This window comes from Cinclus cinclus, chromosome 6, assembly GCF_963662255.1.
Source record: "Cinclus cinclus chromosome 6, bCinCin1.1, whole genome shotgun sequence".
Lineage (NCBI taxonomy): Eukaryota > Metazoa > Chordata > Aves > Passeriformes > Cinclidae > Cinclus > Cinclus cinclus.
This window is the reverse complement of record NC_085051.1, coordinates 57,555,757-57,841,740: the sequence shown is the minus strand read 5'-3', so window position 1 is coordinate 57,841,740 and position 285,984 is coordinate 57,555,757. Positions and strand designations below refer to the sequence as shown.

General features: G+C 46.7%; 5 protein-coding genes across 11 annotated transcripts; 2 read left to right on the top strand and 3 right to left on the bottom strand.

Annotated features, from left to right (window-relative positions):
- The first annotated feature begins 49,662 nt into the window (after positions 1-49,662).
- On the top strand, positions 49,663-99,881 carry DAAM1 (dishevelled associated activator of morphogenesis 1). 4 transcript variants are annotated; one of them, XM_062494908.1, is made up of 25 exons: positions 49,663-49,845; positions 63,032-63,121; positions 71,815-71,886; positions 73,115-73,209; positions 74,950-75,283; positions 75,702-75,812; positions 75,923-76,026; positions 76,480-76,546; positions 76,881-76,998; positions 77,104-77,242; positions 77,594-77,652; positions 77,989-78,176; positions 78,509-78,814; positions 78,920-79,027; positions 83,123-83,152; positions 84,462-84,565; positions 89,652-89,736; positions 90,525-90,631; positions 92,379-92,467; positions 92,800-92,968; positions 93,708-93,815; positions 96,275-96,335; positions 96,958-97,089; positions 98,614-98,784; positions 99,382-99,881. In XM_062494908.1, exons 1-25 carry the CDS (start codon positions 49,663-49,665, stop codon positions 99,589-99,591), a joined length of 3,240 nt encoding a protein of 1,079 aa, XP_062350892.1. In that variant the 3' UTR covers positions 99,592-99,881. The 4 variants fall into 4 exon arrangements, with proteins under 4 accessions (XP_062350892.1, XP_062350895.1, XP_062350894.1 ...); XM_062494911.1 differs by lacking the exon at positions 83,123-83,152 and having other exon boundaries at positions 77,989-78,174; positions 78,525-78,814; positions 96,961-97,089; XM_062494910.1 differs by lacking the exon at positions 83,123-83,152 and having other exon boundaries at positions 77,989-78,174; positions 78,525-78,814.
- Positions 99,882-113,132: 13,251 nt separating this feature from the next.
- On the bottom strand, positions 113,133-114,404 carry GPR135 (G protein-coupled receptor 135). The gene has a single exon (XM_062494384.1). It carries the CDS (start codon positions 114,402-114,404, stop codon positions 113,133-113,135), a length of 1,272 nt encoding a protein of 423 aa, XP_062350368.1.
- Positions 114,405-116,269: 1,865 nt separating this feature from the next.
- Positions 116,270-119,092, bottom strand: L3HYPDH (trans-L-3-hydroxyproline dehydratase). The gene is made up of 5 exons (XM_062495301.1): positions 118,561-119,092; positions 118,160-118,329; positions 117,759-117,881; positions 116,725-116,862; positions 116,270-116,395 (listed from the first exon to the last, which is right to left on the bottom strand). Exons 1-5 carry the CDS (start codon positions 119,090-119,092, stop codon positions 116,270-116,272), a joined length of 1,089 nt encoding a protein of 362 aa, XP_062351285.1.
- Positions 119,093-119,324: 232 nt separating this feature from the next.
- On the top strand, positions 119,325-124,135 carry JKAMP (JNK1/MAPK8 associated membrane protein). 3 transcript variants are annotated; one of them, XM_062494904.1, is made up of 7 exons: positions 119,325-119,379; positions 119,528-119,619; positions 120,263-120,417; positions 121,444-121,650; positions 122,328-122,509; positions 123,191-123,267; positions 123,581-124,135. In XM_062494904.1, the coding sequence occupies exons 1-7, from the start codon at positions 119,367-119,369 to the stop codon at positions 123,797-123,799; spliced, it is 945 nt and encodes a 314-aa protein (XP_062350888.1). In that variant the 5' UTR covers positions 119,325-119,366; the 3' UTR covers positions 123,800-124,135. The 3 variants fall into 3 exon arrangements, with proteins under 3 accessions (XP_062350888.1, XP_062350886.1, XP_062350889.1); XM_062494902.1 differs by having other exon boundaries at positions 123,530-124,135; XM_062494905.1 differs by lacking the exons at positions 119,325-119,379; positions 119,528-119,619 and adding an exon at positions 120,075-120,107.
- A 30,638-nt stretch (positions 124,136-154,773) lies between these two features.
- On the bottom strand, positions 154,774-270,969 carry RTN1 (reticulon 1). 2 transcript variants are annotated; one of them, XM_062494900.1, is made up of 9 exons: positions 270,780-270,969; positions 204,027-204,770; positions 200,148-200,930; positions 159,046-159,253; positions 157,983-158,121; positions 157,061-157,130; positions 156,628-156,674; positions 156,479-156,537; positions 154,774-155,705 (listed from the first exon to the last, which is right to left on the bottom strand). In XM_062494900.1, exons 1-9 carry the CDS (start codon positions 270,967-270,969, stop codon positions 155,663-155,665), a joined length of 2,283 nt encoding a protein of 760 aa, XP_062350884.1. In that variant the 3' UTR covers positions 154,774-155,662. The 2 variants fall into 2 exon arrangements, with proteins under 2 accessions (XP_062350884.1, XP_062350885.1); XM_062494901.1 differs by lacking the exons at positions 200,148-200,930; positions 204,027-204,770; positions 270,780-270,969 and adding an exon at positions 171,526-171,586.
- Positions 270,970-285,984: the final 15,015 nt, after the last annotated feature.

Here is a 285,984-nt window from a genome sequence, read left to right as displayed (position 1 = left end):
AATGTGGATCTGTATTTCTCATGGCCTTCAGATTCTTTGTTTCTCTTCCAGGCTGATTTGCTGTGTTACTGTGGATTTTTTCAAACTAAGACAGTCAGCATTTCAAGAAGAACAGACAGATAAGCCAAAAATGCCCAATCCAGTGCTGTCCATTTTCAGTATTAATTTGGAGCAGCTTGCAGGTTGGGCAGGGGTGAGTAGATCCTGGTTGAAGTTAAAAGCAGCTAATTCACCGTGTGAGCTTGGGGTACCTTTCACCACGCTCCCCTCTGCATCACAGAAAGATGTAATATTCAGGAAAATATGACCTCTGCCTTTCTCATGGCTGAGTTCATATCTAAGATCAAGTTGTAAAGATACTTTTTGACCATGCAGAGTGTGTCCCTTTGCAGGAAAGGAGAGAGGAGGCTGAGAAAGAGCCCAGACACATGAACAAAGGGAACAATAGGAACTATTCTGCAGGCAGAGGCTGCTGCATTCTTGAACACATTCACATGGATAAAGGAGATCAAACAAGAGCTTCCAAAGCTGCACGATGATAAGAGAAAAATATTACAGTGCTGCTCTGCAGGCTGGACTGTGCAGTGATTATACAGCAGTTTGTCCAACACAGCTCCCCAGGGCCAAAATGCAATCAGTAACCCTTCCCTTAGAATCCTGGCTTCTCTGCAGAGCCACAAGAGCATCTGATAACTCCCTGGCAGCCCCAGCCGTGGCCGCCTTGTGCAAAGGCATGGTAAGTTGAATGTCCGGTTTGTGCGCTTTTCACACCCGGCAGGGCTGGGCTGGAGGCACAGGGAGGGATGTCCTGTCCCTCCTCTGACACTGATCCACTCTTTGGATTTGGACAAGACATCTAGTTGCACTTCAAGTCCCAGGAGCTGCAGCTGCAGGAGGCATAAGAGGGCACCAGGACATCTGCACCCAGGGAAGGTATGTCCCAAAGGAAAGGGATGGATATGGGAGAGAGGTGGAGCAGATGGAGCTGGGCTGGTGGTGGCTGTTCAGTAGAAGAGCCCAAGGTAGGATGTAGGTGGGTGTACCACAGGTGGGGAGAGGGATGGAGACTCCCCTTCTGTAGTACAAAAGAAGGGACAAATTCATTCCTTCTTGGCTGGCTTGAGCTTCAGTTAGAGGCAGTGCCAGGGCAGTACATTGCTAGCAGCTCCAGAAAGCTGGAGTTGGCATTTTGAAGAGGAACAAGCAAATATTATCCAGAGCTTCTTTCAGACAGCTCTGGTTGAGGTGGAGTACATACGGCAAGCAAACGAGCAGTTTGTGTTGTAGCTCCATTAGGGCTTCGTGCCTGTGCTCTGGGACTGGCAGGCTGCCCCTGGGCTGGGCTGGGAATGGAGAGGTGCGTCTCCCAGATCCCCGGTTTCTCTGCCAGGGCGTTTCCAAGCAGCTGCAAATTGCACCATTTCTGACGCAGGACATCTTGTAACTGCACCACCAGCCCCGCTCTATCTCACAGATTCTCCAGTGTTTATACCTAACCCCAGGGATGTGGCAGTGCTGTGAGAGGCTTGAAAGATGGATGATGTTAAACATCTCTAAAAGGAGTCCTGGACATGGAGATGATTTCTGAGCACTTCCAAAAGAGCCCCTTCACCTCTGCTTCCCACCAGCAGAATCACTCAGGGCATCTGTGTTATAAACAGATGGATGGCAGCCCAATAAAAACAGCAGCAGCTTTTATATGCAGCCTCCAGGAGAGACTGTTTCAAATAGCAAAGAAATACACATCAAAGCTGGCCCCCAGCATCTGCCAGGTTTGTTGGAGAGTCACAGCATCTGTGTGGTGGGTACATCATAAGTAGTGCTCCCCAAGTGGGAATCCTTCCAGAAGTGAACTGGGGAGAGAAGGGCCATTGGGGGCTATCAAGAATGAGCATGTTCAGCTCTGCTTTAGCACCTGCTGAACTCAGGTGGGTGATTTCCTGGAGCGTTCCTGGAGCATCCTCCCTAGGGAGTGTGTCCGGTGTCATGTGGGGTTTGCTCAGCTCTGGAAGCAACGGGTACCAAGAGCTCATAGGGATAATGTGGACCAAAAAGCCCCCAGCATCATGTGGGTCCCCTTAATCCAGAATGGAAGTGTGGTAATAGGATGGTCAGCAGTTCTGACTGCAAAGTGAGTCACTTGGAAAGAAATGGAGAAAGTTGAGTACCCTGTGCTAGAAAAAGTCCTTTGCATCTCAGGGAGGAGCTGGTTGTTTTGCGGGCCAGGTTGTCAGCTCCTGTTTTCCATGAGAAGGTCATTAAGGATAGGGCAATTATCCAATGAATGGATACTCAGCTGCTGTCTCCCCCCCAGTCATCGGCAGTGACACCAAGTCAGAGGAAAATCTGGACTTGGTTACATTGCCAGCACAAAGTGCAGGACCTCCCAGGCAGCCCTTCCTGGCGCCAGCTCCTTGCACCCAGGACTGGTTCTCTGGGCCACCACAGCTTTGCAGTGACCCATGTGCTGTCTCACACTGATGAGCAAGGCCAAAGCCAAGAGCCCGTGCATTTATCATTAAATCAGTCTAATTAATTTTTCAGGAGAGATGGAGGGAGAATGCAATCTTGTTCCAGCCAAAATAGGATTGTCCTATCCTGGGACAGGATGGATGGCTGGAGGCAGACAGGTCATGGGAGCTCAAGAAAAAGTCCGTGGTGAGCTGTGCCATGAGTGTCAGTTATCCCTGGGCAAGGAGCAGCCCTGGCAGAGCCAGCACAGCAGGTAACAACAGTCCATCGCCTGTGCTGAAATTCTAGAAAATGACCTTTCCACACTATTAGAATCTGGTGGGGCACCCATAATACCCACAGCTTCCTTGAGCAGAAAAGACCTCACTGACAAGGGTACTTCTGTCCTGGGGTAGCTCCTTCTACGCAGATCTTTGCTCTTGTTAAAAGCACAGTGTAAAATGTCTGATGAACTGATGTTACTGTTTCAGTGAAAGCTTTGAGTGTTCTTGACTCAGTGTAAATAAATAATGTAGAAAGAATAATACAGTGCTAATAAAGCTATTATCTTGGAATATTGCAGCCTAATCTCCAGCTCAATGAAGATAATGAGTGTTGAATCATGCCTGGAGCATCCTAAATAAGCGGCAGTGGTTTTGATAAAGCATAGGAGCAGCTCTTTTTGGTCTCAGCCTGTTGCTTGCCTATAGATTTCTGGAGTGGTCTGTGTGGGTCCCTAAGCTGGCTATGGGTCCACATTCCTCCTGGTGGCAGAGCTGGCTCAGCCTCCCATCGCCTTCACCCTGGGCTGGCCCAGGGAGCTGGCTGGCTGAGCCACAGCAGTAGGACCAAGCAAGTGGCACACGGCCCTGGAGCAGGATGGGGATGCCATCCCCAAAGACAGTGCCATGTCACAGCAGCCTCTGCTAGACCCACGTGCTGGCTGCGTGCCACCAAAGGGGATCAGCCTTCCCCATATAACTGATTCCCGTGAGGAAGGGACTCCGTCTGTATCCCACGGCTGTGTGGGCTGCATTTCGGGAAGGAAACTGGCCTTGGCTGTTCAGCCACAGTGAAACACCTTTCCCTGGGGCTCCTGCGATGGTGAGCCCATGGCCTGAGCAAATTCCTGATTGCAAAATCCTTTATCCTCGCAGAAAGGCAGGCCCAGTGCAAAAGGTTTGCAGGGGCTGGACTCAGTGGTGCTTTGGAGCTTACATTGTCACTGGCAAGGAGCAGAATAGGGCAGGAATGGGCTGCTAAATGCACAGCTTTGCAGCGAGCAGCCATCCCAAAGTAAAACAAAACACCCCCGGACAAGTTGAGGATACACAAAGGAACTTACTTGCAGCCTCTGAATCTGGCTTCACATCAAGGAGTCCTAACTTGAAAGCTTTATTTAGACTACTAAGAAAAACAGCTGCAGAAGAGTACTGGTGATGTGCTTTAAAGGGGGATTCCTGCAAGGAGAGAAGTGCTGGACTCCTGCTGTAAGTGGAGCACCTAGCCCCTTCAAAAACTCCCGCATTAGGCTGGAGAGCATCGCAGAAGGGCAGGATTTGTATTACCTTAAGAAAATAAAAATATTTCTGGGAAAAAAAAACAACAACAACAACAAAAAAAAAAAAAACTCCACCAAAAATAGCAACAACAAAAAAAGAAACCCGCACAACATTTTAAATAGAATAAAAACCTACCTGGGGGAGAGTTTAGGGGAGCCGTGAGCAAGGGCTAGGAGTCAGGGAGTGGATGCAGTGCTTGGCAAGCTTTTGGTTTGCATCTCCCCCACGCCAAGTCGAGCTTCCCGGCGCTGGGTGCTGTCGGTGCTGGCGAGAGCAGCCCGTGCACACGGACCTGGGCAATGTTGGAGAAAAATATTTGCATCTGTCAAACAGAGCGAGCCTGTTACGGTACCCAGCAGGGCTCTATCGCCGAATCCCTTTCTGCACAGCCATAAAAAGCGGAGAGGGGGAGATAACTCCAAGGCGAGATTCTTGTGAGCTCATAAATCTCCGGAGCTGGGTCCCAGGACTGATGAAATCACCGGGAAGCCCGGTGGCCTGGTTTCCGCAGCGCCGCCCGCCCTGCCTCCACTAGCGACGGCATCATCGGGAGAAAAATGGAGCCAAGCTTTTGGGAAAGGGGTGGCTTTTCCCGAGCAACAGGGAAGCTGTTACAGCCCAAGGCTTTCTTAGCATGGAATGATTTAAGCACCTCTCCGGCATCCTGCTGATCTGTTGGAGGCGGGGAGCCTGATAGCTGAGACTCCTCGGGATGATAATTGTGGTGTATTTGTAGAATCAAAGGTTTCCCCTTGGAGCGGGGCCAGCAAGCTTTGGGAAGAAGAATGGACCCAATACAAAGGGGTTTTTTAAAAGCCCATTAAGTCGCCTAGGGGCTGAGCACAGATTCCCACCGCCTCTGACAGTCAGGGCTGAGGGAGCAAGGTTTCGTTCCCATCGGCTTTGCCCAAGTGGGAAAGTCCTTCTTCCCCATTCCTCCTTTTCCCAGGTCTCCACAGAGAGGGAGACCACCCTGGGGTGTGGGTGCAGACCCTGACCCTGGAGGGAGCTGGGGGCTTCCATCCCCCTCTCCTGCACCCCAACAGCCCAGCCGGTTTGGGGAGCCTGAGGCAGGGTCTTGAGGCTCCCGGGATATCCATGGCTGGGAGCTGCAGGAGACCTGTGAGACTTGGCGTGTGTCTGAGCCCTATGCTCATCACTTGCACTGTCCTTTATATATAAACCAGCATCTGGGAGATGTTGAGACACTCCCAAGATCTGATCTCACTCCCAGCCCACCTGGGCAAAACAGGGAGAGCCATGGACAGAGCAGGTTTGCTGCAGGGGCTGGGGGCTCTTCTCCAAGGCAAGTCCATGCTCCAGATACAATCTCTGGAGGGACTGAGGTGTTGCAGATACTGTGGAAAAGGCTGAACTGTGCATGCTCATCCCATCCCATCCCATCCCATCCCATCCCATCCCAGACACTGCCTTTGGGGATGCTTGGGGCAGTCCTCAACATCCTGGCCTCCCGGGCTGGCTCTGTCCTGTACCTGACTCACCATCCCACTCCTTGCACAACCCTTCAACATCCCACATGAGAGGATGAAAAGCCAAGCCTGATAGCCCCATCAGCATTTCTCTCCTTAAGGGTTTCTGGAGGCAACAGACATTCCTAAGAGTCAGCTCTTACTCATGCCGCCCCCATGGAAAATGTAAGAACGGGGTTGGTAATCCAGCTGTGACTAAAGAAGTTGCAAATGGGGAGGTCCCTGTTGCTGTTGTTGTGACCATGATTTCCCTCTCTGCCAGTTTAGCAACACACTTTTGTCACCAGTAATCCGAGGCAGTGAGGGCATTTTCAGGGTTCCATCCACCACAGGGAGGCTCTGCTGGTACTGCCACACCTCCTAATGACCCCAGCTGCTCATCCCTACACTCCCAGGGGCTTCTCCTGTGCCAGGGGGGTGCTTCTCTGCCAAGGCTGCAACCTGAGTCTGAGACATCCGAGCATCACCAGCCATAGGCAGCTTTTAGATACCGAGGACACCCTGCCAGCCTATCAGCAGAGTCTTGTGCCTGCACCTAAAATTACTGCAAGACAGATGGAGGAGGAGAGGCCTGTGTGCCTGGGGAGAGAAAAGGCTGAGCAGAAGAAAGAGAAGAACTTTACTGCAGAGTCCAACCCCATGCCAAGTTTCCAGTAGGGATATTGCTGTGGGTACAGCCTGGATCAGCCAGAGGTGGCTGCAATACCTCCCCATCACAAACATTCTGAGCACAGTGGCTCTGACAGCTGATGGAGGCACAGCTGCATGGAGACCCTGGGTGGAGCAACATCTGGGCACCATGGAAATGAGAACATGAGCCTGCAGAAGTCCTTGCAGCAGAGAAACTGCAACCAGAGAGTAACCAGAAGCCCTCCAGGGAAAACCTGTAAGAAAATATAGCCAGTCAAGAGAGATGATCTCATGGTGCTGATGTCACCCCAGGAGTGCCCAGGGATGGAGCAGGGAGGCTGGAGCTGTATTGAGCTTGCTCCATTCATGCAGGATGTGATCTCTAAGCAGGGATGCAACAGGACCGCTGCTCTGCTGACTGCAACATCATTGTTCAAGTCCTGTAACAGATCTGTCCTGAATTCTGCTGATTAGAAAGAAATGCAGCACCAGGACCTGTAAAAGCCACACTGATGTTCTGAAAGATACTAGGAGCACGTATGTCCAGTTACACAGCTGTCAGGGATCAGAGAAATTTTCCTGCCTGTGCTGGTAGCTGAGTCTTCACATTCCAGCCCTTGTGCTGGAGGAACAAAACCTCTTAGCTCTGCAGTTACTGGAGACAGGAGGCACAAACTTTAAGTCATCTGGAGTCAGGCGCTGTAAAAATTTAATGATGCAGGACAAATCAGGGGGACCAAAATAGTGAGCAAGATAGAAAGGGTTTTGTGATTTATTGTGCTCAGACAGCACTTGGGGTATCTGTGAGCCATTCCCAGGTTGACCACAGACTGAGAGTGACCTTGGCTGAATCACTTTGGACAAGTTCTGCCAATAATTGGCTTAGGTATCTTGCAAAAGTAAGATAGGTATAGAATATTGAATCAAGTAAAAAAAATCATGAGGATTAAGATATTCCAAATGCAGGTGGGCCTTTGATGACAATTCCTAATTCCTTTGGATAAGCCTCTTTCCTTCATGGATGGCAGAACTGGGTTGGGACCCACCTGGTGACCTGGGGTTAGCTGCTTTATGCTCCAGTAAGAGGCTGGAGGCTCATCATGAGTGCAAGGTGACTTGGCACTTCCTCACTCTGTCCCTGCTACAGGTCTGGAGCAAAGGATGCTCCACTGATAAAACAACAGCCTCACTTGTCCCCCTGGCTGCTGTAGCCATATGGATTTGTAGCCCACTCCCGCAAGCAATGGAGCCAGATCTGGCCAGGCCATTTCCACCTCCCTGTTTTCCCTTCCTGCAAAGCCTTAATCTGAGGTTTTAAATGGGATTTAAGTGATGCTCTGGCTTTTTGCTCACCCCTCTGCAAAAGCAATAAATTCAAGCCCTGCTAGATGTGAACAAATAAAAGCAGCTCTCCCTGTAGGCTATGTGTGCACACATCCCTGTTAAACCCTTCTCTGACAGCCCCAGCAACAGCTGGTGGAAATCTGCAGCAGTGTCTGGCCTTGAGAGAGAGGCACTGATTTACACCCCTCTCCCACCCCTTCACTCCTCTTCCTCCTGCCTCACCTCTTCCCTGGATGCTACCCCTCGTCACACCTTCCCTGCTCTTAGGAGATAAATAACCATGGATATGAGGAAGAAAACAGGGCACTGAACTTTCATCCATTGAGAATTTGCTCTGGATTTTTTTGTTGTTTGTTTGGTACCTTTTGCAGCAATTCAGTGCAAGTCATCTCATAGGAATAGGGAGGAGAAAAAAGACCAGGGCAAAGTTACAGATCTCTAATCAGGAATGGCTTGTTTTCTAGCCATGTTGGGGAGTCTAGGGGGCAAGAGATAGAGCCATCCACCCACCCTGAGCAATACATGTTCCCCCAGGCTCAGCATCTGAGGCTGGCACAAGGCTGAGGGTGAAGCCTGGCACTGGCAGGACAATCCAGGGAGGAAGATTGACCCTTGGCTTTGTGAGCAATCAGGAGCTGAGTGTCAGGAGTCTGCCAAAGACACGCCAGGTGCCAGCAAGATGATCCAAGCCAGGGCATGGCCACAGGCACAGCATCTCACAGGAGACAGCAGGGAGGATGGATGGCAAAGGAAGCACGGGGCGCTTCTGGCAGCTGCAGGGACCAGTGGAGAGGGGAGGAAGGCAATGACAGGAGCACAGAGGGGGGTGGGGTAGAGGGTCCTGACCAAGGCACTGAGATAATTTAGGGCTTCCTACACCGCCAGCAAACTTAAAAGTGCTTTATATCTCTCTGCCACTCATCTGAGTCATCTGTTTCCCACAGGGCATGGTGTTCTTTCAGGTGAAACAGCCAGGAGAGGCTGTGCTCTCCCAGCAGAGTGGTTTTAGACAGGGCATGGCTGGAGCAAGACCTTGTTATAGCTGTTTTGCAGTAACTTTCACAATCTGTTCTCTAATTATTTCTTACATTTTTTGTTTCTTAGAAAGACTGGCTGGGTGGGGCCCTGAGCAACCCGGTCAAGTGGAAGGTGTCCTTGCCCATGACGGGGGGGCTGGAACTAGATTATCTTTAAGATCCCTTCCAACCCAAACCATTCTATGATTCTGTAATATGATTCCATGATTTTACCCTTCTCTGAACACACTGGAAAAGAATTTGGTTGCTTGTGCTCCTGATATCCCCACCTCCACCAAGGTACAACTCCCTGGTACACCATAAAGCACTCATGTACATGTGATTAAATGCCACTGAAGTGGATGGGAATTTGCTTACAAGCAAATTACAAATTCCTTACAAGCTTAAGGACTTTGCAGAATCAGGGCCTAAATCCACTGAGTCTTTGCTAACGCTCCCAGCTGCCTGAGTCCTGCCTTGGGAATGCGTTTATTTTCCCTTCTGAGGCTATGAAATGTTACACTGAAGCTTTGCCTCCCCCTGCCATCTGCAGGGAGCTGATGTGAATCCTGGGGTGAGATGGGGCTCCCTGCTGTTGGAGATAACATTGGTTTAGGGTGTGGTTTGTTTTCACACAGAACATCCCAGCCCAGATACAGAACCACTAAAGGTCCTCTATGTACTCTAAAAACCTCTTATCAAAGAACAAAAAGCATAATGCTGTCTCCTACCTTTGAGCCAAAACCAGCCCTGATTGCTGTGATGGAAATCTTCCCATAAACTCCAATGGACTGGCATGGTGATAGGGGCTCAGATGGTGGTTTTGTCCTTTTGGTGCAAGTCTTTGGTTTAGACTGGAACAACAATTAAATAAAAGCTGTGGCCTGTTTTTCTGCTGAGCATATAATCTCTGCAGCGTGAAAGACTATAACCTCGAGAGGGCTTTTCCCCCCCCAAAATCAATTTTATTTAATTTTTGTAAGGAGATGGGTTCCATATTCCATTACTGTCAGCTGAATCAAGAGTGTCCTTTTAAGTTTTACTGGAACAGACACACAAAAACTCTTCCCCAGGGATGAGATAGTATTGATCTGACATGGATTGGTCTCAGAGGACATTTATTAGGGTCTGGTGAGCATCTAACGATGAACACTACCAAGTATATTCTTACAGATTTAGAACAATAAACCCATTTTCTTTCCCTCAGCTCTGAGAAAGTCCTGGTTTAGTTTTTCATCCAATGAGCAACCCCTTCCTATTACAAGGCATTACAGGGATTATTTTCCAAGCAGGCTTGGTACCCATGCTCTCCCCTTCTCAGGGCTGGATGCTCACCAGTCTTACACGATGACTATTGCATGTGTCCTACTTACCCAGAGAGGCTCTGGGCAGCTGGTTATTGGGTTTTCCTGTCTGAATACAGGAGCTTAATTTAATAGGTGGCTGTTGGAAAAACAAGCAGGAAAGCAACACAATGGGGCTTGATAAGCAGAGTCCAAACAAGCTCCAAGGAGGCAATTACAAGAAAATGGCTGAGCAGCTTCGATGAGGAAGATGTAATTCCAGATGCCAACCATTAAGCAGATACTTACCCAGGCTGGGAGCTTCCAGATCAAATCATCACTCCATGGTTAACCAAAGTCCTTGAGGAGGAGAAGAGTGGGAAGGGGGGTCCTGGGAAGGCATTTTATGGAGAAAAAAAAAAAAAAACATGAATGGAAGAGTGAAAGAAAAGCTGTGCTGGGTCTGAGGCAGGGACCATCCTGCCCAGCATCCTCTCATAGCCAATGATACATGATAAGCCAGGGGTATGAGAAGTGTTCAGGGATGTTTTCCCATAAACTGTCCAAGTCTACAGCAGACTGCATGCAGCTCCAGAACTTCCTGAGCCTGAGGCTTGTATAGAAATACTGGGTTGAATAGTCCTGGCCTAACTCTTTACCTCAGTGAAAAATGCTCCCTATCTTTGATCACTAGTTCTTTGGTGAGAAGAGAGGCCAGAGCTGCTCACAGTATTCAAGAGGAGAGCAAACCAGGAATTTGTACAGCAGTTTTTCCTCTTACCTCATTAACTCCTATCCATCTATTTGCTTTTTTGACTGCTGCTCAACAATGAGTTGATGCTTTCATCAAATTCCTGTTTATAACCTGGGATCCTTTTCCTGAGGAGCTGCAGTCAGTTCAGAGCCCATTGCCATGTGCACGATGTTAGGAGCACTCCCTGTGAGGCTCATCACTTCTGTGATCACTTTTTCATATTTGTCTCCAGAGAATTTCATCTGTAATTTTGTCACTGAGCATCCCAAGATCCTGCTGCAGTTTGGTGCCATTGGCCTTTCCAAGCAGCTCAGTGTCAGCAAAACCCTCACCATGTCCCCACCCACCCCCACTCCTACATCCCTGATGAAGATGCTGAGCACAGACCCCTGCTCTGATCTCCGTGAAACTCCCCATCTCATAGCTCCAGTGCAGGCTGACCACCTCAGTCTGGCCTTTGTGGCTTCTGTCTATAAACCACTGAGGTTTTTTTTTCATGGCTCCTTACTCCCCTCAATATGTTTTGATGAAGGATTTTGTCAGAGCCTTTAGGAAATCAATATCTCTTATATCCATTAGATCTCCGTTTTTCTACCACATATTTGGCTCCATCAAGGACTGTGGTAGATTTTGTGAGTTATAATTTCTCTTGTCAAAACCTGTGACCTGGCACAGATGTTTATCCTCTTGTCTCTCCACTTTCACAACACCATCATTGGGTTTGCTGCCCCAGATAACTTGACACCTTTTATCCCAAAACTGCCTCTGTGATTGCTGCCTTCCATTTACTGCAACATCTGAAGGGCAAGAAATCAAGCAAGGCAGGCTGGAGACCAGCACGGCTGAGCAAAGACCTGCTCCTCAAACCGAGGAGTGAGAAGGAAATGCACAGCCAATGGAAGCAGGGACAGGTGATCGAAGAAGAGTACAGAGATATGATTTTCATATTTAGGGATGGGGTCAGGAAAGCTAAGGCACAGATGAAAAAGTCCAGTGAGAACCTGGTCTAGTGGGAGGTGTCCCTACCCATGGCAGGGGGGTTGGAATAAGATGATCTTGAAGGTCCCTTCCAACCCAAACCCTTTTGTGATTCTGTAATTTTACTCCATGTTTTGGTATCAACTCCTCCAAGGATGCTCTTTCTTTACTTTCCCAACACTGGCTTTTTCTTTGTCTCTGTATCAATGTTTGTGCTGCTTCATATGAAACACTATCACAGTAAATCCCTTCCTGCCTTTCAGACCTCCCTATATAGTTGTTGCCAAGAAAGAAAAAAGAATTATACAAGACGTAAATAGCTTGACCTCTTCTCCAGAAAAAAAACAAAAACCCTACTTAAGGTAAACTGTTCCACACTATTAATTTGATCTGAGTTTTGATATGCACCAAGAACGCTAACTGCTCCTTCTGCTATCTCATGCAGCGAGGTTATTCCCATGCATATGGGAATCCAACCGTGTATCCAATTGCTGCTCTGATTCACGTGAAATGGGAACCCCTGGAAAATTGATTTCTTAAATCCAACTGGAGACTGCCACATCTTGGGAGGCCTCTGCCAGGCAGCTGTGACACAGATCCCACGTGTCCGTAACCCCCATGTCTCCAGACGGGTGAAACTTTATCTTCATCCTCCTGCCTGCCCTCCGCCTCCTCTGCAGCACGGGCAGCGCCGGGGCCCGGAGCGTCCCGGTGCGGTGTCCGGGGTGAGGTGCCCTTGATACAGTACCCCCGGTACCGTACAGCGTTTGCAGCATCCCTAGTGCAGTGTCCCCGGTGAGGTACCCCCAGCAGGACACCCCCGGTGCGGTACCCCCGGTGCGGTACCCCCAGCAGGACACCCCCGGTGGCGGAGCCCCCGCCCCTCGCGTCACTACAAGTCCCGGCAGCGGGCGGGCGGTGACGCCAGCGCGCCGGGCGGGGCGGGCGCAGCCCATTGTGGGCAGGGGCCGGGCGGGCTCCGCGCAGCGCAGCGCCGCGCCGGCAGGTACGGCGGGCGGGCAGCGAGCCCTCCGCCCCGGCAGGTACGGCGGGCGGGCAGCGAGCCCTCCGCCCCGGCAGGAACGGCGGGCGGGCAGCGAGCCCTCCGCCCCGGCAGGAACGGCGGGCGGGCAGCGAGCCCTCCGCCCCGGCAGGAACGGCGGGCGGGCAGCGAGCCCTCCGCCCCGGCAGGAACGGCGGCCGCGCTGCGGTGAGTCCTCCGAGCCCCTGGGCGCTCCTCCCCTCTCGGTTTGGGGGGATTTTGGCGGAGCGTGTTGCCCTTCTCCCGTACCTCTGCGGCCGTGCTGGGGAGGAGTTCGGGAGCGCCGGCAGCGGGGCGGGGGTCGGGGTTTTTCTGCCTTTTCCCCGCCGTGCGGAGGGAGGCGAGCCCGCGTCCCACCCCGGCCCGGGCGCTGCGGGGAGCTGTTGTCCCGGGCGGAGCGCCCGCCCCGGAGCACGGCGTGTCCCCCCAGAACGCGGCGTGTCCCGGGCGGTTCCCAGCCCCGTGGGCTCCGGGCAGGGGGCGCCCACGCGGGGGCGTGGGATGCGGGATGCTGCTGCTGCGCTGCCTTCTCCATGGTAACGCCTCCGGAGGCTGCTGCAGCCCCGGCGCCGGCTGGCACGGCCGTTCCCACCCCTGCGGCGACTCCCACACCACCGCTGTGACCCCCCCCCCCCCCCCCCCGATGGGGCTCCCGCGGGCTTTGGGGGGTCTCAGCCTCCTGAGTGCCTTCCCCTAGGCACAGCAGTTTGAGGCTGCCCCATCCTCTGTATGTGCCGAGCCGCTGGTGCTGGTGTCACCCATTTTGCTGCAGGCGTGCTCTGGTCCAGCCGATGCTTTGATGTGGGAGTGGGATTTTGGCGTGTGCCGGTTTTAGGCTATGGCTTGGCTACAAGCAGGTGTGTGGCTCAGGCACCAGGTGGGGAGGTCGGGTCTGTCACCGGCTTCACCCACCCAAAAATTCTGGGACGGAGGATTCCGGTCAAGGGTCTACCTGGAGGAGGGGCAATGCCCTTGCTGCATGGAGCCTTGAGGGTGGGCACTTACTGCCTTTGGTGTGTGATGGCTGTGGTTGGATCCTGATCTTTTGCTTGGCACAAAGTCTTCAGTGTGAACGCTGGGTTTCGTCCCTGGGGTGTGCAACGCTCATGGCTTTCACACCACGCTGCCTCTTGCGTTGGTACTGGTGTGAAATAGTCTTTGTGGACCTTTAAGGGATCAAGGTTAATTTGGGGCAAAGATGGATGATAATGTTCCTCCTGACAAAAGCCACGTGAACTGACAAGGCTGTGCTGCCAAACGGGGGGCGAGGGGCTCCCCGTGGAAATCGGAGGCAGGTGGAAGATCAGGGGATGCAGCCAAGTCCCCTTTTCCAGGTGATGCAGAGAGGGCAGCCCATGGCACAGACTGCCCTGGTGGTTTTGACCAGGCCTGAGCACTGCAGATGCCTGGCATTGTACAGCAAGCCAGCTTCTCCCGGCAGCATGGAGAGGGAGAAGCCAGCAGTTTCCTTTTTTCCCCTCTCTAGAGGTTGATTCTGATACTGCGTACAAAATCAGGGGCTGATGTGTAGTAATGCCTCAGTTGTGAACATGGTGCAACCTTGTTATCCTCCCTTGCTAAAACCAGTCTATTCCAAAGCTATAGGCATTCCCTGCCTGCCCCTCTTTGAGTGCTATTAGGAGCAGATGGGTCCTGCAGCATCTGGACCTTTTTCCATGAGCATTAGAGTTTGTTTTGGTATTCATTTCCCCCCAAACCATGCGGGTCAGACATCCACCTTGCTGTTCCTCAATTAATGAGTGACTCTCCCTGCTCTCCCCATGGCCATATGCCGGGACCTGCCCCTGCTCTCTCAAGAGCAGGAAGCAAAAGCCAAAGTCCACGATCTCCAACCGCCCGACGTTGTGTGACACCGGGACAGGAGGAAGCAGTGACGCTTCCTGGCTCTGGCCGGCACTCAGCTGGTGTGTGGCTCTGCCGGCGGTGCCCTGACACGGCCCTGGGATTTTTGGGTCCAGCCAGCCAAGCGTGCACCCTGCTCTGTGTCCTGGCCTCTGCCCCAGGGAGGCAAACAGGATGGGTGAGGTGTAAAATCAGCGCTGAATCCGCTCCCCTGGGCTTGAAGCGGAGTCAAACTGGTCTTGACCTGAGCTGGCTCCTTATCTGACCCTTTGTTTCTGGCAGGGGTGCAGGAGGGAGCAGGAAAGGGGCAGCCACGGCGGGCTGGCTCCTCCAGTGAGGACAGGCAAGACCTGGGGACAGCCGGTCTGACTGGATCGTCTTTATCTCCCTTTGCTTCTGTGCTTTGTTTTGGTTCCTTCCTCCTCTTTTTTCCCGCGCTGTCATGTCACAGCTGAGGAACCCAGGGCAGTGGGGACATGGAGCTGTTGGGGCAGCTGGGCTTCCCACAAATTCTGTTGGTCAGCCAGCCAGGAGCGTGGTTCCTCTGGCTCCATCTTCCTGCTTTGAAGTCTCCGTGCACTGACCGTCCGTGCTGGGTCCATCCCTAAAGGTTTTTGGCTGATGCTTTTGGAGCAGCCCAGCACGTGCCCAGGCTGCAAACACACCTGGTGCATTTATAACCTGAGCCAGGTTGTGCGGGGATCCTGACAGACTCACTGCCCAGAATGCGTGGTCTGCCCATCCTCCTCCTGCACAGACACCCACTGAGCTGCTCCTGCACGGCCACTTTTATCTCTGAAGTATGAATAAATGAAGCCTGCCTATTTCTGTGAGCCTTTTTAAGAGGCTGGCAGGGCTGCCTTGAAAGCTTGCTCGGCACTGCAACTATTCAGAGCTTTTCTGTGCCTGTGCTCTAGCAGTCGATAAGCCAGGGCATCCAGCTGTCAGCTTTGGAGATTGCCAAAGCCTGCTCAACGACATTTCTGCAGGCTTCGCTCACAAATGAGGATTTTGTTGGACGCTTTGGTTTCTGACTTGATGCTGGTAATTAAATATCTTAACTTGGCTTCAGAAAGCTGCCACTGCTGTGGAGTGACTGGTGAGGCCATGTGAAGCAGGATGTGCTTGTTCTGCTGGAATTGAGTGTGACCTAACTATGATTCTTCAACCTGCAATTTATTTTCTTATAAAAATATACTTTTTTATAAAAAAACCCTTTTAAAGGGGAAGAAAACCCTTGTGTTTTACTGCTATGGTGTTAAGCTTGCATGGGCCTTCTGGGACAGCTGTTTATTTGCAAGTTGTGGCAGCCGAATGCCATAAAATTCAAATCATGTCCACATTAATTTTTTCCCCCTCTCTCTTTTAAGATAATCATATGTGTGCTTTTCACTCATGCAACACAACAGATGTCAGTGTCATGCTGAAAAAAAAAAGGAGCTGATACGAGCAAAGGTCCGTAAATTGGGGCAGGAATACTGAATGCCTGATCCTGACTTGTGTGTTGGTTAATTTAGATGCTAAGTCACATAGATTACTCACTCTACATGTTTACCATACTAGGGGATGAGATAAACAGCTAGTTAAGGGTTGGAAAATCATTAAATATTCCAGCAGAAGCTCTTCTGAGTATTGCATTCCCTCACCCTTCATGAAATATTCTTTGCACAACATAAACCAGAGGAAGGGGGTTGGAACTAGATGGTCTTTAAAGTGCATTCCAACCCAAACCATTCTGTGATTCTGTGATTTCTAACTTTCTATTTAATGCAAAAATTAGAGGCCGCACAGCCCCTCGCCAGATACATGTTGTAATTTGCTGTTTGCCTTTGATTCTTCTTTCCTTTCTTCCTTAATTGGGAGAAAAACTGTGCTCGTGCCTACTTACCCTCCTGCCCTCAGGAGACCATTTGCACTTGGTACCTTCTGTCCTTGTGGCATGTCATAACATTCTGGAATACAAAAAGGAACCAGGAGTTTTGGGGTAGCACAGAAAAATCTCAGCTCAGTGAGTCATAAATCAGATCTTTGATTTCAGATCTTTGTGGCCACTGAGAAGAAAACCAAAGGAGATGGAAATGAGAGAAGCGGCCTGGCACACCATGAGGACGTGGTTAGTTGACTGAGGAGTTTCAGGATCTGAGCTGACAGTGCTTTGTTTCGTGATTGGTGTGGCCTGAACACCAGCCACCTGAATTATAGCAAATTAACCAAATTAACGCCTGAAGTTGTCTGAACATCTGGCCTGTGTTTTCCTCATGGTGAGGTTGGGTGGGGTCATTCCCGAGGACATCTGTCCCATGCTGTGCCCAGGTCTGGAGCAACCTCTGTGCCCTCACATGGGGTCTCTGATCGCCCTGTACAGTTCGTGCTCCCTCCTGCGTTCACCCCCAGCCTTTTGGGGGGAGTTTATTGTAAATGCATTAAATGGAGGAGGTTTGTGCTGCCTGGAGCACCTGGGCGAGGAGGTTGCTCATGGTCCCTTCCTGAGTCAGCCAGACTGGATGGGGTGGCCCAGCCTAGAGACACTGGTGAGTCAGTGTGACCGTGACTCAGAAAGTTTCTCGATGTTCATGACTGAGTTGCCTTGAGAAACTGTGTTCAAAACATTGCCATGACTGGAAGGGCGGTGTTGGACAGGCCTGTTCTTACCCATCAGCTGGCTGCTCATCGTGCCACTGCTGATGGGTGCTAATGTTGGTTGCTCTTCTGACCTCTTCTCTTCCTGCAGTACGTGCCATTTGCCTCGCTGCTGCTTGGATTTTTATTTTTTTTGCTGTGTTTGGAGCTCCCTTACAGGCAGCAGCGCAGCGTGGTGTGGCTGGTAAGAGGTGGTGCATTGCTGGCTGGAGACATTGTCTCTTTCCCAATCCAGAGAGACATCCTCTCTTTCCCAACCCAGGCAGGGCCTGGTGGATGATTGAAGGGTTATTTGCCGTGCCAGACAAGTGGCTTCATGTTTCCCTTCTGCATTCCTGGGGCTGAGCGCTGCATAGCGATGGAAGTGCTTTCAGCCAAGTGCTGCTCACCTGAATCATGTCTCCCTTGTCTATACACAGCTTGAGTGGAAGTCAGGGCTCTCCCTGTCCAGGCTGCTCTGTCCCTGTGCCACCGAGTGCTTTTATGGGAGGGTAATGAAATAATGAAATAAGGTGTGGAGGGTGTGGTGGAGGAGCCGCAGGAGTGTCCGGCTCCGTCTGCGGTGGTGAAGGCGACCGTGCCTGCTTTTACCACACCTCCTGAAGGAATGGTTTTTGGAAGCTGAAGCCAGTGACCCAATTACCGACCTCTGGGTTTGGACTGTGGCCAGGAATTCTGCGCTGAGGCTCCTCATTCCCTTTTGTGCAGGCCCCGGGTGGAAAGCAGCTGTGCCAAAGCTCAAAACAACTTGGCAACAGCCAGAGGTCGGTGAGATAAAGAGAGGGGAAGGACCCAGTTAATCCACCTGACCTGTGTCCATCCCTAGGGGAGCAGAGGAGGACACAGTGGGATCTCCTGGTGTTCCTTGCACCCTGCTGTTCCCTCCCTGTCTTTCACATGGAGCTTTCATCCTGTTTCCAGTGGCATGGGCTAGGTTGCTGGCAGATCCTGCCTTGGGGCAGTATGGCAGGAGGAAGCAATTCAAAATTGTGCCATTCTGGGGGGTGGTGTGTGAAACACCAGCAGCTGGGCTCTGTACCAAGAAGTGGAACTGAGCTACGGAGCTTGGCAGCTTTTGGGGAAGGCTCTGCAGGGTGTTGGTTCCTCGGATGCTTTGCAGGAGTGAGGATCAGCTTGCCTCCCCTTCTAGTGAGCAGGGCATCCTCAGAGGTTGTAGGGTCGAGCATTTGAGGGCAGACTGTCACCAAGCAGGAAAATCTGCGCTGTGTTTGGGCAAGAACACCACTGTCAGTATGCTGAGACTGCAGGGCAGGGGAGCTGGGGCTGTGCACTGCACCTGGGAGCCAGCTTTGCACCACTTGGGCTGGGAGGAGAGGACAGCGCTTGTCATTAACATAATAAAAAAAGCCTGGAGTGTGAAAGCTGGGGGATGCAGAGGGGCATTGATCAAGGGTGGGATCTGCAGCCACTCAGGTCTGAGGTGTGAGAAGGAGAGTGCAGTGTGTTACAGGGGGGTGTGGAAAGATGTTTTATGTGGCTCAGGTGGTTTTCTAGCAGCTTGGTGCATGTCACAGGCAAACTCTCTTGCCTGGCTTTCCTCCCAGGGCCAGCAGGGAGGAGGATGGAGGAGCAGTCCAGAGATCATTTCCCCCACCCTAAACAAGTAAGATTAATTGTTTGCTGTGGCATGGCCATGGAGACAGTGCAGGGGGATGTTTTCTGTCTCTGATGTGTTACGCGACATGGAGTTCAGTCCATGGTAGGTCTGCCCTGCTACTGCTCCCGAGTGATCTTTTGTCCAGACCTTTCTGAGGTGGCTCTCTGGGGCTGCACATTCATCTGACTTTTACCTAGCTGTGAGGTGTGGGGTTTTTTTTCTGAGTGCTTATTCTTTGCTGGGCCTCAACATCAGCTTAATGAATGGTGCTTAGAGGAGCTGTGACCTCATGTCCCATCCTGCAGAGTCTTTGTCAGCTGTGGTCCCGTGCAGCTGTTTCTTTCAAGGATGCTGATGTGGATGGAAGCGAGTGTAAATCTGTTTGTGTAAAGCTTTCCCTGTTGTGACTCCAGTTATCCTTCATGTTCCTGTTGTTTCATGCTGCTGCTGCTGCTCCTGGGAACCACAGCACCTTCTTGCCAGAGCTGAGGGTGGGGGAGATGTGTCATGGGAGGTGGATACCCTTGTCGTGCCTGGCTTCCAGAGGAATCGCATGCGAAGGATGCTTCATTGGCTGAGGTTTCCTTCCCTCTGCCCCCGAGGCACCAGGAGTGTCTTGGCTTGTGTTCCCAGCACAGGGAAGAGAGGCTGCTCTGTGCCTTAAGCCTTGAGGGTGCCTGGTGCTGTTCAGCTGCCCTGTCTGGCTTGGCACTGTTCTCCTTGCACATCTCATGCATTGCTTTCAGCTGCCGTGCCTCTGCAGGGGGACACTCGCCCAGCCTGGTGCTGGATCTCATCCAGCAACACGGGGAAAAAACCAGCCCCGTGCTGCTGCTGCTGCCTTCTTGGGTTTTCTTCTTCCATCAAGTCCTGTGACAAGTGCAGGGCTACTTCCCTGTGTCTCAAACTTTAAGGCTGTTGGAGCTCTGGTCTTGTTCTGTGGTGCTGGGCGAGTGTCAGGCAGGAGAAAAGCTGAACTTGCAAATCTGTTCCTGGGTGCTCTGGTAAGTCATGCCAAGGAATGTTTAAACAGTGCTAATCCCAGGTGCCTCTGGAGTAACCGTGTTTATAATGCCAGCGCTTCAAATGGGTGTTCTGAAAGAAACTTCACACGAGCCATTTTCTTACCAAAGCTCTCTGGGTCTGGGAGATTGGTTTTCAGACCTCAGTTTACCATCTCCTTGTCCCAGTGTTTTGGAGACACCCTGCAAAGAGACTGGAAGCTTTTTGGGGATCACTCAGATCCATTTTTGAGCTCCATATGTTTTTCCATGGAGAGTTCTGCTGGCAAATTGCATGTGAAATAGCTGGTAGCTCTGGAGCCACGAGAAATTCCTGGCCATCATATGGAGCAAAAAGATGTTGAAGAAAATTTTTGGAGCGTGCTAAATATTGTAATCCCTACAGTCAGTCTGCTTTTGGAGCTGGGGATGGAATTGAGCCTTTACGCTCATTGCTTTTTCCTCCATTTACTTACTCTGCTCTTCCACTTATCAGGTTCAGCAACATTTGTCAGTTCTTAATTGATGCAGAGGTGGTCATAGTTGTATTCAAATGCAGTGGTGTGTGACAGGCTGTGATTTGGGTTTCATAGTCATTAAATTGTGCTGTTCCCTTTGCTGGCACACTAGGATTTACCTTACATCCAGGCTTTTCGAGCCATTCTATTGCATGACAGCTTTTATCCTGGAAAAAAGAGAGTGAAGAGGGACTTTAGCCACAAAATTCTGAATTGATTTCCAAAGGAATACTTGTAGATGCATCACAGGAAGCTTTGTTGGTTTTGCTCTGGGGATGAGGCTGAACTAGGTGAGAGACGTGTGAGACAGTGGTGATGATGTGTCTTGAAGCTGTAGCTCAGTTGCCTCATGTTCATGTTTTTATTTTACCTTTGCCTTGTGGATTGGACTCTGTTTTTCATTTTGGTGAAAATGAAACTGAGACTGTGTCTTTGGGGTCTGGCATCCTCAGTATGCCATGGGGTGTGGGATAATCAAGGAGGGACCCATCCCTGGGGATGGGAAGACCTGAGCTCCAGCTGTGGTAATGGGCTGTTACAGTGTGTTCTGAAATGAATGCCCTTATTCTGGGAAACTGACTCCAGGCAACATGGAGTGGGGGCAAAAAGACCTGTGCAAAATGGGTGCTCATATTTCCAGGGGGAAAAAAACGCCAAGGAAAACATATCCAGCAGTTGCCTTGTCAGATATGTCGTGGAAACGTCCTTATCCAGCCCCTGGGTTGGACTCAGTGCTGCTAATTACAGCTTGGCTTGTTGCTGAAAGGAAAAGTTTGAATCTGTTCACCCTGAGTTTCCCACAGCAGCATCTGGGGACAGCACCAACCCCGTATCTCCATGCCAGGAGGCTCTTGTCCAACACCAGAGACTGGACTGCTGTTTACAGCAAGCCTTGGATTTGTGAGCGCCCATCGTGGCTGAAGGCCTTGTAAAAACACCTCTCAGTCTCTCTGCACTATTCTGAACTCGCCTGCTGCAAAAGTCCCTGCAGAGGTGCTCTGGAGCTCAGGGGATGTTGCTGTGAAGGTCCCAAGCACTGGACTGCTGTTCTTTCTGGCACTGGTTTTTGGCTCTGTCCTGCTGGAGCATCTGCAGCTCAGCTGTCCCTTGGGTGCAGTGCTTCCCATCTAGCAGAACTGGAAATGTTTTCAGGAAAATAATCAGGCCTTCTCTGCTGGAGCTGGGAGTCCTGGGCTGCTGCAGGAGGGGAGAAGATTGCAACCAAATGACCCTTTCATCACCTACCTCTACCTGTGCTGCTGCTGCAGCTGCTCTGCAGTGCTGGAGCTGGGCTGGGGCTGATTCACAACACACTGCATTCAGGGGACAGCTTTGTGTTCTTGTTTCTAAATTCTGGTGTATTTCCAGGAGGGGAAACCACCCCTAATATTTTCATTTTGTGTTTGGCTGTGTTTCTGTTGGGATCCAGTATTCAGAAGCCTGTGGGATGCTGCTGGGGGCTGTGGTATTGTGAGCCCATGGCACACAGGCAGAGCAGCTCTTACCTGAGCTTGTGGAATACTCAGTGCTTTTCCAGAACCAGCTCCAGGTCATGCAGTGCCCGATACAGATGGATGTTCACAGCTTGCCAGTGCTGGTCTAACCCCAAGCTTATTAAAAGCTCACAGGACTGTGTCTTCCCCTTCCTCCTCCTGCTTCCTTCCCCCTCCCTTGGCTTTTCAACACCAGGCTTTGAATAAATCATGTAGGATGTGATCACACAGGAAATTTGCGAATTTAATTTTTATTTTTTTTTCTGCATCCAAGTTCGGAAGTGAATTCAGCTCTCCAGGGTTTCAGTCCTGTGCTTTTTAATCACGAGGTTCCCCGTCCTTTCTACTCTGTCACTTGTGACGTGACGTCTCCTTGGCTGTGTAAGCTTTTCCTCTGCTTCTGCCTGCCCACAGAAACAATAGCTGCTGGAAATGCTCTTCAAGAACCCGGAATGGCTGGGGATTGCCTGTGGAAAATGCAGATTTAGTTTATGTTAGGTCTTTTTGTTGTTATTTTGTTTACCGCCTGGTTATCCTTTTCCTTCAAAGAAAAGCCAAGCCCTTGTTCTTGCAGAATTCACCACTCGTGATGTGTTCCTCGCTGGAAGTAACACGCTCAAAATCCTGCATTCCTTTGTTCATCTTTTGCTTTATTTTCTTTTTCTTTGTGGGTGGGAGCTTAGGGAGTATAATGGACAGATTAGCCACTGTATTTGTGGAGTAACCCATCTTTGTGCAGGTCTGGCTAGAAACCAATTAAGCTTGTCTTGATCTCTAAATGAGATTTTTGTCCAACGCCTCACCCAGCCGCCTTCTGCATCCATGAATAGCAGGGTGGGATGGAAATAGCTGAAGGAGCGAAGATCTGGTGTTGGATAAACAGGGAGGCGTTGGCTGCGGGGAGCTTCCCGGGATGCGTGCGAGCTGCTGCCTCTTTGTGTGGTTGTTTTGTAGCTCTGCTTCTTGAAACCTGGGATTAGGAGTGTTTGACTGCAAGTGTGCAGTCCCCTGCGGTAGCAGGAGTGGGGTTGGAGGGAAAAGCTGCTGGGTAAAGAGGGGACATCCCATGGATTGTGTTACTGTGCTGGACCCCATTGCTGTGACATCCCTAGGGCCAGAGCAAGGGTGAGTTTGGGAGCTCCTTGTGACTCAGCTGCAGCTCCCCCAAATTGCCTTGGCCTGGGCATATCTGTCTGGTCTTAGGTTGCTTTTTAGCATGGAAAAACCCTGTGGCTTTCCAGGGGGACCCACGACCTTGCCAGGCTGGGGGTGTTTGCTGCTGCTGTGATGAAAACCAGTCCGGGAATGGGAACGGCGCTTCAGCGCAGCATTTTTGAAGAGACCTGATTAAGGAAAGATGCCTTTAATAAGCTGTGCCTTCAGGGAACCCTTCTATCTCTGTCCCAGACTGTTTCTGCATCAAGATAAGATTGCAGAACAGCTGGATCTGTGCTCTGCTATGGGAGGTGTAGGAGGGGAGAAGGGCACCAGGATTTCTTCTAGGGTGCGAACATTTGTTATGATCACTTTTGTTTGTAAAGTAGCTACAGATAAGCCACGCACAGGTGGTGCCTTCTTCCCTGCATGCCTGGCCTCAGTGTTACAGACAAACCATGGCGAGAATGATCTCAGGGAAAGGGGGAAATGAAAACACTGGGTGAACTTGCAGGGTGTAGCTGCTGCAGATGTGCTGTGGCATGAAGCAGACCACCCTTTTGCCCCTCTTGTTTGGTCCTCTTCTAGGGGTGCACAAACCAGCTCTTACCTGCATGCCTACAGTTTTGCTCTCCATCTCCCCATTCCCTAAATTCCAAAAGCTCTTGGGTTATTCATGGAAGTGCTGCTTTTTTTTCTTCTCCCAGTGTAAAAGTGCCCTGTAAGAGATGTAGGTCCAAAGACATGCAATGCTGTGCTGAAGCCCATCTGCCACACCAAGGAGGTCGTGTTGTGGTCCTTGACATCATGGCATGGCCAAACCCAGTCACTTTCTGTGCTGGGGAAATTTGGGTCAACTTGGGAATCCTGAATCCACAAAGATCTGCATTCAGATGAAGCAAGTGCCTTCCAGAGTTCCATGATGACTGCAAAAGCCTCAGAAAAATCTAAAACTGGGATGACTGGAAGATGGTTTCAATGCTTGGGTGGGACTTATGGAAAGAGGAGCTGGAACAACCTCCAGGACTGGTGCTGTTTTGCTTTTCTGGGATGCTCTTGACTGAAAAGCTGCTGAGTTTTGATGCCAGTGAGACAGAAAAATACCTGGTGGCAGGGTGTCCCCACGACTTCATCCTGCTGTCGTGGGGCTGAGGTGGTTTGGTGCAGTGATCTGATGAGGTGTGGCAGCCATGCCCTGTGGAGACACCATCTCCTAGGAGGAAAATGTAAAAATAACCACGGCTTTGGCTGCGTCTCTGAGTTGCGTGAGACTGCAGCAAAGGAGCTGGGGGATGAAATTATATCCATGGAAATTAGGAAGGAAAAATGAGCCTTTTCCTGGGAGGCAGATATGAAGGAAAGGTCCTGAAGACCATGAGGGAAATGTCATCACCCTCCTGTACTGTGTGCAGGGGACACACTGGAGCTGGGCTCTGGGGTAGTTTCAGAGGGTTCCCCATTGATTCCTGTCATCCTTTTCCTCACTGTGGGCTGGAGGAGGTGCAGCCCCATATGAGTTCCTGCACCTCATCCCATGCCATGGCTCCAGAGTCTAGACAGGTGACACAAACCCTTGTGAGAGACTGTGTCCTGCCCAAGCTTTGGAAACGTGTTGGACCCAGTCTTCCACCTCTTTGCTTTTCAGAGCTTTTATGGAGCAGGTCTGTTCTTCCATGGGGGACCACTAAAGTGTGGAGCTGGGAATAAATCTGTAGGAGCTGTGATGGATGGCAGACGGGCGCTCCTGGCGTAAGCAGGCTCAGCTAATTTAATCTGCGGTGGACATGATCTCCTTTGTCTTCCAGTTGAGCTAAATATACCCTTTGGGTTGTGGTTATGGAGGCTAACTCCCTTTTTGGTTATGGAAAACACACTAACACAGGATGCAGCTGGCTGCCTCCGGTTGGAGCTGGGAGAAGAGTGGGATTGGAGCATCCCATGGCTGAGACTCTCTCCTGCTTACCTGTATCTGGACCAGGGCCAAAGTGTGGGATGCTCAATGGGCATCTGTGTGGAGGGCTCCAGCTCCAGAATTTTGTGTGATGCAGGTTTTGGAAGCATGAGGAATTCCAGAGTAGCCATAAGCTTTACGTTGTCTGACAGGTTTTAAAGTTTAGTGGCTGAGCTGCACCAGTCTGGGCATGGCTGGTAGCTTCAGGACAGAGAAAAGCTCCTCTCCATCTCTGCAGAATTCCCAGAAGCAGCAGTTCTGTCTTTCTGCAAAGGAAAGGGACAAAGGAACAAAGGATGCAAAGTAAAATAAAAAGCTGTTGGTCAGCTTGAGCAGCAACTGGAAGAAGTTTTAGTCTTGGAAGACAAAAGGGAAATTAAAGGCCAGTGGTGAAATTTAATGTGTTATTCTGAGCTGGGAATGTATGTACCTGGGATTAGGCACCCAGCACACAAGCTGTGTGTAGGGGGATGCCTGTTTGCACCCTGTTCTGTCTATGTGGGTGCTCTGCCAGAGCTGCTGGGTGGTCTTTGGTTGTGTTCTCTCCTGAGGTTTGTCCTGTGTGGCAGCATCTCCGACTCTTCTGTGTTTGGCCTTACAGGGGTCCTTGAAAGACCAGTAAGTCACAACAACAGGTGAAATGTGCTGCTGTGCTGAAATCTTCCCTGCCATGCTGATCTCAAAGCCAGTAGTCACTTAATTTTTCACTGTTGCTGGCTACAGAGGAGCCAGGAAAGCAGTTCATCAGGAGAGTTTTAGTGAAATGTGGTGTCAGGGTCTATTGGCAACTTCAGAGTTAAATACCTGGTGTTAGCCATGCAAATGCCTTGTGCAGGTATTTGCTGGAGTCTGGCAAACCTCTGTTTCCCCATTGCTGCCCTGGTGTGTAACCAGTTTATCTCTGAGCAGCTGGATTTAACCCTCTTATCCAACTCCATGCCAGCCCTTCACACTCTCCTGCTCCTCTGTCCCAGGATGCTGGGAAAAGCCTGGATGACTTCCATGGGAAATTGGTGTTTGCCCTGCCTAGGATGATTATTTCTGTTATTTAAAAAGAAACAAAACAAAAAATGCATCAGCAAACTCCTGGATTGTGATAATTAAGTAAGATTGAAGTGTTTAAGTAAATGAGTTTCCCTTTAATTAAAAAATATATATATGTCTCATCATGGTTCCTAAAATAATGAGGCGCTGACGTGCTTTATCCCTGATTTGGCTTACAGATTGAGAGGGGAGGTAAATTCATGGAAGCATGGAATGTCCTGAGCTGGAAGGGACCCTTAAGGATCACTGAGTCTGACTCTGGCCCTGCACAGGACATCCCAAGAATCACACCATGTGCCTGAGTGTTGTCCAAATGTTCTTTGAGCTCTGTCAGGTTTGGTGCTGTGACCACTGCCCTGGGGCGCCTGTTCCAGTGCTCAATCACTCTCTGGGGGAAGAATCTTTCCCTAATATTCAGCCTAAACCTTCTTGACACAGCTTCATCGCATTCCCTCAGATTCTATCACAGGCCACCACAGAGAACAGATTGGTGCCTGCCCCAAATTTTAGATAAACGTAGGAGAAATCAGCTTCACCCTTGAAAGATCAGCTCCTTGTCTTCCGTGGCAATGTCTGAGTTTGTTAGTTCAGGGAAGCAGAGAATTGCTCTCCAGGGGCAGGGCACTTTGTCCTTCCTTTCCTGGTGTCTCTGGAGCAGAGCAGCACTGCACCATGGGGCCACTTTTCATCTCAGGAAGGTGAGATGTCACCTCCCAACCCTTGCACGGTCCATGAGCCAGGAGGACGCTGGGGAGCCAGGAGCTGTGCCCTGGGGATGGGAGGAGGCAAGGCACCACATCACACTGGAGATTGGGAAAGCCATTAGCTTTTGATTCTGCAAAACCAGTGCACGTGGGAATGGCAAGCCCTCAGTGGTGGGTTAAGTGAGTAGATGTGACGAGGCACGTTTATTTATCAAAATGCACATCAGTGCCTAGTGAAATGGGGTGTGTCTGGGGGAAAGGGGTGAGGCAGTGTGGATCAGCAGGGACCACAAACACAGCTGTGTGCGCCCTGGTAACTTGAACTCATTGCTGCTGAGAGGCCCTGCCTCACACTGCTGCCAGGGATGCTGTACTCGTTATTAATCTGCTGAGATAATTGCAGTTTTAATGTTTCCCATGGGGGAGTTCACAGGAGGCAGAGGCATTCCTAGAAGCCCTTGGTGGGTACCATCCTGGAGGCATCCAGATGTTACTCAATGTCTTGGCTGGTGGTGATGTAAAGTGGGCTTTGGGTTGGTGCTGATTTTCAAAGCCAGGAGGTAATATGAAAACAGGGAGCACAGACAGTGATTTGAAGCTGGAATAGTATTTTGAGCTGTGATTAGCCAAAGAGGCAGTTTGGGAGCAGGGCTGCTGAACCCATAGTGGAAGGGCAGTGCCTGACCCTGTTTTGACTGATAAGTGTGCACAAAAGCTGGGGAAATGTTTTGTGCTGGGGAATGGGAATGCTCCTCTTGCCTTTTGATCAAGAAGCTATAAAATGGCATCCAGCAGCTCTTCAGCCCATGCCTGAAAGCGAAAGCCAGGTGCATGTAATCCTGAACAAGGCACGGGGACATCTGGGTATTTATTTATATTTGAGCTGCATTTAGCTACTGGAACAAACGCTTGCAGAAAGTGGCCTTAGCCTTGGCTCAGCATCCTGCATGCAGACCTCAGGTAGCCCTGGAGGAAGTTTGAGCTTGATGAAAGCACATTAAACCATCGGTAGCAAGAGAAGCACGTAAGATCCGCAAGCTGCCGTGTTTGGGAGCCCCATACTCCAGGAGAAATCACTTTCAGAGCAAACACTTCTAATGTAGCTTCAGAGGGTTGGAGGAGGACAGCGCAGAAGAGATCCTAATGGATCTTTGCCACATCTCAGTGGGGGGACAGTCCTGTCTCCCTGTCCCACCGTGACGAGACCCTGGAGGGATGGCTGGGGCAGTGTTTGGGAAGCCGTTGGGGGCAGCAGCCTCTGTGTCCCATCCCACCTGGTGGCTGCAGCCCTGTGTAAGCCAGCAGGCAGGTGTGGATGGAGTTTCTGCAGCTGTGAAACTGATGTCAGGCAGTGGTTTTTCTCATTTGCTTGCAAAAGTCATCCATTGGCTCTGCCTGCTGCGGGGCAGAGAGGTGGGGACCAGGTGGGATGTGACACAGATCTGCACTGACCTCTGTGTTGCCCTCTGCCAGCCCCCAGAAGCCCTGTAAGAAATGTCTGCTCTGAAAAAGTAATTTCTTCTGGAACGTGGGACTGAAATGACTGCAGTGCAACCTCTCACTGCCGAGGAGAGTCCTCATTTTGTCTTGTCCCGTTGATCTGAATGAAGTAATTTATAAGGACGTTTTCCATGAATCAATAAATCCATGCGTGCTGCTGTGCCTGGGAGGTTTAATTTGCTCTAGATACTGCACGGAGTATCTGTGTCCTGAATTGCACTGCAAAGTTCTGCCCTTTGGGAGAGGATGAGGATACAGCTGGTTCCTCTGGGAACATGCTGCCAGCATCTGGTGGTGCCTGATCCCTGTTAATTGTGCACCTCCTGGTGTGGGCTAAGAGTTCAGGCAGGGTGTAAGAGCAATAGTTTCCCTGTGTGTGGAATTTGAGGGATTAGTCTGTTGTGCCAAGCATTTCCTGATGCCTTCAATTTCTCCAAGATCTGTAGCAAAAAAAAAAAAAAAAAAGGGGGGGGGGGTGGGATCATTGGCCTTTGAAGGAGACTACATTGCAGAAGTCTGGGTTACAGGTAGGTTTTCCTTCCTCCTCTCTGGGTGATGCTTCCTCTCAAGAGGAATTAAAAAATTCCTGTTGCTCTGCACCACCTCCCCTCCAAAAGCTGTTTTTATGAGTCCCTTGGAAGCAATGCACACGTGTTTACAAAGCCTGCCACTGGATCTGCCTGGAAAAAGAGGGTTCAGAAACACAGCTCTGCTACACATAGAGAAGTCAAAGGTAACCCCAGCTCCCCCTAGTCCTGAGCTTGTTTCCCTTGCTTTGTTCGATTGCTGTGCTTGGGTGAGGCTGGAACTGTGGTCATGGATGGATGAGGGGACCTTGCTTTCTGCTGTGCACTGGGGGTTTGGGGTTGTTCCTGGTCTCTTCCTGTGCACAGTGGGTGTTTTGAAGGCCCCTGAACTGGTGGAGCACAGACTGGGTCAGCTGTCCCCATGAGCACCTCTCTGTCCTGTGCCACCTGCCTGGCTGAGCCCCCAGGGACCCTTCCACCTCTCCTCCAGAGCAGCTCCAAGATCGTTTTATATCTCTTGGAGGTCAGAGCTCAAGCTGGAGAATGCAGAAATGTTCCCAGAGCCAAAACACGCTGTGGCAAGCGGGTGTGTGCCTGGTCTCTGCTTCTCATTTCCTTCATCGCTGTGAGAGCAGTGGAGTTGCACATGGGGTTTCAGCAGGGTGTCCCCTCTTTTGTTCCTATATATTAGAAAAGTCTGCACGTGTGTTTATATTTAAAAACAATATGTATATATGTCAGCATGGCCATTTGTGAGCTGTGACCCTCAGGACTGGTCCGGATGGACAAAGGGAGGATGCATTTCACAGCTGCCTGCCTGTTGCACTGGCAGCTGTGTGATGGTCCTGCTGGTCCAGCCGTTCTTGCTCTTGGAAATAACTGCTGTTGGCAAGGAGTGATCCCAAACCTGCTCAGACCCAGCTAGGAAGGCTCCTTTTGAAGTGAACAGGCTTTGGAGTAAGTCTGGCAGGACTAGTGGAGAGGCTCTATTGCTGTTATTTGTATCCCAGCCTGGGCAGACCTTTCCATGTGTGTCCATCTTGCATTTTCAATGCCCTCTTTTCCACATGCTTGCTGGTGTGTTGGAATGAAACAGATGCAGCTTCTGGTGGCAGGGCTGGATGTTGGGCTTGCTGCCCATCCTCTGGGACAGCAAATGCAAGGTCTAAGAATGGCTGTGCCAACGGCAAAGTGGAGCAGCCATAGAAAGTTGTCATTTTAAATAATTGCCGTAATGGTTTCTCCTCCCTTTCTTCCACCCCTTCCCCATGTTCTTCCCCATCACTGTGTGTTTCCCCACCCACAACCTGGGGGCTGTCTGGATCTCTCCAGGATTTATGTTAAAAGGGAAATGTTATGTACGTAATTAAACCATCTCGTTGCTGGATGGAAATGGGATTTGGTGCTTACTGCTGTGACTCTTTCTCATGCATGAGGGTGAACTGATTGATTACTGAGGTTTGAGATTAAATATTCCCCTGAGCTCCACTGGCATTTAGTGTGGTGGGGGGAGGGCAGAGGGAAGGGGTGTGGAGGGGAATTATGGTTTTCCTCCGAGGCAAGGAGAGTACAGGAATGTGTACTGAGCACATCCTCTTGTCTTGGTCTGTAAAAGGCTCCTGGCACCAGTGTCTTGGGCACCAATAAAGCAGGTGCCTCCCTGCATACCCACCGTGGTGGATGGGCTGCTGGTGAGCTTTGCCAGTCCCTCTCACTGGTGCACTGAGCATTCTCTTTGACTCGGCTCCCTCCCCACCTGCCCACATCTCATTCCTGGCTCAGATCCCTCCCAGCCTGGCAGCGGGGTAGACCTGCTGTCCCCGCCTTTCTCCTTAGGAGTGCACCTTATTTGTTTATTTTCCCTAATTTCTTTTAATCTGAAAAACCCTCTCTGTTTGGTTTCGATGGGAAGGGGGGAAAATCCCCCACACACTGCTCCTCGAGTGCGGGGTGGGTTGGAGACACCCTTGAAGTCTAATTTTAGCTGAAGGCAGCAGGATCCCTTCAGGGTATGGCAAGATTTCCCATCAGCTGCCTAGACCTTAAGGAACAACACACACAAGCAAAAACAACACAGAAGTACTTAAGGTTTATTTGGGTGAATTCTTTCCAAAAAAGGGTGTGACTTATTTTTATTTATTTTTTTTTTTTAATGAGCAGCCCCTGCCACACGCTGTCTTTGTTTTGCTGCAGTCAGGTATTTCAGGTCTTCCAAGATTAAATCAGAATAATTAGTTACTGTCTGTTTGTACCTTCTGTTTCTGTTGCAGGGTTACCAAAGGGCGTATTTATCTTCCAGAGGGCTGCCTAAGTGTCGCTTAATCATTAAAGCATCTGATTTCCTCCATGTTATCTGTCATGAGGCTTATGTAAGTAAACAAATAAATAAAAATATGAAAGCAGAGAGGGTGGGGATGGTGTTGGTGGATTCAGCTTGGGGGGGTTGTACGGATTTTTCCTGATTGTCACGGGTTTAATTGTGAGTTGCCTGTGGTTCCCAGCCTGTCATGTGGTGATCAGAGGACTGAGTGTTTGGATTGGCACTGGACGACCCAGCCAGTTTAATGGTTTAATGAGGCTGCTCTCAGCCAAGCCTTCACCCCCATGAACTGGCAAGAGCTCTGTTGCTCCCTGTCATTTCAGGAGCAGGGGAAAAAAAAAAAAAAAAAAAAAAAAAAGCTTTACAGGAACGAAAGGTTTTTTGCTTTCACCCGTACAGTTACAGCTTTGACTCCTTAATCCAGTGGTATCCCTTATGAAAATCACAGTTCTGTCTGGAAATAAGTTACCACTGTAAGTTAGGCAGGATTGGGAATTAGCTGTTTTTCAGCCTGTTTGGTTTGGGAAGGGGGATTGTTGATGCACACGTTTCCCATCTCTAACACAGGAGATGAGAAATTCACGGGAGGTCACTGCAGAGGAGGGTGGGAGGCTCAGAAATCTCTCAGGGAGAGCAGTGAGGTGCTGAACCCACCCCTGGCTCGTGCCTGGTGCCTGAGTGAATTCTGTGATGTTTTCCCTTTGGGGTTTGTCACCGAGAGCAGATGAGTGGCCCTGTTCTGATGCCAGCGTGGGGTTGGACAGTTTGTGTTTTTCCATTTGGTTTCTCTCTCTTCCTGAGCTGGTGTGGCAGGGGTTGGGTTCTGAGGTGCTGGCTTATCAGCTGCCTTTGCTGCCTCATGTCATGTCCAGTGTGCAAACCCTGGGAGCGAGGGTTCAGAGTGCATGCTGCTTCCCTGATGGGTTTAGATACTTTTAAATCCAGAAGCAGCCTTTGCCATCAGTTTCTCTGCTTTCCTGTCAGAGAGGGAGCAAGAATTTTTGAGGTTGGTAGCTTTGTGTTAGCCCTTCTTGGGGATACAGATGTGCAGCTGGGCTTTGTTCTCGTTCTCTGGGAGAAGCTCATGAAAGGGAAGGGTCCTGGAGGGGACAAGGTGGAACCAAAGGGATCTGCAGGGCTTTGGTGGCTTCAGGGAAAATGGCTTGTGTGAAGGTTGAAGTCCATCTTCTCTCTGTGTTTGTTGGGAAGAGTAAAGATGAACCACAATGATGAGGCATGTGTTGGACTCTGCTGTGGCAGAGCTGAAGCTGGGCATGATCCCCACATCCTGTCCCAGCTCCAGAGGAACAATTTGGAGACTTGCTGGCAAATCCTGTGTCCCCTCTGGGACCCGTGTGGTGGCTGTCACAAGCAGCCCTGCATTGCCAGTGTCCTTTGCTCTTTCTGCTCCGGTGTGCGTGGAGGTGGGAAAAGTTCTGTTGGATGGGAATACTCTTAAGAAAGCCTGTCAACCTGATTTTTTTTTTCCTTGATGTTTGCCCAGCTGGAAAGCTGGTGGTGGTTCAGACAACACCTCCTGAAGCACTGGGAATGTGTAATGTGCAGCACAGCCATTGCTCCTGCCTGGCATGGCACCTCCAGCCACAGTGAGGGATGCTGGAGGGGTGGCAGATCTCTAACCCCCATCCTAGTGGTGTGTGCCTGCCTGCTTCACTCAGCCTTTTACAGATCTGCTTGGTTTGAGCAGAGGGAGAGGTGGGGAGGAGGAGCAGAGCTTATGGGAGTGGAGGAGAGTGAGAGCTCAGAGGGGAAGGGAGATGGCAGAGTGGTGGAGATGGATGCTGGGAGGAAAAGGAGATGATGTGGCTGATTTGCCTGGTGCTGTAGAAGTTGCTTAGTTAAATTAAGTGCTCGCTAGGGAGCCTCATTTGGCTTTTAAATAGCTTTGGAGCACGTGAATGTTCTGTGTTGCTCTCTTCTTTCTGCAGTGTGAGCCACATCCTGTCCCCATCTCTCTTTGAAGAATATCCCTGTTAAAAGACTGCCTTAGGATGTGGGAGGGGAAGCTTGATGGTCACCTGCTTTCAAAAAGCCTTTCAAAGTTCTCTTCAACCTCCTCATCATTCCAGACCACCCATCCTTTGTCCTTTTCCAGTCTGGACACTGTGAGCTTTGGTGATTGGAACTGACCACAGGTTCCCTCTCCTGCAGAGGCCATGGCATGCTAGGAGCTCTGGTGTTCATCACACAGCACCAGCTGCTCTGGGATGAGCTGGCTGGTCTTTACCACCTCTCCTTGAGCATCCCACTTAAGGCAGAGGATGATGCCCCTTTAGCTTTCCTGGTCTTTTGCAGGGCTGTGTATTTCTTCTTTCCTTTCAGCCAGCTGAAAAACTGCTCCAAGAGACTGGAGAATGATTTTTGAGTACCTTATTTCCCTGGTTGTCCCTTGGTGCAGAGCTGGATGTTATTTGTGCACGTGATCATCCTGCTACCTGGTAAAGGAAGTTCATAGTGCTTAGTTTTATTTAATTTCTGTGGAAAATGAAAGGATCTCAAGCTATTTCATTTTCTTTGTCTCCAGAGTAACACATTCTGTGACAGAGGGTGCCAAAGGCAGGCACAAATCCTGAAGATGGGGCTGCAAACAATGTGTGGTCTCCAAAAACCTCTGTCTCAGTCAAGGATGGGGAATATTCTCCACACCACAGCCACCTTGGAGGGTTCAGCTGTGTCCCCCAGTGCAAGCAAATGTGGTGCCACTGAGATGTCCCCAGACATGGGGCTCCCTCCCTGCTCTGGTCCTCCACCATGTGCCCACCAGCCACTTCCAGATGTGGTGGGGGAAGGTTTGGGAGGAGCACACCCCATTTTCCTCATAAAACTCCAAACAAGAGGCTTGGCCTGGTTTAGATTTTAAAAATAACTTGCACATTTGGAAGCTAAAGTTTCAGAAGGGCTCTGAGCGGGATAGTGGCTTTGATCGTGACAGTCCAAGATCAAGGGAGGGCTTTTTAGGTTTGCTGCATCAGCTGGAAAATATATTGTAGTGTCTAGACTTGATCATCCTCAAGAAAAGCTCTTTTCAATTTTTTTCCTACTCTACAAAAGGTCTAATCCAAAGCCCATGTAGAGTGGATAGGAGGGACTTTGATTGTGTCCAGGAGCATGCTGAAAGAGGTGGAGATGGGCTTTGGACTTTGCAGGACTCAGACCCTGCTTTACAGGCACCGCTGTTGGTGGAAGTTGTGTCAGCAGTGGGATGGGGAGGCTGAGGATGGGACCTGCTGTGAGCCAGTCCCCCCTCCCCAGAGCAGTCAGTTCTGCAGATGGGCACTGCTGAGACCTCAGTGCTCATCCTTTGGCTGCTGTGCTTGTGGTCAGCTCCTCAGACCAGAATCTCCCACAGCTGTCTCAGTTTTCTCTGTGTAATGACCATAAACATCCACATTTGATGGTGCGTGGACAGAACTTCAGCATTTTTAGCTTGAGTGTAGAAAATGTACGGTTTTCTCTCCTTACCATTCCATAAGTGGGCTTTAAACTTTTTTTTATTATTTTACTGAATTATTTTATTTTTTTTCTGTCATTCCAAAAGAGATGCAGGGAAGGATCTTCCTAAGTTGCTTGAAATAAACTCAAAAGCCTGCTGAGGACATCTGGCCACATGTATTTATAGAACACCATTACAGCTGGAAAAGTCCTCCAAGATCATTGAGTCCAGTCTTTGATCAAGCACCACCTTGTCAACCAAACCATAGCACTGAGTGCCACACAGTTGTTTCTTGAACACCTTCAGGGATGGTGACTCCACCACTGCCCTGGGCACTCTGTCCCAATGCTTGACAGTCCTTTCAGTGAAGAAATTCTTCCTGATGTCCAACCTGAACCTCTCCTGACATAGCTTGAGGCTACATCCTTTTGTTCCTGTCCCTGTCCCCTGGGAGCAGAGCCTGAGCCCCACCTGGCTGTCCCCTCCTGTCAGGGAGTTGTAGAGAGTGAGAAGGTCCCCGCTGAGCCTCCTTTTCCCCAGGCTGAGCCCCACCATCTGCTCCTCATCAGACTTCTTCTCCAGACCTCTCTCCAGCCCCCTTCCCTTCTCTGCACCCCTTCATGTCCTTCTTGTCCTGAGGGACCCAGAGCTGGACACAGCACTTGATGTGTGTCCTCACCAGTGCCCAGTACAGAGGGACTGACTCTTCCTGAAAGCCCAGGCAGCAATCAGGCTCCTCTGTCACACTGGAACATGCCCTGTGGAGGAAGCAGAGACAGTTTTTCTCTGAAACACTGTTTTTTGTGCAGGGCTCTCGGTGTGTTTTGACAAAGTCACCACCAGCCATCTCCTTGGTGTCTCTGCTGCAGCACACCATGATGCCACGCTCAGTGCCCGAGGCTTTGGAGGGGTTGCAGCCTAGTTATGAAAGCTTCATCTGGAAGCTTTGAGAAACATTTGGAAGTGTTTTGGAAAACATTTGGATCAAGGATGCCGTGGCTCTGCGCTTGGTTGTTTTACTTTGCTTTGTCCTTGAGCGAGAAAACTGCTGTTGGGTTTCTGTGTGGTTTTTTTTTTTTTTTTTTCTCCTTTCTTTCCATTAGTTATTCTTTCAGACAGACTTATTTCCAGGAGTAAATCAGAGCAAATGCCAGTGTGAAAATAGTTTGTGGTGTAAAATGGTACTAAAATTGTGCTGGAAGGGATCTTGAGAGGTTACCTTGTCCCCAGGGGTAGTTGAATACGCTCATCGATCTGGAAAGTGATCGTCTTTGCTGGGAGTTGTTCTGTCATAAATTATCTCAGGAGCAGAGGCAAAAATCTACCCAATAACACTGTCAGTATGTGTGCACGAGCCTTCCTCAGTTTATTCAAATCATTTGCTGAATAAGTGTTCAAAATTAATGCTGGGTTTGTTCCCAGAGCTATTCAAAGTAATATTCCAGAGTAACCTTTTCCACCTTGGCATTTGCCAGTTCTATGGATGAATTGCAATTACTCACAGTCTCTATTTGACATGGAGCCATCCCTGTTTTTCCCCATTACTGAGACAGCCAGTCCCCAGAAGTCCCTGGGGATGAAGAGCAGGTTTTTCTTTGTTTCTTATGGACTAGTTGTGACTTTTCAGTTTTCCAGGTGGTCACCAGCCCTGTGGAAATCCACAGCAACCTCTCCCCTTGACATCTGCAAGCTTAGATAAAGTTGTGAGATCCTGGGCAAGGATCACTAGAAATCCTCATCTGCTTTGAGACTGAGCCAGGTGATGACTTCCAGTTAATTTCTCCTGCATCTTCCTCTGTTCCAGCTTTGTATCTTGAACGATGAATTAAAAAATACATACCCAAGAGCCCTACTTTAATGCCTCCATGTTTTAAAGGTGCTGCAGAGCTCCGTGGGATTTTTTTTACCTTGCTTACAGCTCCCCACTGTAGTGATGGAAGGTTCTGAAAGAGGTTCATCTGTAGCCAGCTGGATGCAGGCTTGTTCTCCAGCCAGCATTGCAATCCACACAGCCCAGATGGTGACTGGTTTTCCTTCATCTGGTCCTTTCCCCAACCAGTTTACAGTAGGTGATAGGGAAATTCATCCATCTTTGGCTCTGGAGGAGGCTTGGCAAGCCCCCCATGGCCCATCTGCACATTTAAAGTGAAGATGACTGGCATCAGAGTTATTGTTTGGCCAAATGAACGTGGGGATATCACAGCTTAGATTTGTTACAGATGGGTTTCTGGATACAGTCTAAGGCATTCTGCCAGCCAGTTTTATATCTGTGTAAAAGTGATTGGCATGCCTATAAATAAAGCTGCTGTGGGATTATAAATCTAAATATACTTATTCATTAAATTATTTTTACATTTCCACTGGGTTGTCATCCTGGCTCATCATAAGCAAACCATGCTCTCTGCCTGTGTGTTATTCACAGCTCCAGCAATGCAGCTTCTGAGGCTTGGAAATACTTTTCCACTTGTGTGTGAGCTATCCATGAGTGTCTGTGCCATGGATCACTTCCCTAGGACTTCCTCAGAGTCATCACTGGGAATGACCTTATCCTGGAGACTGCTGTAGAAGTGGCAGTGGCTGTAAATACAGGAATGTGAGTTTTTCTTTTTTGGTTCACAAGTGAGCATGACTTTGTTGAAGCATTTAGGACCTGTGAGCTGGTAAATACTATTTGCATGGCTGCTTTGGTGCTGGGAAGGGCTCCTCCATAAGCTTCTCCATCCGTGCCCTCGGGCAGGGAGTCTCCAGAAGTTTCTTCCTTCTGTGCCACAGGCTGGGCTGCATGGAAACAGGGGTCTTTCCACCTGGTTTAACCATCCCTGATGGTTGTTTTGGCTACAGGAGCAAGGAAAAAAAGTCCCCCAGACCAGTTCCAGGTGCAGCAGTGAGCTGGGGAGGTGGTGGGAGAGCCTGGCCAGACACCAGCACAGTGATGTAGGCACTGGTAAATCTGGCTTGGTCTTTGAACAGACTGATGAGAACACTGAGACTGCAGCCTCTGGTTTCTCTGGGTTGTTTTTTTTTTTTTTTTTTATTTTCCTTTCAAAGCATTTGATTATTAATTCAGTAAATGGTGAAGCATAGAGAAACATGTGCCTGAGTGGAAGGCTGTCAGCTGCCTCACTCTTCTCAGTAATAACATGCATTGTTGAAAGTTAACCCATGATTTTAGTTTAATTTGCTAATGAAGGGAAGCTTTAAAGTTGGTCTGTCCATCTGCTCCTCCTCCCATCGCTGACAATTCATTAAGTCCATTGCCTGGTTTTGTCCTTTCTTTCAGATTGGTTTTTCATCTCAAATCTGTGGAGTTGCTGCAATTCTTGTCAAAGCAGCCATCAAGTTGGAAGGGTGTTGTGGAGGTTTTTTATTAAGGGATGCAATGAAACCTCAGCCTGTACTAGACATCAGGGAATACCCATAAATATTATGAACATCCAAGCCATAAAGAGTGCTTTAGTTGGATTTGCCATGTTATGAGACACCAGAGAGCCCACACTGCAGGTCTCTATGCAGACATGTAGGTGTTGCTGGGGGAATGTTCACCTCAGTGAATTCTCTGATGTCTAATAAATGTAAGTTCACCCTGCAGCTTTTCTCTAAAAGTGGCTTATGTTTCTCAGGTTCACAGAAGGAAATACTTCCATTCATGTTGGTATTCCTAGTGCTTCTCACCCCACCAAATGTAGTTTTGGTAGCGTAACAGGGTCAGCACTGTCTCGTAGGGTCTTCAGAAGCTGGCAGCAACCAGCTTGGATGTCTTGACTTTTTGCTGGAGCTGGTTGCCAGTCCATGTGCAGTTTGGCACTGTGGAGGCAGGGGAGGTCATGCTGCTGGGATTCAGCATCCTGAAGGTAGGAGCTGGACAATGCTGTTAGAAACCTCTCCATGCTGTCCAGCAGGAAAGCACAGGAGCTATATCAGGTGAGCAGCAGATGGAGAGGAGAAGCCTGAGTGGGGGGTCTTGTGTCCCTGCCTCTGGGATATTTCTGGTGCTCAGTGGCTGAGCTGCAGCTGCATGGTGGAGGTAAGAGGTTGTGGGTTGTGTCCTGGAGGTACCAGGGTTGGTTTGAGCACAACAAATTTCACAAACTCAGAAGTTAAATGAAGCGTTTTGCCTGTTGCTGATCAGGACAGAGGTTACGTTGGCCAGAGCTGTGTGGCAGGTGCCAAACAGGGAGGTGGTTGCCTCTGGGAATGACATTCCCGTGGTCCCTGTGTCGTGCTGCAGACCCTAATGCAGTGATGTACCCCCTTCCTCCATAAAGCAGCAGCAGCTCCTGGCTGGCACATGCTGCCCAGGCTCTGGAGGTGCTGGTGTGGGTGCTCAGAGCAGCTGTAAGGTAATCTGGAGGTTGTGGTGTGACCAGCTGGGCTTGGTGCTGCTGGTGGATGTGTGAAATCATTTCATCACCTTGTCTCAGGGGGAAGGGAGAGACCCTGAAAGACCAGCCACCAGCTTCCCTGCTGGGATATGATGGGGTGCAAACAGGACTTGACATTCAACGTGTTCTTGGTGAGCTGCCAAATGCTTGCATGTTAGCCTGGCTTTCACTGGTAGGTGTTGATGCTTCTTTCCAGGCCTGGTTTCCACCAAAACCTGAATTCTTTGCCGTATTGCTTGTTTTTTTATTTCTCCCCTGCTCTTTGTTCCCTTTTTTCTTTCTCCATTCAGTGCCTTAATAAGGACTCAGCTGAAGTCCTGGGAGCCCAAACTAAACCTGTCTATTACACATGACCCGATTAGACACTGTGGTAATAAGCATTTGAATCTGAAGCTAGATTAGGCAGGGAGCAGTCTGAGGCTGGATTTGCATAGCACGCATTCCTTTTCCATAGAACGTGTTGGTAAATCTACTGAAAGTGAATTTACAAAGCGCTGGCATGTGTCAAGTGTTCCTGCTGATGCATGGGTTGCTCTTCTCACTAGGCACTCAGCTGGGAAAAAAATGCCTGCGATTGCTTGGAAGATGCTTTTTCTCCTCTCTGCCTGCTCTCATGGCTCATGTTGCAGTCCGTGGGGATGGGTAGCTCTTGCCAGCTCTAAAAATCTGCATTAAGGGCATTTTGAAAGTTTTTGCCTGGAGAGGCAATTATTTCAGGGTGATTTCTCTTCCTGTGACAACTCTGGCAGTAGTGGAGTGAATCTGGAATTTTCAGGTGCCTAAATCAAATTTGCAGCTTCTTCAGGCTTTGACTTCAATGTTACAGGTCTTGTGGTGGAAAATTCTGCCAAGATTTGTTATCCAAAAGCCATTTCATTGCCTTCCCCTGTGGACAGTCAAAGATTGTGGATGATCTGAGGGTCAGTCTGCATTGTGTCATTACCATGTGTCTAGGCCATCTAGACTGCAGTGTTAATTTGGGACAATAGGATGCAGAGGTCAGACAAGGGGGGGAAATGTTTTTCAGGGTCTAGGGAGGTGTCTGGGCAGTGAACCTGCAGGCTGTCTGTTCTAGGAAAGGATTTGACATGGAGTCATGGGTTTCAATCTTAGAATTAGGTTAGACTTGCTGGGCCCTTCTTATCCATGCTGTTGTTTGGGCTGTGTTGGAAGACCTGACATTCTGGTGAATGCAGATCTGCACCCTGGAGTGGCCTCTATCAGCCACTTTTGCTGATAGAGGTGTTTCAAAAGCAGCTGAAGGAATGGGAGAGTGCTTCTGGGTTTTTGGGGATGTATTTTCTCCCTGCAGATCTGTGCAGACATGGTGCCAGTCAAATGCATTGCCCTGAAGCCATGAAAGGAGGGGAGCTTTGAAGGAATACCACAAGTCACTGATCACCAGAGCACCTGAGAAAAACTCTGCAGGACCCAGCCACCCCCAAGGACTCGCCTCTCAAAGTGTGGAGTTCTCCATTGGTTTGGATTGTGGGTAAACCAGAATGATGTTGATGGGGGAGAAATAAAGATGCCACCACTCCAGAGGTGTCCCCCATCTCTATATGCTGAGCATGACTCCACCAGTCTGGAATATCCCTTTGGTCAGCTGGGGTCAGCTGTCCTGGCTGTGTCCCCTCCCAGCTCCTTGTGCACCCCCAGCCTCCTCCCCGGTGCCCTGGGTGAGGAGCAGAAAATACCTTGACCCTGTAACTAAAACATCTCTGAATTAGCAGCAGGGTTTCCAGCACAAACCCAAAGAAAATTAATCATTCCAGCCACTACCAGCTTGGAAAGGGGCAGGACTGGTTTGAGGAAGTCTGCCCTCCTGCTGCAGATGTGATGAAATTTAAAAAGTCAAACATAGTTATGTTCTCTCAGGGTGTCTGAGCCTCTCAGGATCCCCTTGGGTCACTTTCTCAAAGCAGTTATTTGCAATTGCTAGGCTTTTTTTTTTTAATGAAAAGGGAGATGATTGTATAAATACCTACAGGGGTGAGAAGCTTGTGTTGTAATTTGTGCTGTGCAGTGTGAAAACCTGCAAAAGAGAGAAATCCACTCCCACGTGTAGCCATGGCAGGGATGTGACCACTGTTGGTGTGATATTGGGGGGTTTCCTCACTGAAATGTTTGCTCAAGTGGGGTGCAGTCTCATTTTTGAGCAATATAGGTACAGATGAAAGCAGGCAGGATGCCTGAAGCACTAGAGATGCTGCAGATGCCTTGTTTGGACTCCAAACTCTCTGGGGAAAACCAGATTTGGTTAAATGAATTCACAGAGGAAAAACTAACAATCCTGTGCGTGTACTCAGTGTGTTTTAAATTCAGTTTGTATTGCCACTGCTGATGCTGATACTTTCCTGGATTAAGCATTAAAATAGGCTCTATTGATTTTTAAATGCATCCCCTTGGGACCTCCACTGTACTGACATTACCCTCTGGATGCTCCAGCAGGGGAAGAGGAGCCTTCCTTTGGTCCATCCCCTCGGTCAGAGGGGGGATAATTAGTCAATTAAAAGCATGTGCCCCCATTAAGACAGGTCTCTGAATTGCAGGTGGTGGATTTGAGCAGCTGTCCTGGAAAAATGAGTCCTGCTGCCCTGTGGCTTGGGATGGTGCAGAGCCATCCTGGTCAAAACAGAGCTTTTGCCATAAACTACATTTTGTTATAGCCACATAAAATAAGTAGGACCAAGCCTTCCAGTTAAATTTGTTTGTTTGTTTGTTGTTTAAAGGCAAACAGCATTTCAGTGAAATGTGATTTAAGTTGCTGTTTTTTCCCAGGCTGGGTGGGAGCTGTTGGAATCATGTTGTGCCTGATGTGAGCTCACATATATTGTTTTTTTGGCGTTCATCTGCTGGAGCACAGGGAGGTATTAGTGTCATACTGGAAGGAAAAGTGGCCAGCAGGCCTTTTCTGCCATTAGACATATTTATCAAGGAATTCTCAACCCCAGGTTTGTACTTTAGGGGGGAAAATCACTTCGGATTAACATCAGAATTTAAAAACCTTTAAAAGGAAATCAGCATTGCAGATGGGTAGGCCAGCTGAGAGATCTGACAAGTGTGTTTTGTTTGCTCTGGGTACCTTCTGTATTAGAGTTTAATGATATTTATCCATCAGGGTCCCTGCTGGGAAGGACTCTTGTTTACAGCACACTTCATCAAGTTCCCATTTTGAGAGAGAAAGAAACCAGCCTGCTCCACACCACAAAATGCCTGAACACCTGTGGTTCCAGTAGCCTCACCTTAAGCATGGAGAGTGCTAAAAAACTCCAAACACCCCCCAGAAAAAGCCCTCTGGGACTCAGCCAGTAGCTCTTTGTTGCCTTGTCGTGGTGGTGGCCCCATGGCAGATGTTGCTGTGCTGATGGACTGGAAGCATCTGCTGCTGAGCAACTTGAAAACTCCACTTTGTGTAGCCAAATTAAGAGGCTTTAAAAGAGGATAAAAACCTGCCTGCCTTCAGCCTGTTTTACCCCAGGGATTAGTGCTGAAATGGGGAGCAGTGAAATGGAAAGCTCAGCAGTGAGGGTTTGCATATGATAAATCTCAGTCACAGCCCAAATATTCATTGGAGGAGCAGGGATGAAAAAAAGGAAGGAATTAAAATAAAGGAAGGTTGTTGATTGACCTGTTGTTCTCCAGGAAAAGGCTAATTGGCAAACAAATATCCTCCTCCAGTGGGAAATACAACTCCTCTCTTGCTTGCCAGGCTGCTGAGTTTGTATTAACAGCATTTGCATCAAATCAAAGTCAAAATCAAAGGGAGTAGTCAGAACTTGTGATATCTGGGCTGGACTTTACAGCTGGTATTAGCACCTTCTGGAGGTGTGTTGTGCTTTGAATGAGCAGTTTTCTCCCAGCTTGGGCCAAAACCAGCTGTGGAAGTGGAGTGGGTCTGGACTGGTGCTTGTGCTGGGTGATAGGGATGGAGTCAGGATGGAAGAGGATGCTCAGCCAGCCCCCTGAGCTGCTCAAGGGGGTCTTGCATCCCTCTCTCTGAACTGGCTTTGTCCTTGAGGGCTGCCTGGACAAGGCTTGGCATCACCCAGCCTGGACACTCCTAAAGGGAGACCAGGTTCAAATGGCACAGGACAAATTCTGGGAGGCTCTTCCCTGCAGGAGAGCCTCGAGTGCTTGCTAATCCATCCCTGCACAGTAACCTGGGCTCAGAAAGGGCTGTGTCTGCCCCTTTGAGCCCCACCACAATGCAGCACTGGCAGCTGCTGCCCCAAAGCAAGAGTGGGGTGAGGAGAGCACTGGGACCCAAGGCCCCTTTCCTTTCTGCTGGTTTTATTTCTGTGTTGCCTTTTAAAATGGGGCTGGGACAGGGAGGTCAGGGGAATGCCCCAGCATCCTTCCTGGAGAGCCCCCCCTGCCCCTTCTGCCTCCCTCTGCCTTCCTGGAAAGTCTCTTGGGCTTGGATAAGTGTGCCTGGGTTTCAGGATGCAAATCATGGAGTACATTTCAGGGAGTGATATGTGACTTGAAAACTGTTTCTTCCTCCCACCAGTGCCAACCCACCCCACTTCTTTGGTTTGATTCTGCAAAAAGAGGACCATGAATCTGCCTGGTTTCTGGGAAAACGGGATGTGTGTGCCTGTAAAACTGGGTCATTCAGCACCCTAGTGAATATCAAGAAATATACATATATATATATGTATTTATATTTATATAGGTTTGCAAACTGGGTCTTGTCTGTGGCTCCATGTTGTTGTCCTTGTTCCTGAAATAAATGGTGTTCGCCCATTGATCTGCTGGATCTCCTCTTAAGAAGTGATCTGTAGTGATTTGGGGGATCTGGCACCGGTGCTCAGCTTGTCACTAATGAAATTTACCCTTTTAGTGGAGAACACATGACCTCCAGTGTTACTGTGCTGCTCACCATCTAGACAGCTGGGCAACTTCCAGCAAGGTTTGGTCTTTAATCCTCAAAAGCGAAACCAAGTTTTGCTGCAGCGGCGTCTTTCCTGGTTGGATTCATATGTTCACTGAGCCGTGCACCACAGGGGATCCAGGGCTGTGTGGGGTTCCCTGGGCCAGCTCCTGCCAGATGCTGCAAGCCCTCAGCCCTCTCCTCGGATCCAAGCTCGTCTCCATGCCCTGAACATCCTGCAGCACACCATCAGCCATCCCCGGCTCCAGATTTTTGCTGGCTTGCCAAAGCGAGCAGCGCTGCTCCGAGGATTGATTTCAGCTGGAGAGCCTTAAGACAGATCCTGTCTCACCCTGCTGTGCACCACTCTCTTCCCCCTGAAAAGTGGATTACAGAGTCAGCAGCGTGTGTGCTTCCCTTGGCAGGGACCTCACTCGTGTGCTGGAGAGGTGACAGGCAAGCCAGGCCATGGTACTCTCACAGCACCCTGGAGATTGTTGCTCTTTTCCCTGAATAGCATCAACACCTCCAGGTGGGAGCCCCATGCAGACACAAAAAAAGTCTCCCACAGCACTTTTGATAGGTGTAAGTTTAAAGTGGAAAAAGGAGGGGGTTTCTGGCCTGTTATGAATTTGTGAAACTGTGTCTTTCCCTCACTGGCTCTGTAATAAACTAGGTCTGATTGTTCTTGCTGCACCCTGGATGTGGCCATCAAGTCCACAAAGCTCATTTGCCCTTGAGCTGAGCAAAATGTTTTCTTGCCAGAGAGCAGGCCCAGATGTATGCTTCAGGATATGACAAATGCCAAAATGAAAGGAAAGAATAGAAAGAGGAGGTGACACATTTTAGGCAAGCACTGGGTTTTTGATGATGCTGGCAGATGGGGCTTTGCTGGAGTGAGCAGAGAGCCTGTGGCTGCAGCTCCTGGCATCAGTGGCACTGTGCTGATGGCCTTCAGATACCAGGTAGCCCAAGCAAGATATGGAGACACAAAATACTCTTTTTGTTGGATCCATAGAGTATAATAGGATTTTTGGGACAAGGAAGGAGGATCAGGGGTAGTTCATGATCTGGTGGGTGTATTTATAAATCCATGAAACCCAAGTCTTTGAGATTTGCTTATGCTGAGAATCAGGGCTCTTGTGATGCACTAGTGATGAGTCAGGCTCCTCCTGTCAGCTGCATCATGGAAAGGGTACTGTTCCCATTCCCTTGGGGCTGCTCTTCAGAGAGTAGATGGGTGGACAAAATGCAGTCAATTGTTTAAAGCCTTTTAGCTGAACGTTTGGGGCTTTTTGCCCTCTCCTACCAAACACAAACATTGCTCCCCTGCACAGCCTATGCCTGAAAACAGCTTTACCCTGCAGAAAGGGGGCTTTGGAAATCAACATCAGAGTTTGTGGCCAAAAATATCATTCTGGTTGCTTTAAACAGGAGCAGCTGTGCTGGGGATACCAGCACCATGCTCAGAGTGGTGGAGGTGCTGGTAATGGGCTCAGATCCTTTAAGGTTCTCTGTTGGAGGAAAGGTGATTCCTGCTCAGGGGCAGGCAATCCTATTTCTGGGCATTTCATCCATGCCCAGGAGCTCAGTGTCAAACCTTTTATTTTTAAAATTGAGTAAGACTTAGACACCCCCACCCCCCTTCCCCCAGTTAGAAGTGTTTCCATGTACTAACTTTGGTGGAAATGTGAAATGGAGGAGCACATCTCTCTCTTGAGAGTAATGTGCTGCTGCTTCTTGGGTGGGCAGAGCACCACGAACACACTTTGGAGGGCTCACAGTCAGAACCAAACCCAAGAAGAGGTTGGGTTACTGAGTGGAGCCACGGGAGCTGCTGACTGTCTTGGGTCTGTAAGGTGAAAAATGAAAATGTCCCTGGGAACAGCTTTGGTGCTTCTCAGGCAATGCTGCAAATGTACAGCTGATCTGCAAAGTGCTGTGGGAACATCCAGTTTTTATTGCTGTGAAGATCTGGATGTAGCTTGCAGATGAGGAAAAATCATCTAGAATTGTTTATTTTAAAAACTGATGGAAGTTCCCTTTGTGCTGTGCTCCGTTCTTGGTGTAGAATTCATGGGGAGGAGCTCTGAGGGAGGATGAGTATTGCCCAGTGGTGGGGTGGGACAACTATAAAGGGTACACTGTGTGGAATGCCAAACTCTTGCTTTCTAAGTGCTGAGAAAAGGGGTCCAGGGCACCTGGCTCTAACACTTTGGTGACAGTGATGGCATCTTCCTAAAGTCCTTGCTGGAGCCACGTGCCTCCCAACCATTGCCAGCCACAGAAGTCACTTGGCAGTGATGGATGAGAGTTGGAATATTTCCATTGTTTGGGAGCCTCCCAGGCTGTGCTGAAGCTCCTGCAGAGTAAAGGCAGGCAGAGCTTGACATGGGCCAAGATGCTGAAATGGGTGAGGACATGGCAGAGGGGGTCAGCGAGCGCTGTTACGCTCACACCAAAACCACTCCCTCCTTGTGCAAGGCGCTGCAATAAAGCTCCATGCTCAGAGAAAGAGCTCACTCAGGATCCTGCATCTTCATTTTGGGAGGCGAGCCAGGAAAACAACAAGCTAATATTCATGTCTGAGGATTTAGCTCCTGGCTGCTGGGTGGGTTTGGAGGAGGCGGGTGCGAAGGGGAGCGTGCACTCTCCTTTGCATGTGTTTGTGCCCTTGTTGGGTATTTTTAGGCTGCAGACCGCAATGCTGCAATACCGGTGCTGGCTCCCAACCAGCTGGTTGGGGCATCGGTCACAGACACACAGACAGGCTTTGGCAGCTCCTTGCTCCACGCAGTTTAATTTAGCTTGCTGAGGAGGCTGTTGAATATGCAAGTGGTAATTGCTGCTCTCCTTTCCTTAAAGCAAAGGAAGCGACACCAGAGTCCAATTTTCTCCTAATGGCTGATTTCATTTAAACACTGCTCAGGGCGATGTAGGCTTGATGCTTTTCTTGTTAGGGCTGGGGAGAACTGAACTCCTATATCTGTGTATCACTGAGCTGGGTGGCCTCTGTCCATCCTGGTCACGCACATGAGAGCAAAGCTCCTTCTCCTCCTTCTCTTCAGTCTGGGTTTCCAGTCTGAGCCCATCACACACACATTTTCACCCTTGTTTCTGTGAGAACTGAGTTGTTTGGGAATGATTCAGCCCCATCAGTCCTGCCTTGATATTTGGGCTTAGCTACAAGTTCCCTCAGTGACCCTTCCCAACCTGTCTTCCCTGGCTCTGTTCATACAGGGGCAATTAAACTTAATTTATTCCGGCCCGCTCAATAGTAGAGGCCAGAAGGCACCATCAGATCACAATCTGAATTAAATTTATTGATCTAATTAGCAGTCAAAGGTACGAGCAGGACACTTAACATATGATGCAGCATAGAACTTGTCCCTTCTGTTCTCCTTAACACAAGCCTCCAGATTGCCAGGGGCTGCTGCTTTTACTTCTTGAATAACCAATTTTTGCAGGATTTGCAGGGGAGGAGGAGGCTGTGTAGCTGGACTTTGTTCTGACGATGCAAGCTGCACTGTCTGCAGCTCCCAGTGACCTGCCAGGGAGCTGTGTTTTGATTTTGATCCATCAGGTCAATGAATATTCATCAGCCTTCTGAAGGTTTAATGCTATTTGCCTGGTAGCTAACATATTCTCTCCCTAACCTTTTTTTAGCCTTGGTTGCTAATAACCTACAGCCCACTCAGTCTGCATTATAGGGTGGTTTGGTTTTTTAAATTGTTTATAGATGAAAATGAGGAACCTCAATAGCTCCAGAGCTGGAAGCAGCTCAAAAGTACCTTGTCTTGGTTGCTACATGGCTGTCTGCTTCAAACCCCAAAATAAAACCTTGCCTTTTGGTCTGTCATTCAGGCTCTTCATAAAACATTGTCAGGAATGCATATCTCTGAAGAGCAGGTGTTGTTCTGATAAAAGCTTTCCACACGTTTTTGTAAGCCCAAGTCAGAGCTCGTGTGTAGCAGCAGGTTTCAAGGACGACGTTGACACGGTGTTGAAAAGGGGATGGAAAATGCCCTTTGGAAGAGCTGGGTCTGTTTGCTCCAGACCAGCTCCTGGAGCAGGATCAGGATCAGATGCTGCTTTGGGGATGCTGCGGCTGTACCCATGGACTTGGAATGACCAAGTGACCAAACTTTGCACATCTGAGGACCCAGCTTAGATTGGGACGGAGCTCCTGTGCTGGGCACAAAGCACAGGGCAGCCACCAGCATCTCCCTTTGCACCCTGCTCCTTGTGGCTCTTTAAAACCCAAACCTGCACTGTTTTTTTCCATGTTGGAGTGGACAGAAATCCGTGTACCTTTGGCTTTTTGTTTGCCTCCCTTCTTTAGGAGAGGAACTCGGCAGCAGGTCTCCAAACCCTGCTGACACCGAGGGGATGCCAGCAGGCAGCTAATGGATTTGCTGCGGTGCTGGCTGCCGGGGAGCCGTGATGAGAGAGCTTTCATGGCAGCTGAAATTCCTCCATCGGCCGCATATTTCTACATCCAAGATGTAAAAATGTGAAATGAGATTTGGGGCCCTTCAGGAAGGGGGGGACTCTCCAGGCTGGGCACACAGAGCAGTTGCACAGCCTGGGATTATCCTGCGTGAAGATCCAATAGCTGTTTCCCATCGCCCGTGGTTCAGCAGATGATTACACCATGTGCTAAAAACGTGCCATCGAGATCATTTCAGGGCTCAAATACTCTGTTCTAGAGCTGTGGGTAGATCCTGAGTTTTCTGCGAGGTCCCTGCTTTCATAGGGCAGTGTTTGCCATGCTGTGGTGGTGCAGGTCTGACCTCGGGTCTGACCTCAGCCCTGGCTCTCCACAGGGCACAGCAGCTGTTTATTCTGCTGTATAAATCTGTAGTTGGAGGGAATGGCAGGCTCCAGGGAGATCAGACACTCCTTTCCAAATGCTGACCTTTTTTCCCCCGAGTCTCTTCATAGCTTTGTTAATAAATCTGAGTCATCCATATTTCAACCTTGGCTGTTTGTCCAGTCTCTTAACATCTCTGTGTCTTGTTTCGCAGAGATAAAATATGTGGGTGTGTAACTTTATAAGACAAATGTTTAGGCTTTCAAAAATTCCCTACTTTGCTGGTTGATTTTTCTCATTAGAGTGTTTCTCCACACTCCTCATTCCTCATAGGTGACCCTCCTCTTGTGTCGCTGACTTACGAGTCCCAATTTTGGGGCAGGTTTTTCCTGGTCCTTGCTGTCATTAGGCAGGCAGGTTCCTGCCCTGAGCTTTGCTCCCAACCAGAGTTTCAGAAATCAGAAAACCCCAAGCAGCTGCCCAGGCGAGTGATGCCCGACGTCAGCACTGCTTAGGAAAATCTGAGCTACCAGCGCCGTGTGATTTTTATCAGCTGAAATCGCGTCTTGTAAATATTTACTGGAGCTGCAAGTAAGGTTTATCTAATTAAAGCCAAGCAAAACTTTCCATGAAAAAGAGCTGCCGTACTGGTGGATGTTTAGGGCCACGTTTAAGAGTTGAGGGAAGCATGCAGGGTATTTTTATTTTTTTCAGCTCTGCTGCTGTCTGTAGCTCGGGGCATGCTGAGCCACATGAGGTCTTCAAGAATTGAATCACCCATGGTGGGGATCTGGTGGCCCCAAGCACATCCGGGTGTTTTGACAGCAGTGTCCTCAGTTTTCCATACTCCTGGCATGAGGTGTGGGTGTGAGGGGGGCTGGCCTGGCTGCCATGGCATGGTGCAGATTTGCTGGGATTGGCAACAGTGGTGGAGCCCAGGGTTCCTCATCCCAAGGGGACAGCGGCGTGACCCCCGCCGCTGCCAGCTCTGGCACGAGGCAAAGCAAACGCATCTTTTTAACTTGCGTGGTCGTCAAGGTTGCCAGGACTGTAAACGTCAAATCTGAGCAGAAATATTTGGCATGAAAACTCGTGTCTGCTCTTCCCCTCCGTGCAGAGCGCGTGGGTGGCTCGGTTCCTCCTCCCACCGCGGGACGGGAGCGCAGCGCTGCGGGGCGGCCGCTCCAGCCTCCGCTCTTCTCTTCCCCGCAGGATCTAGTGCCCAGCAGGGAGGCACGCAGAGGATTGTGGCCATGGCCCCGAGGAAGAGGAGCGGCCGGGGGATCTCCTTCATCTTCTGCTGCTTCCGCAGCAGCGACCACCCCGAGATCACGTACCGGCTGCGCAATGACAGCAGCTTCGCCCTGCAGACCATGGAGCCCTCGCTGCCCATGCCCCCGGTGGAGGAGCTGGATGCCATGTTCACCGAGCTGGTGGTGAGTAGGATACTCCTTAATTTCAGTTCTACTTTTGGGGTTTCTCCCTCCTTCCCCTCAACCCCCTCTTTGCATTCTCCCCAGCCTTGGTTTTCAGTTTTCAGGCAAATGTTGGTGTGAAGGGAGGCTGCTGTTGTTGAACCCTGAGCTCTTCCCTGAAGTCCTGCCAGTTTGGAGTGGTCTCTCTCATTGGAAATTCTTAATTTCTTATAGCAGGGTGTTGGGTCCAAGCTGGCAAAGTGGGATGTTCCCTATAGGTGCAAAGTGACTTTACTTGCTGGGCGCTCAGCTTCACGGAAATTGTCAGGTGTGGGCTACACTGAGATTTGGAAAGTCAGGCTATTATTTCTTTATCCCTTGGTTACAAAACTTGGAAAAACATGGATTAAGAAAAAAATTGGCGGCCAAAAAAAGCTTTAATTTCTTCTAGGCAGAAACACTTTGGTGTGGTATTTTGGACGGTGTTCTACTTTGAGTTCATTCAGCAGTGAAATGAGGTTTTTCTGCAGTGCTTGGATGCATAGAGGGAACTGGGAATTGTGACACTGGTCAGACACACCTCAAGGTATAGCACATGCCATTAGATGATAGGCATGGACCTGTTCAGCCAGGCCTCTTGGTAGAGGAAAGCTCCAGGTTGTGTTCTAAAAGCTGGTTTTGCCAAGACATCCTTCTCCAAGGGTAGGATGTGGCAGACCAGGACACCAACACAGCACAGTGGGGATGAAGTGTCCCTGCAGCAGGACTCTTCTGGTCAGGTTGGGTTTGTTCAGGAGAAGTGGCTGTCTCTGTCCTAATTTATTCTCCACTGATAACTTGGCCAGATCAGGTTTTCCTGGGAAAATTTTTTCCTGTGGATGGATCACTTTCCCCATGCCCCAGCCAAAGGCTTGTTGGGATGAAGGGGGCATCTCTGGAGGCTCGTTTGCTGGAGCCCCACCGAGCCTGTGCACCTCATCTCAGCCTGGGATTTTCAAAACCTGTCCACTTCCAAACTCATCCAGATGCTTTGCGCAGTGGCAGTCCACAGGGAACCTCTGTGTGCAGCAAGGCAGGAGCCAGTCCAGCCTGGGGCACACCCTGGTGTGGCCCTTCTGCTCCCCAGCCCTTCTCCGTGCTGTTGAGATTTTTAGTTATTTTTCCCCAGCCAAGGGTGAGAAGAAGGCCTGGAGGCAGCTGCTGCTCCAGGGTGTGCTGGCAGCAGGAGCCACACTGGCTCCCTGGGGACTGAAGTCATGCAGGGAAGGGGACAATGTGTGCCCACTGTGCTCCTGTACAGGCAGCTGCAACCCTCTGGCTCCCCAAAAAACCCATCAGGAAGATCTCAACCCAAGCTGGCACTAGGTAGGAGGGAGGGGGAAGCCCAGCTCTGCCCTGTGGGCACAAGCAGGCAGATTCCCATTCAGGGGAGTGAAGTTGCAAATCCCCCACACCCCGTCCTTACAACGGCTCCTTCTTGCTCTCTGTAACCTGTTGGTGTCGGGTATTAAATTTCAGCATTAGTTAAATGGTTTGGAAAGCATCCCACTGTTCCTGTACAAACCCACTGTGTAACATTTGGAAGGGAGACAGAAAAAGCACTCAGAGGTGCTGGGCTGATCTTTACGCCTGCAGGAGCCCAAAGCCATCGTGCTTGGCCCTCCTGGGTGGGATGGCTTGTGCCTGCTCTGTGGGACTAAGGCTCCCTCCAAAGTCCTTGGCTGTCTCAGCCCATTGGGTTGAGGGAAGTTAAAGGAGTTGGAGGGGATCTGGAGGCTTTGCCAGCTGGAGTTGGTCTTTAGCCAACTCTTCTCTTGCAGCTTAATCATGACTTTTCTGCCCCACTTGTTTGCATCAGGGATCAGAATGGGAGGGATGGAGGATTTCAGGTCTGGGATGGGGGGTATCTCTGGGAACATTGCAGCAGTAGGTTTGGTCCCTTGGCATGGGCAGTCCTCCCACAGACACAAACAACAGAGTGGAATCTCTGCTCCACAGATCCCAGCCTGCTGCTTACACTGAAGGGCAAAGTCCCTTTCTTTTTGGAACCATCCTGCAAAATATTCCCTAGGCTTTGTGTGATTTTAAGTGTGCCTTGTTGATCTGAGGCAAGAAACATCCATAGTGTGAGAAATTGGTGATTGTCCCGTGCCAGCAGCAGAGGAGATGAGGGCCTGAGCTGCAGAGGGATGTGGAGCAGCTGTGACTTCAAGGTCAGCTAAAGGCTTGGGCTGCTCTCCCAGTGTCTGTTTTTTGGCCTGTTTTGTGTTAGATGGACACTTTGAATTTTAATTAGGATAGGTAAATAGAATAGATAAATAGTTAGGGGTTTATTCTGTGTCTGTGCAAGTGTTTTTCACTTAGTTGCATTAGGAACAGCAGGGAAATGGGATTTTTTATTCTTTTTTTTTCTTTTTCACTTGGGCACAAATTTCAATTTCAGCAATAAGAAATGCCTGATTTCCATCCCAGACTGCAGGGACAATGCTCCCTGTCCCAGCCAGCCATATACAGCAGTCAGGGGCTTTTCCCTGGCTAAGGGCAGATGCAGATGTTGTTGTTGTGGTCAATGACTGATCACTGCTTCCTGCCAGAGGAACCTTTTTCCTTTCTGTGCCTCTCCCCAGCCTGGTCTGAATGTGTTTTGTTGGAGCATTGTTGGGATGTCGCTCAAGCAGGCACCGGCTCTGTCTGAAAGGCTTTTCTTTGTCCCCTGTCCTGCCAGGGCTCTGGACAGGCTCAGCCACCCAGGGAGGAGCAGGTGCTGGCAGAGAGACACAAACAAAAGCAAAGTATTTCTGCAAGATTTACTGATTTGCAGCTCCTTTGCCTGGGAGCTTTATGATTTTGTGCAGCTTTCTGTGCATCAGCACCGCTGTGTCCTGCTGGCTTTGGGTGGGTGGTGTTCGCTTCCTGAGGCTCCTGCAGAGGTGTGGTACCTGCCAGGCAGCATCCATTGGATTTAAGGAGTTTCAGGAGCCATCAATCCTCCCGTAGGACACATCAGGAGGATCACTGATCGCTGTGCCCCAGAGAGGAGGAAATCTGGGGTTGCGCAAACTGCCTGCGAACCAAGAGAACAAAGCTGTGCCATCTGCCACAGCTTCTTTCAAGAGGCTCTACGTATCCAGCCTAACAATACAGCATTTCTTCAAAGGCTGAAATCTTGCTTGCACACTCAGAGAAAGCACTTGCAAAGCTCCACATAATGGTGCCATATGGTAGATCTTGCCATAACAATCCTCTCTGTTTTCCGCCAGCAGCTAGACTTTCCACCAGATGGGTGAATGACTGATGTCCTTTATATCTGCTTAACACTCCTTGTCACTCTGAGGCTTGTAATGAAACGCTCTGTGTGTGGTGTGTGCACTGGGCAGGGGGCTGGGATGGCTCGGTTTGGAGCAGATAGAAGGAGCCCCTGCACGACCCAGGACCCCTCACTGGCTCTCTTCACAGTGGGGTGGGTCACACTGGCACGTCTCCGTCTCTGCAGAGTGAGAGTGATGCTCCAGTGACTCCTCAGAGGAGCTGCTGAGTCTGGTGTGGCTTTGCTTGCCCCTGAACCACAAGACTGTGCCTCTCCCTGATCCCACCCCCTGCTCCCAGTCTGCATCCCTGCTGGTGGAGGGATGGGTTCAGAGGAGCTGCTGTCCCAGACGTTCCTCAATGCTTGTCTTCCCCAGGCTTCGAGGAAATTCCATTTCCTGCTCCTGATGGGGCTTCACAGCCTTTTCACTTCTGAGTTAGTGATGCAGAAGAAATTAGAGCAACCTCCATCCAGCCTCGCATCCTGCCTGTGATGTGCAGCAGCTCGTTTTTAGCCTCTGAAACCAGAGGGTCCCTCTGGCCAGACTCCAGCAGCTGACAAATTATTTGGGATTTGGGGAGGTGACACCAGGAGGAGAGTGGCTGTGCAGTGTCCCCAGCCCCCCAGACTCAGGATGGGTGCAGGCCTTTGCCCACTGGTGGTGCCTGGGCTTTATGGAAGGCGGCTGTATCCCCTCCCTGCTGATTTAGGAAGTAGTGGAAACTTGTGAGCCTGAGGAACAATAAAAAGGTCTCTGGCAGCTTATGAGATTTATCACAGCATTTGTTTTTGCTGTACTTAGGGCAACTAATGAATTTCATGCGAGCTGCTCTCTGGATGCTATCAGGAGACAGGAGATGGTATCCCCTGTCACAGACATTAAATCTGTTGCCTTTGAAATGCTTCGTGGTGGTCGATGGGTCTGTGGCTCCTAATGTGCAGTGCTGGGGCAGGATTCTCCATGCATAACTGTCCCTTGGAGCTGTGCCTTCCCTTCCTCTTGGCATGCTGGGATGATGGCTGTTTTATATGCTGCCTGAACAGGGAGCATATAAATGTGAGGAGAATGGTGGTGTGATCAGTGTGAGCACTGCTGTGTGTCAGTAACAGCTCTGGGTTAGGAACTCATTGCTTGTGATATCCAGTTGTACTTAGGCACTTCAGTAATGTGATTTCACCCCCCAGTTTCTAATCCAATAAGGAGAAAGTATGAGGTTTTGGGCTTTGCAAAACAACACGGCTTTTAAGTAGCAGCTGGGGGATCAGCTGCAAAGCCAAACTTTGCATTTCATGCTTGCAGGTCAGCTGTCCTATTTTGCAGCCTGGTCGTTCCAGCATTAAGGACTTCAGGATTTTGAGAATCACTGAATGGTGACCAAAGCCATTTTCTCTATATCTGCAAGGAAAAGCATGTGGTTGGTGTATGGAAGAAATTACATTTGCTGTAGCCCTTGTGTTCTGGGCAAGCCACCCCTTTCTACAGAGTCAATCCAGAGCCAGATGCTGAGCATGGAGCTCCTGACCCCATCCCACTGCTCTCTCCCAAAACCAAGCTCCCTTGGCTTATGAATCACTCTTAAGAAGGCAAATCAAATGATTGGTAATATCTGCTTTTAAATTCACTCTGCAGAGATCCATGTGCCATACAGGCACTTTTACCAGACTGCCCAGTTCCTGTTTTTCAGATGTGAACAGTCTGGACCTGCCAGGCTCCCATCCCAGCCAGCACTCACAGCACTTCTTTTCATCACGTTGTGTTGTTAACACCCTCCCAGATAATTTCTAAATTTATCTTTTGATAGGCAAGCATCTGATAGAGAAGTCACACACCTCCTTGGTCAGAAAATAAGGGTTTTCTGCCTACGTGAGTTCCGTGGAGCTGAATGAACCAGTCCACTGAGGAACGTTGTATTTCAGCAGAAACAGCCCTGTAATTGCAGTATCTGTTAATGCTACAAACCAGTGTGGGGGCTTGCCCAAAAAACATGCTGTTCCCAACCCCTGATTTTACAAAGGAGCCATGTTACAGCACAATGTGAATATCAACCGAAGGCAGAGAGCACATAAGGAGCCCCTTTGTTTCCAGGAGAAATACAAGTGAAATGGAAAAATAATATAGTCTACCTGCTAAATGCTTTTCACTTTGCTCTTCCTAAAAGAGGAGGTCACATCCCTGGGAGATGCCTGGGCAGCTCATTTGACCTTAATTGAGGCATTTAGGTTTTTGGCTTGCACTTGCTCTGCGTGTTTCTGGCACAGGTCACCATGGAGGGTACCAGCCTCTTTGCACGGAGAATCTGCTCCAGCAGCAGTCTTCTTCCTGACTGCTCAGTGGTTGGGTGGTGTTGCTGGACTTATGAGCAGGATTGGACAGCAGATGAGTTGTGCTCTGTCACCGTCCTCAGCTGGAAGCAATCCTGCTGGGAATAGCCTGTGCCTGCCTTGTGTCCATTTGCAGATACCAGTGGAAGCTGTCCGTGCTGCTGTGGTATCTGTTATTGGCAGAGTCTGGGTGTTCCTCAGCGTGGGAACATCACCAAGGTCAGCTTTTGGCAGCTGAGGCTTTTGCAGCCCTGCAGGGAGGATCCTGCCTGAGTGCCCAGAGATCCTAATTCCCATGAACTCTAGTGTTCAAATCAATACCATTATTTACAGGGACCAGCTTCCCTTTCCTATCCACACCCAACATCTGTAATCCAGTCTGATGCCTGCTTGCACATGACACCTTGCTGGGTGTCAGATCCTGAAATACAGAAATCACAGAATGGTTTGGGTTGGAAGGGACCTTAAAGATCATCTCATTCCAACCCCCCTGCCGTGGACAGGGACACTTTCCACCTGACCAGCTTGCTACAAGTCTCATCCAGCCTTGGTCAGAAGTAACTGCTCTCAGGATGACCCTTCTTTGCACCTGAGTAAGTTCTTAAAATGCCATTAGGATGCCAGGTATGACTAAAGCCAGGGGGCTGAGGACTTGTCCCATCCAGGCATCCATTTCCATCCTCTGTTGCTCCACCAGCATCAGGCTACAGTTGGATTCTGCTTCCTGTGGCTGCATTCTTTAGGTCCCACAACCAGAGTAGTGCCTCTTAGGAAATGTTCAGGATCAAGTTGGTGTGGGGCTTTGTAGCCTCTAATTCCATCCAGCCCCTTTTTGAAACCCTTCCCAGAGCACAACCTGGAGAAACCTTGGCATGATTTAGCCCCCGACCAGCCATCCACGGTGTCCCTACCTGAGCATCCCTGTCAGGCAGGGGACATCTGGAGCCACTCTTGACCTGTTGGCTTGATTTCCAGCTTGAGCAGCTCCCTGGGTGCCAGCAGCAGAAGCAGTGTAAAATCTGACTGAAAAGGAAGATGCTGCTTTGGTTCTGTAGAGAAGTGAGAGGTCCACATCTGAAACCTTACTTATTTGCCATCTCTGTGCTTTATTATGGTAGGAGGTGCACCCATCCAAAGGACAGCCATCCCCAGCTCTGGTTGATTGGATTGAATCAATTTAATCTGTCACAGTAGTAGATAATAGGCTGAGAAATACTGTAGTTGTTTTTTCAAGGTTTATGTACAATTGTGTGGAAAAAAGTGTGCTGGTGATGTACCTGTAGGGTGATCTGAGAGTGCTCTGCAGGGTGAAACTGTGTAGATCAATAACTCAGGCTGGAAAACTACTTTGGGTTAATTAAAATTGGAGAAAGGTTTTCCAGGTGAAAAGGTCACAGGAGGCCAAGTTCAATAAATAACATTTTTTTTAAAAAAAGTGTATATGAGGTTATAGCTACAGATATATGATAATGAAAAAGAAAAATAAAATAAGTAGATATCTCTCTTAAAATACACTAATATTGAAATATGAGCACCTTTGAAACCTTCAGCCTATTAAAATAATTAATTAAATTAAAATATTAAAGCATTACATGCTGTCTGCCCCAGTTAGGTGTTTGAACTGATGGGAACATGAATCAACTGCAGCTGGAGTTTATTGGAGGGCTAAATCAGATCTTGATGGCCATAATCTCTCCTGCAGAAGAAGGAAGGAATATATATTTTATTTATGTCTGTCCAATGTGTTCAGGTCAATAACTGGGCAGGGTGGATTGGAGTCTTTCTGAGACTAGGACGAAAAATTGTGGGAGGAGGTTAACTAGGCATGAGCACTTTGAAGTGCTTCTGTTATTCATTGTTGCTGCTACTCATTCTCTTGGCTGTGAGCAATTTCCTTTATTCAGGAAATTCATAAAGGCAAAATGAATAATCATCCTTTATCTGTTATGCTTATTCATTAAGAAATATGAATAGTTGATTTTTTTGCCCGTGTTTTTTTTTGTAATTGCAGCTGTGAGTTGTCATGGAGAAATTAAAAATACACAGTGATAATATTAGCAGGGGTTAGCTTGTCTGAGGAGTTGTTTTTAAGCTCTCAGGGTACTGTATCTGAAAAGAAGTGTGCTGAGGAGGAGGCATTTTTATTAGTGATAATAAAACCAAAAGACTTTTTAAAAAAACCCTGAGATAAATCTGCATACACAGAGCATTGTAGCTGCCTGAATAAAGCTGCAGCTGGGGGAGTTCCTCCTGTGGCACAGGGTGGGTGTGGAGGCACGGGTTGTTTGCAACAGCCACTGATTAGTAAGGATTAATATGTCTTTTTTTTTAAATTTTTTTTTAATTTTCCCCAAGAAAACAGCTTAGAAAGAAAACAAGGACTGAATAGGGTGTGTGTTCTGAGGCAGGGGTTTGCTGAAGGCAGCAGGGCTGGCAGTGGAAGCAGCTGCTGCTCTGGCTGCACGGGCAGCGGAAAAACATGAGATGAGGAACGGGGGGAAAAATGCTGATTGCCATTTCCCCTGACACCACAGAGTTCTGGGATAAATCAAATTGATGAACTCGGAGAAGAATGCCTGGAAGAGAGTGAAAAAGCAGTATGACCCCTGAGAAAGGAAGGCAATGCAGGCTTCAACAGGCCATTATTTATTGACTTTTTTAATTCCCATGCTGGACCCCTTAATGCCAAGTGTTGCCAAAAAGTTCACACTTTGTTTTTTCCTTCTGGTTTTTTTTTTGGAACAATCTTGGATCTCTCTCATGCTTCATTTGATGATGCAAGAGATGTCATCTTAACCTGCTGTAGTGTTGCTTACAGAAGTTTCTAAACTCTGTGCAACCACCTACCAGGAGTAAATTCACTTACTGTTTATCATGTTGGTCATTTATTGATCCAGTGACATCTTTCTGTACCTGTGTGTATATATATATATATGTATGCACATACGTATGTATAAGTAAATCCAGAGAGAGAGAAGTTGTGGATGCCTCATCCCTGGAAGTTTTAAAGCCAGGTTGGATGGCACCTGGAGCAGCTTGATTTAGTGGGTGGCATCCCTGCTCACAGAGAATGGGTTTATGGTTCTGCCCAAAACAAGCTTTTCTATCATTCTATAAATGTGTATGTATGTATATACAAACCAGTAAATTTTAAATAATCACTATTTCAGTTACAGCAATGAGTGACCCCCAGTCTCCTCTGTGTACTACACTTACACAATTTATCAGCCAGAAAAGTGTGCTGGATTTAAAGGGTTTTTTGTCTTCTTTTCTTACAACCTGTAAGGATATTTTGGAGTTGCAGACTCCTCAACAGGAAGTTGTTCCTTATTTAATCTCTGCTCCACAGGTGCTTCATGCAGAATGTCTGATGGCATGAAGGACCTGTAGGATGTAGGGTGAAAACCCCTGCTGGTCACGCTGTGGTCTTGGGGACATGGGTGGGCTGCACTTGGGATCACCCAGCTCCAGGAACCCATCCCAGAGGTCATTCATCCTGCAAATCCTGTCTCCCTCCTGTTGCCCCCATTAAAGCTCTCAAGAAGATGGAAGATGGTGGAAGATGCTCATTAAAACATGGCATGAGTGAAGCGGCAGGGACAGGAGTTTGTCTCAAAGTACTGTGCTGTGAGTCTGAGGCTGGACTTGATGCTTTTCCTGCTGGGTGGGTCAAACATTTCTTCCAGTGGCTGTTTGGCTTGATCTGATTTTGCCTTCAGGAGGTGGTGGGAGATGTTGGTGGCCACCAGCCAGAGAGGTGGTGGCATCTCCCTCCTTGGAGATACTCAGGAAGCCATCTGTACATTGCAATGGCCCTGTTTGACCAGGAGGTTGGTTGACCACTCCTCATAGCATGGAGCTGGCAGCTCAGGGAGATGCAGGCCGTGGGAACATCTGTCCCTGAGTGCTGCTGTGTGTCCTCCAAGGAACAGTTGTGGACCACTTGTTTGGCCCACAGGATTGTGCTCAATGTGTGCTGTGCTGAGCTGAGCCACGCGTTTCTTAGGTGGCTTTAGGAGAATGGTGTGAGGTCTCAACCTTCAGCGGAGCTCATGCCATGCTCAGAAAGAGGGGTCAAGGTTTGCTTGGCTGGAATGGATAGCACACAGCGTGGAAGTGTTGTACCTCCTGGAAATAGCAAAATACACACTGAGAATCAAAGCTTCCCTATGAGGTTTTTTTTTTAAAAAAACATATTCAAATGAATATTTAATGTGGAAACCTGTTTCCTGATGTAAAGGTGAATAGTGTAGCTGTATGGGATAAATATTTAAGAATAGCACATCTCTTTCCAGCAAAAACACTCCGGACAGAGACTTCCTTTTGGTAGTGAAACGAGGCTGCTATTTTATGTGCCACTGACCTGATTCCAAAAAAAAAAAAGGATGAAAAATAGTGAAGTTGGCAGATGCTGACATGGGAGGCAGCCAGATGGAAGGGGCAGAGCTGTGAAAGCTGAGGCTGAAGCGAGGGGTGAGGGCTGGGAGGGTGATGGACACCGACCCACTGGTTGTCCTCTCACTCTTCAACAGCTGCCAGCATCACATGCTCTGGTGGGAGTGTGCTGATTGCAAATGGCCCATAAAATGAATTGCCAGTTAGAATCACCTAATTATCAGGCTCGTGGTTATTAATTGAAGGCCCATATGGGTGTGAGTTTCTGCAGGGCTGCGGAGCTGGTGGATTGTTAAAGGCTTTGTGGGAGCTGAGTTTCTACAGTGGGCTATGAGCCCCTGGAAAACAGGTGTTGTTCCTGTCCTTCCTTGATCTTTTGGAGTTGGAAAGGGCAGATTGTGAGCAGCCTGCTCTGAGGTGCACATCAGTGAGCCTAAGCAAAGGGCTGGAGGTGGCTGCAGGAATCCCCATACACATAAAAAGCAGCAAAGCCCTGACTCTGCACGGTTGAGTCACTGTTATGGCTCCGAATAACAGTGTTTAGTCACTCTTTGATTATGAGGATTTTCATATTCACTGCTGCCACATAGTATTTATTTAAACACCTCTCCCAAGCATCCTGCAAGATATCATTAGGTAGGTGTCGTTGAGTGATGCAGGGCTGTGATGACTGAACATGTTAGAGCTGGGGCACGATGAAATGTGCTGTGTGAGACTTAGAAGCATTTCTGCACCTTTTTTGGATGTGTTTGCACATTGTCATGTGCCAGCACCTACCTAATATGTTCTTCTGTTTTGTCCCTTCTTGCTCCTGCTTAGGCTTTAGCTTGGTTTAGATTTTTTTTTCCCCTTGGTAAATAAATCTTCAAATTTACACAAATTGTCTTTTTAGGGTATGGGCATTTTGAAAGTGTCAGTAAATATTTTTCTAAGGACCTAAGTTCAGATGTGCGTGGCTGGTGCTTTCATTCCCAATTATCAGATTCACATGGCCAGAAAGTGGGGTCACAGTGGAAGCAGTTTCCTGTGCTCTCTAAAACCCTCACAGAGGTAAGCATTCATCAAGAGACGCTTGTTCTCCCCCACACTCCCAGATTTACTTTTCCAGTGAGCTGAATTTCAGCCTGGTCCCTGTGTAGGTGTCATCCTGTCGGTCACCTTTAGACTTTCAAAGAAGTGTTCAAGGCCAGGTTGTATGGGACCCTGAGCAACTTGGTTTAGAGGGTGGAGAGTGTTGGAACTAGATGATATTTAAGGTCTCTCCCAACCCAAACCATTCTGTGATTTCTATGAACTGAAGCTGAAGCAGAGCTTGGATGTTCGGGCAGGCTCATAGCCTGAGGAGACAGCGGGGAAGTGCAATTCTGATTTTGAGGCATGGAAAGGTGATGAGACTTGCCCATGGCTGGGGGAGAGGTTGGTTGGTTGATAGGAATCTCTGACCTCCCAGACTGCAAGGACATGGGAATGTTTGAGAATGGCACTCAGAGTAGTCCCTAGCCCAGGTCCTCCTCCCTGGGTGCAGGAGGGTGAGATGTGTCTCGCACTGGGCTCAGATTTTCTCAGTCCTCTCTTTTTCCCCAGTCTCTGTTGTAGCAGCATGGTTTTTTTTTTCTGTTGTAAAGGTGTCTAAGTCTGCTTCTAGAACTCTGTCATCATCAGCTCTGTGCAGCATGGTGGTTTGAAGATTTGGGGTAAAAAGGTCAGGGAAGAGGCAAAGCTTCCTCCATGAATATGTAATAGAAAAAGCTCCACAACACTTTTGCTTTTAAGGAGTAATTTCATCAGGAAGAGAAATCAATACCTGCAGTGGATAGATCAGCCTTTCTGAGATTTTTGGGACTGCTAGCAGCCCTCTGTTGTGCTGCTGGTTGTTGTGCTGAGGGGCCCCTAGGTTTGGGTTACAAGATAACTGGAAACTCCCTTCCTTGGCTGCTGGGTGCAATATGAGCTTGAATTAGATCAGCTGAATTTCTCAGTGGCCTTTGGGCTTGCTGATGCAGGCACCCATCTTTTGCCAGAGGCATCTTGCTCAGCCTTCCCCAAATGGGGCTTTGATTGAGGTACAGAAGCTGCCAGTTCTAATTGCTAAGTGTTATTGTTCAGGCAGGGAAGCTTTAACAGTCCTCCATATGGTTTTTTTTTTTTTTTGATTGCTGGAATTAAATGTGTAATTTTTAATGGGGATCCTCTTACTTAAATCCACTGTCTGGGTGGGATGAATTGGCTTGAGGCCATGGCAGGGCTTTCCTGTGACCTTCTGCAGCCTCTCCAGTGTCTCACTGCTGCCCCCAAACCCTTCTAGCACGAGGATTGTCAGCAGTGGTGATGATTTTAAGTCACCCGTGGTTCTAAGATCGATGTTGGCTTTAGCAACGAGCCTCCCAGCCCTGCCTGAATGTTTTATTTAGTTCCCTCATAAAAGCTTTGACCTACATCTAGCACCAGGAAGTGATGAGGCTTTGATAATACTCGGGCATCCCGGCGGAGGGCACGCTGCTAACCGAGCTTCCACGTCGAAAATGGATGTGTACTTTAAAACATCAGATAAACCAATAAAGACTTCAGTCAGTAAACAGCTTTATCTCTGCCAGGCAGTACGTGATCCAGTTTTGATGGAGAGGATGTACTGCTTTATGATCTCTAGGTATTAGGAAAGTAGCTTTCTATTTTTAGCTGTAGGAAAACACAGCAAAAGCCAAAACACCTGCACGTTTTGATGATATGAGGGTGTCAGCAATGGAAATGGGCTGGACCACTCGGGGTGAGGTGCTCCAGTGAAGCAATGATGATAAAAAGGAAAGGTTCTGTTTGAATTTTTCTTTGCTGTGTGTGTCTTAGATGAGATTACTCACCTGAAGCTGTCAGTGTGGGTTGCCGTGATGGCTTCATGGTGTCCTTTCCAAAACCCTTACAGCCTTTAAAAGCAATGAAGGAGATGTCTGGGAGGGACAAGGCAGGGAAGTTTGCAGCCCAGAGTCAGGAGAGGTCAGCAAGAGCAGAATGAGAATTGGCATCATTGCCCTAGCAAATCCAGAGTCACGGGGTGAGCTGTGGGGTCATCGCTGTGCCATGGTGTGGCCCCACATTGATTTACAGTGCTCGTCTGGGGGGCCTGTGTCTGTGCCATCACATGTTTGTGTACTCATCTTGCATGTTTTGTGTTTCTTTCCCCCTTTCCAGGATGAACTTGACCTCACAGACAAGCACAGAGAGGCCATGTTTGCGCTGCCAGCAGAGAAGAAGTGGCAGATCTACTGCAGCAAGAAGAAAGTAAGAGACTTGTTGGGTGCTGAGCCTCTTCCCTCTCATGCAGGATGGGGAGGAGCTGGGGGGAAGGACGCAGCTCTCTTGGGATGCCAGGGGGTATTTGAGGTGTCACAGAAATGTACCTGTTCTTGGAGTGACCCTGGGAAAACCAGGTCCTTGGTCCCCAGCCCATTCAGGCTGGAGGGGGTGTCCCCACAACCCACATGGGTGTCCCCAGCCCCTGCTCATCCCTGCCAGCCACGTGGAACTTCTGTGGGCACTGAGGTTGGCCTTGCAGGGGTGAGGGGCTGCTCACCATCTCCTTGGAGCTCCTCCCAGTACAGACTTTATAATAGAGGTCGTTGCAGTAGGACAAGGGGTAGTGATTTTAAACTGGAAGTTATCTAGGTTAGATAAAAGGAAGAAGGTTTTTACGGTGAGGGTTCTGAAACACTGGCACAGGTTTCCCAGAGAAGCTGTGGATGCCTCATCCCTGGAAGTGTTTCAGGGCAGGTAGGGTGGCTTTTGGAGCAACCTGGTCTGGTGGCAGGTGTCCCTGCTGGCAGCAGGGGCATTGTGACCAGCTGATCTTTAAGGTTCCTACCAACCCAAACCATTCTAGGGTTCTGTGATTCCATTCCCTAATTTGCCACTGTGCTCCTCACCTGGCTGCAGGGGTGGCTGGGCAGTGCTGGCAGTCACTGGCCCCACTCAGAGGGTGCTCAGTGCTGTGAATGCCTCTTTTCTCCTGCTGTAGCAATGGCACCAGATTTTCCATCCGCATTTTAGGCCAAGAGCAGGCTTACCTTGCTCATGTAGGATTAAGTTTTAAGCCTCTCATAAATACCCCTGAAATCCCTGTATTATTGTTAGACAGAGGCCTGCCATGCCCGAGATTTAAATTGGAGGGGAGAAGGGATGTTAACAAATTACAGGCACTGGTCTGGATCAACAAGAGAATGGGCAGGGGATGCTTGCTCGTCACTCCCTGGTGGATAAGCAGAGCCTTGCCCTGGTGTGTCTGGATAATGGGAGAGTTAAATCAAGCAAAGCTGTGTAATTATTATTGTGAGTGGAGATTACGTGCTATCTAATCTCCCGAGGAAGGGTTTAGATGGAGCTGATGGTGGCTTTTTCCCTTTCCAGAACTTCCTTGCTCTCATGGTTTTTTAAAGGCTGTGCTGTGAAACTCCTTGCTAACAGGGGGAAGGAGCCAGAGAAGTGCCTGTGGCATCCTCTGAGGTTCTGGGAGCAGGCACTCATCTGAGGCTGGATCCTGGCTGCTGCTCTCTTCTGGTCCTCATTCCTCTGCCTGATCCCAGACACTCCTTCCCTACTTGTGATGCCACCACAGTGAGCTGCAGAGCATATGTGATGCTGCTTGCTCTGATGGAGATATGCTGGTGCAGACAAATGCTTTTCTCCTGCTTTTTAATTAAAAATGAGTGAGAACACATTGATGACAACTCCAGTCATGGAGGAAATCAGGAATTACATGGGCTGGAGAAGATGTCTGTGCCCAGCAGGCTCTAGGCTGTTCTGCCCTGTGTGATGATGACCAGCGAGCAGCAGAAACATTGCTGGATATCCTGGCAGCTCATGGTAAATCTCACTTGTGCTCCTGTGTATTTATGAAGCCAGATCACCTACATGGTCACCTGGCATCAAGGAGAGGAGCTGGACTTCTCCAGCTGAGAGCAGTGTCTGTTTTTTGGGCAGGGCAGCAGAACTGGGGATAGGACAGTGGTTCTACCTCCCTGGCTTGGCTGCACTCTGAGTGGCAGTGATTTGGGAAGTGCAGGATGTGCCCAAAGCCTGTGTTTAACAGCAAGTTGTTGCTTGAGATGCTTGTAACACCCAGTTTCACCTGGTGGGTTCCAGGTGAAAGATGGACATCGGTCTCAGGCAGTTGCCTGACATACCAACAATCCAAAATTGTCCCCTGAGCAGTTTTTGCTCTTTACTGCCGTTTTTGGCAGGTGCTTTGCTTTGCTGTTGGTGTCATCCACCACACTCGGCTCTCCAGAGCACATCCCAGATGTTGCTGTTTGATATGTTCCTGTGACAAGCAAGGTTTTGCAAAAGGGAACCAAAAATGAGACTTTTTTTGCTGGGTTGTCCTGGAAAGAGACCTGACAGCATCTGGCCTTGGCAGCCCCTGTTGAGAGGAAATAGGGGAAATCCAGCTATTCCCCAGGCATGTTTCTTTCCCTGGAATATTTCCCCCTGGCCTGCAGCCCTGTATCCTGCCTTCTCTGCCCTGCTGGCAGCTGGTTTTATCCTAACCCACAGGACTGGCTTGGCAGGGTGGAGGCTTTGTCCTCCCTGATTCTCCATCCATGGAGACTGTGGGCTTGATCCCATCTTCGAGGATTGCACTCCATGAACTCCTCGTGGTCCCACCCCTCCTGCATCACCCTGTGTCGCTCAGAGGACAGAGAGACACAAAGCATCTCGTGATGGGGCTGGCAAGTTCTGTCAGCAGCAACCCGAGGAGGAACTGAAGTCTGCACTAATTCCAGCAGTGCTGGGGTCAGGAGAGAGATTTAAAGATTATTGGAGAGACCTTCTTTGAAGCCATCAAAATATCTCAATGGCTGGGATAAAGCAGGGAAATGCAAAAGCGGGGATGCATCAACAGTGGGATAAATCTGGTTTTAGAAGTGGTATTTCTGGATGATGACTCGTTTCATACCTCATCCCAAAATATTTCACTCCCTGCTGGCCCAGCTCTCCAGGAGAGGGTATTGCTCGGAAGTGCAGGGAGGAAGCAGGAGGGTTTCCAGATTTGCTGTTTCTTTGGCTGTGGGTTTGCCTCAGTGGAAGAGGGTGACTCAGGATGGCCTTTTTCCAGAGGCCATGCTCCAGAGGGAGCTAATGATTAACCCTTCATCATGCTTAGTCTGCAGGACCTGTTTAACCACAGGAGATTTGGCTCCTGACAGCCCATTTAGGTCATGTCAAGCTGTTAAAGCAGCTCAAAGGGTGGCTTTTATGAGCCTCAAAATATGGGTGGGTATAGGGTGTTGGGGCAGAAACTCAGAATAAATAACCAGGTGGGAGGGATGGGTAGTGAAAAGCAGCTCATGTGAATGCAGGGTCTGGCTCTACCCCTCTCCCTTGGGGTCCAGCTGATCATTTCTAAAGCTGAAGTAGAGGAAGAACGACCTGCAGGGATACCAAGTGATGCTGAGCTCTGTAAGCTTGTGTTGAAAACCCTGCAGCATCACAACCCTGGGTGAGCAGTGTGAAGCAAAGCTTGCATCTAAAATTTCTTCAGGGGTCAGATAAAAGCCAGGATCCTTTTGCATTAGGAAGAGGCAGCAGTGGTGATTTTTCAGGGGAAATATGTGATAAATAGGGAAATGAATGATGTCTCTCCAATAATCCTCTATTTCCCAGCCAGACAGCCTCTTTCCCCTCCAACTGCTCCTTCCACCCACTCCCTCCAGAGAGCTTCACTTTCCAGCTCGTTCTTCCACTTGTCCTGCTCAGTCCTTCAGCTCCTTCGTGGGGCTTGCATTCCATTTCCTTCATTTAAATCACATCAATTCCCCATATTTTTGCTGCAGTAGCAGAACTAAGAGCAAAAGCTGACAAAGATGGCATACAGGGGAGGGTAAAATAGCTTGGCATTTTGCCATGCTCCAGGGTCACCTGGGATGGATGAGAAGGATTTCATAGCCTCTGAGCATCCAGATATACCTGCTGTTATTGCAGCAGCAGGTTGAAATAACATTTCAGGTGTCATTTGCTCAGGCTGACCGAGAGAAACTGGCTGTTTGCATGGCTGGGGGTGTTTTTTCACTGGGAAATGTTTATAGTTTTTATCTTTCAAGGTAATTCCCCTTTTAGTTCCAATCACAACACACTTTTGTTTAAGCAAGGTTTTTCTCACTCTCCAGCCAAGAAATGCATCTGTTAGCAATCTTTTTGGATTTTAAAGAGAAGCTTTTCAAACAATGAACCAGCTGACTACGAAAGGCATCTGGTCATGCTATATTTGCTTATGGGGAAGCATAATTTTTAAACCCTGGGAAAAGCCTACGAGGGCATGTGTGTGTTTGTGGAGGAGAGGGTATAGGAAGTATTAGCATATGGAAAACCAGAGCAGGCTGGGCTGGGCTGGTTCAGACCCTGAGAGCCCAGCTTGGGGAGAGTCTGATGGAATTCCAGCCCTTTGCAGCTTGGCTCCATGGGGAAGCAGCTTTATTGAACCATTTAGGTGCAGTTCCAGGGATACCTGGGGGCCTGTGGTGAGTCCAAACATCCACCAGCACATGCCTGGCCAAGCTGGGCTGGGTTTGAACATCTCTTATAAGCTGCAGACCCCTTGGCTTTAAAACTCATCCATGCCACAGCCTGCTTCCTCTCTGACCTTGCAAAGAATCCAGGTGGATCATCCAGGGCAGTCAGGGAAGGAGGGGCTGCCAAAATGCAGTGAGCTGCCAGCTTTCCCTTGCTCTGCTGTTATGGAGCAGCAAGGAGGGGTGGAGAACACTGTGCAAGGTAAGTTATGTCAGGACAATGTGTAAAAATGAAGGGGGTGTTTCTGTTTTTGCAGCTGGTGCCGATTGAAGAGGCACCTTCCTGTGACTTTCCTGGGGAGTTCTCCTGGGGCAGACCTGCCTTGCAGGTGGTGCCAGGAGGGAGGTGAACTACCAAAATCATAGAATTGTTAAGGTTGGAAAGATCTCTGAGATCACTGAATCCAGCCATTAACCCAGTGCTTCCACGTTCACCCTTAAACCATGGCCCCAAGTGCCACAACGTGATTTGATGGCTCCAGGGATGATGATTCCACCACTCCCTGGGCAGCCTGTTCAGTGCCTTACCACATTTTCAGTGAAGAAATTTTTCCTAATATCCAGTCTAAGCCTCCTGTGGCACAACCTGAGGCCATTTCCTTTTGTCCTATCACTTGCTGCCTTGGAGAAAAGCCACGGCTGTTGTCACTGAAGGGCTCTCTAGGGCTTGCATGGAGCTGGATGCTGTGAGCCAGCCCTTTCCTTCCAGCCTTATAGGATGTATCTCGGTGTGTTGGATGTCAGGTGGGTGGGGAACTCAACCACCTACCATCAGTTATCCCAAAGCAGCTCCAGATCCATTTATCCCAAAGCACCACAATGGGCTGTGAGTGTAGGGAAGCAGGCTGCTGGATCAGGTGTGGCATCACCTGCAGCCTGAGGATCTAAAAGATCTCACCAGAAGCTTGTTTAGGAAGCAAAGCAGGTGTGACAGAGCACTGAGGAGCATCACAGGTGCCTTTCTCCCCACCACCATGGGGACATGCTGTGAGGTTGCACTGCTCCCTGCAGCTGCATTCCTGCAGGTCAGAGCAATAGGAGTTTGTGGGGGTGCACTTTCCAGGTGTAAATAGGCTGAGACCAGCCTTGAAATTGCTTTGAGCCACCACTAGCTGAGCCCTCACCTCCTCTGTCCAGTGGTCATTGGGAAGAGAAGGAAGTCTCTGGGAGCTGCTGATGCTCCGAGGGAGGGGTGGAAATGAAGGCTGGGCAAGTGTCAGGCTCATAACCAAGACATGACAGGGCTGGGGAGTGTGAAATCTCCCTGGGAAGAGCAAAGGGATGGCTGGAGCTGGCAGGTTGGTGACCTTCACTTGAGAAAGCTCCTGCTAATGGGGCATCATGACTGGACACTGCTTTCCCTGCAGTTCTGGGGAGGGGATGGAGCTCATTTATTGGGTTCACATCACAGCACCCCCTGCCACTGCCACCATGGGACAGAACAGTCCCATGGCAGCATCCCTCAGCCCCATGCACGGAACCCAGGGCTAAGGGGCAGCAGAAGCTGTGACATGGTGACACCAGGGCTGCAGCTGATGGGAGTTGTGTTTCTGGAAAGAAGAAGTAGTGAGAGGGGCAGGCGGAACAAAGCAGGGATGGAGCAAGGTCTGCACAACTTCAGCATGTCTTAATTTTTGCAGCTGAGTACATGTGAGACCTGGAGGACAGTGAGGGATGTTGATGTGCAATTAAAGCCATTAGTGTGTCTCTAACAGAGCAGCTCAGTCTGGGTTCCTGCAGGGTTCAGATCAGCCCTCGCTTCTTTGCTGCTCGAGAGCACACACAGCAAAGAGTCAGCTCAGAGAATCAGTAACTGGAGATGTTCAGGGATGCAATGGAACATCCCAGAGATGCTCACGCTGGAGGTGCTCAGCTCTGTGTCTGGGCATCCCTCCCCAAAGGCAGGCTGCAAAACCCACATCCCCAAAACCCACCCTGCGTGCTGGGAAACCATTTTACACACTCAGCCTTTCAAACCCTGATGCTGGAGATGTTCCTCCCTCCTCCTGGAGCTGAGCAGGGCCTTGTGACTCACTTCCCTCCGGGCTGTCACTTTGTCAGGAGATTTCTTTACCACCAGGAGTACACCAAAGGACACTTATCATGATGTGTGCTGTAGACCATTAGCCCCAGTAATTACCAGGGAGCAACGTCCTGCAGCGAGCTGAGGGGAGGGAAGCCTGTGCCCTGATCTTTTCCTGCTTTATTGTGCAGTCCCCCTTTTCCTGGGAAGCTGCTTTCTACGAGCCTGCCCAGCTGCTCATCGGAATTAATGAGGTTTTGCTGCACTTAATTGAGAGTGCTCTCTAAATTGGGGGTTTCAGGGAGGAAATGCAAGAGCCCGAGGGAGCCGAGCAAAGGGAAATATTTATAATGCAGCACGTTAATTATAAATGAGCAGTTTAGCCAATTTTGTTATTCAGCCTCCCCTCCACCCCCTGGAGACCTTTATTTGCTCCACCGCTTCTTTTCAACCCTAAATGAGCAGCAGGTCCACATCCCTGCCTGCCTCACAGGTGTTCACAGCACGTGGGAAGGTCCTGGCATGTGGGACGACCCAGCCCTGCTGCCTTCCCTCCCCATTCCTCAGCATGGATCTCACTCCCTGCCCAGGTCTCCTGGCTGGGCACATCTGGACACCTCTTGCTGCTCTGCTGTGGTGGGGACCTCTCCACCCTTCCCAGCTGGTGTCTCTGGTGGGAAAGAGATGCTCCTCATAAGAGCATAATGGCAAAGACCTTCTCTGACACCTCCAGGAGGTGACGGGACCATGTTCAAGGCACCCTTAAGTGTCCCAGCTCCACTGTGCCCTGGAGTACGTTTGCATGTTGGGCTCTCAGTAGGGTCAGCAAAGCTGGGAAAATGGGAATGCCCAAGAGCTTTGTGCAGAGCCTTCCCCTGGCAGAGCACAGGCAGCTCCAGGAAGGGTTGGCGCGAGTGCCCAAGGCTCAGCTGAGGAGATGAAAGCCCCGATGGCTGTGTCAGACAGAACTGACACCAAGCTAACAGGTGACCTGAGCCTCAGCCCAGCTGCTTGCCACCTCTGATGGACTCTGGGGTCAGGAAAAGTGTTGAAGCAAAGGGCAGAGGTTTCCAGGCCTCTTGGTGCTCTCAAACTTGTTCTGGAGCCAGGCACAGAGAAAGGAAGGGTTGGGTCTGGAGGCACAGGCTGTTCAGCTCAGGGGCAAACTGAGTGTCATCCAAATTACCTGTCCTTGACTCTGCACGTCCTCATCTTGGCACGCTGCATCTTGGGAAGTCTGGATACACAAATGTTTTCCACATACACCTCTTGAGCCATGGTAAATATCTGGGACTCTGCTCCTCGGGCTGGCTGAAAGCAGCCGTGGTTGTCTGCGTGCACAGGCATGGGGGCAGAGAGATCGTGCAGCTCCCACCATCGTAGGTGTCTGTGGTGTAGGAGGAGGTTTACAAACATCTCCTAAATTAGGGAAGGGACAGAGCCATCCAGCAAAGTCAGGCTGTGATCAGAAGATGCTTACTGATCAAAAATGTTTGGGATTTGTGCAGTATTTGTTGACTCCAGCATAGACCTGTGTGGCATTTCTGCTGTGAAGTCCTCTTCTCCTTTTGATATGTGTTTAGGGAAAGGAAGTGGGGGAAAAAGTTGAAGTATTCCCATAAATTCTGCCTACTTAACTCTGGGCAGCCCCTGGGAATGTGCAGCATTAGTTACCTGTGCTGGGCTCAGAGCTCCTTCAGTCATGTTCTACAAGAACAAGGTAGAACCTGAGAACCCCTCATGAACCCTGACAGATGCAGGGCATTGTGGACCAGGATGGCCAAATGAGGCTGTGCATCATTCAGCGTCATAGATCATGGGCCCAGGGGTGACATCCTTTAAGAGATGACATTGCCAGATGCATGTTCCCTCCCAATGACCTATGAAGTCCCCAGAGGAACTGTTATGCCTGGAGTCTCTCTTAGGATGTTGGTAAGTCATGGTTCTGCTCCAGGAGTGCAGCCTAGATCATGTCACGTTTAAACACTCTTCATTGCTTATAAACATTTCCCCCCGAGCATGTTCAAGGCTGTGCAGCCAAAGCTTCAAGGGCACTGTAGAATTGAAACGAGAGAGATTTGGATGTAAAATTTCAGTGTGGTTTCCCTGAAGCTGATAATCACAAGACTGATGCAGTATCAGTGGGGCAGTGTTTGGTCATAGGCAGGTGATGTAATTGTATTTAAAGTATGGCAGTTCAATAAACCAGGTAATGTTCCCATAGCTGGAGTCAGGGGTAAGCTCAGAATATGAAAAGTCACACATATTGATATAAAGTAATGAAAAAGCTCAGGGGTGCTTTAGAAGTGGTTGATCATGAAAGGCAGGGGATGTTAATACTAATTCTACTAATCTGCCTTTGTTTCACTTTTTTTGTCCCCTGCCAGGACCAGGAAGAAAATAAAGGAGCCACCAGCTGGCCGGAGTTCTACATCGATCAGCTGAATTCAATGGCTGCTGTGAGTATTGCCCCAGAGCCCTGGTGCCTCTGAACCCGGTGTGGGGCAGCAGCAGGGTGGGGACAGTCTGTCAGCATTGTCCCTGAGATGGGGGCAGGTGTTACCAGAGGCAGTGTCATTGTTAGAGCAACAGGTACAGCTGCAGAATGGAGATGTTCCTACGGCACCTGGGGCATTTTGTGCAGTCACAGAACCATGGATGGGGTTTGGGTGGGAAGGGACCTTAAAGAACATCCAGTTCCCACCTCCTTCCACCAGACCAGGTTGCTCCAAGCCCCCTCCAGCCTGGCCTTGAACACTTCCAGGGATGGGGCAGAGGGATGAGCAGGGGCTGTGAGCCAGGAGGGAGCGTGCTGCTTCCCGGTTGGAAAGGCAGGAACATCCAGTGCTGGCCAGGGGCTGCCAGCCAGGCAGAGCCCTGAGCCTGAGCAGAGCTTGTGATCAAAGCCTGCCAGATGCCTGGAGGGTGGCTTTGATCTCCCTGATGTGCTGCTGAAGAGGAGCTGGGTTAAATGGAGGGGTCAGCACAGCTCCTCATATCTGCTGGGACCCCTTCTCTCTGCTTTGGATTAGCCTCATCTGGGGCTGGCAGGGCTCACCCTGACACCTCTGGGGGCCCAGCACTGTTGGGTGGTGCAGGAACCACTCGGGGAGCTGCTTTAGCTGTAGTTGTGCCTCATGCATGCCCAGGGAGCAGGCAGCCCTGGTGGAGGAGCCAAATCCCAGCCCCAGCTGGAGGGCAAAATCCAGTGTGGGAGATGCATCCTGTGGTCACAGCCAGTGTGCCCAGCTGAGATTCACACTGCTGGGTTGCACTGGGAGAACTGGCAATGACAGGGTTGGCTGTTTACCATCCCCATGGCCCGCTCTGGATGATCTCCAATAGCCTAATGTCTTTTTTGGATGTGGTTTTTTATATTGTAGTGGCTTAAACTGCCCCCAGCACTCAAGGTGAGGCTGCACCAGTGAAGAGCAGAGCAGGAACTGTGTGGGGGCTTGGGAGACAGTGCCTTCATCCCTCTGTCCCCTTCATCCCTCTGTCTCCTTGCAGACCATGGGGTGGTTATCCTCACTGCTCCTTTTCCCCAGTTCTGTGAGTGCCATAAGGATTCTGGGCTTCCAGGATGGGTTTAGGATCCCCATGGCTTGGCACAGTGGGTGGTGGGCACTGCCACTCCTTGGGCACACAGAGATTCCTCTCCTGATTTCTGCCTTCCTGCTTTCACAGAGAAAGTCTCTGATCGCCTTGGAGAAAGAAGACGAGGAGGAGAGAAATAAAACAATCGAAAGTTTGAAGACTGCACTGCGGACAAAACCAATGAGGCAATTCCCTTCCCTTTGCTGGCTTTATTGCTGTGGTTGTGGCTTTGGATTTGAGTTCTCTGGCAGAGCAGGGGGTTAAATAGGAATATAAGTGGGAGCTGTGCAGGGTGAGGGAGGCAAGGACTCTGAGGCACTAATTGCTTCCTTTTTTGTTTCACCAGCTGCTTTTTTTTGTGTCACATTTTGTCATTTTGTTCCTTTTTCTTGGTTTTTTTAGTGACCAAGAGCCATCAGGACCTTCCTGTCTGATCAGGCAACTTTTTTTTATGTTAACAAATTTTCCTTTGTACGGAACAGAAGATAAAAATTCCTTAAAGATTGATTTATTTTTTTCCAACAAAACAACAGTTTTTATTGGTCAGCTAGGCCCTTTGTTTCAACTTCAACTCCTCTTGCACTTTATAAGGGAATAAAGTCACATGAATCTTCAGGCTTTTATGAAATGGGAAAACATTTGATGGGATGGATAAGTGAAGGCTGGGACTCTTTCTGAATGTCTCTAGCTTTTCCTAATTTCGTTTTCTCTGGAGCCTGCATGCACACTTTTTCCACACTTAAGGTGCCTCAGGTTGACATCCACTGATGGGAATGTGTTCCACTAGGAGATGCCTGACTTGTTTTGGTTATGGAAGAAATAAATTTACTATTGCTTGCAAATACCTTTCCTTCTTCCACCTGTGCTGATGGTGAGAAATTCCCAGGGTCCAGGGTGAGCACCTGATTTCTGTGACTCCTGGACCTTGTGTGTGCTGGTCCCTGCAGTGAGCAGGGCTGGCGGTCAGCCATGAAACTTTGCAAAATCCCTAAAAGTGGGGTTTGAGTGTTTTTTGAGGGATGTAGCAGGCTCCATAGAAAATTTTACCTGTTGGACCTACTTGTGCACTCAGGGAAGTGAACACCAACTTTCCTATTGACTTTGGCTGGGAGAAAAAGAGCAAGCTTTGAGGCAGAGAAAGCAGTTTTCCCCAAGCCTGCAATTACCCCTTTTGTTGCTGCCCATCAGCATGGCTTGTTTCAAATTAAAATCATCCCAGTGCTGGGATGTTCTTGGCTCATTTGCTTTCCAAGCCCGTGCCTTTTGCCAAACCAGAGGACACCCAGCCTGGATGGCATTGGGCATGGGGGCCCTGAAATGCCTCAGCAGTATGCAGTGTTGTGTCTGTCTGGGGCACTGCCCTGTGTTTGCTGTCTGCTTTCTGTTCAGTGGTGTTGTAAATCACTGTAAAAATTAGAAATCCCTTAAAACTGGGGAGTTGTGCCTGAGGGAGGAGAAGGGTGTGGATGGTGAGGCAGGAGAGGTAGCAGAGGGCAGAAGGGCTGGCACTGAGCTGTCTGCAGCTGATGAGGAGGTGACTTCAGGGCATGGGATCTTCTTCCATTTCAAAACTGGTCTCAGGACTCAGGTTGGTATTTTTTGCAGCGTGACTGCAAACTTCCAGCCTCCATCCTGGCACTTGTGTTGATGGCTGGGTGAGTTGGCTCTCTTTCAAATATCCTCACTCTGAAGAACCTTGTGCTGGTGGTACCTGGCTGCCCATGCTATCAGGCACCAATTAAATTGATTTTTGCAACCCATCCCTGTGTCTGGGCCACAGGAGCCCTTCAGGCTTTCTGGTATCCATGAAAAAGTATACAGGAAGATTCTAGGTTGACATCAACAAGTTAGTTCTGTTAAGAGGGCAAGACGGACTTCTAGCATTTTGTTTTAAATTGACCAATGAAAATCCCTTTTTCTGGCAGGTTTGTGACCCGGTTCATCGACCTGGATGGCTTATCATGTATCCTCAACTTTCTCAAAAGCATGGACTATGAGACAGCAGAGTCTCGAATACATACCTCGCTCATTGGGTGTATAAAAGCACTAATGAACAACTCCCTGGGCCGGGCCCACGTCCTGGCCCACCTGGAGAGCATTAACGTAATCGCTCAGAGTCTGAGCACCGAGAATATTAAGACAAAGGTGGCAGTGCTGGAAATCATGGGCGCTGTGTGCCTGGTTCCTGGGGGCCACAAAAAGGTACTGGAGGCCATGCTGCACTACCAGAAATACGCCAGTGAAAGGACTCGTTTTCAGGTAGGTGGGTCTCTACTCGGCCCTTGAAATTCAGCATTCCTGTCCCTTTCTCCTCCTGAATATCTAATTCAGCTTGCAAATGTTTTGTTATGGCTGTTTGCAAGTTGAAAAAAATCCAGCCATGTCTGATGGGATCTGCAGTTGGGTGAAGAGGGATGAAACGGTTATTTAAGGTGACACCCACCAAAAAAAAAAAAAAAAAAAGAAAGAAAAAGGCTTGCTTGTGCAGGGTCACTGGGCTCACAGCTCTGCAAGGCTGCAGCACACCTGGATGGGCTGGTGTTGGCCCAAATGGGTGCTGGGGTGCATCACCAGCTGTGGGAGCATCACAAGGAGTTGCTCCTGCCTGTGTTCCCTGGCTGTTTGGGCAGCACTGGGGCTGTCACGGGGCATTTAACTGGCACCCTGTGTTTGGCAGACGCTGATCAACGACTTGGACAAGAGCACGGGCCGGTACCGAGATGAAGTGAGCCTCAAGACAGCCATCATGTCCTTCATCAACGCCGTCCTGAGTCAGGGGGCAGGCGTGGTGAGCTCTGGGACAGGGAGGCTTTGGGGTGTGTTTGGGGTGCTATTATTTCTGTGAACTTTGTGAGGATGTGCACCTTGCTGTGCTGAGCCCACAACTGTGCCTTGCAGGAAAGCCTGGATTTCAGACTCCATCTGAGATACGAATTCCTCATGCTCGGCATCCAGCCAGTCATTGATAAGCTAAGACAACATGAAAATTCTACCCTGGACCGGTGAGTAGTGAACCCCAGCACACCTGTGAGTTTTGTCCGGTGCCCTTGCTTCAGGTGTTGGCCTTTGGGGAAATCACGTGGCTCTAGAGTCACGCCTCTTACAGAAATTCCTTGCTGTCTCCAGAGAGGGAGAAGAAAATTCTGACACGGTTTTGCTGCGTTCTGATGTAGGGTTGAGCTGGGGAGGATGTGATGTGAAGGTGATGTGTAGGGATTCAGGGGATGCTGTCAGCCCTCATCCACCTCTTTTCATCCCAAAAGGCTCCTTTGAACATCCTGTAGTGACTAGGAAGTCAGGGCTGAACGTCCAGTTGCTGTTTCAAGCCCTCACAGTGTCTGGTCTGCTGACAGACCAGTTGCCTGTAATTTATTAATTGTCACATTTGTATCTGCTTTTAACAGGTTGTTTTGGTTTTTGTAACAGGGTTTTTTCCCTCCCCTTTCTTTCCTCAGGCACTTAGATTTCTTCGAAATGCTTAGAAATGAAGATGAGCTGGAGTTTGCCAAAAGATTTGAACTGGTGAGTACGAACGCTGCTGATACACTGGCACTCAGTGTCCCAGTTCAAAACACTTGTGTGCCCTAGGATAAAGAGTGGTCTTCTGGATAAAATGTGGAGGTTGGAAATCTTTCCTGTTGCCCTGCTCTTTTGCAACATCTGTCCCAGAGCCTGCTTTAGCCCTTCTGTCCTCTAGCTGCCCGACAGCTCTGTTTGCCCCTCGTAGGGCAGTGGGGCTGCTTTGTCTGTCAGTTTTGGGGTGGGGGTGACTCGTGGGGTCTGGAGCTGAGACTCGGGGAACAGGCAGTGCTGTTGTGGGTGCAGTGGCCTGACCTTGCCTGGCTCCTGCCTACAGGTCCACATTGACACCAAAAGTGCAACCCAGATGTTCGAGCTGACGAGGAAGAGGCTGACGCACAGCGAGGCGTACCCGCACTTTATGTCCATCCTGCACCACTGTCTCCAGATGCCTTGTGAGTCCAAGGAGAAGCCAGGAAACCCATGGCTTGCTGGAGGCTTGGCAGCCCAGCTCTCCTGCCCCTTTGCTCACATCAGTCTCTCCCCTTTCTTCCCTGCAGATAAAAGAAGTGGCAACACTGTCCAGTACTGGCTGCTGCTCGACAGGATCGTGCAGCAGATCGTCATCCAGAGTGACAAAGGGCAGGACCCCGATGCCACTCCCCTGGAAAACTTCAACATTAAAAACGTTGTACGAATGTAGGTGCTCAAGTGTCACTGTTACTTACTCATCACTGTCACACGGTGATGTTCCTGCTTCTTGGCTGGACACAGGCCAGCATCCCTGCAGCTGCTCCCCTCCCAGGACGCACTCACCCCACCTTAACAATGAGGCCCATCCTTTCTGTTAGACAGCACTTGCAAGCAATATTTGAGATTTAGGAGTTTTTGCATGTTCTCTGTTAAATTTTACATAACCCTGCTGAGGGGACACACAGCAAAGCTATTAGGTGTATCAGTTTGGAAGCCTTAAATCCCATTTCCTCAGTCATGTTCCTCGCTGGTGATGGTCTCCTATTGTCTCACGTACTGCATCTCTTTTCCTTTTAGGTTAGTCAATGAAAATGAGGTGAAACAGTGGAAAGAGCAAGCAGAGAAAATGAGAAAAGGTGAGTGATAGAGAAATACACAGTGTCAACTCTAACCTTGGCTAAACAGTTAATATACACATGTATTTATATGTTTATTTATACATTTATCTGCAGGCTTTATTGAAGGGCTCAGATAGTATCGTATTGTGCCATGGGGCTGACATGGGAAGTGGGCAAAGCAAATAATATTATTTCATGGAGAGGCTCCAAATGGGGTAATAAGGCACAGCACAGGCTCCCTTTTGTCAGCTGCAGCTTCTCTGCAGGGCAGTGTAGGGTTTAGCCCCCCCATAGGCTGCTGTTGGCAAAAAGGAGTGTTTGTCACCCAGAAGTGGTCTCCTGGGGCTGTTGCAGAGCACACAGAGCTTCAGCAGAAGCTGGAGAAGAAGGAGCGGGAGTGTGATGCCAAGGCCCAGGAGAAGGAGGAGATGATGCAGACACTGAACAAGATGAAGGAAAAGCTGGAGAAGGAGTCCAGTGAGCACAAGCAGGTCAAGCAGCAAGTGGCAGATCTCACAGCACAGCTCCACGAGATGAGCAGGGTGAGACCTCAGACCTACTCCCTGTTGTGGGTCCAGTCCCAAAGCCCCTGAAAAATGCTGTGGGGTGATTTCAGGAGGCTGAGCTGCATCAGCTCAGATGGGGGACTGGAGAAAGAAGCTTGTTGGAAGAGCCACTGAGGTGCATGTCCCTAGTGATGGGGTGATTCTGCCTCTCAGCTGCACTGAGCCTCAGTCAGGAGTGTTGAAGTCTTTCAATGCTTTCTTTGTTTCCTAAATTTTAACCAAATTAATTAAAAATCAGCATTGGGGTATTTCTTAGGTGGTGTCCCCCAACTCCATATGACCAGTTCCCATTCCTCTTTCTCTCCCAGAGGGCCATCTGTGCTGCCAGTCCTGGAGGACCTCCCATGCCACCAGGAGCACCTGGTGGCCCTTCACCTTCTCCAACTCCCGGGTCTCTTCTTCCCCCTCCACCACCCCCACCTCTCCCAGGGGTATGTCCCCCACCACCTCCCCCACCACCTCCTCCAGGTGGTCCCCCACCTCCCCCTGGACCCCCACCCCTGGGTGGGATGATGCCTCCCCCTGGACCACCTCTGGGCATGGCCTTCAAGAAGAAGAGCATCCCCCAGCCGACGAACGCCCTCAAGTCTTTCAACTGGTCCAAGCTTCCAGAGGTAAGCAGGGCAATAATTTGGGCAGTGAGACTGGAGGTGCTGGATGGTGATGAAAGGGCAATGGGCAGGAGATCCCCAACCTACAATGCTCTCACTGTCTTGTAGAACAAGCTGGCAGGCACCGTGTGGACCAACATAGATGACACAAAAGTGTTCAAAATCTTGGACCTTGAAGACCTGGAAAGGACATTCTCTGCCTACCAAAGACAGCAGGTAACAGCTGGCCTGGGATGGGCACACCTGGGCAAGGTGTCATCTATACAGGATCACATGGTTTCACTTGTGGGCCCAAAACACATCTCCCATCATTACTTCATACCAAAGCCATGTTTGCCAGATGGCCTTCATCTTCTTTGTCCTCTCATCCATGTGCCAGAGTGGTTCACTGTGCCTGATTCCACCCCTCCTCACATACCTGACCACATGAACCCTGAAGATGGATCACCAAAAAAACACACACACACACACAAAAAAAAAAAAAAAAAGAGAGGGAATGTTATGAAAATAACCCCCAGATGTGGCCACAGTTGGGTAATATTTTTGGGTTGTTCTTACCAGCAACTGCTCCATGTGTCTGTATTGGGTGGAAAATTTCTATCCCTCTCTGGCCAAGAAGGACTAAGTTTTGCCCACATCTACCATGGGTGGGTCTCTTCTTTTATTTTTGTAGTGAGCCAAGAGCAAAATGTGAACTTTGAACAAATAAACCAAACCAAAATAATGTCATTGCAGGCAAAGGTCTCCACTTTTTAATCTCCTGCTCAAGCACTATAACCCCAGTTTGGAAGGCATCAAAGCACACGAAGAAAATGAGACAGTTATTTTACCCGAGGCAGGATGAAAATGGGCAAAAGCAGTGAGTGTTTCAAGAAGGCAGGAGAAAAAGCAAAGAGAGAGGCTGAAAAGAGATGTTCACCTGCTGAAGACGTGGCTATGTTCCTGGAGGAGAGAGCAGCTTGTCTCCTTTGGGCCAGGCTCAGTCAGAGGGATGGTACCAGGAAGGAGTGTAACAAACCCATAAGCTCATTTGGCAGTGTGAGAGTTTAATCTGTTCCAGAGGCTTAATTGAGGGAAAGATCAGGGTGGATTAGAGCAGGGCAAACATCAAGAGTAACCCACCAGAAGTACATTCTGCCTGCCCCATTGTTTTGATAATAGGTGACCACAGCAATGTCTCCTTCCCCCGAATTTTTGGAGCTTGACTCATGCCTACTGGAGGGCACGTCTGAGGTCTGAGGACAAGGAATGGGAATGGAAGAGGAGCAAGAATAGAAACCTGAGTGTCAGCAGGACGGTTTGCCCTCGGGCTTGCCTTCCCACGAGTCACCTGGTGTGATTCAGATCATTGACAGGCTGGAATTTAAAAATAATTTGGCTTGGCTGAGGTCTGGCTGGGTGAAGTAGTGGTTAGGTTTGGGGCCAGGAGGAACAGGGAGATGGTGCAAGGAGAGCTGTGACATGGGATGAGGACCAAAAGGGAGCTGAATGAAGGAGCCAGGGACTGGCAGAAGATGCTGCAAGAGCATCTGAAAGGCAGAAGGGAAAGAAAAGGCAAAATCCCACCTGTGAGATACTGCTGGGGCTGGAGCTGCCCTTGGGGACATGATGCACAAGTTGCATGTGGTTCATTTTATGTGAGTGGAGCCATGGGACACATCTCCCTGGGCCTGAGGGATGTGTTTGTCTAGCTGGAAGTCCCCAGGGTGCTCCAAGCAGTAGTCCCAGGATGGGGAGGGGGTGCATGGCTCTGCAGCCAGCAGCAGTGCAGGGACCAGTGTACAGGGTTAGATGTGCTCCATGAGCTCAGGAGGAGTGGAAGTGTTCCAGGCTGGATGGGGCTCTGAGCAGCCTGGTCGAGTGGAATGTTCCCTGCCCATGGCAGGGGGGTTGGACTAGAGGATCTTTACAGTCCCTGCAGCCCCAGCCATTCTGTGGTTCTGTAACACATGCACTGTGTACATGGTGGGGGGCTGGGGGAGTGAACAGCCTGTCCCTGAGGCACAGTGAACTAATAATGGTTTAATAACTCACAGCATTTTCAAGCTCTAGCAGAACTTGGTTTCTGTCACGAAGAAGCAAGGCAGGAGCAGGGCTTTCTCCTCCCTGTTCCCTGTCTTGAGCCCCTTACTCAGTGATCATGCCTCTCACTTGTCCTGAGTCACAATATCCACAGGACATGGGACATCAGGGGCTGCCTCTCTGCCTGCCCATGCCCCCAAACAAACCAGGGCTCTGAAAATGCATGGTCAAGTGGTGCATCCATGTGGCCAGTGTCCCAGCAGGAGCTGGGGACAGCAGGCAGAGGTGTGTGCAGTGCACGGAACTCTCTGACCCCCCCAGGATGGCTGCTGTGGGGCTGCCTTTGCTGGGATTTGTCTGGTTTTGTTGCCAGAGTGCCTGGGAATCCCTAAGTGCTGCACAGACCCGAGGCTTAACAATGTACTTAATTTTAAGCATCTCTTTAAGTTTTTCCCACATCACAGGCTGGGATGTAAATGCAGGCTGTTAAGTGAGCTCTGCAGCTTTTGGGAAAGGCCCTTTCCATGTGGGGAGAATGGGAACCCTCTGGGCTTCCTGGGGCTCAGCCTGGGAGCATCCCTGCCTCGCAGTGCTTGAAGCTGCTAGGAGAGTCTGTATCCTCCCAGCCGAGGCTCTGCAGATGTCCCTGTCCCCAGAGAACATCTCAGCCCTGCAGCTGTACAGAATACCAGCATTTACAGAAAACCCCAACAGGGGTTGTTGGCTGTGGCATGAGACCTGGCAGTAGCTGTGTAAGGGTGTGCATGTAGTGGTGGAGAAAGGCAAGTCCAGGACAGTCAGGGCTTAAACTACACAGGGGTTTGTGCCTCTGTCAGGGATGTCTTGAGAGTCTTCATGGGTGTAGAGGCTGGGAGTGATGTTGATAAGTAGCAGTGACACAGGCAGGGCAGTCCTGGCAGGTCCTGCAGCGGTGAGTGATCTAAAAGAGTCAGGGCCAAGTGGAAAAAATATGTGTTGTTGAACCAGGGGCTTAGCAGTGAGCTGGGAAAGAATTCATCTCCCAAAAAAGGATGAAGGAAGTAAAGCCTCAAGCTTCTCTGTGCAAGGGAGAGTGACCTGTGCGGGGGCCAGGGGCAGCAGGGCTGGGAATTGTTTGTGGGGATGGTGACAGCACATTTAAGGCTGCTTCTCCTTACACTGTCTTGCAACACAGGCTGGATCACTGCTCCTGAGAGGGAAAGGGGCTGGGATGAAGTTGGTTTGAGGCAGAGAGGGAAGGTTTTTGTAGTGAACCTTTTCTCTACTTTAATGCATGAGCAGCTCTTCCTCTCCTAGAGCAAAGAAAGCCACCATGTCCTCCTCCCTCTCTAGCAGCCTGGGGCAAGTCTGAGCATCTGGGGCAGGTCTGAGGGTTGAAGTGGAAGGAAGAGCTCCTAGTCAGGGACCAGTTAAACGAAGATAAAGATACCCATTGCAGCCTGTGGGTGTATTTCGTGCCTGTCCCACAGAGGAGACTGCTGGGAAGACATTGATTAGTGAAACACTGATCCTTAGCCTTAACTGAACCAAAGACTTACCTACAAGACTCTTGATCAGCACAGCTCAGCCACGGGGATGAGGAAGGAAAACGGTGTGTCTATGTGCACGTGTGTGTGGTGCCAGCTTTACTGCACCTGCTTCCAGTCTGGTGGGGGAACAGACAGCAGGACAGCCAGGTCTTGGGAGAGGCATGGTGCTGGTGGGCACTGGGGTGGCACTTGGGCAGGCTGCCAAGCCCTGGAGAAGCAGGGAGGAGGATGAGAACTCGAGGGGAAGCGTATTGCTGTGGCAAGTGGTAAAGTTTTGCTGAGGCCAGATTTGCTCCAGGATGCGCCTCTTGTTATTTCCATTTAAAAGCCCTGTTTTTCCTGGCAGTCACATTGGCATTTCAGTCCCTCAGATGTGCAAGAACCAGCAATTTTCCTCCCAGCACGGCAGGCTGAGCAGTTCTGTGCCTTTGGGCCACAGCAGGGCTTGGCCAGCATCCTCCCACCTCATCCCGTGTCCCCTCCTCACCTCTGTGCACAATGTACCTTGGCCTGATCCATTCATTCATGGAGCCTCCTCTTCCATCAGCTCTCCCCTTCTGCACATCCTGTACCCCACATTTTCACCTGCATCCCCCCTGGTTCAGCTCTGGCATTCCCAAGTGCCTCCCCATGCTGCCAACCCCCCACCCCCATACTGCACATTTCCCTTCTCTGTGCTTCAGTTCCCTCTGGTTTTGCTGAGATCACTGAACTGCATGTGTTTTTACTGCCTTTTTCCATGCTTCTGCTATGGCTGTAGGACTTCTTTGTGAATGGTAGCTCCAGACAGGTAAGTGAGCACCTGCAGGAGTGTGATGTGGGGCTGGGGACAGGGACATGGGGGCACGTGGCTGCTTCTGAGGGGGATTAATATGTGACAAACGGGGTTGAATCAGAGAGGTGCAAAGATGACCAGAAGGAGCAGCCTGAAAGTTGATGCTGGGGAGGCTGGTAAGGCAAAACCCACCCTCCCTGCTGTCTGGCCTGAGGTCAAAGCTAGTGTCTGAGTCCAGGAGTTGGATTTTTAGATGCAGCTGAACACAGAGAAGTTCCTACCCCTGATCAGTTTTCATTTTCAGAAGATGGAAATAAACCTGTGGGTTGAAGCCCTCTGCTTGGTCAGAGCAGGGAAGGCACATGAGAGGGGCAGCTGGTGCTGGGTGACTTGGGGTTCATTTTCCATCACCTGCCTCTCTTCCCTCTTCTCACATCTGCATGTTTTCTTCATTACAAGAAAATTCATAAAAAAACGGTAATTTCAGTGGTCACTCGTGGCCCTTGCAGTGGCCATGTGCCAGGTCTCCTACGTTCATGGACATTTAGTGTGGATCTGTAACGTTCAGGACCTTTCAGCTCCAGATTGTGTTCCTTCCAGAAGGATTGAATAGCTAGCTTTTAATTGATTAACCTTACTAAAATATGCAGTATGGTAAATTAAAACCTGGGGCATCATGAACTCCTCGGGCAGCCCTGCAAAGCTGCTTTTATGTAGATCTGCCCATTTTCCCACAACCACAACATTGTTACCCATCTGAAGGTAACGTGTCTAAGCCACTTAGGAGATATGGGTGCTTATGCCACACCAATTCCTGCTTTCAAATCCCTTCTTTTGGGAGGATTTCACTGAAAAAGCAGCTGGTGGCTTTTGCAAGCCTGTATGGGTTAGCTGGCTCAGGAGGACTGATGCATGAAGGGTGATCACAGATGTTTGGAGCAGGGGTGAGGAGCAAGAGCGATGCTGAGTGTGCGCAGCAGCCCGTAATGAAATACTCCATGCGAGGGTTTAATGAAGTATCACAAGTATGTATGCTAAGAAACCCCCCTTTATTTATTCAGCAGCACCCGTGTGTTTGCAGATTTTTAAATCTTCCCTGTCTGAGAAAATATTTACATTTCTAACCAGTGGCTTCAAAGCCAGCTCTGGTTTATGAAATGACTTACTGTGTTTCGGTTACACAAGGTTTTACCCATAACCCAGGGTGACACCCCTGATTAATGGGGGCCCGCTGTGTATCACACTGCTGTGTGCTGAGAGTACTAAATGTCCTTGCTGCTCCATGGCTCTTCTCCAGGCTTTTCTTATTATTATTTTCTCATAGAAGGAAGATGCCATCGACGACACTTTGAGTTCCCGGCACAAAGTCAAGGAGCTTTCAGTCATAGACGGCCGGAGAGCTCAGAATTGCAACATCCTCCTCTCCAGGTATGGCTAATGCCTTGTTGCCCTCTGGGAAGTGGGGGGATGCTTAATGCTCTTCCCTGAGTGTGCTCCTCATCCCTGGAGCAGGGAGTTGATGACAGGAGCCAGTGCAGCAGGAGAGCCAGTGACACCTGAACCCAGCTATAGCCTTACGTCCTCCTAGTGGGGTGATCCTGGCCGGGGGGGGGGGGGGGGGGGGGGGGGGGGAAGCAATTAACTGGGTCATTAACTGGGTACATGGCAATTTGGTGTCCCTGGAAAGCCCCTGAGGGGTTGGGGTACCCACTGAGCTTTCACAGGAGGTGGAAGTGGGTTGATTTCACCTCTTACCTTTGTCAGCCTGGATTTTGTTTGCTCTTTGCTGGCGGCTGAAGAGGGTCTGTCTGGCCTGGGGAGGTGCTGGGTATCAGCAGGGAGCAGCAGTAATTTGGCCAGGGCCTTGCTGCCCACATCTGAGTTTTGGGAAGGGGATGTCCCCCTCTTACAGCTGCCCTGCTGCTCTGGCAGCCTCCCTCACACTCCTCACCAGGCAGGCTCAGCACTGCTACCAGCAGTTAAATCTGATCTCCAAATGGCTGCCAAAATTATAAAAACTACTTCGGCAAGATAAACTACACCACTAAGACTGAATACTGACAAAAGGGAAACCAGGTTGTGGTGGTCTGAAAGGATGAGCCATCAGTGTAGCTACTTGGAAAACAGCACCCAAAGAGCAGCAGAAAATGCCACTTGCTTCTGACTCATGCAGAAAAAAAAAGTAATCCAACATCAGTAAAATTTAAAAATATTTACTGTGCTGTCTGGAGAAGAAGCTTCTGTGCCACCCAGGACTGGCCAGGATGTAGCAGCATCACTGGTGGGTTGAATTTGCAGCCGAATGTTTTCCCAGACTGTGGGTTCTGTCTGGTTCTTCCAAGTGGAGATGGTGCCTTGTCTGGGCAGCCCAGCTGATTTCCTTCCCTAGAAAGCTTGGAGAGGCTGATGTCTGCAAAAAAAAAACCCCTCTGGATGGGTAACTCAGCCCCCGGTGATTCTCCCAGAGGGGCTTGGCAGCCTGTGGGTGATGAGTGACACGGCATTTAGGGGTAAAACTGCCCTGGTTTTGGCTGGCTTTGCTCTGGGATGCTTCTGGGGATTTTCGTGCTTCCTAGCAGTCCAAATAAAAAAGGATGATGATGAAAGCAGAGTTTAAAGCAGCAGGCAAATGAGTATGTCTGTGGCAGGCAGCTATTAGCAAGTAAAACGATGGGATTTGGGGCACTGGCTGCACTGCTCCCGGCATACGTAGGCTGAGCGCCGAGTGGGTTTAGGTGTGATTCAGCCAGAGGTTTAAGTGTATATTGGGAAGCACACAAATAGCTCCTTCGGTGGGAAGGGGAGAGACCCAAGCACTCAACTTCAAAGGCATCTTGCACGTCTTACTGAGTGAAGGTCTCAATTTCATCTCACCAGCAAACCTTTCTCTTCCAAGAAAGCGATGGCTGGAAACGAATTGCCAGTAACTAATCCCACAAAAAGGGCAGGACAGAGGCTGCTGCCTGCCTGCCTTTCCCTGTGGGCCAATTCCTAGGGGAGAAGCAGGATCAGACTTGCCCTGCAAGGTGGTCCTCAGGCCACCTATATGGCTTTTCCCAGGCCCATCTTCATGCAGGAATGAGTGGCTTTGAAGTTGCAGTGACTTGCCTCAGATACTGCTTTGGAAGTGCTTTGGAGTTTATCCCATGGTACTCCCAGGACCACAGCTGGGCTTCTCTCCCCAAAATCCCTTTGGGTGATTTGATGCCAAGTACCTCAGAGGTGGAGTAGGGATAAAGCCCAAGCATCCTTTTAGTATTCTCAGGTCCAGCTCCTGCATCTCCAGCAGACTCCATGAAACCCTTTTACCTCTGCCCACGCCAGCTGCCCATCCCAAAGCTGGGCAGAGCAGTGGGTCCCTGGTCCCACTGTTCCAAAGGGACTGGTCTGGCAGCTGGGCTGCACTGTCCCACCTGGCTGGCATGGCCACCACGGGGCTGAGCAGACTTTCACATGCGAAAGGACTTGCAGGCTTGGCCCCTGATTTAGCCCAGACATTTGTGAGCTCACCAGGCATTGTCTGGCTCGCAGCGTGGAAAGATTACGGCCAGTGAGATACTTTATCTCTCTCTGTAGATTTATTTTTTTGCCTGTTTCCCTTGCTTTGGGAGAAATTATTGTGCAGTGAGATCACTGGATTTTCCTCCAGCTTGTAATGAAGCACAAGAATATTTTTAACACTTGCTTTTTTTTCTCCTGTTTTTTTGGAGAAGGCTTTGCTGATGTCAGTGCCTTACCGCGTCTCCCCGTGAACCCACCACATCTTGCTTTTGCTCCCTGTGCATGGGTGTGTGTGTACGGGTGTGTATTTTTAATCCTGCATTCTCCCAGATGCAAATCCACCCCTCGCTCCATCGTTTTCTGGCTGTGCCAGCAGTGAATGGCTCGTTTGATTCCTCTCCCCCGGCGAGGCGACATGAGGCTTATTTTTTTTTTCTTCCCCTCTCAGATGAATGTGGCTTTTCAGGGAGGGCGAGTCCCTTTCCCGGCGGAATTTGTTTTTCCCCTTCACACTTACCACGTCGTCCTCGGGGTCCCACAAAAGCTGGCGGGGCTGGCGAGCTGTCACCTCGCATTGCCGGGCTGCTGCCTCTAAATCCCTGTGACAGCCACTCCTGTGACCCCGCTCCTCTCAGACGGCTCGCGTTCGACAGCTGCTGCCAGCAATGATAATTATTGTGGTTATAGATAAGCTTCTAGCTTTCACTGGCCCCTTTCCCATCAAATTGTCTGAGAAGCTGTTTTCTTCTGGCGCCCCGCGCTTGCTCTCTGCTGATGCAGGGGCAGGCTCTTGTTCTTGGCACTGGATTGTGATGATTCCTGTGAAAAGTTTTGGGTTTTTTTTTTTTTTTTTTCCCAACTTCTTTCTTTTTAAATGCATTTTTATTGTTGACTTTGCTTTCAATGAGTAAGGGCTTAAAAAAGTCACCCTCATCTTGCCCCCACCTTCCTGGAGATGATCATGGTACTTTTCTGTGGATGAGGAGTAGCTGCCTGCCCAGCCCCTTCTCCCAGGAGCATTTTTGCCTCCCAGGGAACCCCAAATGCCCAGATCTAGCCAATGTCTGCTTTCCATCAGGGTGGAGACTGGTGGTCTGAGCATTCTTGTTCCTGCTTGGCTGTAAAAGGAGTTCTCCTGCAGTTTCCCATCCCACCTCAGATCATGTCCCATCCTGGCCTTAGCCATTGTAAGGGACAGGTAGGGTGACCCCAGGATGTGGCTGCTTGTTACTGCAAGCACCAGAGGGGATATTTTCCAAGGATTCTGGATTTGTTCTTGGCCACTGCTCAGTGTAATCTTTGAGCTTCCTCTCCTGGCTGAGGTAAATTTTAATTCACTACTTAATTAACAGGCCTTCTGTAGGATCCTCCCTTGAGGAGGAGATGAGAGAGGATTGAGTGCAGGATGAGAAGCATGGGCTCATAAGGTGTGAATATTTACTTACCAGGTCTGTAAGATGCACTTGTCTCAATAAAGCTAATCCTTCACTTCCAGTCTTGAACAAAATACTCCAAGCCAAAGCCCTTGCTACCCTGTCCTTAGAGACCAGCACCCTTCCTGTACCAGCTTTAGCTTCCAAAACCCAACTTCACAGTCTCAGTCTGCTCCCTGAAGAGAGGTGGGGGTGAAAAACACCCTCCTTGTTTAATTACTCAGAGTGATCAAGTCAGCTCCCGATCTTCTTTTTGATCTGCTGATCAGGTTGACTTCCAAGGTCTCACATCCTGCTGTAGGGTGTGTTTCTGGTTTCAGCTCATTCCTTTGAGCCACATCCAGTGTTTCAGCATCCCTTGGCAGCACTGATCACCGATACTGGGGTTCCTCAAACAGGTCTTTTCAACTCTGTGGTTTTTCCCTGCGTGCGAGTGCAGGGAATTACATTTTTAAAACTGGATCTGCAGTGGCTTTAACCATGACTGCATGCTGGGTGAGAGAGAGGATGTAGCTAAATGGAGTTGCAGGAGTTTCTGGGCTTCCCCTTTATTTAATTTAGATTATTTTGTAGACCACAATGCAAAGAATAAGAAAAATACGTGTGGTTTTGCAATCAAAGTCTTTGCAGGGAGCGGTTCCTTGCAGTCAAATTAAACTGTAATTAATGGCTGCTCTAACCCAGGAGGAGCTGAGGGCATCTTTCCATCTCTGTGTTGCCTCAGCTTATTGTGGGCTGCTGGCAGAAAGATCCCTGCCAGGGAAGCCCAGCCTGGTGCTGCTTGCTGTGACACAGTGGTCTGTGGCTTTGGAAATCTCCAATTTGAGGCTGCATCTTCAATTCCTGTTAGGTGAAGTAGAGGAAGAAAAACGTGGAGAAGAGGCTGGTTTCCAGCTTCTTACACTTCCAAGAGGTTTGAGTTCCCGTCCCAGCCCCCTTCCCCCCCCCCCCCCAAAAAAAAAAAAAAAAAAAAAACAACAAACTGATGGGTTTCCTGGGATGCTGAACATCCACTTGTCCAAATTTTCGATTTATTTCTAGTTTTTTCCTAGAGGAAGACTCCAGCTGAAGATGGTCAGGAAAAGTGGGAGAGACCATGTTTAAATCCAAGAATAGCAGTGGAAATTTGCCAGATTTTCCTTAAGGGTTGTGGCACTGGGTTCAGGGGCAGTGCTGAGCTGCAGTCCTGAGCTTGGGCTGGGCTCTGTTGCCAGTGGGAATGTAACCTCAGTGGCCATGTGGCCTTTGGGGGTGCTGGAACTGCAGGAGCAGCATTGCTGTGGGCAAAGAGTTACATCTGAAAGTTGGATATTTAATGTATTGCTTACAATCCTTACATAAAGTACTATAAAATAGGAAAACAGGGAATGGCAGCTGTGGTGTGGGGACAGGGAATTGGCTGGGAGGGTTTGACCCCCTGTTTGCAGCAGGGCCAGGCTGCTCAGTGCTGTGCTGAGCCTTGGCAGAGCATTTCTCTATTTTCTACCACATTTCTCACACATCCTCCTTCATAACATGCTGGATAGAGATGTTTGTGATGCTGGGCTGGGAATAACTCTTCCTTTCCCTCCACCTCCCAGGCTGAAACTCTCAAATGAGGAGATCAAACGAGCAATTTTGACGATGGATGAGCAGGAGGACCTCCCAAAAGACATGCTGGAACAGGTGGGCAACGTGTCTCGTGTTCCTTGGTGGTTGCCTCGTGCTGAGACAATGCTGTGCAGGGTGCTTGGGACCAAAGTGCAGCTTTGAGTGTGCTGGGCCCCAAATTATTTACCAGCCATATGTTGAAAAACCACCCAGGTGGGCTGGAGCAGCAGGAAAGCAGCTTGGTTGTGGCATCAGTGCTGGGAGCAGCATGGCCCCCATGTGCCATTCCTGTCTCAGGGTCTGCCTTGGGACCCTGAGGTGGGGTCATTTCCCCTGTATGTGGCTGCAGCTTGAAGTTTTTGCTCAGTGGTGGTTTATTTTTGGATGGTTACACAGTGTTTGTGCAGTCCTCGAATGGGGAATCCCATTTTCACCCCCTCTGAATTCCTTTGGAAGCATATTATTGACCTGTCCTTAAAGCTGAGCTGGTAATTGCGCTTTGAGCAGGGATGTGGGAAGATTCATTGCACGCAATTTCCACCTGCCAGTAAGTAGAGTTGCAGCAAATGGGAGTCCCTGACTGACATCTCCTCTGGTAGAGCTGATGTTGAAACCTCCTTGGAGCAGACTTAATTCATTTGTTGTAAAAGCTGAGTGATGGCAGGGCAGAGGCAGGAGACACTGACGTGATGGAGTAACGTGAGGAAGGTCACAGGGACAGCAATAACACTGATTTTGCAGGTGCCTTGGGGTCACTGTCTGTACATGCTGAAGAGGTGTTAGACTCAGGGAAATAAATCATTTCAACTCCTGAAAAAGCATGCATGGACTTCACATCCACTGCTGTGCTTTCTCCTGTTCAGCTGCTGAAGTTTGTTCCTGAAAAGGGTGACATTGACCTGCTGGAAGAGCACAAGCACGAGCTGGACCGCATGGCCAAGGCTGACCGGTTCCTCTTCGAAATGAGCAGGTTGGTGGCTCAGGGGACACATTTTGGCCAGTGTCTGCACAGGCTGATTGGGAGGTGGCTGTTTCATGGAGCCTGCTTGGGAAATAAGCCTTTCTTACTGTTTTTCACATCAAGAAATGAGTGGGCCAAGCAGACAGGAGGGCAACCAAGGTGCTCCAAATTACAAGGATCATTTCTGATGCTCTGGTCCTAAAATCAGGGTTGTGCTCCCATACAAGCAGCAGGTGGACAGAGCGGGGAGAGGCACGGGGAGATGGATCTTGTGGTGGTTCTGGGTTGATGGTTGGACTAGATGATCTTGAGGGTCTCTTTGAACCTTGATAATGCTGAGATTCTGCAGTCTTATCTGGTCAAGTGGACGGTGTCCCTACAGGGCAGAGGGGTTTGCAACTAAATGATCTTTCAGTCCTTTGCAGCCCAAACCATTCTATGATTAATTGTGGCCCAGATGGGAAGTGCTGTTAAAATGGTAACACAATGCTCCTTTCCCTTTCATCCTAATGAATATTCAAGCCTGATATATGTACATTTTGCCCTGCTGTGTAGATGAGTCCCACTCCTCACCTGAGGATTGATTCATCTCCAAGGCTCCTGGGACTGTATGAGGCTGAAAAGGAAATGTCATTTCTTCCTGGTAGCAGTCATTAAAAACTGAGGAGTCTTCAGGGATGAATAACCTTATCTATTGCATGCACATCCTCTAGAGGTGCCGGGTTAAAATCTTGAAGCTTCTTACTTAAATTGAACTGAGCATTGAGCTCTTTGAATTTCTTAGCTGAACTTCAAGCCAGTCACTTGTTGGCAAGGTCAGCGAGTTTTACAATTGGAGATTGCAATTGGAGATCAAAAATAGAAATGCTCCTGTGCCCCCTGAGAAATGCACCGATGAGCACTGGGCAATGTGCTGTGTGCTGGCTGAGTGTCAAAGGCAGGCAGGAGGGAGCTGGGAAGTTCAGACCTGAGCCCTTGGGGCTCAGTGACACTCAGAATTAGCTTTTCTATCACAGGTCACCTTTCTTCTTCACAGACTCTCACCCAAGTGTTGCTCCCATGCCTTCATCCTTTGGAAAGCATAGTGTGCTGCTGCAAATGTTTTTGATTTCCAGCACAGCTTTCTAATTTTTGCCTTGTGGTCTGTAACCGAGTGCGATGTCTTTGTCGCCTCTGATCAGTACAACAGCATGTGTGAGAATGTCTCCTGTGGGTCCTTGGTCCCAGTGTCTCAAATCAGACTGCCATGTGCACACAAGTGAGATCTTGGTTAGCATAAACACAACTGGCATGAGCAGAGCCATCACTGACCTGGCCAGGAAAAGGGCTTTGCAGCCCAGTCCATCATTCTGATGATCAGAAGGTCCAGTTTCATTAGTTTCTGGTCCTAGGTGAGCCTCTCTCCAGCTGCAGCCAATCACAAAGCCATGGGGAGCCCAGACCTCATCAGCACCTTTGCTTAGGAGTGGTTATGAAAGAACTGTTTGCTCATATCAATAGGGTGTAAAACTCCACTTGTTGAACCTGATGAGTTAAGGGGATAGGCTTAAGCATGTGCTTAAGAACCCACGGGGATCCACCCCAGGACAGCTGTAGCTTCAGTTGCCGTTTTTTCCCATCCCAGCACAGTTTCAGGGAGAAAAGGAGTCATTATTTTTTAATCACCCTGGCTCAAGCGTGCTTTGTAAGCACAGCTGTGAGCAGTGCTCTGCCTGGAGCAAGGAAAGCTCAGCTTGCACCTCCTCTTTTTTTCCAGAATAAACCATTATCAGCAAAGGCTGCAGTCCCTCTACTTCAAGAAGAAGTTTGCAGAGAGAGTTGCAGAAGTCAAACCCAAGGTGGAAGGCAAGTGACCAGACCTGCTAAGGAACTCTGTGCCAGCACAGGGATCACTCCAGGAAAAGCATCCTCCGTGGCAGGATGAGCCTGGTCCACATGGAGCGGGAAGGGAAGGGAAGGGAAGGGAAGGGAAGGGAAGGGAAGGGAAGGGAAGGGAAGGGAAGGGAAGGGAAGGGAAGGGAAGGGAAGGGAAGGGAAGGGAAGGGAAGGGAAGGGAAGGGAAGGGAAGGGAAGGGAAGGGAAGGGAAGGGAAGGGAAGGGACTCTTTGGGGGTGCTGAAGGGGTTGCTGGTGGGCTGTTGTGGCAGGGGATAATGTCCCACCCCTCCCTGCTTTCAGCCATCCGTGCTGGCTCCAAGGCAGTGCTGCAGAGCAGCAGCCTCCAGCAGCTCCTGGAGGTGGTCCTGGCCTTTGGGAACTACATGAACAAGGGCCAGAGGGGCAACGCCTTCGGGTTTAAGATCTCCAGCCTCAACAAGATTGCGGACACCAAGTCCAGCATTGACAAGTGAGCAGGCCCTGCCCTTATCCTTGGTAGCATCCATGGGCCCCATGGGGTGTTGAGGGAATGCAGAGGTCATTAGCATTACCTCTGGGACATGGGTTGGTGGGAGCAGTCCCCTCCCTCTGCTGCCCAGTTTGGTACATCCAGTGATGTGAGTGTGCATTTTTTTGAGCAGGACAGCTTTCAAGGGAAACGAAGCTGCAGATCAGCACAGCAATTGATGGGGCCTTTCCTTCCTGGGCTGGCTAAACTGCAACCAAAGCTGATTAGGAGGTCATCTCCCAAATGCTTTTTAACCCCTTTGTAGATGCCAAGAGGCAGAGAAAGGGTTTCCAGGGGCTTTTTTTCCATAGGGACTCCCTCTGCCACTCTCCCATGTTGATGTAGCCATTGCCTGGTTTGCTCTGCCTTGCTGAGCTCTGTTCACAGAGCAGGAGGAGCAGGGTCAGGTCTCAAACCTGCCTCATCCTTCAGTAAAGACAGTGGGAGACAAGAGCAGTGATGCTCAAGTCACCTCCCCTGGGTTCCTCCTGTGGATAACCTTTGCTTTCAGGGACCAGGCTGCTCTGCCCTGTAGCTGTGCATGGGACAGATCCACCCCATGTCCCAGCACAGGCATCAAGCAGCATCCTTGCAGAAATCCTCAGTTCATTATTGGGGTTGGGATTTAACCAGGGGTTTTGCCTGAACAGTGAGTTCCCCAACATGCTGCCACACTGACCTCTCTGCTCCTCTCTTCTAGGAATATCACCCTGCTGCACTATCTCATCACTGTCGTGGAAAAGAAATACCCCAAAGTCCTCCGCCTGCATGAGGAGCTGAGAGACATCCCACAGGCAGCCAAAGTCAAGTAAGCAGGGGTTGAGATGGCACTTAGGCAGCACTGGGAGTGCCTCTCCCCTCATTTCTGCCTGCTTTTCCATGTCACCTCACCCCAGCTCACCCTCCTGGCCAGATCCTGGCTGCTGGGCTGTATCCCATGCTGTGGCCACACTAGCCCAGAGCAGCCCAGGACTCAGAATCAAACATCACCTGGCAGCTTTAAATCACAGCCCTTGCAGGGAAGGCTCTAAACTTCTGATCTTGGGGGAGGAGAGCTGCTTGGAGCAGCCGCTTCCTGTTGTTATCTCACCACAAAAGCATTTAATTAATTTCTAATGGTACATTAAGTAATCCGGGAGGAAGCGGTTGCGGTGTGGCTGCAGATAAAGGGCAGCTGTTGATCTTCATGTGCCAGGGAGGCTCTGCCTGCAGCACGGGCAGGACCAGGCAGATATGTGAGGGACTCACCTGCATCCAGGTCCTGCCTGCCCCTTGTTCTACCAACGTGGAGTTTCTGGGGTTTGCAACCAGCTTTTGAACCTTGCCCAGTGACCTGTTGGAAACAGGCTGCCCCAGTTCAGTAAAGCCCTTAAACACAGCCCGAACCTTTAAGTTCAGGAGGAATCTGCTGTTGCCCTGCAAAGCCCTCAAGTAAGCGCTGAAGTACCTCTGAAATCAATGAGGCTCTGTTTTGGTTTTTAACTCCAGCAGGAGCTTATGGGCTTTGACACTTCAGGGATGTGAGTAGCAAAGATCACATGTTTCTGCAGCCATTTGTGTTAGCTGTGGACATGAAAAGGGGCTGAAACTGCACCTCTTTAGACAGGGTGTAGTTAGAACAGGTTATCCAGAGGAGTTGTGGATGTCTCCTCCTTGGAAGTGTTCCAGGCCAGGCTGGATGGGGCTTGGAGCAACCTGGGATAGTGGAAAGTATTCCATGGCAGCAGGGTTGGAACTAGATGGGCTTTGAGGTCTCTTTCAGCCCAAACCATTCCATGATGCTATGAAATGTATGTAGAACTTAGAGTGGCTCGAGGGTCTTCCAAGCTTCAAAGGTCTCTTGTAGCAGTGGTGGGTTCCCAGGGAAGATGTGTACTGAGCAAAACAAAGATCCTCATGTATAAAATGTCAAATAATCATCAGCCATTGGGGTTGAGCACAGTGACAGGACAAATCTTGGCATGCAGGGAAGAGTGTTATTCTGCCAAAGGATGGCTGGGCACTGGAACAGGCTCCCCCAGGACAGCAGTAACAGCACCAACCTGACAGAGCTCCTAAAGCCTTTGGACAATGCTCTCAGGCACAGGGTGGGATTCTTGGGGCTGTCCTGTGCAGGGCCAGGAGCTAGACTTGGAGATCCTTGTCAGTCCCTTCCAACTCAGGATATTCCATGGTTCTGTGGGTGTGTGGTGCTTAGTTTGTAGGCATCAGCTGAAGGCATGGCTGAGTAGGACATGCTCCATGCTCATGGAGACTCTGGCTTTGCCATGCTCCTGATCAGCAGCTGTTGCCCAGACACACGTATGGGAAAGAAAATGCCTGCAGAGGGTTTCTTTACCCTCCTAAACTTTATCATTTCACTCTAAACTGGACACCATATGTAACATTTGGGTTTGGTCCAATCTAGAGCGAAACCAAAAAGTTTCTAAAGCTCTGGAAAACCCTGAATTCCCCCCAGTCCTGCAGCTGTGAAGCAGAAATTGCCGCCTCTGTCAATCCCACCACTAGTAATGAACTGCTGGAGCACAGGGCTCCCAAAACTGTATTTTCCCAGACTAAACCTGCCAGGAATGCTTGCCCCATGACCCAGCATCAGCATTTCCAGGGACCCCAGCCCTCTCAGAGACACCCCTGGAAAGGCATCAAGCCTGTGGTCACCAAGGCTTTGTGAGAAAGCTTCCCCTCAGACATAGTGGTAGAAACCCATAAGCACTTGAATTTGAAGCTCATCAGGGGCTTGAGCCTTGTGTAAACAAAGCCAGAGCCAGACATGGTGATTTATTTTTATTTCTCTATATTTGGGCTGTCTCCCTTTGTGAAAGCCTGGCTGCTCCTTGGAAGGGTGCTTTGCCTGGTGTTCACCCAACCGTGGTACCCTGAAAGACTGTCCTCTGTGCACTGGGACAATGATCCCATCTGCTGCTGGACCTGGAGAGAAATCTGTGCCCACCAAGGCCCTCTCCTGAGCCATTCTTTCACTTGGAGAGGGCTGGAGGCTGCTGAGCTGCTAAACCTGTGCAGTCCCCTTGATTAAAAATACAGAAAAGCGCTTTGTTTTGAAACAAGCAGCTGCAGCCACTTTGAGATAGTCCCAGCTTAGAGGCTGTCAGCCTGATTTGCTGCTTGAGACACACACTGATGTGCAAAAAGGAAGCAATGTGGGCAGAGTTGGGGTCTTTTCAGTGGGAAAACCATGGTCAAGTTGGGCAGAGAGCTGTAGATTTTGCTGGGCAAAGCTGAAAATTAACATCCTGCTATTTCCAACAGCATGACCGAGCTGGAGAAAGAAATAAACACTCTGAGAAGCGGCCTGAGAGCAGTGGAGACTGTAAGTATTATTTAAATCAAGTGCAGTCCAGCCTGGCTCTGAGCAGCACTGCATCCTTCCTTAGGGAGGCAGGCCAGGGAGCTCCCAGTGAAGCTGCTTTTATCTCACATCCTGGAGATCTGTTTGCCTTTCCTTCCTGCCCTGCACGTGTGCCTGTCCTCTCAGGGTTGTTTTGGCACTGAAGTTACCATGTGTATTCAGGCACATGCATGGTTTATGTCTAATACATCAAGGGAGGCTGAGTAAACCTAGTGGTGATGCCCAAGGAGGATCTGTGATGTGCAGAGGAGTCTTCCTTGGCTGTAAAACCACTGAGGGTTGGGGAGCACTGCAGCACAGCTGGAGTGGTGATGAAATGGTGGAGGTATCCCAAAGGACTCACTGTCTTGCTGAATTATCCTGCTTCCGTAAGTTTTCCTGCAGGATTTGGCTTAAAATCTTACTTCAGGCAGTGTAATCCAGGGTGTCATGCATGGCAGGGGGAGCAGCAGTGGTGGGGCTGGCAGAACTCCTGGCACTGATTCAGGCACACTCCCAGTGACACTACCAGAGCCCAGTGGTATTTGTGTCCCTCATCAGCCAGGGCCTGACCAGATTTACCTTTTTTTTTTTTTCCCCAAAGGAGTTAGACTTCCAGAAGTCTCAGGTTCAGCAGGCAGGTGACAAGTTTGTGTCTGTCGTCAGCCAGTTCATCACATTGGCCAGCTTCAGCTTCTCGGATGTCGAAGATCTCCTGATGGAAGCAAAAGAGCTGGTAAGGCCAGCAGTGTCCTTGAGATCTGAGCAGCTTTTCAGCCTCACGTCCTTCTCCCTGGCTGTACCCATTGTCCAGTTGGCATTGTCCTTCTGACCCATGCTTGGGCATTATGATGGACTTCCCCGAGGCCATGGTTAACCCAGGCCATGCTTTTGGCCTGTGGATGGTAACCTGGCAGAGATACTCTCTGCAGGGAGTTAGACTGGTGACAAATGCTCTGCAGACTGTATCATCTTTTGCTGCCCTGGCTGGATCTGGAAGAGAAGGTCTGGTCGTGGTCCTCAGCATCTGTGGAAGTCCACTCTGAAGCAGTTTTCCATGGTTGTTGGAATGGATGGGCTATGTGCAGTGCCCCAGCTCTTTGCTCTTTAAACGCATGTCCAGATTCAAGTTGTGTTCCTGTTTCCTCTTAGGAAAGCAGAAACATTTATAAACTTTATATCACATGATGAGAGCACTTTCAGCTTTCCATCCCCCACCAGAATCTCTTGTAGTATGGCAGTGAATTGTAATATCTTGATTAAAATCAGCAAGATTAACCTCAATTATATTGACTTATATAGTGGCACTTCTCAGATTCCCCCCTACATCTTGAAGCGTTAAGTCTCTTAAATAAACAAAGAAATAAAAATGCACTAAATGTCTTTTGAAGAGCCTGGGGCACCCCTGCAAATAAAACTAAATCATACAGGCAGGCTTTAAAAATGTTCCTCTTGGTCTACCCTGCAATATCAAAGCAACTAATAAATCTGTTGGTGCTTTGATTTTGTTTTTCTTTCCTTTTAAGTGTGCTTATCTCTAGAATGTGCCTTCACAATTTTAACAAACTTGCTCTGCACAAAGAGTCTCCTTCAGACTGGAAGTGAGAACAAAGAGTGTCAGTCCCAAGGACAACTCGGGGGCTGCTTGGGGACCAGAACATGTTGGCAGATTGTGGATGTCCTGTTCTGACCTCTGCTATGGCCTGATTCGACTCCCTCACATTAATGGTGTGCAAACAGCACAAGAGGCTGGAAAACTCCCTATTTCCTTGCCCAGGGCTGTGCCTGAGTCTGGGCAGAAATCTCTTTTTAGAAGTTTCACCAACACATTTGGTTTCAATAGCAGAGCATGTGGCAATGATAAATAATACCCCAAAAATACTTCAAAGAAAAACTTAAAAGTGCAAGTTTCCCTTCCCCTGCCGTGTTTACTATTAGTTTTATGTCTTCAGTCCCACAATATTTTGCTTCCTTTTTTTTATTGCTGCTTAGTTAATAAAGTGGAGCTGGGGCAGGGGAGGCTCAGCAGAGCCAGAGGCAAGATGGGGAGAGGGGGTGCTTGATAGTGATCCAGGTCTTGCAGGGCAACAGGTAACACACCAGGTGATTTATTTCAGGTTTAAATCAAGGTTCGATGAGGCAAAGCCCTGCTGTGTGCTATGGCTGCTGGAAGTGTTTCGCTCTGCTCCATCAGGTTGCAAGTTTCACCAGTCCAGTGGATTTATCCAAGACTGATGCACCCCTGTCTTCTCTCTTCCAGTTTTCCAAGGCTGTGAAGCACTTTGGAGAAGACACAGACAAAATGCAGCCTGACGAATTCTTTGGCATCTTTGACCAGTTCCTTCAAGCTGTGACCGAGGCCAAGCAGGAGAACGAGAACATGAGGAAGAGGAAGGAGGAGGAGGAGCGCCGGGCACGCATGGAGGCACAGGTGAGCACACACCAGCAAGTCTGGCAGCACCTCCAGAACACCTGGGAGTGTGGCAACCATGACATGATGTCCCCATGGTGGCCACGGTGGCACGGGGAGCACTGAAGACTGGGAAGGGAGCTTCTGTGGTCTTAGACCCAATGGCTTTTCGCTTTTGATTACTTCATTAATGACCTTGGGTTGGTGAGGTCTTGCAGCTGAAATGTGCAGCAGAGCTGGTGCTGTCGGCTGCTGTGACCCACAAGCAGCAGCCATGGGGCTGTGACCCCTCAGCCTATGGCTTGTATCATAGAATCTCAGAATCATAAAATAGTTTGGATTGGAAGTGACCTAGTTCTAGTTCCAACCTCCTCACTGTGGGCTCGGACACCTTCCACTAGACAAGGTTACTCCAAGTCCTGTCCAGCCTGCCCTTGGAGCACTTCCAGGGATGTGGTTTTTGAATAACCCTGCCCAGCTCTCACGTGATAAGCACTGGGATGGGAAACCACCTTTATTCCATGAGTTTGGGGATCACCACGCACGTGCTGGGCACCCCCACAACCACCTGTGTGAGACTGAGATGCCTTCTTTCCCCCCAACCACCACAACCTGCAGCTGAAGGAGCAGCGGGAGCGGGAGCGCAAGGCCAGGAAGGCGAAGGAGACCGGGGAGGAGAGCGGTGAATTTGATGACCTGGTGTCAGCCCTGCGCTCGGGAGAAGTCTTTGACAAGGACCTGACCAAGCTGAAGCGGAACCGCAAGCGCATCACCAGCCAGCTGGCGGAGAGCGGCCGCGAGAGGCCCGTCACCAAGCTCAACTTCTGAGATACAAACTGACAGCAAAACCCGGCAAAAGACACGCGGGTCAGTCTTTCTGAAGTGGCTGTGGTTTTTGGATTTTTTTTTTTTTGTCGTTTGTTTTTCCTTTGTTTCCAATGACACTGCCTTGCGATTCGAAGCGGAACAGTGGCACGCTCTTTGTCGTCGCGGGCGAGCGTGCGTGTGTGTGTATATACTGTGTATATAGTCGGGTCGGGGGGCGTGGAGGGAGGTGCGTGGGCAGCTCGTGGTGGTGAGCGCCAGCACCGCCTCCTCCCCGCTCCAAAAAGTAGTTCTCCCCATGCACAAGCACAATGCCGCGTCCGTGGAGCAAGAGAGGACCCAACCCCAAGCCGCCGGTCGTCCCCGTGGTCCCAGAGCCAGCGGGGAAGCTGCCTCCTGCTGCTCTCCTGCTCAGAACCTTCCCCGGGCCATTTGCAGGGGACGCCTTGCACACAAGCCGAGCGGTTTAAAGAAGAAAAGGAAGAAAAAAAAAAAAAAAAGACAAAAATCAAAGTTGACTGAACTTTAATCGGTTGGTTTGTTTGTTTGTTTGTTTGTTTTCTCTCATTGTTGTGATTATTCTGAGGAACTCGCAGATCCGTGCGTTCGCGCTGGTTCCCGAGCTCGGCGCCGCGGGTGCTCCCGGCGATGCTCTTCCCGTCATCCTTGGGAAACGCTCTTTTTCCTCCTGCTGCCACCTTGCTAAAGGACAAACTTTACCCCAAAGTGCTTCTTGCTGTAACGCCACACTGATGTATTTATACTTTTGCAACGATTTCTGGCCCAAGACGGTGGGAAAGGTTCGGTTCTCGGAGGAGATGAAGAGCATAAACTTTTGTGTTGTAATTTGTTCTTGCTTTCTGTTCAATGGGACAAACTGTATCCTCTGTCAAGGTGGGTCAGGACCAAAGGTCCCTGAAATACAAAGGGGTTGGAATAAAACCCACCAGCTTTCACCCACCTTCTTTTCCTTTTTCTTTCTCGGACACACAGAAGCAGCGATGCCAAGAAACACTCGTCTCTTAGCCAGGTCCTTTTTTGACTGGTTTGCTGTTCATTGTCATTGCAAATTTGTAAGCAGAACTACCTGTCAAATGTCAGTCCAAAAAAAAAATAAAATAAAAAAAAAAGACAAAAAAAACAATAATAAAAGTAATTCAGAGCTCTCAGGGAGTAATAATTTAAGGGTTTAGAAAATTAAGAATTGGAGAATAAAAAATAACCACCATTAGCATATTAACATTTCTATTCTTAAATTATGCTGAGTATATAGAGGACTGTTACTTTTTACTTTTATTTATTTGTGGTATGTTTTTTAAGAAAGCAAAACAAAACCTTTTTATACCACCAATACTTTTGTGATCTTTTTTTTTGTTTGTTTGTTTGTTCTTTTTCCTGTGGAGAGATGAGTTTGTCCCTGTTGCACTAGATATTAACACTATTTGAAATAAGGTTGGTTGTTCTTTTTTTTTTTGTCAGATAATCGGTATTACTGGTGGGGTATGGGATGTCAGCTAACTATATGTACTGTATAGCAAAAGTGCTGTTTAAACTAATTTGTATAAAAAAAATGGTTCTAAGCACCTGGAGGCCGCAGGGTCTGTGTGCTGAGTGAAAGCTGTGAAATCTCTCTCAAAGCAGAGTTGTCAAGAGCTGTGGTTTTACCATTTGTTCTTTTTTTCATTGCAACGTTTAACGCACTGTAGATTTAAAAAAAAAAAAAAAAAACAGAAAAAAAGAAAAAAAAAAGACATTCTGAGTAGCATTTAAAGCAGTAATAAATAAAGAAGGTAAGCGCAAAAATAAAGTCCAGCACCTCATATCCAAGCAGCTGCAAAACCTGCAGATTATGTTCAAAGGTGGAGTTAAGCACTTTGCTTTAAGAAGGAGGGGGAAATAAAGACAAAAGGTAATGATAATACTATTCCTTAACTAAAGTGCCTCTATTTATATTTTTTATTTATGGCTGAAAAAAATGGGGCTGATACAATTGAGGGAATGGACTATGGGGGGAATTGAAAAATGTATAAAATAAGAAGGAAAAAAAAGGTTTTTTTTAAAAAAAAACAAAACGTTTGGCTTCTGATGGTTTAAGGAATGGTTGGTCACATATGTTTAATTGGACAGGTGGTGGGGGTCAGAAAGGGTGATCTCCTCCTGGGGTCCCTGGGTGCCAGCACCCACTCCTGCCTCTGCAACCCCAGTGCCACATCAGGACCTTTCCTGGCAGATTTCCTCTTGCCCTTCCAAACCTCTTGGGTTGTTTTTTTTTTGTTTGTTTTTTTGGTTTTTTTAAATTGTTTTACAACAGCCTGGTTATCAGGCTGACTTTGCCATTTCTTTGTTTTCTTTCAAAAAAAAAAAATAGAAAAAAGAAAAAATATTATATCTCTATAAATAAATACAAAGGCTGTGTGCAGGTAATTCCATGTGCCATTGTTGAAAACTACTTTTAGATTGGTGCTGGTGTAAGTAGCCACTCTTTTCTCTTGGGTGTGTATTTTAAAGATGATTTTTTTTTAATAATGCCAAAAACAAAACAAGAACAAAAAAAAAATCCATAATAATTTGTAAACGAAAGTTTATGTCTTGGACTTTATTAGCTTCGTAGTGACTAAGGTAGTCTGTTAGGTGCAAGGATGTTAGTAGTTCTAGCTAGTGGGAAATGCTGTGTAATGTTATGAGACTGTACATTTTCTAAGATGGCAATATGCAATAAAGCAAAACGATTTCGGTGAGTGTACGTGGCAGAGGCGTGAGTTATTTTTTGGGGGGAAAAATGGGATAATTAGGAATTGAGGCAGTTGTTGAAAAAGAGGCTCTCTGAGGGTTGGTTTGGTTTTTTTTCAGGTGTTTTTGCAGGCATTTCTGGGGTCAGGTGGTAACCCCTTCACCCTTACCCTGAGTGCTGGGTTTAAGGCAGCTGGGTTTTTCCACCCTCCAGGATTGCAGCATCCCCATTGTCACCACATGTGGGTTCTGAAATGCCTCCCCAGTTGGTGAACCCATTCATTTTGTTTTGTTGTTGCTGATGCTTATTCCCACCTTGGTGGGAATTTTTCCAAAAGCCCACTGGGGCTTTTCCAGGATCCTGCATTGAGGCAGCAGCTGGTTTTGCATCATGGGATTGGATCCTGTCCTTTTTTTCCAGGAGAAGTGCTGGCTGAGGCTGGCCACTGTGCCTCTAGCAAGCCTATCTAGTGATGTTTCCTTGGCAGTAGCCCAAACCCTCTTGCTTATTCCTGCTCACCTTTTCCTTTCCCACACACCTTTCCATCCAGGCTCTGTTACTTTTCCAGTGTCCTTGGGTGATTTTTGCAGCACCCAGAGAGACCCCCAGGCCCCACTGCCTGTGCCAGTGGGAGCATCTGCATTGTGCTCTGATCCATGGGCTTCCCATTTTGGATTGGGGCTGGCAGGAAGCACAGCTTCCATCACCACCCCTGGCAGTCGAGGGCTGGTGATGCCATGGGAAAGCAGCCCAGGGCTGTGTGGTGACAGGACCCAAGGAAAATAGGAATGGCTTCAGCTCCTCTTCACATCATAAATCCTGAGCATAGGGCTGGGTTCATCCATAAATAGCTGTGAACAAGCTGGCCAAACCCCACAAAACGATGAGGACCTGAAATACTAGTTTATGGCAGATTCCAGGTTTCCTGGGACACGCCATCGTGTGGCACAGGATGGTCCCCAGGATGGGGGCAGGGTGGCTGTGGGAGATGTGAGTGAGGTCAGGACACAGTTTTTTATTCAACCAAGATACTTGATGGGAAATTATATCCTAGTAACTTTCAAGCTTCCTCAACTTCAAACCCTTCCAGGTGGCTGGATTAGCAGCATCTATTGTTTAAGAACACAAATTTCAGATACAATGTTTGTCATCCCAGAGGAAAGGGGACCGGGGTGGGCACTGTGCTGGACTGGCACACCTGTGCTGTGTGACCCCATGTCCAGTGATGTCCTGGCTGTCTGGGTTTTCACCTGAAAAAAGGCTCCTGTGTCCCAAATCCTGGCAGCTCCTTCCAGTTGCAGCCATGAACCAGCACACCCTTGTGTGCTGGATGATCCAAACCTGCCCAGACCCGCCGGTGCCAGGAAAGCTGCTGGGCACGGCGCTCCTGGAGGAATTGTCCCATTGGGCCACCCGGGTTGGTGGCACCAAACCTGCTGAGCCAGCCCTGGCTGTGCCCCGTTCCAGCCCAGCTGCTTTCCCTGTTGCCACAGTCTGGGGTGACTGGGAGCAGTGTCGGGTGTCACCTCCAGCACTCAGCCTGTTCCCCTTGGCATCCTGCCCCAGCTTGGAAAAGATGAGTCAAGGGCTTGTGGCAGTGGCCTGGTGCAGGCACGGCTGCATTGCAGCATTGCAGCATTGCATGCAAAGCTCAGCTCAGCAAGTTCGGCAGGCACGGCTTGATGGGGAGACACACCCGGCTTCCATCCCTCTGGCAGCCGCTCTGTGCCATTGGCAGGAGCTGCTGGACTTGTGGACTATTTAATCCCAAAGAAAGGGCACTGTGGGCCCAATGACCTGTCAGACTTTGATATCCTTGCTGGAGGCTCTTGGGAAAGGGTAAGCAAATCCAGTTCTGCTCCCACCTGTGCTGTGGGACTTGTCCCCACTGCCCCTGTGTCACACCTGTGGGGTAAAACTGCACTTTGTCATCATCACTATCACACAGGCTGATCAAATCTGTTGGACTGCCGCAGGAACAGGCACAAGTCTGATGAGGAGCAGATGGGAGAGCAGGGGAGGGGCTCAGCCTGGAGAAAAGGAGGCTCAGGGGGATCTTCTCTCTCTCTACAACTCCCTGACAGGAGGGTGGAGCCAGGTGGGGGTTGATCTCTTCTCCCAGGTAACAACAGGACAAGAGAAAACAGCCTCAAGTTATGACAGACTGGATATTAGAGAAAAGTTCTTTGTCCAAAGAGTTACCAAACATTGGAACAGGCTGCTCAGGACAGTGGTGGTAGTCACCATCCCTGGAGGTATCTAAAAGCCATGTAGATATTGAACTTGGGGACACGGTTAATGGTGAGACTGGCAGTGCTGGGAGAATGGTTGGATTCAATGATCTTAGAGATCTTTTACAATCCAAATGATTCCGTGATTCCAAACAATTCTATGATTCCGTGATTCCAAACAATTCTATGATTCTGTGATTCCCGGCTCCCATAAAATCTGGTCATTTCACCAGCCTGTGCTTTGGGTGAACACATTCTTCGAGCTTTGCTTCTGGGGAAGGCAGGAGAGGCCAAGAGGACACACAGGTGATGGTTGCAGGAGGGAGAGGATGAGCCCCATCTCCACTCCATCTGCTGCAGCAAACCCTGCAGACATCTCTCCTGGGAGTTCTCTCCCTGGCATTGCTCAGGATCCTCCAACAGATTCATGTAAAAAGGAGAGTTCGCTTGAATCAGGAGTGCTCTCACCCAAAACCTCTGAGCATTTTGTTTCATTTTTAGCCTTAAACCAGGCTTGATGAGACTGTACAGGTAAGCCAGGGAGAAGTCCTGTGCTGCCAGGCTACAGCAGAGCCTCAGCAAAGTCTGAGGAAAATGCCATCTGCTGGCACCTCCCAACTTCAGCATTTTGGAGCTGTCAAGTACAAAATCAATTCCGCTTCTTGTTTGCCTCTATGATCTCTACCGTGGTCTGAAAAGTTCTCATGCAAAATTTTCTTTGTAAGCTACCCCCAGCATAGATGAGAAGGGCTAATTTTAATTCTCTCCATTGTAATTTGAGCCAAATTAAGCCTGTGCCTTCTCTTTGACTTTTGGCAATGCCCAACCCTCAGGTCAGTGTATTGTGTGTGCACGTGCTGGCACCAAAAATGCACATGTGTGTAAAATAAACTTACTTAAAAGAGTTTCATGGGTCATCTGAACTTACTTCCATGTCTTTTGAAATTACCACAGAATGCCCCACAGCACTACAGTGTCCTCAGGGCTTGCCCCAGTGCCAGGGTTTGTGTTGGGAGCCTGTTTCTATCCAGCTTTCCTGACACTTTGTATGCACTCTGTTACCACACCACAAAAAACTTGAAATTAAGCTGGAGTTTCTCAGTTCTCGGAGCAATTCTGTGAAAGTAAGTAATTAAAACTGCCATTTGCCCATTACTTTTTTTACTGGCCCATATTCCAGTATTTTGCTCTCAGCTCGGAGGTGGCTCATCCTGCAGAAAGTGCAGGATGCACACATTTTGGTTTTGGGCAGCAGCAAGCAGAGCTGCTAAAAACCAGGATTATCCTGGGCACCACTACAGCAAGTCTGGAGGACACAGCTTTGTTCCTGCTCCCTAACCCATGCCTTTGGCCTGCCAGGACACTGCTGCAAACTGGGCAGGGACAGTGCCCCTGGCTTTACCTGGGCTTTGGGTGCTGAGGGATACCAGCAGCTTTTCCATCTGCTTGAATTTGTGCCTATGCACTTTGCCAGTGTTAACAGAGGTGGGAGTTTTGCACCACTTAATTAGTGGTTTGTCTCTCAGTCTCTTCTGCTTTTACTTAGAGCTAGGATTAATAAATACACGATGGAAACAGATTTTCTTGTGTTTAGGCTTGGTTGCTTATTAAATTTTATCAAAAAGCACAGAGCATTCAACAGCACTTCTAGCTACCTGCTAGCTGCTACAAGGTCTCTTAAAGCTAAACAGTTCAATAGAGAATTAACACCTATATTATTTATCCTTTTAACCAAATTACTAAATTCCTATGATCCTCAGTGTGACACTGACTGACCAACCAGAAACTACTGCCTGAAACCATGAAGAAGAACATGGAAAAAGACACCACCCAAAATCCTCCATCTTGTCCCATACCTATTACTATACTATAAAACCCTCAAATTTAAAACCCTTTACCATGTGAAATCACACACTTCTAATTAACTACACACCTGTGATTCTAACTTCCTCACTCTAGAATCTGTCCCCAAGGCCTCAGGTCAAAAGCAGTGTTTTCCAGGGGGTCAGTGCCTGACAGCTCAGAAAGCTCAAAAAAAAAAAAACCAGGTTTCTGGGATCCAGCATGCCAGAGCTTTACTTTGCCAGGCTCTGTGCAGAGCATCCCCTGGACTCAAGGAAAAGTAAGGAAGTCCCAGTTTTGTGCTTTGCCCAACTCCTGATCATTGCCTAAAACCCATTTTGCTATGAAATCAGTGAGAAGCACTCAGGCAAGAACTAATTTCTATGGCAAATCTTTCTAATTTAATAGCAGGAGGCAATCACCATTTGAGTTACGTTTTCTGTAAAGACTCCACAATTCAGATGCTGCATTCAGAACTTGACATGACCTCAGGGATGCTCTATTACCAAATGTTCTGTAAAATGCACCAGACTGAGCACAGAAGCCACAGGCACAGATCAGGCACAAAGTGCTGCAGCATGTTAGATTCCACTGGAAAAAATAAGTGACCTGGTTACTCAGAGCATTTTTTATCCCTGATGCTGAGATTAGTTCAGAGTATGTTGTTAAATCAGGTAAGCAAATTACATTTATGGGGGTCGTGAGGTAATTGCTGGGAGGGTAAGATTAATGTCAGATAAATTTATTTTGCTGGTTTTGTCCACATCTACCCTGAGGGTAGATGAGCCTGGAGGGGGGAGGAGATGTTGATTTCCAGAGGGGTTTTGAAGCACCAGCATCCTCCCAGTTTCTCTCTGATGGAGTGGGGTGGGCCGGGCTAGCCTGGTGCTTTCCATAATCTCACACAGGAGCCAGCCTGCTGTCTGTGTGCAGTCCCAACAAGGGGACCATTTTCCCCTGTTCTGTTCTGAGTGTGAATCCCTCAGTGAATCTCTCTGGCCAAGCCCCCAAGCACTACCAAAAGTGTTTAAGCCTCTGCATCAGAGCTGCTGGCAAAAGCAGGAGGAGATATCCCTGCTGCCTTTAGCCAGACTTTCTCAGGCCCCTGGGAGAAACATGAATGTCCCTCCAGATGTGGAAGGCTGATCAGTAGCATTTCCACTCCCAATCTCCATCCCAAGAACGGAGGAATATCATTTTCCTGAGTGATTTCCCCAGTCATCATGGCTGTACTTTTCTGCTTTTCTTTATGGTGGCAAGGAGAAGAGGTGTCCCCATGTCTGAAGGGAAAGCAAATGTGTGAAGCACTGCAGCTGGCAAACACCTTTAACTCTTCAGTGAACACAATAAAAGGCCCCTGAGGAAAGGCACAATCCTCTGGTCTAAACAAAGCTTTTAAGAAAACTTTCTTACGTTTATGATCAACTTTCAATGTTCCCTTAGCTTCTGAACTATATCTTATGCAAGATAGAAGATTAAAAATCAAGGTGAGAATAATGGATGTATAAAATTAACAATCCCAAGTACTCAGAAATTGCTCCCCAGTTGTTTTTGTGGGCTTCTGGCAGTGCTTGCTTTTCTGAAACCAGCTGAATCTGGAGGAGCTCAGTGCCAGCAGTTCAGGAAATAACACAAATAACAAGCAGCTCCTCTCAGGGTGAATTTACTTCCTCTGCTGAATCACAGCTAGATCCTATTCACCTCTTACGATCACCCCAGGAGCCTGTGGGCATATTGGTGTGCTCTGCCACCCAGTACAAACATCCCCAGCAAACAGCCCCCCCTTGTTAAATTTCTTTCTGTCACAGCCTCCTGGGGTCTTCTTGGCTGAGAGCATCCATAATTCTCCAGACAGATTAGTGCAAGCCTTGGTGTTGTACCCTGGGGTTTCTGCTACTTTCACTTTGATTTCCCCTGTGACTCATCCATTTCATGCCACTGACAGGGATTCACTATCTGTCTCCCTCTCCACATCATTTTTCCTTCTGATCCTTGCAGAGGTGATTTCCTAGGAACAAAATACCTAGAAACACTGAGCTGTTGCCCAAGCACTTTGGCTGTGGTGAGCGTAGATGCTCCATTACTCAGGTAGTGGCCTGCCAGCAGCATGGCATTGAAAAGACATCATTCCTCTGCAAACTGGGAACAGCAGGAGGGCTGGCCTTGTCCTCCCACATTCAGTCCCAGTGAAGCCACTGTGACTAACCCCACTAGTCACAGCTATCCCAAGGCTTGCAGCAGCAAAGCATGCAGTTGGGCATGATGCCCCCAAAACTGGATCTTATTGTGGGTTATTCCTCCTGGAGGACTTGGGACCTTTTCTTTCTTTCTTTCTTTCTTTCTTACTTCGTGGTTCTGTAATGCTTTGCAAGCAGACCTAGATGTGCACCCATTTATTATTAATAATTGGATTAATCATGTGAAAATACAAAAGCATCCAGAGAGCACAGGCAGCTGTGTTGCTGAACAAAGCACCCTGCCAGCACTAGGACTGAGCTCACCAGCCCTCCAGGCTGCAGGTTTGCAGTTCTGGCCTGCATGCACAAAATACCACTTTTCTGATGTGCTTTCCAAATTATTCATTTCAGCCCGTACAACGACCTTTCCAAAGTGCAGCATGTGTTGAATCTGTCTTTCAAACTAGGTTTTGATGAGGTGCTCTTTGGGCATCAGTCACAACCCCTACCCCGAGTGCTCATATTTGGGAAGCAGCAGCTCTGAGGGAGTGGTTGATCTCATTAACAGAAAGAGGTTTTGCTCAGGATTACTATCAGCACAGCTGTGCTGGCTGCTTAGGTCTCTGCTGGCATCTGCTGGATACAGGAGTCAACAGCAGTGCTGAAAGAGAGGCAGCAATGGGCTGTTTCGTACCCCTGAGCTCTCCCAGTTCTGGTGATTGATGGCAGCTATTACAGCCCATCCGGCTGCCACTTATAAATACTGCTAATTGGACTGCTAATTGTTCACAGTTCCTAAGGTATGCACACAGCATTTGCTTTGAACGGCTTCATCCACAGATTAGGAAGGGAGTGGAAAATAACTGCTCGAATGAATCTGATGATTAAATCAGCAGGAAAACTACCACTGCGTGCCGTTGGAGGAGTATGTTCTAAAATGCTTGTCATTCATCAAGACTTAATGTTTTCCTTCTAAGACAGAATGCATTAGTTCAGTCAGTGGCATGTTATCATTGCCAAATAATAAGGTACTCTTAAACTGAGGGTTTAAGTATGCTGGAAAGTCAACAAGAGACTAAAGACCCCAAAGACTCACTTTTAATTTGCCTTTGAGTGAAGTTGTCTCTGGAATCCAGGGCTGAACTGGCTTTCAAATCACATGAACTCTTCTTTCTCTTATGCTGAATATCCTGCACAGAATAATCCACATGATTTTTGGTGCGCTAAAATTTGTCCAAATATCCTTGTGCAAATAAGATTTGTGCAATTTGCTTTGTCCAGGCTTGTCTCAAGGGAGGAAAAAGGAAAGAGGCTGGAGGGTTGGAGCCTCAGAGCCAGTTTTGTAGTGTCTAAAACATCAGTGTCTTCCTGCCTTCTGAGCTCTTCAGCCCAAAGAAAGGGGATCTCTGAGTGGGGTGACACCAGCATGGGCACATGGGAGATGTGGGGGTGACGTCCCATAGTGGCTTGGCCAGGAGCCACCTGCTGCAATGTCTTCTCACCCAAGAACAAGCAGCTGAAACCACAGGCAGAGATTTCAGAGCTAGAGTAGGAACAGCAGCTTAATCCACTGGGTTTTTTTCCCCCCTGATGAACACATGGAGCCATTGTGAGGTGCAGACCTTCTCACCCACTCTGTAGTGCTGGGTGAGAGGCAGCAACCTTCTGCAGAGCTGGGACACAGCAGCAATTCAAGCACTGTTTTAGCAGGCAGCTTTTGGTGTGGTTTGTGCTGTTTATGATTTAGTTAAGACCATTCGGTTGTATTTTTTAAAACATGGTTTTAAAAATGTGGCTATAGAGACTTAAGTACCTGACTTGCTCAACAGTGATGTGATATGAGGAGTGGCTGAGGGAGTGTTCAGCCAGGAGAAAAGGAGGTTTGGAAGGGACCTCTCTACAACTACCTGAAGTTGTAGCCAGGTGGGGTTACCTCTTTTCCCAGGTAACAAATAACAGGACCAGATGAAAATGCCTCAAGTCGCACCAAAAAAAAGTTACAATTCGATATTAGGGAAAATTTCTTCACAGGAAATGTTGCCAAACACTGGAACAGGCTGCCCAGGGAAGTAAAAAAGTCACAATCCCTGAGGGCATTTAAAAGCCACGTAGATGTGGCACTTATGCCATGGGTTAGTGGTAGAATTTGCTGTGCTGGAATTGTATGACCCAAGAGGCCTTTTTCAACTGAAATGATTCTGATTCTGTGATTGTGAGGAGCACAGGCCAGGCACAGCTTTAAAACACAAGCTGACTCTCTACTGGAGCTGCAGCAGGTCTGTGTCAAAAAGGATCAGGTCAAGAATCTCCCCTTGCTACAGCCCAAGTTAGCATTTCACAGCAATTTGTGGTGCCTCCAAGACCACAGCTAGCTGCCCTCATTCAGCTCCTCACATGCAAGACTAACATGCACCAGCCTGAGCTTGTTAAAAATATGTTGAAGTCTGTGTTATAGCAGCTTCAGTGCCACTTTCCTAGAAAGCTGTGTTACTTCCACTCCCAGTGCAGCTCCCTCAGCCCTGACATCCCCAGTCCTCCCCTTGCCACAACTGGCTGCCACAGAGATGCTTCCCTGGCATGTGGTACACTGGTCAGAACATCAAATCAGTAGAAAAGGAAACCAGTATGAAAAAGAGGGAATCTGTGGTTGTTCAGTGCCTGAGTGACTGGGCTGGTGGGGACAGAAGGGACAGGGAAGGTGGCCAGAGCCAGGCACTTGGCAGCAGGACCACCCTTTCCAGGGGCTTTCACCCATATGCTCTGCATGATCAATTATCCACCAATCTCCTTGGTAGCACCCGCAGCTACCCAGGTTAGAGCTAAATCCAATCTCATCACTCACAACCACCCCTTTCCATTTACACTTAGCCACCCATTGCTGGGGAAGGGCAGGTGTGCCAAAAATTCCTGTCCTGCCCTTCCAGCAACCCACCCGTGTTCACTCACTGTCAAACAGCTCCTGTGAAGAGCTGGGGCTTTCTGCACAGCTTCTTTCTGGAACAGCAAGAAAACACTGCTCAACCTGCAAAATCCAGCAGCTGCAGGGCAAATTAGCAGTGCTGAGTAGTCAAGGGTCAGATTTTTTTCCTCATGGGCTTCAGGAGCTCAGAGAAGAAAGCTACAGTAATGCTTGCAGCATGGCAACCAGCTGCATTAAAATTTCACAAAAAATTAGGTCTCCCTACTATCATTCATCTGGCAATTTTTTACAGTTCCCTTCCCAAAGCTGGCCTGAGAATGATGCTGGGCTGAGACACTTATGTTTCCTGGATAAAAGGCAATTTATTTCTTGTCTCACTTACAAAATAATGATACCCTGTTCACTTGCATCACAAACAGCTGAAAAATCTGGTAAAACTGAAACACTGTATTTTTAAAGCCTGAACGAGGGAAAATACTGTCTCACACTTAACTCTGGCACAGACAAACAAAGGCCAAATCTTAATCTCCGATTCAAAATACTAATGTAAGGCTTTGGGCCCTTGAACAAAAAGATTACACTGATAAATTCATTCGAATTTACACTGTGCAATCAAGCTTCCATGGCATTATTTTCATCTTTTTTTTTTTCTTACAACAGCAAACAGCTGGTTTTGAAATATTGTATCCCAGTGGATTGCTGCCATCAATACAATATCTTTTCTGTGCATCAACCCATTTTCACATGCTGCAGAGCACACAGGGAGCACGTGGTATTGCTTTACCTCTCGTTTCAGACACTTTTCTCACACAGCTCCTCTAATTATGGTAAAACCCTCGGAGATGAGAGACACTTTGGGTGAGCTCAAAAAGAAAACACACATCTTGTGCACACCACAGTTTACACCCACACCCTTTTCAGTCTGTCTGAGGAACTCATGTTTGTCATATTCATTGTATTTTAAGTTGACTGTACCCACCAAAAAAAAAAAAAGAGAAAAGGCTGCTGAAATTCTAACACCTGAGGCATTACCTTTCTTTCCTTCTCTCCCCAGTATCATGCATCTTTGCTTCCACAATTACTTTTCCTGTAATGCTTCAAAGTTTAAATTTAAAAAATAATAATATAAATAGATCACTTTTTCAGCCTGTCCTACAGTCTGTGACTTTATGACTATTGGCACTTCCACACAGAACGGAGTAAAAGCAACATTTTCCTGCCACGATGCGGTTTTCACAGTGTGGTGTTTTCTGAGTGGCTTCCAGCTGCCAGCGTTCAGCTTTCAATCGCTTTTTTGGCACTTAACAAACAGCTCACACAGTGATTCAATCAGTTTGGGATGCTTTGGTGTGTCAGCCTCGGAGCTTCACAGGGGCACTTTCTGCAAGGTCTGGAGCCAGCACTGTCCTGCTCTTGCAGCTGAGCTCTTGCGTTGGCCGGGCTCGGTAGCTGTCACTGATGCATCAGGCTGCAGAAAAGGAAGGGGGATTTATTTCCCTTCCCTGTGGAGCTCTTGCCGTTTGCAGACTGGGTCACCAAACCAGAGCTCGCACAGCGGAGAAGAAACACAGTCTCATCACAGTTTCCCGGTAATCGGGCTGCAAAGGGCTCCAAGCACCAGGACCGTGCCGGTGCCCATCCCTTCAGAGGCTGGTGTCGATGGTGCCTGCTTTGGCCTTCAGGGTGGCCTCAGAGATGGTGTCCGGCTGCCCATCCCGACAGAAGAGCACAGCGGGAGTCTTGCAGGCCCACACGGCCAGCTCTCCCCCGCTGGCCGGGCTGGAGGAGGACAGGGCGCTGCCCGGAGTGCCGCTGTGCCGATTGATGTAGCGCTCCCGGACGCGCTCAGCCCGGCTCCGGGGCTCCGGCTGGCGGCCCGGCACCGACAGGTAGGCCACCATGTTGTTCCTAGTCCTGTAGCCGCCCTCCCGGCTGCGCCGCAGCAGCACCGAGATGTTGGGGTTACGGGCGGCGTAGATGAGCGGGTTGATGGCGCCGTTGGCCCAGGCCATCCCGCTGGCCACGGCGTCCATGGTGGGCGAGAAGGGCAGGCGGCCGGCGGCGGCGGCCAGCCCCAGGATGCAGTAGGGCCCCCAGCAGCAGATGATGGAGACGATCATGATGAGGACCGTGGTGGCCGTGCGCATCTCCCCGTAGGCGCGCAGCAGGTGCCCGTAGGTGGTGAGCGGCCGCACGCGGCTCTCGGCCAGCCGCACCGCCCGGCAGATGTTGAAGTGGCAGAAGCACATGATGGCGAAGGGCAGCAGGTAGCAGAGCACGATGAGGGCGGCGCCGTACGGCGGCCCGAGCCGCGAGGAGCCCCAGGGCAGCACGTAGACACAGCGGTAGGCGCCGGGACGGGCTTCGCGACGGCCCTCGCCCGCCAGCCCGTACCAGGGCCCGGCCAGCGCCAGGGCCGCCAGCCAGACCGCGGCCAGCAGCTGCGCGGCGCGGCGCCGGCCCATCTTGTGCCGGGGCTGGCGGACGATGGCACAGTAGCGGTCGAAGGAGAGCAGGGCCATGGTGAGCGTGGCGGCGATGCCCAGCCCGGCGTGGAGAGCGGCGCTGGCCAGGCACAGGCGCTGCCCGAAGAGCCAAGCGCCGGGCGGGCGGCTGAGCAGGCTGAGGAAGGCCAGCGGCAGGCACAGCAGGGCGCCCAGCAGCTCCGACAGCGACAGCGACAACACGAAGGCGTTGGTGACCGTGCGGAGCTGTCGGTGCCGGGCGATCACCAGCACCACCGCCCCGTTGCCCAGCGCCGAGAGGGCGAAGATGAGCAGCAGCGCGGCCGCTTGCGAGGCCAGCGCCGCCGCCGACCACCCCGCCCCCGCCGCCGCCGCTCCGCCGCTCTCGTTGCCGCCGCCGCGGGAGAGGTTTCCCGACACGGCCGCCGCCGGCTCCATGCGCAGCCTCATGCCCCGGCCCCGCCGCGGCTGCGGAGGCCCCGCCGCTCCCGGCCCCCCCCGGCCGCTGACGTCGCTCGGCCGCCGTTGCCCGGGGAACCGGCCCGGCCCGGCCCGGCTGGACCCGGAGACGGCGGAGCGGAGCCGCTACGGACGAGCGGTGGGGCTTGGGGACCACACTCTACACCGGCGTCACGCCCATCCCGGAGGCGGCTGTGGGACCCCACAGATGCGCTCCCCTGGCAGCCCCTGTCGGCTCCTCTCTCTCTCCGCACAGCCCCGCAGCCCATCACCAAGGACCAGCTACACCCGGACACTCAGGTGGAGGCCGGGACCACCACCCCGGCTCGCCTGGGGCTGGGGCTTGATGGATCATCCATGCAGGACTGAGGGATCAGGCCAGGGACCCCCACATGGGCAGCAGGACCCTTTCCTCCCACTCTCAGCTGCCTACCCCTACCTGAACATTTTCTTAAGGATGGGGGTAGAAAATAGATAATGAAGGATGCATCCCAATTAATGCCTGAAGAACCTCCAAACATCCTGTGCTGGGTGTCCTAGCTCTTTCCCAGGAGCCAGGTGGAGGGGCTGATCAGAAGGGAGATGCTCAAAAGATGAACATACGTGGAAGTCTGTGCTCCTGCAAGCACAGAGAATGTGTGTGTCACTTCTTTTGCTCCAGACCAGAGGCTGTATGGCAGTTACAAGGGGGTTACAGGAAAGCTGTAACTGGGAGCAAGAGCCCCAGACACCATCCTCAAAAACCTCTCTTGGCAGCACAGCACTTGCATAAATTAGGGGATTTTTGTTTCCTTCTGCTAAAAAGTTATTTTCACGCTGACAGAAGAAATTCCTCCCAGGCTTTTCTGTGCCAGCCTTATCTAAGTTCACCAGTCTGACTTTCTCCCTTCTGCTGCAAGAGCTTCCATGAGATGATCATTCTCATTTTCATATTCATTTTAACAAGTGCCAGCTCCTCCCATGAGCATCTTCATTTAACAAGCATCATTTTGTACAGAGACACAGTGGAAGTGACAGGCCACCAGAGGTCTGAAGCTCTGCTCCTGCCACTGCAAATACTTGGGTTTTCCCCAGAGGGACTACAGCAAAGCAAGCATTGACTGCACTCTGCTGCACAAGCTGCCCCTGGACTGGGACAAAATCAGTAAATAATTTGCAGTCAAAGGTCGTAATGGCTCAGACCTTCAAACACAGCTGCTCCTGTTGAAAGTTAACCACGGGGTATTTGCAGCCAGTGGTCCAAGATAAGCAAGAGAGGAAGACTTAGAGAAGCAGCACAGCATGGACACGCAGCAGGGACACAGGAAATTCTGATGAATTACCTACATCCAGCCTCAGGATTCAGGAGAGCCCTGGTGGGGTGAAATGACTGAGGAAGGGGTAGTCTGGACAAGCAGAGCAGGGAAGCTGGGGCATGAGACAGAGCAGCACAGCTGGCTGAGCAGGAGACAACAAGAGCTAGCAATTCAGTCATGACATACTCAGCAGAATCCTGCAAATGAGCTCTGGGAGTTAAAACAAGGAAAATGGCAGTTTTCAGCTGGCATTTAATAGAAATCTAACTTTGAAATTCATAATTTGCAGACATAGAGAAGGCACATAAATTTGAAGGCAGCTCTCAAAGATCAGCTCTGTTTTCTGTGAATTACTGGGAAGAAAAACGCTACAGCTTCTCAGAGCAGCTTGTATATACTAATCACAAGAGGGCAACAAGCCTGTTATCCTGATTTGTGACAAAATGCTGTCATACTACCCAAGGCTGTTCCTGTTGCAACATTGGAGCAGCAAAGCAGAAATTCATGGGCAGGAGAAGCACAGCACCATCAATGAGACTTTGCCACCAGCCGTGGCTCAGGTCACTTGAAGAAGAAGCCATGTTTCAGTGGGTCCTCCTCTTCGACAGTGAAGGTGGCTGAACCAGTGTAAAAGGCTTCTCCTGAGACTTCCACAATGACAGCGTTGTAGCTCCCAAACTTGGCTTCCTGCAGAGGGATTAGGATGAGGATAGAGGCAACAGAAGTCTCTCCACTCTCCCAATCCTGCAGAATTCCTGTGCTCCCTGGCATTTATGCAGACACCCCTCCCCGAGCACTCTGCCCTGCCCTGATACATCCCAAAGCATGCAGCAGCCACTGAACACAACAAGGTCCTAAAAATCCTTGAAGTGCCAGGTTTGTGGGAGGGCAAGACTCACAGGCACCTCTTTCCTTCCTTCCCTGCACCCTTCCCCAGGCACAGAAAGGCTTTTCTGCTTCCCCACTGAGCACAGCAGCCCTTGAGACAGGACCAAAGTCCAGCACAAGCCACTTGCCTTCACTGCCTTCCCAGTGAACAAGGAGCCCGTGGTGCTGCTCCGGAAGGTTCTGGTCTGTTCCAGCTGGATGAGTCCCTTATGGTACTGCAGGGCAATGCGAGCTGTCACCCCTGAACCTGTCGGACATCGGTCAACCTACAGCAGAAGAGATGAATCTAAAGCAGCTCGAGATTTTGGGGCTTAACATAAAATGAGATTGCTCCCCTCAGTTCTCTCTGCCCCCTTTACACTGCACTCAGGGAGAACCCCTCCAACCCATGGTTTTGTAGAGAATCCAGATACATCACAAATGAGAAGGAAAAAAGAAGCAGGTTTGGGGTACTTCTGGACTGTGACTGGCTTTGGCACAGTTAGGGATGGATGATCCAAGCAATACTGAGGCTATTTAGCAGCACTTGAAATCTTCCCAGCATCACCTCAAAAGGACTGAGAGGGGCTGAGACCACCTGCCCCATTCTCACACCGCAAGGCAAGATTGATTCTCCTCATGTTGAGGGGGCTCCTGGCCAACCTGGTTTTTAAAATCTCTAAAAACACAGTGTTGGCCAGCTTCTGAGGTGACCTGTCCCTCTGCTCCACACTCTTCACTGCTGGGAAGTCCAACCAAAACTTCCCCTGCCATTTATGCTATACCTTATGCACCATAGACAAGAACAGAATTTTTATTTTTAACACCCCATTTCTCTCCTGTTGTTCATCCCCAGCAGATGTTCCCTGGATTAGGATTTTAGGGACATGTACTATGCTGGGATCCTGTCTCAGCCCCTAAAATCCTGGAGAATTCCTATCAAGAGGTTTTGGGTATGAACCTTTCTAAAATGCCACCATCTAAGGTGTGCAGAAGTATTTCTGCTATTAGGAGCAAAACCAGAATGTGTGCACTGACGCTGCTATCCAGGGACACGATAGCACCACAAGCAACCACTGCCCAAATCAAGAATCAGAACAGTCTCTCTTCTTTGCAGTGGATCTAAGGGACAGAGGTACAACTGTGGTGCCTCTTGTCCCTGAGGAAGAGCCTGTTTCTGTACCTGTTCATCTGCAAACACACAGATGTTGGTGGTGGGCTCCTCACTAAAGGCATCTTTCCCGTCTGTCAATATGGTGCCATAGAGGAAAGCCAGGTCTTCACTCTCAGGGTGATGAAGCTTGAACTGGGAACAGCACAGAGAGGGTCACAAACACACACGTGCAGTTTCTGTGAGACCAGAGGAAGGGGACAAGGACACATTGCTGCATTTCCACCTCTACTTTGCAGGTAACATAGACAGAGAGAAGCAGGAAGGCTCCTTCTCCCAGCCATGTAAGAACTCTGAAATTCAGCGTGGGGCTGGGAGGATGGGACTCTCCCACCATGCTGAGCATCTCAGTCTGGTGCAGTCACCCCAGAGGGAACACGCTGGGATACCACAGTATCCCAGCTCATCCGTACCTGTTTCTTCACTGCTTCTGTCACTGCACTCGCTGCACTGACAAGATCTCTGGTCTTTGAAGAGCACACATCAAGGCCCAGCTGCTCAGCGCTGAGGAAGGCATAGAAAGTGCCACCGTAACCGATGTCAACCACCACCTCCCCATGGCCAGGGACATCAATGGCCAAGTCTGAGCAGAGAAAGGGAGGAAGGTGAAGAGGCAAAACTGTGCTGAGCCATGGGCTTGCATACAGAGTGAAGGAACCCAGCCACATGCGAGGGCAGTGGACGGGGATAACTCGAATCCTCCTATGGCACCTCATAGCATCCCCGGCAACCTCTGAAGAGCTAGGGACATAACTGCCAGATGCCCCTCAGCCAGGCCACCACCCCATCCCCCACAAAACCCAACAGTCCCCACCGGTGGCAGCAGCGAAGGCGGGCACGCTGTGGAAGCGCACGGGGTTGCCGCTGCGGTGGCCGTCCCAGGGCACGAAGGCGGTGACGGGCCCGCAGGGGCAGCGCAGGCGGACGGCGGTCTCGGGGCGGGTGGGCGCCGGCACCAGCCCGTAGTCGAGGGCGAAGCGGCCGAGTCCCATGACGGCGTGGCCGCACATGGCGCTGTAGCCGGCGCAGTGCAGGAACAGGACCGCCAGGTGCGCGCCCTCAGCGGCCGCCGCGCCGCGCACCACCACGGCCCCGTACATGCCGGCGTGGCCGCGCGGTTCGTGCATCAGCGCCCGCCGCACGTGGTCATGCCTGGCCGCCACTTCCCGCCGCAGCGACAGCAGCGACAGCCCCGCCGCCTGCTCCGCCGCTTCCAGCCGCGGGATGATACGCAGCGGCTCGCCGCCCGTGTGCATCTCCACCGTCTGCAGCACCACGCCCGAGGGCGAGTGCGGCGGCAGCGCCCGACCCGCTCCGCCACCGTCACCGCCGCCCCGCTCCGCCATCGCACCCGCGCCGCAGGCCGCGCCCCGACCGACCACGCCCACAAGCACGAGGCCCCGCCCCGCCCCCTTTTTAACGGTCCGAGACCACGCCCACACCACGCCCACAAAACACGTCCGGCCTCACAGCCACGCCCACAGAAGCGGTCACGCCCCTCCCCCACGGGCCCCGCCCCCTACGTGCTCCCGCGCCCGCATTCCCGGGCGGAGCCGACCCGCGGCGGAAGCGGAAGTGCCGCGGCGGAAGGAGCGGGGCGGCGGTTGCTGGGTTACCGCGATGTTCCGCGCCGGTAGCGCGGGCCGGGATGGGGTAGCGGGCCGGGGCTGGGCGTGCGAGGGAGGGGATGGACGGGAATGAGGGTGTTGCCAGAGGCTGGAGCGGGCCCGGGCTGGCGTTCGGTGTCTCTCCCGGTAACGCGGCCCGCGCTCTCCCCGCAGCTGTGGAGATCCAGCCCGCCTGCCTCGGGCTGTACTGCGGCAGGACCGTGCTGTCGGTGAACGGCTCCGTGGAGACGTACGGGGACTGCGGGGTGAGTGCGGGGCTGGGCCCAGTGCGGGATGGCTCCGGCGGGTTCCCGGCGGGAGCGGCAGCGCGGGCCCAGCGCAGCTCCTGCGGGAACAGGGAACAGCTGTTCCCTCCTGGGAACAGCTCCCTGAGCGAAACGGGAGCTGCCCCGCGACTCGCTCCCAGTACGAGGTGCTGGGGGTTCGGTGCTGAAGCCGAGCTGAGGAGGGGCTGGAAAAGCTGGAGCGGGACGGGACAATGTGGAGAGCTGTGCTGAAATAAATTACTGTGCACGCCGATTTTGTTGGATTGCTAAGGGAGAGCGAGATCCAGGAACGGCGGGATGCAAGGGAAGAAAGAAACGGGAACAGTGGTTGTGAGCAGCCTGGTGAGGGAGCTGGGATGAAAGGGAGTGGTGTGACAGCAGGAGAGGAAAATGGAGGATTGCATGGAGGCTTTTAATGTTGGTTCAGCCTTGTTTATATTAAAAAAGAAGAACCAGAGAGAGCAAGTGTAAGTTAAGAAATTACTGCAGTTATTGTTTCATCTTTTTAAAAATCCTCTCTGTTTCTTCACCTGTTGATGACAATCTTCAAGCTGTTTTTCTGCTAACCACAGTGATTTGCTGCTGGTAGTAGGATTCTAAATACAACCTCTGCTTTCTGTAGGTGTGTCCTAGAGGCCAAAGAACTGATGACAACAAAATCTGCCGGGAATGTATGGGATCTCCAGACCGCTACGACTGGCTGTACCTTGGCTTCATGGCCATGTTGCCCCTGGTTTTACACTGGTTCTTTATTGAGTGGTATTCTGGAAAGAAGAGGTTTGTGTATCCTTTCTCTAGATGAGTTGTTTAAAATTGGAAATCTTTTATCCACGAGTGATCAATCTGAGATACTGAACAGAACTGTCCAGCAGCTTTTAGAATCCTAGACTGGTTTGGGTTGAAGGGAGAATCTTAAAGATCATCCAGTTCCAGTTCTCTCTCATGGACAGGGACACCTTCCAGTAGACCAGGTTGCTCAGAGTGCCATCCACCCTTGTTGTTGATATGGTAGCATGTAGGTTTTGAACAGCTTTAGGAGGGTTTATTTACAAATGTAAGTGTCCTGCAGGGCACCCTTTCCAGTCACTGATCTCAGGGCAATGTGGCGGTGCACAGTCCATCTGGTAGTTTGGGCTGGGTTTGGTTTCCCAGCAGACAGAAGCAGCAGATTGTATCATCCCCTCTCTCCTGGGTCAGTGTCAGCAGAGCTGCACAAGTGCAGTGAGAGGACTGGTCTGAGCAATTATTCTCTTTAGGAATATGTATTCTGGGTTTGGGTCTTGATAGCAGAGCTGCTGTAGCCTTTGCATTAGAGAAGTTCTGTAAAAAAAGAGGTTTAAATCCATAGCTGCACGTGGCCATTGGGTGCTAGACTGGAGTTTTTTAAGAAGTGATGGCTCTGAAGTGTAGTGAACTGTCCCTGTCCCTGGCAGGGAGTTGGAACTGGGTAATCTTTAAAGTCCCTGCTAACCCGAATCACTCTGTAATTCTATGAGCACTGAAAAGACAGGGGACTGGGAATGTTTAATATATGAATATTTACCATCTTGCAGCTTTGGAAATTCTGCTTATATCACACGTAGCAATGTCACCCCTTCCAAGACGTGTGGTGCGTTACACTCACTGCGCTTTTCTTTTACACCCTAAATCACCTGAGACTGTCAAAGAGTTCCCGCACTCAGCAGGTTTTAACTCTGCTGAGTTAGAGGGAAGGCTCTGCCCTGCCCATCCCCTCTTTCCAGCGGGTGTTGGGATTTGCCAGGAGCTGGCAGCGTGGCAGTGACTCTGTGTGTTGTCCCGCAGCTCCAGCGCGCTGCTGCAGCACCTGACGGCGCTGCTGGAGTGCAGTGTGGCCGCCGTGGTGACGCTGCTGCTCAGTGACCCCGTGGGCTCCCTGCACATCCGCTCCTGCAGGGTGAAGAAGCTCTCAGACTGGTACACCATGCTCTACAACCCCAGCCCCGACTACATCACCACAGTGCACTGCACCCACGAGGCCGTGTACCCCCTGTGAGTGGGAAGGGTTCGTGCTCCTGCCTGCCCCTGCCCTTTGTACAGCTGGGTTTCTGTCCCTGCCTCTCCTTGAAGCTGCCAGAAGTGTTCAGGTGGAGCTGGGATCAGTGACAGTCAATCCCCTGAATCTTTCGTGCCTTGGGCTGTTTTACAGGGAATTAGCAACACTTAATGACTTTCTGAGTAATCAAAGAAAGTGGCGTAGCCCAGGCGATCACACAATAGGTTTAGGTGGAGAACACCTCTGGGATCATTGAGTCCAACCTATGGCCAACACCACCATGGCACTGAGTGCCAATTCCAGTCTTTCCTTAAACATCTCTAGGGATGGTGACTCCATCGCCTCCCTGGTCAGCCCATTCCAGTATCTGATGACCCCTTCTGTGAAGCAATTCGTCTTGATGTCTGGCCTGAACCTCCCCATGTGCAGCTTGAGACTGTCCTCATCCTGTCACTATATAGCTCAAAACTCCTTTTTTTCTTTTTGTTTTCCTTTCCCTGGAAACATCTTGCCTGTTTCCTTCACCTAAGGAAAAGTGAGGCCATCGTTCTGTGTTTACACCTTTTGCCTATAAAGTCCTTAGAGTTCACTAACTAACCCCAAATTCCTTTGTTTTGACCCAAATCTCCATGAGTAAAAAATTTTAAGGAAATATTATTTTTTTTTTCTCCAGGTACACCATTGTGTTTATCTATTATGCCTTCTGTCTCGTGTTGATGATGCTGCTTCGGCCTCTTCTGGTTAAGAAGATTGCCTGTGGTTTGGGAAGGTCTGACAGATTTAAAAGCATTTATGCAGCACTCTACTTCTTCCCCATCCTCACTGTGCTGCAGGCCGTGGGAGGAGGCCTCCTCTGTAAGTTCTCTCTTAAAAACACTCCTGAACACACCCATAAATACACACTAAGAAAGGACTTAAGGGAGGGAAGGAAGGGACACTTTTTGCTTTGGGAATAAGGATATTGTTTAGGATTATTTTGAGGGGTTTCACCTGAAAAGATTGCTCATTAGGAGCTCTGTCCTCACCAAGCTCCTGATCAACACTGCTTTGCCTCAGCCAGTGCTGCTAGAGACTGTCCCTTTCCCAAAAAAGGAGTGAAGGGGGTGTGAGAGGAAAGTCCTTCAGAGAGAGCTAGTTCTACTTTTTTGCTAAAGCAGAGTTTGTCTGATTTCAGAGATGGATTTCAGTTTAAATTTTGGGAGATTGGCTATTTTTGGTTTAGCTTCCAGCATTCTTGTCACATTTGGAGAGGTGACACAATATCCCCACTCAGCCTGACTACTTTTCTCATTATGTGCCTTTTTCAATTCCTGGTGTAAGTGCTGAGTAACTCCACTGAGAAGTTACTGAGAAACAGCAGAAAACCTCAGAGGGAACAGCTTGTGCTTGGCTGACCCTCACTGCTGTGCATGTGTGGTGCCATGCTAAGAGGCAGCTAGAGTAGCTCAGTTTGCTTCACACCTGTGAAAAAACTCTCAGTTGAAGCATTAGCCATGCCATTTTTTGCCTGCTAACATGTTGCATGTTTGCCTTTAGATTATGCCTTCCCATACATCATCCTAGTGCTCTCTTTGGTTACACTGGCTGTGTACATGTCTGCTTCTGAAGTGGAGGTGGGTAAACATGTTTCCTGTGTTAAAACTCAGAGTAAGAAAGTTGAGTGAGCAGAGATCGCTTTGTCTCTTGCCTTTTCTCAGTGGTATATTCTACATTTAAGCCTCTTCCTTTATCCCTTCCCCTCTTGGCTGGGAGGAATCTCATGTGAGAATTCCCTCTGATGGTGCACTGCAAAACTGGGTGCACGCTAGAAGGGCTCAAACCCAGGAGGCTTCACATGGTTTTCGTGCTCTACCTGTCACACCTCTTAAATTTGAGGTGCTAGGTAGCAGGCTGGATGCTAACAGGATACTGTGCTTATTTTTCAAGTTTTTCAAGGATCTGCTCGTGAGGAAGAAAAGGCTCGTTGTCCTCTTCAGCCACTGGTTGCTTCATGCCTATGGAATCATCTCCATTTCCAAACTGGATAAGCTTGAGCAGGACCTGCCTTTGCTTGCCTTGGTACCTGCCCCTGCCCTCTTCTACTTGATGACAGCAAAGTACACAGAGCCCTCCCGCATCCTCTCCGAAGGTGGGAATGGACATTAAAAGGAGCCTTGTGCCAACAACTCTGTCCCACTGATCTGAATGAAGCAATTTTAGTGCTTGTCACGCTTTGGAAACTTCTGTTTTCAAAAAGAAGTTGTTTATGTGCCAGACTTCTGGTGAAATACCTCTAGCTAGGTGAGACTGTATAAAATTAAAAAGCTGCACTTTGTATTCTTCCTGAGTATCTGGTATAGATCAAAAGCAATGTCTTTTTATCTATTTATCACTGTGAATCTGTATAAAAAGCTCGTGACACGTCCTAGTACAATGGTTTGTTTGTGTATTGTTCATTTCCTAAAGCAGTATTTGAATAAAACAATAGAGTCTGGTTTTCAATAGACTTTAAAAAAAATTAGAGCTTGAATATACATGAGAACTTGATTCTTTCATCACATACTCTAGCTCCTATCCCCCACCACTGGGAACAGACTGTCTTCTTCCTTCCATCAAATGATAAAACTTTTGCTTGATTCCTCATGATATTTGTCTGCTGGAGAAGAAATGCACTGCAAAATTCTCTATAAGGTAGAGTTTATGCTCTTGTGTGCTTCATTTATGGAGACTTTCCTGGAGAGCATTAAATAGATCAAAGGTTTCCTTTTCTTAGTAGTTGGGTTAGTATTGGGTTAGTATTTCCTTTTCTTAGTAGTTGGGTTAGTATTGGGTTAGTATTTCCTTTTCTTAGTAGTTGGGTTAGTATTGGGTTAGTATTTCCTTTTCTTAGTAGTTGGGTTAGTATTGGGTTAGTATTTCCTTTTCTTAGTAGTTGGGTTAGTATTGGGTTAGTATTTCCTTTTCTTAGTAGTTGGGTTAGTATTGCTCACCAGAACTTGATGCTGTAGAGGGTCTAGAGGAAGATGCGGAGCAGTGCTGAAGGGTCAAAACCAGAACCAAGAGTAAGATCTCAAACTCTTCACTGTATGGATCGTTGGCTGTAACTGCATATTTCTATATGTGTGAACAATGATTCTTTTTTTCATTCTATCACCTGCCAAAACTGCTAAGGACAGAGTCTGCCAGCAGCTCAGAGGCTTTGGAAGGTATCACCTCAGCCAGGATGCCTCGAGCTGTCACTCTCCTCCATAGAAGGTTTGTTTTTGTTACATTTGATACACCCTTCCTCACAGCTTTATGTGATTTTTAAATTTTAATGTGAAATGCCACTTGACAGGTTCACTGCACCTAAAAGTTGTGTGCAAATAAACTCCTGCATGCAGAAGCAAGGTTTTATTTAGGGATTAAGGAAGTGATTGAGCTTCTTAAATCAAATTCTGTCTGTACTGCTGTGTACTATGTCTAATTTGTAGACACAGTGATCTAGAGGAGAGTTCTAGAAGTATGGGATTAAAATTCATGTTAAAATACCACATCTAAGGACTTCACTCTTTCATGCATATTTTCGTGTGGACTATGTGTTTTGGGTTTAAATGTGCTAGCTCTTGTTTTGAAAAAGAAAAGTAACCAGTCCCAGGGAAAGAGTATATATTGTGCTAGGTCTGGAAAGCAGTGTATTGATTTTGAAAGCATAATGAGGGATTCTGTTAAAAGCAAAGTTTATAGGAAGGCAGTGCATCCCATGGACCTGGGCTGGCACCCCAACCACTGACCTTTCTGCTGGATTCCAGTGCTTTAGCCATCAGCAAAACCTGGAATGTGAAATATAAATTAATGAAGTCTTCTATTATCTTCCCTCAGTAACATTAAAAGAAACAGCAGTATAAATTGTTCACGTGAACATTCTAAAGAACATAAACATTAATTTACCACGTAGTCCTGCAGCAGTAACCACCCAGACACAAGCTGCAGGAGTTGAGGTCTTTGTGGAAAAGTTTATCCTTTGTGGAAATGCAAACACACGGTTCTGGGAAGATCAGTGATGCCCAGACTATTTTACAGCTATCACTGCTATTACCACAGCTCTTCATGATGTGGAAGTTAGGGATGGTTAAGGAAGTTAAAGAATGCCTTAAAGCATTTCTGGTTCTTTCCATAAATGGTCTCAATCTGCAGCAGGAGGACTGAACACACTGCTTGTGTTTTACAGATTCAGAGAATCACAGAATAGTTTGGATTGAAAGGGACTAAAAAACCATCCAGTTCCAAGACCCTGCTGTGGGCAGGGACACCTTCCACTACCCCAGGCTGATCCAAGCCCTGTCCAACCTGGCCTTGGACACTTCCAGGGATCCAGGGGCAGCCACAGCTTCTCTGGGCAAACTGTTCCAAGGCCTCACCACCCTCACAGGGAAGAAATCCTTCCTAACCTTAATCCAATCTAAACCTCTTCTCTTTCAGTTTGAAGCCATACCCCCTTGTTCCATCACTACGGTGCCTGATTGTGGATTTATTGCACCCAAGATACAAATGATCCATGGGGATTCTTTCTTTTTCCAAATGAGGCAGAGATGGGACTTCTAGTTGCTTTAGAGAGTGCAGTTTATTTTTCTTATCTTCTACAGAAAATGTGAGTTCTTGTTACAGGTGTTGAGAACATGGCTAGAAATCACAAGACTTATGCTTATAAGATCTTCTAAGGATTTATTAACCAATAAAACATTGCCAACAGAGATATTTATGTTATTAAACCAATACTAAGAAAATTAATCTAATTACTGTGTGACTTAGCCAATCCTGTTCCAACACACAGACCTATTCTAAGACTTCTTGTCACCTTTGCAACTTTTATTCTTTCTATATCTTAAACTCTATAGCTAAACTTTTCTCTACTTAACTTGTCTCTGCTTTAAGCTTTAAATCTACATTCTTGCTTCTAGCACCTAAGCTTGGCAGCTTTTCCCAAGGCCTCAGATCAAATTCTGTGTTTTTTTCTAAACTTTTACTTATAGGCCCAGTGTTCTGAGAATTCCTTGCATTTTGAATTCCTTGTGCCTTGAAAGAAATTCTTCCTTTCAGGAAAGGGAATAAAATCCTGAAATCAGGGAAGAAAGGTAGAAAAGACTGAAGAGAAGATGCAAAGTAAATGAAATGCTAATAAAAATAAAGGGAAAATTCTGAAACCAAGTGAAAACACTAAAAGTGAATGGGATGACAAGAATTGCAGGAAAATTGAGCTAAGCTTGCCCAAATAATCCTCATTGAAATCGCAAGATTTTATTCCCTTTCCTGAAAGGAAATTCTTCCTTTTCAACACCTGATGATACCTGCTAAAAATTAATATACTGTGGGATTTGTGAGGAAAAAAAGAAGTGTGGAAAAATAAAGAAGTTCAGTATATCTTACAGTGATCACCCATTCAGGATTTTTTGACAACAAGAGTATCAAAAGTGCTTCCAGCTTGTACTGTAGCCTGCTATAAAAAACACTGATCTTTTCCTCTCATTGCTGAATTTTTGTTGTTAAAGCTGGCATCGTGTTCAGTATTTCCCACTCATTTTCCAGAAATTAATGCAGTGACACAGAGTACAATTAATGTTTTTTTCTTAAAATGAACAAAACCCCTCACAAAATGTTAAGAAACTTGTTTTGCTTACCTTGTTTTCCCACAGCTTGACTGACCATCAGACCTGTAGCTCTGCAGGAACTTTTTCAATCCTTGTATGAAAAAAAAAACAAAACAAAGTTTGCTTTTCTGACAGGATAACCAGTGAAAAAACTTATTTGATAGTTTATTTGAATTTCAGTTAAAAATTAAAGCCACACCCAAGTGGAAAAACATTACAGGGCTGATGAGCTGCATGAGAGAAGCAGAACATTCTGAGTTACAGATTTAAGATGAGCTTGAGTATCAGATTAACAAAAGGAATAATGTCAGGAAAAATTGTTTTTATAGCCAGGATTTAATACATTGCTGGAAAACACAGATTTAATGATTTGTCTCGTATGACTTCAAAGAGGATAGTGCCTTATTTCCAAAATGTAAATATGTTTCTATATGGTAAGTGAAATGGATTTATGCAAACCAGTACACCAGAAAGTTTAAGTTCATCTTCTGAATAAAGGTCTCCTCTGACCATCCCTTCAGGAGATTTACAACAGAGTTAAGAGTTAAAATGGTGTAGATTGCTGTGCCAAAAAATAAAATATAAGGACTGAAGGATATTCTTAAAGATGTCACGTTAAAAATCAAAAAAGTAACTTCTTCTTTGTTTTGAAGTAATTATTAACATGTTACCATGAAGCACTGTCAGGTCATTCATGCTTTTGCCTATTGCTGGCTGGAGTTCACTGCAAAAATATTTTATTATTGCTCTGTGAAAAAAAAAAATTACAACTGAATATTACCATGGCTTTCTAAATATTTTCCAAAGAATTTCGCTGTTTCTAGAGAGATCAGGAAAAATGAGTTTTAGCTTATGGAAATACAAAGGTTAATGTATTCCTCTGACATTAAAAAGATAGTTATTCCTTCAACAACGTCATCCATTTTGTACATAATTTTGTACAGTTCTCTTTTGTTTCTCTCTGGGTTTCTCCCAAAGTTAGCCTGCTTATGGTTCAGTTCTTCTTCTTTTAACAGCAGTAGAAAGAATACTGAAAGTAATCTCAAAAGGTCATCTTAGTCCATCTCTGCTGTGCAGCAGAATCAATTAGACCTAAGTACCCCTGACAGATGTTTGATTTGTCCTTAAAAACCCTGGTGACAGAAATGCTCTGTCACTGCAAAACTCAGACCACTGATTCCAGCTTGATTCCAGGGGCTTCCTCTGTGTGCTGTCAGTGCTTTCTAAGGGCCTTTTTCTTTTGTTAAATCTGTTCTGTTCCCAGTTACTTGTCTGAAAGATTGGACAAGGAGAAAAGCTCACTGTCTTGCTAGGAATTTTTATTTATTTGATAGTTCCTACCATGCCTTCTCTTGGATTTACCTGTTTTAAATGGATAAGTTTCTTCAACTTTTTTTCATCATCTTTACTGCATTCCTCTTCAGTCTCAAAATAATCTGCATCCTCCTTAAAGCCCCAAGTCTGTCCCATACCAAAGCTACAGGTGAGAACACACACCTTAAAAACTTTGCCAGGCCACCTTTTCCCACACACTGGTCTGACTGTTGCCTTTTTCATTCCTACAAGCTTTCTTTGATTTATTATCAACTTCTCAGCTTTAATTCTGTTTATCACTGCTTAAATACCTCCCTCATGATGGATTTGCAGAAACAACTGTTTCGACCTAAATATGAAAACATGGATTACTAAAAATTATTATGAACCTTATTTTCCTCTTAAATTAATTGTTGGGCTTGCTAAAGTAATACTTATTTCTATTTCTGCCCTGCAGAGGGTGCTCCCACTCTTATCAGATTTGTCATCAGCAGATATGGTAAGCATTTGCTCTATCCTATCACCTGAGTCCTTCAGGAAAAAACAGATTAATTCCAGTACGAGGCCAGACCTCCTGCAAACTAACAGGAATCCTTATTCTATTCAGTCAGTAAAGCATAGATAATTATCTATGGTGATTTTTCCAAATGTTTTTGCTCAGCCTGGAAAAGAGGCAATTGAAGGGACACAGAGTAAAGGTGTGTAAAAATCACACACACCTTTGCTGGAGGAGTTGAGGAGGTGAGTTACTGTTTCTCATAACACAGGAACTGCAGGATGCCCATAAACTTTAGAGACAGCAGGTTAAAAATAAGGGAATTATTGTCCTTATTAAATAAATTATATAAGTTATTAGGGAGGATAAATGTGTATGTGAGATAAAAGAACCAATCAGTGATAGGAGAATATTGCACTGAAGATCCAGCATAGCATAAAATTCCATCAAAAGCTATTAAAATGCAGATATCATCCTCATCCAGAGAAGTTCCTGACACTCCATTTGTCACGGAGATTATACAGAAGAGTCATTCTATATTTGACTGTTCTTGCATTACTTCTCCAAGGAGGACTATTGATCACTGCAGAAGACAGGGTCCTGGTAGGACCAGCACTGAGCCTTACCCAGCATGGCTATTTTGGGAACTGGAGCTGATTTGAACTTCACTCACCTATTCCTGATGAGCACTTAAATATAATCACGAGTAGCTCTGGCCAAAAAAAGGTCTAATTTGATGTATGTGCATCTCTCAGCATAGCAGAATCTCATCTTGGTTCAGGCCAAAGAAACACAAGTCACAAGTTAAATGACTTTTCAGTGGAAAAATACATCCCTTCTGTTTTGCTGCAGTAGGTAAAAGCACAGAAAGGGGGGGACAGGAACAATCTAGGCAGGCTGGGAGAATTGGAGAACAGAGAGACAAGATGATACCCAGGAAATAAAGCCAAACAAAGGAATGAAATTGGGCCCAGGATGTGAAGCAGCACAGGACTCTGAATTCACTTTTGTGCAGGACTTCAATGTCAAGTGCTGCACTGCCTGTTTTTGTTCCCTTTGAGACTGAAGTCAGGTAAACCTGTCGTATCCACTCCTGTGATCAAGAACAAGAAACACCAGACAAACTCAAAGTACAGATGTTTGGATATCTTCATGAGCTTTAACTTATTTTTATTTTTATAAAGGTCTGTAGCAGAAAACTCAGCATAAAAAGTTTTTAGAAAGTAAAATATGGAGAACAGAGGAAATGGCTCCCTTGACAGAAACAGGTGTGTGAGGAAGGCAGAGAAAGGTGTTCTGAGTCTCATTGCTGTGAACTACTTTAATATTTTGCATCACTGTAATGCTCCAAACAGAGAAGAATGAGCTTGATCTGACATGGTTCCTACAAAGGCATTTATTCCCCTCACACACATCACCTCCATAACACAGCATGCAGACTGAGGCATTTTGCAGATGAAAATAATGGCAGGCAAGTGCAAGAAATACTGAAAGCCCCGAAAGAAAAATGGAGGAGAAAAGGAAGCAACTTCAGTTGTTTCATCAAAATAAGGTGAAATAAAGCAAAGTAGGAAAAGTTAAAAAAGGAGAGAGTGTTACCAGTGTGTCACTAAATGAAAATAAACAGTTACAATTGCTTTTTATACCTAGCTCTGTTCAGGACACAAAAGCAAGGGCAATCCTGCTAACAGTCTCATCAGTATGAGATGATGGGGGAAGCTGTTTTAGAATGGATGGGGCTCTTTTAGAATGGACCATATTAAGGAAAAGACAGAGTAGGAAAGTATCAAGGTATATTTGGCAACTCTTTTGTATGTTCTGCTTAGCTCGGCTGCCAGAAGGAGCATGAGAACAAACCAGCACAGTGGTTTACTGCACAGTGACAGCCTCAGCCCTGATTTTTGGGGAGTCTTGAGGAGTTACAGGACCATGGCTCTCCTTTGTGATGTAGGAGCACAGCCTCTCCACCAGCAGAATGAGAACAACCCTCAAGGCTGGCTGTAAATCCACCTTTCTAAGGCCAGACGTGCAAACAGGATATTTCCTGCACTCCTGGCATCTGATTTATCCTGTCTCAGATCAGGCTGTTGACCAAGAGTCAGACAATTTCCCTGGGGACAGAGCATCTGCTGTAAACCAAAGGAGCTCTTGGAATCTTTGAAAGCTGCACGGTTCAAATTCAGCATTTCAGTGCCCTAATTTCTTTGGGAAAGAAGCTCCACATTGTTCTAAGGAACAGTGACAGTCAGTGCCCTTGGGGGATGTCTTGACCACCATCACTCACTCCAATAGATTTACTACAATAACTCAGAGAAAACTTCCACCAGTGCCCAGAATGGGGGAAGTCTTGACAATGAAGGATGGGACGGTGGGCATGCAGTGTCAGTGGAGGCAGGCAGGAGTTGTGGGTCTGGGCTAATGGAGGCAAGTGCAGGGAAATTAAAGAATAGGAATGTGGGTGATTGGGGTCATGGCTGTGAAGGCTGTAGAAGAGCAGGTGGAGTGGCCATGGGGTGGGGAGAGTGTGGCTCCCAGCTCATGACCCCTAACCCCAGCCTGGCAGAGTTTCTAATGGCCCAGCCTCTTGTTAGAGACGTTCACTTCTGGAGGAGAGGTTATGGACACGGCCAGGAGAGCCCCCATGGACAGATGTGTGTAGAGCCCCCACTAGATTTAGATTTCCCACCCCCACAAAGTGAAAGTCAATAAAAACGTACAAAAAGCACGGAGCAAATCAGCCAGGATGGCTCTGAAAGCTGCACACTCAGCTTTGCAGACCAGGATCCCAACCTCATCCTTGCTGACAAATCTCCCCACAATCCTCCCACATCCATCTGTCTGCCCCATGCTCTTACTGCACTTCTAGTCCCTCCCAAATCAACATCCTCATCACCCTCTCTTCCCTTGCATCCCAGCACACAAAACCTCTCCTTCAAACTCATCAGACATCTCAATGACTCTCAAGTCTTTCAACATTAGCCCATGGCCTCAGCAGTAAAAACTCTGAGCCAGGGTAGGTATATCTCTCTTACTTTTCCAGGTTCCTTATTGAAATCTTTTTTTCCTGGGCAATTTTTGATTGTAAAAGCAGTAACTCAGAATCAAGCTGAATCCTAATAAACCAAACCAACGCAGACATATTTAGGAGGTTGTTAACAAAGAAAAAATATTAAAAATTAAGTAAAAAATCACGCTTTCTAATTATCAGGTCTGTCATGTGAATATAAGATATGTCTACATGCTTTTGGACTAGAGCTCTATTCCATTCCATCTTTGTCCACTAATTCCTTCTGATATATCTCATGGGAATAAAACTGGCAAAGAAGGCAAGGACATACAGAACTAGTAGGATTTCTACTACAAGATCTTAAATTACAAGTCAAGACAGGCTTGTGGGGAGAGGCAATATTTTCCATAGAAAACGTATACAGGGAGAAAACATATGCTTTCAGGTAGGTAAGTCCAACCTGCTGGTCTAGAGAATAAAAGTTTGAGCACAGATTTATACTTCTCTCTTGGGTGAACACAGTACATTTATGTGTTTTACAGGATGCACTCAGAACAGGGAATAACTGCTTCCTTTTAAAATTTCTTATGAAACAGGATTTGTGCAAGAAGCAAAAGCCTACCCAAAGAAGTGTTTGGGGAAAGAAATCTGATGTAGAGGAGGAGAGGATAAGCCAAAGGCAAAAAAGAGTAATAAGAAATCCCAGCACCCTAGCAGTCTTATAGCAAACAACTACAAGAAATCCATCTTGATCAGGCTTGGGGAGCATGTGGCAAAAAACATGAAGGAAAAAATACACTGATGAGATATTTTCTTTAACTCAACCCAACTGAGCAGCTGAAAAAATGCAGCACAAAGGAAAAAAAAAAAAAAAAACAATAAAAAGAAAAAATAAACAACAACAACAAAAAAGAAACAGAGAGAGAATGCTTCTGTTCCACTCAGGCTGTGAAATTCCTGACCTGTAGCTCTCTGGTCATCATCAGATCATAACTCCCTGGACCCTCGAAACAACTTGGTCAACTTCCCCTGCAAAAATATTTCTGCTGAAGTTAATGCTCAGAAGAGTAAAGATAAGACATTTAGAACTGCCTGCAAGATCAAGGGCCATGGCTGGATGCTGGCTACAGCTCATATTTTACAGTAATTACATTGTTAATTAATGGCAACAGTCATTTCATGGGGACATTAATGAAATAGTTCTGCCACCAAGAAAAATAGTAGAGTTCTGAGCAATGGTTTTACACAAGTTTCCAGGAACTCTTATTTTCTTCTCTGTAGGGATTCTTAGCTCAAAATGTGCAGGGAAGGGGGTTCAAAAGCAGGGTTTGGTTCACCAGGAAGAGCCTCAGCTTTTCCCCCTTTGTTTTTGTCCTACAACCCTTCAAAAGGCAGATCAGGAGAGAAGATAATAATAATAATAGTAATAAAAATGATAATAGTAATAGTATTGTACTAAATTGAGGAGCTGCACATTGAGCTTGAGAAGTCCACAGAATATCTGGATTATTTTGCTTGTTTACACCTTTTGCAATGCCTTGCAACTCAGGTGAGTTCATTGAGAAGGAAAAACCCCTATGCCACAGATTCTCTTTTCTGAGAATGTCAAAATGTCTGTCTCTTTAAATTCCATTTTTCCAGTTGCTTGGGTCTTTGGGTTTTTTTTTTTTTTTCAGTTTTGCTATGAGAATTAAATATAGTCTATAAAAATAAAACAGAATATGTCAGAACAAATGAAATTTCCAAAACAGCAGATAATGAATCCCTTTACTACCACTGGTGGGGTTTTTTCTAAAGTTTTCATAATATCTGCATGAGGATCTCTGAGATTTCACAGTTAGAATTTCAACATCCTGCAAAGAAAGAACACTGAAGGAGCAGTGGTTAAGGCTGTGTTTTCTGTATTTAATTGCATTTATTCACAGAAAGAGTTAAAAAAATAACCAACACAGCTTGGTAATGAAAAGAAACTTTAAAATGTTTACCTGTGAAATCTACTATTTTCCGGGACCCTTATTGCAGGATTAACTCAGGTTTAAATTTTGGAGGAGGACTCTTTCATAATGTCTGAACAGTCTCCTTTTCTAAATTTCTTCCTGTTTCACATCATAGCTTGCACCTTTGCACTTATGAGCCCAAAGAATTTTGTGTATAATGTACCATTGAATTCAGACTTATCAAATGCTATAAGTCCAAAATTTTTATACCCAGGTTTTCAAATTCAACCTTTTTCTTGGAATATTTCCTTGGAAGATGAGCATCAAGATTTTTTTTTCTTTTAATTTCTTTCTTCCATATTAAAAATAATGCAATTAACTGAGCAATGTAGTGTGCAATATTTAACACTTTAAATTAAAACATCTGAAGCCTTCCAAAATTAAACTAGCACAAAACTCAGATTGGAAAAAATAATTTACTGCAAAAAGCCACAGCTATGTACCAGACAACAAAATTCTGTAAGATAAAGAAACTATGACTAATTAATATATCATGCAAAATAGGACCTGATCAAATTTTGTGTGATTTTATTCCAGTGTAAGAATCTGATTACACCAGATTTAGTAAAAAATCTAAATTTAATCGGGTAATCTTTTATTTCATCATTCAGAAAGTAGATAAAATATACACAACACAAAGTAGGACAGAACACCAAATCCAGTGAAACCTTTTCTCACAGCTTGCTGGGAAATGCGGGTACCTTTATTTTAAGCAGTTTGCCTGGGGGGAGTGCATTCCAAATATGCGTCTGTTTGTCTCACAGTCTTTAAGAAGAATACAGGTGTGACATTCTGACAGGTTCTGATACAGAAAACAATTCACATTCCGTGTGTGTGAGTGCATATATTTGTATATACCATACACACACGCAAGTCAAAACTGCACATGTGTACCCAAGGCCAAGGGAGTCACTTTTCTGCCTGTGCCACTGTGGGAACATGTCAGCTCCATATGAGAGGGCAAAACTCAACATCTGGAATAATTTCTAAGGTAATTTCATTTTTGGTGCTATATAATTATCTGCAGAACTGGGAGCAAGTTTCAAAGCCTTTACCTCTTTATCACACTCACAGAAGCACTGAATGGTTTGGGTTGGAAGGGACCTTTGAGGTGATCTCATTCCAGGTTTCCCTGCCCACAGCAGGGGGGTTGGTACAAAATGGTCTTGAAAGTCCCTTCCAACCCAAAACATTCTGTGATTCCACCATTCTGTGTTTGTTGAAATGAATCCCTGCTTATCCATGCATGAACAAAATTAATATACATACAATAAAGCATGGCGTGACCAGTAGCTGTGGTAAGACCATCTAAGACTCTGTGTTCCAATGAAACAGATCCCAGTTATTTGTATCTTAACTTCCAGCAAATTATGTTATTTTCTGATGCACTTGTTTCTCATCAGTTTCATTTCAAATGGAAGGGCTGCTTGCAAGCACTGGAAGAACACAGAAAGCTGGAAGAGGCTTCCCCAAAGCAGGGGAACTGTGATTTATTTTCAGAACAGCTCTAGCAGCGTGGCAGAAGGTAACAGTGACATGAAATCTGGCAGGGAGAAAACAAATTATCTCCCAAGTCTCTGTTGAAGCAACTCTTGAAGAAGAAGAAGATGGATTTCTAACACAGTAACTGATTCAGAATTATTCTACCATCCTTCTTTTTAGCTGAAAACTGTGATTTTTGATGAGGCAAAAGCCTCAAGTTGTGCCAGGGAAGGCTTAGGTTGGATATCAGGAAAGATGTTGTCACTGAAAGGGTGGCCAGGCACAGGCAGCCCAGGGAAGTGCTGCAGTCACCATCCCTGGAGGGATTTAAAAGATGTGTAGACATGGCATTTAGGGCTATCTTCTAATGATGGGCTTTAGCAGTGCTGAACTAATAGTTGGACCCGATGATCTTAGAGGGCTTTCCCATCCTTAATGATTGTTTCCTAAGATTTTTGTCTGCAGCAGTTCTTTAACATTAATTGTTAAAACTCCAGCTTCCCCTCAGCGAGCTCACTGGGGCTAGAGAAGGCAGGCAGCAGCAGGAAGGCTCTGCTGTTCCAAAAAACAAATCAGATCTTAAAAATCTCTTGCTGCTGCAGAAGAGAGTAGCTTAGGAACTCTCAGCAGTGAGCTTCAGGGGTGAGGGCCAAGCACTGCTCACCATGTTTTGAAAATATTTATATTCTCCTCAATAATCCCACCAGTGCAATTTTCCATGCATGCCATGGTGGGTGCAGCATTCTCTCTTTCCAAAAGGTTTCTTTGCCTCTCACGCAGGAATTCAATTCCATAAGCACAGCAAGCTGCAGCTGATGTGTCTGAGCAGCACTAGATTCATGTGCAGCAGTAAAAAGGGCTAAAAAATAAATGCAAAACATGCAGAAGCCTCTTAGGTATAAAAAGCTATTTAGATATATAAGATAATGCATTAAGGGATTGATTTATAATCTTCAGTTCTCTACTATTTATGCTGTCAGCTGGTAAAGGATAGCTGTGCTTCTTACTTCCCAGAAATCACATACTTGTTCCAGTAGTTTAGTCTTACCACATTTTCCTTGAGTCATCTGCATTTATCAAGGAGAAGAAGCCTGCTGTGTTCTCACAGCACAACTGCTCATTTTCATGCTGTTTATCTAAGAAACTCACTAGACATATAGTGAACTGATAAAAATTACTCCTTTCCTCCCAAAAAAATCTTCTGCACAATGAGCTCTGGCAGCCAAGAATAAGGAGTAGGACCACCTGGCTTGAAATTCAGTATTTTTCTTCCAGAAGAGCAGCTGCTGTGTGAAAGGGAAGGGTATGGAAGCACTGGGGATGAAACTCCTCTGTGCAGGGGTGTTGTGCTGCAGCATCTCTTCAGCTTTAGAGATAAGAGACAGGGTACTTCCATCCCTACAAAAAAAAAGTAGTACTTAGGGAGTACAGGATGGGAGCAAAAAGCACAAACAACCTTCTGGCTGCAAAGCAGACACATGCTGTGGGCAGAGAGAGGTGAGGCAGGGAACTGGCTATAAAAAGGAAGTAAACAACAAATATCAAACACAGCTGTGGGGGAAAATAAAAAAGAGAAAAAAAGGAAAAGGCCTGATTGCTGTTTCTTGATGAATTTAAAGCTGTTCTATATCAGTAGTAATAAAAAAAAAACCAGTCCTGTTCTCCCTGGCCACTCTGCCACATTCCCATCCCTCCTCCTTTGCCACCACTAAGAGTCATGCAGCCTCATGGATAGCTGGATAAAGAACTGCAGCTCCCTTGCTTCTCCCAAGAAATGGAAACCCTGACTTTCATCTCTATCAGCTCCCTCAACAACTTGTTTTGTGGCCACAGTGCAAACAGAAGGTTGGTAGCAGAATATGCCTTGGTCATCCTACAAATCAAGCCATACCTGAGGGAAAAAAGAAAGAGAAATAGAGCTCACACTTTGTGACATGTGGGTATATCTCAGTTGGAGCTGAGGCTTTAACCTCCTGTCAGAGCCAATGGAGAGAAAGAGGAGCTTCCAGCTCGTGATGAGCTCCAGCTCCAGCCTGGAGAAGAGGAGGCTCAGGGGGGACTTTCTCATTCTTTGCACCTCGCTGACAGAAGGGTGGAGCAGCCAGGTGGGGGTCAGGCTCTGCTCCCAGGGAATAAGGGATAGGACAAGAGGAAATGGCCTCAAGTTGACTTGGGGAGGTTAAGATTGGGTATTAGGGAAAAATGTATTTAGGGTTTGTCAAGCACTGGCACAGCTGCCCAGGACAGTGGTGGAGTCACCACCCTTGGAGGGATTTAAGAAATGCATGAATGTGACACCTGGGGACATGGGTCAGTGGTGGCCTTGGCAGTGCTGGGGGAATGGTTGGACCTGATGATCCTAGAGGTGTTTTCCAACCTAAATGATTCTGTGATTCTTCTGAGTTGCTTTAAACATCTATTCCAGGATGCAGGGTGTCTGAAAATACCTCCTTCTCTTCTCTTCTCTTCTCTTCTCTTCTCTTCTCTTCTCTTCTCTTCTCTTCTCTTCTCTTCTCTTCTCTTCTCTTCTCTTCTCTTCTCTTCTCTTCTCTTCTCTTCTCTTCTCTTCTCTTCTCTTCTCTTCTCTTCTCTTCTCTTCTCTTCTCTTCTCTTCTCCTCTCCTCTCCTCTCCTCTCCTCTCCTCTCCTCTCCTCTCCTCTCCCCTCCCCTCCCCTCCCCTCCCCTCCCCTCCCCCCTCCCCTCCCCTCCCCTCCCCTCCCCTCCCCTCCCCTCCCCTCCCCTCCCCTCCCCTCCTCTCCTCTCCTCTCCTCTCCTCTCCTCTCCTCTCCTCTCCTCTCCTCTCCTCTCCTCTCCTCTCCTCTCCTCTCCTCTCCTCTCCTCTCCTCTCCTCTCCTCTCCTCTCCTCTCCTCTCCTCTCCTCTCCTCTCCTCTCCTCTCCTCTCCTCTCCTCTCCTCTCCTCTCCTCTCCTCTCCTCTCCTCTCCTCTCCTCTGTCTGAAAGGGACAGGTGACAAGCATTTGGACAGGTGAACCCCACCCAGAAGCAGTGTCACATCTGATGAAGTATCATTATCCCTACCTCACACAGAGGGAAGCTGCAGCACAGAACTGGGATCAGAAGGAAATGCTGCATTTCTCCAGTCATTCCTCTACTGCTTGTGCAGGGTCTTCAGCAAAGATGCCTCTCATTCAGATTTTTATGTGACATTAACCCTCACAGTGTCACACATCAGCAAACATCCATCTTCTTCCATTAATAATTAATTAATTATTATTATTAATGCTTTTTAGCAGTAAGATTTATTTTGTAGAACACTTCCTGTTGTTTAAACACATATAAAATTCAGTTTTCTTGTTGGGGTTCATTGGGGGGGGGTTTTTCAGAGCTGGTTAAGTCAAGACTACCTGTCATCACTGCAATAATGTCTCCTGGAAAATTCTGCATTCTGAGCAAGGATTGCTGCCATTTATAGTCTTTTCTAGACATTCAAGCATACGCCTTCAAATTCCTTTCTGACAATTAAAAAAAATGCACAAGTGACAATGGAGTAATACATCTGATTAAAAAAAGCACTTTTCCTTTACTTTTTTTAAAATTATTTGATACTGGATATTTTCCATGTCTAGGTAAATCATTTTGTTTGCTCACCTTGCTCAACAGGCTGCCCAGAGAAGCTGTGGCTGTCCCTGGATCCCTGGAAGTGTCCAAGGCCAGGTTGGATGGGGCTTGGAGCAGCCTGGGATAGTGGAAGGTGTCCCTGCCCATGGCAGGGGGTTGGAAGAAGATGGTGTTTAAGGCAACACAATTTATGCATAAATCCAATCCAATCCAATCCAATCCAATCCAATCCAATCCAATCCAATCTTCGTCCTTCAGTTTTCTGGAAGTTACAATCCGCTGCTGAGACAGTATGGAAAGAAATTATATTGTTGAACTTTGCTGTCTGCAGAGCCAGTTCTGCATGCATGCATATAAATTACTCTCCTTTCCTTGGCAAGGTGAAATATTTGGAGGTGTAAAGTAAATGTGTGAAAGGTTTTAATTTTCCTGTGAGTTACATCCTCAATTAGCTGAAGTGGTGAAAAAGAAAACAGCTTTATGATTTCAGCACCTTGCATTAAACACTCATCTGATAGACTAATGCAGAGCTGGCCTGAAACTGATGATTTAGAGACCCACTGAAGGAGAATGGAAAGTTTTAGAAGTTTTGCACCTGCATAGATAAATAAGTAATGGAGATGCTTTTAAAACACCTTCTGTTTGAAGCCATTCTGGTTTTATTGGCTTCACAGGTCTTAGAGCAGTTACCTGTGAGCAGCCATCCCCAGGTCATAATTGCTGCCAGGTCTTTCATTATCAAGAAGTGTCTGGGCATCACTCTCAGGCCCGCGGTGGAATTTTTTGGGGATGCCCTGTGCAGGGCCAGGAGTTGGACTCGATGATCCCTGTGGCTCCCTTTCAACTCAAGGCATTCTGTGATTCTATGAATCCATGTAAAAGTTTCGAGTAAAGATAAATTATTTTTTAAAAATCACTTTGCACCCAGTCACAGGGCAAACCAGCCTCCTGCAGAACCCACTGCCAGCAGTGGGTGCATCCTCACGGCAGCCCTGAGGGAGGGGAGCAGAGTTTTCCTCCCTTGCACTGACAGTGTTAATGTCTTCATGGTGTAAAAAGCTCTACACAAGCAGACCTTTGCCTCCATGTGATTTTCATGGTGCTCCCGCTGACTCAGTGCAGGTTCAGAGCTTGCACGTGCACAGCAGCAAACAATGAAATCACACCAGATTTGAGAGGAGAACTTCAGCCCTGAGTCACAATTTACTTCACTGACCAGAAGACCTTTACTCTTCTTTCTTTGACACGAGTGTAGGTACACATCTATAAAGGGCTAACTGCATCATTTAATTAGTGGCTTGTCTTCATTGTGTTCTGTCTTCACTCAGAGCCAGGATTAAAAGCATGAAGGAGACAATTTTCTCCTGTTTGGGCTTGGTTGTTTATTGAATCTTATCTGAAGTACAGAGTTCTGCAACACTTCCAGCCACCAGCTAAAAGTGAGCAAAATGGAGGTGAATTGAGCTAGTTACAAGGTCCTTTAAAGTTAAACACTCCAATAGAGAATTAACACCTACATTATTTATACTTTAGACCCAATATCCAAACTCCTCAGTGCAGCACTAACTGTCCAACCAGAAACTACTGCCTGAAACCACGAAGGAGAAGGAAGAAGACAGAAAGAGACACCACCCAAAATCCTCCATCTTGTTCCATACCTACTGCTATATTCTAAAACCCCAAATTCCAAACCCTTTACCATGTGAAATCACACACTTCTATTTAACTACACACCCTTGACTTTAACTCCATCACTCAAATTTGGAAGCCTTCTCCAAGGCCTCAGCTCAAGTGTTCTCCTGTGGGTCAGTGCCAGAAAGCACAGAAAGCTCAAAACCCCCAGGTTTCTGGGATCCAACAACATCAAGTTTCCCCAGCCCCTATAATGTATAAATGACATCTTCTGCTCTCCCATTAAAGCCCCTCCAGGTGAGCCAAAGCATGGATCAGCTGTGCCATCTTCCCTATCACATTGGGGTTTTTTTTCTGTCACAGCCAAACTTCTTCAGGCAGCAAAGTCCTGGCAAGCACCCCCCATCACCCCAAAATACCTTTCTCTCTCTCTCTCTCTTTTAATTCACACCAGAGAACACTTTTAATATTACAACTGTGAAAGATTAATTCCACTGTTACCAACTAATTTATTCCCATATGTTTGAGACTAAATATTAAATTTTCCTTACCAATTTCTTAATAGCAGCAAGAGTACTTTCAAGACACTGCACAATTTCCCCACTGAATGCACAGCCTTCATTTTCCAAGTGTTTTTCTAAATGAAAAACACAATGAAATTAAAATGTATGGTTTCTAAGTGTCAAGTATTTCTCTATTGTTCTACGAAAATTACACTGAAAGAGAAGGTTGTTTTGTTGGTTTTTTTTTTTAATTATTTGCTAAAGCTGTTTTCCTTGTTCTAAAGTAGGTCAGCATCTTTCAGACTCCTCCTCCTGGTGCACAGAAAAAGCAGATGCACAAGCAGTGTTTGAAGTCCACAGCACCTGGTAAAATTTTCAGTGAAAAAATGTTTCTAACTTCAATTCTGCTGAGATAATATTTTAAAAGAGCCGTTCAGAGAAGTTTACAGAGGTTATTAAAGTGAGTTAAGAGCTGTGGATCAAAATAATTTCCCCTTAAGCAGGGTTCAGCTAATCTTTAGAAATTTTGCAGGCAGTCATGCCTTCATTATATCTTTTTCCAGCCAAAAATACTAATCTGGATTTGTCAAAGCCTGAAGTGAGATTTACATTAGCCCAGAAGCTACTCTTTGTGTTGTAAATTTTAATTTAGCTTGAGCTGGAATAATAATTGCAGAGATTTGAATTCATCCAAAATATTATTGTACCTGTTAGAGTGGCGTGAATTTTATTTTTATATCCTGATTTTGTCACAGAGCCCAAATCCTCCTCGGAGTGGGAGTAAGAAAATTTGTAATCCATGAATAAGTGAATTTGTAGTGAAGATGAAGCACTTTCCCAGCTGAGAGCTGTGGTTTTAATTTGATCAACTTGTTGGAAAACGAGCAGCTGCCCCATGACCATGGGGTTTTCATCCACAGCTGGTGGAAAAGCTCCTGCTTCAGCCTTACCTACCCATCTTCATCCCCTCATGGTGACCAGCTACTGGCATGGCATTTTCTGTGAAATATCAGCAGGAGAAATGTTGGAAAGCAAGTCCATGTATGTAGGAAACAGCAGAGTGGGTGTTCTGGAAGGGCACAGTTGCTGTTCTGGAAGGGCAGGATTTGCCCCAGCTCCACCAATTTGTAGCAATTCCAGGCAATTCTTCCTAACAACAGCAGTCTGAAATCACAACTTTATTTTTCACCATCAGATCGATAGAGCTGTGAGTTATTTTCCCCACAAACATCAGAAAATTTAAGGCATATTGTGCATAAATTAAGATACATAATGAAATCTAACTTTAGTGCTGCCTCCTGTCAGTGGGAAGCCACTGCCCCTGGTGCTGTCCCTCCAGCCCCTCTCTTGAGGCTTCTTCCAGGGACTGAAAGGCACTCAAATATCTCTTTCACTTGCTTTCTCAAAATATCTGTTTCCTAGATTAAACATCTCACTCAGGGAAAAAAAAAAAAAATTGAGATAAAGCATTTAGATACTTTCAACTTCCTTCTATGCCTGTTTCTAAACCAAAAATAAATGCCAGCCATAAGCTCACATTGGTGAAGTAAAGGTTTCTCAAATATAGGGGTTTTATTAAGGAAAAATATTCCTCTGGAAAGTCTTGCCATTTTTTCCTACGTGCTCCTCCAAAATACAGCCTGCCTTTTATCCTCCCAGCCTATTTACTGTTTTTCTCCTAATCAAACTTTCAAGCCTTTTAAAAGTGGCTTAAAAATTAGGGTGATATGCAAAAAAATGTCAGCTGACCCTTTTCCATCCCTCCTGGACTCTCACTCATTCCCACAGGCACAAACCTCTGGCTTCAGAACAGCACCAGCTCATCCTCCCTGCACAGCAGAGCACTGCTTGCACACCACCTTCCCAAAAACCATGGAATTATTTAGGTTGGAAAAGACCTATAGGATCATCAAGTCCAGCAGTCCCCCCAGCACTGCCAAGGCCACCGTGTCCCTGAGTGCCACACTCACGTGGCTTTTACGTCCCTGCAGGGATTTTGACTCCATCACTTCCCTGTTCACTGCCATCACTGACACGGACACAGCAGAGCTGCTGCTTTGTCCCACTTGAGATCCCTCCTCAACCCCCCTGGCTCCTTTGGGCGTGGAGTGACAGTGGCCAGGAGGGCAGAGTGCTGAGACCATGGACAGCTGCTGCTGAAGTGTTTTCAGACCATCTTACATCTCATCAATCAGCCCACGTCACCCCAAACCCTTTGGCTGGTCTGGGAATGCCTTTTTCTCAGCTCCTGGTTAAAGGCTCTTTGAGGGACATTACAGATGTGCAGCATTTGAAACCAAAGTGCCCTGAAACTCCTCCCAAAGGCAACAGGGCAGCTCAGCCCCCCATCCCACGCAGTCCTTATTCTGACAGCTGAGGCCTCCAGAAGTGAATATATTTGTGCTGTACATCTTATAAGCACAAGCTGTGCCAAATCCTCACTATTTATAAGAAACCAGTTTTGTTAGACTGGAATAACTTTCCATTGCAGTTGAACTGATTTGACAACGATGGGAAGTTTTGGACGTTCTGAAATTGGGCAATTTGGAGCGATAACCAGGGGCAGTGTGGAATCCAGCCCTGGGGATTGCTCAGTCATATCTTCCCCTACCTCTCCTCAAAGAGGAGCATTTTAGAGACAGATAAAACTTGTTTGAAATGTGTCTCCTGGTATTTAGTTTATTTGGTGCTTTTTTTTCTCTGGGAAACTTTATTACTCATAGTGCAATTTCCTTGCTTGCACTTGATCTTTCTCCTGCATGATGATTAATCTTGCCTTCTGAAACAAATTTATTCTGGTTTTAGCCATTACTTCATCTCTTTCAGGAAGGCCTTCACACCGAGGTGCTGATTGCTGAATTGTTCCAGTTTTGCATCCCTGTAATCCATCCAGGTACCCTGGCAGCAGGCTGTATTTCTTACAGCAGTCATCATGATAAATGGCATTCAATAGGTCACATTTATCTTCCAAGAAAGACCAACAACTCCATAACCGGGCTCTTGTCTGATATGGCACAGGGGAAAAAAAAAATTAACATTCAAGACAGTTCAAGAGCTTCTAACCTCTCAAGACCTGAAAAGAATGAATTTGTGCTCTGAGCATGTTTTAAATTTCCTTCTGCCTTCAGATCCCAGGCCACATGATCACTTCAGAGGCCGAGGGGACAAGGAGCATCTGTCTCTCACCACCTGCCACTGAACCACCCTGCAAGGTGCAGTCACTTCCTCAATGCACCACCAGAATTGTCAGTGAAGGAGGATTTTCCCAACGCTGCCCTACAACATCAACACCGCCGACAGCGAGGTTTGTGCGACAGGTAAAGACTGCAGCTTTTTTTTTTTTTGCTTTTTTTTTTTTTTTTTTGAGTAGGGTTTCCAGAAGTAAGATGTAGTAGAAAGGCTCAAAGAGGAAAAACCCTAGACATCTTCATGTACATGCTCGCCAAAAAGTCTTGGGAGTCCCACAGAGGAGCCAGATGGCCCCATATGTGAGAGTAAAACCAAAAAGACAAGGAGGAAATGCATTAATAACCATGGCAGCCACCTCATCTAGAAACACATGGCCTTCACATGACCCTTCCCCACCAAACACTTGCTGTGGCTCTTTCCTTAGGATTTTATCTCTTTCACATTACCCCAGAAAACAGGAAAAACGGAGACCATGGCCACTGCAGCCATTGGGATAACTGTGTTTTCTTAGGCAGATCTTTAAACAAACAAAAACAAAACAAAAAAAAAACAAACAAAAAACAAATTAAAACCAGTAAGTTAAAATAAGACTCATTTTCCCTATTAATCCTTGTCTCCAAATATCCCCACATGAGAAAATACGTACAATACAAGGAGATGAGCATTTCACAAAACACAGTGCATGCAATATTTCCAGCAGTTAAAAGAAATTATTTACGGCCTTGGAGACTATGCTGGCTTCCCAAACTTTCAAAACGTGGAAGTTTAAAAAATATTAGTAATAAACCTTATCTTACACTCTTTATTTTCTCTTCCAAGCCTGCACATTGCAGTTGAGTTGCATTTTTGGGGCTTTCCCATGGATGTGTTTCAATGCAGCCCCCTGTTTTTAGTTATCGTGAGGGGGGTCTAAATACAAATATCCTCAATCCAAAACTGAAGATATTGATTGTATGAGGGAATATCAGGCAGCACTGCTGATCATTTCTGTGAGAAACAGGCTCAGAGAAACAAAGAACCAGCAGGATAGCATCACCTCTTTTCAATTACTTAAAAAAGTTTGATAAAAAGTGCTGCAACTTTCCTCTGGAGAAGGAGATGACCCCCTTTTTGTCCATCATATTTACAGCTGCTGCCACCCCACCAGGCTGTTCCTGGAGACCTTCCCCATCCCAAATCAGCATCGATTTATGGCTCAGCAAGGGACCAGCAGCAAAGCTGGAGCCATCCTTCACCTCCAGCACTCTGAGAAATTGCCTTGGAAATTGAAAATTGAGCTGTGCCATGAACAGCCAGGGGTTAAATGATCTGTGTGTTGGGCACCTGCACTGGACCTGATCCCAAGAGAGGTGAGACTCTTGCCATCCCTCCTCCTGATGTTTGCAAGGGATGGGGGAAATCAGTGCACCCCGCCTTGTGGAGTGGAGCAATGCTCTTCTGTGGTTTGCATGTGCCAAGTGTCTCCAGTTCACCCCCAAAACTGATGGATCCATGTCTTCATTGCCCTGCAGGCAGAATCCCATTATCTGGATGGACACAGTTACCCCTGGAATAGCAGAAGACCTATTTTACCTGGATTTATGGGGGGAAAAAAGTCTTCTGTTCATTGCATGACAGCCAATTCAATAATTAACAATTAAACTTTACTGGGAAGAGGAGGAGGCCCTCTTTCTCTGAGTATCTTTTCAATCTTAAACACGACTCAGGCCTCAGTGAACTTGGTAGTTGCACTTTTGTACCTGACTGGAATTCAGGCAGCTCTGGGCCAAGTAAACAAATGGATTTAGAATCACAGAATTGCTGAGGTTGGAAAAAACCTCTAAAATCATCAAGTTCAACCATTAACCCAGCACTGCAATACCAAAATACTCCATTCTCCTGGTGAGCTTAACCCCTCAACTAGAAATTATTATTGAGGAAGAATTATAGGTTGGTTCCTTTTCAGGCAATAAAACATTTCTAGGTAGAATATTTCCCTATTCTTCACTTTTTTTTTTCTTTTTCTTTTCTTTTGGGATATGTTATGGCCCCGCAGTTGTGGTGGCACAGCTTTGTACAAATACATCAGTGGAATTACAGATTTTAATGGAAAAATAATAGTAATGTTGCTTTTTCTTTATGAACTGTGTAACCTCTTTTTTTTTGTTTGTTTTCCTGAAAAAACAGCCTCAAAATCAGAACTTCTGATATGAAATAGTAGCTTATTTTTTTTCAAGTAGATACTTCAAGCCAGGGCTTCACTTCAAACAGCTCTGCAGAATTGCACAGGAATTTCAGTTCTTTAACACTTAAGAGAAGATGTCTGGTGACTCCTACACAAAAAGTCCTCTCCAAAGGGCTCTCTCCTCTCGTGGATAAATGCCTTTTCCATTGCCATCATGCTGCCTCTGCATGTCCAATAAAAATTTATCTGCAGGTCTTGCTTTCAAAGTCCTGTCAAAGATGAGAGTGTTAAATAAGATACAAACATAAAGTGCAAAAGCAAAGGATAAGTCATGAACTGGGATGGTTTTACTGCTGCTGCAGGACATTTAAGCTAAGAAATACTCTGATTTCTAGCCCCAGACTTCTAGGGATTTATTGCTGCCCTGTATCTGAAATAAATCCAGCTACTGCAATGATCATCAAATGGGGACAGAAAAATCCCCGCCCAGCCTTGAAGGTGAGAGTGGCTGGGAAATGCAGCACCAGCCTGCAAGAGCCCAGAGTGCTGAGCCTGAGCTAGCAGAGGTCATTTTGTGTAGGAGGATCTGCTCCCTCCTTCCTTACACTACAACTCCCAGTCTGAGCAAATGTGTGTTCACTCTGAATGGAAATGTCCACCTCTCAAACATCACCTGCATCCTGACAAGTTTATTAAAAACTAAGAAGGGAATTTGAGTCGATTTTTTCCACTTCTATTTACTTATACCAAACAGAAAACCCCCGTGGGTTTGTTTGCACTCATTTCTATTAACCTATCCATCACAACCTGAATCTAATCTGGTTACCCTTTTCCCCACCTGAAAAATTATGTCACAGCAAGCCAGATGCACAGAGGAAGACACAGACCACTCTGTCTTTATAGCATCTTTCTAACTCCCAGGAAAAAAGAGGAGTCATGAAGCACCATCTGCATTTGGAAGAACTAACAAGCTTCTACAATTTTGTCACAAGCCTAATGATGGCCTCACAAGTGCTTGCCTCTTTGAGCACCTCAGCTGAGTCTGGAACATCCTTTTTGGGATCACAGACATTGCCAGTTAATAATGAATGACAAGAGCAATCTCTTTTTCCCGGGGAAAATGGGCAAAATTTTGAATTCATGTGATCTGGAGAGAGCTTCTCTAACCTTAGCAGGTCTGCTTGTTCATACCCACATCCATGTAATATTCCCTTCCTGATAAATAAAGATGGCTAAAATGCACTGGTGCAGTAACTGCTGGGGAAAAAAAAATGTGTGTGGTTCCCTTCAATCCCCTCTTGTAAACTCACTTTTTTTTTGTAAATTCACCTTTCACAAAGGAGAGACACATGGGGAATTGCCACCTGTGCATGTTAGCAACAAGACACTCTGCATTTCACATAATCTATTTCCCACCTTGAATGACTCAGAGATTCACAGTGCTTGTTCCTAACTCCTATTTGGGAGCCAGTGTTAATTTCCCTGAGCAATAATAAATTTGAAGGTACAGAACAAAACCATGGAATGCATTTTTTTTTCCCCTCCATGTCATCATTTAGCACCTTAATTAAGCACCAGCTTAGACAGATTTTAGCCTTCCTGTGTTTATGCCCAATGTACACGTACAGAGCAATTCTATTCCCCCTTCCCAGCCTCTGGTGTGCTAAAAGTAACAAAGCTGAACTCTTCTGGACTCCAGTCCTGTAATGGCCCCACATCCCTTTGTATAACCCTAACAGCATTTCTCTGCCCCACTGAGCATTTTCACACAGTGTTTAACCAGAGTTTTTCATCAGCATTTGTTTCTAACCAACAGCCTTCTAACCAACAAGGCAATTTTCTATTATCAATCCAGGACAGAACTCTGCAATGCAAAACACAATCTGATTATTACTGCTCATGGGTGTCAAGATTACCCCTCTCCTTCCCTATGGCATCTCCTCCTGATGGGGACTTCACCACTTCATATCTTGAGCAAAGCTCAGTGGCTTCTTTATTTTCATTTTATGTTACCAATTCTCATCTCCTCCTGGAGATCTCCTTAAAAATCTCACACTAATCAAGGTTTTACCTGCTTCACTCATAATTTCTCTCATGGCACCACACCCATGACACCTTGACTCCAGGTACTCTAAGGGCTTCTCTGGCTGACTTTTTCTTTGCAAAATTTAGTTATGAACCTCAGTACATCCTGCGTAGCAGAGACAGCCCCATTTCTCCCTAGAAGGATGACTTACTCAACTCTCTTGTGACTGGGGAGCTGTGGGAGTACCTCTGGCTAAATGGCAGTAGGAAAAATGTTTTCTTTTGATTTGCACTATTGGTGTAATTTGTGAGTAAGAGACGTGTGACTGCTGTGGGGAAAGTGGGTGGGAGGAAACACTTGCGATGAAGAGAGATGCTTGATTATATGATGATGTCAGAATTAAAATTTAAGCTGATTTCCTGAAAGTCTGGTGTTCAAAAGAGACAGTAGTACTATCAGAATTTTACACTCCTTCAGTTTTGTTTTTTTTAAGCTGGCACAGAAAAACTCAGAGTACAGTTTTTGAGAGTTTTTCTCTCTGCAGTTCATCATATTTCTATATTTCATCTGGAAAAGGTTGTAAATTGTATAGTTTTCGAGGGGACAGAGATATTAAGAAGGTTTCCTGGACTTCAAGATTTCCATCTAGAAGGAATACAAGAGGTATTCCCCAGGTAGGTTCTTCTAAGAAGGTTACAGCCTACCTCTTCCTAACTAAGCACCTCAACTTCGCTGAGTGCTGAGAAGCCAAGTTGATGTTCTGCTCATCTGTTCAGTAACTGTGTTTAACCTGTGCCAAAAGTGATACTTTTTCACTCAGTGTAACAATTGTGAAGATGCTGGTTTCTCCAAGTATGCATCTGTGGAATTAGGAGAAATTAAATTAGACCTCATATCTAACCTGGCAAATGAAGAATATTTTGTGTAAAGACATCTGCTATTGAAGTCACTCCACTGCCTGGATGTTAGGTAAATTTTGTTGTCGCTGTTGGCACATCTATAAAATGCTATAAGAATTTTTGATGATACTGTAGACCATAGAGCTGTTGAAGTGAGTCCAGAGGAGGTCACAAAGATGCTTTGAGGGCCAGAGCACCATGGCTGAGAGGAAAGGCTGAGAGAGCTGGGGCTGTTCAGCTTGGAGAAGGCTCCACATACACCTTAGAGCCCCTTCCAGAACCTAAAGGGGCTGCAAGAGAGATGGAAAGGAACTTTGGGCAAGGAGCTGGAGAGACAGGACAAGAGGGAATGGCTTCCCACTGCCAGAGGGCTGGGTTAGGTGGGATACTGGGAGAGAATTCTTGGCTGTGAGGGTGGTGAGACCCTGGAACAGGGTGCCCAGAGAAGCTGTGGCTGCCCCATCCCTGGAAGTGTCCAAGGCCAGCTTGGGTGGGGATTGGAGCAATATGGGATAGCAGAAGGTGTCCCTGCCTATGGAAGGGTGTGGAAACTAAATAAGCTTTAAGGTTCCTTCCAACCTAAACCATTCTGGGATTCTGTAATCCTGTCATTTTTAGACTGGTTTAGGGTACTTTATATCCCTGCATCTAAATTAGAGGGCTGTGCAAAAGAAGTGAAAACGTAACTAAATTCTCTTTACAGCTCCCTCATAAAGGGAAATGTGTTCAGGGGGACCTTAGTGTGAATGACAATTGGCTTCACTGGACTGAATTATGTTTTCAGCTAAAACAAAAAGACTCATGAGGAGGCATAAATTGCAACCTCGAGGCTGAACCTCTTTAATATTCAATGAACAAGGGAAATGAGTCTGACTTGCTGCTGGTGGAGGGGCAGACAGGAGGAAAAAGGAATGAAAGCATGTCAGAATAGATGTCCTTGGTATTTTGGTTTTCTTAGACAGACTCCTTCTACAGCTCTATCCATCCTCTCATCCCGACCCTGGTGCCTGCAGCATCTCCCAGGGCTTTGGCTGGGGCAGAAGGAGTGAAAAGGAAGAGGAGAATGGGGCAATGCAGAGATGAGCATGTCCCAGTTGTAGAGGGATTGCCAGAAGGCTGAACAGAACAGTAACTGCACAGGTGACTTCACTCTGCCTTGCACACACCTGGTGGTATCCTCAGATTATTAATCTGGCATATTCACAGATTCAGAACAACTTCCAGGGAGCTGCAGAAGTGGCGGCCACTGGGATCAGATGCTGACCAGAGGAGAGCTTGGAGCTCACAGTGATCTGACACTTCCTTTGTGAGCAGACACCAAAGACAAGGAAATGAGCAGTTCAGGTAAATGAGAGGAGCAGGTCAAGCCCATTTACCTGCTTAAAATTCACTCCCATTTCCCTGTGCACCTGTGGAGAAGGGTCCCCCACTCTCAATATCTTTTCCATGTTACATCAGAGAGCTGGACTCTGCCACTCTCTCCTGTACAGGTGCTGAGCACCAAGGAAGCCTGGCAGAAATGAGCAGAGCCCACTCCTCCTCCTGCTTCAGGCACTGCTGCTTTTGTCTCCTGTCAGTGGACATATCTCACCCTGACCCAAATACCATATGTCCTGCAGTGCTGCATGTGCCAGCCAGGCTCACCAGGCTCCCTTGTGCCAGAAGCCTCACTCCACTCATTCCTGAAATCCCAGGAAACCCACACACGTGCTCCCTGACAGAGCATCTTCTAATCCTGTGCCTGAGAAAAGAATACATTAAGAGGAGTCAGGAAGAATTGCATCACACTTGGTCTTCTCAAAGCTGCACTGGGCCAACACATGGGCTTATGTATTTCCCTGAGCCCATATGGAGAAGGAAAGGTTGGTAAGCTCACAGCTGACTGACTTGTAACCCACCAGGACAGGGATGGGAGCCAGCTGCCATCTGAAAGCAGGCAGGGAGAGAGCAAAAGCTAGGGAGGAAGCAGACAGATTCTCTTTCAATGGATTAGCTGCTTAGAGAGTATTATAACATTCTTATCTCCTCCCAGTTGCAGGGCTTTCCTGACACTCGTTCTTTATGATCCTACTCTCACTAGATAACTCTTAAAGAACAGAAGGAGCATAAAAGACATCAGTAACAGAGGCAAATACAGTAGAGGAGTGGAATGTTGCTGGAAACACCAAGAACCAAGGAATCAAAACCAGTGACCTTAGAGAATATTCACATTTCACATGAAATACCAATGCAGCAATCATTTCAAGGTACAGGAACAGACATTTAAGATATAAAGCTCTTACAAAATTTTCAAGTAAACATTGACCCTCTACTTAACAGGCAGTAGTTTAGGAGCAGGCTTAGAAAGTTTCTGCAAGGTACAAGTGAAACCAGAGAAGATATTTTAAAGTCACAGAAGATAGAAAAAGACTCATGTAGATGCTCTGACAAAGTTTTGTCACCTGCCTGCATGGCACTCCTGATTTCATATACCCAAGTCAGAGTTAAATTACTTTCAGTTCAAATTAGCACAGTCATTTGGGCTAGCTTTCAAAGCTCAGCTCAGCAGGTGGACTTGTTATCTTCCTTGAAAAGCAGCACCATGGTGAGCAGATCAAAAGATGTATTTACATTTCCCAGTCATGCAAAGGCCTAGTCTGTACCTGTCCCTGCATCTAAACCAGGCTGTGACATTCACCCTGGAGACCTCTCATTTTCCTTTCCTCCAGAAAGGGAACATCAGCATCATAAACCATTCAGAGATGAGGAGGGAGGCCCAGCCCAGGCCAGGTGTTTGGCACACACCTGCCTCCAACCACCTGAATAACCTCCCTTGGTGAGGTGGGTCCTCAAAACACTCATCACAGGCTTCTCTCATCAAAGCAGCTTTTGAAGCAGGTGGAAAAGCTGACCCCCGAATCATTGGTGATTTGATGTCCAGGTTCCTCACCCAAGGGACACTTGGAAGAGAAATTAATGGTTTAACAGCTTCCCCTGCATTTTACCCAGGCAGAGTGAGCTGCTTCCCAGGTTTCACCTGCCTAGAAACACCCACAAGTTTGCTGCTCTTACTAGTCAAGCTTTCCTACTGCTGCTTTTTACTTTGCAAATGAAGAACAGAAACAAAAGGGCTTCACAGCCTGTGCATCTCAAAGCACAGCTCATGCATGTGTTATTCTGCTAACTTCAGCCATCTACTATAATCACACTAAGGTATTTTAACAAGTAGAGCTCGGTGTTGGTTATTTTCCCCCACACTTGTTTGAAAACCAAAGAAGTGGGCATCCAACCCATCCATAAGGTGCTGCTCTATGAGTGAGACTTACCAGGGGCACTGAAGGTTCCACAGACCTTCACTCCCCATATGCACAGGGATTCTGTCATTGCAGGGTGCGTAGCAGGACCAGGAATTAACAGAGGTTGGCTTTCTCCAAGCTTCCATGCTCAAAGATCTCACAGAAAGTGCTGCTGTGATCCCAGTAAGAGGATGGTGGCCATGAGCAGCACCAACAATTCAAACCCTGCCAGAAACCTTCTGCTTCTCCTACATCCCAGCGTGGTCTTCCCAGTTGTTCCCACCCACCAGGTTAAGCTCACCCACCCCAGCTGCTCAGCAGCACTTGCAGGCTGTTACTGCCGAATCCATGGGAAGTCAGAGCAGCTCTGAGGAAGCTGGGAAGTTTGCTTGGCAAGGTGGGATGTGAGAAAAGGATGTGGGTTTGAGAGGTGTGTGTGCAGGGGTACAGTCAGGCTGATTGAGGACTGGGATTGGGGCTTGAGAGAGGGTGATGTTGGAGGAGACAAGAATGAGAATCTTGGTCCCTATTGATTTAGGCTCTTGAGAATAGTTGTACTCATCCAAAAGGTTTATTTTGCTTTATTTCCAAATATGCAGGAGATGTAGCTTTTAACCTGTGCTTAGGGCTCAGCATTGCCAAAGGCCAATCCTGGATATTACTGCACTGGGGGTGTGAGGGAACAACACATTTATGGGACTAGGGGGATGAGACATTAAATGGGCTCATTTTCAAAATTAACATGTTGAGCCCACGCACTCATCTTGTAAGTAATAAGAATTCTGGTGGTCAGTCTTTATTCTCAAGGATGCTTTGTATGTTCTGCACTCCCTTCCTCAGAGACACAGGGAACTCTAAGGCAGTTAAAGCTGGAGGTTCATGTTGAATTTTAACTCCTGGCTGCAAACTGCACATGCTAAAGCAAACATACTCCATTTGATTAAAACCAATATATGTTCTTTTAAGACATTCAGTTTCTCATTGAGGGAAAAATGTCCTTGTGTAGCTGCAGGTGACATTTAAAACCTAAGCTAGTATTTTTAACATTTAGATATAAAATTTATATGAAAATAAGGGTATTTGAGACTTGTCACAAGAATTAACTAGCCCACAGCCATACCAATGTTTCTACTAACTCCTTATGTGCATTTGGGTTTTGCATTTAGATACAAACAGAACTGCAGCCTGGCCTTGGAGAGGTGTCACTGTGGCCATGTAGAACTGAGACAAAGGTGAATTAATGAATGAGTCTGAGGAAAGACTTCAAATTTTAAAAGTTGGGATAAGTGTTTAAAAATCTAGTTATTTGTATAAAATGTAATTCTTCATAAGAACTTTGTGACTGAAAAAGAGAAAACCAGCAATTTGGCTGAATATATTTTGATTCACATTTTTATACAAAAAAAACCAATAAAAACAATTCCACAGGTGTGTTCCACAAATGAGCAAATCAAGCACTTAACCAAGTATTTGTTTTGAAGCAGTTTGGGTAATGTTCAACAGCTCTTTCTCTCCTCTGCTGGTTCTCAAACACCAAATTCCAATTTTTAAAAACCTTCACCTTTGAACCAGAGTAAATGCTTGTTTCAGCTCCCAGTCTCTGGGTTTGATATTGATTCTGTTTAAAGCAGATTTCAGAGAAGAGCTTTGGGTAAGAGAGCAATTGGTGGTAAGGACACTGGAAAGCCCTTTGTGCTGTGCTGACGCCTCCACACTGTGCTGCTCATGGTTTGCACAGTGAGCAAACAGAGGAAGAGACACTTGCTCATGTACATGACATTTGCTACACCACCAATAAACATAAACAGTGTGCAAAGATCTTCCCTTCATTCCAAACAAGATCATCAAGATGTAAAAATATTAGATTAGCTCAAGATGTAAAAATATTAGATGAGCTACTTACTCTTAGTTAGGCACTACTCGTTGGACTGCACCAAGATGTAAGGGCAAAGTGTGTGCAGATATCCAAAGAGAGAGAGAAAGAGGGAAAATGCTCCTTTTAACACAGTATGTGTCCAGTTCTCAAACATCAAGGTAATCCCAGTGGTGACAAGAAAGAGAACTTTTTACATTTAGTAACATTTATTTCTGCATTCGGTATCAAGTACATAAGTGCAAATATTCAGAGTCCATAATTAAGTCCATTAGGAACTACAGAGAATGTAATACAAATCGTAATAAATTGAACATGCTGGAACTTTCCAGTTACCATACATGTAAATCAGCCTGTCAATCCTTTACGACAAAAGTACTGGGTTTTGTGTTCTTTTTTTTTTTTTTTTGAGTTATACAAAACTGATTACCATAAGTACCGATTACTGTTTATTTTATTTGTGCTGGAAAACACTAAAACATCAGTCTACAATTCTATATAGTTAATAAAGATGAATCCAACCAGCAACCCAGTGACGTAGAAGCAATTTTAACTATTGCATCAAGTGCGCTAAGCAGGAAAGCCCCTAGCCACATGTAACATTAAAAGTTATAGAAGCAATGCCAATAGAAGAAGGAAAAACACTAAAAAAAAAAATTAAATAAAGAGGTCAATATTATTTAGGCTCTCACCATCATGCACTTTATAAGCAACACAAAAAACCACATCTAGTACACTTTTCTCTTTACTATACTTTAGTGCTTGACACAAGTGATTGCAAATATTCTAAGTGCAGAAGCAGCAGGGGAAAAGCACTGCTTCCAAGTTTTATGTTTCTAAGATTATGGTGTTGAGGGAAAAAAAAAAAGAATGATAAATTTGCAGTAAAGTGTAAGAACAGAGCTGTTTTCACTCCAGATTTCCCCATTATGCACTACTGTAGTCAATGAATTCTTGATGTCTGCTTTACTCTGCCTTTCTCTTAGCACCTGGGATTTTAGCTTGAATCCTAAAAAATAAAAGAGAAAAAAATTATTATATGGTGAGACAGCTATTCCATTCCAGTGGTTTCCCACCTGGACTCTTCTCCAGGGATAACCTCTAGTCCATGTTCAATGTGTTGTCTCAACAGGGGAATTAAAGTGCCATGAGAAACAGAAGTGATGCCCATCTAGGTGTTCTTACAGGTTTTTGTTGGTTCATGTAATCTTGGGATATATTTGGTGATATTCTCCCCCTGACATTATTTCTCCATGGTCTATTGTCTATAGAAAGCCAGGAATGGAGTCTAAAAACAGAATTTTCAGAACAAATTTTCAAAATTTCACCCAGGTGTTCTGCCTGTTCCATGGGGATTTGAAACACTAATGATCATGGTGCTTGCAGGTATTTGTGTGACAGAGGGGTGTCCTAATTCCCACTTTGGTCATTAATGCTATCAACTCCCTGAATGCAAAACAACCAGGCTCGGAGTGGTCAGTGGGAAAGAGAATTAACTCATTCCATCCTGTTTGTCCTGGCCAGGTACCAGTGTGGACACCAGTCCATGCTTGGGCTGCTCTCTACACAATTTCCCCAAACAGCAGGGGAGGGGACAGAAGGATGGAGTGCCCTAGTCTGCACTCAGCTGGAAGGGTCTGCTTTTCTCCAGGGATCTGCTCTCCCTCAACCTCTCACATCTCAGGATCTGGGGAGGACACCACTGGCAGGACGCAGTGTCCCCAGGACCACCCGGGTCCCAGCCAACCCCACGGGCACCGCAGCCTCACACACTGAACTCACTTTGCCACCACAGTGTTTATGTGGGTCCGCACCAGCCCCAAGTATTGATCAATCTGTGCCTGCAGAGAGCAAGAGGAGACCAAGTCAATGAAGCAACAACCAGGGAGAGCCACCCAGCCCCCCCAAATGCACCGTGCAGACAGACCTACCTGGTACTTGTCATATACAACAGGGAGAGTAAACATAGACACCACAGCTGAGGAGGAAAAGAGCACAGTGTTATGTTCCTGCAGATCAGATTCCTCCAGAGGAGAGACCTACTTCAGTGGCAAACACATTATCGTGCCACTTGGTCAGCTGATCCATCAGGGAGCTTTGTATTAAAAATGCTCTTTGCTCAAGCCTCCCAAATACGGAATTTCCCATTGCTCTGGGACTGGGAGCTGCAAAACCATCAACTGCAAAGTAGCTCTAGCAGGAGGGACAGCATAATAGTACAATGAATATTTACTGGGAAGGGAAATAAATGTTAGTGGTTTAACTGAGGAGAAGGCATGCCAGGGATGGGCTGTTTTGTCTACGTTGAAATCCAGAGGGAGTTCAAGTTAAAAATAGATTTTTAAAAGAAATGTTCGTTTTTACCCATTATCAGGAGAGTCAGGCCATTGAAGAGGGCTCCCACGTAAGTCAGCAGCCACATTAGTACTGCAAACTAAATTAAAGATGGATCATTATATCACCTCCAGTGCCAGCGTAAGAAAGTAGTTTGCTTAACTAGCTAATTTAACAGCACATTAGCCTTTTTTAATGTGGAAGGGAATGGTTAAGGCACATTAGGAACTAGGTAGGTATTTTTTAGGTGTATAAACCCCATTCTCCATTCTGCTTCTCGCCCCTTTAGCTCAGCTGTCATGTCTATTTAAAGGCTTAAATTGCATCCATGTAGGACTCTGCATTGAGAATGGCATGGGCAGATTTCTGCATCCAATTTTTATGGTGGCAGGGGTAATCTCAAACAGGTTAAACAGAGCCCTGAAGTGATAATCCCACGGATTGATAACACTTGAGGCTAAGAGACGGGTACATTTTCCTTAATTTCTTTACTAATTTAGGAGCCTAACCTATGTCTGTTCTCTTAATTATCTTCCCTTTGCTCTAAAGGACACCTGCTTGAGTGTAAGGCTAAAAAAATCAATAGTTATTTCATCAGGGATTGAAAGATCTTCCATAGTAGGAAATGCCACCAGAGGAAATCCAGATTAACAGAGCAGAACATTATTTTATAGCAAAGCAATAGAAAGCATAATGGTGGGACACTTCTAGAACTGAGGAGGAGTTAAGCTGGTTCTGCAAACTTATACCTCCTGTATTACCTACTAATACATTCAAATGCCAGACCTCTAAAATGCTGGAAACAGTTTTGAATTCAAAAAGCAGAGCAACTTTGACATTTGGAGCTACACAAAACTAGGTTTCATGATGACACTGTCAACATGGGAAGCAGCTCTTTAAAATGTAGATTGATCCTCTAGAGAGGGGTTAAAAACATTTAAAGCAATCCTACTTTTAAAGAATCCACGAGGTCCTGAACGAGGAAGAGTCTCCTCAGCTCTTTGACTGTGCTGTTGACGTAGAGCTGGAGACAATCTGTGTATTTCTGGATCTGGTCCTGTGAAAGATTCATCTCCATCTCCAGGTAGGCTCTGCCAGAAACACAGGTCCCGTTACAAACCCGGGAAGTTTCCCCCGCTGTTCACACTCATACACACCCACCCCATCATTCCCTCCTCCCCAGACCTCCTTTCCTTGGGCTGGAGCAATGTGGTCCCCTCCCTGCAGGCACAGGGCCACCAGCACACCCTCTTCACCCTGCATGACCCATCTCTCTGGGAGATGCTGAGCTGGGGCTGTTTGCCTGCAGCCTCGCCCTCATCCCACACAGAGCCTGGTCTTGATGGGATTTCTCTCTTTTCCTCTCCCCCAAAGGGGGATACAGTTCTGACCTGGGAGTTTTGCCCACAAGTTCCTGTGCTGTTCTCTGAGCTATGCCCTCCCCTCCATCCTGAGTCGTTGCTCAGAACTGACCCAAGAGATGCAGAAGGAGCAACAAGATCCTTTTGTTGTGTGTGTTCACAAACTGTACCAGTTCCACGGCTTGGTTTACCAAGTGGTTGGCACAGCAGAGGAGAAAGGATCCCTGCTCTTGTGGAGCAAAACCCCCAGACCCTGTAGAGAGTGAGGAGTGCATTGGCACTGGCACCATCATTTAGATACCAGGTTGCTTGAGAAAAGACATAGATAGTTTCCTTCTATGCCCAATAGATTGTGCTCAGAAACAATGCTCTTTTCTCTTGCAGGTATGCTGTATTATGACCAGCTCTAAAGAAACTCCTTTTCTCTGCTCGCTTAAAACTTCATGTATCTTTTTTGAGAAAAAAATCCCAAGTCTTAGAAGATGATGATTTCTGTGGTGTGTAGTCTTTCTTTCTCTCTGCGGGATCTAAGCCTACAGTACCTTACAATTTTTGAGACACTGTGAAAACACTATTATTTCCTGCTTTATGAACAAGAAGAGAATTTCATCCGTCACCAAAGCAGCGCTTGGGCATCACCACGAAGCCACTCACTTGAAGGGGTGGCCCTCGTCCGTCTTCTGCACAGCTTGTAGGACTGATTTGTAGATTCTGAAGCTGATGGTGGCCGAGAGGCCGGCCAGGGCCAGGTAAGCCACGACACTGACAACGCTGAACTGGGTCAGGGAGAAGAGCAGCAACAGGAGGCTGCCGAACACGATCCCTGTCTGCTTGATGTCGCGCCAGTACAACAGGTCGATAGCTGGGGGGAGAAAACCAAAGTGTTAAAGGCAGGAACTGGGAAGGCATCGTCTGTGGGCACTGAGTGACCCTGAGAGGAGGACGAGGGGAGCAGTGATGTCTCTGCTCACAGCAGCACCAACACGAGCTCCCCAGCAGGAGCAGCGAAGGCACTTGGGTGGCGCGCTGAGGAAATTACAACCCATGACCTACTTGAAATCCTTGTTTTCCTTGTGCCTGTGCCTGGGTTAGATAAGATGGATGAATATCTCCAACTGCAGCACGGTGGGTGGGTCTCCTGCAGCAGCAAGGCAAGTGCAAGCTGGGGTTTGTGTTGTTGCTAGGGCTGTATGGAAGATTTCAACCTACCTTGCATTTATTCAATCTGAAAATTACAAGTTTTTATTTGTTTGGGTTTTTTTTCCCCACAAGTTCAAATGCCAAATGCTTGATCAAAGCGTTTTCCAGTTCTGGTTGTTGATAAATGAATGAGAAAGTTTGGGGGTAGCCACAGTAAACCATTTTCCCATTCAAAGTTTTAACAATTTAATTTTGTTATTTCATAAGTTTTAAGAAAGGAAAAGACTCCTGGTTTTATGACTGCTTAATAGTTCCATGAGTAGGAAACAGCTTTTCAGATAAGGCCTTCAAATGCAGAATAAATCTCTCTTGCTACTCAATCCAACCATCTCAGTAATACTAAAAAAAAACAAAAAACAAAAAGGCAAAAAAACCCCCAAACCTTTCTGCTTGTTATATAACTTCCCCTATCCATGGGAGGTGCTGGTTAGAACAAAACAAGTGCATAAGACCTTTTTCAACTAGTGCATTTTTACATTTGTAAAGTAGTTAAATTTTCCACTGTTTTCCACTCCTTCGCATATTTCATTTCAACTTCCCCAGCAAAAGAATTTTAGCGTTGGAGACAGCCACTAAAATAGTAAAATTTTACGGAAGGATTGTGGAATAGCCAGTCCACAAAGGTGAATTTAATCTGTTTACACCCACAACCTGTTTCTCAGAGGACATGGGATTAAGATCCAGCCAGATGCTCATGACAACCTAAACAAAACAGCTTTAATTTCACACACTGCACAAGTCCTCAAGAGCAGCTTGAACACACCACCAGCCAAACAGATTTGAGAGATGCCACTTGTCAGCTCATTCTGAGCAAAGAGTAAATTCAGGAAAACTTCAATCTGACAAGAAAAGAAATAAAAAGAAATCACCGGTACTGAAAGAGACAAAATTAATCCAGCCTCTTAGTCCTTCTCATCTAATCTCCAAAAATTGTGAGTCATCACGGCGTGTTTGCCTTGACTCAATGAGTTATATTACTCATTACTATTACACATATTAGCCTTGCTTTACAGTGATGGGCTTGAATGCAAAAATTGCTGTTGTATTACTGATCTCCCCCCTTTTCATGCATCATTCACATCCAATTCTATTCTCCATCAATGTACACTACGTTTTTTACACCTTGTACTATTTTTTAAGCACTCGGCACTGGACCTGTGATCATGGGCACACATGACTGGATCCTGGGGGCTGCATGGAAGCCATGGGACAAGGGACCTTGGTGCCTCTTTTGGGATCCTGGCTGCTGACTCCACAAAACAGGGACCAGTCTTTTACAGAAATATGCCCATGCCTGCTTCCTGCAGAAACCCTAGGGCACGCTTCAAAATGCAGTTCCAGCAGTCAGAGCACCTGGGTGAGGAGGTTTAGCAGCAGACACAGCTGGATTGCAGGACACAGCTGGAGCTCCACAGATTGCCCACAGTAACGAGGTGCTGGAACAAGCAACTCCATCCTTACAAACCATCCTTACAAAATGGCATCCAGAACACAAGCATGCAGGTTTGGCCATTTTTCATATTCTTTTTCAGCGAAGGCATTTCAAAATCCTGCAGCACAACAACTGGGTGCTGTCAGAGTGAGCATTTGGACAGGAGGTATTATATTTTCTGTGAGGGTGGTGAGGGTCTGGCACAGGGTGCCCACAGAAGCTGTGGCTGCCCCATCCCTGCAAGTATTCAAGACTAGACTGGATGGGGCTTGGGCCAAGTGGAAGGTGTCTCTGCCCATGGCAGGAGGGGTGGGACGAGATGATTTTTAAGGTTCCTTCCAACCCAACCCATTCTAAGATTCTGTGATTATTCACAACCTGATACTTTTTTTGGGTTCAAAAATTACTCTATCAGAGGACAGTACTGGAAATTTATGTAAATGTGACTTTGAGGTACTTAAGTTTTCCATCACACTAAACCTCAACGTTAAATTAAATAAGCACAGGTGAGCTGGTGTATGTGGTACATCATCTGCTGATGAAAGATGAGAGAAAAAGGACACGTGCCAGGGGAAAACACTCCCTGGGACACAGGCAGTAAAGAGGCAAACAAATGAGAACTGAGCCAAAAAATACAAACTGAGCTCCAATAGAGTTCCCTGAGTTAATCTAAATCAATTATAAGATCCAAAGTGATCAACTAAGCCTTTTTCTTCCAATGATCTTCCAGCTCATACTCCTGCAGACTGGCAGTGGGCTGAATTCTCATGCAGAGAGAGGCCAAACTGCATTTTCTCATTCCCTTCAAAAGCAAAGATGCTGAGTTACTCAAGACAGACTTGACCAGGTATGTGAATATCCTGAAAGTCATCTGTTCCTGCCATGGAATGACTGGGGTATTTACTCAGCTGCATCAGGTAAGGAAAGGATCAGAGATGGACAGAGGCCAAGTGACAGAGTTCTGGGAACAAGTGCATGTGTGAGGGAGGAGATGAAAAAGCATCTGGCCTCTTTCTCCAGCCAAAGAAGGCCTGAGAGAGAGAGGGATCCTGTGTCTTTCAGACCTGAGGTAAGTATTCCCATGTGCATGCAAAAAAAAAGCGCCAACCACCAGTAGGAAAATCTCAGCACAGAAAATGGAGATATGAGTTCAGTGATTTTTACATGGCTCTCCCAGGTCCAGCCTGGGAGCACATTCCCCTCACCCATGGCCTGTCAGGTCTGTCAGGATTCTCAAGGGCAGGGAGCACATCTGCTTTCTCCTCATCTCCCTCGAAGGGACAGGGAGCTGCCGCACTGCTGCCCTGTCCAGCTGTTCAGGTGGGATTTGATGCTCCTGTAGCCATTCCTCCTCCTCTCCCTTAAGGAGAAGGGGCTGAGCCAAACCTCTTTGAAAAAGGTGATACAGGAGGGAGGTGAACCTCACAGCTCCTTGGGCAGGGAAGGGAAAGGAGAATCCAGAACTAGAAATCTAGGAAGAGACTTGGGAAGAGTTTGGCTGACAGGCCTCAGGGATTTGAGCTGTATCAGTTCCCCTGGAATTCAGATGCTGCTAAGAACACCTGAGCTACACCTGTCAGAGCCATGTTTTCTCTTTCAGTTGCAGCTTCAGTCACTTCAAAGGCTTTTTACATTATTGGCATGGTATGGCATAGAACTGACTATTACAGCTGGGAGACACCTAGAACCATCACCTACTCTAACAGCTCAGGGCTCACCAAAAGCTAAAACATCTTTTTGAGGGCATTTTCCAAATGCCTCTGAAACACTGACAGGTTTGGGGCACTGACCCTCACTCTAGAAGCCAGTTCCAGAGTTTGACCACCCTCTTGGTACAGAAATGCTTCCTTGCTGAGACAGTAGTCAAACACATCTTTCTCCTACATTCCCTTACCTAAGCAAATCTCCCTTAAAAGGAGAGAGAGGCACTCTGGGTGCAGAATGCCCCAGCTGGGATCCTTTGCCTGGCTTCCTCAGAGTGCCACTTTCTCCTGTAACCATTTCCACCAGAGCTGAAGTATCTGTCACATCATTATGTGCTGCTGTAAATAGAGACCAAGGGGCAAATGAATGAGACATTTTCTTATTGACCATCAGGTGAACCCAGACTTGCATCAACCCTCCTCATACCCTTTCTTTTTTATTCTAAACAGGAATTAAATTTAAAGATGAGGTTGTTCACCACATTTATACATCAGCTTTGAGCCTTCTCTCACCCTGTATTCATGTAAAACGAATTAAGATACCAAACAACTCCTCTCAAACACTCCTCCCACAACTCTCCCAACCACCCAACACACCATGGGTTTAATGCCTTTCTTCTGGTCACTAAGTATAGCCAGTGCTTGAGCCTCTGCTGAAGAGCAGTTGCCTGTGCCATGTTGGAACCCTGAAGCCTGGGAGTTTTGAACTTTCTGTGCTTTCTGGCAGTGACCCCCAAGAGAAGGCTGCTTTTGACTTCCCACGGCATCAATTGTGAATCTGTTAAGACTGTCACGGCAATTTATCTGCAGTCATAAGGTACCAAATTGTAATTACGGAAGGTGCCTTTCATTGAAAGTCAAAAGCAGCCTTCTCTTGGGGGTCACTGCCAGAAAGCACAGAAAGTTCAAAACTCCCAGGCTTCAGGGTTCCAACAGTACCCCTTCCTTGGCATACTGAAGAGACAACCAGCTGGGCTCAGAGCAGCCTCCCCAGTGGATGGGGATGCAGTGGGAATGAGGATGACATGGCCAGGAGCAGAGCTGGAGCTGCAGCTTTCACACACACACTCCTGTGCAGAGCCACTCACCAGCACACACTCAGCCAGGCTGGGACAGCTTCCAGCCCAGCTCTAGGGTGGGTGCAGCATTCCTCAGATGGACCAAAGGACAGAGGATACCCCACAGCAGGAGTTAACCACATCATGAGTGCTTTGGGCAATGAGAAGGGAAAGGATAGAAGTCCTAGTGTGGCGCAGGGCCTGGGAAGGGGTGCGTGTGCACGGTGCTGCCCAGACCCCACCACAATGGCACAATTCTGAGCAATGCACACTGAATATTCATGAGGCAGGAGGCTGGTGCCACGTGAGGCTGTCGATGTGTGATGTGCATGCAATTGGACAGGAGCTCAGCCTGTTTGGCCGAGCCAGATCCACTTCCCAGAGCCAAAACGCCAACTTCAAACCACGCAGTTTGCAGCGAGGATTTGCACAAGGGGTTTGGGCATTGAAATCAACCTTGGCTTCACTTGAGGGTTGGGCTCCTTTGTTTTGAAGATCACTACTGTAAAATCCTGCCCATGGCCATTAACATGCAGCAGCTGTTCTGCTGTAGCTTTCCATGATCTCCTGGAAGGAGGGAAGCAGCATCACTCACTTTGCACTCTTAACAGTACAACTCACCAGAGGTCTGAGTCACTTGTGGAGGTATGAAAGGACTCTGGGTTTTGCCAGAACTGCCTCAGACTCAAAACTATCTGCATTTATTAAGGAACACTTACCAGACATCCTTAAGACAGCAGTGCTGCAGGTCACTGCTGCTGCCTTTGAAGAATTTTTCTCGAGAAGCATGCCTGATGAGCTGCTTCTCTGCAAGTATTGCCTACTTGTGCTTTTTAACTCACAGCAGAACTTGCAAAATGCTACTCAAGTAGTCTTGTAGTTTTCCGAGGGTGCCAAAATAGTGCTTTAAATCCATACTTTATGGCAGAACCTCGCCTGACTAAACTAACAGGATCCTGCACTCAGGGCCAAGTCACAGACTAGCAGAGGTGAACTCTATGGTACAAGAAACCACCTGTTAATATGAACAGCAGGTAAATGCCCATGTTTGTGGGGAAAGCTAAAATTAACCTCACAAATATAAGAAACAGCAGCAGCAGGCAGTGCTTTTGGCATCAAGAAATGGCTCACTAGTGCCTAAAAGCTCTCACAGCTCTCACCATGCCTTGCAGCAGAAAATGTTTCTGGTCCTCAATACTCGGTATCAAAAAAAGCCAGAAGACAATTGTGGGGGCTGGAAAGGGCAGTGCCAAGGTAGACTGATTAAAAATGCTCCTGAATCCATTCTTGTTAGGATCTGGAAATATGAGGGCTGTGCTTTGGGGGGTTTTGTGGTGCTCAGAAGCCTCACGGTGTGGGACAGCTGCAAGCCCAGCCTCCTGAGCAGAGATCCCAGAGGGAGAATAGAGGATCCAAACCAACTTGTAGCTAAAATGTCCTCCTGCATGGTTATGTTTTCCAAAAATTCTTCTGTAGGAAAAATAGGGATCTATCCATTCTATGTCTCAAAGAAAGCATTTCATAATGAAAATTAATGATCAGCCAAGCAGAGAATGGACAATTCAATTCTTCCACAGCTTCTCCTCTGAAAATCTGCTCTGTCCTTCTGCCTTTGCAAGTTTTTCCTCTACTGCAACAACTGTGAAAAATGATCATGCAAAAAGCAGCATTTCCATGGAATCTAGTACAAAAAGCGTGAGCAAACCCCTGGTACCCAGCCTTCAAATGAAGCCAATGGGCCTTGAAGATTATATAAAAGGTTGTGTGCTCTGTACTACACTACTAACACCTTTGGAAGAGATCAAGCTGCCCTTCCCACCATGGAGGTACCACTAGGCTTGCTTAGGAGGTAAAATCAACAGGTTGTACTGCTTCACTCCCTATCTAACAGCAGTTTTTAGAGAAGTGAGAAAAGCCCCTCTGTACACAGCATTTACTTCTGTACCCAGTGCAACATTACAATTCATAAATATAAATAACATCACAAGGCATTTATCAGACCTTCTGGGAGTGAAAAAACCAAGAAACACAATTTAAGAACAATCTTGTTTGTAGTGCTGTCACAGAAGTATTTGACAACAAATGAGACAATGCTGTGGGTTTTGAGTAGAAATAAATACTGCTCACAGTCAAAGCAAGCCCAGTTTGCAGGTTTAACCACAGGCTGCAGCCTTTCCCTCTCCTCTCCAATGAAGGATCCAATGTGGACATTGCTCCCTTCCCACAGCAGATTTGATTCTAATGTAGTACAGATGGATACACACTTTAATGAGCAGTCTGCTGCCTTCAGGAGACTGCTGTGATGAACAGCAGAGCCAGGAGAGAATGTCTCTGCTGTTTCATCAGGAGTATCTCCTGGACCTTCATCTCCAGCCTGGAGGAATCTCTCCATACCTCCACCTCTTGTACACACTCTGACCATTAACTTCCTGTCCTCAGTTCAGCTTTATAACTTTATCATCCACCTGTTCCAAGGCTTAATTTGAAAGTTCAGACCTTCTTAGTCCCCCAGAGTCTGATGAGAGGAGACCCGGAACAAGAATAGGATCAAGGAAAAGGAAAACCTTGATACAGGATGCCCTCCATGTTATCTCCTACAGCATCTGCAAGATCAAGATGTGAGTAAAAATGTATTGATGGATTGCCTTGTGTGAGGCACCAGAGTAGGTTTGGTAGACAGGAGAGGACCGGCAGTAAAAGAGGATTGTCAGTAAAAAAAATCAACCCTACAACCACACCACACATGAGCCTATTTATAATCATTAGCATTTATGTAGCATTTATGATCATTAATGTGATTGGTGCTGCTATTAACAATTACACTGTTGTTATTTTCATGTTCATGTGAGAGATGCTTTTAGACCAGGACTGAGCACAGCAGCAGGAGAAGCACACAGCTCCTGCTCATCAAAGTGCTGCCTTGGCCAGTTTCTGGGGAGGATGTTATGGCTCTCACCTTAACTATGCAGAAACCAAGGAGACCAAGCAGAGTCCCTGAATGCAGGCTCTGAGTGCACATCATGCTATGGAAATGTTACAGCTTTTCCAAGATGCTCCTGGACCAAAGAAATAGACCTGGACTGTCTCTTAGACTCTATCCAAACATTTGAAAATCTGCAGATTTTCAAAATGAGTGGTTCAGACCTACGTTATTTAGAATTAAATATGATGTGGAGAAAGTACTCCCTTCTGATATCATAAAAGCCTCACCAGAACTCACTTCCCAGGGATCTAATGAAAACAAAAGCAGCCCTCCAACACTGCCTTCTGCTATTGCCCCCCATCACGCTCTTGATGGAGTTTAAATTAATCCTCAATATACTCTTACTTTGGGGGAATTTTCACCTTATTCTGGCAATGAAAGAATATAATCCGTGAGTTTTTTAAAGACATTGCTCTGAACAATGTGGTCTGGTGGAAGATGTCCCTGGCCATGGAAAGGAGGTTGGAACTGGATGTTCTTTGAGGTCCCTTCCATCCCAAACCATTCTGTGATTCTGTGCTAGCACAGCAGGTGTGCAGAGCACATTTTCTCACTGATCTTTTTTGCCATCAACAGGAACATGCTGGAAGAAGAATTGATATAATTTCTGCATCAGTGACCAAAAAAATAAAGAAAAAAAAGAGAAAGCAAATCTGAAAGTGGTAAACAATATTGATAAATTTCCTTCAAACTTCACAAGGAATCATCTGTAAAATTAGGAAATAAGCTCCCCATTAAGTTGGTATAGTTTTTTGAAACTGTGAGAAAAATTGGTTACAGCAGACGTTGAGTTGGTACCAAGGCTTTAGCCATACCAAGATCCAACATAAGAACCAAATACCGGGGCAGATCTTTATCAAGTGGATTCCCAGCTGAGAGATCAGCCCACAGTATTTTCAATAAAGCACTGGAAGTACACACTGGCTGAAGTTTTACTCTCGTTATAAATCTGTAATTAGGCAGACTTCACAACTGTCAATAGGATTACAGATTAGCAGTGTGCAGCCGTGTTATTGCCATTGAAATTCTTTATCAGTCTTAAAGTGAGGAACATCGCCATGAACAGTTGCTGCAGCTTCCCATCACCCTTTGGAAACCAATGGATATATCAATCACATAAGGGAGCTGGCTCTCTGAAAACAGCTGGCAAGAAAATGATAATCAATAACTGCAGTCCCAGCACACTTATGTCAACTAGATGGATTTGATGAAGTCTGCAGTCCTTTTCCACATTAAGTTATAATGATGTGGGCAATATTTAGGATCATTTCTATGAACACTTCATGGGGCCTGTGTCTCTGGATCTTTTAATTTTTCTTTTTTAATAAGTCTTGCAGAGGGCTGAAGCTGCAGGAGCAAGCCTGACACTTATGACCAGCCAAGAGCAGGCACATAGAATGAAGAGTGGCAAAGGGAATATTCATGAGGATCAGTGTACTGACACCAAACAACTCCTCCAAGCTGGGGTGCAAACCTGGGCACTGATCTCTGGATCTCCTCCCTGCCCAGTGACAGGACCTGGTGGAACAGCTGGAGCTGCGTCAGGGGAGGTTTAGGTTGGGTATCAGGAAAAGGTTCTTCACCCAGAGGATATCTGGGGGCTGGAACAGGCTCCCCAGGGCAGCGGTCACAGCACCAAACCTGACAGAGCTCAAGGGGTGTTTGGACAATGCTCTCAGGCACAGGGTGGAATTGCTGGGGCGTCCTGTCCAGAAACTGGACTTTGACAAACCTTGTGAGTCCTTCCCAACTCAGGATACGCTATGGTTTTACATCCTTCCTAATCCAGAGCACCTCTCTAGCAGGGTGCGAGCCCGTGTCCTGCTGAGCTGAGCTCAGCCCCTGGGGAAGGCAGGGGCTTACTCAGGTGTGCAGGTGGAGTCAGGGCATTTAGATCCGGTGTTCAGAAGAAATTCACCTCTGTGGGAGCTGCTCCTTCACTGCAGCCGGAGGCTGCCCTCGCCCAGCATCTCCCGGTGGGAAGCTGCACAGCCTGTGACCCTCCCGTGTCACACGCACGGCTGGCACAGGCTGGAGCCTGCTCCTCCGAGGCCCACAGCCACCAGCATGCCCAGCAGGGACATTTCTCCTCACGCCCATGCATTATGCATGGCTCCATCCCAGCCTGCTTCAAATGCATCACCTTCCAGTGCGGAGATGACTTGGGCGTGGAAGTCGCTGTGATTCCCCGAAGCCACCCTTGTTAATCTTTTGAATGAAGCAGACACCCAGCAGGGGTGAATTACTGCCCTGCTCACCCAAGGGCTGGAGCATGACCTACCTTTGCTCTAATCCTGCTGGACCTGCAGGATGGGCAGGTAAAACCCTGTATTTCTAAATGTGTGCAGCAGCAGTTGATTCACTGCACCTCGACAGAGTGGGGCAAAGCCAAAGCTTCAGCAAGAGTCTTTGCTGCTTCTCACAATCCCCACCCGATTTTACACCACTTATAAGCACTACAGGATCAATTCAATGATACAGCTATTTGCAGGCTTGGTTGTTGAGTAATCAAAACTTCTGCTGACCTGATTGTTGAATCTACATAATTTCCATAAAAATATGCTCTGTATTTACTGCGGTTTCTCTCTGCATCTGTTACACTTACAGACACATTCCAGACTTTTCAGGGAGGAACCATAATTCCATTGACAATCAAGGTGGCAAAATTACGCATCTCCATATTTGCAAAAAAATGATATTCCAGGTTGAGACAGAGACAACATGAATAATAGATATTACAGGAATCAATGAATCGTCTTTAGTCTTCATTCTCCTGAATTTTAAATTTCCTCTATTTTATCTGGGACTGATCAAAGAATTTTGATGACAGAAATAATATTCTATGGCTATTTCATGTTCTGTACAGGATCATTTTGGAATCATAAAGCACCACCCAAGGAAAAGAAAAAAATATATAAATGCTGTGGAAGTGAGGCAAGTGATTTATTTTAACTGCGTTGATTTTTTCAGACCTGGGATTTTTTTTTCAAATCAGCATGGGACACTGTGTCATTCAATTTTCATCAAATCTACCCCACTCTCCAAAAGGAAAGTACTAAAGGAGAGAAACCCCTCTATTATTATTAATCATTAATTTAAACAATAGCAGCATGCCCTTCATTATTCCCATTTTTTTTTTCTGATGAGAAGGAAAATACTCAGTTTGGTCCTAAAAACAGGTGGTTCAAGCAATCTGACTCAGCAAGTCAATGTTTTTATGAGAATCAGCAAAATACTGAGCAATTTTGAAGAAAAACCCAAGCCCCACCCCACAAGGAAGTTCATCTGCAAAGCTCAAATGAAAAGACCCTGAAGTTTGGTTGTGACTCTCTCGTATAAGCTTAACGAATCCCACAAACACATGGACAACCCTTGCCCTTCATTTCGATGGGGAAAGCTGGAGCTGCTGGAGCCTAGCATTTAACAGGTGCATCTGTTTACTTTCCAGCTACTCATCTTCCTTAAAAATCCCTCAGTTCCTAAATACAATCAGATGCTGAATTGATTGCAAAACTATCAAGATCCCTAGAGACAAGCGTCTGAAAGGTCTCCCCATTCCCCCCCCCCCCCCCCCCCCCCAAAAAAAAAACCACCACACTTTAGAAAGGTTTTCCAGTTTCTGCTGCATTGAGCTGCGTTTATGAAACTGTCTGCAAGCATCCTGGACCATTTGATGAGATGATGCTGTGGAGTAATCGCTGTCCCAGGGACCCTGCTGAGAGCATCAGCACCACGAACTGACTGTACAGCGTAAACACGCACCTTAAAATTACAAAAATACATCCAAACAAAGCCTGCCCGGCAGAATCAGCCGCTAGCTTTTCTCCCTCTAATCTGCCCACCGAACAGCGTCACAGAGACTGTCTTTTATCAAAACAAAGGCTGGATGCTGGCTGGGAAGTGTGAAGCCGACTAAAAATGGCTGAAAAGCTGTCCAAGGCACCCGGGAAGGTGGCCAGCCCCACCCAGCGCAGACACCGACCCGCTCAAAATAAGCTGAAAATCAACCCAAAAGGGAGATGCCATTGTTCCCTTCGCCTGCGCGGCAGCGAGACAACATCACCGCAATATTTTACACCCGGAACGAGCGCTCGGGAGCGTAATGAAAGGATTAATGTGTTGTTGATTTTTTTTTTATTTATTTAATTTTTTTTAATAACAACCCACAATCCTAGAGCTAAGCAGGAAGCGGGGTCCATCCCGCGGTGCCCAGGCTCTGTCCCCCTCCTTGCCCAAGCTGCGTTTTCTTTGTGTGGCACAAGGCTAAACCCGGCTTTGGGTGTGTCCGTGGGCAGGAGGCAGCCAGGAGCCCACGGCCACCACCTCCGACCCTCGGCGTCCCCAGCGAGCACCAGTGCACCGCCACCCGGCATCCCTAAAGCCCGAAAGGACGGAAATCATGCCAGCGATATCCCGACGGACAGAGGCGAGGATGAGGAATGACGCCGCTAAGGGCAAGGGCGGATGCTTTGGGAGTGAGCTGTAAGGTGGGAAGGGAGGACCTGTAATCCTGGATGCTTTCAGGGTGAGACACCTAGGGATGGGAGAAATGCATTCCGAGAACAGAAAATAGGGTTTTTTAATCTTTCTTCCTTAAATTCCAACCCCCCCCCCCCCCCCCAAAAGAAAAGCTTCGCGGGGAGGGAGAGGAAACAGCATGCAAAGGCCCACAGGTGAACAATGCAAAAATGGACGGATCCTGCCTTTGCCTCCTCTGCCATGCAGTCCTAGCATGCAACACCAGAACAGATAGAATACCCTGACATTTCCAGTTGCTCCAAAGACAGTCCATCTTGGTGGAATCGGCACTGGCTTGCATTTCGGAGAGCTGCGGGGTTCGCCGGTCCTTTGGGTCGGAGGCACTGCGTTAGCAGTCAGGCATTCCCGAGCATGGGAATGGGTGGGTTAGTGGGGAGCGCTGCCGTCTCCCCGCTCGGCTCCGGACTGATGCTGTAAGCAGCACAGGCGGAGGGGGAGGGCATATTGTACGCGCTGCGGTCTCCACTGCAGCAAATCAGCAGTGTGATGTGGCTGCCCTAGGGAGCAGGCTCCTTTGAAAAGGGGATGCGGTCCCTTTTCAAATCAAAAGCTTGCGCTCGGGCGGCTTAGCCTCCTCCTAAGCCATGGAAATGGTTAAGGCAACCTGATGGCAAAGGAATAAAAACAAATCGGGTGTGGGTAAAAGGAGGGGGGCTGAGCAGTGTTTTCTATGTGTCAGTACGGTTGTGACTGTTGGTGTTCCAGAAATTTCTTGACAGTGATGGAATCTAGTGTTTTCTTTTTTTGTTTTCTTTCTTCCTTTCTGTCTTTCTTTTTTTTTAACGAAGGCCAAATTTCACTCGACCCCTCCAGGTTTTCATACCCCCCCTCTCCTCTGCCCATCTGGGTGGGGTCGGGCATCAGGCAGGAAAACAAACAAGGTCAGGATCCAAGCCCAGCAGAGCAACCCCTATTTTTTTTTGTTGTTTTTTTGTTTGTTTGGTTGGTTGGTTTTTTTAAACCCTGAGGGCACGGGGTGACCCATGTGCCTTCCCCCCCATGCCAAGCCCTGCCACACCAGGATGCTGAGGACTCCCAGTTTCACCAGCTTTGGGTGTGCAGGGAACGAGTGCTGTCTCCTCTTGTTGCCCAAAATGCTGCTAAATCAGGATTTGAGGTGTAAGGATGCAGGAATACAGGACAATCTGTGAAAGGCTCACTAGCAGGTGAGTTTTAACATGGGCCCCACCACTCCTTCCCTAGCAGGACGCAGCCTCTGCCTCAGTTTCCCTACCTATCAACTGTTATGAATAGCCTTGCAGAGACATCATAACCATGCAGTGGTCATACCTGGCAAACACTGGGAAAGAAAATCCTTTGCCACTCAACTTGTTCGCATTTTCAGATTTTGGGGTGCCTAGTAATATTAAGAAACTCCCCTAAAAAGTCACCTTATTTCAATAAAGAGTGACCAGTATATCAGACTGTGTCCAGTCATTTTGGGCAGAATGACACCAACTGGGCACCTCTCAGCTCTGAGGCTCAATTTAAACCTTTAGATCATGGCAGTTTATGAAATAATTTCACTTCAGTTGCGTTTTACTGAATTTTGCTTTTTTATGTGGAAACAGAAACCAGCACGGACATAGTGGGTCACATACTCATCAGCATGGAGAATAGAGTTTGAACCCCTCTGCTCTTTTGGCTCCAAAAATAAAAGGTCTTTAATACCTGAGTTAACATGTATCTCCTCCAACTGGCTCCTCCTTCACTTATCCTTCCCTCAGGTAACTCATCTTATAGAAGAAAGCAAAAATTTAAGGAGATTCATCATAATATTATCATACTCTTTACCTAGGAAACTCTGCTGGTATTTCAGAGTCCAACAGCTACTGTTCATGTTTGTAAACCATCCTCAAGATCTCCAAAACCACTTGTTTAGGCTTGAACCCAGCATCTTCATTCCCCTGACAGGGAAATCCTTAACTAATTGGGGCAGAACTGGCTTCAGCTGTCATTGCATATAGTAAGATTAAACCAAATTGTTACAAATCTGGATTTTGTGTTCTTCCTGGCTTTGTCAAAAATAAAAGGAAGACAGAGGTTGGCAAGGGACGATCTCTAAGCGTGGACTGATTGGTTTAAACCCTTTGCAAGAGCATAAAATATTCCTATTGATACATTTTGCCCTGTAAACTCTTTGCAGCTCTGCAATAGGGTTCCCAGCACCAAGTCGTAATACAAAGTATTTACAAGAAGTGTGAATAAAACAGAGACATAATTCACATGAAACTTGTATATCCTTATCCCTGGAATAGCCACAGACACCCCAAATACAGTTCATAGGTTAAATTCTTGGCTACTGGGTGTGTGCCACCAGCAACACAGCAGAGAGAAGGCAAAAGATCTCTGTTTGGTCTCACTGTAACCCAAATTTCTCAATCAAGTATGAAGGACAAATTCCCTTTGGACAGAAGAGTGGCCCATGCACATTTAACATCCCACTAATGATTAATGACTTTTCCTTGTCTTCATTGTTTGTAGAAGTTTTTTTGCCACAAACTTGATGACACCATTCCTTCTTCCAGGCTACCAAAACGAACCACACCATCAGGCTTCCTGTTTAAATTCTTACTCCTCTTTGGAAAAGTGTCTCTTCAGACCTGGCCCATGTGATTGGACTCCCCCACACTACTTCCAGAACTATTTTAATCCACAGGCACCAGAACCCATCACTTTACCAGCAGTAACAGGAACACTGCATTTGTGTCAGAAACAGAACTGAACCAGAACAGTGAGATGCAGACACTTTAAAAATGCACATTGCCTAAGAAGAGCTTCCACTGTGTAGTCCCTTGTCCCAGGACCTGAGGCAGGTGGGGAGCAGAAACAACTCTATATGTGGCTTCAGAAATTGCAAAAAATCCCAATCAGTGCTGGGTGGATCCAGGACTAAGATGGCCATTGATAAAAAAGTCATTTCTGCAATGAGATTTTAAATTATGCATGCAGTAAGTAGTGAGACAGAATTAGGGCTAAGCACTTGGCCATCAATCCTGGGGTTAAGAACTGCTTCTTTGCCACAGAACTAAATCAGGAAAAGGCTGGAAGACATAAATAAACATTGCACTGCCTGGATCCTAAAAGGGCGAGACAAACACAGAGATCTTGGCATCAGCTGCAGGAAAGTTCCGTGTTGGAGAAGAACTTTCCTGTGATCATGAATATGAGCAGGATGAAAAGTAGTAAGTGGAATTTGCTTCCCTTCAGAGCACTGTCCATTGGAAGCATCCTGCTGCTATGGATGTTACTGAAATTATTACAGATCTTAAGATGTATTAGTGAGGTCACATGAAGCTCAGTGTGGATGGCACATCCACAAGCCAAGAGGGCTCATCAACACTTGCCTGTTACATAGCTCTGCTGGAGATAATGACCTGTGTGTGCAGGATGTGTGGGGTAAGCACTCAGTAACATCAAGTTACCCCTGGGGTCACTGCAGGAAACCTCTCACCAAGGGAACACATGAGCAGGGTATTGCTGTCTTCCTCATTTTTTTTCCGTCCCTCCAATTCCAACAGACATCACAGAATCATAGAATCATACCTTAAAATGCCTTAAAGGTCATCTCGCTCCAAACCCTTTGCCCTTGGCCAGGGCTGCCATCCACTAGACAAAGTTTCTTAAAGACCTGTCCAATCCAGCTTTGAACAATTCCAGGCATGGGGCACCCACCTGTGGATGGCCAAATGAGACTGTAGCTCTGCAGAGGACAGGGACACCCTGCCATGGTGTATGGCCACCAGGGATGTGCCCTGCTGCAGGACTGGAGCTCCAGCCCTACCCTGTGTCCCTCCAAAGGTCCTTCCATGGTGACCCAACTAACCTGCGCACCACTGATGAGCTCTGATGAGGTCAGAGTTAGCAACTTTAAGGCTTTTTAGGTAAATACGCTTGGATGGACCATAACAGTCCATAAGAGCTCAGAAGCACCCACTGTTCCACCACAGGAGCTAAACTTTGGGGTTGTTCCTCAACAACCCTGCTGGAGGGCAGTCAGCTGGCTTCAGTTGGTTTCAAAGATGATTTAATGATTAAAATTCCAAAGACAGCGCTGAAACCACTGTTTGGAGTGCAGTGACTTTGAAGGCACTCAAGACTGATTGCATTTTCCTGCATCACTCCACGTCAAGGCTCCGTGGGACACATTGAGGGCAGCGCCAGATCTGCAACGTGGTGCTGAAAGATCCTGACACTTAGCACTTCAGAAGAACAATAGCATTAAGGGAGATAATTTGGGTTATTTTTCTAAGCTAATTTGTTCTTAACATTAGCAATAAAAATAGGGAGGATGCTATTTTAAAAGTTGCATTGATATGTCTCGAAGCTCTAAAGAGCAACGGGGAATTTTTGCCTGAGCACTCCGAGCAAGGGCAGCCAGCAATTACATTTTCGTGAGGAGGCTGTCAATAGCAGAAGGATGAGTCAAATCCTGGCTCTGCTCTCATCCTTTTCACTGTCTTGTGCTCATTCTTGCACATTTTCTGGTCGGCAGAGCTGCTTAGAGGCAGCTCAAATGGCAAGGCCATGAGCTGGGAGATGCTGATGGCTGTTTCAGGTCCATCACTTCTCACAGTACAGGGAGCAACATCAACAGCTCTGTCCTTGCTGTCTTTTGCCCCAGGTCTTTGCTACTTTCTCTTAGAAGAAGTAATGCACTGGTGAATCACCTTTTTTCTGAGATCTTCAGACCACAACAGGAATCAATAAAAAAGACAACCGGGTCTTAAACTGGCAGAAATAAAGTCTGAAGCTGAACAATCACAACAAAAGAAGCCCCATGTCCTGGCATGTCACATAATGTTCCAACTTCCCTGCAATTTCTTTTCAAGTCTTGAAATGCCTGGATTTATAGGGGGTGTTTTTAATCATCAGCCAAAATATTTGGGTTTTTCACAAGGACAAGAAGTGTGATTTTGAGACATGCTAAGCTTCTGCTCTGCTACCTCTGTTTCACTTTCTGCTCAGCAAAGCTGTTCTTCATACCCATCTTTGCTCCAAGGCTGAGATTATAGATGTATATATTTATATATAGTTATATATGGACATATCTAATCATAGAAGTGTAAACTGGAAGGGACCTTAAAGCTCATCCAGTTCCCACCCCTTGCCATGGGCAGGGACACCTTCCACTATCCCAGGCTGTTCAGAGCCCTGTCCAACCTGGCCTTGAACACTGCCAGGGATGGGGCAGCCACAGCTTCTCTGGGCACCCCGTGCCAGGGCCTTGTCACCCTCACAGGGGTGAATTTCCTCTTAACACCTGATCTAAATGACCTGACTCCACATAAACACCTGACTAAACACCTGACTCCATGCCCTTATCCAAAATCCCTCTCCAGCTCTCTTGTCAGCCCCCTTTAGGCACTGGAAGGTGCTCTGAGGTCTCCCCTTCTCCAAGTTCAAAAGTCCTGACTGTATAAGAGAACTATATAACAACTACACATAACTGCATAATAACTGTATATAACTGTATAACAAGACCTTATTATCACAAGATTTTCAGCAACAAGCTAGTGACATGAACCAACTGATTTGGATGAAAGATCCAGGTGAGACAAGCTTTGTGCTTGCTTCCTTCCCTGGGAATGAGGTGGCCTTTCCTTGAATCCTAGTAAATGAGCCCTTTGGGGGCAACACCTTAGATTCAATGTTGTTATTAAGAAACAATTTTGGGGTTTGGGGCCTCTGATGCACCTCAATGAACATGGCACAGACCTTCTTCAGCAGGCATCCCAGAGATGGTCAAGACTCCTGTGGTGCCATTTGAGCTCCCTGATTACTGCAGGCAGCAGCACAACTAACACATAACAATCAGTTTTGATTTACTCCTGGTTCTTCAGAGGTAGATAATTTCTCTTGGTTCTTTAATGTTATTTTTGAACTGCAAGGTTCATAGAAATAAAGGCTCTATTCCTGCCATTGACCTAGAAAAGTCTTTTGATTCTTTCCAGTGGGACTACTTTTTTCAGTTGCTGGGAACCTTAAAATCATGAGTTTCTCTCCTCTGGGGGAGATAGTTGCTACATCTTCATTCCTCCTTTAAGATTTGATCAGTAAAGCTGAAAAGACACTAAAACTCTCTCTGACCTCCTGCACCCCCCCTCATTAAAAAGGGAGCTGCTTGCTGCTTATTCCCATTTTCAAGCCTTCTGTTTTTAAGCCTGTGCTGTAAAATTTTTCTCTCCTACAGCATTGCTGGTGCTGCAGCTGGCATTATTAATTCCATTTCATTAACTGATCTTCTTAAGGCACTGGAAGACAAAAGGGAAGACAGTCCTGAGACCACAGCATGGCTGAGCCTCAGGAGATCTCTGTTCAGTGCCCACGTCTGCCACAGGCTTCCTACGTGACCTTGGGAATCATCTCTCTGAGGTCTCTGGGTCTGCTCGGTCTATTTAAATTTGGGGCATCGTCTGCTTTTTGAGCTTTGTATCTGCAGCACCCAGCACAACATCTGTGGCTCCAACAAAGGAGCCTTGCTCATTTTTGCAGCACAGCTTGCAAGGCTGGGGTTACTGGCTGCCGTTCTTGGACCAGGGGAGATCAAGTGAGGTTGTGAAGATGAATTTGGATTGCACTGCTCCTGCAAATGGTGAAATCATGCCTCGTGGTGTGTAAGGGGCACAGGGGACTCTCCTCTTTGGCCAAGCATGCCCTGAAGAGATGATGATGATGATGATGATGTACTTTTAGCAAATTCTTGAAGCAAGGTTTGGAGTCCAGTGCCTGAGCTGGGAAAATAAGGCTGTGCCACAAGGCAGTGCCACAAGCCACCAGGGAGAGGTCCTGCCCTTTGCTCCTCTGAACATCCAGGTCCTGAGCTCAGGCAACTCAGGTGCACCCCCAGGAAAGATGTTCCCTCAAAAATGCCAAAGCCTTGTTTCCAGCTTGCAGGGCCACCCTTTGCTCCTGCTCTGCTGGGATCAGACCCAAATTTTGAAGCTCCAGGTGCTGATTCAGAGGTTGGGATGCTCTGCCCAAGTGTAAAATGCAGCTACAAATTTTGTAAATGTGACAGCAAATTGCACCAACAGCCTGCAGGCAGAGGCTCAGGAGTCAGAGGCTACATTTGCAGCAGTGCCACAAGCCCTTTATTTGGTTTGGGGTGCTCATAGGCAGCCAGGGGTGCTTGAGAATGAGCTGTGGTTTAGAGCATTTCTGCTGGCTCCACTGCTCCTGTACCTGGCACTCCTGCTGCCAGCCCAATCCAGGCCAGGGGAGAAGGTGCAGAATAATTTAATGTAGATCAAGCCCCTTTCTCCAACTTCAGATGCTTCAAAAAAAATATTCTCTGGGGAAAGGTGTTCCCCAGAAGGGCCTGAGCTTCTCTCAGTGCTGGAGAGCTGCTTCAAACATCTCACCATGGGCATCTTTACATCCTCCACCTGCCCTGCAGGGAGGATAAAACGCATTAGTGGTGGAAGTGTGTGGATACTGCAGCCATGCACCAGCTCGGCCAGCACACAATTGTCATGGCAACCCCAGCTTTCCCTGGAAGCAAACAGAAGCAAATCACTGAAAAACTGCTGGATTCATCAGCCTGCTCCATGGATGAGAGACACCTGGGTACCAAGATGCTCTCTGCAAAGGGACAGCTACAATCATGCCCAGCCTGGGAAGATGGCTGCAAATATGGGAAAATCCTGGCTGAGGTTGCAGAGAAATGGAGGACAGGTTGGACAGGGGGAGGTGAAGAAGCAGCTGCTCCTGTCCTGAGTAAACTCAGCCTACAGTGTTTACAAAAGTGATGGAGGAGGCAGTGTGGCTGCTTATTGCAGCAATGCCAACAGTGCTGCGTGGAATGAAGTGGGGGAAAAGAACCCAAAAGGAGCAATGAAGGACATAAAATACTGATGTGTAAGGCAGAAGTGCCAGTGCAAGGCTGTGAGAAGGGGAAAACAAGGAAAGAACAGGGCAGGGTTCTGTTGAGAGTCTGTGTGGGCACTGGCTGGAGAAATGCTTTGGATGGTGAAGCAGCACTCTGAGTTTTAAATGTTATTATGGGCCTCTTGGGCAATTAGAAGAATTAGATCAGGAAATGATGTGCCAGGAGTGTTGGCTGAAAAGTAGTCAAGAGTTGTGTTTGCTGGGGAAATGAACAGGGAAAATGTTTTTTGGTTTTTTTTTTTTGTGATACTTTAGGATATTGGTTGGAAGTGCAGCAACACAGAAAAGCAGAAATGGTTTGAGTAGTGGGGGGCTGGCCCTGCCCCAGCACATCCCTTCACATGGGGCAGAAGGAAGAGGGCAGATCATATGTATATATCTTATGGAAGATACCATAAGCAAGGTTAAGCAAGCTCCCAGCATCCAATCAGCAGAATATGCCATGAAAATCCACATCCTGGAGCCAGCTCATTAGGAACTTAAGATCAGTCATCCCTAAAACCAGTTATCATAGGCAAACAGATGCAAAAGGAGGAAAATGAGAAGAAAAATGCAGAACCAGTTGAACCCACTGAATTTGTGAAAATGGGAGTCTCTCTGAAGAACAGATCCTATCTCTCAGCACTTGACTATCATATAATCTCACTCCCTCTCTGCACACAATGAGAAAGTCCTGATTTGGATGCTGACATCAAGTATCTGAGACAAGACAATTTAATTTCCCATTCTCAAGGCTAAAGGATTAAAGATAGAGCAGCAAAACTATTTCACATTTAGAAAACCAAACGAAAAAGCCTGAGGAATTCAGATTTCGCCGACGATATTGTTAAACACCACAAACCACTTTTCCCTGATGGCTTCTGCAGAGGGACTGATTGCTCCCCATCCTGGCAGGAGTGTGAGCAAAATAGAAGGTATGGGGTGGATTTGAATATATACATGAAAAATTGAATTATTTTCCCATATCTATCAATTAATAGGTAGCTTGAAAGTCCACTGGACAGAGCTAAACAAGGGGAGGTGTTTTCCTTATTGACAGCACATTTAACCACTCTGCTGTGATAACAGCACGTGGATATGGTAGAAGCATCAGGAATTTCAGGGTAACTGCAGATTTGCAGAGATCCAGAAATAGCTGTATTCCAGAGCACTGCACACGAGCAATGTGAGGTGGAAGGAATACATATTCTACATGTTCTGCATGGATAGTGAATTCCCTTGCAACAAGTTTGGCTTTTGCAGAAATGGGGGTTTTCCAAAGAGAACAGTAAAACAGGTCTGGGCAAGATTCACAAAAGGTCTGCTGGGATTTCAGAACTGCTTTCCTTAAGTGTTTCCCTCCTTGCAAACATTTAAGTATGTGGGGCTTTGATGAAACTCCCTGACTGAGACAGGTAGCACCAAATACTTCATTGTATGATATCACTTAGTTCATTCTTAATAAATCCACCCAGGGATCCAAAGCACAATATCCCTTGTGTCCCATGTGAGGTTCTTGAATTTCAAATGCCAGGTGCTTAAAATTAATGTCTTGCAGATGAATCAGAGATGAACCATAATGGCATGACATTAATTTCAAATTATAAATTGAAGAAAACCACAATCTTATTTTGGTTTGCAAACCAAAAAAAACCCAACCGCCAAACTCAATTGTCATATTTTTTTTGGATGAACTTCCTCTTTCACAGGTAGATTTGATCAGCTCTTGCTGAATTCTGGGCAGGACTCTGAGTCCAGATGGTCCTCAGCACCTGTAGGGCTGGGCTTTGGAAACCTCAGCCTCTGAGTACCCCCAGTTTGAAGCTGAGAGACACCAGCCCTCAAAATTAGGATGATTAATACTGGGGGCCAGAAGAGGAGGACTTCATTTTGGAAGCAGCAGAAGCAGCTCTTACCTTTTCCAAAACACCTTCTTTTTAACTGTGCTTTTTTCTCCCCTCTCATTCTTTTCCCAGACTGCCTGACATTTAAAGTGATCAAAGTTCCCTGTGAACCACAGCTTCTAAATTTCAGATAAATATAGCCACGCTGCTCTGCATTTGTTTGTTTTTCTCAGGTTGCAAACCTGCAGTAGAGACCTACTTATTGTGGAGCAGGGGGAGCTGCTGGTTTGTCACCACGTGTTCAGCGGCCAGGAGGGAGCAGAGCCCTCCATGCAGGATGTGGTTCTGCACTGCTCCCAGCACAGGGTCCAGTCCTGCTCTGGCAACTCAGGACAAACCCACCTGCAGCCCCTTTGTTGGCTGGAGGAGCCAGAGCATCCCTGGAGTGGGCAGAAAGCACATGGAGATGTGATGCAGGGAGACAGACTGCATGGAGGGGAGGATGGAGATGGCCAAGGCTGAGCGTGGTGACATGTCCAGCCCACGCTGACACACAGGGGGACAGCCCTGAGCCCTTTGAAACACTGGGAAGCTCTATGGGCTCTGGGGTACGGATGGCATCACATGCAAGGGCAGGAAGGTCCTAACCCTGCCCACACACACACAGCCACTCAGCCAGGTACAATTTATTTTGGCCTCCCCATTAGATGGGAAGTAAATGTGGCAATTACTTCGTACATCTGAAGTGTCAGAACCCTTTTGCACATTTCCCTAAAGCTGAATAATCAATGAAGGGCTCTGATTAGTGTGAATCTTGGGGAATCATCAGACAGCATGGAGTGACATTTACTTATTGATGCCTGAGATGGGGCTCTGTGATGAGGCTTCCATCCTTCCCTGCAGCCGAAAGGGCATGGCCTGGGGTTTGTTCTGTAAAAAAGGTTTCTGCCCTGCTTTGTGCTTAGGCTGCCACAGACATGAGCAGCCTTCAAGATATGAAAGCTTTGCGTGTGATGGAAGATAAAATACATTTTTTTTCCATGCAGGAAAGACATCCTGCAAATGTAGCACCCAGTAACTGGTTTATCTCAGTGCCTCATTAGAGTCACCACATCTAAAAGGGTTTTCCCCCCCTCTTACTGACAAACAGGAGTCAACTAGAAGATACCAGGGGTGGGGCTCAGATCCTGTGAACTCAGCCACCACAGCAGGATCTGGCTCCCAAGGCAGTGGGATTCCAGGGTGGCACTGGGTAGCAGAGCAAGCTGGTGTCCCTGCAGGATGAGCCCTTCTAATAAGAGACTGCTGCATGGGAGGTATAGGAAGAGCTGGTGGCTGTCACTTTAGGTCCATTTTCTCCTACAATTTCTTTCTGAATCAATTCCCCACACAAAACACACCAGAGAGTTGTATTGCGCAGCTCTGTGTGAGCTGCTGCCCTTTTCCCAGCCCTCCCTCATTTTACCATCAAATTGCAAAAAAATCTGGTTTTTACCCCGAGGGAGAGAGGTTTTAACTAAGGAGGAGAGGGGCTGCCCAGAGAACACATGGAGCTATTACATGTGCAAATTTGGTATCTTTGGGGTCCCAAAGTGCAGAAGAAGGTACAATCTTCACCTCTCCAGGGAGGAGATGAAAGTAAAGCAAAGAGTTCACAGAAAAGCAGAACTCTTCTCATCCCAAATGCCACAGCCAAAGTGACACCAGCTCCAAAACAGACTGTCCCTGCTCTGTCTCATTCATTTCACCTCTGAGCAGCATGTTCACATGCTCAGGGATTATACTTTCAAACCTGTGCATCAACACCTGTCGGGCACCTCAAAAAGCTGCCTCTTCCTAGAGAGATTGCCTTCTCACACAGAGTTTTGTAAAAACAGGAGGTAAAGGACTCCTTGCAAGGAAAAGCAAATAGTTTGGAAATCATGTACTTTAAGTCTGTGCCTGGTTCTGCCTCATCCAACATGTGTTTCCATGGAAGCAGAGGAGGAAATGGGCAGCCTGTGGCTGTAAATCACAGCAATCTCACTGCCGGCTCACGAGCCTGAAAAGACAAATGGATCATTAAAAATAAAAAAACACCTGAAATTTTAAACATCCTTTTTGATAGTAGATAGCTGGTATTTAGTGCTGCAACATTCTCTACAGGGACAGTGGTTCAAGTGCATCACAGATGAATGAAACCAAACTTGGGCTTATTGTCAGAGGAAACAGAGTATGCACCAAATAAAATGATTTTTGCTCTTTTGTTGGTCACACTGGTGTAGTGATTGTGTGAGCACAGAGAATGGCAGTGCAGCACACAAAGGCAGTTATATAAATGGAATAAAAACATATTTTCATCATGGTTTGGAGGAGTGAGAGAGACCAAACCAGGGATAGTTTAGGAAACATGGATTGTTTAGGGAAAGAAAAGGTTTATCTGTTGATCAAACCTGATTCTGATCACAGGAGTGAGTCTCCTGAAGTCAATCTGCCAGTCAGTCACTTGTCTTATCAACAAGTCCTTTGAGCATAAGCTTGTTTCTGACTACAGCCATGAAGTCTTCCTGGTCTCGAACAAGCATCTTGAGGCATCACTGCATCCAAAGAAAACACACAGTTCCCAACACCTCACAAGCCAGCTGCAAATACATCTTGCTGCTGAGCCAGGCACATTTCACTGGCAGTAATTACCAAATATCTTCAGGTAAGAGATACTGGCCCAAATGTGGCACTGGGTGACTTGATTGTAGCTGCTCTCAAGTGACTAAGCTGGATTTACCTGGTGGCTTCATGCCAGCTCCCAGCAAGGCACCAGGGCTGATCTGTGTGCAGCCATTACAGGATCAAATGCAAAATGTCCTTCCTGCACTTACCCCCCTCAGAAAAACATATATCTCTTTTACAGCAGCCTGCCTTGTCCCAAAAGGCTGCAGAATCTCTCACCGGTAGGTTTGGGGTTTTTTTTCTTGTTTTTTTTTTTTTCTTTCTTGACCATCAGGCAAGAAAATTTAGGCACACTTAGAAAAACTGCCCATTAGAAAACAGAGTTGCAAACTCCAGTGAGTTAAAAATCCTGTGTTTTTTTAGTGTTTGGGAGACTTCCTATCCACAGCTCTGTATGCAATGGATTTGGAGCTGTTCTCGGTAGCTGCCTGAATGCTGAATTTCTGAATACTGTGGTCAATACTGTATTGAATAACAATACCTGTGATCTAATGACAGCTCTGTGTGCATCTAGGACTTAAGTTTAGGATTGTTTTTGGGCAGAGAACAGCAAAAATTGAAAGAATGGGTCAAATCCATTTGAATTTCTTAGAAACCACATCCAAATAGGGAGATATGAGAGATGAAAATAAATCTACTGGGGGAAAAAGAAGAGATTGAGCTTGTACCAGGACTGACCCTATTTCCAGAGCCTGCAAAGGTCCCAGAGAGCTCAATACCTGCAAATCCCAGTGAGCAGAAGGGAGTACCACAGAAGGTGTCCTTCTTCCTTTAGAAGCCTGTGAACACATGGCTTAAAGGGAAGGTGCACTGGATTGGCTTTTATCTCTGGCTGGTGCTTAATATTCTTCATCTCACTAGTGGAAATTGTCTGGTAGCACTAGCTGGTACCATGAACTGTGATAATCTGGGATTTTCCCTTTTTTTTTTTTTTTTTTTTTTTTTGTCCCCCCAAAAAATATGGATGCCAAATCAGAATAATGGTTTGTGCAATATTATTATTTGATCAAACTGTAATAGTGATTTGTGGGTTGTTTCTACCTATGCTATTGATAAGGGAGCCACTGAATTTCCACTGGGCCCAAAAGCCTGAAGATGAAAGGTTCCTGTATCTTATTCCCAACTTCAAGCCCACCAGGACACACCTGGGAGTGTTCAAGTCCAAGCTGGAGGGAGTTTTGAGCAACCTGGTCTAGTGGAAGGTGTCCCTGACCATGGCAGGGTTGGAACTGAGAGATCTTTAAGGTCCCTTACAAAACTAACTATTCTGTGATTCTAGGGTTCTATAAAAGACTGCAAGTTTTGAAAACATGTAAGGAAAGGAAGAACATTGCAAATAAATTCTTGGGCCAAGTAGGAAGGAACTGAAAGGTGAGCAGAAAACTGGTGCAGATGAGCATAGAATATCAGAAAAACATTTGCTTCTAGACAGCCAGAGATATTGATCTGCAGTCACACAGCAGCACAGGCTGGACAGGAAGCATCATCAGAAACTGGCTGAGGGAAAGGGAGAAACATGTCAATAAAATCAAGCCGTGTGTCAAAGGGAGGAGGAGGAGGAGGAGGAGGAGGGAGGAGGCCAGCAGTGCAGCCTGTGCTGGAGCCATGGGTGTTTACCTCATTCTGTGTATCAGTGACCTTGGGGGTGATGCCATTATCTAATGATGCCAAATTGTAGGAGGCACAGAACAAATTAATTACAAATGGGAGATTAGGCTTACGGTCTGATAAGCAGCTAACGGAGTTCAATGGAGAGAAGTTTTAATGAGATTAAGTGACAAAGCCATCACTTAGAAGGAAGCATTAAAAGACTACAGACAAGGAGAAAGAACTGGGGGCGAAGGCAGAGAACTATTAAAACCATCTGTGTTATTAGAAGAGGAGTAAACAAGGCCTGTGCCTCTCAGGGAGAAATGGGGATGCTAGTGAGGCGTGCTGGCACCGCCGGTGGGAACTGCTCCTGTGAACGTATTGTATGGAGCTTCTGAGTCAGACTCAGGGGGATATCGATGGGAAACACAGCACAAACTTGGGATTAACACCAGCAGCAAAGCACTGTCTGGCTTGGTATGAATAACTGCAAGCAAGAGCCTGGAGAGCATGTCCAGGAGGCCTGGATGAGTGGGATATGGCAAAGGGTTGGAGCTGGCTTGATGGAGAAGAGCTCTGTGTTGGCTCAAGGGCAAAAAGAGCAGGACACTGGATGGTAGCAATCAAAGAAAGAAACTGGCCAGCAGTTAATATGTCAGGCTCTTAAATAATAATAGCCATTCTAATGATGAATAATTAAAGCAGAGCACTTGGTCCTCAGGCCCTTGCGTAGTTCCGTTCCTCTAATGCACGACAGAAGAATCATTTATGGCAGGAGGAATCTTGTGATCACAGGGACTGGCTCTGCTTCACCTCCTACCAAACCCACTGCATCCTTCTCCATGAGCTATATTTAAAGCTGAGTTCAAATAAAATGGGAATAGGAGCAGCTTCAAATCAGACTGGGGTGTGGGGATTGGAAATAATGTCCTGTGTTGGTGTTACCTGCAGGCAATGGGTCAAAACAATTCCTGAAAGGGAGGAGAGACACATCTTTTAGTTCAACATGAGTGGGCAGAATTCTGTACGGCTGTACCCTCAGACAACACAAAAAGGTGGCAATTCCTGCATTTAATAATCCTCCTCACACTGAAATTCATCCTGCAAGCTCTCCAAGGAAAGGACCTTACTGCTTGTTCTCTTCTTGGCTAACAAAAGATCCTGATCTTGACTGGGTCTCCAGGCACTGCATCTAAAATAAGATTTAAAAACAATAATCAGCCCAGAGCTTTCTTTTTTTTTTTTTTCCTGAGAAATCAGGGAGCAATTTGTGCATGTTAAGAAACACATCCAGCACTGAGGCCTTTCAAAGTTATCTGCTATTCCCTTGACTTCCCTTGCAATGCAGATTATCCAAATGCAGATCCCTGGGTGGTCTCTGATACACAATTCCAGTAAATATTTACATCCCCTCTCTTCCTATTTTGAGTCAAAAAATGCTAAAAGGATGCAAATGGGATGCCTCGGCATTTTACAGTTTCTTCACTTTGGTCAGCAAAAGTGAGATCCAGTGGAGGTGACAGCTAAAAGTCTGTTGCAACCTCACCTTTCTGGAAAGATTCAAACCCCTACAGTTAAACCTAATTTTTAAAAACTGCAGGTAGAGGGTTATACATGCAAGTATGATATGGGTCTATGCCTGACTCAAATTCACAAATAGAATCTGCAGCTCTGAACTCCAGCCTTTCCCACAGGGCAAAAGCAGAGTTCTCATCTGAATAAATTCTGAAAAACTCATCTGCCAGCATCTCTAAACCAGTGCAACAGCAACAGGAGCTGAAGCCAAGTGCTCTGAATATTTCCTTGCAGAATACCCAGGAGAGCACAGCTATATGTAACAGAGTTATTTCCACGGTGTTTGAGGCAGCATTTCTAGTCTTAGCAGACAGAGAGGTGCCAGGAAATGATTCTACTCCCCAGGCAGGATTCAAACAGGCAGGCTTGTGAGGCCATGGTTATCACATTGATCTTTTTAACCCCCCTCCACATAGCATCAAGCACGAGCTAAGTGACCACTGCTCATCCAGACACTGCTGTTAGCTGCTGCTGCTGCGGGTTGCAGGGAAAGGCACTGCCCCTGCTCAGACTGTCCCTGGGAAGTACCAGATCCCAGCCTTGCTAAGGAATAAGCTTCAGTGCCCTGCCCTCCTTCAGATGATGCAGAACAGTTTGATGAGATGCTCTCTTTCTGTGGGATTTGAAGAGCAGGGAAAAGGGGGGATAGCTGCAGACAGCTGCCCATATTGGTCAGGGAAAGGGCTCCTCACCTGGAGCAGAAGCACTGTGGGAAGGCACTGATATAACTTAAGGGGTGCAGGAACAGAAGGAAGCAAGACTTCTTTAAAAGGGATAAGAGATGGCATGTTCCCCAGACAGGTGTGTCTGACAAAGATTAATCTCTCATTCTGCATGGCTCTACATGCTCCATGAGCTGCCCCATCAACCCCTCTGAGCCTAAGCAGTGGCCTGCTGGCCATTGCCAGCTCTTTGCAACGCCTCCCCTCAAAGGGAAGGTCCACGTCCCAAACTGAGCGAATCTGGGCACACAAACATCACTAAAATCACTGCTGTGTGCACAGCCAAAACATCCACTCTCTCCTTTACAAAAGGCTTGCACCTGACAGCCGCTGGCACCTCGGGGTGGGATCCCTGCCCCATTCCCTGTCAGCTCTGTGACACCAGGACATAACACATCCTTTAGCATTTTTCCTCCAGCACCCTCATTTATTTCCTTTTGCAATGTCAATTTGCCCGGCCAGCTTAATGAATAATTCAGCAACATTAAACACGTGCCAAAGCTGTTTCAGCTCTCAGTAGGATCAGTTCTTTGGTCGTTTTCTCCATTTAAACTTCATTCCAACATAATCTCCCCTTTATTGCTGCTGGGGGAGCATGATCTACAAGTAAAAAGCACACTGCCATAGTTATATGGAAATATAACAATATATATGGAAATTCTCTCTTTGATAGGAATGGTGTGCTGCTAATCATTCTGCTGGATGCCTTGCTGCTCCTGCTCACTGTTTCTGTTAATGATGGAAAAAAACAGCTCTTTTTTTTTTTACAGACATCTACGGGATATAAGGTTCAACAACCACACCATAAGGATGATCTCACAAACCAGAATTCAGAAAAAAAAACTGAGGCAATTTCCCAGTTTTGTTGTGTGTTCCTGGTGTTACTGCAGTGAAAGCAATTCATCACACCCAACAAATCAATTACTCACACAATAAATTAGCCAATATAATTCCTTTTTCAGCAGCTTTTCTGGACAAAAGGGGTGTGCACATGTAGTGGAGCCAGTGTGTGACATCCAGCTGTAATAACCGTGCACATGAAGGGTAAGGTGAGTGCTCATTTCAGAAGACACAATTGCTACTGTGGCTTTTATTAAATCCCACTCATTTTATTACTCCCTGGTTGGAGCAATAAGCCTTACTTTCAGCTGAGGGTGAAACATGGCCCCGTTTTTGCAGCAGCAAAGCTCCAGTGCAGGAATCCCAGACAACCAGGGAAGACAGCCTGTTCTCCCTCTTTGGGAAGTGACTTCCAATTCTTTGGAACAGCTCTTGCACTTAACCTAAGCAAGTAAGCAGAGCTGCCTGTGTTTCAATGCTACATTAGCTGATAAAGTGACCTTCAAAAATCCTGGCTGTTAATCTCTGCTGGCTTTTCTTCAGGCTCCCCTACCTTGTTTGTTGCTCAGATACAGACCTTGTTTTGTTGATGCTATCAGCATTACATGAGGACGTCTGCAAGGACCCCTTCGCTTACTCCTCTGTAAGGAACTGTCCCTATTCCTAAAAGAGAGCAGAAAAACCTGACTGTGCAATGCCTGCCCCTGCCAACAGCACACTCTGAGTGAGCAGAGATCCTGGGCTGCTTTTATGGGAATTGCTCAGAAAGCAGTGTCTGGGATTGTCTTGATCTTACACCACTATGGATCCCAAGTAAGGCAGAGAGCTTGTACCAGCCAGACCATGGTGGTACCAAACCATGGAAATCTGCATTAGTTTTATCCCTTTAATTTTGCAATCTCATTTCACCTTCTATTCAAAAGATAAAAAGATATTTAAAAAAAAAATGAAATTACATTTTTCTCATTTGTACAAAATGTGTTGCTCTCATCCCAGATGGATGATGTAGCAACATCAAAAGCTGTTTCCCTGGCAAATCATTCTTTAGGATCCAGTTTGAAAGAGGACAGTCCTTACTGAGATTTCTACATTACCTGGCAGCCTGGATAGTCTAATGACAAATCCTTCAGGCAAGCTCAATTTGCTGCCTTGGAAGCCTTGTATCTCCCTTTCTAAGACATGGCTTTTTTGCAAAGGTAATACTGATTATCTGTGTCCTTTTAGTGCCTCTCAAGTTACCTCATCTCAGAGGACTCCTGAGGTCACCTCTCGCTGTAGCTTGCACTCTCATGAACTGAGTTGTGAATTATTTTGATATGAACTGAAGGAAATCTTGTACATCTTTTCCAGTGATGTTGAAGAGTTGCAGGAAAGTACTGGAGGACTAATTCTGTACAAAATCTCATGGCAACAGCTGGGAAAGGGTTTCTCTGAGCAAGTGATATCAAAGAGCTTTCAGTGCATAGACTCAAACAGTGAGTCAGGTAGAAGCTGCAAGGAAGACAAACCCCAAAACCAGAAGTTCTGGCATCAAAGCAACCCAACTGGCAGAGGTTTTCCCCCACAAAAAAAATTCACTGTTGGGTAAGGGAGATGCAAATGTGTCATGTTTTGTGTCTTCTGAGCCCTGAACACGCAGGAAACAATCACTCAGCCATGTTGGGTGGAAAATCACCTATTTCAGAAGCACAAGGAACTTTGCATGCCAAATTTTCAGAAATGAGGCTCAGCTGGACCCTCCCAGACCCAAAGCACTTGTGAAATTGGTCACCACCACCAAAAAACACAAACCTTCACCTTATTCTACAGCTGATTTAAGCAACCCTGACATCCCCATATATCCCCACCATGGGCAGGTTTGCATCTGGCAGACCTGTGGTGGGGGCAGGAGATTATTGGCAACAAAACCAACCTGTCTTTTATGTGCATTAGGTGGTTTTTTCCATACTTGTTTGTATTCCTCACACACAGATGAAACACAGCAGAACCAGAACACCAGAATGAGTTCTCACCACCACAGCTCCCACGAAACCACCAAGCTGCTCTCAGAGCCAGAGGGAAAAGATGGTATTTGTGACATCTCTCTGGAAAAAAATAGCAGACTAAATTGCCCAGGTTGTGTAAAGGTCAAAAGAGTTTGAAAAAATATACTGCAAAAAGAGTAAGACAAAGGAATGTGGTAACCAAGGTAAGATTAAGAGCTAAAGTGACAAGGACACAAGATGCTTCCTTCAGGGAGGAATTCAAGCCCTTTGGATTGAAAGTTGGATCATTGCAAGGCCCTTATTTTTTCTATTGTTCTGAACTGACATGAACTCAGCAGGTCCCCAAGGAAAAGAAAAAAAATAAAAATCCCCTTTTCAGTCAATATAGCTATAATGTCCCAGTCAGCAGTGTACCCTTGGAAGCTAAGGAAAAACACCAGGGAAATCAATACTCACCTCCAGGATTTACTCCCAATGGAAATCTATCACATGCCCACCCTTCACTACAGTCAAATACATTAATTTTAACTTCATGGTATCTACCAGACACAAATAGCAATACCCAAGGAAGTCCTTATTCTCCTGAACATCAGAGGAATCAGAGCTAACAGGTTTAGGAATTTGTATTCCACCTCTCATTGAGACCTAGAAGTATATTTTGTATCACTGGAGCTTAATCTTATATTAAATCTGACTTGAAATGAGTCCAAACTCTTCAAATGAATTAATCAATGAAACTGGTGACAAAACACAATTCCCAGCTCATAGAGCATTGCAGAGGTTAAGAAGCAGCATTTCTAGATCAGAAAACAAAACATTCCTGGAGTTCCTTGCAAAGCACTAAATTTATGAGAAAACTGCATTAATAAGAAAAACATTCTGCTAACAAAAGAAATATGTTTTGATATTTCCTTCACCTAATCCGTATTCCACTGTATAAACTTCCCTAAGCACCTTCTGTGCTAAAACCTTGAATTGGTATGGATGCCTCATCCCTGGAAGTGTTCGAGGCCAGCTGCTCTAGTGAAAGGTGTCCCTGTCATGGCAGGGGGCTGGAATAAGATGATCTTTAAGATCCCTTCCAACCCAAACCATTCAGTGATTCTATGAAAGAATTTTTAGCATAATTTAAAAAAAAACTTTACAGGTTGTATAACTTTCAGCCCTTCTGTCTTTATGACTTAGGTTTCTGTATGCCCAGAGTAAACATTGTCTCTCACTATATATTGTGTCAGTCACAGAAAAGCTATCACTGCTGTCTCACAGGTGCTAGATGTTTCTCTGTCCATGACATCTTTCAGATCTGCTGGAATATCCAGACAAAGCATCCTTACGTCCAGTCATCTGCAAACTCTGGCCACCATCACATTGTCTGTCACAGCCTTGTCTGAAAGCTGTGTCATTGATCCCTGACACAAAGAGACACCAAAAGGGACTCTATGTCAAGATTTTGGCTTTTAAAATGTGTTTAAATTATGAGTGATCCTGCACTTGAGGTGTGCCTGAATTAACAGAAAAATCACTCATGAAAAGAGCAGTTTTCTCCTTGCAGCCTTTCCCAGGAGCAGAACTGAGACAACTTCAGGTGTGTGGCATGGACACAGACAAGGACATGGACACAGCAAGCTGTGGACTCACAGAGACAAGCCTTTTGCACGTAACACATAATTTCTCTCCATTCCCTTTGTTAGCAGCTTCTTGTTTGTCTACAGATCCTCCCAGCTCTCTGTGCTTGGCCTGGACTTTGCTATTCATGGCCCTGACACTTAAACATTTGACACAGCCATCAGCTTTCTGGGGTGTGTTCGTTTGTTTTTCTGCTGGTCACTGTGTAATTTTGATGTGGCAGGAAGATTTTAGAAACACCAACTTGTGTCATATCTGTCAGAAAGGTACACTTCTGTCTGAGTGCTGTGACAGCTCTTCCGAGGCTGTCCCTTGCTCTGAAAGGGAAGATATATAAAACCGGAAGGATAAAGCCCATAATTTTTTATAGCTCAGTACTTAACACTCACAGGCAGTGGAGTAGACAGCAGTCCCAGGAGAAGACATGTGATCCTCCCACGTTACAGCTATACCCAATTTTAAAAGCCCCTCTGAGCATCCAGTCGCTGTGTTTAAGATGCTTTGACACACATGCATTAAAAGTTCGACCTTACCCAACAGATGAGGAGTTATTTTCACCAACAGGGACAAAAATCAGGGGAGGAAAGAGATGCTAGAGGTGAAGCAGGCCAAATACTCAGGCTATGGATAACACAGGTTGTGGAATGAAGGGGTGAGATTTACTGAGACGTTTCTGAAGGTCATATAAAGGTCATGCTCTGGTGTATATACATGGTGCTCACCGTGAGAGGGATTATTGCAGTAATCACCACTGATCCCAGCCACTGCCCAAGCAAAACAGTATATCCAGGGAGAAAATCCCCTGCTCTTTGCTTTGTTCTGATCTTTTCCAGGGTACAGGCATCTCCTCTAAGTGACCGTTCCTCACTTAGGAGACCCTGCTCTGCTCCCATCAAAGCAAGACTCCAGGAAGAACTCCAAAGTCAGCACCTGACTATTTCTCAGCTCTCCGTGTCCCCTTTGCAGAGGGGACAGGTGACACTGCAACCACTCCTGAGGGCAGAAGGGGCCAAACTCACTCCTTACTCCCTGAAAAAGGAGTGAAGGACAAATCCTGTACAGCACAGACCCACCAGTGCACATGCTGCTCATTACCACTGCCATGGCTTGCACATCTCCAGCTTTCTCCAGCTCAGCTCTGGCTGAATTATCACTGTTTGGTGGGTGACAAGCTGTCAGGTGGCAGCTGAACTGCATGAAATGGCCAGAAGTGGGGAGGTGAGGCAGAAGTGTGTATCTGTGAAGTTCTCTCTCCTCCTCCATGGGCAGAGGAAGAGTCAGTGCTGGTATGGGGAAACTCCTCTAATCATGGTGGTTGGAGAGGATTTCTGGGACCCAGTGGTGGGAAAGAACAGAGGGAACGAGACAGTTCAGGAAGCTCAAAAATATAACCACAGAGGAAAACAAAAATGAAGAAACTATAATTCCTTAGCCTAAAGTAAAGAAGGATGGAAGAGTGTTAACAGTTTTGGAGAAACACCTGGGAACTAGAGGAGGATCTGCCAACAGAGGCCCTTCCAAATGAGTCACAAGCATCTGTCAAGAGTGTTCTACCAGGAATCGTGGCTGTGGGCCAGGAGATGGGTCCTGGGACCTCATGGAGCTCCTGGCAGCCCGCTCTGTCTGAGCTGCATTGGGTGGCATTTCTCCTTCACCCTGCTCTGCCTGCAGGCACGGGACTGACCCAGACTTGCAGCTCCAACTCTCAGCTCCCCCAAACCTCTGCCTTTGCTGAGAGGATGGACAGAGGTGGCAGAGGGGGGGTCCTGAGCCCCCTGACCAAACTTTGAGAGCAAGGGGTTGGACCAGCTGCTTCCACAGGCCCCTTCCCACCTGAATTGTTCCATGTGAGAGGAATGTCCACAGAGGTTCACCAAGCTACTCCAAGATTTCACGGCAAGACCAGGACTGGGTTCACATGTTTACTTCTCTGGACAGGTTTTTATCCCACTCCTCCTACAGCATCACAAGGTGCAGACACTCCACCCCCAGGCAGGACATCCCTCTCCCCTACACCTTTTCCAAGCAGGGGCTTTCCAAAGGATGCAAAGCTACTGGAGCCCCATAAAAAGCAAACCGAAGCACAGAAAACAGATGGGCCAGAGTGTGGAGGCACTTACAGCAGATGGCACTAAAATATTAAACTAACACTGCCTTATGCTTAAGCCTTGGCCTGGCTTGCTGCTGATTGCAGAGCCAGCCTGGTGAGAGCATGCAGATGAGAAACAAGCCTCAGATTGCTAAAGCACCCAACCAAACATCCCCTTCCCACAGAAAAATGCCTCACTAGCAGCTCCTCCAACAGCAGGGATGTGCTAACTCAATGCAGATGATGTTTAGCTGAACAAAAAAGCATTCCCAACAAATTCGGGTCTTTCCCAGATCTCTGCTGGAAAACCTAGAGAAACTAGGAAAACTAGCAAAACTAGAGAAACTGTAAATCAGTTTGTCTGTGACACCAAACGGGGGAAAAGCCCACACTGTCTAGTGTTTGTCCACAGTGGGATAGCCCTGGACATCACAGGAGGCACCAGGAAGGAGAGAAAACACCTTCTTCAACTCAGGGCATTTGCCACTGTCACTCCACAACCAGAAGTGATCCTGACTGCAGCTTGTGACACTACCTAAGAGACACCAGGATACCACACAGAGATGGGTGACCCTGGACCTTGGTGTCTCTCATGGGTGCTTAGAGCCACAGCAGCCACCACGGGAGTGTGATAAGGACATACATTTGTACTGGAATAGTGCTGTGAAAGCCTTTCATAAGGCATCAAAATCAAGATGCTTTGTGGCAGGGTGGGACATGACTGTGCTGCAGAATAATGCCTTGAAATGATTAATTTTTTCTGACTGTGTGTCCAGCAGGATCCTGTCTAGAGCCTGGGTCCTGCCCATTGTGTCATCTAACCTGTGAGTGACAGTCCAGAGGCCCAGGCCTGGCCTTTCCTTCTCTTAAGTGAAATTGTGCCATAAAGCAAAAAGAAAATGAAAATAACCATTACTTTTAATATCCACATTTCTTTTTTTTTTTAATATCCTGAGATCAGGCATCTGATCTGAAAGGTAACAAACGAGCTGTTGCATATTTCATTAAATGAATCAAGAAGAAGGAATCTTCTGATACTGCCACTGAAGGAGGGGCTGGGGAGAGACAGAATCCTCCAGCACAAGGAAGATCTCCTGCCAGGACCAGGTCCTCAGGCTGTGGGACACCAGCACAAGGTAAGCCAGGCCATCCTGGCAGAGAGTGGCCAAAAGGCAGCACAGGAGAAGACAGGAAAGGACTCAGCCAAAGAGCTCCTTCTTAGCTTGCCTTGATTCAGGCTACTTTTGGGCTTCTTGCAAAATGCCCTGGGCCAAAGGATTCATGTTTCTGGGACAGCAGGTCTTTTCTGAAATTCCCTGTATGCCCAAGCCATGTGCAAGTCCAGCACATAATAATAATAAGAATAAATAAATAAATAAATAGGAAGGAGAAAGTGATGTCACCTGTTGGAACGCTGGAACACTGAGAGTTTCAGACTTTCAGCGCTGACAGGTTCTGACCCCCAAGGAAACACTGCTTTTGACCTGAGGCCTTGGAAAAGGAAAATTGAATGCTAGAACTGAGATCACTGATGTGTAGAATGAATACAAGTGTGTGATATCACATGGTAGAAAACTTAAAATTTAAGATTTTAAAATACAACAGTATATGGAAAGCAAGATAGAGGTTTTAAGGTAGAAGTTTCTCTTTTCTTCACCTTCTTTATGAGTCTAAGTGGTACTTTTGTAATTGAATGAAAAAAATCCGCATTGCAGGTCACAAGTGTTTAGTTACTAGGTTGAAAATAAAAATCATTTAAGTGTCCATTCTTAAATGAACAGCTTAAGCTTAAAAGTAAGCCCCGTAGAGAAAAAGATATGTCACCATTTTTTGCTTGTTAGCTAGAAGTACTGTAGAACTCACTGTATCATAAAAAAAGAATTAATAAACATCTGAGTCCAACCACAAAATACCATCTCTCAAGCATTTAATCCTGACTAGCAAAAAAATAAAAAAGAAAGATAAAACACAATAGTCACCCTTCCTTCCTGCACTGCCACAGTCAGATATCCTCCTAGCCCTATTGTGTAAGGGCTGTGCCCACCCCTGGGAGGAGATGCCAGGAGTGATGTGAGTGACCTGCTTGGCTGAAGGTCTGCCTTCCCCTCTGTGCTCTGCAGGAGGAGTTGGCAGCACCAACACAGGTAACAACTGCACATCTCTGGCCAAAGCCAAGCCTGGGGTGCATCAAGCAAAGCCATCGTTCCGACCATGCAGAAAAGCAGGAAAGGCTTCTTGGTGATCAACAGCGTGGGAACAGCTCCACTCCATCAATTCCTGACAGCTCCAGTAAAATGGAGGTGGGAAGTCACTGCCCGTTTTTATTATTGCCACTGGATGGCAATAGACATTAAGCAGAGATCACTGTGCAAACCACACATGCACTTGCTGTGCTCCACCTTGTTATTCAGGGCGATGGCCGTGGTGTCAGCACACCCAGCAGACACAACAGAGAGGTCCAGGCTGGCAGCAGGACAACCAGCAAGACTGTCACTGGAGTCAGGTTGAACACTGGGCTTTTCCTTTGCACAGCCTTTCTGTGCCTTTCCTGCACTCAAAATTAATTTTTGCCTCGCCAGCTCAGAGCAAACTCTTCTGATGAGCAATGCAAAATACGTTAATGCCATGGATAGGGGTGAAAAAACACCTGGTGGGATTACAGTACCGTGCTGTGAAATACTTAAGGCTTACATTGAAACTGATTGTTTTTAAATTACATGAGCTATGAGCTGGCCAAGGGCCACAGAAAGATCTGCAGTGGGGTGTCAAAAACTCAGCCGGGTGCGTTGAGCAGCTTCATCTGGTCTTGTGTGACAAGTAAGTAACAGGAAACAATCAAGGTATTTCTGATTTCTGTATTTAACAAGTACGTAGTAGCATCTTGCTGGTATTCTCTTAATGGTAGATAACTATGACTAAGATAATTCTACTAATTAGCGAATGTTGATTGTTCCTGCTTTGGGTGACATCACTCTGCTGCACCTCTGCTGTTTGTCACTGCCACTCCTCCCCCTGCTCTTGTCACTTTGGCTGAGTGTGGCCCGTGCCAAATGCCTGCCAGGTGCCTCTGAGCTGGCACGTGGTACAAATGTGATGCTGTCACGTCAAGCTCTGCCAAGACCTCAAGTTGATGCCCTGAAAGCAGTTCCTGTCCCAGGGGATGTGCTCTGCCACATCATTTCCCTGCCAGCCAATGTGTCTTGGGAGGACCCATGGGGATGCTCTGGTTCCACCAAGCCAGTTAACACATCCCTCAGTTCACCTCTGACAACTGACAAAGTGCTGGCTTTCGTGTGGATTTCTTGTGGGTTTCATGTGGATTCTCTGAGTGAGGGACTAGCTCTCCTCCCCCAGGAGAGAAGGAGAGTCCCATATACCACATTTAACATAACAATTTAAATAATGCCCAGATACAGCATCACACCTGTGACTGGAAAGCATTGCAAACTGAATCCTACACCATCCAAACTTTCTTGTCTTGCCCCACCTCCCCACATCTAGAAATCATCTTTACAAAAAGATACACAAATTTTACCAACAATACTCTCAAGAGGCTCTATGTTTTTGTTTTCCTTGCCTTAGGCACCTGGGTGTCTTGAGAGCAAAAAAAACCACATACTGAATTAGTTATCTTCGCACCACCAAGCAGTAATTAGCCTGTCTTGTGAGGAAAAGTTCGTTCCCCTACTGTCCTAGGGGAATAAAGATAGGAAACATGGACACAGGGACGAAGTCTGCTCACGTGCACAGGGATTTTCTCTGACCACCACATGAGAACAAGTCACAGAATTCACAGAATCACTGGGTTGGAAGAGACCTTCAAGATCATCGAGTCCAACCCATGCCCTGATACCTCAACTAAACCATGGCACTGAGTACCACATCCAGTCTTTTTTTTAAACACATCCAGGGATGGTGACTCCACCACCTCCCCGGGCAGACCATTCCAGTACTTTAACAAGTATGTTAACATCACTTTAGGCGATGGCAGAAATAAAGAGAGTCATGAAACTTAAGCCAGAAAAGTCTGAACATGATTGAGGGGTACTAAAAATTGTAACAGATCCTGAAATATCAAAATTGAGGGACAGAACACCTGCTGTCCATGTGATAATCCCCAACTACTTTCCCAAATTTTTAGTGTTCTCTCCAGAGCAACACACACACACTGGGATTGCAAAGACCCAATGCTAGCCTGGAGGAGCAGTGTTTAAAAGCTAAAAAAATAAAATTAATTTAATCAGCACTACAGCTTGTAGGATTTGGGCAGAGGCTTGTCTAGTCCTAAAAAATGGGAAATTGGTAAGTGGGAAAGAAATGACTTGAGCTCAGACTATTTGTGAGGGAGATGAGATGCACAGCATGACACTGGGAGCTCTGAGAGTCTGCCAGGAAAACACATTTACAAGCAACAATCATGTTTCTTACTCAGACTGTTAATGTCATTAGTGCATTACCACTCAGAATCAGTATTAACATATTTTGTTTGTGCTGCTGATCTTGCAGCCCTCAGCACATCATGCAAGTTAAGGCTGTTGCCTGTGCACTTGGGTTCACAGCACACAGGAAATGGGTTTGAAGTGTGCCAGTCACACATGCCTGCCACATCTCCAGGCCATCACGTGGGACGTGCCTGCACAAACGTGGACAGAGGAAAAAGATGCTCTTCAAGCAGGGTGGGGGGGATTCTTGCTCTCCTCTAGTCTATATCCAGCTATTTGCAAGGAAGCAGCAGCTCTTTGAGATCCAAAAAACAACGCATCTGACAAGATATGGGCAGTCACTGCCCTCCAGCCCAGCCAGGGGGATGGCAGAGGGGCAGCAGGGCAGCTGTGGGGCAGTCCCAGTGTCCCTCCCTCCCTCCCACACCTGCCTACAAAGCCAGGGTACACAAAGTGCTACTCAAAGCTGGCATCTTGCAAAGAATAAAATGCCTTTTTTTCTCAGTGGTTTGTGATCCAATCCCCTTACAGGCTATAGGGACCCTGGCAGTGTCAGCATGCAGTGACCACATGCTGCCCTCTGGTCCTCAGGGCTCAGCTCAGACTAAAACCTGAAGTTGTTTCTAAAGGCTTGGTGGGTCCTGTTAGACCACAGTGCCTGGCACACCAAGCCTGGACGTGGCTGGTTCTGTACTGGCCTTGAAGGGATACTATGGGCAGACAACTTGAGCTCACCTAGAAGTGTCCTGACCCTCCTCCTCACACTGCTGGATTCAGGAAGGGGATCCCAGAGGAGCACACAGGATGTCCCCTAAGTCCTGCACACCTGGGATGAGCCACCCCCTTCCCTGCACTGGAAGTATCCTCATTATTAAGAATGGAAGGTGTCAATCACCATGAGGGAGATTTGTTTAAACTGCACCAGCTTCAGTGTCACTGGATGGTTTGGGTTGGAAGTGACCTTAAATATTATACAGTTCCAATGCCACATCCACAGACAGGGACACCTTCCACTGGAGCAGATTGCTCAGAGCTCCATCCAACCTGGCCTTGATTCCAGAAACACCCAGACTCACCAAACCCAACTCTTCTCCTCCTCCAAATCTCAGTTTTTTATTTTTCTTTCCCAATAAATACATCCTGAAAATCTTTATCCTTGTACTTCTGACAGGTGCAGGACCACATCCCCGATCACATCCCTTCCCTGGGGCAAGGCAAGTGGTATTTAAAAGGTAAGATGATAATTTATTCCTCTTTGTCCTCCAGATGCCTGATGTGCAAATCAGCCTTATGGTGCTGGGGTTACCGCACCATCCTGTATCTATGCTTACGCCTAAAAATTGTTGTTGCTGGTATTTATTTTTTCCCTAAGAGGATGGGCAGGTCAGGGATGATATGTGTTGATTGTCACAGGCATGCCCAGCTCCCACCTGAGGGTGTCCTGTGCCAGCAGCTCCCCCTGCTCCGCACTCCAAACATCTCCCCTTACAGGCACTGCTCCCTCCCCCTCCTCTCAGCAGCACTGCAAACACCAACGTAACATCTGCATTTACCTTTCTGCTTATTTAAAAACGGCAGTAGGAACGAAGCCAAAGGACTTTTTTTGCCAAAGTCCTTGGAAGACACTTTACTTTGGTTAACAACAGTTTCTTCAATGGGTTTCTTCAGTTTTACTCTTTCCTTCAGCTCCTCGGTGCTGACGGCAGAGGTCGGGGGCTCAGCGCCTATTTGTGGTGCAACAAAGGAGCTTTTCAGGTAGGACGAGGACTCGGCCAGGTTCTCCCTGTTCATCCTGCTCTCGGTCGCTTTGCCGGCCTCGTAGTCTGAGGCGTCGGTGCGCGAGTTGTTCTCTTCCTTGATAATGTCCATGACCTTGGGCTTCATCAGAGGGGAGTCCTGCTCCCTCTTGGGGCTCTCCTCCGAGGCTGAAGAGGCATCGCAGGACTCGATGATGAGCTCGCTGTCGAGCTCCGCCTCCCGCTCCTCCCGCAGGATGCTGTACTGGATGGAGGGGGAGGCGGGCGATGGAGGGGGTCCCCCGATGTGGCCGAAGGTCATGTAGTTGGAGTGCAGCACCTCCTCGGCAGCCAGGGGATCCTCCGAGACCAGCTCGATCTCCGAATCGCCGGACTCGGCGCTGCTGGCTTCGTGATCGCCGTGCGAGGATGCGGGAGGGCGGCCGGGCTTGGATCGCTGCTCCCTCTTCTCCGCAGGAGGGGCTGGAGACCGCTGAGCCTCCGGGGGCTCGAAGGAAAAGCTCTTTGCTTCCTTGATGGCACTGATGAGTTCGTCCTCCGACAGGCTGCCTTTGCCCTGCGACTCTGAGCCGGATGGTTCTGCCATACGGGAGAAAAAAAAATAAATAGGAAAAAAATATATATAATCTTATTTTCTATCAATTTAGGGAACAAACACAATGGATTTCACAGCAGTATGTATCCCTCTAGCAGGGCTGGGAGCACAGGCACAAAGTCTCCCAGTCTGGGATGACGAACAGTAATAACAGCCTGACCTTATACAGCATTTCCCGTGCAGCTACTCCTTATAAAAGAAGCATCACTTTACTAAAGAAAAGCCTGAGGTACAAGACAATGCCGGTCAGTGCTTGACCAGTGGCTCGACAACATGGTTTTCACCAGGAACATCATCAGTCAGGAGGAACATAGGCTCAGGACCCACATGACAGCATCAGATTGCCACCAACACATACTCATCTGTTCTGGGGTACAAACACACACATGGGGCTGGTGGCTTCTGCTGATCCTAAAAACCCATGGGTAGCTACCTGCAGTTTTGCCAAACTTTAACTTTCAGGTGTGAAAAAAATTAAGATCAGAAATTTTTCTCTTTTTATTTTTTTTTTCTTGTTGGTTAGTTGACTAGTTGTTTGGGGTTTTTTTATTAATTTGAGGTTTGTTTTTTTTCTCAAGGTACCAGTGGCAAATTCTCTCTGTTTGCTTTTAGCTCAGTTGGGTCCAAGAATGAAATCAATTTTATTTTTTATACTGTAATTCTTAATATCATTATGAACTATATTTTAAAAAAATACTATATTGTTACCCAAAATTTGAAACAAAACAAACCAAAAATATTAACAACCTAGCCTGCATTTTCTGACTGCAATTCCCAAGTCACACTGAAAAAGCCATCAAGTGCACATGGAAATTTTTCCTCTGGAATCCTGAGTGTTCATTCCCTAATCTAAAATCATTATTAATGTGATGGGGTCTCTAAGTGGCATTACAGGTTGCGAGGAGTCAAGAAAGCCAAGAGGAAAATAAATCCCCAAGTTTCCTCCCACAGATGCTGGTGAAGAGGTCCATGAGAGGACAGTGCCCACAGGTATCCCCAGGGTTGGGTACCACAGTGGAGTGCAGGAATGTTTCCATCCCCGTGGTTGTAGGTGACACAAGAAATCCTTCTGCACCTCAAACTGTGGCTGCAGACAGGATTAAGGTGCTGGCACTGTTACAACGCACTCCTGTCTGGATGCTGGGAGTTTTCTGGTGCATTGGGAGCTCGTGCATCTTTCCCTGGCTGCAGGAAGCTGTGCTGCTCTCCTGCATCACCACATGAGAGCATTTTCTCCCTGAGCCACGACTGAATCCGGCCCGAGTCCAAACAGGCATGTGAGTGACTTCCAGCCCTCATAGCGCAGCAACACTCCATCCCAGGGCTGCACCCCACTCCTCCCTGTGCTGGCGGTGCGTAACTCCCAGCCCTGGCATTCACCTGGTGAATAAAACAGTCCTCTGTGGCCAGCAGCAGGGTGTCACATTTACCACTGGCACTGGGAAGTGGATAAATACCCACGGCCTTTCAGCGCCAGCACAGCGCAGAAACAGACCGTGAATTCCTTCCCCAGAAAGATGAGGGCCAGTGATTAAAAGCAAAACGTTTTCAAAAGTCTTGATCCAAGCAGGGGCTGACTGGCAGATTTGCCAGAATGCTTGAGGGGTATCTAGGAGCCATGACTTTGCTGGGTCACTGTGTGGGAATAGCAAGGGCAGGTTTTAAATTTCTTCATCACTTATGAATGTGGGGCCTGGAAATGGAACATTCCCAGCTACAGGAAAAGGGGGGAAAATCCAGAGGAAACACCACTTGGGAGCCAGCCTCTAGAAGAAGATGCTGCCTTCTTTCCTTAACACGATGGCTAAGCAGTTTTGGTGGGATACAGACACCAAGCATCCCCAAGGCAGCCTTGAACAATCACCAGGACTGAATAAGTAACAGTGCCTGAAGTCCTTAATTACCTTGTAGCAAAAAGTGTAAATCGATGAACAGTGGCATGTCTCAGGAGCAGTGTGTGATTTCACTCAGTCAAACAAAAGAAGAAAAATGTGGCTGTAAAGTCTATTCATTAAAGTTTCTGGCTGATGCAGGCAGAATAAATTCCCAGCTGTGGTGGACTCTATCTCCTTTTCCTATGTAGAAGTGCACAAATGCTCCCTCACTTTTCTGTAGGAACCAAATATTTCTGCAAGGGGAGATAATTAGTGTGGGTGCCAGACTGCCATTTTAAGGAAATTCTAGTTTGTTGGTTTTTATGCTTCTAAATGAAGTTGAAGCAATGGACGTTTCAGCTTGGGGATATTCTTCGTCAAATGTTCATCGTTACAGGGGTTTGATCCAGGACACTGAAATCTAATTTTCAGTCTAAATATTCTGTTTTCTGTCACTGAACTTTAGTCCTTTTTAAAGGGCTGTGCAACTTTTATATTTTAGCAGTGTATAATAGGGAAAATGAGGAATACTACTGCAGTAATCAGACAGTAGGAAAATGTATAAACATGGGGTTTTGGTGACCCCCCTCCCAAAAAAGCAATCAGGAGTCTTTTTAAAAGACTGGCCCTTTGTCCCTCCAGTCTACTTTGCAAATGAGGTGAGAGCATGTTCCTCCTCAGCACTTTATAAAAGCAGCACTTTGACATGACAACAGCACTGATTTTTAACGATCTAAGATTATTTTCTGTGAGGGCAATGAGATGGCAAGCCAGCCATTAAAATTTTAATAATATGAACCCAGTGAGCTGCATTGCCCTGATCCCACACACCTCATTTCCCTTGGGGAATCTGGACAGCCAGGGTGACCAAGAGACCCCCAAACCACCAGGATCCAGCTCAAACCATGGCCTAGATGAAGATACCCCAGTGATGCCTGCAGGCACACTGCTTCCCCTCGAGGAGAGATCCCTGAGGACTGGGCTCAGCAGGCCTGGATCCCTTTCCATCCAGCAAGGGCAGCCCATCCTGAGCAGTGTGTCCTGCAGAGCACAAACACCTCCGGCATGGAGGCTCGTCAGTGTCCTCTCACACCCCGTTACACTCACCCCAAAAACCCCATGGCAATTCTCCAACATGCAGGGTACAGTTGCAACCACTTCTTGAACAGCAAAACCGCCGGTGCCCTGCACCAACATCAGCATTACCTGTGCCAGAGGAGGGTGGTGTGACAGATCCTGGGCTGTCATCCTCTGGCTCCGACACCGTCACCGTTGGCACCACCTCACGGCTCGGCTTCAGGCCGGGGTCCGGCTGAGTCGGGCTCGGCTCTTTGCTGGCAGCTTCCTTGGTGCTTTCTGTCTCAGTGAGTGTGATCTTGACGGGGGTTGTAGCCACAGAGGCACTGTGCTGACCCCCAGACTTTCTGTCTTCCAGCAGGTCTTGTTCTTGTTCCTTGGCTGTCTTTGGGCTCTCTGAAGGTGTCCGTGGAGGTTCAGCGGCGTGGCTGGACCCCGCGGGTGTTCCCCTGTACTTATCACTAAGGCCTGGGCTCTCATCTTCTGACTCAGAGTCATGTTTTTCTTGGTACTTTATTTCTTCTGATCGACTCATGTCCATGTATTTGTAAGCTTCTGCTTTCATGGGATCTGCTAAGGTTTTGTCGACTTCAGTAGACTCTGCAGGAGTCATCTCTATTCCCGAGTCTGAGCTAAACAAGCCACGGGACTCAAACCCAGTCACATCTTGAACAGGATGCCCCAGAGCATTAAACCCTTCCGTGCTGCCCAAACAAGGAATGGGAGTGTTTTCCTGCTGATAGATGCCCGTGAAATAGGTGGAGTCCCGTGGGGTGGTGTAGTGGACATCGGAGATCAGGGAGGTGTAGAAGGAGTTGTCCCCTCCGTTGGCAGTGGAGCCGTAGTCAAAGAGATGTGAGGAGCCTGTGACACCTGAAGCAAACACACAAACACGAGGCACAGTAAGACACAAATGCCTGCATGCTTTCTGCATCAAGCTTTCTGCAAAGCCACACTCAACCCCTGCTGATTTTAGATTTGGTTTGTGAACCAGACTTGGCTTTGCTTGCAAGGTCCTGGGGGCTGTCTCTTTCTATACCTTTGGGCAATATAGTGGCACATCTGTCACACAAGGATTCCAGCTGCTGTTCCATCTTAAAATAGCTGTAAGCATCCTGATAGTAACTAAGCATTCCTGGCCAATGTTTGCCCAGCCTGTAAATAAAAACCTCCTGTGACTGCAACCTCACAACATCCCTCAAAGTCCAACCCAGGTTTCAGCATCCAATATCCTTAAAAGAAATCTAATGTCCAATACTAAATCAGTATTTATTTTTAAATACACAGAACTGGAGGAATTTCATCCAAAGGAAACTTTTCATTATGAAAAGAATTCTCCTGGACAGAAATTGAGAGGGAAGGCTGGCAAGCAGATTTAGGTGACATTATGTCTTAAGAGTAGCCACCCTAAATTTGCAAAACACCAAGGCAGAGACTCAACATCCTCATTTAGTGATTTGCACATGTTCAGAAAGCTGCAGCCTGTGTGCAACATCTAGAAATCATGCTGGCATGAAGGTGGTTAAACCCATGCATCATTTTCATGCACTACCTCTAATTCTCTCTGCCACACTCTCAGTTCCTGGGGATGATGCTAATTAAATTAGAAGCAGCGGCCACTCTCCCTCTGCAGCATTCATACAAAGCACAGCTCGACCACGGGGACAGTGAGATCCCCAACGAGGGAGGTGGGAGAGACAGATTTCTACAGGGGCTGAGGGAATGGGATGAGGAGGAACAAAGCCAATGTCTGTAGGAGCTGGTGCCTATGGGAGGGAGCAGCCTGTTAACTCCTCGTGTGCTCAAGCATCACAGGGGCTGGCTGGCTTTTTCTAACCTCTGCTCACCACCTGCAAGAGATGTGAGGCTCCTCACCTGCTCCACACGTGCCTGGGCTACCACACACAGTGCAGACTTCATCATAATACTAAAGGGACATTGCTGCAGCTGCAAAGTCAGAAGCTGGAAAATGTCCATGCGAAAGCTCTCACATTTTGCTATTTGCATTTGAGTATTTTCTTCCTCCTTGCACACACAGAGAATGATACCATCTCTAAACACCACCACAACTGCTTTTCCCCACAGCCCTCCATGCATCAGGGATGTACAGCTCATTTAGCAAGCCCTGAAGCAGTATTTTCCACTCTGTAATACTTCAGAATTGTAGCTGAAGGCTTTATTTTACTGCACAACCTCACTGGATTTGACACACGCACACCCCAAGCCCTGCACAGAGGCAGAGTTATCCTTTCCCTCATCATATTTCTGCACTGTTCAGTGCTGTGATGTCTTAGAAGCAATTCCTTTTCCCTGGATCACATCTAGGCTGGGAACAACATGCCCCTCCTATTACAAGGGGAAACCTGGTAGCATGGGGGAAAAGCAACCCAGAAGTGCCACTCCTTGCTTTTCAGCCTACCTGTGCTACCTGCTCCTGTGTCCCCATCCTCCCTGGCTTTGGCTGCTGCTGCTGCCCACCAGTCCTCCCTGCTAATCTGCTCCTGGACATACGATGCTGGCAGCAGCTCCATCCCCTCAGTAAAGGATTTGTAACAGCCTTTGCCACAGGAGAGCACAGAGCAAGGGGTGCTGCAGCCAGCATGTGGAAAATCATCCATTCCCAGTCATTCCCAGGCTTCAGCTGGGTGTTCTCACTGCTGTGTAGCACTGCATAGAACTTTTTCATAGGAACATTTATCATCAGGGCAAGCTCTTGCCTCAGAGTGGTGAGGGTCCCTGTGGAGATGTGAACTTGGGGCTTATTTCCCCCTCTCTGTCTATGCACCTTTACATTTACCTACTCCAAATTTCACCTTCTATTTTCCTTCCAGCTCATTCAGCGCTGCAAGATGCTTTTATAACTTGCTGCAGGCAGCTCCCATCCTCACTGCTCCGAATAACTTGGTCCTAAAAGCAAAGCTATGTGAGAATGAAACCTAAGTGGAAAGCCATAGTGAAACCAAAGCAGAATAAGGCATAAACTGAGCTTCCCAACACCCAGGTTCGACCTGAGGGCAGCCAGTGCCTTGCAAGGACAGCTCATACCCAGAACACATTTCTAAACGAGCAGTAAGCTAAAAGGGAAAGGTTCTATTCCTTGCAAGTGCTCTTCTTGCTGAACTAGCCTTTTTGAAAATTATCCATGAACAGGCTTGGATTTTCACAAATGTGTTTGTTAGCTGGAATTATCCGATGCATTGTTTACGCCAACATATTCCAGACTGTGAGTTGCTGACTACAGACTATTCGTGCCTGTTGCTGCCAGTATCTGCTATTTGTAATTTACTATTTGTGCTGGGTGAGTGGCTGCCTAAATCATGGGGTTTCATGGCTGCTCTTTCATTAAATGCTTCCTCAGTGCCTCCTGGCCCTGATCCAAAGCCCACTCAATTCACTAGAACAGTCCCACTGACTCTGAGTGGCTGTGGACCAGCTCAAGATGGCTGTGGAACACTTTCTGCTCACGAGGAGTAAACTGTCCCAACACCATCAGAGGGCAAAAATCCATTCCTGTAAACATCCCACTGCTGCAAGGACAGAAGGAGCACAAACAGAGTCAAAGGAGATTGAAGCCACTGCCAAAGCAATATTCACAGATGCTGTTCACAGCTTTCATTTGTGCTTTGTCCACAGTACATGGGAGCCAGATGCACAAGCATTTGCAGCTCTTAGCAATGCTGATCAATAGAGCAGTGAAAGGGTTTCTGATGCATTTGTGTGCAGGCGCTTCATAGCAGGAGTTACAGCCAGAGCAGCTCACAGGAGAGCCATGGTGATAAAGAGAGGTTGAGAAAATACCATCCTATTCTTCAGGTTATTTCTCAGAAAGAAAAAAATTACCCTGAAATAGTCATTGACACAAACAGCACATTTTCAAATGGTACAAACCCGGTGCTGTAGCAGTTGTTAACACAGGAGCTGATCTAGAATGGAATCACTGTCAATCAAAAACCTTTTTGGTTTTTTTTCCTGCAGCAGTTTTGCAAATAAAAATTAAACCAGAAAATGCATTTCCTACTGGGGTTGAGGAAGAGTTGCAGGATATGTGAGCAAAGGGAGGGTTCACATTAGCAGGACATATGGGGATCCCAACTCTCAAGGCGACAGCAGAGTCAAAAGCACTAAAGACAGCTGAAATTGCCTAATTAATAGGATTTAATGTAACTCCCTGTTTCCACTGGGATTGATTTAAAGCCATTGCTAAAACTGCCTCTCATTTGGGAAACATGAATCTCTCAGCTATTAGACTGGCTATTAAAGACATGGAAACTGATAATAGCTGAGCAGGTTTCTGCTGAAGAATAGTGTACTCAGAGCCTGGTGATTAAGCAATGCCCTCTCTGACTTTAAGTTTATTTGGTTCAATATCCGTGGGAAGGAGAAGCCTTGAATAGCACTGGTAACAGATGACAGAATCAGGTCTGAATTTACCCTTGTTACAAAGGTTGGGGTTTTTTAAATCTGGATTTCACTCAAAACTGCCCAAAAACTTGCCTGCCAATTCAGGTGAAGGAAAGCTATTCAGCTCCTGAGAGCAGCAGTTGTGCTTTCTTGTAACACGAGCCCTCGGGAAATAATTTCACTTCCTGCAACCAGCTAAGAAGCAATGGATCTGATTCAATCACTCCAGCCCAGCTGAGATGCTCAGCAAGTTACATGTGTTTTCATCAACTGCAAAGGAAAAAAAAAAGTATTGGAAAATGACTGTTTTGTTTGCTCAGAATGAGTGAATGCTCCAGAAATCCTCTCCTATCGAATAGGATTTAGAGCTATTTAGCAATTGACACAGGAAATAATTTAGAAATCATCAGTTCCATGTAGAGTAGCTCTTAATTTAAGAAAGGCAGCTGAAGACCAATTTGGATCAAGGCAAGCTGCATTGCTGCAGCACAGTGGAACAGGGAACAAAAAGTTAGCTGAGGATCACAGTCAAGAAAAAGAGCTTATTTAAATAAAACTGATTATTTTTTCCCCCCCAACCAGAGTATTCTTGGCCTTATTAAAATTGATCAGTTCAGAATACTGTGCTCAACTTCTAATAAAATAACCTTATTTCATATTAACCTGTCAAGCTTCACATGCAGCTCTGCTGATCTTCACTGGCACAGGCAGACTGACATTTGAGGGACCTGGTCTAGTAGAAGGTGCCCCTGACCACAGCAGGAGGGTTGGAACAAGATGATCTTTAAGGTCCCTTTCAACTCAAACCGTCCCATGATTCCGTGACACGAAATTTCAGTTCCTCCAAACAGCTGGCAACCCCTCAACGCAAGGTTCTGTATTTATTGTCACTGATTTGCTCAAAATTAGTAGTTTTTCAGAAGAGAGGGGAGAACTAATCTTTAATTAGGTGATGCAGTTTTTACAGCCTGGAGCTGTGCGGAGAAGACAAAACCTTTTTGGTTGCAATGGGAGGAATCAAGGAATTCAGCGACCTTTTCAGACAAAAGCAGAATAGTGGGAGCATTTTTAAATTGTTGTCTCTGACTTTTTGCTTTGGATATTGAGCTTCAGGAGTCATTACTGGCTGCCCCAGTGCTGCAGGGATGAAAGCTCTCAGAAGCAAGGTATTCCCAGCTCTCTCCCATGGCCACCCAGGTCCACTCTGTCCCACTTCAATAGTCCCTGACCTGCTGTAATTAATCAGTTAGAGATATTTAGTTTTTATCACTCAGCCATGACCATTAGGAAAACTTATCTCCATGTTTTCTTCAAAATGCACACCAAAAGTAATTATTCAACAGTCCTGCCTCTTCTTTTCTGGACCAAATTTACAAGTTTGTCACCAGCCACTAGTAAAAAGCCTTTGCTTGATGTTGGCTTTTCTTTATTCCTCATTTATGCTAAAAAAAAAGGAGGGAGAAAAAGGGAAGGACTTTTTCCCTGTTTTTTGACCCTGATACATGATGTCTCATTGTGCCCTTTCAGTTGCCCAACTCAGTTCCTTTCCTTTTCAAAACTCATAATGTCTTACTGCATTCTCATCTGTATCCACACACATCTTTATGCAGGTGTTCAGTCTTACATCACTTCTCCTCCCCTCTTTGCTGTACCCAGACAGCCCAGCAGTCCCAAGTGGGTCTCCAAATTCAAAGCACACCATTTTCTTGGATGCAGACCAAGCTGTTTTTCCCTCTCTGCGTGATTTCAAATTCAGCCCAAACCTCAGGAAAGCTCCAGACTTCTGAATGTCCTTGACTGGAACTTTCCTGGCAGTGGCAAGGGCAGCTTGCACAAGCCACAGAGGCATCTCTCAACCCCAACCCAAATCATTCACTGCTTCAAAATAATCTGGCCACCCTCAGGGGTATTTGAGCGTACCGCTTGGGGCTCATTCTCTCAGTTCTGCAAGACCCTTCTGAGTGAATTTTCTAACCCCAAACACTTCGATATCCAAACAAAACTCAAAAGTACTCTAGCAATTGTGCGTCAACTCGAGTAGAGCTTGAAACCCAAAGGGCCGAGAGCTCTCACGGCAAGCAGAGGCATCACAGAGCTGTGGATCAGCTCCCAGTGCCCTCTTGCCTTTCTCAGTGGCCACAGCTGTCAGCCCTGAGCTGTCCCACCTCCAGATGCTCCGGGCTGGACAGAGAGAGCAGCAAAGCTGCCTGCAACGGGGCGTGCATCCCTGGAAGCAGTGCCAGCCATTCCCAGCTGCCAGGAGATGGTGCTCTTTGTTTTAGCTCGGGATTCCCAAACCCACTTTACAGGTTGGCAATTTCCTTGCCTCCGGAACTCTCCTAATCCTGTCTGCAACAAAGATACATCCCCACAAACGGCATCCCACAGCCACACCCCGGGGGTCTTTTGGGGACTCATTCGCACAATAGGTGCTACAGGAAAGCGGGATGTATCGGGAGGGTCCACGGCCCCATTCTGCTCTTCCTCCCCCGTGGTTCTCCGCATGGTCCCGAACGTGCTGGGGAAACACAGAGCAGCAGGAAGGCTGCTCCCCGCTGTCCCCAGCAGCTGACAGCCTGTTCCTGGGCTCCTGGGGACAGCAGTGACTCAGTGCCTCAGCTCTGCAAGTTATTCATCCTTCCCCTCCAGACCCCGCAGCAACCAGAGGAGACATTGCCATGGCAGGTGCTGGCTCCTGTAGGTAGGAGGGCAAGAGGACAGGGTGGAAAAACAGACTTAATCCTATTGACGCACTCATTACACTATTGATTTCTTTGGAGAGGCTTCTGATTCATCCCCCCTGAGATGGAAGCTAGTACTAAATTCAAACAAGTTAATGATAAGCTTTGGTGCTTGTAAAACCTCTCCTCCAGGTCATTTTGCAGAAGATATGAGTTACTACAGCCTCCCAGCTGGAGTTGCATCACCTTCCCACAGCTTTAGCTGTCTATTGTAAACAGGCATTGCAGCTTCCAGATCCAGGGATACCAAATTTCAGTCCTCCACATGATAAATATACGAGGGAATGGGGGTCAGCTGGGATCCCAGCCCCCAAAAACCTTGGCTGCTGAGGATCAGCAACCTCTATCAGCTCCCCACCTTCTTGTAAGCAAAGAGACTGGATCAGGGGACAAATCCCTTTCAGGATCCAACCCTCAGAGGCCCTGACACCTTTGGGAGCATCAGTTTGCCTGGTTGAGAAACTCCCCTGAGCATCTGGTGGCAGGTCACCACCTTTTTATGGTTCTCCCCAAGGCACTGCCTGGGGGCTTTTCCTGTTGCCCCAGCCAGCTTCTGGTTTCTTCCAACATCTGGGCAGGCATGGATCAGGTCCTACCTCTGCTGTGGAGTGCTACAGCTTCATCTGTGGGAGGGATGTGTAGGAAACACTGCTGAGCTTTTAATAAGATCAAGAAGGTCCACTCCATCCCAGCAGGATATGAACAGCATCATCTTTTTGGCTGCAGATGCTGCACCACAGCAGCTATTGTTTCCCTGACAGTGCCTCTCCAAAAATATACCACGGTCCACTTTTTGCTGCTGCTGAGGGTGTCATGGTGCACCCCAAACCATGACAAGTCAAAGAGGGGAGCAGAGCTTTGTTGAATATCCTCAGCTCCCATGGGCATCCACGGGACTCCAGGCTCACAGCATCCAGCAGGGGAGGCTGAGCAGGTGCCCCAAAGCCAACCATCAGTGTGCAAAGTGAACCCATCGTAAATGATTCAGCACTTCCCACCCCCACGTGCCCTCGGGGCTTTCTGCTTCAATAGATGGTCTCAGAGAGCTCCAATTTGACCTGGCAGTAAAACCCTCACATAAGGTCTGTGACAGCCCTCCACAGTACTCTGGACAGCATGAAAAATACAGAGGATTTTAAAAGGAGGCCAGAGAAACCACAAAAATGGTTTGAAACATGCCTAAATTTGCAAATGCTTCTAGATGTGCAGCATTATTTAAAAAATACATATAAATATCATTTAGTGAGTTAACGAAAATCTGATTCTTGTAAAAAGGTTTTCACGCCGGTGATAGTAACATGACTGGCTGATAGGTTTCAATGACACCATGATGCTACCTAAAATACCTTCAAATGCAATTTCCTGAGGATAATTAAAGCCCACTTATAAGATTAATTCTTTCTTATTTCACTGTAGTCACATTTTCCCTGGAATGATAAAACTTCACTGAGCTCCACGACAAAAATACTCCAAGCACTAAGTGAATTAGCACCTAAATCATGCTTTTCCATTACCTGAAATGGGACCCAAATCCCTTTAGAGCAATAGACTCCAAAGCATCTCACAAAATCTGGATGTGTTTAGCTAAGTCTCATTTGTCTTTTAAGTTTTAAAATACCTAAAACCCATTTCCAGCATGATTCAGGAAATTCAGCTGCTCACTGCTTTTACCCCTAGAGCAGGGCAGGTTGTCCTCCAATGTCCCTTGCAGAACCATCTTCTCTCCTGGCCACATTCCATCCCTGGAATGCCCTATCCCAGGCACCTTCAGCCCATCCAGCCCCACCTCTGCTGGGTCCCAGTTCCTTGTAAATTCAGTTTTTCATGATTCCTCCAAGTCAATCCCTAGTCACACAGCTACAGATTCCACCTCAGCCTGGAAAAGGGAGAAATTCCAATGCCAGCTGCTTTTAATGCTGAGATGAATCTGGGAGAGAAATCACTGCCCTGCAGCTTTAGGCTCTTCCACAGGGAGGGAAAACCCAGTGTTGGAGAAGAGCTTTGCTGGAATACAAGATTTTTTACTAAGAATCTGATACACATCTGGAGGGACCGCTGAGTTCTCTCTATGCCACTCCTACCTGACCACAACAAATCTTAGAAATCTTATAGAAAACCATGTATAAAAAAATGAGAGAAAAGGTAAAAAGGGTTGTCTTGCACTTGGACTTGGCTCCCCATCCCCCAAGGCTGAAGCCACTCCAGCTGCATGAATCTTCCAGGGAGACAGAGTGACAATTGCGAAGAGGTTCAGCTGAAATCACTGAGGGCTCTCGAGAGGAAAATTAATTTTCTGACAATGCCTAACACCTACAGTGATGTGTCAGGCACAGTAATTCAGGGAGAAAACCAGCTGTCAGGCACTGCAGGCTGGGGTAAATCAGAAGTGACTCCACCAAAGGTACAAGAGTTACATCTGCATAAAACTGTCACCAGGGAAGGAAGTATGAGGCCCTGGGAGCCAACAAATAGAGTCTGAAGACAAGGCATTACTGGCCATAAATCAGGATCAAATCTAATGCCCAGGGGACAGCAGGGAAATCTAGGTCAGAGAGGACATGGCAGTGCCAGGCTGACACAGGCAGACACAGAAAAATAGAAAAACTCATCATCAAGCTCTCTTTCCATCCAAAGTTTTCCCACCTCAACATGACCTGCTCCAGAAAGGCCAGAGAACCAGGCAGCAACAGAAACATTAGGACAAAGGACCCTGTAGAGCATCGAGCAGGATACAGAATATATAATATCAGAAATTATTTAAAGAAAAAAAGAGAAACGGGGAGGTTCTTCAGAGGCAGGTGGGGCAGCAGACTCTGATCCAAGTGCTAATGGGGTTTCCTTGCACACTAAGTGATTTCTCTCTGTTTCTAGAAGGTGGTGCCACCAAGGATGCATCTGAAAGTCAGTCAAAAAGTTTTCAAAATTACATTAAAAGTTAAACCTCTCAAAGTAGTGCAGAATTTGGGGCAGAGCCACTGCAGTCATAAATCAGCATCAACCTGCTGGCTCCGGCTTCTGCTTGAGGAGGATTGGGCCATGTGTGCTATAACTAATGCCAGAAATGTCCTTGCCTTCAAGGTCTCTCCTTCCTTTACCTGCCACTGTGTCTCTTCTGTGACAGATGGGTTCACTCCAAGAAGAGACAGGAAAATCCTCCCCAAACATCTCACTCCCCTGGAGGATGTTTTTTATACCTGTCCCACCTTCACTCTACGTTACAGAAGAACCAATACAAGTCCTTCCCTCTCTTTCTTGTGAATACATGACACCAAAACCATTCACCCACCCAGGAGAGCAGCCAGAAAGTTTGAACTCTGAGTGGAGGCATTCAAGACACTCAGGTTAGTTTGACTTGCCCACCCTGAGAGCCCAGGAGATGCTCCTGCTCCTTCCTTCTGTCCCTGCAGGGAGACCCAGCTCCCCACAGCCGAGGCTGGTGGCTAAATCACAGCTTCCTGCAGAGTTAACAACAGCTCAGCCTGCACTCCTGAAAGTTTTTGAGCTTGTGGCAGAGCAAGCTCGATCCAAACCAACCATTTGCTGGGATTGTGGGGTGTTATTAAAGCAGGAGGGGGGCAGCAGCTCCACAGCAGCGCCAGGACCACCCTCCCTGCCAGGAGCTTCTCCCAGTGCTCAGCAGCACAGCTGGGGTTTGGCTCCACGAGGGAAAGGCTGGGGATGATTACACAGCTCCTGATACCTCGTGCAGCTGTGCCAGAGCCCAGTCAAGTGCCAGCTGCCTGTGGAAGCTGCAGGGAAAGGCAGGAGCAGAGAGCTCTCCTATTGCTCTGCCCCTCATCCCACCCATGAGCCAGCAGTGCTGCTGCCTCATCCACCCCTGCTGCAGGATTTCTAGGAACAGCCGCAATGAAAACTTAGATTTTCAGTCACAAGGAGGTCTGCCTTCCTCCAAAGATTGTCTCGTCCCCTGGTGGAACCATGAAGCCTGGAAGTTTTGAGCTTTCTGTGCTTTCTGGCACTGACCCTCAAAAGAACACTGCTTTTGACTTGAGGCCTTAAAGAAGGCTTCCAAAATTTGAGTGATGGAGTTGGTATCACTGGTGTGTAGTTTCAATAGAAGTGTATGTTTTCACATAGTGACAGGTTTGGAATTTGGGGTTTTAGAATATAGCAATAGGTATGGGACAAGATGGAGGTTCTTGGGTGTTATCTCTTCTTCCTTCTTATTCCCTTTTCCTCTTAGCTTTAAGTAGTAGCTTTTGGTTGAATAGAAAATCCCGCAGCGCAGGTCACAGGTATTTGGTCATTGGGTCAAAAGTATAAAAATTACAGATGTTAATTTTTAATTAGATAGTTAGGCTTTAAAAGACCTTGCAACTAACAAGAACTACCAACTCTTTTTGCTTTTGGCTTATTAGCTAGAACTGCTAAAGAGCTCTCTGTACTATAGAAAAGAATTAGTGAACAACTGAGTCCAAGCATGAAGATCCATCTCCTGTACTTCAATCCTAACTCTAAGAAAAAAGAAAAGAAAAAGAAACTGTCCATTAATATGTAGTGCCACCAATATTCCCCCAGTGGAACACCCAAGACTCCCAACCTGATGCCATCCTGGCTCTAGAGGAGGCAGAAGCCACTGGAATTGTTTCCTGTGCAGCCCAGGAAGGTTTCAGATCCTGAGCAACGGAGAGTTTTTGAGAATAGTTACAGAAGAACTTCTCAGATGCAATCAGTGGAGGTGCTCCTGCTTGAGGAGACAGGGTAAATAAATAAATCACCTCCAGGGCAGTTCTCCTGCTTCAAGCTCTACCACGAGCTACTTTTGGAAAACAGATACATAACATTCAGAATTGCATCTGTGATGACCAGCAAGGACCTTTCCATCCCAGCAGATACACCAGGTACAGCACTTGAGCTGAGGAGAGAGCAGCTTCTAGAACAAGTTCTGGGCAGGACATCTCTGCAGATATTGCTGATTCACCCACAGGTTTGTTCCACAATGATAAAAATGTCCAAAGAGAATAAGAAAATATGGCAAGCAGTTTTTTTTCTATGCTGTTTTCAAAGGGATAGGAGATCCAGAAAACTTCAGGGCAAGTGAAGCAGTTTTTCCTCTGGGATAAGCCCATTTTTAGAGTCTACCACTGTCAGTGAGCCAGAGACAATTTGAAAAAGCATCACTACTAGATAAGCTTAAGCATTAGTATCACAGAATGGGTTAGAAGAGACCTTATAGACCACCCAGTTCCACCCTTCTGCCATGGGCAGGGACACCTTCCACTATCCCAGGCTGCTCCAAACCCCTCCAACCTGGCCTGGGACACTTCCAGGGATGGGGCAGCCACAGCTTCTCTGGGTAACCTGTACCAGGGACTCCCCACCCTCACAGGGAAGAATTTCTTCCTAATCTTCAATCTAACCTTACCCTCTGGCAGACAGAAACCATTTCCCCCAGGTTTTCTCAGTTCATGCCCTTGTAAACAGCCCCTCTCCAGATCTCTTGTCCTTTTAGGTACTGAAGACCTTCAGTTAGGTCACCTTAGAACCTTCTCTTCCCCAGGCAAAACATCCACAGCCCTCTAAGCCTGTCTCCAGAGAGAGCAGCTCCAAACCTTGGAGCATCTTGGTGGCCTCCTCTGGATTCACTCCATCACTTCAGTGTCCTTCCTGTGCTGAGGATTCCACAGCTGAACGCAGCTTTCCAGGTGGGATCTCACCCCAGGGCAGAATCCCCTCCCTCAACCCAGTGCCCACACTGGTTTTGTTGCAGCCCAGGACACAGTTCACTTTTTTTTTTTGCTGCTAGCACATATTGCTCAGTCATGTCCAGCCACTGACTTGTGCTTCAAAAAAAAAGTGTTAAAATTAAATCTAATAGCCTTCTTGGCTACAATATTGGCTTTAGGCAGCACAGGAAAAATACTGAGTGTGGGAAACTTCATTTTCATTTTATAATTTTGACATTTGGTTCCCTCTGGTAATCGACTCGTACCAGGATATCAGTCAGATGGATAAAGTGGCAACAAGGGAATTAAGACACTAAGATGTCCTGGAGTGAGGTCTTTACATGCAGCATCAGATACTGCACATTGCATTAAAAACCTCAGCCAGGGTGGTGTAAATGCATCAGTGGATGACTCTGTGCTCAGGGATGCAATGAATTCCCCTCAGGAGTGTGTGTGCAGTGCTGCTGCCTGAGCACGACCGAACACCCAGCAGGTCACTAAAGGAGGCCAGAGCCAGCCCATGAACAGAAATAATATAAACAAGAGCTCATGCACTAACCCTGCAATGCAAAACAGGGATGGGCAGGGAGAAGAGACCCCCATTATTTGTTTGTAGCTTGTCTTTTAGCACAGAAAACCCAGGAGCTGGGCATTTCTGTGGTTTGTTTTCCTTGTTTAGGGGGACAAGAACAGAAATGTGCAGAGAAGCTACAGAAGATGCTAATGGCACAAGCACTGGAGGGCAGGACCTGGGACCAGTTCAGAGGAGGGAATAACAGATAAATTTATATTGCACAGTAGAGAACAGGATCACAGTCTATAGATATTCCCAAGGTAGAAGTGAAGGGAGGGAATTAGTCACAGTCTTAGAGGATGGGAGAATAAATGGCTTGAAGTTCATATATAAAATTAGGCTACATGTCAAGGTATATTTCTGGATGGAAAAGGGCAGGGGAGTGGGACAGGGAGCACAGGGGTGCCCATAAACCATCTCCCCATTACAGCACATCTGGATGAGGGAATGAATTCCAGTTCTGCCCTTTGACAGGGTTCCAGATGTCTTTTTCTGGCACCACCATAAGCAACCTAATTTTGCCTCTTGTAACTTATCACTGCAGATGAAAACTGGGCAAAAAGAGACTCTACAGTTTGGCAAGAGAGAAATTAAAGGGAAGTAATTCTACTTGGAAGTGAGCTGTAACAGATTTTTTTTTGTTTGTTTTAATGATTTTTTTAACGTGAAACAAAAACAAACCAATAAAAATCATTCTAGGTCAAATCAATTTAATTTGACCTGGAGCTAAATGTCAGATCTGGTTTATAGCAAACTTCTAATACCAAAAGGGAGCTGCTGTGCATCAGGGTCCTTCACGGCAGCACATGCAAATTGGTGCACAGGGAGGATTCTGGAGTGTCCTCAATTTTCACTCTCCCACCCCAGCTGCACCTAACAGGGTCCAGCCCTGTTCAGAGCCAGAGAACCATCTTTTATCTTCTACCCTAACTGCTCCCCAAGTGCAATCATTCCAGCACAGCACCCATATGACCAAAGTCCTAAATCATGCTCAGGCCCATCTTAGCTCCCAGCATTTTGGATTTAAGCCCATGAAATTATTCACCACATCATATAGTTGCTATAGCAACATCCTATTGAGTATTAATACAAATTGCTGTTCCAAAATCCCATCTCTTGGAAGGAGTTGTGCAGCAGGGGTAAGAGACATCTTTGCCCAAGTGGCTTCCCACTTCCAACTGCTGCTCTCAACAGCAGTTGATCCGGCCACTGGATTAACCATGTCCTGTTTTCCCTCAGTGCTATCAGTTGTGGCACAGAGCTCTGGAGGGCAAAAAGCAAAAGGAACCCCACTTCCAAGGGCCCAGCTTGTCCAAAGCTGCCTCTTCACAGCAAAATCTCCAGAAGTAATCAAAATATGATCTAATTTAAATGCAGGCAATGAGGATTTTTGGTAGCCCAAGCAAACATGTTAGAACTCAGACATTTCCCCCTCCTTTTTTGAGAAGGACTTAGAGTATGATGCTGCAGAAGTTTAATTTTTCAGCAGAACTTTCTCAACACTTCCCTTTCACTAAGAAGGACAATAAATACTTTCTTCTTTTCCTGATGTTGAATGTTAGAAGAGTGCACATTCCTCAGCACACTTGAAATTAAGCTGGTACAGAGCTGAGGATGGACACAGAGCACTGGATGGAGGAAGAACCAGGCTGCCCACGATCTAAAACAACAGAAGCAACTACACCCTTCCATTACATTCCTCTTCCAAGAGGAAAAGTGGCTCTGAGTGGTTAAATACAATTTGTTAGGCAATGGCTTTCCACAATAAGTTAAGGATTTCAAGAAGTTTTAAATAGCACTTGATGCTTTCTTATCCAAATGCAGCATGGCTCAGGCTCTTTCCTTACAGCCCATGAGCCTGGCAGATGCTCACATCAGCTATGGGATTGTAACACAAAAAGAGCTGCTGAGGCCCACACAGCTCCCAGACTGACCTGAAATATCCCAAACCCCACCATTTTTCTCCTTTAAAAATGTGAAATGGGAGAGATGAGGGAAGATGAGGATAGTAGACAGCATGAAGAGCATTTCCAGTAGGCTATTTATATCCTCTCTGGATCGAATCCACTTACCCTGAAGCCATTTAACACTGTTTCGTGGTGTGAAAGGGTCTTCATGTGGATAAACATCCAGGTCTGTCACTGTAAGACACTCACAACATATGGGCAGACTCTTTATTTCTAACGTTTTCATCTGTTTAAATACATCAGATACAGGCTTAAGGGTTTTTTGTCTGCTTCTGACCAAGATGACAAGTGTAAACAGCCATTTCAGTGAGGTATTTCTGTCTGCACATCCAGGATGCAATGAAACACCTCCCTTTGGCTGCCATTCCTGCCCCTGAGCCAAAGGCAGTGCTCACCACCCAGGTCAGAGTTGTCTTTGGGGATCAAGAGTCCCCAGAGTGAAAAGGAAGAGGAGACAAGGGAGATCAGGGAGCAGTGGCTAAGAACAGGGAGAAGTATTGGGAAAGAAGAAAAAGATGAGGTGTGGAAGAACAGGATGGAAATCAGAGGCAGGGAAGGACATTGATGGGAAGGGAGAGAAATAGGCAGAGCAGAGTAAGAGTCAAAAAAAAAAGAATGATGCAGGGGAATTAAAGCAAAGCCATTGGAACAAAGGACGAAGAAAGGTAAAGAAGAAAGCAGAAACTGGAGTATGAAATAGGTGAGAAAAGAAATTTTAGAAGCTCTAGGATAGACACACATACTTGTCCATTCGTAGACCCTGAAGGTTACTACATTTGTTCTTTTCTCATTCATATTAATCCAACATACAGTTCTGGGAGGCTATTTTTAACCATGCACAAAAAACACACAAGGAGCTTTTCTCACTTCCATTTTGGAGGAAGGGCCAGGCACTTCCCAGGCACAAGGCAGATCTCTTTTCAGAATAAATTCAGAAAGACTATCAGAGCAAACCTAACGCCTATGAATAAATAACACTGTTCCTGCAGAGGAGGCTGTGGCAAGGAGCTATTCTCAGATGAGCACACAGCCCCGAAGAGGAGGATGTTTGGGAGTGAATGACGAGGTGCTGGCCTCCCTGCATGGAATTTTACCTGCCTCCTCAGGAATTTTACCTGTCTTCCTGCAGGGAAGTGAGAAAAGTGAGCTTTTCCAGTCTGGAGCTGCAAAGAGCATGAGGAACAACACGTGCACAAAGGCAGAGGAACGTGGTAAACACGAGAGCTGCTGTGCAGGTCCTGCTGCCTGCACCAAGGCAGCAGCTTCTTACAGCATGGCCGTGCCAGTCTGCTGGAGGATAGCCTGAAATAGGTTCAGGGGTACCAGCCTGGTGCTGTTTCTGCTCCGTATCGGGTGTGGGGACCTTGGCTGGAGCAGATCTGCTGCTGGAGGGATGCTCTCTGCATCCTCATCAGCAGTATTGGACATTGCTGCAGTGGGAAACACTGGGCAGGGAGGGGATGAACTTAAGGGAGAAATGTGCTGATTTAAGGCTGGACCTTCCCCCAGGGTCACCTGCGTGCTTGAATCAGTCAAACAAGCTGCTGTCTCCTGTTTCCTGCACATTACAGCTGCTCTGCCCCTCACTGTAAGCATCACCTGGGGATGATTTAAGCAGTTACAGGAGGAAGAACCCAGAATTTGTAAAAAAACCACCCATCCTCTCTTGAGTAGGTGAGACCAAGGAAGGCATGGATTTCAGTCTGAAGAAGCATCACCTCCTGTTTCTTTCCCTTAGGGCTGCTGCAGGCTGGCTTAGCCCTGCCTCAAGGCTGCTCTAACTCCAGTTGGAGCCACTCTTGTTACTCCACCTGAAGTGGGAGCACATGGAGGTGCACAAAGCCATTTCTGCCCACCTTTCCCTCCAGCCCCATGCCATTTGACCATAAGGAACATTGGTACGTTTAACTTGCTTTGAAAAGCATGTGTCCCTCTCCCTGGGAGGTGGCTGGGGACACCCATGAGCAGAGTTGCAGGAGCTAAACACTGTTTGCCAGGACTCAGGCAACATCCTTCCAGCTATCATTTATTATTATTATTATTATTAATGTTCCTTCTATTTGGCTGCTGGATTTTACTGACTGTCTAAATTGTGCCACCTTATTCATCTGGAAGTTTATGAAGTAGGACATTGGTGAATTTTATAAGATGGCACTAGAGGCATCACTTTTTTGAGAGGTAAAAACAAAAGACTTTGGTCCATCTGCAATTTGACTTTACTCAGCTGCCTCTTAGAGCAACTGGGCTGACAGAGATGCAGCCTTCTGAGAGTCCAGGCACTAAAAATGTCAGTAATGTGCAGCAGAGTCTGAGTGCCTGCACAATTTATCCTCATCAAATTGATGTACAATTTGAAGATACCTATCCTTGCTTAAAAATTCATGTTTCCCAATTTGGTCCATTCCCAAAGTCTCCAGGACTGGAGCTCCAGAAGGCCTGGCTGCAGCAGAGATGATTTTCATGAATGTAGCTGGCTGGGCTGTGTCCTGTGGCCAGAGGAATAAGCCAGAGATGCAGGGAGATGACAGAAAGGCAAAGCTGGGTGGAAACAGAGCAGCACTGCTGAACTCCTGGCAGGGCTGTGGCTCAGCAGCAGAGGCTGTGAAGATGCAGAAGTGCTGCCTGATGGCTGGAGGCATGTTTTCCTGGTGAATTCAATTGCTAATGCACATGCAGAGGGTGGAGAATGCACAAATGTCCAGATGGGAATCAGTCTCTCCTCTGTGACACTCCTCTGTCATCCCATGCAAAGCCATGCAGAGCACAGGAAGTGCAGGAACAAAACCATCAGAGAGTTTGAGATATGGGAGAGGTTGCAGAATTTCAAGCACAGCCTGACTTGATGCCACACTTAAAGGAGATGGGTATCTCAGATCTGAGGCTTGCTGCCAGCCTTGGGAATGTCTGAAAGCCCTTTCTGCTAATCAGCAATTCAGCCCTCACAAATAAATCTATTTTCTATCAGTCCTTGGCAGGAGATGCTGCTGGGAGGGAATGACAGTCTGTTCAAAGGGGCAAATGGAAGCAGGGAAATGTCTTCCATTTGTGCAAGGCAAGGGCTGGCACACAAGGTGATACACTTGGAGCTCCTGACCTTTCCCCACAGTGTCTGGCATCTCCATGACTTTCTTCTCAACTCCACTTTTTTGGAGGTCTTCAGATGAGATAAGGCCATCCTATTTATCTCCAGCTACCACACCTTTAAACCAAGGAGTCAGATTCCTGTAACCAAGAGCTGCTCCCTCACACAGGCCCCTGCTGCTTTCCAACACATTTTAAGGACACTCCATGGGCAAAGGAACCAGATTTCCACAAAATTCAGAGCTAAAACTGGGGAACATTTGGATCACTAGGCAAAGCCATCCCCTTGCCACGTGCCAAACACTGTCACAGAGCCCTTTTCAGGACATCAACCTCTCTCTTAGAAAGCAACTTGACTTTTGATTTCTTACACCCTTTAGAAAGTTGTTACACAACCTGTCCGATATTTAGGAGTCTCCTAAATTTCCAGCCCAAATTTACTCATCACCAACCCACATCCATTAGTTATTCTGTCAGCATCAGCTCTTGCCCCTTGAAAATATTCATAGGAAGCAATCACTACCTTGGAGCTCTCATTTTGCTGGACTGAACAAATTACTGTCACCAGTCTCTTAAGGAAACCTCTCCACCCTTGGACACTAAATCTCCTGGAGATTCTGGTATGCCTGGTGCTACACTCCAGAAAGTTTCTTTTCTTTTTTGTCCTAAATTCTTCTTCAATGCTGTGTACTTTAAACCACTCTTTAATGATGTTTCTACACACGGAAATGCATTTTAGTGCAGTGCAGGCAGCTCACACCATTATTTCAGTTGGCTGGAGCAGCACAAAAATCCACTGGTAGCAGTAGGATGGTTTCTGAAGCATTATTCTTTCTGGTTCAACCATAATAATTTCTGCTCTGATATCATGAAAGGAAGAGAAACACTGATAAGGATCAGAAATGGTGGTGAAATTGGAAGTATACAGTATTATCAGAGTCAAGAAAGCAGTTATCAGAGTTTCCCTGGCAAGCATGACCACACAGTAAATGCCACATCAAAGAATCAAAACCCAAGTACTCCAAAACACATCCACAGGAAGCCACATCCACATGTGCACACACATCTACATGCACATCCCCTTCTCTCCCAAGCACAGGGGTCAAGTTCCCAAGCACTCTCAGCCTCTGAAAGTGCTGCAATCACATTTCAGGATGACCACTACACTCAGTGCCTTTTCCAGTCCCTGCATCACTGTGCTTGAAAAGGGAAGCTCTGTCCAAGCCAGCAGGTTCACACTGGGTGTCAGCCAGAGTATCCTGGCCCATCTGTTGGAGATTAAGACCACAGTGGAGCAGAGCATTAATAAATGATCTGCAATTCCTGCCCTCTTCCACTTTAAGACATAGGGGGCAAAAAAATATTCCCAACACCCAAATGCACTTTTCAGCAACAAATAATGATTTGGCTGAGCATTAAGCACAGAAGAAAAAAAGCAGCTATGGTTATCCTGTGTATTTTCCTGTGTATTCCACTGTGAAAATCGTGATTAAGTTCACTTGTCATAAAACAAACATGATGCCACGAATGATAAATAAGCAGAGCGTGCTGCAGAGACTGGCAGTGCAGCCTGGCTTCCTCGGTGCCTGGGGAGGGTTTCTGTGCCACTCATGTCTGAGATTAGAAAGCTTCCTAATGAAGAAATCTGTCTAACAAATGATGTCATTTCTGGCAAAGCCACGAGCTAATTTGCAGGGAAGGGCCCAGCGACCCCAGCATCACCTCCCCAGGTGTGTGGAGTTTTCTTTTGTGGCTCTCAAGACAGCAGGACATGGAGGGAAGGCAGCAGTGGGGGGATGCCTGCCTTGCCCTGCCCCTCACACCCACATGCAGGAGCTTCAGAGCCCCACACATCTCCTCAGGAATTGAGGGGGACATTCACCCCAAGTGAACACAGCCTCCTGTCACCCCCCCTGCATCCCTGGGGATCCCAGGAGCCCATCCACTGCTGCACACTCCCACACCCCTGCTCCCTTTAATCCCGCTTCCAGAGGACAGAGGGGGTCAGTGCAACGTTCACAGCCATATTTCGTTAAATACATCTCAGGATAAACCATCATGTTAGGCAGTATGTCACCAGCACCCAGGACGAGTCATTCCCCCCAGCCCAGCACCCAGCTCTGAGCCAGCAGAGGTGCCTGGGGAGCACAGAACCATGACCAGGGGGCTGTGGGCTGTGTTTCTCACCATCTCTCACATCCCAGATTCCAGGAGGTTCCAAAGCACCTCTGTCCACATCCAGGAGAGTCACTTCAGCACCCTGATGAGATCCAGGGCACAGGAGTCAGGAATCAGCCCCTCAGCTCTGCTGGGCACCACAGACTCCCTGACCTACTACCCTCATCTTCTGGGCACTGTTTATTTTATCACCATCCCTGGATTTCAGCACTTCATGGAATAAAAGCCCATTTCTATTTTGTATTTTCATTATTTTCCCTGTCGCGATTATTTAACTCAAAACAGATTAAATGTTAAGCTCAGACCCCATAAAGCATTCAGTGTTTTGTGGCACCCCTGGCTGCAAGAGGAGGTGAGTGTGTGCTGCAGTTCTCAGCCTGTGCTGTTCTGCTCTTGCTTCCAGTCTTTCGGATGGAGTTTCTCCCTCTGTTGACTTGATTTGCACCAACTTGCTTCCTTCTGCAGAGCCCACAGGTTCTTACTCAGACCTCTTAATTACATGTTTAACATAAAACACAGGAATAGACAGAATACAAGCCCATGCTTTGCTAAGTCTTAGCAAATACAAAGAGCTGCAACTCACGAATTATAAAGACATCTTCACTGTCTATAATTCAGTCCTACTCAGGCTCTTCTTTCTCCAGCTCCCAGCCTACCCAGAGAATTTTCTTGCTCTTAAGTTCTCCCTTCCTCTGCTATTTCTTCATCTAGCAAGCCTCAATAAAAAACTTTTTTTTTTTTTTTTGGTCATTTTCAATGCCCTCTTGCTCCAAAGGTCCCCAGGCCCATTGACATGTTTTCCACTAACCTCATGCTCTAAGGCATCCACAGGTCTTTGCGTTGGAACCCACCTCTGGAGCTGCAGTCCTAAACAAAGCCCTAAACAAGTCCTAAACAAAAGGCTTGCAAAGGCAGCCAGCCAAATACTGAGCTGCCCAATGCAGTAGCTGCAAACCAGCCAAACACAACCAACACAGTCACTGGGAGACCCAGGAATTCTGCCTCCAGAAGAGTGGCAGCTTTTCTTTCTTCATGGGATAATGGACAAGATGGAGACAGGAATCACCTGCAAAAGTTCCAAGCAAATTTGTGACCTCTCCCTGTGGATTTCCAGGGCGTTCACTCTGTTCAGCTGTAGGTCAATCCTTTTTCATTTGCCTTTCATTAAGCAAACACACAACTATGTTTGCTTAATTCCCCAGTCCTTTCTGTCCTCTGCTTTCCAGAGTGGATTCAATTTCAGCTTTCCCCAGTCCCAAAAATCTCTTTGGTCAATTCTCCTCCTAACTCAGTTTAAAAAGCTTCAGTTAGTGGCAGTTCAATACCTTCCCATTAATGCAGTATTTTCTCTTCCATACATAATGAAGGCAAGATGCAAATACATCCTGCTCTCCAAGAGCCTCATCTCCTCTTTCTAGAGCCCATCAGACATTCTCACCTTTCTCACATGCTTTCCAACAAGGGTGTCCCCTTTTCCTTTAATTGCTCTCATTACATGCTGTCTGCTGTGCTGGGAGCAGCTGTAAATAAAACACTACTCACAGTATCACCTGAATCCATACTGTCCTCCAAAGCAGCCCATGAGTCCCTATGGACTCTGCCCTCAATGCAGACAGGCTGGAGATGTATTTTGTGCAGAACTACCTGACCAGCAGAGATCTAACATGAAAAGGCAAATGCCACAGGCTTGGGTGTGTGTGCAGAGCCTTATCACAATATTTAGCTGATAACAGACAATTTTCCATGTACTCAAACTGCACTCCACATCCAGCTGTGTGATTACAGCAAACTGAGTCCAGGTCTGTTACAAAGCATAATTTTACCTGTACAGTTTTTTAGGAATGGATATCCCAGTTTTGCAGCTATTCACATATTTCACCTGGCTGAAAACTCAATAAAGCCAGTCAGAATTGTTTCTACTTACATAAAGCTTTCAGTCAGGTCACCTCCATCCCCTATAGGAGCCAACCAGGGGAGGAATTAATGAGTTTCTACAGAACTTGGCCCAGAACTGGTAAAAAGACACATTCTAGCTACAAGACCCTTTGGGATGATCTGAACAGCACACAGGAAGACTGTGCCAAGTGCTGGGAATTTTCCTGCAGACATTATTAAACAAGGAGAGGAGCTGCTCCTTGAGAGCAGAAGCTCACTATTTTTTAAATTCACTCTCAGGAAGACCTGCACTGAATCAATGCTGCATCTGTAAGTGCAGAGTAGGAGCTCCCCAGTCGGCCAATAATGGTGTTTGTCAGAACAATTACATTGGAAAACGCATTTTTTATGTGTCACCAAGTGACTGGCAATGCTAGCAGAAAAGACAATTTAAAAAAAGCAAAAAACAAACAACCTGCTGCTCAGTGAAGGAGCTACAGACAGCAGAGCTCTCCATCAGCCTGCTCACAAGCAGATCAGGCACTGCACAGAACAGAGAGTGGAATTTCACAGCTCTGCCAGGCAGTGCTACAGGTTTGTATCCCATTTTCCTAAGCCATGGAGCACTGCAGGCAGAGCAGGGACAGTCTCCAACCTGCTCCTCGCCAGTGCTGCAGTCACTGGGCAGAGCATCCCTGCTGGAGAGAGGGACCCTGCACAGGGCTAGTCCAGGAGAGGAGCTACCCTTCCCAACCCACAGGTGAGAAACTGTGATACTGAACATTTAAATGATGTGCCCAAAGCCACAGTGGGGAGGTCGAGGAAGTGAATGGCCACCTCAGGTCACTGGTCACCCCACAAAATGGGTGTTTGCCATGTGTCCCTCACTCGTGCACTCGGCAGGCGATCCCTTACAGTCAGAGCAAACACCACTGAGGGTTCACGCAGCCCTACTGCAGCCCCGTGGTTAGAACAGACCCAAAGTCTTCAACAAAGCATGTTCTCAAATTTAAAAACCTCTTTTGGGGCATTACATTTGCATTCAGACAAAGCAGCAGCAAGAGAGAAGCATTTATTGAGCTTGGTCAAAGACCGATCATAACAGATTTTGGTCCCAAAAGGAAAGATCCATCATCAGAGCATGAAAGTGAAGGTAAATGGGTTCATGCAGACATCCAAGGCAGCAAGCTCCTCACTGTAGCACAGACTTTGTAACCCACTAACCTGACATGTGACGGCAGAATTATATTGGGCTCTTAGAGAGTCCTTTTCATCAACAGATCTGAGGAACCTTTCTAAACGCTGGTTGTGTCGGCGCTTGTGAGCGCCTGGAGAACAGGGAAAGCACAGTGAGAGCTGTTTCTGGAGAGAGCTTTGGAGCTCCAGGTTTGATCAGTGCCACTCTACAATGGGAAAACCGACTCAAAGGCTGCCAAGATTCAGGGGAGCCATTATTGCAGACTTCAAGGGGCTTTGAAGCAGAACACCGGGGATTAGTGTAACTTTTACTACAGTTGCTTTTATAACAATACAACCACAAGATAACAACACCTTCTGCCTCATACATCCTCAGATATCCAAGAGCTTAAAATGATCTGTCTTTTTCTGTTCCTAAAGGCACATCCACAGTGCTTCTATGTGTCATGTGTCCAGCTATAAGTGATGCCAAGGAGGCTAAAGAGACTCTAGAATGCCAATTTACAAATTGTCTTTTCTAAGGTTCAGGGTTTTTCAGTGCTTTGCACAGCACATTCAAGCTGCAAAACAATGCCATCTGTCATGATGTATTTCTTGACCTAACACCAAGAAGGATGGGATAGTTGAAAGCACCATCAGTCCAACTCAGGTATCACACCTCAATATCTGTGCAACAACAGACCTCAGCAAATAACTCGGGTGAATCATGATGCCCACAAAGTGCTTTGAGGGGTTTTTGTTTGTTTGTTTCATTTTAAGGTGTCCTTGTCACGGAATCACCCATTTGTGTAAAACAGATTACTGCCAGAGAAGAACAAGTGCACTTATCAGATGCAGCAGGGTCTCTTTCCACATTTTTCCTTTAATTGCATTAGCAGAACAATGAAAAAGAACTTCATTTTCAGGTTGCAAGCAGCAAAATAATTTTAGAGCAGAGAAAAAAATATTAGGAAAAAAACCCCCTTTACTGTGAGGGCGATAGGGAACAGGCTGCCCACAGAAGCTGTGGATGCCCCAGCCCTGGCAGTGTTCCAGGCCAGGCTGGACAGGGCTCGGAAAAACCTCATCTAGTGGAAGGTGTCCCTGCCCATGGCAGGGTGGTGGAATAAGATGGTTTCTAATGTCTAACTCAAGCCATTCTATCAATGTACATGTAATGCTGAAATTATTGCTCTTTTCAAAATAAGAGCGCAACTATTTTTTTATTTTTTTTTTTAATTAATGAGTGCTGCTTTCCCACAAAACTGGCAGAGAAGGTGGAGTCATGTCCAGTCAGCAGGAATGGAACTCCCAGTAATTCTGGTGGGCAGTGTCATGTGAAACACCCTGCACAGAAGGGCTTGCCAGGATGGGTCCATACCGTGCAGAAGTTCAATTTTTATGCCAGTTGAGAAACAGCAGTGTCCAATATGGGAGAATCTAACACCAAAAAGAGGACATGAGACAGTAAGCAGGAGTCTGTAACCAGTCAATCAGACTATGCACTTGGAAGCAGAGAGGCACAGGCTCCACTGCCTCCTCCAAAAATCACTTTATACATCTTTAACAGCTTATAAATAAACCAGCACAAGAACAGGGACTGAAATTGGGTCCTTTGCCTTGGAGGCCTGCCTGTAGCACTGGTACTTTCCATCTCCAGCTGGCTGCATGGAGGCTCCTGCACTTACCCTGCAGGGATGCAGCTTGTGCCCAGCCCTCCTGAAAACAAGGATAAGGCACTAATGTCCTGGGGAAGGGCAGATTCCCTCCCCATCCCTGTTCTTCAACCCAAATCAGCTGCTTTATCAACTATCTGGGCTTCCCAACCTCTGAACCAATGGCCTGGGTGCCAAAATTCAGACCTGCAGATGGTGAGATCAGCACCTCCAGACTCACCTGTTGTGCAGACCCAGCTGGAAATGCAAGAGACTCCCCAAAAAGGAGGTGTGTGAGGAAAGCAGGGCTGGGACCAACAGCTCTTTTCTGAAATGGCTTTGCTCCCCATCACATTTATTACTACCTCACTTGTCCAACTTTAAGGATAGGGCAGTGATTTAAGTGCTTTTACTACCCCAGTGCCAAGACTAAATTAATGACATATATTAATAATATACAGCATTTTTAATGAAGCTGAAGCCATTTTCTGATGCATAAAACAGTAAGCTAAAAATGACTAATTTTAAAATCAGTACAAAATTCACTCCTTGATACTACTGCATAGACTGTAACTTTCATGCTGTGTCTTAAATATTAGATGGAAGTGGCTGGAAAACTCTGACTGAGAAAGTTCTGCTCCTCTTCAATCTCAGAGGTGACCTGCAGGTTTACAAGTGATTTTGGACATCTCTGGAGAAGAAAAACGAGAACCACTGAATGCAGTGAGAGACCCTTCAGTAAACAGAGTTTTAGGTGGTAATTCGTGAACAGCACATAGACCCATATCCAGCTCTCTGAAGCAAAGAGTTGTTCAACCAGAACAGAAGCACTTCAGGTAAAGCCACCCTAAACCATGGAACAGTTTATGCCAGGTTTACCAAGTAGCTCCTCACCTTTGAGTTCCAAGGTCATGGTTATGTGCCCTTGTCCCTCTTCCTTACCCAGGCCAAAACACACAAAAAAAAAAAATAATCCAGAGATACCACAAAACGCTTGTCCTGGGATTCCTCTTGGCCATCTCTGGACACAGATGTTTTTGGGGACTATTGGAAGGGATTTTTCTTTTTTTTTTGTTGTTTTTTTTGTTTTGTTTTGTTTGGGGTTTTTTTGTGTTTTTTGTTTGTTTGTTTTGTTTGAGATTTGTTTTGTGGTATATTTTACTTCTTTTGAATCTGTGATCACAAGCACCATGGCATTTAGCACAGTGGTTTTTGTGCAGCATCATCCAAGACTGCACACCCAGAGCTGTGGCAGGAGAGCACCCAGTGGTTTCTGAGGGCATAAAACCTTCCAGGATGGGGCCAATGCACACAGAGGATGCAGTCAGACCAGTGGACTCCCATATGGAACTGGCTGTGAGCCACATTATTGCCTAAAGTGGGATTTAGCTAAAACCATGCTACTTAACTCACTGAGTAAAACACACATGGCACACAGCAAAGCAGTCAGGATGAAAATGATCAGTGTTTGAGCTGGAGAGTTGTGGACTAGGAGACCTTCACAGGGATAAACATAAGATGTGAAACATTAAGAAAGGCACCTCTTTCCAAACCTTCGAATTTCAGTTGTGTGGAAACATTCTCGTGCTTTTCTGACAAACAGAGGTTCTGTCTGTTTTAATTTTGGAAGAAATTGCTGTAGCCCCCAGATACTTTAATCTGGACAGACCACAAAAATTAAAAGGGTTCCATAACAAAATCTCTACTGGCTTCCCTAAACCCAAGCATGTCAGAGCAGGACTAACACAAAGGAAAAGAATATTATCCTTAATTAAATACAAATAATACAAATATTATTAAATACAAACAAAATAAATTTGCTCTTAGGGTGTGTCTTATTCTCCATCACCTGTAAATAGATCTTATTCCATCACGATAAACCAGAAAGCCAGCTTTTAAAACACTAAAGGCAGTGAAATGAGAACTATTCCTAAGAGCATAATAGCCTGAGCTAGAAACACGTTTCGTAGTTACATGCCCCTAGAAATATCCAGTGTTTCCCCTTATAACATGAAACCACTACTCCTTCCAGCCATGTCCCCAACTGGTAGCAGGCAATAGAGCAGAGTCTTAAAATAGATACAGATGTAGGACACACTCTATTTCCCAAGGCAAACTGCAGGCAAAATACCATGACCATTATAAAAAAAGAAGGAAAGAAACCCACACAGTAAACTCACAGGCAAGAAACAGGTTGGCAGTTGAGGGACAATTTAGTGGAGGTGCATCCTGCAGGGACACACCAGTGCAGGGACACACCAGTGCAGGGACACACTCCCACACCTTCCCAGTGCGCAGAGCTGAGGACACACCATGCAAACCCCCCCCCAAAAAAAAAAATCCCTCCCCCAGAAACATCCTCAGCTCTGGGCTCTTTGCAGGCGCAGAGGCAGCTGAGGGAGGCACTCCTGTTTGGGTGCTAATTAGATAAAGCAGAGCTAATTAGCAAACGCTAGTGTTCAAGTCAAAGTGCAGACCAGGGGGCTGTGGGAGAGGAAATTCTGGCATGTGTGTGGCTCGATGAGCTCTGCTGAGCAGCTCTGTCCTCTGTCTGTCTGTGTGTGTGTGTGTGTTTATGGCACTTGCATTAGCCCGCTGGAGCGGCTGCTGCTGATGTAAGCCTGGAGGTGGAAGAGGGCAGGACATTGGGATCGAGGAATTCCCTGTGGCTATGGCTCCAGCAGCAGCTCCAGCTCACCCAGCTGCACAGACCAGCACCAGTCCGTGCAGCTGTAACAGCACTGGGAGTTTTACACCACCTAATTCGTGGTTTGTCTCAGTCTCTTGTGTCTTTACTCAGAGCCAGGATTAACAAATATATGATGGAAATGGATTTTCTTGTGTTCGGTTGTTTATTAAATCTTATCAAAAAGTACAGAATGTTCAACAGCACTTCTAGCTACCTGCTAGAAGAGAGGAAAATGGAGGAACATCCAGCTGCTGCAAGGTCTCTTAAAGCTAAACAGTTCAACAGAGAATTAACACCTATATTATTTATACTTTTAATCCAATCATTAAATTCCTATGAGCCTCAGTGTGGCACTGACTGACCAACCAGAAACTATTACCTGAAACTAATGGAGAAGGAAGATGAACACTGAAAAAGACACCACCCAATATCCTCCATCTTGTCCCATACCTATTACTATATTATAAAAACTTCAAATTTAAAACCCTTCATACCATGTGCAATCACACACTTCTATTTAACTACACCCCTATGGCTTTATCACTCAAATTTGGAAGCCTTCTCCAAGGCCTCAGGTCAAAAGCAGTGTTCTCCAGGGGGTCAGTGCCAGAAAGCACAGAAAGCTCAAAAACCCCAGGCTTCTGGGATCCAACAGGCAGCTAGCAGAGCCCTGTGGGCACTCTGCAAAGCCAGCCAAGGAGCCAAGCTGGAGGTGTCCTGATGCTGCAGAGGGGAGAACAAGAAGCCATGCCCAAGAAAAGGCACCTCTGCTTGTAGCACACGCCCTCAGTTCCACCCTGAAGCCTGGAAGTTTTGAGCTTTCTGTGCTTTCTGACACTGACCCTCAAAAGAACACTGCTTTTGACTTGAGGCCTTAAAGAAGGCTTCCAAAATTTGAGTGATGGAGTTGGAATCACTGGTGTGTAGTTTCAATAGAAGTGTATGATTTCACATGGTGAAGGGTTTGGAATTTGGGGTTTTAGAATATAGTCACAGGTATGGGACAAGACAGACATTCTGGGGCAGTAGCTTTTTCTTCCTTCTTGTTCCTTCTTCTTCTTGATTTTAGGTAGTAGTTTTTGGTTAAATAGAAAGTACTACAGTGCGGGTCACAGGTGTTTGGTCATTGGGTCAAAAATATAAATAATACAGTTGCTAGTTTTTAATTAAACAGGCTTTAAAAGACCTTGTAGCAAGCAAAATACAGGTCTATTTTCTCATTTTTAGCTTGTTAGCTAGAAGTGCTGTAGAACTCACTGTACTATAGATCAGAATTAATAAACAGCTTAGTCCAAACTGTACTATAGATCAGAATTAATAAACAACTTAGTCCAAACACGAAAATCCGTCTCTCGTGCTTCAATCCCGACTCTAAATGAAGGCAAAGGAAAAAGGAAAGTAGCCACTAATACACCCAGCTCTGCTTCTTGCTGTTTAAAATGCAAGAAAACCTTCATGCTAAAGCCTCCCTACATTAAAACAAGGCACCTGAAGCTTTTTGTGTTCAGACCAGCTTTGGCTGAGGCTCCTTCATGAAGTTATTCTGTACAACAGGTACAAACAGTACATTTCCCAGGGTAGCCTTGCTGTCACACACACTGTGCTGTGCACAGAGAGCCATCAAGCACCTGCACCACGGATACAGCACTGTCACACCAAACAGTAAACAAGTCACAAACAGTAAACTGTCACACCAAACAAGCCCCGTGAAAAGTTGAGCATCCAGAAAGAGAATCAAGAACAACGTGTTTAATTCCACCAAAATAAATCACATGTATGATGTACCAGGTCCTGTGAGGTAAGAAAAAAACACCAAGAAATTGTATCTGCGAGTTACTGAAATCCAAGGGTGTTGTTTTTTTTTTCCTAAAGCAGCACGTGGGAGCCCCCAGCAGAAATGCCCTGCAAACCCCGCAGGTGGGACAAACATTTCACAAGCCCTTCTGCACATCTTATCCTGAGATGGTTTTATTCAAGTATCACGCTGCCAGCCTGCATTAATGCCAGAATGTTAATATCTAGGGAAGCCAATCTGACTAAATACCATGCTGCTCTAATGAGCAATTTTTCTGTATTCACCAGCAGCAAGGCTCTGTTGTTGAACGAGGTTCTCCATAATTAGCACCCACTCGTCGCACTGCTGTGAGCTGGTGTCTGAAGGCAGAAATAAGAAGGGAAGCCCATAAAGCTGGAAACACTCCTCCAGTGGGATTTTATTAGGGACAAAGATGTTCTACAGCCCTTTTTAGCACACAGAATGGAGAGGGATTGGAGGAAAAAAGCAGTGGTATCTTCCAAAGGATAAGGAGCATCTCAACAAAGCATATACAGGGCTAAATAAAACCACAGCCATGCTTTGAAAGCTGTGTCTGTAGATACCTGTAATAGGGCACATCCTCTATTTTCAGCTCACAGGAAAGTTTCCCCTCTGAGCCAAGGAAGCAGAGTGACTTTTCCTTTCCTTGTCACAAGGGTTTTGCTGGGAGACAGCAGTAAGTGAACGAGCCCCTACATTGCACAATTCACCCACAGACCTGGAAGCAGTCAAAGGTTTTACAGAGCTTGTTAGGAACCAGCAGCTCTGAAAGGCTCTGGCTGACTCAGCAGGTTGCTTCGAGGCTCAGAGGATGGTGTTAACAATCTGGATGGCTTTGATCTTGGGCACTGAATGAAGCAGATCTCATACTGCTCAGCTCTGAGCAATTTTAGAGCCACGCTGGGGGTTACAGAAGTGTTTTGTCTTAGAGACACAGTGAGGAAATAATATTTTGAGAAAGAAAATACCCGAATCACCTTTGGCTGGGTGGAAGAGGCCCTACATAACCTGTTGGCACTAGCAGTGATGTTCTCCCTGCTGTGTGTTAGCTTTCCATATCCTACCTGACCCGTGGTTACTTGATAAAGATACATAAAATGAAAGCAAAAGAAATTTGTCATAGATTTTTCCCATTTTTTTTTAAAATGTTAGGTATTTAGAACAGCAGCTACAACAAAATAGGGCACAACTGTGGACTACTAAGCAAATATTCAACCATTTCAGACATACTTTCCCTTAAATCCCTGACTAATTAATTTCTAAAAAGCTCAGGCTGAGGGAAATTATTATATAACCACATGTGGTAATACTCAACACCACTTAATAAAGGGGTAGGGGGGTAAAGGATCTAAGAGGTTTTTTTTAGTTTCCAGATTTTAGTTTTGAAACACCTGTGCTCTGTAATTGCTGGGGGGAAAGAGTGACATTTGTAGTCAGCCATTTCAGGCATTAAAGAAGCTGCTTCTCCTCCTAAGTGCAGAAGGCAGAATGGCTTTGGGGGGTCTTGGACCAGCCCAGAGCCCAGTCTTTGCTCTTGGGTGTGGAATCCACCCCTCAAATGCAGCATGAGTGGCAATGCTAATGCAAATCTCAAATTTCAAATTGACTGGCTGAAACTTCCATGTTTTAAGACACAAAGATGTTAGTCTATACTGCAAATATCCCTAAAGTAAGTGCAGTAAGGGGGACATGTAGGGCAGAGCCACTCAAGGCAGGTGAACTCTCTCTGCTTTGGCTCAACAAGCAATGAAATGGATCATTACATCTGCTAAAGTATTTGGCTGTCAGCAGCTCCATTCACAAGTAATGCACTGAAAATCTCATCTCCCCATTTTTTTTCATGTGTTCAGCATTTGTCCTGTAACAAATCTTCACCCAAACCCACACTGCCTCAACAGCATCCCCCACCTGCAAATCAGCAATCCAGTGACACATGAGATGTGAATTCCCTGCTCAGTTGCAGACACGTGTTTTGATAAGTTGTGAGCTTATGGAAGCCATGGGTACCAGCTGAAACGGCAGGTCATGCTAAATCAAATCCCTTTTGAGCCCCTGATCTTCCACATGCATGAGACCAGCTGAGTCACTGCCTGCGCAGGGAGGAAAACACTGGCCTCCAGTAGTGATATTTAGTGTTTTCCAAATAAATTCTCCCTTCATTACAGGTCAAACTATCTCCCCTTGATACAGTCCTGGTATTGGACATCAAAGTCATCCTGGTTTCCTCCTGCAGGAACTCCTGTCCTGCAGATTGAGGTTATAAAGTAAACAAAAAGGCGAAAGAGCATAAAAAATCAAATTACTTTTATCTTCCCATCCCCACCCACCTCTGGGGAAAAAAAAACGACTGCAAAATGCCAAGATCCAGTAGACTATTTCCCTCCCACAAGAAGTTATGGAGAGAGGGAGAGAGGAGACAGAGGGTCCAAGTGAGGCAGGGGACACGCTGGTGGCAGGGCCAACCCTATGGCTAGTGCTGAGCTAGAGAAGAACAGGAGGGGTCACAGATGCCCCACTGGCCCTGCTGGAATCAGGGGGCACACAGGGCAGAGCAGGGTGTGTCATGGAGTGTTTCCATCCACAGGGCAGGCTGTTAAAGCCTTTTCCCATCCCATGACTCAATCACCCTGGTGGCTCCACAGAGCTTTCCCTGGAGGCTGCCTGTGGTTGCATGCAGACAAAAATCTTGTAATAGGGATATTCCACCCCCCCCCCCCTCTCTCTCTCTCTCTCCTTCTCTGCAGATGTGTCCCATGCATGAAAATATATCCTTGAGTACAACCTTCTCTTGGCTTGATCTTCTCCTTACTCATGTCTCTCACTCAGCAGACGTTAATGCTGGTACATTCAAAAACATGTATTTATAACCTTTTTCAAGTATACATCAGACTACACACAATGCCACCACTCAGCTGCCTTCTTTTTATAATGCTGTTGTTTTTACTGTTTTGTTAGACCTTCCATTCTTTTCTGATAACTTCAGTCCCCCAGGATGACACACTAGTGGGGTTAGGGAAAATACAGTTCTTGCACACCTCACCCAGAAGGATTAGCAGAAACCTAAAGATTGTTAAAACCCCTCTCCTTTCCTCTCCTGTAGAAAAACAGGGGAAAAGAGGCAGCTTGTGTCTGCTCCCAATAGCTATCTGAACCTGATTACTGTTTGGGAAATTCAGCAAATCATGTGGGGAAAAAAAAAAAGAAAAAAAGCTTTTTACCCAGGGATGCAAACAGAATTCTAGAATTGCTCACTTATAACAATCACCCTCTGCCTGTGCGGAGGTTGAAGAGCTGATCATTTATCCTGGTCAGCAGGAACTTTGTGCCCTGGAGATGCAAATCCTCATTCTGAATGTCCACAACGTTGGAGACAGCCCCTGGCAAACAGGAGGAGACATGAGGGAGCACTTGTGCCTGGGAGCTGTCTGCTTTCCCAGCCAATATTAGCTGGTTCATTAGAAGTTGTTATCTCTCCTTACCAGTTGTGCCTCATGTGTCCCCCAGGCCATCACAGCTGCAGTACTGCTCTGACTCTGAAAAACAGCTCTGAAGGCCAAGTCCGAGGTGTTATAACACCACAAAAATTGGGCTGAAGGGGCATGGGGAGTAAACACATGAACCCTCCTCCAGATCTCACTGAACTTGCAGCAGCACATCACAGGATGATATCCTGATCACTGCATTCACTGGAAACTCCACCAGGTTTCAGGGTGATGGAGATTTACTCCTCACTTCTTCACCAACAAGAGGGGTTTGACCCCTTTGTTCATTCATATTGCTCCTTCTTTTCCTAAAAAAAATTACCTGAATGTCTTCTCTCCCTTCTCCCCCCCCCTCCCCCCACCCTCATTTCAACTACTACTAAAAAAATAAAATCCTTCTCTCACTCATCTCCCAAAAGCCAGCAAATACCTGCACATGCCATGTGCAATCAAAGAGCACACGGCTGATGGAGGCAGAGTTCACTGTATGGGAAAAGTGCTCCTAGCACAGACCTATCCATGGGGACCTGATGGAATCAGGAGAATGGAATTGAAACTCGGTTTTTGGAAGACAAATACCTTTCCCTCCCAACCAACATCCTCACCACAAAATGCAATTTCTCCGATGAGGATCGGGGTTTCTGTGCAGAAGCAAAGAACGTCCAGTGCATGCAGCAAGGGGCTGAGAAACCTAAAGATAAATGCAGAGTCCTGAGAGGAAGACATCTGGATTCTCTGAGGAGAGAGAATTGTGAGCAGTGTTTACTGCAAAGCAATAGTGGCGCTTCCAAATGCAAATGTGTGTGTGAATCCCAAAAAGCAACAGCCTGCAGGAGCAACACCAGCGCGTGGGATGCAACACAGCATCAGCTATATCTGCCTGTTTTCTTTTTTCTTTTTTTTTTTTTTTTTTGAGGGTAGGGAAAGAAAGAGTTTATAATGCCAAGGGAATTTAGCACACTAAACCTTGTCACTATAAGGATTGATTTCTGGCTTGGGTGTTTAAAAGAAAGAAAGAAATCTATCACCCAGTTAATTCATTTATCCTTCTACTTCAAGGCAGTGGCTGTCATTGCCACCAAGTGAGGCAAATGTCCTTTGATCACTGCATCGAGGGGTCAATGAAACCTCTAATAATCTAGATTTAACAGACAACTACAATGAAATACCCTTTTAAAAAGCCAGCCTGGAAAGCCTTGCCTGTCTCTTAAGAAGCAACATGGGAATTTCAAGAGCTCTTCAAAGGCTCTGCTGTGCTCACTAAAAGCAGAGGTGGAGCAGTAGCAACTGCTGGTGCTGCTCTGTATAAGGAGATACAACTGCTCCCCACTCATGCTCAGTCACTCTGCATTGCAGGTGGGTTTACTGTTCCTACAGTGTCTCCACACAGCACTGTTCTTAGAATACATAAATGCAGGGTGCCCAAAATAGGCCCAAAATAGGTTCAAGCCTGACTTTCAAGCCATACTTTCCAAAGAGAAATGCTCTTAAAAATGTCACCTGCCTCTCTGGTGCACATCTGATGCACTGGTACCTTAGGGCTGTAAAAACCTGTGCTCTTGCACAGAAGAACACAATCCATCACTGTTGTGCACATACTATTATCAATTATTTGAATTTCAATAAATTTAAATAGGAGCCCTAGTAATTATTTATACTCCTATGCTGAAAGCTGAGAAAAGAAGATAATGTTGTCCCAAATGGCTACAGCCTGAAAAGCCAGAGGCAGAAAGTGAAGGAGAAATGGGGAACAGAAAAAAAGTCATGTCAGTGAAACTGGGACCATTTACTATTTTGGTTCTGTGCATCTCTGAAGGAGGATCTGTCTTATCACATATCCATAGAGTACCAATCTCAACAGTGTCTTGACCTTGATTGATAATTATAAGATGGATGTGATAATAAGAGGCATTTTCTGAGTGTGCTCAGAGATACATGAGATACATGGTTTTCTGAGGGCTGGAAAGAAGAACCAAGCAATGCCGTGCTGAAAACAGATTGGCAAGAAATTTTCTTAGGAGGGAATTGTATCACCAGTGCCAGACAAAAAGGCTGGATTGCTTTTAACCAAACACTGAACAGCCACATCTTTCACAGATGTCCTCCCATTGCTTTCAATAAGATCTGTAAGAGGCTTGAACTTTTAAAAAGCTAGGAATTACATCTGAGTTCCCAAATGGCATATCTAGGTTTTTAATCTGGATCTCCTTTACTATCACACTGTTAGTTTTGAATAAATGATCCATAAACCTGGGCCCTTTTATTGTCTCTCAGTTCTGCTTTCTATAAATATATTCATTATTTGCATGTTGTCACTGAACACTTAATACCCTCTCCCATGGAGGTATGGAAAATTGTTATATTGGAATATATACACTCATTAGATGCTGTGGAACTAAACAATTAACTCACATTATGTTGTCTCCTTCAGCTGATGATGAGAATAACCAGCAGCAGATTATGAATAACAAATATCCACATTATCAAGGAACAGTCCCATAGAAATGAAGAGGAGCATTGCTGGATGAGCCACCCAGCACTTGATCAGAACTGGAGCAAACACCTGTGAGTGCTGCTTTATCCCACTGTCATAACCCCTTTGTTTTTAAACAGAAAAGCTGTCAAAGAAGATTAAAAGAAGTGCTGTGAAATCATTTCCAGCTTTGAGCCACACAGCAAAAGAGGAGTTGATAAAAAAAGTCTCGGTGTGTTTCCACACTCGTGGATGGTACAGGAGAGAGAGAGGGGGTCAGGCAGCCTGCACACAGCACAGAGCTGCAAACTCTCATGTTTTGCCTCATCTAGGGAGAGGTGTGTGCCTTTGGGCACTCCACTTAATTTCCCCATCTGTTTACTCACTTAGCCTTGATAGTTCCACTCCCACTATGGGAAGAGGCAGCACATGTGAATTAGAATCCATTAGAAGTGTTGAAGAGCAACACAACATAAGGGAATTCACTTATTTCAAATACACCAAAAGCTAGGAAGAAATGAAAAGGCTTCTATTTCCCATCCCTTTCAGATGTGGACATGCACAGAAACACACTCTGACTTCCAAGGTAATTACCGACAGAGTGAGTTTGACCTTGCCATAGCACTATAAGATAAAATCTTTAAGCATGAGTTCTGCAGGATGTCAGATTAAATGATGCAATTTTAAATTCGGATTTAAATCCAAGGAAGACCATTTCCTTCTACCAGTAACCCTCCATCCACGAAGTGCAACTGATCTTTAGCTTTGCTTTTTTTTTTTTTTCCCTCGTTTCACATTAAACTGTTCCAGTGACTGGAGAAGGCCATGTGTTCCTGCACTTCCATCTCAACTCTGCTGTATCCCAAGTGCCCATGCCCATGCACCACAATTCCTATGTATTTTTAGCCCTTATGGATACTTGAACTCTCCAGGATGGTAACTACAATTTCAAGCTGTGCAACCTCTCGAGCCAAGGAGCAATGCACTAATGCATTAGGGAGCTTCTGTAAGAGACCCAGCACAGCATATTGCTTATTGCCTTTTCAATAATAGATGGATTCAAATCTATTCATGGTTTTTAAGAAGGAGCACTTTTGACTTCAATATATCACTTTATCATAACATCAGCAGCCATTAAATCTGCAAACTTCAGTACGTCATGGTCCATCTGTAACACAGCCTGGTCTTCAGCAGATTATTCCCACTCACAGTGTCTGTCCCAGCCCAAGAGCCCCAAATAAACTGTGATGTGTCCCTGTGGGCATCACTTTTGCATCTTGCTGCTCTGTGGGCCCTGGCTGACATCAGGTGTGGCAGAAGTGTCCCAAAGAGGACTCCTAAAAGTGTCCTGGGAAACAGCAGGGTGCTGATGGCTTGTGTGACTCACACAGCTCCTGTCAGCAGAATCACAAGCTAAAGATGTATCAAAAGTCTCAGGCATCAAATGGCTATTTTTGATTTTCACCTTGAACTTTCAGAGATGTCAGAGATGTTTAGGGTTTATAGAATTTGCCTCTGTTTCTTTGACCCTGAAGGAGGTACAAATCACTACTGAACTTCACACTGAGGGCAGAATCCTGATGCTACATTGCAGGAGGATGGACTGAAGACACAGGACTAATTCCAACAAACATGGGCACACTGCATCTAGCAAAGAAGACAGCAGCTCTGGGCTGCTGGCAGGGCAGTTGGGCATGTTTTGATGATAAAAGAAAGGAAAATTCCACCCAGGTATCCTATTGAAACTCTCTTTGCAGGTTCAATCTGGTCTCATCTCCCACTTCAGACTAACAAACAGTCCCAGAGCTGTCCCCTCCTCCCAAAATTCCTAATAATAACAATAATAGTTTTTAAAAAGAGAGAGAGAAAAGAAAAATAAGAGGAAAAAAAAGAAGTTGGTCTAACTTAATGGGGAAGTAAATCCTGGCCCAGCTCCCTTGAAAATTGTGCTGGGGTACATTCATGTGAAAGACAATGCATGAAACAGTCCTTAACTAATTAAGAGCAGGCAGTGCAGTGCTATTTTGCACATGAGAAGAAGAGTCTTGTGCTGTTTCCGTAGCAGGACACCACATTTTCATCTCTTTGGGAGCTCTCCTATTGCTTGAATGAAATATGTTATTCATGTGATGTGTGCAGTCAGCACCAGCAACACCGTGTTGTTCCTCAGGCTGCTAACACTGCACACCATGAGCAACGGCATGACAGAAATTATGTCTTTTTGGTTTTCCTGCTTCCTTTAGTGCTCCAGCTTGTGCCAGTGGAAGCTCTGGATGCCCAGTGCATGGGCAGCAGGTGTTTATCTGAATATACACCACACACACATCTGGTATTTCTGGATACCCAGGGGCAGAGCTGTTGCTGTAACCTGCTGGGATGCCAGACCTGTACAAGTGTGTCACATCCCCTAATTCTCTCTGGACAGCATTTCCAGGTGGTAAAGGAAGCTCAGCTCAATATATAGAACAGCTCTGCCCCCTGTGCAAGCCCTGCTCTAGCAGCCTCCATCCCCTGGGATCTTGCCCTAATTCTGCCCTAATTACTGAAAGCTGAGTGGTGCCTGGGGTCAGGCAGAGAAAAAAGGCTGGGGGGAACCAGCTGGGTTGTTCTGCCCTACATGGCAAAGGGCTCCTGGGAATGAGGAACTCTGGTTTCTATTCCTGGCCCTAGAAAGTGGTGTAGCCTCTGGGTGGTGAACAGCCTGGTGGGGATGAGCAGATGTCCCCTGCTCACTTCACAGGCCAGCTCCCATGACATTTTATTTAGTGGTTTTTAAACAAGGCACTTTGTTGGAAGAACATCTTAAAGCCAGGGTTTTATCCTTCTTTCTCAGACACAAATCTTACACTTAAAATAATGAGTTAATCTTTAAAAGAGCTGCAGTAGGAGGCTTTAAAATGACTCAATGCTGTATTTTGAAAAGAACTTATGGATCGCCTGTGTCTCGGAGCTATTTATACACTACCTGCCAGGGAAATTCACAGATGAACGAACTAGCAGGATACATGCTATTCAAGAGAGACATTCTTAGGATCTGGAGTCAAGAAAACACACATAATTGCATAAGGGTTCTGGTTCAGAGGGCTTACTTGCTGGAGAGAAACTCTCCAACATCATTTCTCCATGTGCTGCTAAAAAGGGGCTCTCCCCTCTTCCAGAGAAGTCACTACCAAGCTGGTTTGGAGTCCAACACATTCCAACAAATTGATATTGCAGCAACGTTATCTGTGCCATAGCTGTCATGTGAAACCTGGCTGCAAAAAATGGGAGAATGCCTATGCACAAAACTGGCTCATGGCCTGTAGTTCTGTGGGTGAATAGTAATGAAAACAAGTGATAATCCAGCATGCTTCCTTGCCTACCCCTTAATGCATGGTTAAATGTGACATTTGGAGGGCCGTGGTCTCTGTGCGTCACTTTGCTCATCACCAAATAACCCCAAGAATTTCTCCAGGGGTGAAAGCTGGATTTGGACGTGCTTGGTACAGCCTGCAAGATCCTAGAGAGGGAAATCTGTGAAGAGGGGGAGAGGCAGCCCTGAGACAGTCAGCTCCAGGATTAGGATGCAGACAGAAATCTCGTGTTAGGCTCAGGAACTTACTGGTTTTAACAACACCAGAACGACCACAGGGCATGTCTCCAAATCCCTCTTTGGGGTGTTCCTGACAGCCTCAGCCTGGGCTCCTAATTAGCAGCTCAGTCTCTGCCCAACAAGTGTAGGCAGGGGCTCTCCCCCATCCACATTTGGCAGAGGGCATAGATGAATTTCCTGCTGCTGCTGCTGCAGGGAGCAGCCTGGGACTGAGTGCTGGTGTAACTGGGGTCTCAGGGTGGCACAGGAAAGGGAAGTGCCAGAGGCACATCAGGAATCTAGGGACAGCCCCTTGGAGAGAGCTTCCCCACACCTCCCTCTACAGTGCAAAGAAGTCCTGAGAATTTTTTCCTCCTTCTTCTTCTCTTCTTCCTCCTCCCTGCAGGGCTGCAGTGGCCTGGGTTTTCAGGGAACACCCCAGTCCTGCGGCAGATCATGGCTTGGAGGCAAGGTTTTGTCCTGCTTGACATACTTCCCTCTTTCCTTGGGTATTTTCCAGACTTTAGGGAAGGTCTGCCACTTTTCACCATGGATCTCCCCTTCCTTGGTACTTGAACAGACTCACTGCACAGTTTCAGCAAACACTTGTGTTATAAACCCACAGGTTTTATGAGGCCTCAACATTGCTAACCTGTCCCAAAACTGCATTCATGCATGTGTGAGCTCTCTGCAACCTAATTCATCTGCAAAAGGCTGTGGAAACGATGCTTCACAACCTCTCTTCAGGCAGCCACAGAGCTCTCTGGAGGGCCCATGGTGGCTGGGACAGCTGAGGGGTCACTCATCCACCTAACAAAGAGTAAAGCCCATGCCATTTACCAGATCAACTGCATAAATATTGCACGAGCTGGAGATGCAGAGGCCATCCCTGGGTATCACAGAGGCAGGCAAGCCTGCTGGGCTGATCTCTCCTGAAGGGTAAAGGGAGGCTTCACCTCCCCATGGAGGTTGCTCTCCCAACAGCAGAAAGGTCCCCATGTGGCACAGCCCAAAAAACCTTTGTGCTCATGCCTGCCACTGCCCACTCTCCAGCTCTGAACAGTTCAGCAATTTCTCCATCCCCTCAGACCTGGGCTAGGGTGGTGGTGGGGGGTCAGATTTGACGTCCTGAGCCTTCTCTGCCCATCCTGTGGGAGACCAATTGAGGCTGTTTGCCAATAGGAAGGTGATTAAAGTTCCTGGCATGCTCAGCTGCTGAGAAGAAGCTGCTAGCTAGGAATGTCAGACATCCCTGGGAACCCCCAGCCCAAACAGAGTCAGCAGTCAGGGCCTGCCTGCTGCACAGACAGTGTGTGGGGAGGATGAGGAGGGGAGCAGCACTGGGACCACAGAGCCCAGCCCTGCTAGGCAGTCCCTGAGCTGCAGTGGAACTACCACCACAACAAGAGTGGTTGTCCAAAGGCACCGCGAGGGCAAAATCACAACAAAAGTACAGGATGTATTTCCACTGTTCTCTTTTTTGTTACATATGTTCAGCTCCTTTTAGGTTGCAGGGGATCTGGCAGAACTGCTGCTGGAAAAGGCACCTTTCCTAATGAAAAGAGTGGGGAAAAAACTCCTCCCTGTGTTTCATTATCATCTGATTTTGTGACTGATGGAGTCCTTTTTTCACATAACTCCCCCCATTCCTAGCAAACCCTACCATGGGCATGTCTTAAAATAAGCAAGATTATAACCCACAGGGACAAGTCCCCTCCTATTTACACCTCTTTACACTGAATGTCAGGAAACCAGCCCAAAAGACAAGTGAAAAACAGTTAATCTAAAATTAACTCCTTTAAAAAAGGTATTTAAATTTTTCCTTTAGAGGTTCCCATTAACCTTAACAGGAGCAGTTCACAGGGAATAAATGTCAGTGGCCAGCACTGCAGGTTCATCTCCACAGGCAGATACCAATGCCCATCCCTGTCAGTGCTCCAAGAGATCCATCATCCCACAGAGGAGGAGCCCTTCCTAGAGCAGCCCTGGACTGTGTTAGTCCTTCTTGCAAGATTTTCATTAACAACATCACTCAAGGGCTCCCAAGTTTAACCAGGGGTCAGCCTGATCTCAGAGTCATCAGCATTTTTGTCCTTTCAAAGGTGAACTGCAAAACAAATGCTTCAAATCCAGAGGACTGGGAAAACAGCAGCATCCCAGCAGGGTTTCCCTGTCTGCATGAAGATGCCTGGCTATTTATAAAGAGACACAAGCAGAAGGAGGTTTTCATAGGCTGCTAGAACCATTTGACTCCAGAGCAGGATGGGGCAGTAAGGGCTGAACCCCAGCAGACCTGGGAGGTCTGGTTGCTGCAGGCTCCTTCTTGTGCATCCCAGTGATGGAAAAGCAGATGGACATGGAATGGGAAGACAGACATGCAGTGGTTGTTCTCAGGTGCTCACAGTCTAACAGGAACAGAATCACAGAATTGTTAAGGCTGCAAAAGGCCTCTAAGATCATCGAGTCACACATTTAACCCAACACCATCATGCTCAACATGTCCCAAAGTGCCACATCCACATCTCATTTGACCACTTACAGGAATGGCATTTACAACAGCTCCCTGGGCAACCTATTCCAATGCCTGACCACCCCTAGGCATTGGGTGGTCATTTTTTCCTATTATCCAATACAAACTCCCCTGGTGTAACTTGAGGCCATTCCTTCTCATCCTGTTGTTCCTTGGGAGCAGAGCCTGAGCCCCCCTTGGCTCCACCCTCCTGTCAGAGAGTTGCAGAGAGCAAGAAAGTCCCTCCTGAGCCTCCTGTTCTCCAATCTCAGCCCCTCCAGCTCCTTCAGCTGCTCCTCAGCACACCTGTGCTCCAGACTCTTCCCCTGCTCCATTGCCCTTCTCTGGACACATGAATGGAGACAAGAACCTATTAACACAGAAAAAAAAAAGAAATAAACTTTTCCAGGCTGGACTTTGAGTTTTTGCTTAGGTCAAAGCCTTTTGTTTTTCATTCCAAGCATGAAAATGTTGCTATCTGATGACAAGGAAATTGTTCCAGGAAGACTGACCCCCTTCCTGACCCTCCTCCTTCTCCCTGTCCTGAACTGTGTCTCTGTTGCTTTGAACAGCCCTAGATCAAAGAATTTCAATTTTTTAGTAGCAACAACTACCTGGAGATTTTGGCTTCTGGTTGCAAACAACATGCGAAATGTTCTGGAAAATGTCAAAACAAAGTTATAGCAAATATACCATGTTCTTCAAACACCTCCAGGAGCTTTCCCAAGTATAGACAGGGAAAACATTCCCTTGCTGTATTTACTGGGATTTTTTTTTATGCCCTCAAAGATTAGTTGACTCTGTAAACATTACAAGATACTGCCATGAACCATCCTGGGGCTCTCCCTTGTTTCACTAAGAGCAGGGACAGGGGAGAAAATCAGGAAAAATTACCCCTCTCCAGAATTTTGCTGTGTTGGGGTTTCAGCCTCAATTTCAGCATCCCGGTGTGAGCCCACCTTTCACAGCTCTGTTTCTTCTGAAGGATGCCCCTTTTCACAGTTTATTTCCAAAGACAGAAACAGCAGCTAATTCCTCTTTGGAACAGATCAAAGGAAGAAATAGAAATATTTCTGAAACTTGCTTATAGCCCTTGAGACCCATTTATTTTTCCTTGTTTATCCTGAAGATGCATTTACTGTTTCTTGAGCCCCAGGTGTCTGCCTGGATGGGCCAGAAAGGCCACACAAACCATGTTCACAGCTGCAGAGCAAATCCTGATATCCCACCCAGCAGCACACATGCAATCAGCTGGAGCCACTCTCATAAGGGAAACACCATGGTACAGGATGATCTGGAGGGTTTTTTGTCATCCAGTAGAGACAGCAGTAAGTATTATGCTTACAACAATGTCCCTGAGCTCCTGCATGGGAGTTTTACCAGATTATAACAGCCAAAAGTCAAGCCTGTGCATGGTGGTCACCTTTCCATGCCTGGCACACATGTTCTCCCCACCACCTGCCCAAAGCACTGGTTGGTCCAGATTTATTTAGCACATCTCCCTGTCTGCTCTCAACTGGCCCCATCTGCTTTCCAGGAGGAGCTCTCCTCTGCCTAACCCTGCCTGTCAGAGCAGATACGGCTGCTCCTTGTGCTTTTCCCCACGAGACAGATGGGAAGGAGGGAAGCAGGAGGCATCTCAGATGCGCTGTCGTGGTGTCAGCAGGGGCTGGATGTGATGGGCTGGTGGAGAGGGGAGCTGTCTGACACCAGGGCTGTGCCAGCCAGCAGAAGCTACAGGGACCAACAGGGACCAGCAGGGACCAGCAGGGACCAACAGGGACCAGCAGGGACCAGCAGGGACAAGCAGGAACCATGGGGACCAGCAGGGACCACGGGGACCAGCAGGGACCCTGTGACTCAGCTCCTGTGTGGGGAATTACAGGAGCAAATAAAGGCATGTCCAGCTGGTGCTCAGGAGAGAAAGGGAGGCAAAACCAAGCAGGATGAGATTACATTCCCCAGCAGGAGCAGAACTGCTTGGTTGCTTGCAAGAAGGACGAGCTTGGATACTCGGGATGACCTGCAAACATCACATCTCCTTGGAAATGGCCTGGATACCAGACCACATATTAACTCCTACTGCAACAGAGCACAGCACCAGGGGCTTCATTTTCCTACTCAGAACATAAACGAAAGACATCCTGCCTTAAGAGGTGGTGTGCACTCCTCAACAATGCACCCACCCAGCGGATTTTAAAATTCCTGCTCCCAGCTAGAGAGAAGCTCAACAAGAGCAGTTGATGGCCTTCAGATTTTATCCATGTTGGAATAATCCCAGTTTCATAACTAAGGGATATAGTTGACAAATTTCTCAATTTGCAGATTAGAGGATCTCAACCCCAGTTTAATCGGTTGTTGCAAGGGGTCAGGAGACAGAGTAACTCATAAACAGCGTGAAATTAATGAAAGGACTTAGCATATTGTGCATGCAATTTTCCATGCCTGCAATCCAAAGAAAACAGAAAGGGGAGTCCAAAAGCCCTCCAAGCAATTGCCAAATACGTTCTTGGAAAAATCAAGATAGGAATGAGGCAGAGAATATTCAACAAAGTGCAAACTGTGAGGCATTAGATTCACCCTTCCCAAGGATAGTCCTGGGGCAGAGAAGGGTTTTGGAATGGACCTTAGCAAATCCATAGACCACCTGAACTCAAAAAAAAACAGAGAAGAGACTCTGCTGGCTTTCAGTGGCAAAGGATCCAGGTCTGCCATCCCACATGTCACCCTTAGCACCCACTCACAGCAGGGCACAGCCCACACAGGGGTGGCAAAGATGTTGTGGATGTCATTGGTTTTACTGGAGGAACCTCAGCAGAGATTTTTCAAAGGAACAACAGAGAGGCAGAATTCTGCAAAAAAGAGGTAATAAATATTTGTGGTAAATATTTCTTCTTTGTTTAGACTTCCTTTCAAAACACATTTAGGGCTTAACAATAGGCTTCATATTTTTTCAGGATTCAAATACATGTTTTCATCCACTCCACCCAGTTAAGAGTTGCTGGAGTTTCTGCTGTGAGAAAAGACTCTATTTTGTGCAGATAAATGGCACAGCAGATTATATTTGGGGCAGACTGTATTGGAGTACTTAGGAATGAAGGCTCAGCAGCACAGTTTGACTTCTGGAAAACTGCACTTAGGAAATAAACACTATTCAGCAGGGCTGCACACCTCACAGCTTCTATAAACCAAGAGCAAAGCACAGCAGAGTTTTCTGTCAATACCTTCACCCCTCTATCCTACAAACCTCTGGGTGCCATTCCCACCCTCCACTTGACTAATCTCCATATAATCCCCAATAACTGGATCTCCTAATGAGTGTCCTCTGGTGTCCCAAGCTTTCTACAGACCAGTCACCATCACAAGCTGGAGACTGACTGTTCTCAAACCCATTCACGTTTTACAGTCTGGATGGTGGCAAGTGGCCACCTGTGTCCTTGGGCACAGCTGCTCAGTGCTGTGAGAGGCAGACAGGCAGAGCACTGCACCTCACAAGGCCAGGATGTCACCTTCCCAGTGTGGCACTGCCCAGGATGGTTGCAGAGGTGGCTCATCCATAGTGAACTGCTTTCAACTGCCCACAGCATCTCTCTTAGCAATTTCCCATTCTCTGTCTGTCTGAACATCCTGCTTTGCCCCCACATCATCAGCAGCTCTCACATCATCACTGTGCTCTTTCTCCTGGTCTCCCTGGGCATTCCCACCCCACATCACACTCCATCCTCCTACTACAGCATTCGATAGAGGGAATTTCTCCTGACAAAGTCAAGGCCTGAGGAATGCAAAGTGAGCACCACTTTTGGGTCCAGCATGCCCTCAATGCCAGCAGCTACTGACTGAAATAGATAATGGTGCTTCATTTTTCCTTTCCTCCCTTGCTCAAGAGTTGTTACAATCTCAGAGCGAACAGAACAGCAGAAGTGCACATTGCCCATGGAAATTAGGCCAGCAAAATAAACAAGCCAACCCACAGCAGGAGAGATGTGGCCAGACACTCTTGCTCTCATCCCTTTGCCTTGGTCCGAACCAGATGGTGTGAGCTGGGTCCCACCACTGTGCAGCTGATTCACGGCCAAACACTTTTTCCCCTGGAGAAATCAAGACTTCAAGTGTTAATCAGCTTTTCCACCCATGAGCTGATAGCAGAGCACACGAGCAAACATCAGCACTTTTGTCACTACCTTGCCCTTATTCTGTTATCACCACCCCTCTGCACAAAACGCTGCTGGCAAAGAGTGCCAGCTCCAAGAGGGAACCATTCCTTGTCTGTGAGGATGGGGATAAGAGGGACAAAGACAGGAAAATGTGCACTGAAGAGGTGGCTGCTCCCATTCCAGTTGCCCAGTCAAATCACCTCACAGAAAATTCATCCCTGCACCTTCACCTTTCTCCTTAGTTTCAGCCCATCTTTTCACTCCTATAAGACAAGCAAAAACCACCCCATTGCCAGATTATTATTCTTTGAAACCAGCGGGGCAAACCTCTGCTTTACACTGTTAAAAATTTGCCTTTGTAGCACAAATAAAGGACACAGGAATTCCCTGCTGCACTGCCAGAATTGAAGACACCTGAGATTTGGGGTGTTGGTAGGTGATTGGGTGAAAAAACTCACACTTGACCCCAACGTTTCAAAGTTTCTGTCAAATTCAGCCAATTATTTTAGCTAAGAAGAAAGATTTTGTTGCGCAGTGTTTGTGGCATACTGTACTGCAATTTGTGTGCAGTCTTTTCCCAAGCTGACTTTTCATAAAAGTAATAAGTAGTTTCCAAAGTGAAGTGAAAGGAACTGGCAGGGAGAAAATTGAACACCTGGGATTTAATAAAAACAACTTTTTATTTGGTTTGTTTGTTTGTTTTCCCGAGGACAGTGAAAATTCCTAGTCTCAGGCAGAAATACATATATTTTATATCATTAATTCAGTCTGTGAACCAGAAAGAGTGAAGAGACTGACACAGCAGAGTAACAAGACACGCAGCTGGGTTTGAGAAGCAACACAAGCCCTTTGTTGGTGCAGAAGTGCCTTGAGGGCCAGCGGCCAACTTTTAAAATAGCCCTAATTACCTATATATCTATAATGGGAAAACAGGTGGAAGTGGTCAGGAACAGAAGCTAGAAGAAGTGCAGAGAGAAAGGTAATAAAACTAAGTCTTAAAAGTCAGAATTACAGGAAAAATCAGGCTGGAGGAGACATCTGGAGGGCTTCAGCCCAAACCCTGCTCAAAGCAGAGGCATTTCATAGCTAGCTCAGGCAGCTCAATTTCCCTTCTATCCACCCTGGGCTGAACAGAAGGAACACACTCTTCTCTCAGCTTCCTGACTGAGCCCACATTGCTCATTCCACCTCAGCTTACTGACCACCAGAACCTCTGCACGTCATTCAGGCAAAATAATTGCACCATGTGTTTGCAACGTACCCAATATGTTTGTGTGAATAAATGTTTTATTCAGATTATGCTAGCAAAGTTCTGATGAATTTTAAGTTACTGAAATGCAACTAAAGCCAAAGAAAGACCCTAAAAAAAATTTCTAATGCTATTCACTGCCTGAGGAGGAAGTGGTTTGCTTTAAGTGCCCCATAATGTAGAGTTTCTTTCAGTGACCCACAGGGCACCAAGGACACAGAGCAGGACAGGTATGTAACAGGAAGCTGACTCAGGGCTGGAACACAACAGCAGAGTTTGGAGCCCTCCCAGGTGTGTTCACAACACCCACATCCCCAAAATATGAGGCTCTCAGCAGGTGGTGTTGCACCTGGGGGTCCCTAAAATGTGGGAGCATCTTGTATTGAAAAGGTGATGTCCAGCTGGATGGGAGCATCCTCAAGAAACCCCCAGGTGGAAAATGGCAAAAGAACTTCTCTAAATTCCACAGAAATCACATTTTTTTGCCCCATGGGACAATGATGTTAACTATAGCCCCACTCAAATCCCAGCATTTGAATTTCAGGCTGTATGGAAGTTTGTCTCAGCATTGCACACAATGAAATGAAAAAATACCCACAATTCAACACCACTTTAATATCAGGTTTTATAAGTTTAAGACCATTGATCTGTGGAAGAAAACACAAATATTTTGTAGAGAACAGAGCAATGTGTTGTTATAGCTACTCAAGGTTACATTAAATGCATATGCTGTCTTCTAAGTGGGGAAAACAATGATGCCTCAAAGCCATAAAACAAAAGTCTAGGGATCTGTTTAAAAAATGGATTTTGTCCTTAGCTTTTCATGGTGGTTGATGGGGGAAAGTGTATGTCTGCAGCTGAAAACATCTTTGAAGTAACGAAATCTCTCAAGCAAGAACTGCACCACCAGCCACAAGCAGAAATTAAAGAAAATTATTCCAGTCAATGCCAACTCCCTACCAGCTCAACAAGATTTTACTGTGGTGGGAACATAAGCTAAACTCTTCTGATCATTAAGTGGCCAGAGTTCACCTCTCTAAATAAAATCCTTTCTGTAATAGGTTGCAACATTCCCAGACCAGCAAGTGGTAAAAGATTTGGGCATTCCCAGAACTTCAAAATCTCAGGCCAGTTAGGCTGAGTCATCAAAGGAGATAATATCAAGATTATTTTAAGCATGCACAGAGTTCTACTTGAGACCTTATTTTCCTTCTTACATACAGACTAAGATCTGTAAGTATTAAAAACATGAAAATTTGGTCTTCATATTTTATGTGAAAAATAGTGGTCCAATCAAAAAGGAAACAACCATCTGGCACCACTTCTTCCAGATGTTTTCTCAACCATTCTCCCTTTTTTCTTCCCAAACATTTGTTTTCTGCATACTCAATGAAATGTCATGATCCCCTCTTGTTTATCCATGCCTAGCTTCAAATTTCCAAGCCTGTTATTTCCTTATCCTTTTTCTTCCTTAATCTGTCATTCCTTTGGTCAGTGAATATATTCAAAAAACAACGTTGTGTTTTGGAAATAACTTGATTTTGATTATGTTTGTTGTTCAAGGGGTTGTGGCTGGCTTGGCAGTGTGTTTGAAAGGACAATTTGTCAATAATTTAAACCAACACATAGACCAAGGAATTTTGGAAATGACCATGCCACCGCAATGAATTTACAACATTCACTTGAGCTGGGAAACAATTGCCAGTATTTGGAATGGTGGGATCATAGCTGGAAGAGAAAATGACTATATTGTATCTGTGGATTCACTTTCCAAAGAGATAATCTCAATTTTGTGCTCTATAAAAAAAAATCTGTAACTTCAGCAATCAAGTAGGTCAGGTATCCTGGACTGGTGCAACTGTACTGACCTTTACAGTGAAAAAAATGAAGATCATTTTTCAATCCAGGCAGGTCATTTACTCTGTCCTACATCAGCATCAGCCTCTCCTGCTAGGCAGAAGGAAGATCACATATGTCGTGTTTTATATTCATGAAACGCAGCTTTAAATCCAATGAAAAGGTACTTCAGAGAAGGCCCTACTGAAATCTGGCGTAACTGTATGCTTTTATAGCATTTCTGGGAAACAGAAAGGGATTTTTTCCCCAAACTTAATAAACAAACTTTAATGAGAAAAATTGTAGCACTTTGCAGTGTACCATGAATGGTAAAAACTACCCATCTCCTCTATCCGGAACTAGATGACCTTTGAAGCCCCTTCCAAGCCAAACCTTTCTATGATTTTTGGAGATCTTTTGAAGACCCTGTGCTTGCCCATTAATGCTGGATGCAGGAAGAGACCCAGAGATGGGCAGAAGATGTGGCACTAGAACAGCTATATTGTAGCTGCAACACCCACTCCTGTTCTGAGGTGAGAATTACAGCCACACTCATGCCCAGGGGAAACCTAAACATACCAGAATCACAAAAAAATCCAAGATCCCAGCTTACAGCAGAGCTAAGAAATCAAATGGGTCAGCCTTTCCTGAAGAGGATTCTGACTTCACCTAATAAAATTCCCAGAGCTGGACATGTGCTGCTGTCACCCAAGTGTACCTCACAAATGAATCTTAGTGTTATTTTCTTAATTTTGTTACAGGGGAGATGATAAGGAAGTGATGAAGGGAGGGATTTAAAAGAAATGTGGATGTGGCACTTGGGGACATGAGTCAGTGGTGGCCTTGGAACAGCTGGGCTCAATGACCTTAAAAGCCTTTTCCAACCTAAATGATGCCATGATTCTATGACTATATTGTTCTATTACACACTTTATATTAGATAAATCCATGCATCATCTTTTGTTCATACTTGAGAAATTATTTTTTTTCTGGCAAAGAAATGTTTGCCAAGGCCAATGACAAATGTGTTCTGTATCAGCACTGAGAGAAAATGAGCCCTGGAACTGGCACAGAGTGTATAAGAGATGTGTTTGCTCATGCTTCCAATCAAGGATCCTCGTTAAATAATCATGTGACTCATACAAGAACCTACAATTAAGCAGCACAGCTCACACTTCTAATATTCATGAGCAGTCCACAGAGCCCAAGCATAAAGGGAATCATTTCCAAATTTGGCTCACAAGTTGGCCTCAGCCATTTTCTCACCAATATTAGCATGGTTGGGAAGAGGTGCTACATTTCTCCAAACAGTGTTCATTGGTTATTTCCTCGCCCTTTCAGAAGCATGGAAAATTTCTACTTAAAAGAATTGGCTGGAAAAATTGATTTCTATAAAACTGGACTTTTTTTTTTTTAATTTTTTAATTGAATTAAAACTGTTTCAAAGCAAATCAAAAACATTGGAACCAAGCATTAGGTATTTAACATTTCAACTCTTTTTCTCTGATGTCACTCTTATTGCTCTCACTGCTTCATCACAGGTACATAAGGGACACATTTCACTATCCCAGGTTGCTTCAAACCCAATCCATCCTGTCCTTGGACACTTCCAGGCATGGGGCAGCCACAGATTCTCTGGACAACCTGAGCCAGGGTCTCATCACTTTCACAGTGAAGAATTTCTTCTTCGTATCTAGCCTGAATCTCCCCTCTTTTAGTTTACACCTATTCCCTCTTGTCCTATCACTATCTGCCCACATAAAAAGTCACTGACCCTCTTTTATACAGGCTGGATATATACTTCCCACTAAGTTCTGGAAGGTCACAATGAGGTTACCCTGGAGTCTTCTCCAGAATGAACAACCCCAAATCTCTCAGCCTGTCTCCCCAACAGAAGTGGTCCAAGCAGTACTGGGGTTTACACTTCACTGAAACCCTGTCAGAAAACAATCAATCTCTTACTGAAGTAAACTATCCAGTTTGTCTTCACAGTCCACGTTTATAAATCAATGATGCACTTTTCCCATTTTCCCTTTACCTTTACATTTGCAACAATACTAATTAAATCACCTTAATAAGACTGTAGTTACTGTATCTTTTTCCATTTCCTCCTTCCTTGGATGCAGGCACTATGCTCTTAGTACCCAACTATCACTGCACACTTCTGTAATTTCTCTCTGCCAAGCCTGCATTTATTAAAAATCCTTGCTATTATTTTGTGTTATTAGTTTGCTGTTTGTTCAACTTATTGAATGCTAAGTTGAGGTGTGTCTGCAGGAGTCCATTCACCCACTGCCCCTTAGGAAAGCCAGGCTTTCCCTGCAAAACACATATAAACCTATTTTTCTTTTTTTAAAAATAAATAATTACCATTAAAAGACACTAAAAAAAAAAAAAAATCAGCCATTCCTACTTTTCTTTGACTTGTGGTTGAATCCTTTGAAAGAATTCCTCCTTTCAAAAGAGAAGGAAGAGAAGCTGCTAGTTTGTACCAGGTGGGAACCAAACTAAGATTGGAAAAGAATAAATTAGTGTATTTTCTGCTGCCATCCCTCACCTCATCTTATAGATTCACCAAAAACAGAGCCAGAAATACCTGAAGACCCAATTCCGTCGCTGGCCCCAGGCAGCAGCATCACTTCCCCTGCCAGCTGGGTGATGTCCCTCTGCACTGTGCCCACTCCAGCACTCGAGCTGCAGCCACCACCCACCCACACAGCAATCTGGGGTTCTCTGTCCCCCAGGTCCACATCCTCCAAACGCGTTTGCCAAAGGTTTCATCTGAATGCTGCAGCTGAAGCCACAGCCATTCCTGGAGATCAGGTTGACTCAGACTCTTTGCTTGGGCTTTCATGAGCTCAAAGCACTTCAGAGACTCCTCTTTTCTGCACCCCAGCAGCTCTGACTTTCAGCTTAAACATGCCTGGTTCTTCCAATCTTCCCTCCTACACTGTATTTCCCTGACGTTTGATCACTCTGGCCCCTCTCCTCTGGGTTTTCTGCATTGCTCCTGAGGTGTTGTGCTCCAGACTGGACACCACACTCATCCCCAGGCCATTTATTGCATCTTGCACATGAAAACCACACCACCACATCTCATTTAGCAGCAGCACAACAGCACAAGATTTTCAGCCCGTGGTGGTTTGGGTTTGGTTTGTGACCCTCAACACCCCAGTTCTTCCCTGCTGGATTAATCTGGGGTTTCCCATCCCATGGTTAGGAAACTGGGTCTTCATGCTCAGGTGCCCTGACCCTGCATAATCTCCTCCTGTTTATTCTGAATGTTTATACAGGTGCTTTTTCATGGGCTTCCTTGTAGTTTCCCAGTGCAAGATGTAGGAGCTGGGAGAGCTCAGCCAGAGTCCAAGGAGTGAACCCAGCACACGAGGCAGGTCCTGCTGTAGCACAGCACTCCTCCAGGTACTGCTCACATGCTGAAAGGCTCATCAGATCTGTCTCTGCTTTGAAGAATGGGGATTTCATGCCCTTTTAATTGACTGAAAGAAATAATTGACAAACAAAAATGCATTCAAAAGCTTTTTTTAAATGCAATTATGTTAATCGCTCCAACTGAGCACAGGGTGGCGGGGGATGGTTTTGCAGGCAAACTTTGTCTCCAGATCTTTCTGAGCACAGGAGATGTGGACCAAAGGGCATCTGCTGAATTTATAAGCTCAACCCCCATCACTACATGCCTTCATAAATTGGTGAGAAATCCATTGCTTGAGAAATCCAAACTCTTTAGAGCAGCTACTTTTTCTTTTCTTGATATCCATTTTCCCCTCCATGCTGACTTCCTCTCCTCCCTGCACTGACATTCCTGTGTAAAATTTACACAGTTTTACCCTTCTGCCTACACTGATTTTTAGTGTAGCTCATTTCTCCTGCCAGTTTCACCAAGCACCAGAAGCAAACATCCCTTTCCCTCTCAACTTTATGGTGGACAAGGTTAGAAAACAGCTTCTTTAAGTAATCTTCTCAGAAGCTGGCCTGTGCCTGGCACAGCAGAACAGTTGTAAGCAGAAATCTGAGCGAGCAATTCTGCAGATTCTTTGCTCAACATGATTTTTTTTCCTCATATCTGACACTTTGTTTCTATAACTTAAAAAGTTTGTTTCTAAAAGCCTGAGACACCTGGTACTGGAAGCAGGCAGGAGCAGAAGACTCCTGGTAAGATTTGGACTTTACCTGCTCTAGCAGCTGCTGCCATCCAGCTGAATGGGACTGAATTTGTTTGAAAACTTCTGGAACAGACCTTTCTGGGTTTTGTTTTGTTTTTTCTGGGTTTTTTGTTTTGTTTTTTTTTTTTTGGGGGGGGGGGGGGGGGGGTTTGTTTGGGTTTTTGTTTGTTTTTTGGATTTTTTGTGCCTTTTTTTTTTTCCAGAAAAGCTAAAACAAGCAGCACAGCAAATCTGAGGGAGCAGTTGTTCCAGCTCCAAGTTTAAGGTTGGGAAAGGGAACCTGATGATTCCTTAAGGCTTCACTTTGTGCTCGTGGGGAGCTGCTTTGCCTTCCTGCTCACACAGCGTGAGAAGGGGAGGGCTTTTCCCAAAGGAAAGCCTTGTACAGAGACTAAGAAGAAAGAGTTTAATTTGTTGTCTTCCCTCACTTTACTTCCCTTGCTTGGCATCAACAGGCAAGTCACATTTTTAAGTGAGTAAAGGAGCACTATATAATGATGTTGACCTGTTGGAATGAGTCCAGCAGAGAGTTGCCACAGGTCTGGAATACATCTATAAAGACAGGCTGAGACAGTTGGGGCTGCTCAGACTGGAGAAAAGAAGGCTCCAGGGAGATCTCAGAGCCCCTTCCAGTGCCTAAAGGGACTCCAAGAGAGCTGGAGAAGGACTTTAGACAAGGGTCTGTGGTGATAGGACGAGGGAGAACGGCCTTCAGCTGAAGGAGGGTGAGTTTAGGTCAGATATTATGAAGAAATTCTTTGCTGTAAGGGTGGTGATGCCCTGGCACAGGGTGCCCAGAGAAGCTGTGGCTGCCCCTGGATCCCTGGAAGTGTCCAAGGTCAGGTTGAACAGGGCTTGGAGCAACCTGGGATAGTGGAAGGTGTCCCTGCCTACAGCAGAACTGGGGGCTGGAACTGGGTGGTTTTTAAGATCCATTCCAACCCAACCCATTCTGTGATAATTATTTCGATCTAAGGACCCTGGGCTGGCTTGGGGAACACTTCATGCCTTCTTCACCACAGTGCTGGCAAAGTCATCTGCCATGAAGAGAACGTAACCTGCTTGGTGTTACAGCTCAGCAGAGATGAGATGGGCTGAGCCAGGAGGCAATTTCATTTCCAGTGACAAGAGAACCAAGGTCACAACCCTGCTGACTGCATTAAATAGATGCTCACAAACCCTACTTGCTGTTGCAGTGGCTCTCAGTTGTAATGGGTATTCTCAAACTGAGAGTAGAGTGTGTTTATGTCATTATTCTTCAGACAGAAATGTCAAGGAATAGGTCATAAATGCAGAGTTGAAATTAAGCACACTGATCACAGTGGTTTGTGTTATTCCTGACATTACCTAGAAGCCAAGCTACTGCAAAAGAAATTGTCCTGTGGGAAAATTTCATATTATTTTCAATTTTCTTTTCAGCTCAAATCAAGGGGAAACAGAAAACCATTCTATGGAAGAGAAAGCTCCACAGGAAAAATGTCTGGAAATGATGAAACATGTTGCTCCAACAAATCTACCAAAGTCAGTAGAGCTGGCAAATAACACATGATATTCCCTCAATTTTGTTGAGATGGAAGGGTGAATGCCTTTGTAAAACATAACTAAGGATCTTCAATATTAATTTAAAAGTGATAACATGCAGGAAAAAAAATAACTATCGTCAGGATCTAAGTAAAAATAATTGCCCTACTTTTTCTTTTTTTTTTCTTTTTTTTTTCAGGGGAGAGAAATGACTTTTTGGAGTCTCAGCCTGAGAGGCCCTGTAAATTGAGTCACTGGTGATGCAGCCAAAACCTCTTTGGAGAAGCCTGGCACTGCCTGGGCCTCATCAGACCCAGGTCAAGTTCAAATGCAGATCCTGGGGGCTGTTTGTAAGACCCTCCACCCTCCTGTGGATCAGATGTCCCATAAGGAAAATAGTAATAAAGGTTTCTTACACCTCCCCAGAAGGCAACCTGAGGAACAACAGCTTTGTCTTGCATTCTGTGCTTTTCACCATCTCTTGGAAAGCAAAGGGAGATGTTGGCAGAGAGCTGGCCAAGGGAAAGCAAATAGAAACACAGACATTATACAGCAAGACTCCAAGTACAAGTCATGCCAAACCCATAATTCCAGTCAATGCCAAAGACCCAAGTGGATTATGGGCAGGGAAGGTGAAAACTAGCACTCAGAAAGTGCTGGAAGATGTGGCATTTCCAAGATGTTGCTGATATGTTGAAAACTCCCCTTGCTGCTCATTTAGCACAGCTGGAACTTTGCAAAAACCAAACCTCCCCCTGTGAAATTTTGCTTGGGGTTTTTTTGGGGTTGATTTTTTTAATTTTTTTTTTCCCAAATCAGCACATCATTCTGCAGCAGAGTTTTCTTCCATTGGATGGGAGGGAGGTGTCAGGAGTTACCATCCAGCTGTGATGGCACCTTGTAGGAACAGTCAGAAGAAATTCCTGAAATCCTTATTGCTGAAGCTCAGGCTTTGGCCAGTGTCTCAGAGGAGCTGTGTCTGCTCTCTGACAGCTGCAGGCAGTTGTCTGCAGGCTGAGGTGGGAAAACATGCACCAGATTCTATGCAGATGTCAGACAAAGGGAACAAGTAGTAGAAAAGGGAGAGACTGAAGCTACACTCCTGGGATCAATTCACAGAACCATGTAGAAAATTGTTCACCCAGTGCAGATCACATCAGAAATTATCTTGATGAAAAAGAAAAAAAAAAAAAAAAAAAGCCATTCTCTGCATCTTCCTAGTCTTTAGGGTACAATCAGGGCACATCTTCAGCATTGCTATTAGCATTCCTCCACCAAAGAAATCCCAGCAAAGCACTGAGCTCTCATTTTCAAAGATGATGCTGGAAAGCTTCCCAGATTATATATTTTCCTCTTTAATTTATACCTCTGAGGATAATGCTAATCAAGGATGCAGCAAAAGTGGTGAGACATCCCCGTACCCAGGCTGATTTATTAACAGTGGTTGCATTATTCTTACTTGGAAAACGACGTTAGCATCCCAGTCTTCCATTAAAAAAGATCCTGCTTGGTGGTAGGTTATCAAATACAAGCTGACAATGTACTTGCACAGCAGATATGCATAAGTGCATTGCACAGTATGATTCATCTGCAAAATATCCAGCATGCTAGAAGATCAATTTAAAGTAGGTTAGAAGAACGATTCATTAAAAAGCAACAGCAGAGAGAGGGGGAAATAAAGAAGCCCAAACTCAAAAATCTCCTCCTGGATATGGTACATTTACTTCTCCGTCCTTGTTCAGCCCCTTCTCCTCACTTTTGAATAGAGTTTGGATGGCACAGAGAGGGACAAGCATGTAAAAATACATGTGGTTAGACAAATATTACAAATGCCATCTTCAAGGCCTGGCAGATCTACCAAATATTCCAGGGATTATACATGGTCTGCTTAGCACGTTCAAAGTGGAAGGAGATTGCATATATTTCACACAGCATTAATCCCTAAGCTTTGTCTCCTCAGCTCTGACCTGAACTTCTACTGCACAGCACTGAATTATAAAGGCTAATGTCAAAAGGACTTTGAGGAGGGGGGGGGAAGAAAAAAAATCCCAAAATGGCAACTGGCTTTTACTATGATAACTGCTCAGATAATCCTCCATAATCTCCAGCAGTATTTTTTGGGGTAGGGGAAAAAAGAAAAAAAAAAAAAAAAAACACAACAGAAAAAATGTACATGACATGGCAATTCTAAAATAGAATAAAGAATTTTGCAGGCTGGAATTAGTGCTTTTGAATTGGAATTTATGCATATTTGGAATAAATGTCTTCCTATAAAAGCAAAAGTAGTGTTCTAAACACTGCTGCCAGCCAAATAAGGAGAAACATGAATTGATCTGAGAATATTTTGAAAATATATGCACTTATTTCTAAGATTTCACTATTTTTATTACTACAGTTTTTATCTATGTATCTCTTGTGGAAAGGGTTTTTTTGTCTGATGACAAATTTCTAAAAAAAAATTAAATTTCAGGAAATTTAGTCCTTTCTCCTAGCAGCAGAGGTGGGTATGCATTTTCATAGGCAGAGTTCCTATTTCATCCATGGAAAAGTAATCCAGGTTTTACTTAATGACTCCACATCTGTCCAGGCAATCAATTAATTGCTTGTTTGACTTTTCAGTCCTGTGTGCAATGTACCCTCATTAAACACTCACAGACCTTTTTACTTTAAAAAACAGATACCACCTAAAACACTAAGAATCTCCAAAAATCCTCTCTTGCAAGCAACAAAGATGCCTCTTACGAGCCAATTTACTATAAGAATTTCTTAGTTAAAGTGATAAACATAGCTATTGCCCAGAGGTTCCAAACCCATTTTATTTTATTTTATTTTATTTTATTTTATTTTATTTTATTTTTTTCCCATAAACAGTGTGTTCAGAGGAGGTGATTCCTCTGGGATTTTAACTCTCACACATCATCTTGGAATTTCACCTTTGGGCCCAACATCTTTCCTACAAACTAATTATAGTCTGAGAATCACAAATTATAAACAGAGACTTTCAGGACAACCAAGAAATTCTGAGGAATCAATTCTACATTCCACTCCAGTGATAATTTGCTAGAACAGTACAGAAATCAGCAACTACATAAATGCTGCATTATGTCTTTTTTTTAAAAGAACAGCAAAAGCTGCAAAAGAGAGGAATCAGCCTCAGCTTTAGGTTAGCCCTACATCAAAAGCAGCTGTCTCAATTAAAATTTAGTGCACAGCAATATTGCAGTTTAGAGCATTTGCTCAATGGTGTTTACCAAAGCTATAAACCTTTGCAATAAAAGAAAAGTACCAAAAAAACCCCAACCCAGCAAACTGACAAACACGCTACATCCTTAGATAGAGATGAGCACTACACAGGAGATGAAAAAAAACTGCAATACACATTTTTGTAACTTTTATAAGGAGTGGGAGAAGACATTTCCCGTTGTACTAAAATGAGTTCTGCAAATAAGAAACGATTGCTGCTGATATCACACAGCTCCACCTGCACGGGGCACATCAGCTTCCAGTTCAGCTGAAGTGCACATTTCATTTCCAGCATGTTGCATCGTGCTTCAGCGCTGAAGTCAACAGGAATGAAAATATCTTGACATGCAAAACATCTCCTATGCTCATGAGCAGCAAGCGCATCTCTTTTGCCCCTGAGTTAAGGACGTCAAGGGAAAGACCCACCTAAGACTGACTGGAATTCAGACCCCTCCATGCTCCAGCACAGAGCTGGTAACTGTGAAACCTCATTCCCCCTGCCACAAAGCGCATGGAATGCTGCTCCACAGATCAGAGCAGAGATGAGACACTGATCCCCAGCTCTGCTGGCTGCAGGTTTGCACCTCCCAGCCCTGCCATGGCCTCGGTGCCTCCCACAGGGAGAGGGATGCAGCTGACCTGGATACAGGTGAACGCTTGAATGCTGGGGGCAGATTTAGAGCAACCTTCAGGTTGTGCTCAGGATCCAGCCTTTTGGCCTTTAATGCCCTGGAGCTTGGCATTAAAACAATTTCCAAGCAGAGCTGCTCTGCTGGTTACGTGTGCACCAAAGCCTGTCTGGGATGAGGGAGTCCCCACCTTCCTGACATGAAAAATGATGTTTGTTGGGGGGAGGCCCCTACTTAGGGGATGGACTAGGCCTGTGAATGGCAGAATTCTCCTGCTGATCACAACCCTTAAATGCAGTCTGCCCCTCCAACAGTTCTTTCACAGGTGCCCCTGAGTGTTTTGGGAGCTGTGTGGAGGGGCCCGGGCTCAGCAGAACATCAGCATGAGCTCAGATGGCTCAGGCTGTCTGCAGCCCTTCTCTGCACAGCTGCGCTGCACAGCCTGCCCAGGGTGAGGATTTTTGTTTGATCATGCAGCCAGTGACTAATGCAGTGCAGGGAAAGCTGAGGATGTCATTTGGATCTGTAACTCCTGCATTTGTGGCTTTGAAATGTCCATGGAGGCTCTGATGGGGTGAGGGATGGTACCCAGGGCTGCGTTTGGGATACAAATCCCTGGCCAGACTTGGTGTTTCCTCCTTCTCAGCCACAGGGCTCACCCAGGGGCACCCACATGTGCACCCAAGACATGGACTGATAATCTGGACATTAAAAAAAAAAAAAAACAAAAAAAACCAACCCTCAGAGAAGAGAAGCACAAGATCCTGATGGACTGGAAGCAGGAAAATTTCCAGCCTGAGAAGGCTGCTCCATGCATTTGCTTTTCACTGGCCACAGTTAATAAAGTCCCTTCAATGTCTTTAAAGCTACAGGCAATAAATCAGCTGCAGTTAATAAATTCAACGCTGCTGAAAACTAAGACATAACTCATGTCCTGAATGGCACAGAAAAGCCTCGAGCTGACAGAACTCTGCAGGTCTGCAGAGTCACCCCAGTGCAGAAAGCATCTTCCCTTCTCCACCATCTCCTGCACCCAGGCAAACATCCCACTGCAGCACTGCATCCAGGATGGGAGCCACTGCTGTGTGAGGGAGATGCTGGGAATGCTGCAGCTGTTAATGGCAATTGTGTTGAAATCACCTCTGAAGAACCAGCTCCCTTTTCTCATACATGATCTCATGATAGCAGGAGGCTGTATCAAGGGCAGGCGACTCACAACAGCAGTGAAAGAAATATGCAAATAACTCTTTTATCAGCTGTTATTTAAACAAAGATGGGAAAGCCCACTCTTAAGGAATATTAAAGTACAATGCTGATGTTGATGAGGTAACACCTCAATATTTGAAAGTGACAGGCTTATGAAGGATGTAGTCATTTCTAACAATTTTTATTCTCACATAGACGCACACAATAGATCAAAATAAACAACAGCAACACGATTATGATTTTCATTCTGAGTTTTCAATCTCTTTAAAGGTTAATTTTCACAGTGCTGTAATGAGATGGGTAACTACTGCTGCTTCCATTTTACATGCAGGTGTCTGGAAGCAGTCTGGTCTAATGGGTAATAAAGCCAATTTATACATGATTTATCTTCTACCTCATTTATCCCTAACTTAAACAAAACATGCTCACCTTTATGCATGTGCTTAAGACCATCCTAATTTTAATAGCAGTTAAGAATGCGCTTATATTCAATAAAATCAGAATCTTAAGTACTTCAGTGAAACAAGGAAGACTGAATAAGGTGATTAAGGTCCTCTCTATTTCAAGCCTTGTCTTGCAGGTGAGTGCCAAGAATTTATTCTCACCATTGAAGGTACAAGGTTTCTTGGAGGAATATACTGACCATAAATCAGAAATGTCTCAATAAACCAGAACACTAAATGTGAGGTGTACTCCTGAGTGCTGAATCATGCCAACTTTACAGCTTCTCCTAAATTAGAAAACTAATTACAAATAATGCTTCATTATTTGAAATATGGTTTGCTATGTGGAGGCCACCTTCTCTTTTGGAAAAAAACAACCAAACAACAAACAACCCAAGGAAAACAAGAACCCCCAGAATTCTGCAAGCAGTCCTGATTTAGAAGTAAGAGACTAGCATATGAAGAAGATATAAATGCTACATTAAAAATGAAAAATCTCTGTGCATACTTGGCCCATTTTACAGGTGCCAGCTACTAAGGAGGGAGAGTGAGGGAAACTCCTAGGAAGTCACCCATTTAAAAAATTCCATTCTCTGTTGGTGATGTGGATCTGCAGCACAACTCCTTGGTTGTTTCAGGAACTTTGAGCTGGAACACTTAAATAAAAATAATTAGGTCTCGGGGCCAACTCAGGCCTCAGGACTGACAGCAGTGCCTAACTCTAATCCTGAGCATCCTGGGCAAATCCAGGGCATGCAGTTGGGCCAAGATCCCTTCTTGGCATGACCTGTGGGTTCTGCCCAAACTTTCCTGGGAGGATTGAAACAGAGACAACATGCAGGCATTTCCTGGGGTTGTGATACCTGCACAGAACAGGTTTTTTGGTAAAAATAAGGCATAAGACACGGCATTGAGTGGCATTTCCAGAGCTGAAGAAAGAAGGAGACAGATGTGCCTCCTGGGAACTTTGTACCAGTGAGAGATAATGAACCACCCAGCCCAGGGGAGTTTCACAGCCCAGAAAATACTGCAACTCACAAAACCCAACACTTGCAGTAACTGGGACATGCAAAGCCTCTCCCCTCCACGCCGTTCCCCTCCTACCCAAACTCTCCCCCTCAGTTCCTGGCCTATAAATAAAACGTTTCATTACTGAGTGATGAAGATTAAAGTCAGGCAGGTGAGTCACCCTCCCTGGTACTACTTCGTTCTTTCATCTGCCTCATCCTCTTCCTCAACCCAGTTGCAGCCCTGAAGGCTGCAGAAAATTCATCAGTGTGGCAATAAAAGCAGACAGAACTGTCTGCATCCATGTGAGGAACAGGGAAAAGCCAGCTGCATTTTGATCTGTATGGAGTTGAGAACTGCACTGCCACACAGATTTTATACCAGGAGTTTTAGGCACCTCTGAGAGCACCCCAAATGCAGAGCATTTCTGGAGAAGCCCAACAGTCATTGCTCTGACTTTACCCAAGTGAGAATGAAGGATCATACTTCAACAGGACTTTTTTTTTTTTTTATGGCTAACTGTGGACTCAGGCTACTTTTTCAAGCTTCATGAGGATTACCAGAACAGAGAAGAAATCTGCTTTGTTTCTGTCCTGCTGCAAAATCTGCTTGCACTAACAAAACACCAGGGAAGGGGGAGAACATCCACCAGATGATCCCTGTCCCCTTCACTCACAGCAGCAGATCAGAAGTTTTGAGTGGCTAATCCAGACAGCGGAGAAAAACAAAATTCAGCTCTCTAAATCAGGAAGGACTAAAATGATGATAGTAGAATTGGTATGAATATATACTACTCCAAAGTGAGATTAAATCTGGCCCCAGGTGGTTCAATCTGAGCAGGATTGCCTGGCAGTTCAGGACATATTTCCAAACACCTGCTGAGGCTCCCCTGTGTCATGCTTAGGTCAGTGAATCCACCATACCAAGACTTTTCTACAGCAACTTGAAAAAATAGGGTTTGGATCTTGGTCTTTCCAGTGCGGGGGCTTTGAGCAGCACATTGCTATGGATGCTTGGGCAGAGGGAGATCCTCCTGAAGCAACACCTGGGAAGGGGTGGCAAGGCCACAAAGAGACACTTGTCTTGGGGATCTGCTGCATTTATCCATGAGCTGACATCCCGAAAAGTATCAGTGCCAAGCCCAAGCAGTGCAGACATTCATGTCCATGCCTACTTCTCTCCACCCAGGTGAACAATGGGACTCTCAGCCTGTCTGAAAACCATCAGAAATCTCTTTCATGCTGAGGTGCAAAGCTGCCAGTGACTGGAGAGAAACCATAAACTGAGATTCACTGGTGCAGCATTATCAATGCAAAGTCAGGCTTACGGCAGGAGCACATCACTGCAGTCCCCTACAGGCAGAGGGTTGGGTTAGCTCATGGTGAGAACACAGCACATATCTTCAAACCCAGCCTCTACAAAACAGGTGAATTAGAAAGGGTTTTTAAAAAGGTCTTTACTTAAAGCACTGACATTAGAGATTGTCCTCATCACAGAGCAGTGGGAGCCAGCACCCCTCACGGTCTTCTGTGTTATATCTGCACCTATCAGAGCATGAAACACTCCTGGGGTTTGGCCTCCCACTGCTCCTCAGCAGGCAGAGCCTGTTCCTCAACTCATCTGCCTCATCCAAGCAGCTTTGAGTCCCTCCATCCTTCACTGGCACACACCAAATGGGCGCTGTTATTCCCACAAGCACGGGGCTTCCACACCACTGAGGCACCCCAGGGGATCCCAGCCAACCCCCAGATGCTGCTCCAGAAGAGTTCCCACAGGCCATATTCACCATCCCATTGTGTCCCCGTGGACATGTCCCAGTTATTAATGCCATCCCCTGTGGCACTGGCCTCCTCCCCTTTGGGCAGCTGGACCCCACGTGCCTTTGGAGGCAGCTGGAATTGGGCCAGGATTGCCAGGGATGTCCTGAATGCTGTGGCCTGTGGAGTGAACGTGAGCTGGCAGCTCTCTCAATCTCAACTGCATGGACATGGGGGCATAACACCACTGACTATATCACCCTACAGATACAGACAGGCTGCATGAAATCTCCCAGATCCTTACACAGGAATCACCATTTGTATGAGTTCCTGCCCTTTCCCTGCTATTTTTCCCTGAAGAACACATCCAGCATGGAGATACAGTCCATTCTTCCATTTTGCCATTTCTCTGGAGGAAACCATATGTATTTATCCTGGGGAATGCCTGTTAGCCTGTGTAATATTTTTGGAAATAATTCCTGTCAAGGGATTTTAATCACTGTTGGTGCATAAAAATAAAATAACAGAATCTGTGACCAGATGGTGTGTTGGGTGACATGGGGCTCTCTTCACCAACATGTAACTCCTCACCAGCCCTTCAGGACCACTTCGCTCATCAATCTTTGCAAGAGTAGCCTGCAAGGTCCTCTCACCCTGAACCAAATTATATTTTGGGAAGGAGGAAGACTCTGCATTTGAGGAAGAGAGACATTTTCAGCAAAATTCAGGGGCCAAAGATAAAAGCAAGAGAAACGGCTTTATCCCTGCCCAGAAGCTACTGGAGTTTATCTTCATTGGAGCCTTGCAAGAGAAGATGCTGATGTGGGATCTGCAGCTCCCTGTTGCCCTGACTTTGCTTGAGAAATCTCTGAGCTTTCCACTCCTCGTGGGAATTTTTTTCTGCAGTCTCAATCACTGCCGATTTTGGTTGATCCAAAGAATGGCAAGTGAAATCCATTGCTTTTCATCATTCAGAAACCACTCACCAGGTTTTGACACAAAGCCAGCTTGGCTCAAAGCCGGGCCCACGGCCAGCTTGAAAATATTCCTGAACCTTTCAACAATCCCTGGCTGGTTTTCAAACTTAAAACAAAAGCCAAGATCAGGGAAAGTTTGCAAATTTTTAGGTTGTATAAGAAAATATCTGCATGACCTGTGATAAATTCCCCCCATTTGTTTTCCGTTCTTTTCACTCTGACAGAATCTCCCAAACCCCAAACCCTGCTCTTGCCTCGGAGAGTATAACCATGGTTTTCACAAAAAAAGAAAAAAAAAAAAGAAGAAGAAGAAAAAAAAAAAAGACTGGTCTGACAGGTGTGGAGGGAGATACAAGATGTGCTGGGAAAGCTACCTGAAAATTATTCTGTCCAGTTCACTCTTGCTTGGATGGATTGCTCCTTGTCTAAAGTGTCCCCAGATGGCCCGTTTTGTCAGGAGTGTTTGAGTTTACAGCAGGCTATGGCAGTGCTGTAAAAAAAGCTGGAGCTGTGTATCTCCTGCTGGGTTTGTTCCTATGGCTTAGGAATAGGCAGGAATCTCTTTCTGAGCAGGAAAAAATAAAGAGTTTTCAGAAAAGCTTGACAGTTTCAGATATTCAACAGTATGACAGCCTTCTTATTCAGAAACTTATGAATACTTAGTCACACAGAGAGAACAAGGAAATTATTTACTTCCCCCGGTGAAGGGGGTGGGAGTCGTGGCTCTCTAGGTAGTGTGGAACAGAAATACAGCTGCTGCAGCCACAAACTGAGCGAGACTGCGTGCACAGGGCTGCACTGCTTGGGATGCTGCTCTGTCTGCCATGCTCGGCCAGACACGCACACAGCCACACAACAGCTCTTTATTGAACAGGGAAAACAAAATGGGAAATGTTTAAAGCACGTTACTGCTCTTACGGTACTGCTGATTTGACAGGCTGACGGTCCACAGCCAGCAAACACCAAAAAAAGGTCTCTATCACTCACTTTGCCTCCACCTTGCCACAGTTTGACACAAGCAAACACACCTAAAGCCCCTTTGCAGAGGATTCCAAAAGCTGAAAATTTTCTTTGCATCTCTTTTTCTTTCTTTCTTTCTTCTTCCTTTCCTTTTTTCTTTTTTCTTTCTTCTTTTCCTTTTCTTTCTATCTGTCTATTCTGCATTCTCTAAGTGTAAATCTACAGATATGTCAAGCTTGAAGAAGCCTTCATTAAATGTAAGCAGTTTCACAGTGATTCCATTTAATGGTGGTTTACACAGTTTAAGAGACCACCCCTCTTTGTTCTGTATGCCAAGATTCAGCATGGCCATATTTTTATCCATCGGTGAACAAAAACGCTCACAAGATTCTTTTTCCCCCTTCTTTGTGTCATTATATGGTTGTGGCAGCCCTACCTGGAGATCCCAATCCTGCCTCTCTTCACACACTCAAGCAGCCTGACATTCCCAGCCCTCTGCCTCCAGTAGAAAGTCACGTTTCACACCCCAACACTCAGCTCAGTGAACGAGCAGCACATCAGCAGATGAGCTGCCTGCCCAGAGCTACAAAACAGCAAAACATTTCCCACATCAGCCGGGGGGTGTTAGGTCCTGTTTTAGCCCTGAACTCGGTCACATCAAGCAGACAGGCAGGCACCAGGGAAACATCCAAGGCGGGGGCACACACGGGCACCGACGCACACCCAGACCCTGCGAAACCACGCGAGTGGGTATGAGCAGAACAGCACACACAGCCACACAGACTGTGCTGTTCCTGGCCAGCTACTCTTTGTGCTGATTGACTGGAGGGGATTAGAAAGGACTCAGCCCAAAAACGCAGTTCCTAATGCTCCTGCAGCTATTGCATAACAGAGATCGATTCCTGTCCCGAGCCCTGACCCTCAACTTACTCAAGACAAGTTTAATGCTTCAGGGTCTGTAGTGGAAACATCTACTTGCCAGTGACATGGGATGCATCAGCTCCCCCAGGGCTGGGGTTTCTGGCTGTTTGGGTTCTCTGACAGACAACAACAGGAAAGAAAGCAGGGAACTGTCACCAAGAAGGAAAGAGAGTGTTTTTTCCCCAAACATTTCTACCGGAAGCTATGGGGTTCATTAACCGATATGCACCTGCTATTAATACACCTACTAAAAGAAAGAAACCCTAAACCAAGGGAAACTGAACACATCCCAAAAATAAACTGAAAATCAACGAACCTGCAGACCCTCAACTGAATGCACCTGAAGTCGAACACACCTCAGTGTTCAAGAGGTGGAAAACACAGCACGCAAGAAGTCCACAAATAAATGAACAAGTCCCAAAAGCATGCACAACATGCACAAACACTTCAGAATAGGCACTCCATTAAAAGCTGTGTGTTGAAATAACATGAGGGGCCATGCAGGAATTCCAGGTACACGGGGAATAACTGAAGTAACTCCGTTGAGATCTGTCACTCCGGATGTGAACAGGTGTATGACAAATGAGGACAGACCCACATCAAGTCAGGCGAAATCAAATGCCTTTCAGCGTTCGCCTGAAATCTGGTTGTCTTGTGCCTAACAAACTGCAAAGAGCTTTAGGGAACTTGGCTGGCTCCCGCGGCCCCCCTCCCCCACATCAGCAAAAAATAACTATTTGCAAAGGCCGCAATTCCTCGTTATTTTCTCTTTCCCTACACGCGCTCGCTGACTCGCTAGCAATGTTTCCAAGCAGCCAGGCTGGGAGAAAAACAGAAGAAGCGTCAGGAACGAGACAACCGGGGAGATGCTGCTGCCGGGGCCCCCTTTGTTGAGCATCCCTGGGTACCCCTCGCCTTTTACCTGGGGATGCAGTCGCCATGGTAACGGGCGGGTGTTCCCCGGCGGAGCCGAACCCCAACTGTTCCCGCTGCTGAGCCCCATCTCCATCCCGCAGCGGAGCCCCAGTCTCGTACTGGTCCGCCCCGTCCGCAGCCCAGTGCACCCCAGTGCCCGCCAGCAGCAGGTCCTGGGGGTCCGGCGGGGCTGACATGCTGCCTGCGAGGCGGCCGCTGATCTCCGGCTCTCGGGATGCAGCGGGGGCCACGGGAGGGGCTGCGGTGGCCGCCGGGCTGGCTGATGCTGCGGCCGCGCTGGGGTCTGGCCGGCTGCGGGGAGCGGGAGCCGCCGCCGCTGTATCTCCGCTAGCGCTTATTACGCAGGTGAAAATGGCTTGTTAGTCGGAGCCTTCCAGCCCTTGCGTCACCCTGTGGCTGGCATATCACAGGGCAGGAATCCGCCGGCCGGGCTGCTGCTGCTCTCCCCCGTTTAGCTGCTTCAGCAGGGTAGGCATCGGCTGGTGCGGGGAAGGGAAGCAATGCCCCCTTGCAGGCAGGCACACGCCTCCCCGTCCCCTCCCGCAGCCCCCCTCCTCCGCATCCCCCCTCCTCCGCATCCAGAGCATCCCGCAGGCGCCGCCGCCGGGAGAGCCCCGGCTCCGCCCGCACCGCCGGGCTCGGCCGAGAGGGCAGGCAGCTCCCTGCAAGCCCACCCGAAAATCGCCCCGCTCCTCGTCCTCTCTGCCAGCCCCTAACCCAGCGAGAGGAGCCGCACTCTGCCCCTGGGTTTGTTTATTTAGTTGGCTCCTCTCTGCTTGCAGCTTACGGATCGCAGCTTACGGACACTTATCAAAATAAACTCACAGCAGGTGTCTGTGTGCCTTTTTGTTTCTTCTTTCCTATTTTTTTTTTTTGTGCCATCATATTAGCTTGCTTACTGCCTCACAAAAGTCATGTGCGTGTACTGAGGCGATGAGAAATGTCAGGAATTTTTGCCGTCAGTGAGAGCAGCAGCAAGCAGCATGAGATACAGCAAAGGTGAAAGCACAGGGCAGGATCTGTGCTTTCACAGAATTTGTGACACTTCTGAGGTGAATTAGGAACAAGTTTTCTTGCGGTCCTTTTACAGATGAGGAAACGGACTCACGTAAAAGGAATGGGATCATTCCTGCATTGCTCAGAGTTCTGGCACTGGCAGGTCAAGGAAACAAATTCCCTGCCTTGTAGAAGGGCCTCTCTCTTGTCATGTGACAGGTCAAGATACCAAGCGGAGCGTAATTGCCCCAGCCAGAAGATTTCATTCCCACCTGGCTCTCTGCCTGTTGCAGCAGTGGGTCTCCAGCTCTGATCTATATGTCACAGCATCCCTAGGTGGGCTTCAGACCCTCTCCAGCTACAGCAAGCTTATGCTTGGGTTTGAAAACTGAACATGTTTCCACTTTTTCCAGACAACGGGGGACAAAATCCAGGGTAAGACCACAATACAAGATGAAAAGCCTCCAAAGTAACCTTGAGGATTTCCATTTGTGTTATCTTCCCAGGGAATTGCCACTCTTATCCTCACTCTGTCCTGCTGCTGCCTGAGAATCATAGAATGATTCGGGATGAAAGGAACCTAAGAGACCATAGACCATCTAGTTCCAACACACTGCCAAGGATGGGGACACCGTGCACTAGGCCAGGTTGCTCCAAGCCCAATGCAGCCTAGCCTGGAACACTGCCAGGGATGGATGGGGCAGCCCCAGCTTCTGTGGGCAACCTGTGCCAGGGCCTCACCAGCCTCACAGTCAAGAACGTGCCCAGGCTAATTAGATTTTCTTTATTTCTTTATTTCAAGATAGGACATGTTTGCTGCAGATCAGCAGCAATGATTTTAGTCATCGTGGTTGTAATGCCAAATCCCATCCCATACCATCGGGGTTTACCTCGTGAGCAAAGGAGATTATTTTTTTCCAAATTCATGGTTCCCCCTTTGACATATATAATTTCTGATTATGATTTCAGCAAGATTCTGATGACATCAACACTGATATTAATGAAATTAATAATATACAGTATGTTTTGTTTTTAAAAGCATGTCTTCCCATGGTTCATTGGTGTACATCCTTGTTTGGGGTTCCAGGTTTTCTTTTGCATCCACTACTCTCTGGGATGCCCCATGAATCTCTTTGTGTGAGTGTGCAATGGACAGAAGCTCTCAGGAGAAGGTCTGTAAGAGCACTGAGCCCCTGGCAGCTCTGCTGTGTGAGCAATGGGCCATCACAAAGGTCTTGTGATAATGCAGCATCATCAGAATGTGTGCACACTGCTGCTAGGAATGATTCATTTCCACAGACCAAAGGGGTTATCATGGTCTGAGGCTGCTGCCATGAACACAGTGTTACTACAGTAAAAGACTGAGAAGAAACAGTGTGGACTGTGTGCTCTGCTTATTGAATAGAAATGGGGACAAGCAAGGGTCAGCTGTGTGCCCAGGCGGTGGAGAAGGCCAATGGCATCCTGGCCTGTATCAAAAACAGTGTGGCAGCAGGACCAGGGAAGTGATTGTCCCTCCGTGCTGGGCACTGGTGAGGCTGCATCTCAAATCCTGTGATGATTTTTGAGTCCCTCACGACAAGAAAGATATTGAGGGACTGGGGTTTGTCCAGGGAAGATCAACAGAGCTGGGAAGAGCCTGGAGAACAAGTCTGCTGAGGAGCAGCTGAGGGAGCTGGAGGAGCTCAGCCTGGAGAAAAGGAAGCTCATGGGGACTTTCTCACTCTCTACAGCTCCCTTAGAGGAGGGTGGAGCCAGGTGGGGGTCAGGCTCTCCTCCCAGGGAACAAGGGACAGGACAAATAGAAATGGCGACAAGTTGTACCAGGAGAGGTTCAGGTTGGACATCAGGAAGAAACTTCTTCAAGGAAAGGGTTGTCGAGTATTGGAAGGGGCTGCCCAGGGAGGTGGTGAAGTCACCATGCCTGAAGATGTTCAAGAAATGTCTGGAAGTAGCAGTCAGTGTCATGTGTCAATTGGTCAAAGGTTGGACTTGAAGATCTTGGAGCTCTTTTCCAACCTTAACGAGTCTACAATTGTATGTAAATAAATAAAGCAAAAAAAGTTTGTGGGTTTTTTTTTTTTTTTTTTTTTTTTTTTTTTTTTTGCTTCAGGCATCCCAATTGTAGTGCAACCCAGGACTTTATTTCACCATTTCCTGTAGAGTTCTCAGGTGACACGGAACAGTCTCATGAAACACAATCAACTCTGCTCATCACCATATAATATTGCAAGGGAAAATCACAGGTCTGATTTGATACCTTGGATACAAACCCTGAGCTCCTGCTGACCATCACAGATGTGGTACTTACATTTCTGACAGAAAAACTTTGGTTTGCCAGGATGAGTGAAAAAAAAATCAACAGGAGCAACAAGACAATACTTTAAAACCTTGATTAGTCCATTTTTCATGCTGTAGAGAAAACTTTGAACTTGGCTTGACCTGGACTGTCCTGCATGAAGTTAATTTACAGGGGTTTTTTTAAGACCCCCACGGGAAGATGAGGCTGGATGAAGATTTAATCAAATACCTGTTTAAGAGAGGTGTGAGTTTAAGTGGCACAAGGAACAAAAAGGAATTCTTTCTATTTTCAATGCATTTACAAAAGCTTCTGGTAGTTTGTATTGTATTGTGTAGCAAACTGACCTGCACAGGGCTCATCTATCTCTGCTTATTGGTATTTAATTGTCTTGATCTACCCTTTGGACATTATAAACCTCTGAATGCATGAAGTCTGAAAACACAGACACACAAATTGCTTCTCTTTCCATTATAGCCCTTTGTGTTCTGGGGATGCTGCATGATGCTGGGACAAAGTGACTTTGAACCTCGAGGGGATTTGTGGTTTCAGATGTAACATTGCCAGCAAAGAGCACAGGACCTGACAGAGTATATCAAGGGATTCAGCAATGTAAAAAAAAAAAAAAAAAAAATCATCTCCTCCTTCCTGAGGATTTATTCTCAAGGTTTTAGAATAAATGAATTGCAATAAAAAAAAAGGAAAGGGGGAAAAAAAAGAGGCTTTTGACATAAATAGGAAAATGAAGATAAGTAAAACAACCTGCCCTACCCCACAGAAAAGATTTCAACACTGAAGCAGCTAGTCTCCTTTTCAGTTCACCACACGTGCACTGCAGCCCACCTGCTTTCCACACGGCTCACATCCTCACCCCCACACAGGCAGAGTGTGACAGCACTGGGCTGGCCAGCATGCATGGGTTCCCTTCCCCAGCATGCCATCACATCCCATCTGGACACTGACAGGTAGGAGCCCAGGAGCTGCAGGGCTGTGGGGTTAATCTGACACACACCCCCCTCACCTGGCAAAGACCCTTTGGGACTTTGGCCTTCCACCTTCTCCCTCTCCATCTCCACAAGCTCTGGCGATGAAGCAGGGACAGGCAGCCTCTCCAAGGTCCTTTCCATCTCTTCCTCCCACTGCCACAACTGTGGCCATGTTTCAGGTCTTTCTGGAAATAGGTACTCCAAACTCCTGAGCTTCAAGGCATCATCCACCTCCCCACTTTCCCCACAGCCTTCCTGGGACCCACCACAGGCTCCTCTTCCAGACTGCTTTGGAATTTGGAGTGTCTGCACCAGCCAGTGGGTCTTAGACCCAACTTTGCTCTGAAGGCACAAAGCATCTCAGTGCCAGGAAAATGACCCAAGCCCAGGAAAGTCAGAAAGTGCAGGTGTGATCACACCTTTCCAGCTTTCTCAGACAAACAGGTTGTGTAGGGAGTGCTTCCCTTTGCTATGAACAACTTCAGAGATGAGACAGGTACTGAGTCCAAAACTGCAGCTCTCTAAAATGATCTCCTGGACAGTCGCACTCTCACCACATGCTGTAAAATGGGGAGACTGGTTCAGCTTGGAACTTTAGTAAGTGCAATTTCAAAAACACCAGAGTCTAAATAGCATCATTTTTACTGCATCGTAAATTGTTGTGCAATTTAGCCTCCCTTCACTTTTGCTGCTCTGAGGTTTGCTGGATGTATCACAGCAGTGCACAGAGACCCTGCCTGGCCCTTTAATTCCCACATCATGCCAGAGCTTTCAGCTCCTCCAGCCCTCCAGTTGTAATGCAGTGTGATTAAAGGTGGTGCTTGCCCTGGGTAAGCCTGACTGACTGCCCTGTCCTTCATCCCCTGCACATCAGCAGCTTCTCTAGGAGCACTGAGGATTACCTCTGTTTCTCTGGAAGGAGGGTTCTGCAAGGAAATCCAGTGACAGGAGCTTAAACAGCAAAACTGTCATACCTGTGACCTGGCACAGCCATGGGGTGGGTGTTTGTCAGGTGCCAGAGAGAAGGAAACCCAACAGACCTCTGATGATCATGGCCAGCTCTCCCTCCTTCCCAGCTTCAACCTCAGTGTAGAGACAGAGAGCTGAGCAGAGTAGACAGGTGAGTAGGTGGGATAGCCAAGATACATCCAGTCCTGGCCTATTTTCAGCAGTGCTTGGCAGCTGGATTTACCACCCAAGTGTCTGAATGGCTCTGCACTTCCCTCTGAAACACACATCTACTGAAACGACTCCTTGTCCTGAAGGGCACTGGCCCAGGAGTCTGAAGCTGAATCCATGATCTTATCTGAGGATATTATTTGCAGGTACATCCTGCACGTGGCAGCAGGATCTCTGCATGTCACTGCAAGTGCTGCTCAGGAGCATCTTTGGGGCAATAACCTTTTTCTCCTTTTACAGTGCTCATCCTGGGAGCCCAGCCCAGGAATAATAAAAGAAGAAGCATTAGAATTTGTCCTGTAGAGATTCCCAACTGCATGGAACAGGGCTTCATTCTTTGAGACCTGGCAGAGCAGTTTCAGAGGTCAGTCATCAACGAGGAAAATGTTCAGACTGACACCAGTGGGTCTGGTGCTATTTAATTGCCCTGTTAATGATCCAGCTGAAAAGAAAGTATGCAGCAAGGCAGCCCATATGAGCCCTGAGCAGATCATCCCAGAAGTTTATAAGGGCAATGGTTTGATACTGGTAAAACAGTGAAAGCAAGCAAAAAGATAATTACAATAAAAATATCCACAAATTTGCTTAGGGAAAAGCTGAAAAAAGTAAGACAAAGGTCTGGCCAGAATTGTGTCAATCATAGGACAGTGAGGCTGGTACTCCAAAGGTACAGCCAGAGATGCAGAAACAGATTTCTTAATGAATTCTTCTTCCCTTGCATTACATCAGAAGGTATTTGTGCACAGAGTGCTCTGTACCCTTACACAGCTCCTCAGCAAGTCCATTAGAAGTTGGCTTCTGAGTCCTGATTTATGCTGATCCATGCCTTTATCAGGCTCTGAGTGTTGATTATGCACCATTTGCACATCTTCAGAAACCCATGGATACTAAAGATTACATCTTGTGAGCTGGAGGAGACACAAATGGTTTTCATTTGTAATTTGTCATGGCACAGAGGGTACCAGAGATTTGGCCTATGGAGATAAAACCTACAATCACTTGCAAAACCCACAGGAGATTTCTCCTTGTAGTGCAACTGAGAGGCACAACCTCCATTCCTAGGACCCAGAACTGCTGCAATATGAAATTATTGACAAAACTGCAGTGAAAGGGAACACATGCTTGGTAAAAGCAATGCTTTGTGCCTGGAGATACCTCCAAGCAATTTCCACCTGAGGGTAATCAGCAGTGCTTCCAAGAGCTGCTATGAGGATATTGATGTGCAGGACATTGGTTCATCTAAAGAGATGATGCCTACAGGTAACCTGAGAGATCAAATTTAATCTAAGTGGTCTGAGGAGAGGGAAAAATGAACATTGCAGTTGCTGCCTCAGTGTAACCTTGATAACTGGGAATCACGTTCCCCCAGTGAGCTACGTGTTTGGCTTTTCTTCCATTTTCACAGCACAGGCCTCCTTTTCTCGCTCTGTATACAAATGAGAACAGCTTTACAGCATCCATCAGGGCTAATCCATAAATCAAAATCCATCTCACAACTCCCCATTTCTCACTTTTAATTCAAACATTGCTCACGGGAAGAAGTTATCTGAGGAAGAGGCTGATGCCTGTTGCCCAGTCACACCTGAGCACGGCAACTCTGTCTCAAACCAGGAAGTTTTGGATGAGTCCTGCTGCCCTTTGCAGCTGAAGGTTGGGTGTGATAGCAGAGGATTTGGGAATGCTGAGCACAACCAGTCAGTGCCCACACACTTCATCTCCGAGATGGGAATTGTGGAGCTCTGCAGTGCAATGTTAGACACTGTCTAACGGGACAGGATTTGGATGCCAGAGACCCACGGATGGCTGAACCAGGCAGGAATTGCACTTTGTCAGTGTGAAGCCAAGCTGGAGTTGTTCTGAGATCTATTTTTTTTATTAAATTCATGGAATTAAACTCCAGTTAACAGAAGTGTTGTACAACCAGGCTCTATTTTACACTTGTAATTAGTCCCATTGACTTCAAAGAAGCTGTTTTTGTACAATGTTTGCAGGGCTGGGACTTGTTTTCCATTTAATTCATATGTCGTTTGGCACTTGATATCAGCTTTTCAAAGGGAACATTAGTGTTTTACATTTCAAAATCACTTTGTAGTGTATTCTGTACATCACATTATTCAAACTGGGGAGAGCAACCTGCAAAGTCTCACCAGCTCTACTCATCTGTGGCTTTATTTTGTGAATTAAATGCCTACAATGAACATAAGCCTACATTACCCAAATTCTAAGATGATTTCAGTGCTGAAAAAGCAAAACCAGGCAGGATTAATCCCTGGTATAAATAACCTCTAAAAGCATCATTTTTTCTTTTCTCTGTCTTGCAGTGGAGTCGATAGGTAAATAAGTCTGATTACTTGTTTTTATAACTTGTGCCATGTTATTTCCCTAATGTAACTTAACTTTTACCAAAAAACTCAAAACCTGAACTGAAAGCAAGGCTCAGCTGGTTTCCTGTGAACAGCTCCATTGTATAAGTAAAATCATTTTCTGCCAAAAAAAAAAAAAAAAAAAAAAAAAAAAAAAAAAAAAAAGGAGAGAAGTCAGATCCAGGGCCCTCTGCTGGATTGTGAGGAAATCCTTATCTTCCTCAAAATGCTGAAATTAATAGTTGCCCTGGGAAGTTCAGAGTTTGCATAAACATAAAACCTTTGGCCTTTAACATTATGTTTATGAAACAGAACTGCAGATTACAGTTTATCTCAGTGACAACTCACAAACAAGGCTCCAGGGAAGATTTCCCTGAGTAAGGCATACAGAATCTCTCCTCTTTGTGTCCAAGAAGAAAAAAAACCCCACTCCATTCACTGTCATTTCCTTATCTGAATTGCTACCAACTCATTACAGCTGAACGTGGTAGAGAAACAGATAAGAAAACAGAGACAGGTCAGAACCAGTGAAAGATGCTGTAGGAGGAAATGAGCTTTTGACCTTCACACAGCTTGGGGAATTGGTGAGAAAAATTCAAGCAAATGGAAGGAGTTACCTATTTTCTGCACTTCACACTTGAAAGTCTTGCCAACTCTTCCCCCAAGGATCCCCTTGCCTCCAAGGGATGGAGAGGCCACATGTCCTCATAATCCTGTCATGTACCCCAGGCAGCTGGAGCTTGGTGAGGTCCAGGACCTCAGTCAACACAGAAGAATGGAAATGGGCTCTGGGGAGAAACACAGTGAGATAACTGAGCTTGTAGGGCAGAAGGGCTAAATCCAAATGGAAGGAAGATTGTGATGCTAAAAGGAAACATTTCAGGTCAGCAGGTTTCCCCAGGTTTCACAAGCTCTTTCTGGACAAAACTAGCCTGGAATCCACAAGTGAGTCCTTCCTCCATGTCACGCCACAGAATTCCTGTGACATTCCCAAAGAGGCTTCTGAAAAAAAGGCAGAATCTGGGCAAGTCTGACTCTCCAGCTAGGGATGATGAATCAAAGTGAAATGAACACATAATAAGTGACTACATGATTCATTATAGAGTTGAAAACTTAAAAGCTGTGTGATGCTGCTGGGGGTTTGACTTGTGGGAACAGGGAGGACTTATTTGCCATTCCACTTTTTATCTGACTTTTCAGAGCTTTCTTAGCATTTCTTACTTGCAGCTGTACCAAACTTGGTTACCTTTGTACTCATTACTGGTAGATACACGTGGGGGCTTTTCCTGCATTTTTAAATGTTCGCTGTTTTATATACAATAAATTTGGAAATAGTTTTGGTTAGTATGATCACTTCTGTGAAAGTTGAATGACACTGTCTCAAACCAGTGGCTTGGATTCTGGATTTGCACTTTCATCTCCCAGCTGAAGCAGTTTAGCAGAATCAGTATGAAATAATTAATGATTCTGAACCTATATTTTTGGTGGTGGAAGTATTGCTGTCAGGTTTTTGTCCAGCTCTGGCATTCTCAGTATTGAAAGTTACATCAAGTGAGATCATGAAAAAGCAATGTGAGAACTTGAAGTCTTTTTTTTTTTTTTTTACTTTAATTATTCATCTGTCCATGTTGAACAGAGCCCAGAATTTCAATGCTTTTATCAATTTGATTGTATATTAAGAATAAAGGGTAACTGCCTGGCATCTGATGTGTAAGTGGGCATGGTCAGATAATAAATGCTCCCAGAGCATATTTATTTAATCAAGGAATGCAAGTCTCAAGGGGGCAGATTAAAAGGTATCTCTGAGAACAAGGAAATGACCTTGTACTGATATGCATGGAAATGAGGCTTACAATGCAAAGAATCAAAACTGCAGTTTTAATTAAAATCAGAAAACTCATTGGGAGAGCTTTATTTCCCAAGCATGTCTACTTTAACTTTGGCTTATTTTCTATTAAAACAGTCAATCAATGAAGTTAGAATTTGTATCTGCATCTGGTTAAAGATCTGTTCTAGTTTGCTAAAAACACTGCTGTGAGGTCATTACCTTATGATTATTTACCTAAAGCATGCCTTGTCCTAGTGCCACAGTGATATGTTACAAAGGATTCAGTTATCTCAAAAATGTACTAAATCTAAGCACCAGTGACCCTTATTGTAAGAGGAAAACATTCTAACCTGCTCTTCCATCCTATTTTCCACATTTTCCAGTCTTCATGCCAGTTTTTTTCACCACTTGTCTGGAAAGCCCAGTTCCAGCGGCTCTGAACAGAAATCCTCTGCTAATGTTTGTCATTCTGATGACAGAACACCCTCCTGTGTGCCTGAAAAAAGAGGAGAGGGGATCACTGAACATTTCCAACATCATATTTTCCCAAAGTGAAACACAAAATTAAATGGCATCTTAATATTAATAAAATAAAAACAAACAAACAAACAAACAAAAACACGTCATCTTCAGGGAGTAGTAAGCTGTCCAAATATAAAACTAAAATTGGTAGCTAATTTTGCAGTCTGCGCTGCAAATCTTGATACCTGAGGTCTGATCTTTTAGGTACTGTCTTCCATGGCTACTGCCTTCATTTTGTGAACCTTTCAGAAGCCATGTGACCTCAGAACCTGAGGTTCTTCTATGACATTTTGGACTACATAGCTGGCATTGGTGTTCCTGAACCTCCTTTTGAAATCATAGTATCAGAGAATAGTTAGGACTGGAAAGGACCTTGAAGATCATCCAGTTCCATTCCTGTCCTGCCATGAGCAGGACACTGCCATGAGCAGTGCCACTTTCCTCTAGACCAGGTTGCTCAGGGTCCATGAGCATCCTCCACATGAAATGTTGCCTCCTGCATGACCCTCTCTAGAATGCAGATCTTGTTCATGCCAAAAAATGGAAACCTAACACTACTTGGGGTGAGTAATTAAGAATCCCCAGCCCAACATTCATAACTTTTGGCCACCATCTCCTCCTTTTCAGCAGCTTTCAAAGAATCCACCTCCCTGTGTTTTTTAATTTTACCATTGAGCTCCAGAGTCTGAATCACCAAGGCCCCGTGACATGACTCCTGATGAAGAGTGACAATTAAGACTGACTTGTTCATCATGCTGGCACATCTTGAAATTACCTGGATTTCTGCTTTATTCAGCCTTATTTTAGACAACCCAAATGATGAGTCATCCATGAGTCCCTTTGAGAAAATATTGCATAACCACTCTCAGAAGTTACTCAAGAAAGTAATTCTCTCCCTGCCCTTCAAATGTTTATGATCTCAAAACTACTTTCATCTTATAATACAGAATTGCTCAAAATATAAAGATATAAAGGACTTCCTGGCTTGCCAGACACAGTCCTTTTCTATTTCAGGTAACAATATCATATAAGCTGTTCACTGTCATTTGAAAACACAGTGTTCTGTCTCTTTTGTTTCAACTAAAAAGCAATTCCAAAAACCCACTCCTCTCAGGGCTAGACAAATTCTTCCAATCTCCAGCCTAAATTTATTCATGGCCAGTTTACAGCCATTTGTCCTTGTGCCAACTGTGTACTTTACCTTAAACAACTTCTCCCCCTCCTTGGTGTTTTCTTTGTTGATGTATTGATGGCTTTGTTAAAGTCAGTCCCTATTTTCATTTTGCTGTGGGTTTTAGACTTGGTGCAATTCGTTCTGTAATTCGTTTTGTAATTAGCAGTTTTCTGAAACTAGCTGCAGTGCCACAGATGTGCTTTTACCATGGTTAAATCAAGAGTTTTCATGACATAATGCCCCTGTATATGCAGATCAAATCGACCACCTCCATTTCCATTTCAATATATCACTGTCACTTTACTTCCCTGCTGCTGTTCACTTAACATCTGCTTTTCTATGTACCTACTTACATTTCTGCTTCCTCTTGAGAATAGGAATATGGGGAAGAGGAAAGGCAGAGCGATTCCTAGATGTATCAGTTTACAAAAAGTAATTTTTTAAAACTAATTTCCAGATTCCATTTCCTAGTTGCTCTATATTTTTCCCCCGGTTGGAGTTTGCATCCTGTTCCAGAGCTGGATCATTTACACATTTTTTTTTTAGTTGTGCTTTCAAGTGCTCTTTTAGATAATGAAAATTCATTAGATTTTTTTCAGCCCAGCTCAGCTCACAGTCATCCCCAGCATTAGAACTGGGCCTTCAATCCATGGTGTGCCTCAGACATCTGCCCAGTCTTGCCTAGCAGAGTCTTCCAAAACATCTCCAGCGTGCATCAAGGAAAATTAATTCTACGGCTCGTGTACCCAGGAGTTAATTGAAAATCCTCCCTGCTTTTTCCAGGTGCTGAGCATTAAGACAAGGCACAGGTAAAGTGTCCAACAACACCAGAAGTCAAAAAGGGTTGTGAAGTCTGGTCAGACAGCAGCTGTGCTACTGGGACACTTAGTTCATCTCATGGCTTGGTCATAAAAACTGAAGGCAGATAAAGGGAAAGGAGAAATGAAATAAAGTAAGAGTTCTAAAGAGTCACAATGAGTCAAGCCAAAGGATTGTTCAGGATCCCGTGGCTGAGACCATCCAGTTTCAGCTGTTTAGAGAATGCGCACAGGGGAAAATCAGGAGTGAAAATGATCCCTTTCACAAGGACTGAAAATCCTCTGCCCTCCTTCCTCAAAATATCCCTGCACATTTCCTGCACTCTTTGCTGAAAGATTTCCAGAGGTAGATATTGAAACCACACCCTTCTGTTTAACAGCCTTTGATGGAGGTGAATCCATAAATTCGTCTAATCACATTTTTAATTCATTTATGCTTTCAGCTTCCATGGCATCCTGTAGCAATGAGTTCCACAATTTAATTATAGACTGCCTGAAGAAATATTTCCTTCTGTTTGTTCAGGACCTGCAGATGATTTAATGATGTTTGTACAGTAAGAAATAATGGCTATAGTTCCCCACTTACATCTTCCACGCCACTTGTGGAGCATATTTTATAAATTTGATATTCCTCTGTGATTTAATCCTCTGTTTTCCAAGGGGAGCACTTCTATTTAGCCTCTCCTCAAATGGAAAACATTCCATGCTGCTGATCATTTTCAGCATTCTTCCCTGAGATCTTTCTAGCTATATTAAAAAAACAAAAAAATGTCAGTGAGGAAGTGGGAAGAGGTCAAACTGCTTGCACAAAAGAAGGTGTGGGTACACTGGGGATTTGCTGCTGCAGTGTGATGGTTTTTTCTCACCCTTCAGTGGTCATTACATTTTTGTCTGTTTCTTTGGGGTTTTTTTCATTGCTCCCAAATAAGGACCTGATATTTTCATTGAATTATCCACAATGACTCAGATAATTTTTCTTGAGATGTGATAGCTAATTTGGAGCTCATTGGTGCATATCTACTCATGCCTGCTCCTCCTCCAGCTATCAACATGGAGTTTGATATCTACAGTTCCATGATCCAGTTACTCAGATTTTATGAGGTCCCTTTTGCAACTCTTTGCAGACAGCTTTGGGTTCTTACTGATCTAATTCCAAATAATTAATAGTCCTTGTCACATTACTGTTTTCCACCTCATTTCTGAGTGTGGTGAGCTGGACAAAGCCAGCACTTGTTTCCCCCCCCTGGTCCTTGCTGGGAGGATCTATCCTTTGAACACTCTGCCCTCTCTGCCTCTCCTTTCCAGCCATCATTTCCCTCTCTTTGCCCCACAGCTCACTGAGCCTCCCCCCACTTCCCTCCCTTGTGCCCAGCTTGCAGATTCTTCTCACAGCTCTGAATCTGTGCTCCAGCTCTGCTGTGACAGAGATCCTTCCAGCCACTTGTGTGCTCTGGTTTTGCTGCCTGGATTTGTTACAGCTTGTCTTAACAGGAACTTCATCCATCTCCAATCCTGGTGAAACACAGGACCAAAAAAAACAAAAAACAAACAAACAAACAAAAAAAACCCACCCAATAACAAAACAGGAGTAATAGGTTCTAACCCACATAACCATCTTTTAAGTCCAGCTGTAACCCCAAAACTCTAGAGATTAAAATGGAGTGTAAACCAACACTAAAAAAAATTTACTTTCTGCCTGGCTTCCACCCAACTTGGACCTCTGGTATCTCCTTTGGTGACTGAGAGTCTCGAGGCATTAAAATCCCACAGAAAGACCAAATTAGTTTTCCAAGAGTGTTGTCAGTACCAAACCTCACTGCAGTCAGTGAGAAGGGAGTGATTTGACCACTGGACCAAAATTTAGAAGTATGTTGCACAGTTTGCTGCTTCCCATCCACACATCACGAATTTCTGATTTGTCTCTCATACCATAATCTCATGAATAGTCCTCAGGGACAAATGTTGTGCAGACAGGTTGATTTGGCCATAATTTTGCAGAGATCAGGACAGTGTGGGCTGTGTTTGATGTAACTGGGTAGGGAAATCAGTGTGGCCATTCCTTCCTCCTGTGCCCTCTGTCACTGGTTCGATTGTGGCAGCCCTACACTGTATTTTCATTAACATCTGTAAAGACTTCTGAGATGTCATGGTTTTACTGGAAAGCTGGACTTCACTTGATCACAGCTGGTTTCCCTCACAGGGGTATTAGCAGCCCCCCCTCTAAATCCCCTTGAATTAAGTTTTGAGATGTTTCAAATACACATTCCATCAAATACAAGGGAAATCTGGGGTTCCCTCTTTCCACTACATTTTTTAATTCTATTAAAAGAGCAATCAAATTTCCCTGGCAAGAGAGAATCAATCTAACTTGATCCTAGTTCAATATGCAGAGTTTCATTATCATTGCCAAATTTAACATCTTTCTCATTCTTCCTCCTCTATTTTTTTTTCCAGCGTGTCCCTAGAAATGTGAGCTAGTTTTGGAAGGGAAAATCAGGCTACTGAGTCTGTCTTTATTACCTCTGTGGCAGCACAGTCCTAGGTCTGTCACACTGCAAGAAGCTCCTGGGGTGTTTCTTGGGTGGCTTTTTTAAAGAATCTTTTGTGGTTGACCTGTACCAACACCAAGTAATAAATTAATTCACCTCAGTCCTCTACTTTTGTAGTCTTGAGGCTCAGAGCTTGTTTTCCAAACATGCTAAGACAGCTTCATTCACTACATGCCACCACCACTGCAGTACAGTGCATGTACTTCCTCTGTGGATTTATTCATGGATGTCATAAATCAGAGAATATTTTAGCATCCTCTTGTTTTTAAATACCTGAGTGTTTCTGAAATCAGACTTAATGCAAAATTTAGCTCAAGTCTGGCCCCGGCCTAGCATGTCAGACTCTTTCATGGTTTCCCTAATTGTTTTCAAACATTGATTAAAAATTTCAGCCTGGAAGTTTGGAAGAAATTACTCACCAGTATGGTTTTGAATTTTTAAAATTGCATGTTTCATGGCAGTAAATCCAGTGTGCTG

Coding starts and splice junctions, on each gene's coding strand:
- DAAM1 (XM_062494908.1), top strand. CDS start 49,663: ATGGCCCCGAGGAAGAGGAGCGGCCGGGGGATCTCCTTCATCTTCTGC. Junction 78,815..78,919: donor ACTGGTCCAAGCTTCCAGAG/GTAAGCAGGGCA, acceptor ACTGTCTTGTAG/AACAAGCTGGCAGGCACCGT. Junction 84,566..89,651: donor TGCAACATCCTCCTCTCCAG/GTATGGCTAATG, acceptor TCCACCTCCCAG/GCTGAAACTCTCAAATGAGG.
- L3HYPDH (XM_062495301.1), bottom strand. CDS start 119,092: ATGGCGGAGCGGGGCGGCGGTGACGGTGGCGGAGCGGGTCGGGCGCTG. Junction 117,882..118,159: donor CAGAAGCAGTGAAGAAACAG/GTACGGATGAGC, acceptor TGCTGTTCCCAG/TTCAAGCTTCATCACCCTGA. Junction 116,396..116,724: donor TCACTGGGAAGGCAGTGAAG/GCAAGTGGCTTG, acceptor ATCCCTCTGCAG/GAAGCCAAGTTTGGGAGCTA.
- RTN1 (XM_062494900.1), bottom strand. CDS start 270,969: ATGTCAGCCCCGCCGGACCCCCAGGACCTGCTGCTGGCGGGCACTGGG. Junction 159,254..200,147: donor GTTTTTAAATAAGCAGAAAG/GTAAATGCAGAT, acceptor TTCTCCCCCCAG/CTATCGACCTGTTGTACTGG. Junction 156,538..156,627: donor TTGTATATGACAAGTACCAG/GTAGGTCTGTCT, acceptor TGCTCTCTGCAG/GCACAGATTGATCAATACTT.
- JKAMP (XM_062494902.1), top strand. Junction 121,651..122,327: donor CACGAGGCCGTGTACCCCCT/GTGAGTGGGAAG, acceptor TTTTTTCTCCAG/GTACACCATTGTGTTTATCT. Junction 123,268..123,529: donor TGTCTGCTTCTGAAGTGGAG/GTGGGTAAACAT, acceptor CTTAAATTTGAG/GTGCTAGGTAGCAGGCTGGA.
- GPR135 (XM_062494384.1), bottom strand. CDS start 114,404: ATGAGGCTGCGCATGGAGCCGGCGGCGGCCGTGTCGGGAAACCTCTCC.